This window comes from Bombina bombina, chromosome 1 (genome assembly GCF_027579735.1).
Source record: "Bombina bombina isolate aBomBom1 chromosome 1, aBomBom1.pri, whole genome shotgun sequence".
In the NCBI taxonomy this organism is placed as follows: Eukaryota; Metazoa; Chordata; class Amphibia; order Anura; family Bombinatoridae; genus Bombina; species Bombina bombina.
Window position 1 is genome coordinate 550471018 of NC_069499.1, and position 288358 is coordinate 550759375.

Genomic DNA, 288358 nt, shown 5'->3' on the forward strand with positions numbered 1-288358 from the left:
TGCCGGCTGGTTTGGAGGGCAGCGTGGGACTGTGTTAAATTGGAGAATTCTCTGCGTAAAGTGAACCGTATGGTGAGTAGTCACGTTAAAAAGTTGGGGGGTCTCGCTTTGAGGCATTCAGAGTTCGAAGGGGAATCGGGTAAATGTTTTTTCCTCCGAGATGGTGTTCATCTTAATGAGGTAGGTTTACATTTATTCAGTTTTACCCTAAAGGAGGGTATTGAGTTGGCCGCAGCCTTGTTGGGCGGTGCTTGATGTTAGTTCGAGCTGTAGCGGGGTGCTTGCCCTGGGTGATGGCTTACGCCATGGTTGGGGTTCATGGTACCTCCTGTTGGGATAGGCAGGAGAGGTGATTTTTCATGGGGAGGCGTGCCTTATGGGTTCAGGCACGGAAAATATTTATTTGGTAGGGCAAGCCCTGGTTTTATGGTTTTAAGTTTTAAATAAAAGTTATTTATGTTGTTAATAATAATAAAATTATGCTGCGGCCTTTTTTACCCCAACTTTGGTGTTTGTGTTATTTATTTGGGATTGGGTTTGTTGGGGGACGGAATGTATAGACAATTTGGGGTCAAGCAGAACCCCGAACGCCAGAATCAAGGTAGGGGTAATTGACCCCTATTGGCTGAATGTAGTTCAGCTTTAGGTCAAGTGGGCGTGGCTGGAGGCAAAGTTTTAAATTTGTTGGTGTATAGTGGATTCGCGCTCTTTTTCAGTTACTTACCTGAGCGGGAGAAGAACGGCTTCAGTGCCCACCCTCCCTCCCTGTTTTTTTCTTCTTTATAAAAAAAAAAAAAAAAAAGTTGATTATAGATAAATAATTAAAAAAAAAAAAAAAAAAAGTTTAAAAGGGTAAAACGTGTTCATATTGTTTAGTATATATGGTTGTCGCAGCAGGGGCGGGGTGCTTGCCCTGGGTGATGGCTTACGCCATGGTTGGGGTTCATGGTACCTCCTGTTGGGATAGGCAGGAGAGGTGATTTTTCATGGGGAGGCGTGCCTTATGGGTTCAGGCACGGAAAATATTTATTTGGTAGGGCAAGCCCTGGTTTTATGGTTTTAAGTTTTAAATAAAAGTTATTTATGTTGTTAATAATAATAAAATTATGCTGCGGCCTTTTTTACCCCAACTTTGGTGTTTGTGTTATTTATTTGGGATTGGGTTTGTTGGGGGACGGAATGTATAGACAATTTGGGGTCAAGTTGCAGCTGCACTTGAAGGAGTAGGAGCTAAGAATGTGTGTATGTGATACTGTGTGTAGCTGTGCATTATTAGCGACATCAGATCATGGTGAATACATAATCAATAGTTTTGCATTGGTAGAACAGTGAATCTGTTTACCAGTGTGTGTGTTATCTAAGCAAGTTAGTGGACAAGCAGACCTTTCTGGTGTTACCAGTTAACGTTTTTCCATTGGGCAGGCAGCAGTATTAGCAGCAGCACTCGAGGAGCCTCATGCCTGCATCGGCCGCTGTGATAGAATAACATATACATGCTGATACACAATGTCTCAGTTACTTTGGCACTTGCAGCTGCAGGTATATGTTATTGGAGGAAAATGTGTGTCAAGTGGCCCGGGGGCCAGGGGCAATGCAGAGCTGAATGGTGTCTATGTGGGACAGCAGGACAGACCGTTAAAATCTGGACTGTCCCACGCAAATCGTGACTGTTGGGAGGTATACGCTGAGTAGTGAAAACAGGTTTCAGGTAAGCTGTCGCTCGCACAGCAGATGCAGGAAACTCAGCAGACACAGGATACCCAGCAGGTACAGTTGGTGAGGCTGACGTCACTGGATACCAGGTAGGTGCAGTGGGAACAGCTGGATTCAGTTAAGCTGCCACTGGTACAAAAAGAACAAGAGACTCAGCAGGAACAAGATACCCAGTGTAAGGGGGGCACTAACGTAATGAAAGGTAGAGGTGTGCTTTTAAAATGTTTAAATAACCTCTCTCACTAAATAACTATCACAGATGGCACAAACACTCACAGCAACACTAGTTGCGCAAATCATATGCCATAAACTTAAGATCTACATCAGCTGCCCCGCTATACCAGTAACTACACTGGCTCGCAAACACTTTAGAATACAATTTATCCTAACCAATAAAGCACTCAACATCCTCACTCCCAACTATATTTCCTCACTCATCTCTAAATACTCTCCAACCCGCTCTCTTTGATCAACCTCTGACCTACGTCTCTCTATTCCTATTATTTATTTTTCCCTTACTCGCCCCCAAGACTTCTCATGCTCTGCTCCTGTCCTCTGGAATTCTAACCCTGCTCCATCAGATTCTCTCCAACCTTGTATAGGTTCAGACGCTATTTGAAAACCACCTATTACTATTTTGTTTTTCATCTTCACCAAAATAATCCTTGAACTGCTTTGACACACGGCTGCAACTACAATCCATGTGACAAGTTACCCCAAACCTTATGTCTCTGCACTCTCAACCTTTATACTGTAAGCTCTTCTTAGCAGAGTCCTTCTCATGCTCGTTTTTATTTAGTCTGTTATGTATTTGTATCTTACCACAAATCTTTCATTGAATACCCCTATCTTTGTATCCAGTGCTATGGAATTTTACGGCAATATACAAATCATTGATAATAATAATACCTTAATCACACCCAGGTTATGAATTTCTTACTTTAAGAGTTACCAAAAAGCAAGGAGGAGCACACTCACAACAACGGATAGGAGGTAAAATATAGCCTTTATTGCAAAGTAGAATAAAATTATCCACACAGCGTCTGTGCAGATGGAGAGAGGAGCCCATTACTCAAATGACTGTTTCTGACGCATTTTGGCTGTCAAATGCCGTAATCGTAGCTACAGTCTATGGTATTTACTACCCTTTTAAATCCATATGCATGATATGATTGGCTAAAAACAAAAGCCAGTAGTTGGCTCCTAAATCTCCACCCCTGAACTGTGGGTCTTAAATACATCAAAATAGCAAATGTAACAACAGTAACATTATGTTTCAATACAATTTGTTAAAGGTACATTAAACCCAAAATGTTTCTTTCATGATCCAGACAGAGAATAGAATTTTAAACAACATTCCAATTTACCTCTATTATCTAATTTCCTTCTTTCTTTAGATATCCTTTGTTGAAGAAACAGCAATGCACATTTGTCAGCCAATCACACGAGGCATCTATGTGCAGCCACCAATCAGCAGCTACTGAGCCTATCTAGATATGCTTTTCAGGAAAGAATATCAATAGAATTAAGCAAATTAGATAATAGAAATAAATTAGAAAGCTGTTTAAAATTGTATTCTCTATCTGAATCGTGAAAGAAAAAATTTGGGTTTAATGTCCCTTTAAGTTACATTTCACCAACTCTTACTTTAAGAGTTGTAATACTGATTTTTTTCTAAAGAGAGATGGGTGTAACCACTAAGTCGCTAAATCCTCAATAGAAGATTGATTCTTACCAATTCTGGGCCAAATTATGAGTGGAGCACAAACGTTTGTGCACAAGCGATATCAGGCTTTCGAGATTATTTGTGCGCAGGTTAAATTGCGCTGGTATTACAAGTTAAAAGTAAACGTGATCGCTTGAGCGCAATTCAAGTTAATGCTTGTTGGGTTAGCACTTCCTCCGAGCTGTGGTTTACTGGTTTACTGTTTTTTTTACACATGAAAAATACATTGCAAAGTACACAGGGGTGGAACTACAGGGGGTGCAGAGTCAGCAACTGCGACCAGGCCCCCGAGGGTGTGGGCCCAGCTTCAAAAAACGTTGACCTGCCACTGCATGCACTGATATTATGTGAGTGTGATGTGACGCTTCACTAGTGTCTCTCTCTCTCTGACTACAGGGATAAGTGTTTCTGTTTTACCCATTGGTGTTTATGTGTGTATGTATGTATGTGACTGTGTGTGTATTAATGCATGTATGTGTGTATGTTTGTGGAACCAGCAAATTACAGACCTTGTTACTACAGCATGGGGGGGGGGGGGTAAACAGTGTCACTATAAAGTACGCGGGGCTGGACCATGTCACAAAATACTGCGGTCACTTTATAAATTACTGGGGCGGGTAGGTCAGGCCACACATCTTACCGGCAGATTACAGACTGCGTCACTAACTCACTATATACAGTACTGGTGGGTTAAACAGTGTCACTATATACAGTAATAGGGGGTCAGACCACCTCACAGACTGTGGGTACAGGGTATCTCCTTTTGCAGATAATGATTTACAATTTTTTTTTCTGTGTTAAATGTTAAAAAAAGAAGATATGTATCAAATTCTCTTTTTTGGGGGGATATTGGATAAAAAAAGTTATAAGAGTTTAATGATATGAGGTCTCAGGTGTTAGAAAAAAAAAGGCAGGCAAAGGGCGAGATACAGATTACATGTCTAAAGATGTATATATAAATATCTATATATGTGAACATATGTATTTATGTATTTGTATGTGTATATATGTATTTACAGATGTACAGTGAGTATTGAAAATAATCATCCCCCTTGAAATTAATCACATTTTGTTGCTTTGCAGCCTGAAATAAAGACATTTTTGTTTATCCAGTTGTAATTACTCAGTGCAACTTATAACATCCAAGTGAAAGATATAAAACCAACATGTCAGGCAAAAATTAAGACAATTCAAAAACAGAATCACTGATTTTGTTGAACCACCTTTTGCTTTAATTACAGCCTTTAGCCTGTTGGGATATGTCTCTACTAACTTTGCACATCTAGACTTTGCAATACTTGCCCACTCTTCTTTGCAGAACTGCTCCAGTTCCGTTACATTTCATGGTGACCGTTTGTGGACTGCAGTCTTCAAGTGATGCCACAGATATTCAATGGGGTTTAAGTCTGGGCTCTAACTAAGCCATGCAAGGACATTCACATTTTTCCCCTTCAATCACTGTGTGGTCATTTTTGCTATGTGCTTTTGGTCATTGTCATGTTGGAAGGTACAGCTTCTTCCCATTGACAACTTCCTGGCAGAGGGTAGCATATTTCCCTCAAGAATTTGATGGTATTTTGACCCATCCATTATTTCTTCTATCCTGACAAGTGCTCCAGTGCCTGCTGCAGAGAAACACTCCCATAACAGGATATTACCACCTCCATGCTTTACTGAAGGTATGGTGTTATTTGGATGGTGAGCTGCATTGGATTTCCTCCAGACATATTGTTTGGTGTTGAGGCCAAATAATTCAATTTTAATCTCATCTGACCATAACACCTTTTCCATGTGGCCTCAGAATCTCCTAAGTGTGTTATGGCAAAGCTCAGTCGTGACTGCAAGTGGCCTTTCTTGAGGAGTGGCTTTTTTCTTGCAACCCTCCCATACAAGCCACATTTGTGGAGAATTTGGGATATTGTCATCACATGCACACAATGACCACTCTTTGTCATAAATTATTGCAACTGCTTCAGAGTTGCTGTAAGCCTTTTGGTAGCCTCTCTGACCAGTTTCCTCCTGGCTCTTTCATCCAGTTTGGAGCAATGCCCTGATCCAGAGAGGGTCTGTGTTGTACCAATACCATCCACTTCTTTATAATAGACTTCACTGTGCTTCTAGGCATTGATAAAGCCTTTGATATTTTCTCCTGACTTGTGCCTCTCCACAACATTATCCCATATATTTGATAGTGACTTGCCACCCATAGTTGATTGTTTGCTTCAGTTGCACTACCAGGGACTGAGATTTTCTAGGAAAGCTTGTTTCCTGCTGAGTTAATCAATATGCCCACAGCTAATTATACAGTTGAAGGTCAAATGGCTTTGTGTGTGCCATTGAGAAAGTGATTAGCTACAACTGATTGAGTTTACAAGTACATTTATGAGTGGGGTGATCCTTTTTCCAACTCAGTTATTCTGTTTTTGAATTATCTTTATTTTTGCCTGACATATTGGTGTTATATAATTCACTTGGATGTTATAAGTTGCACTGAGTAATTAAAACTGGATAAACAAAAACTGTGTCTATCTTTATTTCAGGCTGCAAAGCAACAAAATGTGATTATTTTCAAAGGGGGTGATTCTTTCCAATACCCACTGTACAGTATATATATATATATATATATATATATATATATATATATATATATATATATATATATATATACCTATACCATATTCCTTTAAAGCAGTGTTGTTGTTTTTTTCAATAATAAACCTTTATTTTACTTAATTTGTAGAAATGATTATAATGTATTTTTGATGTATATATAGTATTTATATTGCAAATGTTAGCACTTTATGTCAGGACTCTAAAAGTGAGAAATAATTGTGCTCCTTGTATTATCCATTGAAAGCGGACACAAAAAAAACCCCATTGGCCATTTTAAGATTTTCTGGTTAACATTTTTTGCCATACAATTGTGATACCAGGGCCTCCATTACATATGCAGCGTCGCCCGCAAAATCCCCCGCCGCCAGGTTTTAAGCGATTTTGGTATTACATATACAGCGTAGCATACAAGTTACCCGCGTATATTTCACCCGTCGCCCGCAATTATTACTCCCATAGGCTAACATAGAACCGCGTCGCAAATCGGTATCCAATATCCAGTGCAAGGTCTTACGTGGCGAAAATGCAGAAATCTTACTCCATTTTTACCTCGCCATAAAAGGCAGCCGTAGCAAGTATGGGAGCACCGTAACTCCCTAAAATGCCTGCAAAAATCAACTAACACCTAATGAATGCGTAATGTCTATCTACCTGTCAACCGCAATCCCCCACTGCTATAACTAATAAAGTGTATTAACCCCTATATCCGCCATCAAACCCACAACGCAAGTAATAACTAAATTATTAACCCCTAAATCTGCCAACCCCAACATCGCAAACTACCTCTTAAAAATATTAACCCTTAATCCGCCATAGCCCACAACACAATAAACCTATTCAAGTATTAACCCCTAAACCGCCATAGCCCACATAGCCTATTAAATGTATTAACCCCTAATCTGCTGCCACCAACGTCGCCACCACTATAATAAAGTTATTAACCCCTAAACCTAAGTCTAACCCTAACCCTAACACCCCCTAACTTAAATATTATTTAAATAAATCTAAATAAATTTACTATTATTTACTCAATTATTCCTATTTAAAACAAAATACTTACCTATAAAATAAACCCTAAGATAGCTACAATATAATTAATAATTACATTGTAGCTATTTTAGGATTTATTTTTATTTTACAGGCAACTTTGTATTTATTTTAACTAGGTACAATAGTTATTAAATAGTTATTAACTATTTAATAGCTACCTAGTTAAAATAAAGACAAATTTACCTGTAAAATAAATCCTAACCTAAGTTACAATTACACCTAACACTACACTATCATTAAATAAATTAAATTAATTAACTATAATTAGCTAAAAATAAATACAATTAAATAAAATAAACTAAAGTACAAAAAACACCAAACACTAAATTAAAGAAAATAAAAAAAATTACAAGAAGTTTAAACTAATTACACCTAATCTAAGCCCCCTAATAAAATAAAAAAGCCCCCCAAAATAATAAAAATCCCTACCCTATACTAAATTACAAATAGCCCTTAAAAGGGCTTTTTGTGTGGGGAATTGCCCCAAAGTAATCAGCTCTTTTACCTGTAAAAAAAGAAATACAACTACCCCAACATTAAAACCCACCACCCACACACCCAACCTTACTCTAAAACCCTCCCAATGCCCCCTTAAAAAAACCAAACACTAACCCCTTGAAGATCACCCTACCTTGAGCCGTCTTCACCCAGCCGGGCAGAAGTCTTCATCCGATCCGGGCAGAAGTCTTCATCCGATCCAGGCAGAAGAGGTCCTCCATCCGGGCAGAAGTCTTCATCCAAGCGGCATCTTCTATCTTCTTCCATCCAACGAGGAGCGGCTCCATCTTGAAGACATCCGACGCGGAGCATCCTCTTCGTTCGACGTCCAACTGAAGAATGAAGGTTCCTTTAAATGACGTCATCCAAGATGGCGTCCCTTTAATTCCAATTGGCTGATAGAATTCTATCAGCCAATCGGAATTAACGTAGGAAAAATCCTATTGGCTGATGCAATCAGCCAATCGGATTGATGTTCAATCCAATTGGCTGATCCAATCAGCCAATAGGATTGACCTTGCATTCTATTGGCTGTTCCAATCAGCCAATAGAATGCAAGCTCAATCCGATTGGCTGATTGCATCAGCCAATAGGATTTTTCCTACCTTAATTTTTTAAGGGGAGATTGGGTGGGTTTTAGAGTAAGGTTGGGTGTGTGGGTGTGTGGGTGGTGGGTTTTAATGTTGGGGGGGTTGTAGTTCTTTTTTTACAGGTAAAAGAGCTGATTACTTTGGGGCAATGCTCCGCAAAAAGCCCTTTTAAGGGCTATTTGTAATTTAGTATAGGGTAGGAATTTTTATTATTTTGGGGGGCTTTTTTATTTTATTAGGGGGCTTAGATTAGGTGTAATTAGTTTAAACTTCTTGTAATTTTTTTATTTTCTGTAATTTAGTGGGGGTTTTTTTGTACTTTGTATTTAATTTTAGCTAATTGTAGTTAATTAATTAAATTTATTTAATGATAGTGTAGTGTTAGGTGTAATTGTAACTTAGGTTAGGATTTATTTTACAGGTAAATTTGTATTTATTTTAACTAGGCAGCTATTAAATAGTTAATAACTATTTAATAACTATTGTACCTAGTTAAAATAAATACAAAGTTGCCTGTAAAATAAAAATAAATCCTAAAATAGCTACAATGTAATTATTAATTATATTGTAGCTATCTTAGGGTTTATTTTATAGGTAAGTATTTAGTTTTAAATAGGAATAATTGAGTTAATAATAGTAAATTTATTTAGATTTATTTAAATAATATTTAAGTTAGGGGGGGTTAGGGTTAGACTTAGGTTTAGGGGTTAATAACTTTATTATAGTGGCGGAGACGTTGGCGGTGGCAGATTAGGGGTTAATACATTTAATAGGCTATGTGGGCTATGGCGGTTTAGGGGTTAATACTTGAATAGGTTAATTGCATTGTGGGCTATGGCGGTTTAGGGGTTAATAATTGAGTTATTACTTGCGGTGTGGGTTTGATGGCGGATATAGGGGTTAATAGTTTAAATAGGCATATTGCGTTGTCGGGGGTTGTCGGTCTAGGGGTTAATACATTTAATATTATTAATGAGAGGGAGGGATTGCGGATATAGGGGTTTTACGTGTCGGGCTTATTTTTGGGAGGCGTGTTAGACTTTTACGGGAGATTTGTTATTTTCTTTACTTTTCTTAGGCGCCGCAGTTTCTAAAGTGCCGTAAGCCACTGGCGACTCCAGAAATTTGTACTTATGCTCATTTCTGGACATCGCTAGTTTATCCGACTTATGGCACTTTATGAACTGCCGGCGGGGTTTATGTAATACCCCGATGTGCAAGGTGAAATTACGGGCGGCGCAGGTTCCCACGCTTGCGCCGTATATTTGATCGCGCCCCAGATTGTGCTCTGTTCTGTGCGCACGGTCTCCCAAATGATAGTGCATCTTGTGCTATCAGTTGCGCTCCACTTGTAATCTAACCCATAATCAATGTGGCTTTTTTGTCTAATCATAGAAATTTCCAAACACCAAAGGTTTTTTTTCTTTTAAATAAACAAGGTGGTGACATGTTGAAGGACTTAAATCTGTATTAGATGAATATAACCCACAAAAGAAAGGTGAAGATTAGTTTACACTTCTTGTCTTCTATTTGTTTTAAAATGAGAGAAAATTGAAAGTATACCAAATCTCTGGATTTAAACATTCCAAGATATGTGAAATGGTCTTTGTTTTTCTGAAAGGGTAACTGTAATCTGGTAGAGATTTATTTTTATGGCGTCATAATGTTTATGTTTAGGACAAATTAATTTTATATCCAGAGAATTCACTATAAATATAAATTTGTGTCAATATCTTACAGATTAAAAAGACATTAAACACTAAGGCCTATAGTTATCAATGTCTGTCGGACCTGATCGCCGTATTCAGCATTGCACCAGCAGCTCACAAGAGCTGCTGGTACAACGCCGCCCCCCGCAGACTCGCGGCCAGTCGGCCACCAGCAGGGGGGTGTCAATCAACCCGATCGTACTCGATCGGGTTGAATTGCGGTGATGTCTGTCCGCCTGCTCAGAGCAGGCAGACAGGTTATGGAGCAGCGGTCTTTGTGACCGCTGCTTCATAACTGCTGTTTCTGGCGAGCCTGCAGGCTCGCCAGAAACACAGTGCATCAAGCTCCATTCAGAGCTTGATACATATGCCCCTAAGGGTTAGATTACAAGTGGAGTGCTAAATATCACTTGTTACAAGTAAAGCGTAATGCGAAAGCGAGGCCCAGTGCCCATAATATTTTTTGAGCAAGCACATTGGCTTTTGTTTATTTAATAGTTCAAGAATTTATACACAATAGTATTATAATGTATACACGTTTTCTCAATTTCCCCCATTTTGCACTCAGACCCAAATTATATCCTTACAAACGTGAACAAAAAAAAAGGTTAATATTGCAGAATCCACAACAGGTCTTCTCTTGCTCTAACTCACATCACCTACCTTGCAAACTCTAAAGTTGAACTGCTGGTGATACATGCATGAGCTTAGCTGCTTCATAGTGAAGCTTAGCATTTAAGCCATTCTTTACAACTGACCATTTCAAATTGAGCAATTTATAATGAATTCAAATTGTGCAGAGATAACAGTAGGTATCTTCACAGGGAGACAATGAAATAACTTGTATACTTATCTGAAAAGGGGCAGTAAACATTTTGAGATTGTAATAGTATGCGTAGTAAACAACTTTGCAATTTACATTAATTTCTCTTTTGTTCCCCTGTGATTTTAGCCTAAAATAGTGGATTTTCCAGTCCTGAAAACTGAAAGGTAACATGACATGCGTCACAAGCCTAACCCTGCAACATGTTGTTAACACAATCAGAACTGAAGTCTGGATTGACCATTGAAAAACACCTACAGCAAACAAAGATGCTTTGTTCTAATTTGTTTTAATAACATTCTCTGCTGATATGTTAATAAAAAAAGAAAACTGCAGAAAATGTTTAAATTACAAGGTGATTACTGTCCCTTTAACTTCCACCACTCTACCATTCAAGAAACTTAAAAGAAGTAGTAACAGGGATTTAAAGTTTAAATCCACCATGACCTTCGTGTGAAAGAATGTCTCACACTGAAATTATGATATGACAAATGACTAAAAACTCATTAAGCTATTAAATATCTTTGGAAGTAAATTCTCTATCTTAGACCTTCAACAAAAAGAAAAAAGTTTTGCAGGGTAGCATCTGAATATTAACACCTTGACATGTGGATCATGCCAGAGGCTTAATGACCAAGAAAAATATAAGGAGGAGACAAGGGCACCCCTTGACAAGTGCCATTCTAGATGCAAAATTCCAGACCTCACACCTTAGCAGAATAAAAAGAATATAAGGTTTCCCTGCTCTTCTAAATTGGCTCGGACATCCAAAGGCCTCTAACACCATCATCATATACTCAAGACACATCCTGCCAATAGACTTCTTAGTGTCAATAGTCACCAGTGAAAGCCCCAAAGAAGCCCACTCTTAAAACATGGAAGGTAATGCCTAACCCCTTTCTGTGCTGTATAAATCAACCACGGGTGGAAGCACCAGTCTAACAGCTAACATATTAGCATATATTTTGTTGTTAATATTTAGTAAAGAAATAGGTCTGTAATTTTACACAGCAAATGGTTTTCCCAGCTTAAAGGGACAGTCTAGTGAAAATTAAACTTTCATTATTCAGATAGGATTTGTAATTTTAATCAACTTTCCCATTTACTTTTATCATCAAATTTGCTTTTTTCTCTTGGTATTCTTAGTTGAAACTAAAACCTAGGCAGACTCATATGCTAATTTCTAAGCCCTTGAAGGCTGCCTCTAATCATATGCTTTTTAAATTTATTTTAAGATTTAAGATTTAGCACAACACAATGCTAAATGCAAGACAATAGATAATAAACAGTCACATTCATGTGATCAGGGGGATTGAAGAAGGTTCTTAGATACAAGGTAATCACAGAGGTAAAATGTATATTAATATAACTGTGTTGGTTGTGCAAAACTGGGGAATGGGTAATAAACGGATTATCTAACTTTTTAAATAAGAACAATTCTATTGTAGACTGTCCCTTTAAGGATGGTTGTCTAGTATTATGCTTAAAGGGACAGTAAACACCTTGAGATATTAAGGGGTTTGTTATGCACAGTAAAATAACTTTTCGCTATACTTATTTATTTCATTTCACACTGAAAATTGAAGATTTTCTAATACTCAGATCTTTAAAAGCACACTGCAGACTTCTCAAGACTAACCCTTCCTTAATTTGCATTAACAGATAAGAAATGCAAAACAATTGTCACTATACTAAAAATATGACTGTGGCTAGCCTTGTTAGCTGTGCTCAGATTGGCTCCACCTAATGAGAACAGTTATGGCTGGAGCTTGGCAATTGAAAAACAATTACAGCAAACAAAATGTTTGTTTTGAAATTATTTAGACTTGGCTGATATATCAATACAACAGAAATATCTTGTCATTACAAAGTGTTTACAGTCCCTTTAACTCTTAAGACAAGTTAAAAATACACTTTCACTTTAAAATGTAACTACTGTTTTGAGGTTTTGAACAAAGTTGCAGATATATATCAAGAGTAGTTCAGAAAGTAGCGGAATCTGAATATATTTCGTTTTGTGACTTGTATAGTTTGTTCAAATTCCAAGCACTGTTTAAGGTGGAAATTTGTTCAGAGAAGCAGTAAAACAAAATAGTATATGGAACACTTTCTAGTGTCTCTGGGTTGTACTCACTAGATATGGAGAGTTGTTCTGTAGTATAATATACAAGATCCAATCTTCATAGAGTAATTGGCTAGTTATTTTCTTACCATAAAACTTTGCAGTTCCAGCAGTGATAATCCAAAAACATTTGATAGATTTTAGAAAATGTTTAATTCCCTGGAAATCTAGTATAAGGAAAGAAGGTTATTCTCTTTAGTCCTTTATATTCCAAGTAAGAGTGCTTTAAGTAGTTTAGTAAGAAATAGAAACATGTAAACAAGTAGGTGCTTTCCATAAATCAGCTTCCTGTTACTGGAAGATAATTCTTTATAACAACCCATTTTTGAATAGGAAGGAAAAGGGGTCTCAGTCTTAAAAGGGAAATCTCCTTAATGGCCTGATGTTCTAAAGTTTGTCATAATATCATAATGTTGTAAAGCTATCTGCTTTGCCATTCAAAAGTGCATGTGTAATGTTCTAAAGTGTTCAAAGTAATGTGCGAATGTTATTTCACAAAAAGGTGTGTTGGTAGCCTTCACTGTGTTATGTAAGGGTTTTTCTATTTGCAGAATGCTCTATACAATCCTCAGATGTAAGAAATTAATATCACTAATACAGTTGTCCAATAACACGTCTATCCCTTAAATTGCAAGTTTTTGGACTGATACTTTTTTACAGTGTGTAATGACAATAACAATTAACGTGTCAAATTAACATTTTCAGTTTCAAAACAATAGCAAAACATGTAAATACATTACTTATCCTCTTGAGCTAGGGCATTGTGGATATACTGGGCATTAAAAAAAATTGTTTTTTAATTTTGCAATATTTGGCCCTGGAATGAAGAATAACAATTTGTGATAGTAATATATTGCAAAAGAAAGTGGCCACAACTTTTCACATTTTTCAATAGTGGGCTTTAAAATGTTCTCACGCCATAAACTGTGTTAATGAAAAATCGCAACATAAAATTATGACACCAGTGTCAAACAAACATACTTTAAAAAATACAAAAAAGGTAATTCATGCAAAAAACTAATATGCCATTATTTAAAAATAATAAGTGTGTGTGCAAGGGGGGTCTGGACTGTGGCCATGTTCGGATGCATCTCTAGAGGATGCTGTCATCGAGATAATCCATCAATTATCTCCTGTTTGGTGGCTCATTTAACTACAAAACCCATATATATTAATATAGAAGCTTGTTACACGCATTTTGTTACATTTATTGCTGACCTGATCACATCAGTACTCTTGGTAATATTAGATTAGGAAAAAAAGGTATCATGTGGCACACTTATTTTAAGAGCCTAAATTGCTATATCATAGGTAAGCACGAAGAATAATAAGTGATTAAAATATAACTTTTATTGTTAACAGGACTAAAAAATATAGAGACAAGGAAATTGTCCTTAAAATAAGAGCATAAATGTAGCTAGAAAAGTATAAGAATGACCATTTGGAATAAAGTGTATTTTCCTTATACAATCATACCATACTATTAGACTTTAGGAACACCTTGTGTCTTAGGACGTTTATGACCAATCTTTATTAGGGTAATTACACTTAGACACCTATTGGTGGGCCTTTGACAAAGCAGTTGGCGAAACGCGCATCAGGCTTTCGCACTGCTTCTTTTGTGACATTTTTGTAATAGCTAATTTATGGGTAAAAAGTAAATAATTTGTTGGCCTTTTAAGGCTTTTTTGCTTAGTTGTTAATATTAATAGAAAAACCAGGGGCACTTAAGTTCTGATAGCTAACAGCTCTGTGGCTCGACCGAAATTAGCTGCGTTATATGCTCCTACACTGCTGCACCTAATTTAAGAATAGAATTATATGTGCTTTATGCACCGCTAAACTCAGCATTTGATAGACAGTAATTCTAGTGGTTTTGCAAGAACAACAGTATTACGTGCTCTAGGCACTACTGTATATTACTAACGACCCAAGACTTGATTGTTATGTGCTTTTTGCACCGCAATGTTTAGCAGTAGATATAAAGTAATCTTGGTGGTTTAGTAATAATAGCAGGTTACGTGCTCTAGGCACCACTGTATACTCCTAACCATCCAAGGTATGCCTAATAAACCACTTGTACCAACATACACCGTGTCCCTGGTACTAATAGTATTTAACAAACTAGCATATAAACCTGGTGACACTATCATAGTAATACATACTAGTGTCTTGATAATTGAGTTGCCAGCTGTCTGGCCAAAGCACCGTTAAAACACCATTAGTGCTTAACATCACATTGACACTAATATTCATATTATAATTTTGTTGCACACCAGGGTTATTATATATATAATTGCGAATAATACTATTCTTAATTGTGGGAAACACTACTCTCATTGTCTCTTTGCACAAAAGAAGTAAGTCCAAAATCATTTCCTCTACAGGGTAGTTCCCTTTGGAACTAACCCTGATTTTAACAGGATATACCACTCTGTATACATTGCATCACTCTGTATTAAATGTAGCTTTTAACTGTCAAGACTCAATGGTGTCACCCCAATAGGTGTCTAAGTGAAATTACCCTAATAAAGATTGGTCATAAACGTCCTAAGACACAAGGTGTTCCTAAAGTCTAATAGTATGGTATGATTGTATAGGGAAAATACACTTTATTCCAAATGGTCATTCTTATACTTTTCTAGCTACATTTATGCTCTTATTTTAAGGACAATTTCCTTGTCTCTATATTTTTTAGTCCTGTTAACAATAAAAGTTATATTTTAATCACTTATTATTCTTCGTGCTTACCTATGATATAGCAATTTAGGCTCTTAAAATAAGTGTGCCACATGATACCTCTTTTTCCTAATCTAATATTACCTTGTATATACCTGAATCAGGCACTGCCCTACTGAGATACATAGGCTTATCCTGTAGGGAACCTCTCTTTGAGAGCCTAAAACCTGTTCCCACCACCAATTCCCCCTAACAAAGGGAATTTTTCCTTTCACATCAGTACTCTAGACCATACGGTTAAATCTGGAGGTCTGGAGGTGGAGGCCTAATCAGCAACACCCCCCCACCCCCCTGATCTCATGGTAGATCAGTGAGTTATCTTCTTACTTAGCAATACCATCAGCATGGATTAGTTCAGGGGCGTATTTATGCATAGGCCAACAAGGCCGGTGCCTAGGGCAGCAAATTTTGGGAGGCGGCACTTCTCAGTTGACACTAATATGTGGGCATTATTTTTAAAAAATATATCTTTTTTGCGGTGCGGACGTTTCCATCCTGCCACCCGTCTTCCTTTCTGTTCACACGCCGCCTGCCCTGGGACTGCGCACGTGATCTCCCAGGGCAGGCAGTGAGAAGAAGACAGAAGTGGAGCTGCTGTGGAGACTACATATATATTACACTATGTGGAATTTTTAACTGCCAGTTTGTTTTAAAAAAATAATTAAAAAAAAAGTTATTTAAAATTTTGAGAAAAAACAAAATATATGGTTAAAATAGACCTAAAAAGGGGGGAGGGGGACAACATAATTTTGAGTGCCTAGGGCAGCACAAAACCTAAATACGCCACTTGAGTAGTTACATAAGATCTTGCTTTTTCTGCTTACTGATTTTGATTAACTGATGTCTAGAAGATTTGATTTCCTTCTCTCACTTGTAAAGCATGGGGACATAGGCGGATACACCAGACACCCGGTGCAATCAGGGCCTGATCTTCCACCGCTAATATCTAAGCAACTAACCATGGAGAGGTCCCTCCCATCCTGAATGGAGATATCTGACATTCCTGAGAAGCTTACAGTGTGTGAGGAAGATACTCGCTTCGTTCTTCCTTTCTCTGACAGCTTACCCTATCCTGAAACACCTGACCTAGGCTCCATTATTGTGGAGAGCGCTTTGAGAGGGTTTGGTGACTCCTGTGCAGCTGTGCAGAGTTCAGCGATGCATTGGCCAGTTGACTCTGATGGTTACCTTTGTTTTGGAGGCAAGTTTGTGTAACTCTTCCTGCATCTTCTGCTGGGATATTGCGTCCGGCTCCGCTGGTCACAACCTGCAGTATTTCTGTTCTCCTACTACAACTGAGAGACTTGCCATACCAGTGTCAACTTCTCCACCTGAGTCCCGGAAAATTCAAGAGGTTTAGTACAATCCAGATGATTTGGGGATTATAAGTGGGGATAGAGGTTAAACCATGATACTGGAGTTAGTTAAACTGATTACTTTAACAATGGGGCAGCAGAGGGAATCCCAACACCAACTATTTGAGCTGGAAATATTTGCTCTGGTTACGAGCACCCTCTAAAGAGACATAGTAAAATGTTATGTGCACATATCTGGGTTTTAGGTATGGCACCTATAATTATTCTTCTAATATTAAGACTATGTTTGTGTGTCTGTTATAATTCTGTATCCCAATGAGAGTGAAACATTTTTAACCCTTGAATCATTTTATAACTTCATAGTGCATGTTATATTGGTATTATTGTTGGTAGTAGAACAGCATAGTTGTATTTCTTTATAGTTAAAAACACCTACAGCAAACAAAGATGCTTATTTGCTCTAATAACATTCTCTGCTGATATGTTAATAAAAAAAGAAAACTGCAGAAAATGTTTTAATTACAAGGTGTTTACTGTCCATTTAACTTCCACCACTCTACCACTCAAGAAACTTAAAATAAGTAGTAACAGGGATTTAAAGTTTAAATCCACCATTGCCTTCATGTGAAAGAATGTCTCACACTGAAATTATGATATGACTAATGACTAAAAACTTATTTTTAAGCTATTAAATATCTTTGGAAGTGAATTCTCTGTCTTAGACCTTCACCAAAAAGAAAAAAGTTTTGCAGGGTATTATGGATAAGGAGCATCTGAATATTAACACTTTGACATGTGGCTCATGCCAGAGGCTTAATGACCAAGAAAAATATAAGGAGGAGACAAGGGCACCCCTTGACAAGTGCCATTCTAGATTCAAAATTCCAGACCTCACACCTTAGCAGAAGAAAAAGAATATAAGGTTTCCCTGCTCTTCTAAATTGGCTTGGACATCCAAAGGCCTCTAACACCATCATCATATACTCAAGACACATCCTGCCAAATTACTTCTTAGTGTCAATAGTCACCAGTGGAAGCCCCAAAGAAGCCCACTCTTAAAACATGGAAGGTAATGCCTAACCCCTTTCTGTGCTGTATAAATCAACCGCAGGTGGAAGCACCAGTCTAACAGCTAATATATTAGCATATACAGTATATTGTTGTTAATATTTAGTAAAGAAATAGCTCTGTAATTTTACACGGCAAATGTTTTTTCCCAGCTTAAGGATGGTTGTCTAGTATTATGCTTAAAGGGACAGTAAACACCTTGAGATATTAAGAGGTTTGTTATGCACAGTAAAATAAATTTTCGCTATACACTGCAGACTTAAATTTTATGTGCACATATCTGGGTTTTAGATATGGCACCTATAATTATTCTTCTAATATTAAGACTATGCTTGTGTGTCTGTTATACTTCTGTATCCTAATGAGAGTGAAAAATTTTTAACCCTTGAATCCTTTTATAACTTCATAGTGCATGTTATATTGGTATTATTGTTGGTAGTAGAACAGCATAGTTGTATTTCTTTATAGTTACATGATTGCACTCACTGATGCCTTTATCAACTTGCTCTTCAAAAATAAATAGATCTCGTTCAGTTTATATCTTCCCCTGGAGCAATAATCTAAAATAACTTTCTCATAAAAAGATTATATATGCTCATTAAGCACCATGGTTTGATATTCCTATGCCCACTATTTAGCATAAACAGGTTTTAATATAACAACTACTGTCTTGCCAGTGAATCATTCTTATCTTAAGTATGAATTTATATATATATATATATATTTTTATATATATATATATATATATATATATATATATATATATATATATATACGCCACTAGGCATAGATATGAGGGTCTTATAATTGTCAGCACTAGTAGCTGAGATTCCTCTTGGGGAGATCATACTCCTTTATTGCTCCTTTTTATGTTTCATGTTTTTTAATGGACCAGTGAGATTCTTGTATATTTTCCTCCAGATATATAGCTCTTAAGTCTCTTTTACTTAGTGTATTATTTTATGTTATTCTTCCTTCAAGACAAATGATGATTGGTCCCAAAGTGACCTTTTGACTTTTTGGGGAGAACTTCCTAAAGAAAAATGGAGGTTTCAACTAAAACTACCTCATTATGTCTGGACTCACTTGTCAATTTCTATGAAGGTTGATTTATGGTTTGGTACATTGTCATTGTGATTTTCTTCATAGCAACCCATTTTTTTATTGTATGTAACTTCTTGCTAATAACATTGTTAATAACCGCAATAAAAAAAAATGTAATAATGTCTCACTGCCATGCTAAATGCATATATCACTATTTATAGCAGTTTCATATATCAATGTAAAGATGTTAAAAGCTCAGAAACATTCCGGTATTTAAAATGTATCGTATAGTCCTGAAATCAGTATGAAAGTATTTTCATTTGTAAAATGCTGTATGTCCACTGAATGTTTCCAACTGATTATGTCACATGATATAAATTGACCAATAAAAGTTCAGTGAGTTTGTTCACAAGACAATATATTTGTACTGTGTATCTTCATTATGTTTTCAGATGGCCATGTGATATTGATTGGCCAATATAAAATGTCTAAACTCTGTTTATGTTAGATACAGTATTAATACAGGTGATGTATCATGATATGAAGTGTCGATGTTAATACAAACAGTTTATAACAAGAGTACTCACAGTTTATTTGATGGCTATTATGAAGCATTGCCTCCAATATGCTACATCACATGTGTATTACAAAAAATAATAACAGGAGTATTCACAGTTTCTGTGATAGCTATTATGAAGCATTTCCTCCAATAAGTTGTGTCCCATGTAAGTTGCAAACCATGAAAGTTCCTCAGTATGTGGAAACCACTTTACTGTTATCATGGTGTAAACTCCTCACCACGAATTATAATGCATTAAATATCTGTATAGCAGAAGTTGTCTGGACAATTATCCAGCGCCACAGTGGGTTTTTACCAATGCACAGAGAACCCATGCTTGGTCCCCTCTGCTGGAAGATGAGAGAACCTGATCAGATGATCAACGCGTTTCAGCATAAGCCTTTGTCAAGATACCTGAAGCATAGTCCTCAATGACTTGCATCTTTTAACAGCACATAGAATAGAACATTATTACCAGCAAATAGGTTCCTCTGAATGGCTAATAAGGTATCTTTAAGAAGGAAATGAAAAGCTATTACTCCGTTTACTTCACACAATACTAATAGTTACAAAAAATGTGATAAAAGCACTCATAGTAAAAAAAATAGTCTACAACGGACCGCTGCTTCTTAACTTACATGCAGCATCCGCTGCTTCATAAATATACCCCATAAACTCAATTACTATATAAAACATGTGGATCTTCAAATTATGTTACAACTCTGAATGAAGCCCTCTAGGTGTTAAGTTTTAAACAAATAAATCAATTCTGCTTCTTTAGTTAGTCATTTTTTTCTCAGTATTTCCTCCCCTCTTATCATCCTTCAATTTACTTATACCCCAAAAACTTAAAGCTGATGTATCCTTTTAATGCACAGCTTTAAAAAACTTACATAAAACAGACTCTTCTACACCATGCTCAATGCATAATAGATGTACTGCATATTATACAACATTGGATAAAATATATAATATTATCAGTGCAACGAATAACGTCTCAAATGTTAAACTCCTTATCAGTTTGTGTTGATTACACTATCTTTCTTTTAGAGTTAATTTTGCAGGATTTACAATCCATGCAAGGATAAAAACCCTCCAGTTTCACGCCACTGAAATCACTTTCACATAATTTTTTTATTTGACCCTTGACTTCACTAGGGGCAAATATGTTTTTAATGAATGGAACTTTTAATGTATGATCTTCCTCACTTCTTTTATTAAACCTCCAAGATTGTTTATCCTTCAATAGTTCTGACCTCTTTACGTCCCTTACTAATAATCTTGTATTGTTGATATCCTCTGTCATAATCTCTCTCCTCAAACTTTTTTACTAGTATCTGTGGTTGTGAACTATCAAGATCCGAACAATTTCTCCTTATGCGGAGAAACTGCCCTTTAGGTATGTTCATTTTCCACCGTTTCTGGTGGCAACTAGTATTGTGAATATTGTTGTTTGAATCAACATGTTTAAAGTTTGTTTGGGTGAAAATCTGATCACTTTTAATAGTAATTTTTACATCTAAAAGCTTATCTGTTGACTACTCGACTCACGGTTGAATGATAGACCTAGACTGTTCCTATTTAGATCCTCTATAAATAAGTGTTATAGTTCAGAATCACCTTTTGATATCTTAAAAACATAATCGATGGATCTTTTATAGAACACAAGATTTGCACCCCATGGTTTTTATAAACACCTCTTCAAAATACCCCATGAATACATTTGCATAGCTGGATTGTGAATCTTGCGCCCATTGCAGTTCCTCTTGTTTGAAAATAGAAACACCTATCAAATAAGAAATAGTTATGTACTAAAATTAACTTTATACAATCTAATAAAAAACTCTTTTGGGTGCCACTCCTTTCTTCACACAGAGAAAGTCCAGCACTCACTTACAAGCTCTCCGCTAAGATTAAAAACAAAAATGGAAGGGTTAGTTACCGCATTTGGACAAATGGGACAAGCACAGGTACCACCTCAAGGTCCCTTCCAAAAAACCTGGGACCCTAAACAGCCACACAATGCAAGCTCTCAATCCAACAAACTGGGAACAAGTGAAGGGTGCACAGGCTTTCTCTGTATGTTGTATTAATTTGTTTTGTAATTTTACCAATGGTTCTTGCACCCAGACCTGTCTGGGGTTAACTGCCTGTGGCTCCGGGTACAGCACAGCTTCCTGTGAGTGCCGGTGAGCACCCAGGGCTGAGCAGGTGGCAGGGTCATAGGATGCGTACCCGGTCCAGGTGCAGTCCCCTTCCGTGTTTTGTATATATATATATATATATATATATATATATATATATATATATATATATTCTTCTTTCCATTGTAATCATAGTAAACTATTTAAAAAGTGTGTGGTATCTCTTAAATATGTGAGTAAATTCACCACATATTGCTGTAAATAAAAATCTACATACTGTGATTATTGAGTAACCTAATTTTCTTGACCTCATATAGCGTTTGAAATAATTCTTATTTTGTGTTTATTAGTTAGGTTGATTTTTAGTTTAAGAGAAGTGATCTTATCTTTAAAAAGTCTATTTGCAAGGATTGTTTTCTATTTGCAGAATGTTCTATACAAAGAAATGAATATCACTAATAAAATGGTCTACTTGCAGGTCTATCCCTTGCATTGCAGGGTTTGGGACTGATTTCTTTTTACCAATGTGTGATATTATATTGCAGAAGAAAATGGCCACAACTTTTCACATTTTCAATAGTGGGCTTTAAAAAGTTCTCACACTGTAAATTATGTTTATGAAAAATTCCAAGATTTCTAACATTGAAACTACTGAGTTGCTTCAATCACACCAAGCTGTAAATTTCTTACTGTACAGAACAGGGACGTGTAAGTAAACCACATTCTGTACTATGAGACATTCCAGTTTGGTGTTATTGAAGCAGCTCATGAAACCATCTAGGCACAGTACTTATGTATCTTCAACTACCAGATGACCACATTGACCTCATCCAGAGTAATGGGGCAAAAAGAACCTTAGAACACGTTCCTGAGGAATCTGAGAAAGCTGGAGGGATCCTATTTTGATGAGTTTTTACTTTTTTTGCTTCAGCAACCCAAATTTTAAAGCGACATGAAACCCAAAATGTTTCTTTCATGATTGCAATAGAGCATGCAATTTGAAAAAACTTTCCAATTTACTTCTATCATACAGTTTTCTTGGTATCTTTTGTTGAAGTTGTATAGGGAGGTAAGCTTAGGAGCCTGCCCATGACTGGAGAACTATAACTAATGTTATCTATTTAATAGATGGCAGCACTGTTCCTTGCCATGTAGTCCTCCAGACACTTAACTATGTATCTCTTCAAAAAAAGAATACCATGGGAACAAAGCCAATTTCATAATAGAAGTAAATTGTAAAACCTTGTAAATTTGGTTTGCTTTATCTGAATTAGATTTTTTTTTGGGGTGGGGGTTCGTAACCTTTAATAACACACCACTCAGAAGACAGAAAACTCCATAAAACAGCTAACAGAAGCTTTTCTTTATTAATCACTTCTTGTAGGACACTTTACACATGCACATTTTTTATGACACCATTATATATATATATATATACACACACACACACTGTATATAAGCTTGCGTTGTTGGAAATATCAGTTTTGCAATAAAAGTTTACCATATAAAACATTTAAAGAACATCATTTCTTTTTTTATACAGAAACAGTACTGTTTTTTCGCTATATATTGCTATATTATTACAATAATATTACCAATGTAGAATTCATAGTATCTTACTATCTGAACAAGGACAATCGCATATGTTCTATAAACATAAATATTTGTACAATTACACATAGAAATTGAATGTTCAATGATCTTGTTCCATAGGTAAACATAATTAGACACATGTACTCTTATAAAAATCATCAAGTATACAAGGATATGGTTCAAGTGTTTCAGGTTATGAGTATCATTGGGTTTTTAGATATGCAATCACTCTACAATATCCACATCACACTGTTAATTTGTATTAATGTATTAGTATTTTTTTCCTTAAAAAATCTTTGTTACAATTCAAACCAACATAATGTAGTCATCCAGGTAGTATGTTACTATATAGTGTGTCTCAACTCCAGCTACTAAATACCTATAACAGACCAGATGAAAGATTTAGATGAGGAGCTAAAAATGATTATGTTCCAAATGTAAATACAGCCTAAATCGGTTATTTATGATTTACGTTTGAAAACAATTAACAGATGTCTTAGAACAAGGGTGTATGTCCCACTGTATTTACTTAAATAATTTTGTTCTAAGTGGCAGTATCTTGTTAAATTCCTGTATAAAATTCCCTTACAATAAAAGTTTGTTTTTCCCCTCAGTAATGTCAATTACTTATAGTTAGCATTTGCTTTTTCATGTGATAAACATGGCTACCATGGTTTCTGCAGTCACATGGTAACCCAACTTTAGCACAAGCCATTCTTTGGTGGTAACTTTTGTCATCTCTTTAACTAGTCTTTGGTTAAATCATTTTACAAGATTAATGTGATTTCCCCCACACTAAAACTACCAGTAAGATCTACTGAAAACACCATGAGCCAAGCTCTAGCGACTTTATTGTAGGTTTTGTAATAAAACCGTATATTCAGTTAAAATAAATCTAACATTAGTTGCAGTTAATATTTTTTTTTCCTGTGAAAAGTTACCTGTTAGTGATAACAGAATACCAGCTCTGCCACTATTTAAATAATGTAATCCATTAGAGTGTCAACTATATTGGGATAGCATTGTTCCTAGAAAGATTGTACACCTAAATCACATCCTGGTACTAGTATGAATCACTGTAGATGTTACAAATACATGGGGATGTAATAGTGACACCAACATTTACCACCTATTTTTAATGTTGCTTAACATTCTCATGTTTTCTGAAAACAGCATATCAAACCATGAAAAAATGTACAATGAGACTATTAATACATTTACAAAGTAAGTATTTACCTGTTAATGGCAGCTAAATGTACAGTATGTGAACTGTATGTGGTTGTGATCTCTACAGGAAAATATAACTCTCTCATTCACATAAAAAGGTGTATGTAAACACTAGGGAAGATAGTCTCTCTGTGAGAAACACTATAGTGGTTATGAGGTGATCACGGTTGCAAAGACAAAACACTTAAAGAACAAAACACAGAATGTCAATAGGGCAGGAGAATTCTTATGTGTTTGAAAATATGGGCATCACACTAGTACACAAATTGATCTTTAAAGATGTAATCGTACTTTATAGTAAGACAAGCATCAATTCCAATAAATATTGCACTTTTATAACTCTGTCTTATATCAGGCATTTTTCATAAGCATTTCACTATAAAGGGAAACTATAGTAATCCTAACTCATCATCTAACCATCAAAAAATATCACCATCCATCATCTTTTAAACATCTTAAAAGAGGAATCTACTGATTCAAAATCTTATCGATTATAAGCAAACACTGTGGCATTAGCCTGACTGAATCATAAGCAATGCTAGATGCAACACCTAAAAAGCGCCAAATGCCATGAAATTCCAGAAAAAAGGTGTTGCGGGAAATAAGATTTTAATATCACCTGTATTACCCAGCACCCTTGTTTTTTGCCTTGTGCGCATTACTAAAAAAAACAAGTTATCCTATTGCATATGGTAATTTATGTTTTTGTGTAATGGCTTATATTTCCTTTTTTTTAAAAAAATAAAAATCCACATGTGGTTTACTAAAAACTCAGAGAAGAGTGACATGGGAAAAAGGTACAAATTTATTATTAAATCATGTAAGAAATTTTGAAACATATATATAGAGTATGTATATATATATTATTTTTTTATTTTGTTTCCTACGCAAATGCAGCTTGCTCAGGGTATTAGTCATGCATACACTGAAAAAAGTTTTAAAATATATCAAGCATACATTATAGACATTTTACTCATTTATTTTCTTTTGTAAAGTGCATAATAGTGCAACATTCCAAAAACTTTAAATAGTATATACTAAATGTAAACTATTGGAAAAAAATATATTCTAATTTGTGTATTAAAATTTACAAATACATTCAATACCACTTTAATTTTGGATGGTCACTTGTTATTTGGCATATTTTTATATTTAAAATGAAAGAGTGCAAAAGTCTGCAAACAGCTTTAAAAAAGGCTAAGAAATTACTCACAAGAAGAATAGGAATGGCTAAAAGGGAGGAGAATTCACATTTTTATGTAAAAATAAAGTTTATTTTTATCAGTGTAGAACCTGAATCTTTTATTCCCCCAATGCTGTCGGATGAGCGTGTATATACAAAGCATTGTACAAGTATGTATTTGCATAGACCCTCCCCCTGCTCACATGCAAGCAGAGCTTGTCAATCATCCATGACTCAAGCACACTCTTTCCATTTGTAATAATAGTTAATTGTGCTTACCTTCTTAGTGACCTCTAGAGGCTTGGGACACTAGCTATAACATATAACATTTTGGGGCCCATTTATCAAGCTCTGGATGGAGCTTGAGGGCCCGTGTTTCTGGCGAGCATGCAGGCCAGTTATGAAGCAGCGGTCTAAAGACCGCTGCTCCATAACCTGTCCGCCTGCTCTGTGCAGGCGGACAGACATCTCTGCAATTCAACCCAATTGAGTACGATCGGGTTGATTGACACCCCCTGCCGGCGGCCAATTGGTCGCGAATCTGCAGGGGGCGGCGTTGCACTCACAAGAGCTGCTGGTGCATTGCTGAATACAGAGAGCGTATTGCTCTCCGCATTCAGCGAGGTCTGTCAGACCTGATCTGCACTGTTGGATCAGGTCCGACAGACCTTTGTTAAATAGGCTTTTCCTTCTATCCTCTCCTCCTATATCAGAATGATTTTGTACAATTACCAAATGCTCATTTAGGCTAGATAATAAAAGGATCATCCTATTTTGGCTCAAAAGTCTCACAATCTGTGCGTCTGGGGACATTTTAAACAAAAGTGGCCTGACCCTCTCTGTACCAACGAGTGGTGATGTTCATTCCATAGGAAACAATAGGGACTGCTGCCTGATCAAAAATCCGCACACATTACCAGTGAACTTGATCTCGGCAGCGGGGAGGAGGAGTGTATTCAGAGCATGTTTACACAACATAGGATGTGCAGTCACTAAAACTAAAAATAGTTTCTGTGTAGTAACAATTAGCAAAATACAAATGTAAACTAAGTTTCACTGTACATTCAGTAGATTTCTTATAATTGAAAATCTTGCCATAAAATGGCTGTGGAAACCGGTATGTGTAAAAAGATGCCTCAAGATGCAGGATATTCCTATTAAACTTAGAAACTCCTAGCAATGTTTCCCCATTAAAATACTGGTTACTCCCATGGAATGCCCATGAACCGCCTATATATTTGCTATGTATGAGATCACCATTGTTAACAAAGAGTGAAAAAAAAACCTAATAAGAAACCTATCAGAGCTGTGGGATTGTGGATATATTATACATGGGTATACAATTTCTTATATGTTTGTATTATACTGTGAAATTCTATAATATATAGTAAGATTATTTTCGTTAAATAATCGTATTTTAACTTTTAGCGTTCTCTTTTCTTATTAGGAAGGACATTTTTTTTATGGCATATTAATATCTCATAGAAGACAGTAGCTGCAGTTTTTTTTTTTTACTAAACCGTGTCTTTTCAGATTTGTGCCGTGTTTTTTGGAATTGATGACTTTTTTAATATTGTATTTGTTATAGCCACTTTTAGTTTTATTGTACTGAATGTGTTTTAAGTCTAATTAACTGCGACTACACCGTAACAAACGTGAAATTTATATAGAACACATTTGCTACAGAGCGGTCGCAATATTAGAAGTTTAGCAGTGCAAAGCTGAAAAAACGCACTTTAGTAAAACAAAAAAAGCTACTGTCTTCTGTGGGATATTACTATCCCATACATGAATATTCTTCCAAAAAAGAAAAGAACACACCAAAAGTTAAAAACAGATTTATTCAAATAACAAACAGACTTTAATGACATCATATATTATTTTACCGTATATTACCTATACATAGCACAGTGTATACACATGTACAATGTACCCACAATCCTCCAGCTCCTAGGTTTATCATTCATATCCTAGTTCTGCTATTGTATGGAATGCAAGAGGTTTAGTTTACACATGTATTTTCAATAAATACTGTATCATTTACATTACATGATAATACCTTTAATGCCGATGGCAAGGCTGCTTTTAAAATCCCCCAGTGTCAGAGAAGCAAGCCCACAGAAAAGTATAGTAAATTGCCTGTTGGAGAGCTTGCCTTCAGACACTGATTTCAGCCCTGTATAATATTTCACAGCCAATCTAGTTTGCAAAACTGATCCCTTTTTCAAATATCACTATTATCATGATGCTTTTAACATATCCAACAGACATCGTTGAATGACGACAGCATACGCTGTCGGCATTTAACATGGCACAAGCAATTCTAGTGAACTGCTTGTGCAATGCTGCCCCCTGCAGATTCGCAGCCAATCGGCCGCTAGCAGGGGGTGTCAATCAACATCGTATAGGATTGGGCGGATTGATGTCGGCAGCCTAAGAGGCAGCGGATCAGTTAAGGAGCAGCGGTCTTAAGACTGCTGCTTCATAACTGATGTTTATGGGGCATCAGGGGCCATTTGGCCCTTGATAAATCGGCCCCAAAGTCTCTATTATTTGCTGTTGTTCTCCCTGATGTGTATTAGGTAAAAATCTAATTTAGTGATAAAAGAAACAAAAACATAATTTATGCTTACCAGATAAATTCCTTTCCTTCCGGATAGGGAGAGTCCACGGCTTCATTCCATACTGTTGGGAAATATAACACCTGGCCACCAGGAGGAGGCAAAAACACCCCAGCCAAAGGCTCAAATATCCCACCCACTTCCTCATTACCCCAGTCATTCTGCCGAGGGAACAAGGAAAGTAGGAGAAACATCAAAATATAAATGGTGCCAGAAGAATAAGATAAATATTAGCGAGCCGCCCCTTAGACAAGAAAAAACGGCCGTGGACTCCCCCTATCCAGAAGGAAAGGAATTTATCTGGTAAGCATAAATGATGTTTTCCTTCCTAAGATAGGGAGAGTCCACAGCTTCATTCCTTACTGTTGGGAAAACTATACCCAAGCTCTAGAGGACACTGAATGAATAACGGGAGGGAGCAAAAAAGAAGAGGCGGATCCTATTCTGAGGGCACCACAGCCTGCAAAACTTTTCTCCCGAAAACATCAAACTTGTAAAATTTAGAAAAAGTATGTAAGGAGGACCAGGTTGCCGCCTTAAAAATCTGATCCATAGAAGCCTCTTTCTTAAAGGCCCAGGAGGAAGCCACTGCTCTGGTATAATGAGCCGTTATCCTGTCAGGAGGCTGATGTCCTGCTGTCTCGTAAGCTAAGCAGATTACACTCCTCAACCAGAAAGATAGGGAAGTAGTAGTAGCCTACTGCCCCTTACACTTCCCAAAATAGACAACAAATAAGGAGGAAGATTGTCTATACTCCTTGGTAGCCTGAAGATAAAACTTCGAGGCCCGAACCACATCCAAATTGTGAAGCAACCGTTCCTTCGAAGAAGAAGGATTAGGACACAAGGAAGGCATAACAATCTCTTGATTGATGATGCGGTCTGACATCACCTTAGGTAGAAAACCTAATTTATTGCGTCAAACTGCCTTATCTGCATGAAAAAACAGATAAGGGGGCTCACTTTGCAAAGCAGAAATCTCAGAAACTTTGCGCACAGAGGCTATAGCCAACAAAAAGATAACCTTCCAAGATAACAATTTAATGTCAACAGAAAGCATAGGCTCAAACGGAGCCTGTTGCAAAACACGAAGAATAAGATTCAGGCTCCAAGGTGGAGCCCCAGATCTAAACACAGGTCTGATCCTAATCAGAGCATTAACAAAGGACTGCACATCTGAAAGCTTGGTCAGTGTCTTGTGCAGTAAAACCGAAAGGGCCGAAATCTGTCCCCTCAGGGAACTAGCTGACAGACCCTTCTCCAGTTGATCCTGGAGAAAAGATAGTATTCTGGCAACCTTAACCCTATAGAAAAAGGAAAGTTTATATGGTATATCCCTAGATATATATGAAAATTGCTCCCCGTTCCTGTGTCCGGGTCTTATGGAGTAAACAGACTTGCCCCTGTAATGGCGTGTTCAAACTGTGCCACCAAATACATCTTGTAATCCTCCGGTACTCCCGTACTGCCTGAGTCTGCTGTCAGAGGTTTATTCGCTTCGACATGCGGAGAATCTGTAACCCATACAGGCTGAGAAATTACTCAGCAAAACATCCACTGCTACCTCCGGGTCGTTACCTTTATCCTCAATTCGGCCAGCAGAATAGTTTTATCTTCATATCCAGCGAGACTACCTTTTTCTTTTTGAACCTTAACCCTGTGCCAGGAAAAAACATGCTCTTCATACCAATATAAGTAGGTCCTCCACACTTTATGGTAGATGCGCCTCGTAACTGGAGCTTGAATAAGAGTATCAATAACACTCTCAGAGAAACCCCTCTTGGCTAACACTAAGTGTTCAATCTCCACGCAGTCAGCCTCAGAGAATCTAGATTTTGATGAACACATTGACCCTGTTTTAGCATCAGATCCCTGCAACAAGGTAATTTCCATGGTGGATATAAGGACATCCCCACCAGATCCGCAAACCATGTCCTTCACGGCCACAAAGGAGCAATCAGGATCACTGATGCCCGCTCCTGTTTGATGCGGGCCACTACACGAGGAAGAAACTTTAACTGAGGAAAGAGATATATGAGTTTGAACCTCCAGGGCACTGCTAGTGCATCTATAAGATCCGCTTGAGGATCCCTCGACCTAGACCCTTACCTGGGCAATTTGGCATTGAGACGGGAGGCCATGCGATCTATCTCCGGCATCCCCCACTCTCTGCATATCTCTGCAAAAACCTCGGAATGGAGAGACCATTCTCCTGGGTGAAAGGATTGCCTGCTGAGAAAATCCGCTTCCCAGTTGTCCACACCCAGAATGTGGATCGCTGACAGTGAACAGCAGTGGGTCTCCGCCCACTCAAGTATCCGAGATACTTCCTTCATTGCCAGGGAACTTCTTGTTATTATTATTATTATCAGGTATTTGTAGAGCGCCAACAGATTCCGCAGCGCTTGTTCCCCCCTGATGGTTGATGTAGGCAACTGAGGTTATGTTGTCTGATTGGAATATGATAAAATAGGACGAACCCAGAAGGGACCAAGCCTTCAAGGAGTTGAAGATTGCCCATAGTTCCAATATATTGATCGGAAGGGAGAACTACCCCAAACAGCTCCCCATCCAAATAGACTTGCGTCCGTAGTCACAATCTCCCATGATGGTCTTAAGAAGCATGTCCCTCGGGACAGATGATCTGGACAGAGCCACCAAGAGAGCGATTCTAATACAATCTGTTCGGACCAATCTGAATTATCGTCGTTCCACTATCTCAGCATTCATAGCTGTAGAGGCCTGAGATGGATTCTGGCGAGAGGGATGATGTCCATGCAGGACACCATAAGACCAATCACCTCCATACACTGAGCCACAGAGGGACTCAAGGAGCTCCGGAGGGCAAGCCAAGCCAAAGTTAGATTACAATGTCTCTGGTCTGTTAGAAATATCCTCATGGATATGGAGTCTATGATAGTACCCAGGAATTCCACCCTGGTATTTGGGATAAAAGAACCCTTTTCCAAGTTTATTTTCCATCCATGTGATCGAAGAATGAGAAGAGACTCAGAGTGTTCTTCTGCAAGACTAAAGAATGGTGCCTGCATCAGAATATCGTCCAAGTATGGTGCTACTGCGATCTCTTGGGTTCCTGCAATGGCTAGAAGGGCCCCCAGAACCTTCGTAAAGATTCTTGGAGCAGTAGCTAGACCAATTGGAAGTGCAATGAACAGGAAGTGCTGATCCAGGAAAGCAAACCTCAGAAACTGAAAATGTTCCCTGTGTATTGGAACATGAAGTTATGCATCCTTGAGATCTATGGTGGTCATAAACTGTCCTTTCTGAACTAGAGAAAGAATGGACTGTACCGTCTCCATCTTGAAAGAAGGAACACTGAGAAACTTGTTTAAGCACTTTAGGTCCAGAATCGGGTGGAAAGTTCCCTCCTTCTTTGGGACCACGAAAAGGTTTGAATAAAACCCCAAACCTCTTTCTTTGATAGGCACCGGGACAATAACTTCTAAGGAGTATAGATTCTGAATGCACCCTAGAAAAGCATCTCTCTTTTTTGGTCTGGTAGACAGGTTCGAGAGTAAGAATCTGCCCTTGGGCGGATGAGATTTGAAACCTATCTTGTATCCCAGAGATATCACCTCCAGGACCCACAGACCCTGCACGTCTTGGAACCAAGCATCTGAAAAAAGAGACAGTCTGCCCCTTACACAATCTGATCCCAGATCGGGGCCGCCCTTCATGCCGATTTGTTTTCAGCGGGCTTCTTATTCTGCATGGATTTATTCCAGGACCGAGCAGGCTTCCAAGTACTCTTGTGTTGCTCAGGCTTGGAGGAGGATTGTTGTCATTGGGATTTGTCAGAACGAAAGGAATGAAATTAGGATATTGTCGCCCCTTAGACTGGTTCTTCTTATCTTGCGGTAGGAAGGCACCCTTGCTTCCGGTAACCATAGAAATAATGGAGTCCAAGCCTGGACCAATAAAATCTTTCCCTTGAAGGGAAGAGAAAGGAGTCTGGACTTCGCATCACAGATAAAGGAATTAGCAAGTCTCAGAGTTATAATTCTGTCTTGAATATCCTCGAGGGGAGACTCCACCTCAATGAGTTCCGACAAGGAGTCTCACCAGTAGGTAGCCGGTCCGGAAACCGCGGAAACTGCAGCCGCCAGTTAAAACAAAAAAAAAACGTATGTTGAAACATCTTTCTCAGAAAGGTTTCCATTTTCTTATCTATCGGCTCTCTGGACTAAGAACTATCCTCAAGAGGTAAAGTAGTATGTTTAGCAAGTGTAGAGATAGCACCATCCACATTAGGAATGGAGCCCCACAAATCCAGTTGAGAGTCTGGGACTGTGAACAACGTTTTAAAAGTAGACGAGGGGAAAAGGAAGAACCAATTCTCTCTCATTCGCACCATTTTAACCGGCACAGGAAAAGCAAAGGAACTTTCCTGTCTTCGTAAACTCTGTCTAATTTAGGTAACATAGGTTCTTCAGGCAGTGCGGCCTCTGGAACCTCTAACGTAGACAGAACTCCTTTAATAAAAAAACGCAAGTGCTCAATTTTAAATCTAAAGGACGGTTCCTCTGCAGCAGGAGGCTTAGATGCTAAGGACTCCGAACCAGAAAGTTCACCCTCTGAAGCTACAGAGGTTAACTGGGACATAATAGCTAAATCCAATAAATATTTAGATGACTCCGGGATAGGAGAGCTATGTTTAACCTTTCTATTGCGTTTGTTAGAGCAAGGTAATGCACTGAGAGCCGCAGACACCGCCGTTTGTAACTGAAGAAGGCCCCCCTTCGGATGGAGGATTAGATGTGCTACGGGGAACTGCATGTGGAGTGGATAATGTAGCAAGGGTAGTAATCTCACAGGACGCCAAGTCCTGAGAGATAGAAGGCTCAGAGGGACTGAGAGCTCTAGCAGGCTTGTCTCCCTCCTTAGACTTTATAACAGTGTTAAGGCATGTGGAACATAATTGAGTGGGCGGAAAAACCACGGCCTTCTCACAATATAAACAGGTATGATTTAGTATAGGAGTACCTTCTAACATGACCGAGTCCTCCATAGCTCAGGTTTTTTATATATGCTCCCCATGGCTGGGGCACTCACCCCCTCCTAGACCCAGACAGTTAACACAGGAACTCTCTCCTCAGGTTCAATTCTCAGGCGGAATAGAGGGAATGAACATAGATGTTATTACAAGTACAGCAAGTAATAGGAGCTGTGCAACACTTTCAAAAACAAAGGTGAAACTTAAAAGTGAAACCTGTTTTTTCCAGCCAAAAAACACACAGTCTATCAGCCCAGGAAGAAATCACACAAAGCAGCATGTAAATAAATAATACACTGATTAATTTACCCCAACTGTTCAATAAACCCCCTTCAGAGGATATTAACCCTAAATCCTATCAAGGTATAAAGGAGCCACACTGTGACCCTGTTATAGTGTTTTTATGTGTAAAAATTGAAACAATCTTACCTCCAAGATCCATGCTGTGGAACAGAACACAGCTTCTCAAGTGTGACATTAGTTTAGCAGCGCTCCTGACATAGACTTGAGTGAGAGAAAGCAGGCAGTGAAACTCGTCAACACTGATTGCTTAGGAGCTGTTAGCAGTAATCTGGATGGTTTCGCAGAAAAACTTTCCCTGCATCTCTAGACTCTAACTTTCATCAATACTCTAACTGAGAGGTTGACATGACTACTTAAAACTCCAGTCCTATCTTGAAGGGCAGATCTTTTTCAGGACTCTCTGAATCTTCTGACACTTCTCTGCCACCTCCTATGACGAAAGGCAAAGAATGTCTGGGGTAATGAGGAAGTGGGTGGGATATTTAAGCCTTTGGCTGGGTTGTCTTTGCCTCCTCCTGGTGGCCAGGTGTTGTATTTCCCAACAGTAAGGAATGAAGCCGTGAACTCTCTCCCTATCTTAGGAAGGAAAATGCATTTTCCATTTTCAATAATAACCTCTCTTAAAGCTTCTTCCTACTGAATCTTAAAGCGACAATATATTCAATTTTTCTCTATGTTCCATCTAAAAAAGAATACATTGAAATGTATTTTATCCTTTTGTTAATGGATGTTCCTGTGCTGAATACATCCTATTTTTCTTACCAGGCTTTGGGAGGTATGTTCCTGCACACCTATAAAGCTATTGGAGTTATCATTATCTATCAATAAAACAACTGATACTTAAGTATCAGTTGTGCTAAAACATAGTTCTTGTTTCAGTTTTAGTTGAAGCAGTTTTTTAGTTAACCTTTATTTCATGGAATTATAATTTTAAATCTTTTATTACTACTCTTTCACATTCTCAGTAGAGATGTGTTAAGTACAATGACCATTTAGGGTTGGACTATAACTAATTTAACAAAACAATATCCAAAATAGGGGATTAATATAAACTATTGGAAAAAATATAGGTAAAGACATTCAGTAAAGTCTGGCTCATCTAAACAAACTGGTTAATATATATGTTTATATTCAGAATAAAAATGTGTACAATTCAAATACTATTGCATTTGTCTAGGATACACAAGTCTTGAGATCCGAAAAGTCTTTGGCTGAAGAAATAAATACTCAAAATATATTTGAGATAAATACAGGGAGTTATAAAAGAAACTTTATCCTGAGGAACTCATTAATGCCGATATGTTAAGCCATAAGATTAAAGGAAGATTCAGCACAGTAATACATAGTAAAACTCAGAACAAACAGGATATAATGGCGAATTCAGTACATAACTTTAAAATGAGGTTACATTCATATTTTATATAAAAATAGTTGCTTTTTAAGTTATTCCAACATGATTTTTACACTCTAGATTCACATTGTGAGGTAGATAATTTGTGTGGAAAAGGATCTTGGGGTACAGGGAATATAAGCTTTTTTGTTAAGGTGTAAGCTGGTTGTGGCATCTGTTTCCTCCCTTCTTTTGGGTCTTCCATTCGACTCACATCCTTGTTGACTTTTGTAAGAATAGATAAAATATCTTCTTGGCTGTAAATAAATAGTCAGGTGTTAAAATAAGAGAGAAACTATTTTAGAAAACATAATCTAGTTTAAGACAGATTCAATGTTATTAATGCCTCTGCTATACAATATGTTATAAAATGTGTTAGTATATTACTGGGTTGATAAAAACAAATTAAAAATCATATTATAACAATAATATTAACAATAAACAAATATTCAAAAATGTTATATGAACAATTCTTTAACAACATCCATACGTAATCATTGTTATGCACAGACAGAAATCAATAAATATATCATTGGTATTTATTCAGACTGTCAGAAGTGAGTAAGTTACAGAGACTTAAGTGTTTGGCAAAGGGAAATAAATTTAATAATGACTGGCTAGCAAATGAAAAAACAAAATATATATGTTTTTCCTCAGGGTGGTGAGAGTCCAAGAAATCTTCACATGTGAGCTATTCATTCCCTGTCCTCCAGGAGGCAGCAACTCAAACTACACACTCCAGAGATGTAAACCTCCCTTCTATCACTCTCCTACCACAGGAAAGAGCCAAAGCTGGGCAAATAATGCAAAGGCCTGCCACCAGCTGTATTAAAACAAAGCGTGGGGCTTGTGGACTCTCACCATCCTTAATTAATCAAGTAACCATACATTTTATTTTCCTTCAAAAGATGGCTAGAGTCCATCACATGTGGGCTCCTACACCCAAGAAGTGAAGTCCATGAGACCAACAGAAACAGGGCGGGACTAATACAGGTAGGCAGGTTGTTACTGATCAGAGATTACAGCCCGCAGGATGTTCCTGACAAAAGCTGCCTCAGCTAAGGTGTACATGTCAAAGTGATAGAATTCAGAAAAGGTAATCCAAGCAGCTGCCTTGCAAATTTGTTCAGTAGAAGCGTCATTATAAAAGGCCTAAGAAGTGGCCACTGCTCTAGCAGAATAAACAGTAATCCTCTCAGTGGTAGATTTCCCTGCAACACAATATGCCTTCTAGTTAGCTGTCAAAGTAGTGGCACTGGACTTCTGACCCATCCAAGGGCCAGAAAAATTAACAAATAAAGGTGAAGAAAGTCTAAAAGACTTGGTAGCGTACACAAAGAATTTAAAAAAACAAACTCCATGAAGGTTGTGAAGAAGATGTTTCTTGAGAATTCTTATGAACTGGAAAGAAGAAAAGAACAACATTTCCTGGTTAATAGTTTCTGAAGTAACCACCTTGGGTAGGAACCCATAATTTGTTTGCAAAACTGCCTTATCCTGATATCTTAAAGGGGAGAGGATTAAAGGACAAATCTGAAACTTCAGACAATCTTCTAGCCAATGAAATAACTAACAGGAAAAAAAGCTTCCAGGATAGCAACTGCAGGTCTATATTATGCATATACTAAAAAGAAGGTTTTTGAAGAAGTCTAAGAAACATATTGAGACTCCAAGGAGGAGCAGCTGGATGAATGATCAGCCTCTGGCAAATCAGACCGTGAACAAAGGTCTGAATATGAAGAATCTTCTCAATCTTCATATGATATAAAATAGATAAAACAGAGATTTTACCTTTTAGAGAACTAGCAGACAAACACTCTGGGAATCTAAAAGGAGTTCCACTGGTACCCTCTAGGTGCACACCAAGCCAAATAAGTCTTCCAAACCTTGTAATTGATGTGTTTAGTTGCAATTTTTCGAGGCTGAATTATAATGTCTTGGTAGCATAAAGGTATCAGACAACCTTTTGTTTGCTAAAATCAGGCATTCAAACTGCATGCCATCAAAGGCAGCGTCCAAAGGTCCTGAAAAAAAAGAGCCCTTGCGACAGAAAGTCCTATCTAGGAGGAAGACATCATAGTGGGCAAAAGGGCATCTGCACTAGGTCCACATACCAAGTTCTATAAAGCCAAGCTGAAGCAATCAGAATGATTGATATATGTACATCAGCCTGAAGTAGCGCAGAACCACTAAGGCAGGGCTTGACAAATTTGTTCGAAATCTAAAACCAGCTCAAAAATTTAGGAACCAGAATTTTAGGGGTGGCAACACAACTATTAGAGTGCAGTCGATTTCTGTGTTTTTGTATATCTTTCTTTATGTGTTTAGGATGCTGTTTCATCCTTGTTGTATCTCATTTTGTGTAGTTGAAGGTAAGCTTATGTGGTTGTAGGTTAGGGACCCAGGAAGGAAGATACCTTGACATGGTCAAGTGAGTGCAGACTGTTTATGTTTTATTTATATGTAATTTTTCCTATGAGTTTTGCACCCAAGTCACTGGGGGGCAAATGCAGCTGCCCGTGAGTGCTGGTGAGCACTAATAAACAAAAGTGTAAGACAGATAGATATGGATGCAAAATCATAGTCACTCATTGGATTTGTATTAAAAAAACAAACTATTTGAATAAACTTTGATTTATTTTTTTTCTACCAACTGAGCAAGAGCTTTTTGTGCAGCTGTATACGTATGTGTGTGTGTGTGTGTGTGTGTATATGTGTATATAAGTGGAACAGGAAACATATTTTCAACAAGGAACGTAAAAAACAAAGATGCTTTGATCAGTCAGAAGAAATTAGAGTAATTATTCATGTCCAACATTTGATTTGACAAGAAATGTTAACCATCCAAGGTACTAACTACAACAAATCATTAAAAACAAAAAATCAGAAGGCCCAACAGTAAATATTTTAAACATTCTTGGCCAGATTACAAGTTAAGCGGTATTTAACGCTTTTTGGGCACGTCAGGTAGCACTCGTATTACAAGTTGAAAGTTTTCACTCGTGCCCTAACCCGATGAGTGTAACAAGCCAAACTTGGAATATCGATTGCAAGTTAACGAATTCCCCCATAGAAGTCAATGGAGCAAAAAATCACCCTACATTCGCACAGACCTGATTACTAGTGCGCTAGCCCGACATGAAAATATGAATATTTCACATTCCAATGTTCTTCACATATCATAATATGTTCTATTTATTCATAAATACATATTTCGAGATATTTATGATGGAATATATATCTTTACCTATGTGTGTATATATATATATATATATATATATATATATATATATATATATACACACACATATATATATATATGTGATTATATATAGGTATAGATATATACAGTTTTAACACTCAAGTCTGAGGGACCAGAAAGCTCTTGGGAACCCATGGGTGTGAAGGAGCATAGGGTGAGCAGATGTCTTATTTTAAGGAGATTGTCCTTTTTTTTAAACACACTGTCCCTTTGTCCCTAAAACGTTTTAAAAGCTAGAAAAATGTCCCATTTTTTTTATCATGACTGTTTACTTATGTTTTATTATATAAGGGCCATGCTTATGTCAATCACAGTGCTATGGCAAGCAATATCCGCTTAACTATAGTTCCCTGCATGTTGCAGGGGTGGACATGGGAAAAAGGAGGCGGAAGAAGTCTACATGCCTATTTAATGGTGTCTGATTGGGAGTGATGGCGGCTTGTGTGCAAAGAGAGAGCTGAGCAGCAGTGACAGAGTTGATCTGCAGAGAGAGAGCAATTGAACATCAGAGAGCAGTTGAACATCAGAGAGAGAGTTGAAAAGCAGAGAGAGAGATGGACAGAAGAGAAATTACGTTGTGAGTTTATGGTTACTAATACTAATGTACTTTATTGTAAAGAGTCTAAAAATAGGCAGCACAACCTTTGTTTTGCTGAAATTCTCTTTTTACTCTTTTCTGTAATCCAGGAGTGGGTACACAAAAGAAAACAGACTATGTTTCGGGTTACATACCCTTAGTCATGTCAGTTATATATATGCACCTTAACACCTTTAAATACCTAGGTATTTAAGAAAAGAATAAAAAGATAATTTCTGCAAAACAAAGGAGGTGCTGCCTATTTTCGGACTCTATATTGTTGTACAGGTGAGCAGTATTGGTTGTTGGTGTTGGTGCACACACCTGACTGCTCTAGTGCTGGATTAGAACGGTTTATTGTAAAGTAATACGTTTGTAAATATTTATATTACCAAACGTGTTAGGGTGTGCCAAAGGTAGAAGAAACACTTTTCAAAATATAAAATAAAAACGGCAATAAATAGATGGAGACTTCTACCTGACCAACTTTAAAAAAAATCACTAGTTAAGACTTGTAGGAATTACAGTTGATAGTGCCTCGTATATATGCTTATCTTTATGTTTTCAACAATGTTGCATGTGAAGTTGTTAAATAATAGTGACAGCTATTATTTTCATTCATTATTTAATTTAAAATAAATTGTTTGAATTGCTACAACAAAAAGCTACTCTAATAATGCATCCTTTTTGTTTTGAGTATGTTGCATATAGTTGATGAAGTGTCCATTTTATTCCCTCAGGTCTGGTCACCCTAAAGTAGCAGTAACAATGCGTCTGTGAGCATAAGTGCTTCCTGTAACTCACCAGCACTAGGATGTTGTCCAACTAAGGTGTTACGGCAATGCCTTGCAACCAAATCACCATCACCAGGGCTTCCAGGACTTAGGTAATGACTACTCATGGCCAGACCACAAACTGATTTGTCCAAAAAAGGCATAACAAAAAAGGTAGGCATCCTTCAAGTCTATTGTAGACATGGACTTCCCCTTCTGCACTAGAGAAATAATAGTGTGAATGGTTTATTTTTGAAGATAGGGACCCTTAGAAGCCTGTTCAGAGTTTTGAGATCCAGCATATGCCAAAAAGTTCAATCTTTTTTGGGAACTAAGAGCATATTGGGGTAGAACCCCTATCCCTGACGTGCTCAACACAACTTGATCCTGACTTGGAATCATAGAAATACTTTTTTACTGTATAGACTTGGGCCAGGATGTAAGAGGCAGAACTGTATTTTGGGGATTTGTACTTATGAAAGGAGCAAGAGTGGCCCTAAGGCTTAGCCTTACCCTTGGATTTTGTATCCTGCAGTATAAAGACTCCTTTACCACCAGTAACCATAGATCTAATAGCATCCATGCCTGGACCAAACAGAATCTTAGCCTGAAAAAGGAAAAGAGTCTGGAAGTAAACCATTTTATTGGACATGTCACAAATAAAGCTATTTGCAGTTCTGATTAGTCTGACGTGGTCCCTGACATCTACCCTGCAATCTCATCAGAAAGGCTGTTACACCAGACTGGCATAGCAGCATCAACACAAGCCACACAAACATCAAGTTAACACTGATAGCCCAACAGCAGAAAAGACCACCTATGAAAACCCTAAAATATCAGTTTCATAGTGTCTTTGAAGGAGGTACTATCTACTAGGGGAATAGTGGAACACCACCAACGTAGAGATGTCTCCGTCTACTCTAGGAATGGTCTCCTACATCAACCGGTTAGCTAAGGGCAAAGGAAACCTAGTTTTTTTTAGCTGAAGAAACAAATGCTGTACCTAATTTGTTCCAATCTAATAGATCAATTCCCCAATACAGAGCCAGGAATAAGTGGTGCGGTATTTAACGCTCCCGCCCGAGCACTCACTCTGCTTTTTGCGTGTGTTGGGTAGCGATTGTATTACAAGTTGAAAGTAAATAGTTTTTGCTTGCGTGCCAAACCAATTTGCGCTAACCTCAAAAAGCAGAATTTAAAATATCGTAATAATGTATTACCCCATAGTAGTCAAAGGAGCAAACAAAGTGAAAAAAAAACACGGCAAGCAATGGTTCATGTCCCTTTAAGCAGGTTTGTAGGATTAGGCAGCAGAGTAGTCAAGCAAACAATGGTCAATGTCCTTTTATGCAGGTTTGTAGGATTAGTCAGCAGAGTAGTCAGACAAGCAATGGTCAATATTCAGGAGACAGGTTATTTCGGATCAGACAGGAAGTAGTCAGACAAGCCAAGGTCGAAATCCTGTAAGCGGTAAAGGTTGAGAGAGCCAAAAGACACTGAGCCACAAGCAAGTAAATACACAAACAAAACTACCGCCGGGATTTAAAGCCAGTGACGAAAAAGGGGCGTGTCAGGAAAGCCGCGTCATGTTACTAGGCAACGTGACGTGGCAAGAACACAGAGGAGATCTGGGAGCCGTGGCTACACGGCAATGAATGAATTGTGACATTTAAGTTATTTTTTTTCCATGGGGTGTGCTACCAAATATTAAATTGAGGGTGCCAATAATCTTGTCCATTTCATTTTTGGAGTTTTGCGTGGAAGGTTTCAGATTTGGCTTTTTTTCTCCACTTTTTTGTGTCATACTAATACATAAAAAAGAAATAAACATAAGAATGCCTAAATATTTGTAATTGCAACAATTTTCTGGGCGAAGTGGTGCATTATGACAGAAATGCAGGGGTGCCAATATTTTTGGCCATGAAAATATATATATATATATATATATTCATTTAAAGAGACAGCGCTTAAAAAAACTTTTTTATTATATGTTGTGTGTTGTGTTCCTTTTGTGTTTAGGGCTTTGTACATTTCAGAAAAAATAGGAAACACTAGCTGCCAAATCCAACAAAAATCTTTGCTACCACTGACAAATTTGGTTCATAGATGAGGATTGTGCTGGTAGGAATAGCGCTACAATTTACAGAAAAGGAAACACAAACAGAAACAAAAACAGAGTATATAGTGTAGCATTGTTAAAGTGATGGTAAAGTTCAGCACTTTACTTTCACTTTCTAGGCAGCCTGTTTTAATATTAATATCTAAAAGAAATTGCAATGTTTTAAATATTACATTGAACCGTTCCTTGCTCCTCCCATCTCTAACTTCAATGTCTCATTATAGTAGAGAGCGGTTCCACCCGCTCCCTACGTCACAACTCTCGGCTCGCTCCCGGCAGATCAGATTTGCGCATTCGTGAAATTGATTGAAACGTCACAATCCTTTTAAAAAATAAAATCTTGCACGCCCTGTTGATTAAGTGGGCGGGTGACAGAGTCACGGCCGCCTAACAGCCACATTTTCGGTTGGATAATAATAAAACGTGATCAGGAAGTAAAAAAAAAAAAAACGGGTCGATTATATGACGCTTCAATATTTTCTTTACAAAGGTAATAACTTTGTTAAAATATCAATATTTAAAAAACGATGAATGAGAATTATATATTTTTTAATCAATAATTGTAATAGTTTATCTTCAATACCTGGATTTTACCATCAGTTTTGGGGTCGCAGAAATGAACAATGAATGCTCACCTTTTTATACCTCAATGTTATGAGGTGTGTACCCATTGGGATCTGTGTCCCTGTCATAAATAACATATGCAACAGAATACAAAAATACGCTGGGGCAGAGGATTTCCTTTTATCTTGTGCTACCCCAAGAGATAGTTAACTTATACTTTTTGTTCTGTTTGTGTTTCCTTCCCTGTAACTTGGATCGCTATTCCTACCAGCACAATCCTCATACACATACACCTTTAGACATATATACTGTATGTGTATGTATCTCAACATTAAAGCCCTCTGCAGTGCTTTCTTTTTCTAACACCTGAAACCTCATATCTTTTTTGTGCAATTTTATTTTCAATAATATATTATGAATGTAACTGTACTTTATAATGCATTTTTGATGTATTGTGACACATTTTTTGTTTCACGAAACAGTTGACCAGAGCTCTGAGGATGCGGTAATAATTCTAGCGATTACTTTCAACTTGTAATACGAGCGTTAAATCCAATGTGCGCAAACACCTGCAATAAACACCTATTCGGTTGCGTGTAACTGTTAACGTGCCACTTGTAATCTGGCCGACAATTAGGATCAGTGAAGGTGTTAGGCTATTAAGGTGCAGGCTTCAAAACTTATCAAGAACTTTTGCAGAAACCTTAGGAATTGTAGGAGCCTGCATTACCTCCAAAGTACTGAGTACTTCCCTTAACAAAGCATGAATATAATCAAGCTTAAAATGAAAGGTCACATTTTCCCTTTCAGCCAGCAATAGGGGCCCGGGTCTTGAGTATCCTGCAAATCACAGGGAGCCTTCTGCTGAAAAAACTATTACAGTATGGCATCCTCTTAGATATCACATAGAGACTAGACCAGTCACTAACCGTAGGAGACCCTGGAGAAAACGTTTCATGAGAGGTACCCACAGTAGCTGGTACCTGCTTGGGCTTTAGTGGGGGAAGCATAGCTGTTACTAATTTTGACTAATTTATTTCCTCCTCACTTATCCAACACTGTCTCTTTAATTATAGAAGCTTAGCCAATCAGAAGCTGTAGTGCTGTCTTAAAGAATAGGTGCGCATTCACGCTGCCTTCTCTCTGGCTCTACTCAAGTGTCTTTTGTCGTGTCCAATTGGCTGTAGCAATCTATAAGGGAGGCAGCATCTATGGACAAGTGGGGAGGAGGATGAGTCAGGGAAGAAAAGTAATAAGCCGAAAATGCAGAATTTTTAATTAACTATTTTTCCCTTGCACCATTTGAATTGTAAGTAAATAGATGGGGATCAAGTCCTAAAAAAAGTGTGGGAAATCACCAAGACTTCCCCCCCCTCACAATTCATATTGTTTTATACACACACACACACATTGTATTTCTAAGTATATAATCTATACACTCTGGTTAATGAAAGCAAATTAAAATGAAGGGCTAAATGGTTGCCTTTAGGCCTGAGGAGTGACACCCATGGTTACATCTTTATATGTACAGTATATGGAACTTTTCTCAAGAAGTCTTGAAAAATCACGATTGCACATGCGCAATCACCTTTTATGCAGCAATCATTTCCTCTCTCGAAGAGCTGTAGTTAACAGTTTTCCGTAACAAAAAAGTTTCACAAAACACTTCAAAAATACATTACAAAGTACAGTTAAACTCATATTAACACTGTCTAATAAAAATTATTTTAAAAATATATTGCGCACAAAAGTTATAAGGGCTCAAAGATAGGAGATACACATACATAGAGAAACATTGATTTATATGTATAGAGATATGTTTAACTATGGAGATAATGAAAATATTTCACATTACAATCTTAGGCACATTAAACATTATTTCAGATGGATTTTCGAAGAGATATTCTCATATAGATCTAAAGGTATATAGACATATATATATATATATATATATATATATATATATATATATATATATAATATTCTTGTTGTAGGTGTGTGCACTCTCACTATCTGTCATCAACCGCCAGGGTGCTATAAAGATATTTCAATAGTTTTCAAATAGGATAAGCACTCACTGGACTTCAGCCGTCTGTGTTATAAACAATTTTATTCGTTTTTTTTTTTTTTTTTGGGTTATAAACAATTTTATTCATGACGTTTCGGGACAAAAACAGTCCCTTCCTCTGACAAACAACAATACAAAATGCCAAACTTATAAAGGTGAATAAAGCCCTCCCCTGTGTTCAAAACCAATCAATGTAATCTGCGTGTTAGGACTGGAGAAACAGATCTCCTGATAGGTTAGAGACAAAAGGTCAAACAAGATGATAGGATAGGAAAAGTGTCAAGGTGCATATTCGTCTGGGTAATGGAAGTGAAATAAAGTGATGAAAAGTGTATGCAAATAAGTTAAAAACAACGTCCTGAGTCAGCAAATGATAGATAACCATATACAGACAACCAAGGGTGTCAATCATAATATCGAGCGAGGTTAGTGTGGCATAGATTTACACTATAAAAATAACCAATGGCGTTGATCCACACAAATCTCCTAGCCCAATCAGCCAATCACATAACACGTCTGACAAGTGGTCAGATGAGTCACAACTCATCCAGCACCACCTCCAAATCTGCCCGTGTCACACAGTATCACTTTGTCTAAAGATTAATATCCATCAGAATACATCAGAATACACTTATCATGTTAGTCACCAGCTGTCCATAAGGGACCTATTTACATCCCCACTGTGTTAAGTCTAATCGTAACCCCAAAGGGAACTGATCATGAATACATAGACTGTATAAGGACAGTGGTATAAACCGATCATGTCAGGAGTAACAAGGGCCCAACTTCGCCACACTCTCCCATCAGGTCTGATCTAACAGAGAGAATCACGCTTATCTTGTCTGATGCTAAATTAGAACCCGACAAGTGTGTACTCTCACTCGCGCATCGCTAACCAATAGTGTGTCCGTGTGGAGCCACACACCACTGAAGCACCAATCATGTGCTCTGTTGACTCAAAATAGAAAACACGCGTCTCTAACCAATCGTGTTATAGAGTGGGGCCACACACCACTGAAGCACCAATCATGTGGTTTATAGCCACCATACACGCCTATGTTTTCGTGAGTATTGTGTGTTCTATGGACAGCGCTTGCTTACTATGTCGGTAAGTGGAGACTACTGGGAGACACAGATGGTTATCAATACAAATAAATATACAAGGAAACTACCATATTCCAATGTAGGAAACAAAACTATAAGAAACAATATTCTAATCTTTGTGCTATTTAAATCGGAACTCCCCAAATACAAACTCATCGGAGCCACTCACAAACTAGAAAGTGTTTGTAAACCAAGAACATCTTAGATAATGTCACAACGGCTACTAATTGTGTAAGGCTGTCAATATGTTAACGGAACCATATATCCTAATGTGAGTGCGTCGATTCTAACCAAAATCTGTAGGTAATGCCTTATGGCCCAATACGTGTAAAGCAACTGTCATGGCTATCACGTTAAGTGTTCCCCATACAGAATAGTGATATGGCAACAAGCCACTATCAGTGTGTAATCAAACAATATAACTTAATCATGCAAGCTACTTATACTATCCTAACACAAACAAATAAACATAATTAAACATATATATCAAATATGGTTAGCTCCAATGGTGTCTAGATCAAACCAAGATCCTAGACATACTCGAGAAAATAATAATAGTGGAATTGTATGCACTTCTATGCCCTCACAGCCAAACACTCTCTAAACACCTCCATGGCTATTTGCTGACCAAGGAACGTTGTGAAAATAAAAACAAATTAAAAACCTTGGTGTCCTATTGTGAAAATAATATCTAATTTAAAAATACCCATTATGTAAATTTTTTTATCATAAGAGGAAAGATAGTGGTGGTATGCAGAATAATCATAATAATATATCAGAGTGAACTGAGAACCAAACCTATATCAAGCAAGTTCACAAAGACTCATCATATCTCATTGAAATATATGAATCAATAGACTCTCATTACTATAGATGGATCAATGAACTCTCATTAAAGATAGCATTGCCATCCTGTGTGGACATTAAGACCCCGTGGTTGTAATGTCCCCAATTCGAACATCCATCTGGCTTCTTTCTTTAGGAGAATTGTCGCTCTATCACCACCTCTGTTCAATTTTGGAACATGGTCTATGATCCGAAATCTCATGTCTGTGACTGTGTGTCCAGCTTCTAAGAAGTGGCGAGCCACCGGTTGGTCTGATTTACCGTTATTGATTGCAGATCTAATGCTGGACCAGTGATTTGCCATCCTGGTCCTGGCGTCATCTGTCGTCTTGCCGGTGTAATATTTGCCACATGGACAATTCAAGAGATATACAATGTGCGTGGTGGTGCAGGTCACTACATGTTTAATTTTATATTTCTTCCTGGGTTCTGGGTGTTGAAAGTGTGTCCCAGCGATCATCGCGTTGCATGTGACACACCCTAGGCATTTGTAGCACCCTGTTTTCTTGCTGAGCCACGTTGTATGTGTAGCTTCCGTGATGTCCGTCTTCATCAACAGATCCCTAAGACTCCGGCCTCTTCTGTAGCCAATCCGTGGCGTCTTCCATTTCATGAAGGGTAATTTCGGGTCAGCCTCCAATAATTTCCACTCTTCCTTCAAAGATTGAGTAATCCGGTACTTATCAGGTGTGTAGGTGGTTACAAAAGTCATTTGAGGTGACTTAGGATTATCCACAGTGTCATTTCTTAAAGGCGTAGTAGCCAATGTGCGCATTTCAGTGAGCACCTTCTGGCTATATCCCCTTTCTCTGAATCTTTGGGTCATTTCTTCAAGCTGAGTAAGACATCTCTCATTTTCTGTGTTGTTTCTAATTACTCGCTGATATTGAGCTTTTGGGATGTTTTTGATTAGACTGGGTTGGTGGCAACTACGGGCATGTAAAATTGAATTTCGATCAGTTGTCTTCCTGTATAAGGTGGTTCCCAATTTAGTGCCATTCTTAAAAACCCTAACGTCTAAATAGTCCACAACCTCATAGTTGGTGGTATGACTGAATCTGATCGTGCTATCAATCTCATTAAGGGTCTGAATCCATGTATTCAGTGTGTCTGGGCCATCTTGCCATATCAGAAACAAGTCATCAATATAGCGACAGTAATATTTTATTTCTGGTTTTTCAAATATCTTCAATACATTGATCTCATAGTCAGCCATGAAGAGATTGGCTAGTGATGGGGCCACGTTGGACCCCATCGCCGTGCCAGAGGTTTGCAGATAATAGATCTTGTCGAAACGAAAATAATTTTCAGAGAGGCATATGTCCAGAAGTTTAATCAATACCTCCTCAGAGGGGCCGATATATGGTACTCGTCTTAGACATTTGGCCACTGCTGCTATACCCGATGTATGTGGTATAACAGTATATAAGCTTGAAACATCAAGTGTGGCCAAAATGTCAGTTGATTTCATGTCTGTAATCCGTAATATATGGGACATGAAGTCTGTAGAGTCACGAATATATGATTTTTGTTGCTTCACCCACGGTTGCAGGAAGGAATCAACATATTCTTCCAGTGGCTGGAGCAGCGAACCCCTGGCAGACACAATCGGCCTGCCAGGGGGATTTTTACTGTCCTTGTGGACCTTGGGGAGTGTGTATAATATAGGAACCACTGGAAAGTCCCGTTTCAGAAAGCTGTAGTGGTTCTGTGTAATCTGACCCTCGGTTAACCATTGCTGTAAACTGGCATCGATTTTCTTTTTGAGTACTGTTGTAGGATCACTCGGAAGAGGTTGATATGTGTTTGTATCAGATAATTGTCTTAATATTTCTGCCTTGTAATCCATGGTGTTCATGACTACTATACCACCGCCTTTATCGGCGGGGCGTATGACGATGGAAGAGTCATTCTGTAGTGAACCAATGGCAATTCTTTCTTCTTTAGTCAAATTATCTGACCACCGATGCGTGGATCTTTTAGGAATCTGTTCCACTAGAAAGTTGGTGACAGTCTGAATGGTGGCATTATTAGAGTGTGGATCAAATCGCCCCTTTGGTTTGAATCTATCTGTGACATCAATATCTTCATTACCAGTACCAAAATATTCCTTTAATCTGAGATTTCTCCCAAATTTTTGAATATCTATGTATAAATCAAAATTATCTTTCTTGGTAACTGGTATAAATGATAGTCCTTTGTTAAGCAGGCTCATCTCTGCCTCGTTTAGTGTGCGATTGCTAATATTGAACACCATGTTTGTTTTCACAACTGTGTTGGGGGGCGGCAGGCAGTGCCCCCCCCTCCTCGTGTGCGGCCTCTGCCTCGACCTAAAAAACGGTTTCCAGAACTGGGTGGTAATGATGTAATTGTGTTCTTGGGATTATCCCACTGTTGGTAACCACGGCCTCCTCTGGAGCGTGTTGTGACCCCTCTTGAGGACCCTTCAGTGGCTCCCTGATCATTATCAGGATCAGAACTATCACCAGAGCTGGATTCAATCGTAGTCATGTTCTTTTTAGTAAATCTCCTTTCACGACGAGGGCGAAACGCCCGTCTATCTTCCGGTGCCATCATCCACCTGTAGATGCTTTTATATGTGTAGTCCTGATTGACCGTCTGTAGTTTCCTGTTCTTAAACGCTATCAGTTCTTGTTTGTAGGTTTTCAATTGGATCTCAAGTTTACTTATCCAATCTGTATTAGTATCAACTCTTAAGATGGGAAGTTTCTCTGTTTCGTATATGGTGATTTCAGTCTAGACCTCTTTTAGAAGCCGACCAACCTCCCTTATGACCAAAAGCATAAGGTCAAAAGAACATTTATTAAGAATTTTGCACCAATTGATGCAAAATTCAGTGTTGGATCGACCGATGGTAGGCACATTCCTAATTCTGAACCCCCTAGGGATCATGCGTCATTTATGGTAATCAGATAGGTATGTACCGTGTAGGTTCAGATCAACTTCTCTCTGTTTTAATTTAATTAAGGTGTTGTATACTGATTGGTGCGACTCCTCCACTTGCTGTTCCTCTATGGAACCAAAACGGATATTTTCCGCATCTTCATCTGTAAAGGTAAAGATGTCTTCGTTTTTATCCTCTAAAGTGATGGTGGGCACATCACTGGTAGCAGATTCTGTGGAGGTCATATTGACTATAAATGCAGGGGGAAGGAATTCCAAAACAACCCCTGTGTGGGTGCACTTAACGAATAAAATTGTTTATAACACAGACGGCTGAAGTCCAGTGAGTGCTTATCCTATTTGAAAACTATATATATATATATATATATATATATATATATAATATATATATATATATATATATATATATATATAATATATATATATATATATATATATATAATCATATACATACATATATATATAATCATATACATAACTCGCAATAAATAGATATATCTGTCCAAAAATCATCACATATATATATATATATATAGAAATATTTACAAATAAATAGAACATCTTCTGTTAACAAAACATTCTTGCAATATGAAATATTCGCATTTTCATGTGCACTTTTCGAGAAGGAGAATACATCAGGGGCTTTGTGCACACAGATTAGGGTGTTACTTGTTTTTTTTTCTATTTGTCTTCTCCATTGACTTCTATGGGGTAATACATGAACGCGCACGCGATATGGCTTTTTGGTCTACTCGGGATAACGCTGGTGCCAAATAAGTTATTTTGCAACTGGTAATACCTGTGCAACCCCAAATGCGCAAAAACCTTAATGAGCGCTGTGTTTTCACACTTACGAGATCTTACTCTGGCTCTCAGGATGTGTAAGGCTCTGTAATGTAAACATCTGATATAATGATCTTGATAAGGTTTGTGGCTGCACTCACTCTGCAGTAAGAAACAATGATAATGTGATTTCTTTCTTTTCTTTTACCATTAACACAAGTAAATGTGATGCAGGTAACACTAGCAAAGGAAGCAGGAGGCATGAGGGCACAATAACATTTAAAGCAAAACAGGTCACCTTTTACTTTGGGATGAAACTGGTAAGGTTCAATCTGCAGGAAATATATTATAGTGCACAGGTCAGCATTCTGCAGAGAATCTGGCCTGTTGACCATAAATTGATAGACATACAGACACCAACAAAGATAAACAGAATGCACATACTATTGGTGTATAAAATAAAGCAATTGAGCTTATCCTACTACAAGATGTTTCACAAATACCTTTAATTGAAAGGACTATTTTCCTTTGTGTGCATACATGTATTTCCCTTGCAGACTTCATCTCAGCTATCTCTGGAAGAACTATAAGGAATTCCAATCAGAAAGAAAGCAGGAAGCTGGAAGGACATTACTCTTCCCTGCTTGATGAGCATATTTTTTCTTCTGTGAAACACTGAACTTATTTTAAAACAACTTTAAAATAACTAAACTAGACACACATGAAGCATTTAGTGTATTGTAGGAAGTGTTACTGCCCATTACTAGAGGATATTACTATCTGTCTAACCAGACTGTGCTCCAGCTCCTCCCACCAGCAGCAGCAGTATTTATTGAAATGTTTCTGTTCTCTGTCCAGGGGAACTTAGTTCCACCTGCAAAAATAGTGCAGGAACTCCGTTCCCATGTGTTCCCGCTGGACTTGACCCCTGTAAAAATTTGTACAGGTAGCCCTCAGTTTACGCCGGGGTTAGGTTCCAGAAACAATGGTTGTAAATCAGAATGGTTGTAAATCGAAACCGTTGTAAATTGAAACCCGGTTTATAATGTAAGTCAATGGGAAGTGAGGGAGTTAGATTCCAGGCCCCTCTTAAAATTGTCAAAAAAAGTAACACCTAATAAATTATTTTTAAAGCTTTGAAATGAAGACTTTAAATGCTAAACAGCATTATAAACCTAATTAAATAATCACACAACAGACTGTGTCATCAAACTAAGTTTAATGAACAAAAACATTTTTTTATTTGCATTTTTCTGCAAACAGTTCTCTGCATTGTTAGCATGTTAGATAATATTGGGTCTGCACCTATTCTATACATTTCAATCTGCAGTGATTAATAGGCAGTTAGGCACCCTCATCTCAAGCAGCTGGACAGGAAGATAAAAGGGAAGTGGCTGCTAGATCTTGTTGCTCGATAGGTCTGGTCTTCTCTGTGTACACAGATCAATTTAAGTCTGCTAAGTTGCATAACTTTGCTGCAACAAAAGCGGACAGCTCCACCTACTGGCTATTTTAATTAGTGCACTGCTTTTCGATAGCAGTCACGTGACAAAAAAAGGTTGTTATTCTGAAACGGCGCAAGTTGAACCGGCGTAAACCGAGGGCCACCTGTATATGCATACACTGTGAACTCTTGCACATGTCCAGTAGGAGCTGATGCCTCACAAAGTGTGCATATAAAAACACTGTGCACAATTTTATAATGGAAGTAAATTGGAATGTTGTGTAAAATTGCATGCTCTGTCTGAATAATAAGTTTAATTTTTATATCATTTTGACTTTATTTTTAAAGGGACATGAAAACCAAAAATTTAACTTTCATGATTCAAATAGAGCATGTAATTTTAACAGACTTTTCAGTGTATTTCTATGAACAATTTACTTTGTTCTCTTGTTATCCTTTGTGGAAAAGCATACATAGGTAGGCTCAGGAGCAATAACACACTAGGGAGCTGCCTGGTGATTGGTGGCTACTCACATATGTCTCTTGTCATTAGCCTACCAGATGTGTTCAGCTAGCTCTCATTTGTGCATTACTGCTCTGGAGCTGAATAAAACAATGTTTGAACCCTTTGGCATGGGTCAGACAAGTTATATGCAAGCAATAACGCAATTATACAATGCTTCAATACATTCAAGTATTTTCTTTTAGCACTTTCATGTCCCTTTACATCTTATTAATGATTTTGAGTAATATCCGTCTTTAAGTTCAGTTCTATAGAGGTGTCAACCATTTATGTAGCAACTACAAAGGTATCAACACACACACATGCAAGCAGTCCATTTAATATGTCCTGCAGCAAATCCATGACAAGACTGCAGCAAATACAATTAATATTAGAAAATAATTCATCCATCCAAATTTATCAAGGTCTAGAACCACACCTGCTTAAGCAACTAATAGAGCAAGATTTATCAAGCGCAAGGAGGATTCTCCTCAGCTCACCTTTAGAGAAGCACATCTATGCTCTCAAATTTATTAAACAAATGTTGTTGTTTTTCTGCACTTCTCAATAGGCGAGCTGTAAAGATACATTTCTCCAGTCATGGGCAAGATTAAACATACGGCGTCGCCCGCAAAAGCAGGAGTCGACTATTTTTTGACGGATATTGCTATCACATATATGGCTCCGCATATAAATGTGGCAGTATATTTCACCCGTCGCATGCTATTTTTACTCCCTAACATAGAACTGGCGTCGCAAGTCGTTATCACATATTCAGCGCAAGGACTTGCTATGTGAAAATGGAGACATTTTACTCCATTTTCCTCTTGCCACACATAGTCAGACGCAGAAAGCCTTGCACTGAATATGAAACTACCGTAACTGCCTAGAAGTATTAACAAACACCTAACGCATGCAAAATATCTACCTGTCAACCGCAATAACTGAATAAAATGTATTAACCCCTATATCCGCCAACCCCCACATCACACTACGTAATAAACTTATTAACCCCTAATTCACCATCAGCCCACAACGATATATACCTATTAAAACTATTAACCCCTAATTTGCAAACCCCCCACATAGCAAAGTACCTAATAACGTTATTAGCCACTAATCCACCACCCCCCACAACGCAATATACCTATTAAAACTATTAACCCCTAATACTCCAACCCCCGAAATCGCAAACTACCTAATAAAGTTATTAACCCCTAGTCCGCCACCCACCCAAAACGCAAAGTATCTAATTACACCATTAACCCCTAATTTGCAACCCCCACAACGCAATCTACCTATTAACACTATTAACCCCTAAACCACCAACCCCCACAACGCAATTTACTTAATTAACGCCTAAACTGCTATCCCCCCACAACGCAAATAATTAAACTAATCACTAAACCCCCAACCTAACACCCCCTAACAACCCCAATTACATAAAATAAAAAAAGACTACCTTACTAATAAATTAATTTAAAATTACCAAAATAAAAAAATCCTAACATTACATAAAAAAACAACCTAAGATTAAAATTAAAATAAATCTAATATTACAAAAATAAAAAAATTGAAAATTACATAAAAAAATAAACTAAATTATCCAAAATATTTTTTTAAACCTAATCTAATACCCCTATAAAAATAAAAAACCCACCCCAAAATAAAAACACAGCCTAATCTAAGAATAAACTACCAATAGCCCTTAAAAGGGCTTTTTGTAGAGCATTGCCCTGAAGCAATCAGCTATTTTACAGAAAAAAGTACAAATTAACCCCTAACAGTAAAACCACCCACCCAATCCCCGAAAATAAAAAAGACCTACCCTAAAAAAACCTAAGCTACCCATTGCCCCTAAAGGGCCATTTGTATGGGCATTGCCCTTAATAGAGCAATGAGCTTTTTAGTGCCAGTTAAAAATAAAATAAATCCCTAATCTAAAAAAAAAACCTACCCACAAAAATAAAAATCTAACACTAACCCCAGAAAATTTACTCACCGTTTCTGAAGTCCGGACATCCATCTTCTTCCAGGCGGAGCAAAGTCTGTGGCGGTCTTCAGCGACGTGGAGTCTCCTCTTCATGCGATCGTCCACCGTACACTGAAGATTGAATGCAAGGTACCAGTTTTATATTGGGGTACCTTGCATTCCTATTGGCTGACATTTTCAAATCAGCCAATAGGATGAGAGCTACTGAAATCCTATTAGCTGATTTGAACAGCCAATAGGATTTCAGTAGCTCTCATCCTATTAGCTGATTTAAATGCAAGGTACCCCAATATAAAACGGGTACCTTGCATTCAATCTTCGGTGTGCAGCGGACTATCGCATGAAGAGGAGACTCCACATCGCTGAATACAGCCGCCGCTGAAGAGGACCAGCGCACCGCAACCACAAAGACCGCTCCGCACCTCCGTAAAGAAGATAGAAGATGGTGCCGCCCTGGAAGAAGGTCTTCGCCGCATGGATAAAGACTTTGCTACGCCTGGAAGAAGATGGATGTCCGGACTTCAGGAATGGTGAGTACATTTTCTGGGGATAGTGTTAGTTTTTTTTTTTGGGGGGGGGGGGTTGGGTGCAATGGGTAGCTTAGGTTTTTATAGGGTAGGTCTTTTTTTATTTTGGGTGGTTTTTACTGTTAGTGTTTAATTTTTACTTTTTTAGGTAAAAGAGCTGATTGCTTCAGGGCAATGCCCTACAAAAAAACCTTTTAAGGTTTAATTTTTTCTTAGATTAGGGGTAGGGGGTGTTTTTTATTTTGGAGTGGCTTTTTTATTTTTATAAGGGTATTAGATTAGGTTTAATTTTTTTTTATTTTTGCTAATTTTGTTTATTTTTTTCTGTAATTTTAGATTTTTTTATTTTTGTAATATTAGATTTTTTTATTTTAATTTAATCGTTGTTTTTTTATGTACTGTTAGGATTTTTTATTTTAATTTTAAGTTAAGATTTTTTTATTTTGGTAATTTTTAATTAATTTATTAGTAAGGTAGTCTTTTTATTTTATGTAATTGGGGTTAATTTAGGGGGTGTTAGGTTAGGGGGCTAAATGATTAGATTATTTGAATTGTGGGGGGATGGTGGTTTAGGGGTTAATTAGGTAGATTGCCTTGTGGGGGTCGGCAGTTTAGGGGTTAATAGGTAGATTGCATTGTGGGGGTTGGCGGTTTAGGGGTTAATAGTGTTAATAGGTAGATTGCATTGTGGGGGTTGGCGGATTAGGGGTTAATAGTGTAATTAGATACTTTGCGATGAGGAGGATGGTGGATTAGGGGTTAATAACTTTATTAGGTAGTTTGCGTTGTGGGAAGATGGCGGATTATGGGTTAATACATTTATTAGGTACTTTGCGATGTGGGGGTTGGCAGATTAGGGGTTAATCACTTTCAGATAGATTACGTGTTTTGAGCGCTATAGGGAAATTACCGACCGCCACAAAAGCAGCGTTATTTCACCTCCCTATAGTGCTGCTATTACAGGTTTATAAAAAGCAGGCTTGCACGGGCGATATGGTTGCGTTGAGCTCCATACCTCACCCAAATACAAGCGCTGCTTTGACGTGCTCGTGCACGATTTCCCCATAGACATCAATGGGGAGAGCCAGCAAAAAAAAAAGCCTAACACCTGCGATCGCGGAATCTGATGTCTATGGGGAAAGAAAAAATAATGTTTAAACCTAACACCCTAACATAAACCCTGAGTCTAAACACCCCTAATCTGCTGCCCCTAACATAGCCGCCACCTACATTACAGTTATTAACCCCTAATCTGCTGTCCCTAACATCGCCGCCACCTACACTACAGTTATTAACCCCTAATCTGCCGCCCCTAACATCGCCGCCACCTACCTACACTTATTAACCCCTAATCTGCTGTCCCCAATGTCGCCGCCACTATACTAAAGTTATTAACCCCCTAAACCTCTGGCCTCCCACATCACTAACACTACATAAATATATTAACCCTTAAACCTAACCCTAACGTAATCCTAATCATAATTCTAACCCTAACCCTAACATAACCCTAACCCTAACACCCCCTAACTTAAATATAATTAATATAAATCTAAATAAACCTTACAATTATTGCCTAAATAATTCCTATTTGAAAATAAATAATATTACATGTGAAATAAAACCTAAGCTAGCTACAATATAACTAATAGTTATATTGTAGCTATCTTAGGTTTTATTTTTATTTCACAGGTAAGTTTGTATTTATTTTAACTAGGTAGACTAGTTAGTTAATAGTTATTAACTATTTACTAACTACCTAGTTAAAATAAATACAAAGTTACCTGTAAAATAAAACCTAACATTACAATCAAATCAAATCAATTAAATTAATCAAATACAATTATCTAAATTAAAAAACAAAAAAACACTAAATTACACAAAATAAAAAATGAAATTATTAAAAAAAAAAAAATGAATTACTCCTAATCTAATAGCCCTATCAAAATAATAACCCCCCCCCCAAAAAAATAATAAAACCCCTAGCCTACACTAAACTGCCAATAGCCCTTAAAAGGGCCTTTTGTGGGGCATTGCCCCAAAGATAACAACTTTTTTACCTGGCAATAAAAATTACAAATACCCCCCCAACAGTAAAACCCACCACCCACACAACCAAACCCCCAAATAAAACTCTATCTAAATAAACCTAAGCTAACCATTGCCCTGAAAAGGGCATTTGGATTGACATTGCCCTTAAAAGGTGCCCAAACCCTAAGCTAAAAATAAAAGCCACTCAATAAACCCTTAAAAAAACCTAACACTAACCCCCGACGATCCACTTACAGTTTTCGAAGACCGGACAGCCATTCTCATCCAAGCGGGCAGAAGTCCTCATCGAAGTCGGCAGAAGTCTTCATCCAAGCGGACAGAAGTCTTCATCCAAGCGGACAGAAGTCTTCATCCAAGCGGCCAGAAGTCTTCATCCAAGCGGCCAGAAGTCTTCTTCATCCAAGCGGCCAGAAGTCTTCTTCATCCAAGCGGGCAGAAGTCTTCATCCAAGCGGGCAGAAGTCTTCATCCAAGCGGGCAGAAGTCTTCATCCAGATGGCATCTTCTATCTTCATCCATCCGGCGCGGATTGAGCTCGCATTCTATTGCTGATTGGAATAGCCAATATAATGCAAGCTCAATCCTATTGGCTGATTGGATCAGCCAATATGATTTTTCCCCCTTTAATTCCTATTGGCTGATAGAATTATATCAGCCAATTGGAATGTAAGGGATGCCATCTTGGATGACGTCACTTAAAGGAGAACTTCAGTTTACAGCGGTGACCGTAAGAAGAGGATGCTCCACGCCGGATGTCTTGAAGATGGACCCACTACGCGCCGGATGGATGTAGATAGAAGATGCCGTCTGGATGAAGACTTCTGCCCGCTTGGATGAGGACTTCTGCCCGCTTGGATGAGGACTTCTGCCCGCTTGGATGAGGACTTCTGCCCGCTTGGATGAGGACTTCTGCCCGCTTGGATGAGGACTTCTGCACGCTTGGATGAGGACTTCTGCACGCTTGGATGAGGACTTCTGCCCGCTTGGATGAGGACTTCTGCCCGCTTGGATGAGGACTTCTGCCCGCTTGGATAACGATGGATGTCCGGACTTTGAAAACTGTAAGTGGATTGTCGGGGGTTAGTGTTAGTTTTTTTTAAGGGTTTATTGGGTGGGTTTTATTTTTAGCTTAGGGTTTGGGCACCGTAAAAGAGCTAAATGCCCTTTTAAGGGCAATGTCCATCCAAATGCCCTTTTCAGGGCAATGGTTAGCTTAGGTTTATTTAGATAGAGTTTTATTTGGGGGATTTGGTTGTGTGGGTGGTGGGTTTTACTATTGGGGGGGTGTTTGTAATTTTTATTGCCAGGTAAAAAAGCTGTTATCTTTGGGGCAATGCCCCGCAAAAGGCCCTTTTAAGGGCTATTGGCAGTTTAGTGTAGGCTAGGGGTTTTATTATTTTGGGGGGGGGGCTTATTATTTTGGGGGGGCTATTAGATTAGGAGTAATTTGTTTTTATTTTTATAATTCACGTGTTTTTTTGTGTGTAATTTAGTGTTTTATTTTTTTTGTAATTTAGATAATTGTATTTGATTAATTTAATTTATTTGATTTGATTGTAATGTTAGGTTTTATTGTAAGGCAGGTTAGGTTTTATTTTACAGGTAACTTTGTATTTATTTTAACTAGGTAGCTAGTAAAATTAACTATTTACTAGCTACCTAGTTAAAATAAATACAAACTTACCTGTGAAATAAAAATAAAACCTAAGATAGCTACAATATAACTATTAGCTATATTGTAGCTAGCTTAGGTTTTATTTTACAGGTAAGTATGTATTTTTAAATAGGAATTATTTAGGTAATAATTGTAAGGTTCATTTAGATTTATTTTAATTATATTTAAGTTAGGGGGTGTTAGGGTTACGTTAGGGTTAGGTTTAGGGGTTAGTATATTTATGTAGTGATGTGGGAGGCCAGAGGTTTAGGGGTTAATAGTTTAATTTAGTATATTTTGTTGTGGGGGGGCTTGCAGTTTAGTGGTTAATAGGTTTATTATAGTGGCGGTGTGGGCGGAAGGCAGATTAGGGGTTAATAATATTTAAGTAGTGTTTGCGATGCGGGAGGGCCTTGGTTTAGGGGTTAATAGGTTTATTATAGTGGCGATAATGTCGGGGAGCGACGGAATAGGGGTTCATATTTTTTTAATGGCGGCGATGTCCAGAGCGGCAGATTAGGAGTTAATAACTTTAGTATAGTGTTTGTGATGCGGGAGAGCCTCGGTTTAGGGGTTAATAGGTAGTTTATGGGTGTTAGTGTAGTTTGTAACACTAAAACTCATAACTACTGACTTTAGATGGCGGTACAGATCTTGTGGTTTTAGGCTGTACCGCTCACTTTTTGGCTTCCCAGGCAAACTCGTAATACTGGCGCTATGGAAATCCCATTAAAAAAGGACTTTTTTAAAAGTGCGGTACTGACGCTGCGTGACGGCCAAAAAGGTGTGCGGTACACCTATACCTACAAGACTTGTAATAGCAGCGTTAGCGAAAAAGCAGCGTTATGGGCCATAACGATGCTATTTGAGTCATAACGCAAAACTCGTAATCTAGCAGTTTATTGCGTTGTGGGGGATGGCGGTTTAGGGGTTAATCACTTTTATTATTAGTTACGATGTGGGGGATGGTGGATATAGGGGTTTTTACATGTTTTTACATGTCCGGTTTATTTTTGGGAGGCGGGTTAGACTTTTACGGGCAATTTCATTTTTTTTTTATTTTTTACTTCGGCGCTGGCAGATCATAAACTGCCAGCCACTGGCGACTTCAGAAATGTCTATTTCCGCACATTTCTGAACATCGCTAGTTTATCCGACTTACGGCAGTATCTGATCTTCCGCCGCCGTATATGTGATTCACCCAATGTGTGAGGTGAACTTACGGGCGACGCAGGTTTCAGCAGTTGCGCTAAAACCTATGTTGCATATGTAATCTTGCCACAGATTAGTATCTGCGCCTTATTTAGCAATGAAAATAAGCAACTATTCTTCATGTAAGTCTTATATATGAACCAATAGCAATATTTATACAGCCTCACTAGAAGCTTTGTTAGCGCCCCTCTTTAAAAAAACAGTCATGGAAGAAAATAGATCTGTTTTCATTATTTTGCAATTCTATTTTTGTTCTTTTTATATATCATTTTTGCACCCCAATAGATATTATTTTTGGCTTTCGAATAAAAAAAATTGCACTCCAATAAATATTTTTTTGTTCTCCAATATACATTGTTATTACGCTTTGTTATATTATTTTTGTGCCTTGTTAAACCCTTTTTTTGTTCTAGCATTGCTTCAACTGGTATAGATTTCCAAAACTGTTCTCCACAGTAATTATGGAGAACTTTAATGCATGCATTTGCAGGAATACTATCAGTCCACTATAAGAGAAAAGGAATGATCAATTTGTAACAAGTCGAATTAATGATGCAAACTATAGGAAATACAACTAAAACAATCTAATCTAACCCTTTTTTGGTGTAGGAGTAGAAGAATTTGCCCAATTTTTAGGCACAAATATAGGAGAATAGCAATGATAAATCTTGCCCTTAATCTCCCCTATTATATCAAGCTGATTATTGTTCCATATTAGGTGTATGTTCATTACTTCAAGTATCACTATTGAGGTCAAGCTTACATAGTTGCTGATAATGAATTATTGGCACATTTTGAGCAAAAAGAGGCTGCTTCTAGGGTGGTAACTAGCCACAGAACAAGCTATTATGCTATTGTTCGTTCCCAGGTTGAGCGCTTCTCTCTTTTTATTTATGCAAATTATGACATTTTGGGAAGTCTCCCTAAGTGTGATGCGGGAATCCAGACGTGGACCCGTTGCTCAGTGTGCCTAAAGGTATATGGCTGCACCTCAAACGTACGTCTGGGGTTTTGCTGTTTCTCTCGTTCAGAGAGGGATTGCCTGGTATTTCGGGGCTGGACTGTACTGTGAAGTCAGGATCAGACTGATATGCTTCAGGAAAGTTCTTCTCTGTGAAAGGCACATTTTGAGCAAAAAGAGGCTGCTTCTTGGGTGGTAACTAGCCATAGAACAAGCTATTATGCTATTGTTCGTTCCCAGGTTGAGCGCTTCTCTCTTTTTATTAATGAATTATTGGCAGCCATTACCATGAAATATTTTGCTTTAACAGTTAACGTCCCTCAACAGTTTACATAGTACAGATTTTTTGGGTTACTAAATATTGGCAGTGGTTTTGTAATATTGTCTCCTGTTGGCATCAATGGAAACCAATAAACAATAATTTCCACCTAATTTGCACTGCATAAATTCTAGCTGCTGAAATTTGGCCTAAAATTGTGTCACAAGTATACAGTAAGGCACAAAGATGAGGCAAAACTGTGTGCAAAAATGTTAGCAAAAAATAAAATATTGCAGAATAAAAAAACATATTAAATCTCTATAATTTCACACATTATAGTACAAAAAGGGAAAATAAAGACGTAAAACTCTGAACTAACACTATTTAGCAAAGCTCTCAAATTGTGGCAAACGTGTCTCACACAAATATACAGTAAGACACATAAATTGCAATGTGGATTACATTTACTATCAGGAAACGAGTTTTAACAAAGGAGAGATACCTAGGTGTCACGAAAACCTCAGGCTTTAACTAAGAAGGGGTTAATTCTGTGTAGCTTAAACTCAAAACAGTTATTTGTTTTTCAAGAAGAATTGTGTGTTTTCTTTGAAGTGCCAGGAGCCTCCTAAATAGCCCCACCAAGTGTTATTGTGTATGCATTGAGTCATAAAGCCACTCAAGCCCTTAGTTTCAGAAAATACACAGGAAAGGGTTTATGGCTTAGGTTGTCAATAGAATGCATGATGCAAAACAGGGCCTCCATCACAAAAACTGACCAGGTCACTGAAAGGACATTGGTATATTATGTACTTATGTGTGTTAAAACTGTTATAACCTTAAATGAAGGTAATTATGACCACCTATGGCATATTTGATATCAAACCGATTCTCCCAATGAAACTAAGAGGTTCTCGATATGTAAATATAGAAATAGTTACCTAGCAGAAATTATAATGGATTGTATAATTTCAGGCAAGAACTTAGTCTATTGAAGGGCATAAAGACAGGGGGGTTCTTAGCCTGCCCAGGAGGGTGTGGTCAGGCAACCTAATCTCTGGAAAATGGTATAAGAATCTTATGTTTTTAACAATAAGGTGTTCATTCTACATGGGAGGCTGCTTGCTACAGCGTGAGTGACAACTTTTCTTCTTGCCCATCTCCCTGGGGGCAGACTCATAAGCTAGTGAAGTATTAGGTCTGTTATTTTTCTCCTATTTTATTTTAAAACACTGTTTGCTAATGTGTCATGTTATTTGTACCAACTTTTATTAATAATGCATTGTGCATAATATTTTTGGCATAATAAATCATTCTTTTATTAAGTTTGGCCTTTGTCTAATAATTGAACCACGTTACTGAAAGAGACTGGAATATTAGAACTGTATAATTTAGGTTATTTTCTGCTAAATTATATTTAGAGGGTTAATGTGTAAAGTCTGGGTTTTTTCTTAGGATTTTCCCTTTAATAAATTTTAAGTGGGGGCAGTATTGGAGCTATAGGATTATTGGTTTAGTGTGGGTGGCATTAAAAGGGAGTTTAGGGCATTTCTCTTATGTCTAGTACAGACTAGGGAGTGTGGTTAACCCTTGCACCCACTAAACTGAATCACAAGCTTGCCTGGTGTGGCTAGATTGTGACCTATTGGTGACAGAAAAGGGGGCTGATAACCCTTTCTGTACCAAATAAGTGACTGGCGCAGGGTTGGATAACCTTGGTTCGTCACACTAGGGAACAAGGCAACTTTTATACCTCCATGTACCTTTAACAGAATTTGTTTACACTGAGAGAAATATAATGTAAAGGGACACAAAACCCACATTTTTTCTTTCATGATTCAGACAGAACATGCAATTTTAAGCAACTTTCTAATTTACTCCTATTATACAATTTTCTTCATTCTCTTGCTATCTTTATTTGAAAAAGCAGGAATGTAAGTATAGAAGCCGGTCCATTTTTGATTCAGCATCTCCGTAGCGTTTGCTGATTGATGGCTACATTTAGCCACCAATCAGCAGGTGCTATCCAGGTGCTGAACCTTTTTCAAATAAAGATAAGCAAGAGAATTAAGAAAAATGTATATTAGGAGTCAATTAGAAAGTTTTTTAAAATGGCATGCTCTATCTGAATCATGAAAGAAAAAATTTGGATCCCTTTAAGTGACAATGTGGAGTACAATTGCTTACCGTGGAACCATTTCTACCAGGTTTTTGCATAGGGCCTGAATGTACCACGCTCCCTCTCTGACGTGGCGCAGTGAAGCATAACCATTCACTGTTGACATTCCTAGAAGGAAATCTGCATCATCTGGAATAGTTTGAGTGATATGATGATCATCAGCAATGGCATCAGTTTCTATGGGATATCCTTTCTGTGTGGGCTTTCCTTGGCACGCTTGTATGAAAAAAAGTTTTGGTTTCTTAACTAGAGATGGGCACCTTGTAGCAGTGAACAAAGACATCATTTCATGAATAAGTAGGATTTGATCATCTGATCCCATGATTGCGCCCGATTCCCCGTGCGTCAAGATACAGCAAATGAAGCAGTCTCTGTCAGTGTGGTCTTTGTTTCGGTATTCCACCAAAATGTTATGGATATTATCTTTATCCTGGTTGTGTAAAGTCTTTACTTCCAGTCCCAGCCAAGTCAGCACTCTCTCCAAGTCCTCTGAAGCACACCACAAAAAAAATATTTATTATATACATTTGTATTTTTCCCCCCAAAAAATGTTAAGAAACAGATTAAAACGGTATAAAATTATATTTACTTTCAAACACTTTATATATTTTGTAACCTTTGAACTATTCAACTATTTTCATAGGTCATAATGAAAATTAACAAAACTTAGAAAGGCTCCAATATACACATAGAAAGTTTTCGATTTGAATAACCGTAACCACTTGGCTGCAACACATAGAATTATTTTATTTCCCATCAATATTTTTAAGTAACTAGGGAAATTAAATGTAACAAAAAGAAAATTTATGCTTACCTGATAAATTTATTTCTTTTTTGACACGATGAGTCCACGGATCATCTTAATTACTAATGGGATATTCACCTCCCGGTCAGCAGGAGGAGGCAAAAAGCACCACAGCAGAGCTGTTAAATAGCTCCTCCCTTCCCTCCCACTCCAGTCATTCGACCAAAGTTAGGAAGAGAAAGGAAAAGCCAAGGTGCAGAGGTGTCGGAAGTTTACAATAACCCACAACCTGTCTATAAGAACAAGGCAGGCTGTGGACTCATCATGTAAAAAAAGAAATATATTTATCAGGTAAGCATACATTTTCTTTTCTTTTTTAAGACACAATGAGTCCACGGATCATCTTAATTACTAATGGGATTCAATACCCAAGCTAGAGTACACCGATGATACGGGAGGGACAAGACAGGGAACCTAAACAAAAGACACCACTGTTTTGAGAACCTTTCTCCCAAAAGCGGCCTAAGCCGAGGCAAAAGTGTCAAATTTGTAGAACTTTGAAAAAGTGTTAAGGGAGGACCAAGTTGCAGCCTTGTAAATCTGTTCCACAGAAGCTTCATTTTTGAACGCCCATGAGGAAGCAACAGCCCTCGTGAAATGAGCCGTAACTCTCCCGGGAGGCTGCTGTCCAGCAGTCTCATATGCAAAGAGCATGATACTCTTCAGCCAAAAAGAAAGAGAAGTAGCCATAGCTCTCTGTCCCTTTGCGTTTTCCTGAGAAAACCACAAACAAAGAAAAAGACTTACGACAGTCCTTAGTCGCCTGCAGGTAAAACTTTAAAGCATGGACCATGTCCAAATTGTGCAGAAGTCTTTCCTTCTGAGAAGAAGGATTAGGACACAGGAAAAGAACAACAATCACCTGATTAATGTTCCGATCAGAAACAACCCTAGCAAGAAATCCTAATTTAGTACGTAAAACTACCTTATCTGAATGGAAAATAAGATAAGGAGACTCATACTGTAACGCCGAGAGCTCTGACACTCTCCGAGCAGAAGAAATAGCAACAAGAAATGAAACCTTCCAAGATAACAACTTAATATCTAAGGAACGCATAGGCTCAAACGGAGCCCCCTGAAGAACTCTGAGAACTAAATTCAAATTCCATGGAGGAGCAACTAGCTTGAACACAGGCCTGACAAAAATATTGTACCTCTGGGACATCTGTCAGATGTTTGTGTAACAAAATAGATAGAGACAGAGATTTGACCCTTTAGGGAACTTGACGATAAACCTTTCTACAAACCCTCTTGGAGAAAAGACAAAATTCTAGGAATCCTAACTCTACTCCATGAGTAGTTCATGGATTCACACCAATAGAGATATTTACGCCATATCTGATGATAAATTTTTCTAGTGACAGGCTTATGAGCCTAAATCATGGTCTCAATGACCGAGTCAGAAAAAACCCTGCTTAGATAATATTAAGCGTTCAATCTCCAAGCAGTCAGTTTCAGAAAAAACAGATTTGGGTGAAGGAAGGGCCCTTGAATTAAAAGGTCCTTCCTCAATGGAAGTCTCCAAGGTGGCAGAGATGACATGTCCACCAGATCTGCATACCAAATCCTGGGAGGCGAAGCCGGTGCTATGAGGATCACCGATGCCCTCTCCTGCTTGATTCGAGCAATGATCCGAGGAAGAAAAGTCAACAGAGGAAAAAGGCTGGAGAACACTTCCGGATGGAGTTCCCACTCCCCCGGATGAGAGGTCTGCCTGCTCAGGAAATCCGCCTCCCAGTTGTCCACCCCTGGGATGTGGATCGCCAACCGGCAGCAAGAATGTGCCTCCGCCCACTGAATTATTTTGGATACCTCTGTCATCGCTATGGATGATTGATGTAAGTCACTGACGTTATTTTGTTTGACTGGAAACTGATAAACTGGACCAAGGCTAACTGAGGCCAGGCCAGAAGAACATTGTAGATCACTCTCAGCTCCAGAATGATTATAGGAAGAACAGACTCTGGCTGAGTCCAAACCCCCTGAGCCCTTAGGGAGCCCCAGACTGCTCCCCACCCTAGAAGGCTGGCGTCTGTTGTCACAATCACCCAAGAAGGTCTGCAAAAGCTGGTTCCCTGGGAGAGATGATCCAGAGACAACCACCATTGAAGATAATCCCTTGTCTCCTGCTCCAGTAGTATACGAGTAGACAAATCTGTATAATCTCCAATCCATTGCCTAAGCATGCTTAACTGCAGAGGTCTGAAATGGAACTGAGCAGACGGGATGATGTCCATTGCCACCACTGAGCCACTATAGGCCGAGGAGTAGACTGAAAGACTAAACAAGTATTGATAATCTGATTTCCTGACATTCTGTCAGAAAAATCTTCATTGATATGGAATCTATTATGGTTCCCAAGAAAGTTACTCTTGTGCTTGGGACAGAGGAACTCTTTTTCAAATTTACCTTCCACCCGTGAGATCGCGGGAAGGATAACACCATGTCCGTGTGAATTCTTGCTTGTTGTAAGGATGGCGCCTGGACTAGGATGTTGTCCAGATAGGGCGCCACTGCAATGCCCGTAACTGAAGCACCGCCAACAGTGATCCCAGAGCCTTTGTGAAAACTCTGAGAGCTGTGGCAAGACCGAAAGGAAGAGCCATGAACTGGAAGCGTTTGTCCAGAAAGGCAAACCTTAGAACTTGAGACGATTCTTGTGAATGGCACATGAAGGTACGTGTCCTTAAAATCCACTGTTGTCATAAATTGACCCTCTTGGATCAAGGGCAGAATCAAACGAATAGTTTCCATCTGGAAGGACGGTACACTAAGAAATTTGTTTAGACTCTTGAGATCTAAAAAGTGGTCTGAAAATTCCCTCTTTTTTGGGAACCACAAACCGATTGGGATAAAAAAAAAAAGACCCTGTACCTGTATTGGAACTGGAACAATCACTCCCAGGTCTGAGAGGTCTCCTACGCAGTGTAAGAATGCCTCTCCTTTTTGTCTGATCTTCAGATAATCTTGAAAGCAGAAACCTGCCTCCGGGAGGAAAACTTGAACTCTAACTTGTATCCCTGGGACACTATTATCTATTGCTCAGGAATCCTGAACATCTCAAACCCAAGCCTGAGCGGAGAAGGAAAGTCTGCCCCCTACAAGATCTGGTCCCGCATCGGTGGCATGACCTTCATGCTGTGTTTGATTCAACAGCAGGCTATTTGGATTTTTTGTTGTTGAAATTCTTTAAATTTCAAAAGAGATTATTTCCATCAAGCCAGGTCCCAACAAGGTCTACCCCTTGTAAGGAATCACTAAAAGCTTAGACTTAGAGCATACATCTGTAGAACAAGGCTCTAACCATAAGGCTAAGTGAGCTGGAACAGAGAAACCGGAAACTTATGCTCCCAGTTTTATAACCTGAAGGGAAGAATTTGAAATAAAGGAATTAGCAAATTTGAAAGCTTTTATTCTATCCTGGATTTTATCCAGGGGAGTTTCTGACTTAGTAGCATCAGACAACGCATTAACCCAATATGCTGTCGCACTAGTGATGGTAGCAAAATACACAGCTGGTTGCCATTGTAAGCCCTGGTGTACATACCTTTTCTAATTTTTGTCCATAGGACCTTTGAAAAATCCAACTATCCTCTAAGGGTATAGTAGTTATCTTAGTTAAGCTGGAAACTACTCCTTACACCCTAGGGAATGTTTTCCCCGCTTCCTTAGCCGAGTCGGCTATGAGAAACATCTTTTTAAATATAGGGAATGCGGTCCATTCCTTATAACTTACTATACGCACTAGGATAGATTACACCGGTAGTGTCAGAGTCACCCAGGGTAGCTAAAACCTCCTAAAGTAACAAATGGAGGTGTTCAAGCTAAAAAACTGAAAGAAAAACAGCCTCAGGATCAAATAAAGATATTATTAATCTAAGTCTGAGAATTCTCTCTCAGATAATCCCAAAGTATCTTCCTTTTTCGGGTAACAGGGAAGAACCATTTGGAATGGCAACTACTGAATCAATCACCGTAAATGATTGAAAATAATTCCTCTAGTAATGTTTTCTACCACGTGGGAAAAACATATAATGCATGAAATGCAGAGTCACTCCGAGTGGAGTGTGAGAGGAAGCGCAGGGCACTGCATGTGGGCCATAACATTTTGTGGGACACTATAGGAGAAATTTGTGGCATAGATTGACCATTGTCAACAGACTCCTAAACAGCAAATGCCTTAGAAGGAGTAGGTTCAGAAAAAGAGTGACATTTTTTAATAAAAATTGACACATAAAAAAAAAACATTACTGTCTCTTTAAATATTTAAAAGTAACTTCTTATTTCTGTGTGCAGAAACAAGCAAATTAGCATGTCACCATAGACATCGCCATGACATTAAGGAAACAATGTTTTGTGCAGCAATTCCAGATGAAAATAGCAAGGAACCACAGAGCACTGCATGTGAGATAGAAAACTTAATGCACACTTGTGTAATCAACCTGCCTCACATATAGCAGAATAATGAAATAAAAAACTTAACCAATTGCAAATAAAATCAACATATGGCATGTGGTACTGTCCCTTTAAATGTTAAAAAGAACCACATCTTTAATTTTTATTAGGTCAAACATTGAAGATGTATGAGGAACTTGTCAGTACTCCATCTATACCTTCCGCTTGACCCAGCTGAAGCGTCAGACAACCTGCGTACACCAAAGCTGAACTCATTATAGCGCTGACTGAAGCGCAATCATTTAGACAAAAAATTCCTCAGTGTCTTCCGATAACCAGAAGTGACAAGAAGGAAGAGTCTCTCTGTACGGTGCCATCCTCCACTCCTAACGCATATCCAGAACTGTCAGAAGGGAGGAGAGAAAGCCTTGGCGCCATTTAACAACTCCGCCCCTCGTTGGCATCATCCAAGTTATCTCCCGGTCGTCATTTCTGAGTAAAGGCGTCGGGAGTAAAAGGCTAGAATTTAAGTTCAAAATAGAGCACTATCTCAAGTAAAAGATGCAACACTGCTATTATCGCGGTAACTCTGCACACACTGTACCTACACCGGTAGTCTATGCATGAATAAAAAGGCAAACATGTAATCTCCCGGTCGCCAGTGTCACCCCGGGGATCAATCAGACAGACTGACCAGCAACATGTGTCTAAGTTGCTCAGTCCTATAGTGTCAGGTTTATTTATGTTACAGTCTGTGCCCACCAGTATTAGGGGTCCATGTCTAAGCCGCAATGCAAGCCCAAATATAAAAGTCTGTAAGCAGATATACTGTCTCTTTCACCCAGGCAGTCTTATTATTAGCCAGGGGAATGAAAGATAAGCCAATACCGGCGTCCTAACTGCCTAAATATCCCCTGCTAAAACTAGGGGAGTCTGAATCCAAATTAAATGAGGTCAAATGTAAATTTAAGAAAGTGCTCAAACTTTCTCTGAGATCCCAGAAAAAAAGTTAGCACTTACCTCATGTTCTGCCTGGAAGTAAGGCAGTTCCCAGGTTTAAGAGGTCCTCTCCCTCCCATGGACCTGGAAAGAAACGAAAGTCCTGAGTAAAATGCTTCAGGTTTTCTTATTCAGGGCAGCATCAGTATGGGAGGCGCAGTGAGAATTATGTCCCACCAGTTCCCATTGCTCTAAAGCCACCAAAGCTCTCCTGTAGAGACTGATATGGACTACGGCTACACCCTAGAACAAAGCAGCACACTCTGGCCTAGATTTGGAGTTTGGCGTTAGCCGTGAAAACCAGCGTTAGAGGCTCCTAACGCTGGTTTTAGGCTACCGCCGGTATTTGGAGTCACTCAAAATAGGGTCTAACGCTCACTTTTCAGCCGCGACTTTTCCATACCGCAGATCCCTTTACGTCAATTGCGTATCCTATCTTTTCAATGGGATCTTTCTAACTCCGGTATTTAGAGTCGTTTCTGAAGTGAGCGTTAGACATCTAACGACAAAACTCCAGCCGCAGGAAAAAAGTCAGTAGTTAAGAGCTTTCTGGGCTAACGCCGGTTTCTAAAGCTCTTAACTACTGTACTCTAAAGTACACTAACACCCATAAACTACCTATGTACCCCTAAACCGAGGTCCCCCCACATCGCCGACACTCGAATAAATTTTTTTAACCCCTAATCTGCCGACCGCCACCTACGTTATCCTTATGTACCCCTAATCTGCTGCCCCTAACACCACCGACCCCTATATTATATTTATTAACCCCTAATCTGCCCCCCACAACGTCGCCTCCACCTGCCTACACTTATTAACCCCTAATCTGCCGACCGCAAAGCGCCGCCACCTACGTTATCCTTATGTACCCCTAATCTGCTGCCCCTAACACCGCCGACCCCTATATTATATTTATTAACCCCTAATCTGCCCCCCACAACGTCGCCTACACTTATTAACCCCTAATCTGCCGAGCGGACCTGAGCGCTACTATAATAAAGTTATTAACCCCTAATCCGCCTCACTAACCCTATAATAAATAGTATTAACCCCTAATCTGCCCTCCCTAACATCGCCGACACCTAACTTCAATTATTAACCCCTAATCTGCCGACCGGAGCTCACCGCTATTCTAATAAATGGATTAACCCCTAAAGCTAAGTCTAACCCTAACACTAACACCCCCCTAAGTTAAATATAATTTAAATCTAACGAAATAAATTAACTCTTATTAAATAAATTATTCCTATTTAAAGCTAAATACTTACCTGTAAAATAAATCCTAATATAGCTACAATATAAATTATATTTATATTATAGCTATTTTAGGATTTATATTTATTTTACAGGTAACTTTGTATTTATTTTAACCAGGTACAATAGCTATTAAATAGTTAAGAACTATTTAATAGCTAAAATAGTTCAAATAATTACAAATTTACCTGTAAAAGAAATCCTAACCTAAGTTACAATTAAAACTAACACTATACTATCAATAAATTAATTAAATAAACTACCTACAATTACCTACAATTAACCTAACACTACACTATCAATAAATTAATTAAATACAATTCCTACAAATAAATACAATTAAATAAACTTGCTAAAGTACAAAAAATAAAAAAGAACTAAGTTACAAAAAATAAAAAAATATCTACAAACATAAGAAAAATATTACAACAATTTTAAACTAATTACACCTACTCTAAGCCCCCTAATAAAACAACAAAGCCCCCCAAAATAAAAAATGCCATACCCTATTCTAAATTACTAAAGTTAAAAGCTCTTTTACCTTACCAGCCCTGAACAGGGCCCTTTGCGGGGCATGCCCCAAGAAGTTCAGCTCTTTTGCCTGTAAAAAAAAAACATACAATACCCCCCCCCAACATTACAACCCACCACCCACATACCCCTAATCTAACCCAAACCCCCCTTAAATAAACCTAACACTAAGCCCCTGAAGATCATCCTACCTTGTCTTCACCTCACCAGGTATCACTGATCCGTCCTGGCTCCAAAATCTTCATCCAACCCAAGCGGGGGTTGGCGATCCATCATCCGGTGCCTGAAGAGGTCCAGAAGAGGCTCCAAAGTCTACATCCTATCCGGGAAGAAGAGGCGATCTGGACCGGCAACCATCTTGATCCAAGCGGCATCTTCTATCTTCATCCGATGACGACCGGCTCCATCCTGAAGACCTCCACCGCGGACCCATCTTCTTCCGGCGACGTCCAACTGCAGAATGACGGTTCCTTTAAGGGACGTCATCCAAGATGGCGTCCCTCGAATTCCGATTGGCTGATAGGATTCTATCAGCCAATCGGAATTAAGGTAGGAATATTCTGATTGGCTGATGGAATCAGCCAATCAGAATCAAGTTCAATCCAATTGGCTGATCCAATCAGCCAATCAGATTGAGCTCGCATTCTATTGGCTGATCGGAACAGCCAATAGAATGCGAGCTCAATCTGATTGGCTGATTGGATCAGCCAATCGGATTGAACTTGATTCTGATTGGCTGATTCCATCAGCCAATCAGAATATTCCTACCTTAATTCCGATTGGCTGATAGAATCCTATCAGCCAATCGGAATTCGAGGGACGCCATCTTGGATGACGTCCCTTAAAGGAACCGTCATTCTGCAGTTGGACGTCGCCGGAAGAAGATGGGTCCGCGGTGGAGGTCTTCAGGATGGAGCCGGTCGTCATCGGATGAAGATAGAAGATGCCGCTTGGATCAAGATGGTTGCCGGTCCGGATCGCCTCTTCTTCCCGGATAGGATGAAGACTTTGGAGCCTCTTCTGGACCTCTTCAGGCACCGGATGATGGATCGCCAACCCCCGCTTGGGTTGGATGAAGATTTTGGAGCCAGGACGGATCGGTGATACCTGGTGAGGTGAAGACAAGGTAGGATGATCTTCAGGGGCTTAGTGTTAGGTTTATTTAAGGGGGGTTTGGGTTAGATTAGGGGTATGTGGGTGGTGGGTTGTAATGTTGGGGGGGGTATTGTATGTTTTTTTTTTACAGGCAAAAGAGCTGAACTTCTTGGGGCATGCCCCGCAAAGGGCCCTGTTCAGGGCTGGTAAGGTAAAAGAGCTTTTAACTTTAGTAATTTAGAATAGGGTAGGGCATTTTTTATTTTGGGGGGCTTTGTTGCTTTATTAGGGGGCTTAGAGTAGGTGTAATTAGTTTAAAATTGTTGTAATATTTTTCTTATGTTTATAGATATTTTTTATTTTTTGTAACTTAGTTCTTTTTTATTTTTTGTACTTTAGCAAGTTTATTTAATTGTATTTATTTGTAGGAATTGTATTTAATTAATTTATTGATAGTGTAGTGTTAGGTTAATTGTAGGTAATTGTAGGTAGTTTATTTAATTAATTTATTGATAGTATAGTGTTAGTTTTAATTGTAACTTAGGTTAGGATTTCTTTTACAGGTAAATTTGTAATTATTTGAACTATTTTAGCTATTAAATAGTTCTTAACTATTTAATAGCTATTGTACCTGGTTAAAATAAATACAAAGTTACCTGTAAAATAAATATAAATCCTAAAATAGCTATAATATAAATATAATTTATATTGTAGCTATATTAGGATTTATTTTACAGGTAAGTATTTAGCTTTAAATAGGAATAATTTATTTAATAAGAGTTAATTTATTTCGTTAGATTTAAATTATATTTAACTTAGGGGGGTGTTAGGGTTAGACTTAGCTTTAGGGGTTTATCCATTTATTAGAATAGCGGTGAGCTCCGGTCGGCAGATTAGGGGTTAATAATTGAAGTTAGGTGTCGGCGATGTTAGGGAGGGCAGATTAGGGGTTCATACTATTTATTATAGGGTTATTGAGGTGGGAGTGAGGCGGATTAGGGGTTAATAACTTTATTATAGTAGCGCTCAGGTCCGCTCGGCAGATTAGGGGTTAATAAGTGTAGGCAGGTGGAGGCGACGTTGAGGGGGGCAGATTAGGGGTTAATAAATATAATATAGGGGTCGGCGATGTTAGGGAACCAGATTAGGGGTACATAGGGATAATGTAAGTAGCGGCGGTTTACGGAGCGGAAGATTAGGGGTTAATAATAATATGCAGGGGTCAGCGATAGCGGGGGCGGCAGATTAGGGGTTAATAAGTGTAAGGTTAGGGGTGTTTAGACTCGGGGTACATGTTAGAGTGTTAAGTGCAGACGTAGGAAGGGTTACCGCATAGCAAACAATGGGGCTGCGTTAGGAGCTGAACGCGGCTTTTTTGCAGGTGTTAGGTTTTTTTTTCAGCTCAAACAGCCCCATTGTTTCCTATGGGGGAATCGTGCACGAGCACGTTTTTGAGGCTGGCCGTGTCCGTAAGCAACTCTGGTATCGAGAGTTGAAGCTGCGTTAAAAATGCTCTACGCTCCTTTTTTGGAGCCTAACGCAGCCTTTATGTGGACTCTCAATACCAGAGTTATTTTTATGGTGCGGCCAGAAAAAAGCCGGCGTTAGTTTTTCGGGTCGTTACCGACAAAACTCCAAATCTAGCCGTCTGGCACTACTTTAAAAATAATAAACTCTTGATTAAGGAATCTTATCTAACACCTCACTTTACCTCTTCCTATCACTAACGTAGGAAAAGAGAATGACTGGAGTGGGAGGGAAGGGAGGAGCTATTTAACAGCTCTGCTGTGGTGCTCTTTGCCTCCTCTTGCTGACCAGAAGGGGGGATATCCCATTAGTAATTAAGATGATCCGTTGACTCATTGTGTCTTAAAAAAGAAAGTGTTTTTCATGTCAGTTTTTATTTAAAGAAAAATTAAGCGCTTTTGGGTAAGTTAGTGCATCCATTGTTCTAATTTTGCTTGGATGCAGCATACTGGGGTTCACCACCACATAATTTTATTATTTTTAGGTTTTGATGTTTTATTAATATATATTTCACAATTAAAAAAAAACAAAAAAAAACAACTGATAGCCCTGCTTATATTTTGCCTAACTTCCATTTCTTTAAACGTGTGGTTTCTGTTAAAGGTACATTGAACCTTTAAGCAGCACTTAAAAGGGACAGGAAACCCCAAAATGTTCTTTCATGATTCAGATAGAACATATCATTTTAAACAACTTTCCAATTTACTTCTATTGTCAAATTTTCTTTATTCTCTTGTTATCCTTTGCTGAAGGAACAGCATTGCACTACTGACAGCTAGATAAACACATCTAGTTGGTTAATCACAAGAGAAAAATCTGTGCAGGCACCAATCAGCAGCTAGCTCTCTCTAGTGTAGGATATGTGCGTATTCATTTTCAACAAGGGATACCAAGAGAACAAAGCACAGTTAAAAATAGAAGTGAATTTAAAAGTGTCTTAAAATGACCTGCTCTATCTGAATCATGCAAGTTTAATTTTGACTTTCCTATCCCATTAAACATGTTGATTATTTGTGGCAATACATTATTACTTAAACGGAAACTAATACAGAAGTATTTGCTGTGTAGTATTTGGTTGATGGATACAAATGCTCATAGTTCCTATCAGCCAATGGTCATTAGCAGGAAGTTCCTATCAGCCAATGGTGATTAGCAGGAAGTTCATATCAGCAATAGCCTTATGGTATTGTTTCACAGTAGCTGTCATTTCTCAAAAAACACAAAAACTCTGTGGCATCTTTTTTACTTTCTTGTGAAAACTTGGAGAAGGGGGCAAGAACTTTTTGTTTATTGCATGTTTCTTATTTGAATTAAGTATAGTGGTGAAAAAATAAAGGTGTCATACAGCAGCTGCATTAATCCTTTGAGCATCTGAGGGTTGTTCACTGGTTGTACCTTGCATTACTTTCTTTCATTAGAAAATGTATTTAATAATGAAACTACACAATTCATAATGCCAAAGCATGTGTTTGTAAACCCCAAACTTACTGTTATTATCTCATTTTCTTAGTTCTATTAGTATCTTTTGTTGAAGAGCATATCTGGGTATGCTCAGGAGAAGCAGTGCACTACTGGGAGATAGCTGCTGATTAGTGGTTGCACACATATAGCTCATGTTGTTGGCTCACCAGTTGTGTTCCGCTAGCCAGTAGTGCATTGCTGCTCCTTCAACAAAGGATACCAGAAGAATTAGGCAAATTTGTTAAGAGAAGTAAAAGTTGTTTAAAACTGTATTCTCTGTCTGAATCATAAAATTAAAAATGGGGCTTAATGTCTCTTTACTATAATAATTCTACATGTCTATAAAATATATCTACAAACATTCCGCCATATTACGAGTTTTGCGTTATGGCTCATAACGATGCTTTTTCACTACCGCTGCTATTACGAGACTTGCAGGTATAGCTGTACCGCACACTTTTATGGCCGTAACGCAACGTAACTACTGCACCTTTCAAAAAATCCTTTTTCAATGGAACTTCCATAGCGCCCATATTACGAGTTTTGCCTGGGAGGCCAAAAAGTGAGCGGTACAGCCTATACCGTCAAGATTCGTACCACCATCTAAAGTCAGTAGTTATGGGTTTTACATTACAAATCTGTAGCATAAAATTACCTATTAACCCCTAAACTGAGGCCCTCCCGCATCGGAAATACTATAATAAAAATATTAACCCCTAATCTGCCACTCTGGACATAGCCACCACTATAACATATTAACCCCTAAACCGCCGCACTCCTGCATCGCAAACACTAGTTAAATATTAACCCCTAATCTGCCGCCCCCAACATCACCGCCGCCACTATACTAAAGTTATTAACCCCTAAACCTAACCCTAAGTCTAACCCTAACACCCCTAACTTTAATATAATTAAAATAAATCTAAATAAAAATGGCTATCATTACCTAAATAATTTAAAACTAAATACTTACCTATAAAATAAACCCAATCAGCCAATAGAATGCAAGATCAATCCTATTGGCTGATTGGATCAGCCAATAGGATTAAAGCTCAATCCTATTGGCCGATTGCATCAGCCACTAGGATTTTTTACCCTTTAATTCCGATTGGCTGATAGAATTCTATCAGCCAATTGGAATTCAAGGGACGCCATCTTGGATAACATCATTTAAAGGAATCTTCATTCTTCAAGAGGAATCGAAAGAAGAGGCTGCTCCACGCCAAATGTCTTGAAGATGGAGCCGCTCCGCGTCGGAAGGATGAAGAAAAAAGATGCCGTCTGGATGAAGACTTCTGCCCACCTGGAGGAAGACTTCTTGCCGCTTGGATGAAGACTTCTCCCGGCTTCGTTGAGGACTTCTTGCCGCTTGGATGAAGACTTCTCCCGGCTTGATGAGGATGGATGTCCGGTTTTCAAAAACTGTAAGTGGATCTTTGGGGGTTAGTGTTAGGTTTTATTAAGGGTTTATTGAGTGGGTTTTATTTTTAGATTAGGGGTTTGGGCAACGAAAAAAGAGCTAAATGCCCTTTTAAGGGCAATGCTCATCCAAATGCCCTTTTCAGGGTAATGGGGAGCTTAGGTTTTCTAGATAGGATTTTATTTGCGGGGGTTTGGTTGTGTGGGTGGTGGGTTTTGTTTGTATTTTTTTTACAGGTAAAAGAGCCGATTTCTTTGGGGCAATACCCCGCAAAAGGCCCTTTTAAGGGCTATTGGCAGTTTAGTTTAGGCTAGGGTTTTTTATTTGGGGGGGGGGGGTTATTTTGATAGGGCTATTAGATTAGGTGTAATTAGTTTAAATATTTGATCATTTCTTTTTTATTTTGTGTAATTTAGTGTTTATTTTTTTTTAGTAATTTAGTTAATTTTAGTGTAATGTTAGGTGTTAGTGTAACTCAGGTTAGGTTTTATTTTACAGGTAAATTTGTATTTATCTTAACTAGGTAGCTAGTAAATAGTTAATAACTATTTACTACCTAGTCTACCTAGTTAAAATAAATACAAACTTAGCTGTGAAATAAAAATAAAACCTAAGATAGCTACAATGTAACTATTAGTTATATTGTAGCTAGCTTAGGGTTTATTTTACAGGTAAATATTTAGTTTTAAATAGGAATTAGTTAGGTAATGATAGTAAGTTTTATTTAGATTTAGGGTTAGGGTTAGACTTAGGCCACAGGTTTAGGGGTTAATAACTTTAGTATAGTGGCAGCAGCGACGTTGGGGGCAGCAGATTAGGGGTTAATAAGTGTAATGTAGGTGGCGGCGATGTTAGGGGCGGCAGATTAGGGGTTAATAACTGTAATGTAGGTGTCGGTGATGTCGGGGGCGGCAGATTAGGGGTGTTTAGACTCAGGATTTATGTTAGGGTGTTAGGTTAAAACATAACTTTTCTTTCCCCATAGGAATCAATAGGGCTGTGTTACAGAGCTTTACACGTAAAACCAGCTCAAAGCAGTGCTGGTATTTGTGTGCGGTATGGAGCTCAACGCAACCATATTGCCCGCTAACGCAGGTTTTTGGAAAACCTGTAATAGCAGCGCTATTAAAGGTGAGTGGTGGAAATAACTTGCAAGCTATTACTGAGCCGCTCATAACGCAAAACTCGTAATCTGGCCGATTGGTTGTAATCTCTGAACAATCACCCTGAACATACAACTTACCAGCATCTTTTTGTGTACCTTCTCTTATTTTGTTCTTGACGAAATTTACATTATTTATTATCAGACAGTAACCTCTGTGTTTTTGGTTCATTGGGTAAAAATTGTTCTGAAAAGGGAAACAAAAATGTATCAAGTGGTTGATTAAGCAAATAATACAACAGTAAATAATAGCATATTCATTAATTGGGCCACACACCCACTCACACTGAAAACAGGCCTGACACTATAATCAACACTTATACGCAACACCACCAATGCAAAGTCCCCCTCATAGACCATGCATTCCTCATCCGTACTTTCCTCTAAGACTCCCTTAGTTGTAATATAAAATAAAATAATGAAATGAATGTCATTAGCCAATCAGGATGTTGGTAGACCACCCATTCACAATTCTAACTGGTTAAAGAATCAACCAATCAAGGTTGTACTTAAAGGGACATAAAACCCACAGTTTTCCTTTCACGATTCAGATAGAGCATGCAATTTTAAACAACGTTCTAATTTACTTCTATTATCTCATTTGCTTCATTCTTTAGATATCCTTTGTTGAATAAATAGCACTGCACATGTGTGAGCAAAAGGATATCTAAAGAATGAAGCAAATTAGATAAAAGAAGTAAATTGGAATGCTGTTTATAAATTGTATTCTCTACCTGAATCATAAAATAAAAATGTTGGGTTTAGTGTCCCTTTAAAGTCTATATATACAGAAGAAACCTTCAAGTTTATTTTATGGTTCTATACTGAACAGCAACTAGAGTCATTTTCTATATAAATTAAAGATCTCACCTCTGATGTGGTCTTTTTATGAGTGTCAACGTTGTCTCCTATCGTAAGCCCAGAAATAAGGCACTCAGCATTTTCAGAAGATGCTTTATCATCTGCAAACCCCAACAATCCAAAATTACACAACTGTTTTTCAGTATGATAAGTCTAAACATAACTTATTGCATATACACACACTTTCATCATATCAGTTTAAACATATGAACTTTTAAAGGGACATTGAACACTAAATAAATGCTGAATAGAAATATATATTCAAAGCAAAGATTAGCCTGAGAATAATATACATATGTATTTATTGATATATTAATAAAGTGTATATATCAGTTGGTAAATTGCACTTCCACTCTAACCCTAACATTTTCATAGTGCGATCACAAGGTGTATAATGTCCATCTGTGTAATATTAAAAAAAATAAATCTATAAATAATTGTATGCACTGTGTAGGTATATATATATATATTGTCACGGATACTGGGCTGCAGGGGCTGAACCCTTGCCCCCCCTATAGACTTCACCCCAGCTGTTTCTCAGTAGTTTTGGGCTCCTCAGAGCAACCACAATCTCTGGAAGCATTTGTTTGGTGTATGACCAGGAAAACCCTCCTACGCTGGCCAGGCTCCTGGAAAACTCCCATTCAGCCACAGGACACCAGGACACCCGCTAACTTTACTTACCCCTGGTCGCTCCAGCAGCCCTTTGCCCCAGAGCTCCGCTCTTTTGGGAATTGGTAGCCCCTAGGGAGGACAAGAGCTGTGGCAAATATCAGAGGGGAGCTCCTTTGGGAACTGGGGGTTTTGCACACCCCTAACCCCATAACTTCTAATCATTTTAAAACTACAGATGTAGAAACAACCTATTTTGCAACTCTTATTTTATATACATATTTAAGCTACAGGTGTAGCAATACTATAATTATAATAGACTACTGTCTTAAATATCGCAATAAACATAATTAAACTAATAACCCCTAAACTGCAAAACCCCCACATCGCAATAAACCTAATTAACTTATTAGCCCCTTAAACCGCCAAAACCCATAACGCAAATAACTATTTAAATAACTAAGCACCCTAACCTAACACCCCCTAACCTAACACCCCCTTAAATTAACCCAAATTAACTAAACTAATCAATGCTAAAGTTACAAAAAATAAAAAAACAACTAACGGCTAGATTACGAGTTGTGCGTTAGGTTTAAAAAGCAGCGTTAAGAGGTCCTAATGCTGCTTTTTAACGCCCGCTGGTATTACGAGTCTTGCAGGTACAGGTGTACCACTCACTTTTTTGGCCAGACTTGGAAATACCGCAAATCCACCTACGTAAATTGCGTATCCTATTTTTTCAATGGGACTTGCATAGTGCCGGTATTACAAGTCTGCCAAAAAGTGAGTGGTACACCCTCTCCTGTCAAGACTGGTACCGCATTTTAAAGTCAGTAGTTAAGAGTTTTACACTACAACGCAGTAACATAAAACTCTTAACTAAAGTGCTAAAAAGTACACTAACACCCATAAACTACCTATTAACCCCTAAACCGAGGCCCTCCTGCATCGCAAACACTAAAATACATTTTTTAAACCCTAATCTGCCGAACCGGACATCGCCGCCACTATAATAAACATATTAACCCCTAAACCTACATTTATTAACCCCTAATCTGCCGCCCTTAACGTCGCCACCACTATACTAAAGTTATTCACCCCTAAATCTAAGTCTAACCCTAACACCCCCTAACTTAAATATAATTAAAAGAAATCTAAATAAAAATTCCTATCATTAACTAAATAATTCCTATTTAAAACTAAATACTTACCTATAAAATAAACCCTAAGCTAGCTACAATAGTTACATTGTAGCTAGCTTAGGATTTATTTTTATTTTACAGGCAAGTATTTATTTTAACTAGGTAGAATAGTTATTAATTAGTTATTAACTATTTAATAACTACCTAGCTAAAATAAATACAAAGTTACCTGTAAAATAAAACCTAACCTAAGTTACACCTAACAGTACACTATAATTAAAGTATTTCCCTAAATTAAATACAATTAAATACAATTAAATAAAATTATCTAAAGTACAAAAAAAACAAAAACACTAAATTACAGAAAATAATAAACAAATTACAAGATTTTTAAACTAATTACACCTAATCTAATCCCCCTAACAAAATAAAAACGCCCCCCCAAAATAAAAAAAGCCCTACCCTACACTAAATTACAAATAGCCCTTAAAAGGGCCTTTTGCGGGGCATTGCCCCAAAGTAATCAGCTCTTTTACCTGTAAAAGAAATTACAAATCCCCCCCCCCCAACATTAAAACCCACCACCCACACAACCAACCCTACTATAAAATCCACCCAATACCCCCTTAAAAAAACCTAACACTAACCCCTTGAAGATCATCTTACCGGGAGAAGTCTTCATCCAACCGGGCCGAAGTCCTCAACGAAGCTGGTAGAAGTCTTCATCCAAGCCGGGCGAAGTGGTCCTCCAGACGGGCAGAAGTCTTCATCCAGATGGCATCTTCTATCTTCATCCATCCGGCGCGGAGCGGGTCCATCTTCAAGACATCCGACGCGGAGCATCCTCTTCATCCGACGGCTAAGACTGAATGAAGGTTCCTTTAAATGACGTCATCCAAGATGGCATCCCTTCAATTTCAATTGGCTGATAGAATTCTATCAGGCAATCGAAATTCAGGTAGAAAAAATCCTATTGGCTGATGCAATCAGCCAATAGGATTGAGCTCACATTCTATTGGCTGATTGGAACATTGGAAATGGAGGATTAGGATTGCTACGGGAAGCTGCATGTGTAGAAGGAGATGAATGTAGGATACGCACCTCACGGGACGGAGATTCCTCAGAGGTGGACAGCTCAGTGGAATCAAACATATTAACCTTTTTTAATATAATCACTTTGTCAAGGCATGTGGAACATAACTGAGAGGGCGGATAAACCAAGGCCTCCTCACAATATAAACAGATATTACTCTTTGGAATAGAGGAAGTACCCTCTAACACATCTGAGTCCTCCATAGCTTGTGTAAAAAACAATAGGACTATAGAAAATAAACAAACTTTATTTCTAAATAAAAAAACGACACCTTTATACTCCCAGTGGTTGGGTCACTCACCACCTCCTATGACCCGACTCTCTGACAGCTAGCTCGGTCAGGAAAGAGGAAACCAAAAGCGTGACCCACCCGGTCACATGGTGCATAAGGCAGGAACGGCCCTGTTCAGAGAAAAAAAAGCGCCAAGCTATACACTACGCAATGCTCAAAGTGAAAGTAAAAACCTGTACATTCCAACATCAGCCTATGAGCCCAAAAACATCTCACACATAAGCAGCATAAAATCAAAGTATTACAATTGTTTAATCACCACTGTTCAATAATCCCCCTCAGGAGATATTAACCCATGATTCCATAAGATAAAAGGAGCCACATTGTGACCCTGTCTTCTAGTGTTTTCTATATTGTAAAAATCAAAATGTAGCATTGCTCCTGACATGGACTTGAATGAGAACAAGCAGGCAGGGAAACTCGTCAACACTGATTGCTTAGGAGCTGTTAGAAAGCAGTCTGGATGGGTTTGCAGGAAAACTCTCCCTGCATCTCCAGACTCTAACTTTCGTCAATACTCTCACTGAGAGGCTGACAAGACTACTTAATACTCCAGTCCCATAATGAAGGGCAGATACCCTTCCTAAGGAACTACTCCGAAATCTTCTGACACTTCTCTGCCAACCTTCTGTGACAAAAGGCAAAGAATGACTAGGTTGTGAGGGAAGTGGAAGGAGCATTTATGCCTTTGGCTGGGGTGTCTTTGCGTCCTCCTGGTGGCCAGGTGCAGTATTCCCAACAGTAAGGAATGATGCCGTGGGCTCTCCTTATATTAAGAATGAAATAACTCAGCACACAGCCATTAATGTCTAAACCATTGGCAACAAAAGTGAGTACACCCCTAAGTGGAAATGTCCAAATTGGGCCCAATTAGCCATTTTTCCTCTCCGGTGTCATGTGACTCGTTAGTGTTATAAGGTCTCAGGTTTGAATGGGGAGCAGGTGTGTTAAATTTGGCGCTATCGCTCTCACTCTCTCATACAGGTCACTGGAAGTTTAACATGGCACCTCATGGCAAAGAACTCTCTGAGGATCTGAAAAAAAGTTTAATAGGTCAGAGGATAGCGCCTAACTTGATACCTTATAGCCGGAGAAGGGGTGTGTGCCTAGTAACCACCAATAGATAACAATAAGAGAATGAGTAATAACCTCAGGCGCCTTACCAACGGAGGCAAAGGACATGAACAATTGTGGATATAGATATAAAAAAATACATTTATTCATACAACTTCATGAATCCATGCACAATAACATTTCTATACACAATATATCAGTAAAAGACTTAAAAGAAAAAAGTAAAAGCAAACATATACATATTCATTAAAACTTGATTTAGTGACACTCGCTAGGGAGTAGCAGCAGGATCTCTGCTAAACCCCAAGGAGGTGACCTGGAAGCCGATGTGGCAGGGGTGATATGAACTTTAGATGAACGGGATACTAGCCTCTGGAATGTAAAGTGCTGAGCATATAAATTAAAAGTCTTTTACTGATATATTGTGTATAGAAATTTTATTGTGCATGGATCCATGAAGTTGTATGAATACATTTATTTTTTTAGATCTGAAAAAAAGAATTGTTGCTCTACATAAAGATGGCCTAGGCTATAAGAAGATTGCCAAGACCCTGAAACTGAGCTGCAGCACGGTGGGCAAGACCATACAGCGGTTTCACAGGACAGGTTCCACTCGCCATAATCGAACAAAGAAGTTGAGTGCACATGCTCAGCGTCATATCCAGAGGTTGTCTTTGGGAAATAGACGTATGAGTGCTGCCAGCATTGCTGCAGAGGTTGAAGAGGTGGAGGGTCAGCCTGGCCTCAGACCATAAGTCGCACACTGCATCAAATTGGTCAGCATGACTTATAGTTTGCTTAAGACAAGCAGACTAAGGACATGGATTACTGGAACCATGTCCTGTGGTCCGATGAGACCAGAATAAACTTATTTGGTTCAGATGGTGTCATGCGTGTGTGGCAGCAACCAGGTGAGGAGTACAAAGACAAGTGTGTCTTGCCTACAGTGAAGCATGGTGGTGGGAGTGTCATAGTCTGGGCCTGCATGAGTGCTGCTGGCACTGGGGAGCTACAGTTCATTGAGGGAACCATGAATGCCAACATGTACTGTGACATACTGAAGCAGAGCATGATCCCCTCCCTTCAGAGACTGGGCCGCAGGGCAGTATTCCAACATTATAACGACCCCAAACACACCTCCAAGACGACCACTGCCTTGCTAAAGAAGCTGAAGGTAAAGGTGATGGACTGGCCAAGCATGTCTCCAGACCTAAAGCCTATTAAGCATCCTCAAATGGAAGGATGGGGAGCGCAAGGTTTATAACATCCACCAGCTCTGTGATGTCGTCATGGAATAGTGGAAGAGGACTCCAGTGGCAACCTGTGAAGCTCTGGTGAACTCCATGCCCAAGAGGGTTAAGGCAAGTGCTGGAAAATAATGGTGGCCACACAAAATATTTACACTTTGGGTCCAATTTGGACATTTCCACTTAGGGGTGTACTCACTTTTGTTGCCAACGTTTTAGACATTAATGACTGTGTGTTGAGTTATTTTGAAGGGCAGCAAATTTACACTGTTATACAGGCTGTACACTCACTACATTGTAGCAAAGTGTCATTTCTTCAGTGTTGTCACATGAAAAGATATAATAAAATATTTACAAAAATGTGAGATACTGTATATATATATATATATATATATATATATATATATATATAAATAAATATATATATATATATATACACATACACACATAGACATATACACACAAAGTATACATACATATATGATGATATAAAAAAAGCTGAATACAAATTTACACAAACTAAATTTTCAGTATTTGATTAAATATCCAATTTACATAGCTTTAGATGATTGAAACTAGTTGTAGCTGCTGTGTATGAGGGTAGTCGTAGCTTTTATTATAATGTAATTTACATGACGCACATTTATGCTGTCTAAACTGAATACTAAAAAGTTTCTAATATGAAATTTAGATTTAAAAAAAACAGTTGTTAATCTTTATGAAATCTATTTTCCCTTCTTGGTACTTTATTAAGACTAACTATGTGCCAGTACATACAAATACTAAACTGAACTAATCAGTACCGTGTATCTAGAGCATCTGAACATGCGGCAGTCACAAGTATTATATATAAAAGCTGACATTTCAGATTTTTCCCCTCTGATTTCTACCAAATTACATTTTTACATCTTTTTTATATTTCTTGGTAGGCTGACAAAGTATGACCACATATTCCTTGTATAATTTTCTGTTCTTTATTACTTAACATGGATTGTGACTCAGTTTGTGTCCCTAATTTCATGATGTAGGTAGAACATAACATTTTAAACAACTTTTCAATTTACTGCTTTTATCAAAGTTGCTTCATTCTTTAGGAATTAACTACTGGTTTCTAACTGAATACATGGGTGAGCCAATGACAATTGGTATATATATGCAGCCACCAATAAAAAGCTAGAACCTAGGTAATTTGCTGTATACTTTTTAGCAAAGTATAACTAGAGAAAGAAGCAAATTAAATAATAGTAAATTGGAAAGTTGATTAAAATTCCATGCTTTCTCTGAATCATGAAAGAAAATTTTTGGGTTTCATGTCCCTTTATGTCAAAAGAATAGGCAAACAAAATTCAAGACCTGCTTGTTCGGCGTCTCCTTGTACATTCTGCACATGCTCCACGATGCTTTCCATATCTAAAAAGAGGAACATTTTTCATTACAGGATATGAAACTACTTTGAGGCACTAATACATGTAAGGTAGATAATACATTTTACAGATCACATTAAATAAGGTAAGATGAGATAAAAACTTAAATTATGCTTACCAGATAATTTTCTTTTCTTCTGACGGGGAGAGGCCACAGCTGCATTCATTACTTTTGGGAAATACAGAACCTTGCCACCAGGAGGAGGCAGACACCCCAGCCAAAGGCTTAAATACCTCCCCCACTTCCCTCATCCCCCAGTCATTCTGCCGAGGGAACAAGGAACAGTAGGAGAAATATCAGGTTGAAAAAGGTGCCAGAAGAACAAATAAAATATAAGGCCGCCCATAGAATAAAAACGGTCGGGGAGCTGTGGCCTCTCCCCGTCAGAAGAAAAGAAAATGATCTGGTAAGCATAATTTAAGTTGTTCTTAAACGGGGAGAGCCCACAGCCTGCCAAAACCCGAACTCCCGATAAAAAAAAACGCTTCACCAGAAGCAGCAAAAAATGGAAGAGAACCAAATAACTGCCAATCAGTAAGAACCATAAAGGCCCTAGCTAGAGACCACTCAGAATTATAAGACTCAACTGAGCACACAAACCTCTGAGGAGACCAAATCCCGCGGACTCGAAGCCCGCAAATTAAACCCTCCCCCAGATAAGTGGAGCATCCACATACTCCCAGAAAAGGAAGAAGGTGGAAACAGATAAGGAAGTCCAAAAGGACCTCCAACAACAAAAACCTAAGGCAAACAAAAGAAAAGCTCCAAGCAACACTCAACAGAGCAGATTACAAGGCTGCAATAGGGCAAAGCTGCATAAAGAAAAACCTCACCGACAGAGCAGAGCGAAGGAAGGAAAGACCTGCTCCAGCATGGATCCCAGGAACCAAACCAAAATCCCAGAAGGACAAAGGGTGGAGCCCCGCTACCATATCACAGCGCTATACAGCACTCAGAACTGAACAACCGCAGGGCAAAAAAAGCCCCCGGGATCAGACCAGAAAACAGTAAAATATCTGTATACTCTCCAAGCGAAAACAACGGGTTAGAAAAAAGCGGGTTAGAAAACAGCGGGTTAGAAATCTTTTAACACTTCTCTGGCAGGATGAGGGGAAGTGGGGGAGGTATTTAAGCCTTTGGCTGGGGTGTCTTTGCCTCCTCCTGGTGGCCAGGTTCTGTATTTCCTAAAAGTAATGAATGCAGCTGTGGCCTCTCCCCGTTTAAGAAGAAAAATGTAGAAGTTGTACTGAACAAATGGGACCTACCATCATATGAGTGTTCCATATTGTCCGGGTTAGTAACCTGTACAGGTACAAATGACAGCTATTTAATTATACAAATGTATGGGGGGGAAACAAAAGATTTAATTGTAGATAAGTTTATAAACTCACATGCGTATTTAAAAGTAATCAAATTAAACATAAATTGCATAAGTGGTCATATCATCCGAATCCTTTAAATGTCAGTTTTCCGTATCGTATGGTTATTTAGCTTCCTAATCTTCAGCTGTTTCCTTTCAACACGTTAACATTTTTCCCATTTACACTTATTTGGCTTGGTCTTTAATGGGACAAAATCAGAGTCAAAATTAAACTTTCATGATTCAGATAGAACATGCAATTTTAAACAATTTTCCAATTTACTTCTGTTATCCAATTTGCTTCATTCTCATGTTATCTTTTATTGAAGAGTAAAGCTAGATAGGCTCATAAGAGTTCAGGAGTGTGCACATGTCTTTAGTACTCTATGGCAGCAGTGTTTTGCAAGATTGTATAACAAAGCTACAAATATTGTTGCAAGACACTGCTGCAATAGAGTACTAAAGACACATGCACACTCCTGAGCTCTTATGAGCTTACATAATGTTTCTCTTCAGTAAAAGATACCAAGAGAATGAAGCAAATTTGATAACATAAGTAAATTGGAAAGTTGTTTAAAATTGCACGCTCTACCTGAATCATAAAAGTTTAATTTGACTTTACTGCAGTACTTTAAAGGGACACTGAACCCAATTTTTTTCTTTTGTGATTCAGATAGAGCATGCAATTTTAAGCAACTTTCTAATTTACCCCACATTATCAATTTTTCTTCGTTCTCTTGCTATCTTTATTTGAAAAATAAGGCATCTAAGCTTTTTTTTGGGTTCAGAACTCTGGACAGCACTTTTTTATTGGTAGATTTATCCACCAATCAGAAAGAACAATCCAAGTTGTTCGCCAAAAATGGGCCGGCATCTAAACTTACATTCTTGCATTTCAAATAAAGATACCAAGAGAATGAAAAAAAAATGATAATAGGAGTAAATTAGAAAGTTGCTTAAAATGTAATGCTCTATCTGAATCACGAAAGAAAAAATGTGGGTTCAGTGTCCCTTTAAGGTGATTATTCATTTTACCTTATTTTAAAGGGACAAAAAAAAAATTCTTTCATGATTCAAATAGAACATACAATTTTAAACAACTTTCCAATTTACTTCTACAGGTAGAAAACTTGATCCAAACTGCTTGGGAATTGAAAAGTCTTGGAATATGGAATAGTTTGGATTTTGGAATATTTGCATCTTTAAAAAGGGGCAGTTTGGAGAGGGGATGTAACCAAGTGTATACAACAATATCTTATGTCATTTAGGTAATATTTACATGTCACAATACAGTTTATATATGTAACCTAACTAGAGTGCTACATAGAATACCACACAAACGTCGGAAGAATGAGCACTCACTGCATTTTTAAAAACTTAACTTTTATTGGAACTGTCAAAAGTTCTTAACAGTGTGACGTTTCAATGTCATACTGACATCTTTATCAAAAAAATTATCAATCCCATTTACGCAACATACCATATAGTCTTAGTGTCTTAACCAATCATTGAATACCGCCCTCAGGTTGCGTCAAGCATAATGCCTAAATCAATCTATTCCACCAATCACAGGTCAACTGCCTGAAGCATCATTATATGACATATCACAATATACACCCATTGTTATGCCTAGCAACTGAAAACAACGGGAGACCCTGATCATACAAGAATTACAATGTATCCATCACAAATAAAAACAAAAATAAAAAACTACATTACTATCTAAATTTAAAAACAGGAGTATAGTATAACTAAACAGCCTATAAGATGTAGTTATCTTGTAGACCATAACACAGAGTCCCATAACACAGAAATATAGAAGTCACAGGAGCATTATTACTATTTTTATACCATTGGTAGTTTCATAGACATTATATCCAATTTTTATTACAATCATGTTGTCATATCTACAAAAATGTCCACTGATTCATCCATCAAAAAAAAAAATCCTCCAAAGTCCATGATGGTATTAAGACCCCTGGGTGTTACCGTATCTAGATTATACATCCAGCGTGTCTCCAATCAATGCATATATATATATATATATATATATATATATCCAAGCAGTTTCCAGGTCAGCCCACCAAGAGGCAACAGCCTGGGTGCAAATATAAATAGCATATAAGGACAAAAGTAGATGCACTCTCAGGTCTTCCACGATTTACTTTATTGTAACGTTTTCGGGGTTCACAACCCCTTCATCAGCATAAAACAACAAGCCAAACTCAAACAATTTATAGTGCTTTAACAAACCACTCACCAAACAGGTGTTGCTCCAAAGTGCGCCAAACATCGAGTGTGGAACGCATCTTGCGTTCCACTGTGCTAAAGCCTGCCGGAAGTGCTATAATCCCACTTCCGGTATCGCGGCTACATGTTATTTAAATGTAAATTTTACAATTCCACATCTATTTAATCAACTTAGTGTGTATTAAATCAAAAAGTGACACGAACTAAGGACTACTTATAAAAGTAGTTAGAATATTCCATTAGATGGCCAAAAGTGCTATTAACGATCAGCTATTCTTAGTGCTATTGTGTACATACATCACCATAGTTACTGTAGGCATGGTGATAGTAAACAGGCATTGATTGTATCACCATACTACGATCTGTTACAATGTGCAACCCACTGACAACTCATATGGTGACTCAGTGTGTTAACTATACTTAATCACACTGAAGTGTTGTTTAAAATAGCATTATATGTGTGCAAGGATATATACAAGGATTAATGCGTAAACAAAAATTGGGTTTTTTTTTGCTGTACTTGTTATCACATGATGTAATGTTAAATGACTTTTAAATAACTTATAAATAACTAGTAAAATAAATTTGGCACTTGTCCTGATTGTGTGTCTACAATCTCCCCTTATTGGAACCAATAGTGTAAAGAAATAAATTAGTTCACTTCACATAAATGTTGTATATGTGTATCCAGACAATTATATACTACATTTATAGTTATATACTACTAAGCCCGCTAAGGATCTGCTCCCAGTTTGACAATAAGATGTCTAGCAGATTAGCTAGCTTCTATGGAAAGGAATGTATGTGTGTCCGTCTGCAGTCACTTATAAAGCTCTAAAGGGTGATGTATAAGTATAGACATTGTATACATTCATCTTAATCATGTTTGCAGATTAAATACAACTTGGTCTATTAAAGATAGCCGAGTATAGACACATAAAAATTGTCCATCCTGTTACTTCCTTGATTTTAGAGGTAATTCAATGGCTTCCTACTCCAAGGTTAAGGGTGCATGGGTAGGTAATTATACCTCAGGGCCCAGGCTTCCACTACCCCGTTGAGGGCAATTACCCCCATTAGGGAGTGTCGTGAGCGACCAGCCAACAAACCTCATTTGAGCAATGTGGCCGGAAGCTAAACGTAGCCACAATGACCCTGGGTTATACCCCAAGTATGTAGCACTGCCTTGTAGGGTCAAACCAGATTTTTAAAATCTGGGGTAGTGTTTAGTCCACCTGGATGGATAGTTCCCAGTTTGTAAATCCACTGAGCTTCGCGTTTAAGCAGTACCTTGCTCCTGTCTCCTCCCCGGTCCAATGGGGGGATGTGATCAATAAGGATGTACCGTATCGAAGAAACTGAGTGACCTTGTTTAGCACAGTGACGTGCTACTGGTTGTTCTGAATCCCCTTGTTTCAGTGCAGATCTTATTGCATGCCTGTGGTTTGCCATTCGTTCACGTAACGTGCCTGTGGTTTTACCCACATAGAAGCACGAGCATGGGCAAAAGAGGAGGTAGACTACATGTGTAGTAGTACACGTGATGGAGTGTTTAATCACATATCTCCTATTGGTGTGTGGATGATGAAAGGTTTTGGTGTTAAGCAGACCATTACAGGTTGTGCAGCCTAAACACCTATATGAGCCTTTGATGTTGATTGTGGCCCCAGTGGTGTAATTAGACTTGTTATCCGTTCGCATAAGGAGGTCCTTGAGATTGGTACCCCTCCTAAATCCCACCATAGGTTGTAGCTGTTGAGTGAATGTTAATTTTGAATCAGATGCCACTATGGGCCAATGCCGATGTAAAATGCGCCCCGTATTCTTAGTGGCTGGGGTAAATGTTGTAGACATGATCAACTTGTTGCTTGTGTCTCTCTTCTGTGTAGGTTTAATCAGGTCATTCTGGGTAAGTGTGGATACTGTGGTCATGGTATTTTGGATGATAGATGGTTTATATCCCCTTTGACGAAATCTCTCACCCACTCCTGACAGTTGGGAGACCCCAGTGTGTACGTCTGAATTGTTCCTCATTGTTCTTATAAACTGAGACTTAACTATGCCCTCGAGAAGGGCAGGAGGATGGCAACTGTCTGCTCTCAATATGGAGTTACGATCAGTTTGTTTCTGATATAGTGTAGTGCCCAGTTGATGTGCATCTTTAAAGACCGTTAGGTCCAAAAAGTTGATAGTCTGTCTATCAACAGTCATCTTGAATTTTACATTGCTGGTGGCCGTGTTGTAGTTTTCAAACCAAACTTGGAGGTCCTCCATGGTCCCCCACCATACCATGAAAATGTCGTCAATGAATCTATAATAGCAGATCACTGCTGGATTAATAGAATTCCATAGATATAGATTTTCAAATTGAGACATGTATATGTTGGCATAAGCGGGGGCCATGGAGGACCCCATGGCCGTGCCAGCTGTTTATAGATAAAACCTACTCTCAAATCTGAAGTAGTTTTTATACAATCAGTATTCAATGAGAGAGAGGAAATATTCAACTGGGGGACCCTCATACAAAGGGTTATTAGTGATGTGTTCCTGTACTGCTTTAAGTCCCTCAGTGTGCGGAATAATAGTATACAGACTGTTGACGTCCAGACAGACCAAAAGGTCATCTTGCTGGACGTCAACAGTCCGTATTTTACGGATAATTTATGTGAAGTGAACTAATTTATTTCTTTACACTATTGGTTCCAATAAGGGGAGATTGTAGACACACAATCAGGACAAGTGCCAAATTTATTTTACTAGTTATTTATAAGTTATTTAAAAGTCATTTAACATTACATCATGTGATAACAAGTACAGCAAAAAAAAAACCAATTTTTGTTTACGCATTAATCCTTGTATATATCCTTGCACACATATAATGCTATTTTAAACAACACTTCAGTGTGATTAAGTATAGTTAACACACTGAGTCACCATATGAGTTGTCAGTGGGTTGCACGTTGTAACAGATCGTAGTATGGTGATACAATCAATGCCTGTTTACTATCACCATGCCTACAGTAACTATGGTGATGTATGTACACAATAGCACTAAGAATAGCTGATCGTTAATAGCACTTTTGGCCATCTAATGGAATATTCTAACTACTTTTATAAGTAGTCCTTAGTTCGTGTCACTTTTTGATTTAATACACACTAAGTTGATTAAATAGATGTGGAATTGTAAAATTTACATTTAAATAACATGTAGCCGCGATACCGGAAGTGGGATTATAGCACTTCCGGTAGGCTTTAGCACAGTGGAACGCAAGATGCGTTCCACACTCGATGTTTGGCGCACTTTGGAGCAACACCTGTTTGGTGAGTGGTTTGTTAAAGCACTATAAATTGAGTTTGGCTTGTTGTTTTATGCTGATGAAGGGGTTGTGAACCCCGAAAACGTTACAATAAAGTAAATCGTGGAAGACCTGAGAGTGCATCTACTTTTGTCCTTATATATATATATATATATAAATAAAACACAGTCCAAAAGGTAAATCCGTCCTGGGTGCAAACATGTAAAATTGAATATTCTGATGAAGTGGTCTGTGTGAACCCACGAAATGTCAATAAACACTGATTTTTGACCCACTATTTACAAGTCCTGAGAGTGCTTTCGTTTGGGGTTGTGTATATATATGTATATATATGTATGCAATGGGCAATATATATCCAGCAAGACTGTTTACTATAAAGTGACAAGTCATAATAAATTGCAGCTTAGTCTGGTTAGAAGTGACAAATGGAGTCTAAAGTATCTTATCTTACTCAGGGAGTGTAAGGTCTACAGTAGCACTGTGTAGTAGGTGGGGTTAGATATGTGAAATCAGAGTCAGAGTTAGTTAATGGAGTGTGGGTGATGTCAGGAGCTTAGAGTAAAGGAATCTATAATGTGCTTTTTAACACTTTTCTTGTGCCTCAAATTGTTATTCCCAATTAATGATTTCAGACTATATATTAGGGAACTTTATAAATTGTACCTATATGGATTATTCACTGTTCCAATCAGTTTGATCAATAAACTGTTCAGTCAAGATTATATGGTTTGTTAGTGAGCGCTAAAGGACTATTAAATACAGTAGAGCTGCATAATCAACAAATACATAAAAAAAGAAAATTCAATCACACTCTGAATTTCAAATGAGTGGTAGATTTTTTTCAGACAAATTTCAAAATTACTTCCATTTCCCCTGTCAACTATATATTGTAACAACGATTAGCCAATCACATACACTGTGCTCAACTAGTTTTGGTGCCTCAGCAAGTGTGCATATAAAAAGATTATGCCCTTTTTGATGATGGGAGTAAATTGGAAAGTTTTTGAATCATGAAAGTTTAATTTTAACTTTAGTTTCCCTTTAATGGTTAGTTTTAAAGGGATATGTCACCTAAAACTTTTTTCATGATTCAGATAGAGCATTTTAGACAACTTTCTATTTTACTTCTATTATCAAATGCTCTTAATTCATTTAGAAAAGCAGGAATATAAGTTTAGGAGTGAGCATGTGTGTAGAGCACTATATGGCAGCAGTTTTGCAAGAAAGTTATCCATTTGCAAGAACACTAAATAGCAGCACTATTTCCTGCCATGTAGTGTTACAGGCATCGACCTAGGTTGCTCTTCAAAAAGAATATGGGAACAAAGTACATTTCATAATAGAAGCAAATTGGAAACTTTTTTTTAATTGTATGCTCTGTCTGAATCATAAAAGAAAATGTTGGGGTTCCTTTAAGCATATGTGCTAGCAACCCCAACCAGGGAAAATGTAATGTACCTGGATGGACACTGGAAGCTGTAATCTGTCTTCATAAGAGCTGGCCACACAAGGTAGCTTATTGCAGGGTTCTGTTTCCTGACGTAGTTGTGCAACTGTAACAAAACAAAATAAAAAGACACTAATGTGTATAGAAAACATTTTATTAAGTGATTCATAAAAATATGACTATTATTAAGAATCTTGTATAATCATTCTCTTTTTCAAAACACAACACAAACAAAGAGAGAAGTGCTTGTTCTATGGCAATTTACCGCCTCTTTTAGCCCAGTTGTGCTGTTCACAGAGGACAACTTTCCTTAACCCCTTAATGACCACAGCACTTTTCCATTTTCTGTCCGTTTGGGACAAAGGCTATTTTTACATTTTTGCTGTGTTTGTGTTTAGCTGTAATTTTCCTCTTATTCATTTACTGTACCCACACATATTATATACCGTTTTTCTCGCCATTAAATGGACTTTCTAAAGATAACATTATTTTCATCATATCTTATTTACTATAAAAAAATTATAAAATATGAGGAAAAATGGAAAAAACACACTTTTCTAACTTTGACCCCCAAAATCTGTTACACATTTACAACCACCAAAAACACCCATGCTAAATAGTTTCTACATTTTGTCCAGAGTTTAGAAATACCCAATGTTTACATGTTCTTTGCTTTTTTTGTAAGTTATAGGGCCATAAATATAAGTAACACTTTGCTATTTCCAAACCACTTTTTTTCAAAATTAGCGCTAGTTACATTGGGACACTGATATCTTTCAGGAATCCCTAAATATCCCTTGACATGTATATATATATATATATTTCAGAAGACATCCCAAAGTATTGATCTAGGCCAATTTTGGTATATTTCATGCCACCATTTTACCGCCAAATGCGATCAAATTAAAAAAAAAAAATTTTTTCACAATTTTCAGGTTTATCACTGAAATTATTTACAAACGGCTTGTGCAATTATGGCATAAATGGTTGTAAATTTTTCTCTGGGATCCCCTTTGTTCAGAAATAGCAGACATATATGGCTTTGGCGTTGCTTTTTGGTAATTAGAAGGCTGCTAAATGCCACTGCGTACCACACATGTATTATGCCCAGCAGTAAAGGAGTTAATTAGGGAGCATGTAGGGAGCTTGTAGAGTTAATTTTAGCTTTAGTGTAGTGTAGTAGACAACCCAAAGTATTGATCTAGGCCCATTTTGGTTTATTTCATACCACCATTTCACTGCCAAATGCGATCAAATAAAAAAAAACGTAAAATTATTCCAAATTTTAGGTTTCTCACTGAAATCATTTACAAACAGCTTGTACTGCCAGTACTAAAAACATAATTTATGCTTACCTGATAAATTTATTTCTCTTGTAGTGTATCCAGTCCACGGATCATCCATTACTTATGGAATATATTCTCCTTCCCAACAGGAAGCTGCAAGAGTCCACCCACAGCAAAGCTGCTATATAGCTCCTCCCCTAACTGCCATATTCAGTCATTCGACCGAAAACATGCAGAGAAAGGAAAAACCATAGGGTGCAGTGGTGACTGTAGTTCAAATGAAAAAATTACCTGCCTTAAAGTGACAGGGCGGGCCGTGGACTGGATACACTACAAGAGAAATAAATTTATCAGGTAAGCATAAATTATGTTTTCTCTTGTTAAGTGTATCCAGTCCACGGATCATCCATTACTTATGGAATACCAATACCAAAGCTAAAGTACACGGATGATGGGAGGGACAAGGCAGGTACTTAAACGGAAGTTACCACTGCCTGTAAAAAACCCTTTCTCCCAAAAATAGCCTCCGAAGAAGCAAGGTATCAAATTTGTTAAATTTGAAAAGTATGAAGCGCAGACCAAGACTCCGTCTTGTAAATCTGTTCAACAGAAGCCACATTTAAAAAAGGCCCAAGTGAAAACCACAGCTCTAGTAGAATGAGCTGTAATCCCTTCAGGAGGCTGCTGTCCAGCAGTCTCATAAGCTAAATTAATTATGCTTTTTAACCAAAAAGACAGAGAGGCTGCTGAAGTCTTTTGACCTCTCCTCTGTCCAGAATAGACAACAAACAAGGTGAACGTTTGATGAAAACTGTAGTAGCTTGTAAGTAAAACTTTAAAGCACAAACCACGTCCAATATTGTGTAATAGACGTTCCTTCTTTGAGGAAGGATTAGAATACAAGCATGGAACAACTATCTCTTGAGTGATGTACTTGTTAGATACCACCTTAGGAAAAAACCCAGGTTGGTACGCAGGACTACCTTATCCGTACGAAGGACCAGATAAGGAGAATCACATTGTAACACAGATAACTTGGAGACTCTACGAGTCGAGGAATTAGCTACCCAAAAGGAACTTTCCAAGATAAAGATTGATATCTATGGAACAAAAAAGGTTCAAACGGAACTTCTTGAAGAACCTTAAGAATCAGGTTTAAGCTCCATGGCGGAGCAACAGTTTTAAACACAGGCTTGGATCTAACCAAAGCCTGACCAAATGCCTGAACGTCTAGAATACCTGCCAGACGCTTGTGCAAAAAAATAGACAGAGTAAAAATCTGTCCCCTTTTAAGGAATTAGCTGACAACCCTTTTCTCAAAAACATCTTGGAGAAAAGATAATATCCTGGGAATCCAGACTTTACTCCATGAGTAACCCTTGGATTCATAACAATCAGATATTTACACCATATCTATGTTCAATTTTCCTAGAGACAGGCTTTCATGTCTGTATTAAGGTATCAATGACTGACTCGGAGAAGCCATGCTTTGATAACATCAAGCGTTCAGTCTCCAGGCAGTCCATCTCAGATTGATTCTATTTAGATGGTTGAAAGGACCCTGAGGTAGAGGGACCTGTCTCAGAAGCAGAGACCGTGATGGAAAGGATGACATGTCCACCAGATCTGCATACCAGGTCCTGCGTGGCTACGCAGGCGCTGTCAAAAACACCAAAGCCCTCTCCTGCTTGGTCTTGACCTCCGGAGGAAATCCCACTCCCCCGGAAGAAAAGTCTGACGACTTAGAAAATCCACCTCCCAGTTCTCAACACCTGGGATATGGATAGCTGATAGACAAGAGTGAGTCTCTGTCCAGTGAATTATTGTAAGACTTCTAACATCGCTAGGGAACTTCTGTTCCCCCTTGATGGCTGATGTAAGCCACAGTCGTGTATATTGTCCGACTGAGTATGATGTACCTCAGAGTTGCTAACTGAGGCCAAGTCTGAAGAGCATGGAATATCACTCCCAGTTCCAGAATATTTATTAGAAGGAGGGTCTCCTCCTAAGTCCACTATCCCTGAGCCTTCAGGGAGTTCCAGACTGCATCCCAACCTAAAAGGCTGGCATCTATTGTAACAATTGTCCCATCTGACCTGCGGAAGGTCATACCCTTGGACAGATGGACCCGACATAGTCACCAGAGAAGAGAATCTCTGGTCTCTTGGTCCAGGTTTAACAGGGGGACAAATCTGTGTAATCCCCGTTCCTCTGACTGAGCATGCATAGTTGCAGCGGTCTGAAATGTAGACGTGTAAACGGTACTATGTCCCTTGCCGCTACCATTAAGCCGATTTCATTCATGTACTGAGCCACCGAAGGGCGCGGATGGGATGAAAAAACACGGCAGAAATTTAGAAACTTTGACAACCTGGACTCCGTCAGGTAAATTTTCATTTCTACAGAATCTATCAGAGTCCCTAGGAGGGAAACCCTTGAGATTGGGGATAGAGAACTCTTTCCTTGTTCACTTTCCACCCATGTGATCTCAGAAATGCCAGTACTACGTCCGTATGAGACTGGGCAATTTGGATGTTTGACGCCTGTATCAGGATGTCGTCTAAATAAGGGGCCACTTCTATGCCCCGCGGTCTAAGGACCGCCAAAGCAACCCCAGAACCTCCATAAAGATTCTTGGGGCTGTAGATATCCCAAAGGAAAGAGCTACAAACTGGTAATGCCTGTCTAGAAAGGCAAACCTGAAAAACGATGGTGATCTTTATGCATCACAATGTGAGGATAAGCATCCTTCAAATCCATTGTAGTCCTCTATTGACTCTCCTGGATCATAGTTAAGATGGTACGAATAGTTTCCATCTTAAATGACGGAATTCTGAGGAATTTGTTTAAGATCTTTAGATCCAAAATAGGTCTGAAGGTTCCCTCTCCTTGGGAACCACAAACAGATTTGAGTAAAAACTCTGTCCCTGTTCCTCTCTTGGAACTGGATGGATCTCGTACACAATGTAAGAATGCCTCCTTCTTTATCTGGTTTGCAGATAATTGTGAAAGGCGAAATCTCCCCTTTTTTTGGGGGGGAATCTTTGAAATCCAGAAGATATCTCTGGGATATAAATTCCAATGCCTAGGGATCCTGGGCATCTCTTGCCCACGCCTGAGCGAAGAATGAAAGTCTGCCCCCTATAGGATCCGTTACCGGATAGGGGTCCGTTCCTTCATGCTGCCTTAGAGGCAGCAGCAGGCTCCTTGGCCTGCTTATCTTTGTTCCAGGTCCGATTGTCTCCAGACCGCCTTGGACTGAGCAAAAATTCCCTCTTGTTTTGCCTTAGAGGAAGAGGATGCCACACCTGCCCTGAAGTTTTTAAAAGGCACGAAAATTAGACTTTTTTTTTTTTTTTGGCCCTTGATTTGGACCTATCCTGAGGAAGGGCATGACCTTTTCCTCCAGTGATATAAGCAATAATCTCCTTCAAACCAGGCCCGAATAGGGTCTGCCCCTTGAAGGGAAGTTAAGTAGCTTATTTATTAAAGTCACGACAGCTGACCATGATATAAGCCATAGCGCTCTGCACGCCAGTATAGTAAAAAACAGAATTCTTAGCCGTTAGTCTAGTCAAATGAACAAGGCATCAGAAAACAAAGGAATTGGCTAGCATAAGCTTGTCAAATATATTCATCCAATGGAGTCGCTTAACTGTAAAGCCTCATCAAGAGACTCAACCCAGAACGCCGCAGCAGCAGTGACAGAAGCAATGTATGCAAGGGGCTGCAGGATAAAACCCTGTTGAATAAATATTTTTTATCCATTGGATCTAAAAAGCACAACTGTCCTCGTCAGAGGTAGTGGTACGCTTAGCTAGAGTAGAAACTCTTCTCTCCACCTTAGGAACTGTCTGCCAGAAGTCCCGTGTGGTGGTAACTATTAGAAAACATTCTTCTAAAAAATAGGAGGGGAAGAGAACGGCACACCTGGTCTATCCCATTCCTTATTAAAAAAAAATTTTTTAGTAAACCTCTTTAGGTATTGGAAAAACATCAGTACACACCGGCACTGCATATTATTTATCCAGTCTACACAATTTCTCTGGCCCTGCGATTGTACACATTCATTCAGAGCAGCCAAAGCCTCCCTGAGCAACAAGTGGAGGTTCTCAAGCATAAATTTTAAATGTAGAAATATCAGAATCAGGTTAAATCATCTTCCCTGAGTCAAAAAAAATCACCCACAGACTAAGCATATTGTGAGGTAGTATCATACATGGTTCTTAAAGCGTCTGTATGCTCTGTATCTACCCCCAGAGCTAACTGCTTTCCTTTAATTTCAGGTAGTCTGACTAATACTGCTGCCAGAATATTATTCACCACCTTTGCCATGTCTTGTAAAATAAACGCTATGGGCGCCCTTGATGTACTTGGCGCCATTTGAGCGTGAGTCCCTGAAGCGGGAGTCGAAGGGTCTGACACGTGGGGAGAGTTAGTCGGCATAACTTTCCCCTCGACAGAATCCCCTGGTAAAAGAAACGCTATGGGTGCCCTTGATGTACTTGGCGCCATTTGAGCGTGAGTCCCTAAAGCGGGAGTCAAAAGGTCTGACACGTGGGGAGAGTTAGTCGGCATAACTACCCCCACGACAGAATCCTCTGGTGATAATGTTTTTAAAGACAAAAAATGATCTTTATTGTTTAACATGAAATCAGTACATCTGGTACACATTCTAAGATGGGGTTCCACCATGGCTTTAAAACATAATGAACACAGAGCTTCCTCTATGTTAGACATGTTAGAACAGACTAATAATGAGACTAGTAAGCTTGGAAAACACTTTAAATCAAGTTAACAAGCAAATATATAAAACGTTACTGTGCCTTTAAGAGAAACAAATTTTGTCAAAATTTGAAAAACAGTGAAAAAAAGGCAGTAAAACAAACAAAATTTTTACAGTACATGTAATAAGGTAACAGAGCATTGCACCCACTTGCAAATGGATGATTAACCCCTTAATGCAAAAAACAGATCAAAAAAACGACATAGACGTTTTTAAAAACAGACACAACAAACTGCCACAGCCAACAGTGGGAAGCTTCAGTTAACTGTTTCTATGCAAAATTTAAGCCAGCCATGTGGAAAAAACTTAGGCCCCAATAAGTTTTATCACCAAACATATGTTAAAAAACGATTAAACATGCCAGCAAACGTTTTAAAACACATTTTTACAAGAGTATGTATCTCTATTAATAAGCCTGATACCAGTCGCTTTTACTGCATTTAAGGCTATACCAACATTACAGTGTTATCACCAATGTACGTTAAAAAACGATTAAACATGCCAGCAAACGTTTTAAAACACATTTTTATAAGAGTATGTATCTCTATTAATAAGCCTGATACCAGTCGCTATCGCTGCATTTAAGGCTTTACTTACATTACTTCGGTATCAGCAGTATTTTCTTAGTCAATTCCATTCCTAGAAAAATATTTTACTGCACATACCTTATCTGCAGGAAAACCTGCACGCCATTCCCCCTCTGAAGTACCTCACTCCTCAGAATGTGTGAGAACAGCAAATGGATCTTAGTTACGTCTGCTAAGATCATAGAAAAACACAGGCAGATTCTTCTTCCAAATACTGCCTGAGATAAACAGCACACTCCGGTGCCATTTAAAAATAACAAACTTTTGATTGAAGAATAAACTAAGTAGAAAGCACCACAGACTCTCACAACCTCCTATCTATGTTGAGGCTTGCAAGAGAATGACTGAATATGGCAGTTAGGGGAGGAGCTATATAGCAGCTTTGCTGTGGGTGGACTCTTGCAGCTTCCTGTTGGGAAGGAGAATATATTCCATAAGTAATGTATGATCCGTGGACTGGATACACTTAACAAGAGAAATAAAAGGTATCTTTCTTTTTTTTTCTTTGCATATTTACATATGCTGCTGTGTAGGATCCCCCATTAGCCCCCAACCTCCCTGACCCCCCCCCCCCAAACAGCTCTCTAACCTCCCCTCTACCTTCTTGGGAGCCATCTTGGGTACTGGCAGCTGTCTGCCAGTATCCAGTTTACAATATAATTGATGTCTTTTTTTTTATTTTTTTATTTTTTTCTGTAGTGTAGCTTTCCCCCCCCCCCCACCAAGACCAACCCCCACCCCCTCCCATATCCCTTAGTTATTTTTTTGGAAATTCCCTCCCCCCTTTCTCCCACTTATAATACTTTTTTTTTCCTGTAGTGTAGCGGTTCCCACCCGCTCCCTCCCCGTGCACGGGCCTGCCGCCCCCGTGCACAGACACGTCTGTGCGCGACCCCGCCCCCCTCTCAGGCTCAGAACCCATCGATGGCCGCCCACCCACCTCCCACTTCAGCTCCCACCCACCAACAAATGCGGCCATTGAGTTCCGGTGCACAGAGGGCCACAGAGTGGCTCTCTCTGCACTGGAGGGGTAAAAATGGTTATTGCAGGATGCCTCAAGGACGTATGGCGTAGGGGTTAAAGGGACACTGAACCCAAAATTTTTCTTTCATGATTAGGATAGACTAGAGCATGCATTTCTAATTTACTCCTATTATCAATTTTTCTCCATTCTCTTGCTATCTTTATTTAAAAAGCAAGTTAAGAAGCCGGCCCATTTTTGGTTCACAACCTGGGTTGTGCTTGCTAATTTGTCACTTAATGCACCCACTATTAAACAAGTGATGGCTCTTTAGCTTAGAGGCCTTTTTCAAATAAAGATAGCAAGAGAATGAAAAAAAAAATGATAATAGGAGTAAATTAAAACATTGCTTAAAATTGCGTGCTCTATCTGAATCATGAAAGACAAAATTTGGGTTTATTATCCCTTTAAGTATATGAGTCTGTTAACTCGCCAAGGATTGTATTTTATATTACCTTACATATATCTTACACAAGTTAAGGATATTAACATGCATTAAAAAAATAATAATATATATATATATATATATATGTAAATGTGTCTGCTGCAAAGATGCTCTAAATAAATCTGTCAAGAACACCGAAGAGATAACATTTTTTTTTATAGAAAGGCATTTTTATTATACAGCAATAAAAAAACATAACCTAGGTAATTATGTTATAGCATCTCATCAATCTATATTTTATTTATAACTACAACACCATTTATACAGAAATTTAATAGTATCAAAATAATTGCAGCAGGTAGCTTGTTAAGGGTCATAAAATAGTGTACGTATATACAGGGCCAATGCATAGATTTTTGGCAACACAGGTAAAGACACATTTTGACCCCCCCCCAGAAAAAAATGTATATACTGTGCAGTTGCTGCATCTTAAAGGGACAGTCTACACCAGAATTTTTATTGTTTTAAAAGATAGATAATCCCTTTATTACCCATTCCCCAGTTTTGCATAACCAACAGTTATATTAATACACTTTTTACCTCTGTGATTACCTTGTATCTAAGCCTCTGCAAACTGCACCCTTATTTCATTTCTTTTGACAGACTTGTATTTTAACCAATCAGTGCTGACTCCTAGGTAACTCCATGTGCGTAAACACAGTCGGCTAGATTTGGAGTTTTGTCAGTAACGACCCGAAAAACTAACGCCGGCTTTTTTCTGGCCGCACCATAAAAATAACTCTGGTATTGAGAGTCCACATAAAGGCTGCGTTAGGCTCCAAAAAAGGAGCGTAGAGCATATTTAACGCAGCTTCAACTCTCGATACCAGAGTTGCTTACGCAAGCGGCCAGCCTCAAAAACGTGCTTGTGCACGATTCTCCCATAGGAAACAATGGGGCTGTTTGAGCTGAAAAAAAACCTAACACCTGCAAAAAAGCTGCGTTCAGCTCCTAACGCAGCCCCATTGTTTGCTATGGGGAAACACTTCCTACGTCTGCACCTAACACTCTAACATGTACCCCGAGTCTAAACACCCCTAACCTTACACTTATTAACCCCTAATCTGCCGCCCCCGCTATCGCTGACCCCTGCATATTATTATTAACCCCTAATCTGCCGCTCCGTAAACCGCCGCTACTTACATTATCCCTATGTACCCCTAATCTGCTGCCCTAACATCGCCGACCCCTATATTATATTTATTAACCTCTAATCTGCCGCCCACAACGTCGCCTCCACCTAACTACACTTATTAACCCCTAATCTACCGAGCGGACCTGAGCGCTACTATAATAAAGTTATTAACCCCTAATCCGCCTCACTAACCCTATAATAAATAGTATTAACCCCTAATCTGCCCTCCCTAACATCGCCGACACCTAACTTCAATTATTAACCCCTAATCTGCCGACCGGAGCTCACCGCTATTCTAATAAATGTATTAACCCCTAAAGCTAAGTCTAACCCTAACACTAACACCCCCCTAAGTTAAATATAATTTACATCTAACGAAATTAATTAACTCTTATTAAATAAATTATTCCTATTTAAAGCTAAATACTTACCTGTAAAATAAATCCTAATATAGCTACAATATACATTATAATTATATTATAGCTATTTTAGGATTTATATTTATTTTACAGGTAACTTTGTATTTATTTTAACCAGGTACAATAGCTATTAAATAGTTAAGAACTATTTAATAGCTAAAATAGTTAAAATAATTACAAATTTACCTGTAAAATAAATCCTAACCTAAGTTACAATTAAACCTAACACTACACTATCAATAAATTAATTAAATAAACTACCTACAATTACCTACAATTAACCTAACACTACACTATCAATAAATTAATTAAATACAATTCCTACAAATAAATACAATTAAATAAACTAGCTAAAGTACAAAAAATAAAAAAGAACTAAGTTACAAAAAATAAAAAAATATTTACAAACATAAGAAAAATATTACAACAATTTTAAACTAATTACACCTACTCTAAGCCCCCTAATAAAATAACAAAGACCCCCAAAATAACAAAATGCCCTACCCTATTCTAAATTACTACATTTCAAAGCTCTTTTACCTTACCAGCCCTGAACAGGGCCCTTTGCGGGGCATGCCCCAAGAAATTCAGCTCTATTGCCTGTAAAAAAAAACATACAATACCCCCCCCAACATTACAACCCACCACCCACATACCCCTAATCTAACCCAAACCCTCCTTAAATAAACCTAACACTAAGCCCCTGAAGATCTTCCTACCTTGTCTTCACCCTACCAGGTTCCCCGATCTGTCCTGAAGAGCTCCTCCGATGTCCTAATCCAAGCCCAAGCGGGGGGCTGAAGAGGTCCATGATCCGGCTGAAGTCTTCATCCAAGCGGGAGCTGAAGAGGTCCATGATCCGGCTGAAGTCTTCATCCAAGCGGGAGCTGAAGAGGTCCATGATCCGGATGAAGTCTTCATTCAAGCGGGAGCTGAAGAGGTCCATGATCCGGATGAAGTCTTCTATCAACGGCATCTTCAATCTTCTTTCTTCCGGATCCATCTTGCAGACCTCAGACGCGGAACATCCTCTTCTCCCGACGCCTACTAGCCGAATGACGGTTCCTTTAAGGGACGTCATCCAAGATGGCGTCCCTCGAATTCCGATTGGCTGATAGGATTCTATCAGCCAATCGGAATTAAGGTAGGAATATTCTGATTGGCTGATGGAATCAGCCAATCAGAATCAAGTTCAATCCGATTGGCTGATTCGATCAGCCAATCAGATTGAGCTTGCATTCTATTGGCTGTTCCGATCAGCCAATAGAATGCGAGCTCAATCTCATTGGCTGATCGGATCAGCCAATCGGATTGACCTTGATTCTGATTGGCTGATACCATCAGCCAATCAGAATATTCCTACCTTAATTCCGATTGGCTGATAGAATCCTATCAGCCAATCGGAATTCGAGGGACGCCATCTTGGATGACGTCCCTTAAAGGAACCGTCATTCGGCTAGTAGGCGTCGGGAGAAGAGGATGTTCCGCGTCGGAGGTCTGCAAGATGGATCCGGAAGAAAGAAGATTGAAGGTGCCGTTAATAGAAGACTTCATCCGGATCATGGACCTCTTCAGCTCCCGCTTGGATGAAGACTTCAGCCGGATCATGGACCTCTTCAGCCCCCCGCTTGGGCTTGGATTAGGACATCGGAGGAGCTCTTCAGGACGGATCGGTGAACCTGGTAGGGTGAAGACAAGGTAGGAAGATCTTCAGGGGCTTAGTGTTAGGTTTATTTAAGGGGGGTTTGGGTTAGATTAGGGGTATGTGGGTGGTGGGTTGTAATGTTGGGGGGGGTATTGTATGTTTTTTTTTACAGGCAAAAGAGCTGAATTTCTTGGGGCATGCCCCGCAAAGGGCCCTGTTCAGGGCTGGTAAGGTAAAAGAGCTTTGAAATGTAGTAATTTAGAATAGGGTAGGGCATTTTGTTATTTTGGGGGTCTTTGTTATTTTATTAGGGGGCTTAGAGTAGGTGTAATTAGTTTAAAATTGTTGTAATATTTTTCTTATGTTTGTAAATATTTTTTTATTTTTTGTAACTTAGTTCTTTTTTATTTTTTGTACTTTAGCTAGTTTATTTAATTGTATTTATTTGTAGGAATTGTATTTAATTAATTTATTGATAGTGTAGTGTTAGGTTAATTGTAGGTAATTGTAGGTAGTTTATTTAATTAATTTATTGATAGTGTAGTGTTAGGTTTAATTGTAACTTAGGTTAGGATTTATTTTACAGGTAAATTTGTAATTATTTTAACTATGTTAGCTATTAAATAGTTCTTAACTATTTAATAGCTATTGTACCTGGTTAAAATAAATACAAAGTTACCTGTAAAATAAATATAAATCCTAAAATAGCTATAATATAATTATAATTTATATTGTAGCTATATTAGGATTTATTTTACAGGTAAGTATTTAGCTTTAAATAGGAATAATTTATTTAATAAGAGTTAATTAATTTCGTTAGATTTAAATTATATTTAACTTAGGGGGGTGTTAGTGTTAGGGTTAGACTTAGCTTTAGGGGTTAATACATTTATTAGAATAGCGGTGAGCTCCGGTCGGCAGATTAGGGGTTAATAATTGAAGTTAGGTGTCGGCGATGTTAGGAAGGGCAGATTAGGGGTTAATACTATTTATTATAGGGTTAGTGAGGCGGATTAGGGGTTAATAACTTTATTATAGTAGCGGTGCGGTCCGCTCGGCAGATTAGGGGTTAATAAGTGTAGGCAGGAGGAGGCGACATTGAGGGGGGCAGATTAGGGGTTAATAAATATAATATAGGGGTCGGCGGTGTTAGGGGCAGCAGATTAGGGGTACATAGCTATAATGTAGGTGGCGGCGTTTTGCGGTCGGCAGATTAGGGGTTAATTATTGTAGGTAGCTGGCGGCAACGTTGTGGGGGGCAGATTAGGGGTTAATAAATATAATATAGGGGTCGGCGGTGTTAGGGGCAGCAGATTAGGGGTACATAAGTATAACGTAGGTGGTGGTCGGCAGATTAGGGGTTAAAAAAAATTATTTGAGTGTCGGCGATGTGGGGGGACCTCGGTTTAGGGGTACATAGGTAGTTTATGGGTGTTAGTGTACTTTAGAGTACAGTAGTTAAGAGCTTTATAAACCGGCGTTAGCCCAGAAAGCTCTTAACTACTGACTTTTTTCCTGCGGCTGGAGTTTTGTCGTTAGATGTCTAACGCTCACTTCAGAAACGACTCTAAATACCGGAGTTAGAAAGATCCCATTGAAAAGATAGGATACGCAATTGACGTAAGGGGATCTGCGGTATGGAAAAGTCGCGGATGAAAAGTGAGCGTTAGACCCTATTTTGAGTGACTCCAAATACCGGCGGTAGCCTAAAACCAGCGTTAGGAGCCTCTAACGCTGGTTTTCACGGCTAACGCCAAACTCCAAATCTAGGTCTATGTTATCTATTTGACACACATGAACTAACATCCTCAAGTGGTGAAAAAGTGTCAAAATTAATTCAGTTAAGAGGTGGCCTTCAAGGTCTAAGAAATTAGCATATGAACCTCCTAGATTTAGCGTTTAACTAAGAATATCAAGAGAACAAAGCAAAACTGGTGAAAGTTGGAAAGTTGTTTAAAATGACATGCCCTACCTCAGGGTTCTTCAAACCACGGGTCGCGACCCATTACTGGGTTGCAACACCATTTTTACTGGGTCGCGGGCACAGTTTGTCAACATTATATAGGTTTGTGCAGAAGGTGACAGTTCAGAAGAATTGCAGCAGGTGGCGTTTCTAATTTTTCACAAAAGCAGCCAGACGGTGCTGCAAGCAGAAGGAGGAGCAGCATCTACTAGGACGGAGGCTGTACCCTACAGGAGTACAGATCAACTACAGATCAGATGAATCTGCTGGTGTACAATTCCAAAGGTGTTTCATTCAGCAGCTCCTCCTGCTTCATCTTTAAAGGGACATAAAATCCAATTTTTTTCTTTCATGATGTGTGTGTGTGTATGTATGTATAATAATAATAATAATAATAATAATAATAATAATAATATATATATATATATATACACACACATACACACACAAGTATGTATATACAAACATAATATATATTAAATATATTTGTTATTATTTGCCTGAAGGCCCATGGGTTTTCAGTTCTCCTCTGAGTTTCCCCTTATTATCTCAAGGGAGCCTGCTTTGGGAGGGGGTACATGCTAGTGCGGTGCACAAAATAGAGATGCAGTTATTTCTCTGTCAATAATACTAATATGAAGCCCTTGTTTTAAAATGTGCTGCTTAACATAGTACCTCTTGCAGGAGGAGAGTCTGTGTCTTGTGTGTGTGCATGAATGTTGTATGAGAGTCTGTGTGTTGTGTGTAATCGCATGTTGTATGAGAGTCTGTGTATTGTGTGTGTGCGTGCATGTTGTATGAGAGTCTGTGTGTTGTGTGTAAGCCCTGACAAAGCCCCAAACAGTAAGGTTAGTGGGGTGAACCGTACAGTGGCATCACTAGGGGGTGCGGGGGGTGCAGGCCGCACCCGGGTAACACCCTCCAGGGGGTGACACCACCAGAAGAAGAAAAAACTTTTTTTTTTAAATTTTATTAAAATTCAAAGAAATACAATGTAGAGATGCATATATTTTTTATTAGAGGTGCCAGCATTTGTGAACATTAGTGGGACTGGGGAAGTTGTAGACACTTCATTTTTTTGCCCCTTGAGCCAGCGCTGCAATTTCCACAAATAGTTTTCCCGGCTGCTTTTGCTTGTTTGTCCTTTGCTCCTTCCCTGCACAATTTCACTATGAATGTTGTGTGCGTGCCATGGGGCTTGCGAAGTTGCGCTGCTAGCCTAAACCTGCCTGTCTATCTGTGCTCACTGCACAGTGACGTGTGGAGCAGTGGAGTCACTCACTGCTGTGCTGTCTCGCTAAATGGGAGCCAGGAAATCGTGAGAGGGATGCCTGGCACCTGACCGCATGACTGTCTGACACTGTCTCTAAAGTAAAGGAGCCACTTATGATGCCCACCAGACCGGTACAGTTACGGTACACTAAGTGCACACTTAGGAGGGGAGGTCGGGCGGGGGTCTGGGGGTGGGCAGAGTGCAGAGGTGATTGGCCATAAGAAGCGGTAGGCATGCAGCCCGGGGCTGTGCACTGACAGACTTGGAACAGAGTCAGAGAGCAGAATTTTCATAGTTTGTGTGCCTAAACCTTTTCTTTAGTGATTTATTTTTAGAGTGCACTGTTTATCTTTTATTTGATGCTCTGCTGAGCCAGGGATCAGCTCTAGGCATGAGCTTTATAATTAATGCAGTGCAGTTTACATATTTTGTATGTGTGTGTGTCTGTGTTTTTGTGTGTGTGTGAGTGTGTTTCTGAGTGTTTGTGTGTGCACCTGAGTGTGTGTTTAAGTGTGTCTGAGTGTGTGTGTTTGTATGTGTGTGTGCCTGTGTTTTTGTGTTTGTGTGTGTTTGCTTTCTCGGAGGAGGGGGGGGTGACACCATAACTTACCGCACCGGGTGACACCATCCCTAGTGACGCCACTGGAACCGTACGTTGGCAATATCCATGCAGGATTACCACAGAGGAACCCTTTCAACTGGTGCAAAAGAATGGTACATAGAAGCCTTATACATTGGATTTTTCTTTTTGAATAACTCCCTTTCCAGTTACAATGTAATATTGGAGACTTGATTTTGACAATGTGTAGGCCACTTCTAAACCTGAACACAGCATGGAAGTAGGTGTTGTAGCATCTTCATGATTCCTGAAAGGCAGTGCCTCAGCTACAACCTCATAGTCCTTGAAAGCAGGTGTCACTGTCTCTATCCTGTAGCCCCAGGATTTAAGGGGCAGTGCCACTGTGTCTGGGGTGGTTGTGATAAGCGATGGGCTGTGTGGTTATGAGTGGAAGTGGTCCACCAGGAAGTCAGAAAGTGAGAATTATTTACTTTCAAGTGCTGAGAAGCCTGCAGTCATTGAACCAGACTAATTTCAGTAACCTCTGTCTGGATTTTGACTTATACTCTATGTAAGGGAGTACTGTGGACATATTGTGCATGTTTGAGACGCTCTGCTGGAGTCAGCCTTACATTGTTATTATTAGGTACCTTTTCAGATCTACAAGCTTGTACTGTGTATCCTGCTATGCACAGAGAAATCCCTAGATGGTATCACCTAAGTTTAGATGCTGTTTATAAATGTGATGTTTGTCGCATGCTAGTTATATATATATTTTGCTAATAAAACTTTTATTTCCAAAACAGGGCTGAATTCTCTCTGGATCCTGCCAGATCCATGTTTAACTTAGATAGACAAATACAAACACCTAGATTACAAGTTTTGCGTTAGAGGCTGTGCGGTGCTAACGAGCAGTTTATGCTCACCGCTCACTTACAGACAGCGCTGGTATTACGAGTTTTTACAACCCAGACAAAAAGTGAGCGTTGAGCAAAATTTTGCTCCTTACCGCACTCCAATACCAGCGCTGCTTACGTTAGCGGTGAGCTAGTGTAACGTGCTCGTGCACGATTTCCCCATAGGAATCAACGGGAAGAAAAGTCTAACACCTGCCAAAAAGCAGCGTAAAGCTCCTTAACGCAGCCCCATTGATTCCTATGGGGAAATACATTTTATGTCTACACCTAACACCCTAACATGAATCCCGAGTCTAAACACCCCTAATCTTACGCTTATTAACCCCTAATCTGCCGCCCCCGACATCGCCGCAACCTACATTATACTAAAACCTACATTATATTATTAATAACCCCTAATCTGCCGCTCCGGACACCGCCGACACCTACATTATACTTATGAACCCCTAATCTGCTGCCCCGAAAATCGCCGACACATACATTATATTTATTAACCCCATAATCTGCCGCCCTCAACATCGCCGCCACCTACCTACATTTATTAACCCCAAATCTGCTGCCCCCAACGTCGCCGCCACTATAATAAACATATTAACCCCTAAACCGCCGCACTCCCGCCTCACAAACATTAGTTAAATATTATTAACCCCTAATCTGCTGGCCCTAGCATCGACACCACCTACCTACATTTATTAACCCCTAATCTGCCGCCTCGAACATCACCGCCACTATATTAAAGTTATTAACCCCTAAACCTAAGTCTAACCCTAAACCTAACACCCCATAACTTAAATATAATTAAAAGAAATCTAAATAAAATTACTATAATTAACTAAATTAATCCTATTTAAAAATTAGGGTTTACTTTTATTTTACAGGCAAGTTTGTATTTATTTTAACTAGGTACAATAGTTATTAAATAGTTATTAACTATTTAATAACTACCTAGCTAAAATAAATTCAAAAGTACCTGTAAAATAAAATCTAACCTAAGTTACCATTACACCTAACACTACACTACAATTAAATTATTTCCCTAAATTAAATACAATTAAATTTAATTTAATTCTATCAGCCAATCGGAATTAAGGTAGAAAAAAATCCTATTGGCTGATGCAATAATTTAATTTAATTGTTTTTAATTTAATTTAATTGTATTTAATTGCATTTAATTTAGGGAAATAATTGAATTGTTGTGTAGTGTTAGGTGTAATTGTAACTTAGGTTAGGTTTTATTTTACAGGTACTTTTGTATTTATTTTAACTAGGTAGTTATTAAATAGTTAATAACTATTTAATAACTATTGTACCTAGTTAAAATAAATACAAACTTGCCTGTAAAATAAAAATAAACCCTAAGCTAGATACAATGTAACTATTAGGTATATTGTAGCTAGTTTAGGGTTTATTTTATAGGTAAGTATTTAGTTTTAAATAGGAATAATTTAGTTAATTATAGTAAATTTATTTATATTTATTTAAATTATATTTAAGTTAGGGGGAGTTAGGGTTAGACTTAGGTTTAGGGGTTAATAATTTATAGTGGTGGCGACGTTGGGGGCGGCAGATTAGGGGTTGATAAATGTAGGTAGGTGGCGTTGATGTTAGGGACGGCAGATTAGGGGTTAATAAAATTTAACTAATGTTTGCGATGCAGGAGTGCGGCGGTTTAGGGGTTAATATAGTTATTATAGTGTCGGCGATGTCCGGTTTGGCAGATTAGGGGTCAAAAATGTATTTTAGTGTTTGCGATTTGGGGGGGGGCTCGGTTTAGGGGTTAATAGGTAGTTTATGGGTGTTAGTGTACTTTTTAGCACTTTAGTTAAAGGGACACTGTACTTAAAAATTTTCTTTTGTAATTCCGAAAGAGCATGCAATTTTAAGCAACTTTCTAATTTACTCCTATTGTCAATTTTTCTTTGTTCTCTTGCTATCATTATTTGAAAAAGAAGGCATCTAAGCTTTTTTTTTGTTTCAGTACTCTGGACAGCACTTTTTTATTGGTGGATGAATTTATCCACCAATCAGCAAGGACAACCCAGGTTGTTCACCAAAAATGGGCCGGCATCTAAACTTACATTCTTGCATTTCAAATAAAGTTGCTTAAAATTTCATGCTCAATCTGATAACTAAAGAAAATTTTTGGGTACAGTGTCCCTTTAAGAGTTTTATGCTACGGCGTTGTAGTGTAAAACTCTTAACTACTGACTTTAAAATGTGGTACCAGTCTTGACAGGAGAGGGTGTACCACTCACTTTTTGGCAGACTCGTAATACCGGCGCTATGCAAGTCCCATTGAAAAAATAGGATACGCAATTTACGTAAGTGGATTTGCGGTATTTCCAAGTCTGGACAAAAAAGTGAGCGGTACACCTGTACCTGCAAGACTCGTAATACCAGCGGGCGTTAAAAAGCAGCGTTGGGACCGGCCAGCGCTGCTTTTTAAGCCTAACGCACAACTCGTAATCTAGCCGATAGTCTTTCCACAAAAACTCATGTAGACAATGCAGAATGCAATGCTATTTTACAGAAAGACATCTGGATCCTGCCAAAACACTTTTCCCATAAAATTGTGTAAATAGCATTGGATCCAGAAGTCTGTGTGTGTTTTTGTTGAAAAGATTTGGATTTGGTGTGTATCTGTCTAAATAAGACATGGATCCAGAAGGGTCCAGCTGTTTTTATTAAAAAAAAGAGAGATGATTCTGGCAGGATCCTGATGTTTTTCTGCACTATAATGCTGGATCCAGCAGTGTCTGGATGTGTTTATGTATGTGGAAAACATTTAGATTTGTGTGTGTCTGTCTAAATTAGACATGGATCCAGCATGACCTGGCTGTTCTTCTGTAAAAAAAAAAAAAAAGAGTTGGTTCTGGTAGGATCAAACATTGTCTGAATGTGTTTTGTGTGGAAAACACTTAAATTTATGTGTGTCTGTGTCAGGGTTTTTCCCTGTTTTGTTTGCCATGTGCTGCTGGCAGCCATTTTACTCACCTCTCTTGCTGACTCTGGTGCATTCTGTGTGATGCTGCTCATTTCCTGCACTTCCTTTTATGGCCAGACTGGTGTACATCATCCGTGTCAGACAGAATGCAGTCTCAGAATTGTGATGTCATCACTTATTATTTAAAGGGCCTCTGTTCAGTATGCTTTGCCCTTGCGTTGTCTCAGACCTGTTTGTGAGAGCTCCTGTGTATTACCGGGCTGTTTGACGTCCTTCCTGGTTCCTGATCCCTGGCTTGTTCCTGGCTCTGTTGTTCTCCTTGTTCCTGATTCCGGCTCGTCTGACTACTCGCTTTGGCTCCTGACTCGGCTCGTCTGACTACCAGCTCTGGTTTTGATTCCTGGCTTGTTATTTGACTTGTGGACTTTTTATTATTTTTTTTGCTATTAATAAAGGTGTGATTATTTTTGCACTTCTCGTCTCACTCTGATTCCTGGCGTCCTGACATTACGCAAGGGCCATGAATCCTGATGGTGCTAATAATCCACCTTTACATGCCATAATTTCCAGGATGGATGAACAGGATCACCGCTTGGATCAATTTGCACTAGCCCTGCAAACCCTGCTGACTCGCACTGCACATTTGGACCAAAGTGTTCCGCAAGTTTTGGCTGCTCCTGTTTCCGCTGCTGCACCTAGTCCTACCAGAAGCATGTCTGGTTCTGCACCTCTACCTCAGCGATATGGAGGCAATCTTAATCAGTGCAGAGGGTTTTTGAACCCGGTGGGCATTTACTTTGAGATGATACCTCATGCGTTTCCCTCTGACAGAGCTAAGGTGGGATTTCTCATCTCGTTACTCTGACACAGCCCTTGCCTGGACTAATCCCTTGTGGAAGACTAATAAACCTGTGATTTCAAATTACCCTGAATTTGTGGCCTCCTTTCGAAGGGTATTTGATGTTCCGGCTCGCTCCTCCTCTGCTGCTAAATGACTCATGTCCATTCAGCAAGGTACAAGAACTTTTGCTCAGTATACCATTGAGTTCCGTACGCTTGCCGCAGAGGTAGGTTGGAACAATGAAGCCCTTGTTGCCGCCTTCTTTCATGGGCTCTCTGATGCGATTAAAGATGAAATTGCTGCCAGAGATTTACCAGAGGATCTCGAGGCACTGGTGTCTTTTTTGATCCTAATTGGCATCAGACTCAGAGAGAGGCCCTCTTTCAAGGAGCACTTGCGGAAGCCTCCTTTTCCGTTGTCTCCTACGGGTTTGTTCCCACCCATGCGTCCCTCTCCTCCCATGCCTCCTGGTCCCGAGCCACCAGGTACTGCTGAGCCAATGCAGTTGGGATTCACTTGTCTCTCAGCGGCGGAGAGGGCCTTTAGGAGGTGGGAGGGGCTCTGCCTCTATTGTGGGTTACAGGGCCACCTTTTGAAGTTTTGTCCTACACGGCCGGGAAACGCTCACACCTAAGGTTCTGTTGGGGGGCAGGGCAGACCTTGGGTGGTTAATCCTCGTCCCCGGAACCGCTAAAGGAGAAACTTTTGGTCACGGCTGTCCTCTCCTGGGTAAACTCCTCCATAGTCACCCAGGCTATTGTTGACTCCGGTGCTGCGGGCTATTTCATTGACAGTGCTTTTGTATCAAAGCACTCCATTCCTGTTTTGCCTCGGTCCGCTCCGCTTGCTATTGAGGCCATAGATGGCAAGCCCCTTCTGCCCGCACTCGTTACTCACGAAACTGCTCCATTATCCATGGCTGTTGGGGCTCTCCATTTTGAAACCCTCCAGTTCCAGGTGATAAACTCTCCATATTTTCCGGTTGTTCTGGGTTATCCCTGGCTCCAAAAGCACAATCCCAGTCTCAAAATGTTGTTGTGGTCTCCGTAATGTATTTACACTTGTCTTCGGAAACCAGTTAAAGTCTTCGGTATCTCAATTGCCAGAGGCGTACCGAGAGTTCCTAGACATTTTTGATAAGGTGCGTGCCAGTACGTTGCCTCTTCACCGGTCTTACGATTGTGCCATAGACCTGCAACACGGAGCCATTCCTCCTTGGGGCCGGGTTTACCCTCTGTCTGTTGCAGAGAATTGTGCTATGGATGAGTATGTTGCTGATGCTCTGTCGCGGGGGATCATCCTCAAATCCTGCTCTCCTGCAGGGGCTGGCTTCTTCTTTGTGAAGAAAAAGGGTGGCGAGTTAAGAACATGCATCGATTATAGGGGTCTTACCATTAAGAATGCTTACCCTATTCTACTCATTACGGAACTCTTTGACCGCATCAAGGGAGCTACAGTCTTTATTAAACTTGATTTGAGAGGAGCGTACAATCTCGTTAGGATCAAGGAACACCAGGAGCGAACATTATGAGTATCTTGCAATGCCCTTTGGCCTATGTAATGCTCCTGCTGTTTTCCAGGAATTTATTAATGATGTCCTACGAGATATGTTGCAACAGTGTGTTGTGGTGTACTTAGACGACATGCTCATACACTCACCCACACTTGAGGCTCATCGTTCTGATGTTACACGGGTTCTTCAGAGGCTATGTGAGAACGGCCTGTTTTGTAAACTTGAGAAATGTGAGTTCCATCAGACTCAAGAAACCTTCCTAGGTTATGTTATCTCCGTTGCAGGGTTCTCCATGGATCCTGACAAGTTATCTGCACTTCTGCAGTGGCATCGCCCAGTTGGTCTTCGGTCTATTCAACGTTTTTTGGGGTTCACCAATTACTATAGAAAGTTTATTAAAGACTTTTATTCCTTGGTCAAACCTATCACAGACATGACATTGGTCACCTACTGCCATTAAGGCCTTTGATAGTCTTAAGACTGCCTTTGCTGCCGTTCCAGTTCTGGCTCATCCTAGCCCTGTCCTGCCTTTTCGTTCTTGAGGTTGATGCATCTGAGACTGGAGTAGGTGCCCTCTTGTCTCAACATCCTACGCCTGACGGTTCCTTGCATCCATGTGATTTGGTCTGTCACTTGACAATTCTGGTGGCCAGGTCTTCGTTTTGTTGTTGCTGTGTATGTTACCTCCTGCTCAGTTTGTGCACAGAATAAGACTCCTCGACGTCTTCCTGTGGGTCTTCTTCAACCTATTGCTAATGGTGAGCGTCCTTGTACACATCTTTCCATGGACTTCATTGTCGAGCTCCCTGTTTCCAATGGCAATACTGTTATCCTTATGGTGGATGACCGTTGCATTCCCTTGAAGAAGTTGCCTACCGCTCAGTAGCTTGCTTCAATTTTTGCCCGGGAGGTCTTCCGTTTACATGGGTTACCCAAGAAGATAGTGTCGGACCGGGGTAGCCAGTTTGTCTCCAGATTTTGGCGTTCCTTTTGTGCTCAAATGGGGATTCAGCTTTCCTTCTCCTCGGCATATCACCCTCAATCCAATGGGGCTGCAGAACGATCTAATCAAGCTCTGGAACAGTTCCTCCATTGCTATGTCTCAGATCACCACAATAATTGGTCTGAACTGTTACCTTGGGCAGAGTTTGCTCGTAATAGTGCTATTAATGTTTCCTCCAAGTTATCCCCGTTCATGGCGAATTATGGGTTTCAACCATCCTTGTTGCCCGATTCATTCATGTCTCAGGGTATTCCAGCTTTGGAGGAGCATCTCCGTCAACTCCGTTCCACGTGGGTGCAGATTCAGGATTGCCTTCATCGTTCTATGCAGCACCAAAAGTTCCAAGCTGATCGTAGGCGTCTGCCCGCGCCTTCCTACCAGGTTGGTGAGAGAGTTTGGCTGCCCCCCGCAACTTGAACCTTCGTATGCCTTCCAATAAATTGGCTTCCCGTTATGCTGGTCCTTTTCGAATACTCTGACGGGTTAATCCTGTGGCCTACGCTTCGGAGGAGTGTTCATGGGTTCCCTCCTCTGATGTTCATGCTCCTGCCCTCCTCCGTGCCTTCCATACCCGTTTCCTCAATAAGCCTTTTGTCCTCCCGCGGGGAGGGGTCGTTGAGGGGAGGGTACTGTCAGGGTTTTTCCCTGTTTTGTTTGCCATGTGCAGCTGGCAGCCATTTTACTCACCTCTCTTGCTGACTCTGGCACATTCTGTGTGATGCTGCTCATTTCCTGCACTTCCTTTTATGGCCAGACTGGTGTACATCATCCGTGTGAGACAGGATGCAGTCTCAGAATTGTGATGTCATCACTTATTATTATTTAAAGGGTCTCTGTTCAGTATGCTTTGCCCTTGCGTTGTCTCAGACCTGTTTGTGAGAGCTCCTGTGTATTAACTGGCTGTCTGACGTCCCTCCTGGTTCCTGATCCCTGGCTTGTTCCTGACTCTGTTGTTCTCCTTGTTCCTGATTCCGGCTCGTCTGACTACTCGCTTTGGCTCCTGACTACCAGCTCTGGTTTTGATTCCTGGCTTGATTCCTGGCTTGTTATTTGACTTGTGGACTTTTTATAATTATTTTGCTATTAATAAAGGTGTGATTATTTTTGCACTTCTCGTCTCACTCTGATTCCTGGCGTCCTGACAGTCTGTCTAAATTAGACATGGCTCTGACAGGATCTGCCTATTTTCTGTAATACAAATGTTGGTTCTAGAAGGGTCCATATGTTTTTGTTTAAAATCACATTGGATCCAGCAGCCTCTGAATGTGTTTTTCTGTGTAAAACACTTGAATTTGTGTGTGTCTGTCTAAATTAGATCATAAGGAAATACACTAAGCGCCTACTAAATATTGACCTCTGGCTCTGATTGTTGACACCTAGTTGTCAATGGTGATAGAGCAAGTAATCAGAAATATATCAAAGCGCCACCTTAATGGAGGCTGGGTCTACGTGGAGCTTTGTGTGAAGTGCCACATGCAACAAAGGTGAATTAAAATGACAATTTATTAACAAAATAAAAACAATACATATATATATATATATATATATATAATGGATCCATGAGATTAACAGTTATAATAAAACAACTTAATATAAAATATTATATAAATGGTTTAAAAATGGTAAAAAAAGATACTGGTTTAAAACAATCCTGGTGAATGAAGTAACACTCAGCAGGTGAGCGAACAGGTACAGACGGGTTAGTAGCACAACTTATACTTCTATAGTATACTTTAGGGAACAACTTCATAAACAAATATAAAGAGAAGGACAAAATAAGTTCTTATACATCAGAATATGGGTGTGTATATATGGTAAAGAATGTGTGCACTTAATAAAAATGATTTCAGAGGTGTGTAGAATCGTAGCTCACAGCGTTGGTTTGACTATGTGCTTAATTAAAGCTCACAGTGTTGGTTTGACTATGTGCTTAATTAATAAGTCACAAATGGCTGTGATAGTACAAATAATACTTTCAAATGGCTAACATGTATTCAGATGATAAAATGCTGTGCACTATAACAAAGCTGAAAAATAAAAACACAATTCTATTCAGACTTATAGTGTGTATGTGCAAAAAATGACAGTAATCCAGGTATATAAGCAAAGCAAATATAAGCAAACTTGGTGTGTGGACATAAAAAACTAGTGGAAAAAAAATATATAAAAATAGAAATTACAAAGTCCAAAATAAGAATATAAGTCCAAATAAAAAAGGCCAAATAAAAAATATGATTAAGTGTGGAAAAATACGTGAAAATATGCTTGAAAAAAAATAAAAAAATGTGTTCAGCAAAGTTGGATTGTGCCTTTAAAAATGATGTGAAAAAATGTGAATCACTTGAAGTGTCCTATACACAAAATAAAGTGAGCAAAAATCCAAGAAAAAATAAAAAAAAAGATGATGTGGAGCTAGTTCGATATCAAATAGTTAAAGTGCTTAGTAATCCTAGCTTCAATGCTGTGTATCTGTGGCAGCTCCTGTGTTCAGTGTAAGAGTGTTTGGTCGAAAAAACGAATTTCAATCGTTGTTCTGAATGTTCCTTCTGCCAAAGGGAAAAGATATACAATAGTGTAGATAGTTCATAAAAAGTGAAATTTATCAGAGTAATCCTTACCTAGTCAACGCGTCTTGATAAAGGTCACTGAGACCGAAACGCTTTGACTAGGTAAGTCAACGCGCATAAAAGAGTCGGTTCTATGTGTAAAATAGAATAGATAGTTAGATCCAGCCGTATCTGGATGTGTTTGTGTGGATTACAAGTGTCTCGCTAAAGTTAACGTGCACGCTGTATTCAAATATCCCGCCCAGGTTAACTTGTGTGCGTATTAAAAGTTGAAAGTGAATGCAACCGCATGAGTGTACACTAAATATGTGCTTGTCTGGTTAGCACGACCGAAGACCTCGCGTAAAGGGTTAGGGCTAAAAAAATTGCATTAAACATGACTTAAATACATTAAAATTAAAAAAGTTACACTCATATATACACTGTGTAATAAAAATGATTCATATTAATATTAAAAAAGGTATACGGCTTAAAAGGTATTTAGTATATGTCAAGGTATTTGAATGGAAAGGGCTATAATGTATATATACATATATATATACATGTGTATGTATGTTTGTATATATATACATATGTATAAATGTGTATACATGTGGATTTATGTGTCTATATGTGTATATATGTATATGCATGTATATGTATGTAAATATACACTTATAAAGAAATATATGCACATGAATACACATTATATATATATATATATATATATATATATATATATATATATATACACACACATATACACATACATACACAGAGAAATGCACTCACAGGAACGAACAACCAGCTCAATACCATTGTTAGCCTGTTCTATGGCGATTTACCACTTGGGTGCAACTTCTTTTAGCCCAGCAATGCTTTTCCCAAAGTAAAACTTTTTTGTTATTTATAAGTCTGATCCCGCCTATTACAGTCAGTCCAGCGCCGAAATACCAGGCAATTCTTCTCTGAACAAGGAACACAGCAACCCCAGACGATTGTTTCGGCCTTCATTGGCCCTCGTCAGTGAGCTGTAGCCATATTCCTCTAAACAAACTGAGCATGGAGTCCACGTCCGGTTGCCCCTTTTTCCCTTAGGGGGACTAAATACATACAGAGAGAAATGCACTCACAGGAACTTACAACCAGCTTAATACCATTGTTAGCCTGTTCTATGGCGATTTACCACTTGGGTGCAACTTCTTTTAGCCCAGCAATGCTTTTCCCAAAGTAAAACTTTCCTGTAGTATATAAGTCTGATCCCGCCTATTACAGTCAGTCCAGCGCCGAAATACCAGGCAATTCTTCTCTGAACAAGGAACACAGCAACCCCAGACGATTGTTTCGGCCTTCATTGTGCCTCGTCAGTGAGCTGTAGCCATATTCCTCTAAACAAACTGAGCATGGAGTCCACGTCCGGTTGTCCCTTTTTCCCTTAGGGGGACTAAATACATACAGAGAGAAATGCACTCACAGGAACTTACAACCAGCTCAATACCATTGTTAGCCTGTTCTATGGCGATTTACCACCTTGGTGCAACTTCTTTTAATCCAGCAATGCTTTTCACAAAGTAGAACTTTCCTGTAGTATAGCAGTCTGATCCCGCCTATTACAGTCAGTTTAGCACCGAAATACCAGGCAATTCTTCTCTGAACAAGGAACACAGCAACCCCAGACGATCATTTCGGCCTTCATTGGGCCTCGTCAGTGAGGTGTAGCCATATTCCTCTAAACACACTGAGCAAGGAGTCCACGTCTGGTTGCCCCTTTTTCCCTTAGGGGACTAATTACATACAGAGAGAGATATGCACTCACAGGAACGAACAACCAGCTAAATACCATTGTTAGCCTGTTCTATGGCGATTTACCACCTGGGTGCAACTTCTTTTAGCCCAGCAATGCTTTTCACAAAGTAGAACTTTCCTGTAGTATATCAGTCTGATCCCGCCTATTACGGTCAGTCCAGCGCTGAAATACTACATATATATTTTATGTAGAGATAAGTGCACTCCCACTAACAAGCAATCTTCATATGCCAGGGTGCTAGGAGAAGTAAATAGAGCTGATGGACAAAAGCACTCTCTGGTCTTATCAAGTGTACAACACAATTTTATTTAAAGTGACATTTCGGGGTCTGATGAAGTCACTTTAAATAAAATTGTGTTGTACACTTGATAAGACCAGAGAATGCTTTGTCCATCAGATATATTCATTCATATACATACATACTTTGGAGCCCTTTCCAGTCAAATACCTGAAAACAATAAAAAATATTTAGTGTGTATGTAATGTAAATATTTTCCATTCTAATGTTCTTCACATTATTATTGGGAATATATATTTAGAAAGAACGAATCTTCCCTCCAGATCCAGCCACCTGGGTGCAAGCATAGCCACTAGTATATTCCCAATAATAATGCACTCTCAGGATTTTGTGAAAAAAGTCAGCTTTAATAGATGACGTTTCAGGGAACTCAAGTCCCTTTCTTTAGATCAAGCAAAAGTGAACACATGTGATAAACAATAACACATTATATAATAACAACCTAGAAAATACATACCTCCCACTTCCATCAAAAATGCACCAAATTGTGTGTGGAACGCATCCCTGCGTTCCAATCAGCCCCAAACTGGAAGTGCAACAGCTCTCCACTTCCGGTTTCGCTGGGCCTATATTTCGAGCCAATACATCCCCAAAAACATATATTTTTAAAAATAAAACAACCCCACACACAATACAAAGTGATTACACAAGTATGAGACATCTAGTTATTAACAACAGCTTCCAACTCAAATTCGACAAACCGGAAGTTGTCATAGTGTCACTTCCGGTTTCGCAGTGCATGTGTGCAATATTATAATTAGGATGCATCCCTGTAAGTAAACCTACAAGTGAAAACACATAAAGACAACAGTGTTGTCTCCCCCTACTGGGTATGTAGTGACTATTAGACAGTGCATGTGTGTGGCTCATTATTACCTGAATCACTAGACATGCAAGGTATGTCCCACAAAGGTATTGTATGGTGTGTCAGGTATGTCATCCTGTAAATTCAATCTGTGCTTATATACATACATAGCCACATATTCATCACTAACTGAAAATAAATACATCCGTATTAAAGTGAAGCATCACCTTTTAAAAGACATTTTAAACATATATCATGGAGTCACAAAACGGATTCCCCCTGGTATCAAGTCCGGTTATACTAGCGCAAGGGTATTGTATCTGTGCCCAGATACACAAATAAAAAAAGGGACAAACATAGAAACAAAAAAGTACAGATAGCACTGTATCTCCTCTTACAGACTATTGTATTGTAAGAAATATAAAGCGCGTATATTATGCAGTCCATAAGCGGTGGCACATCCCTTCCTCCGATCCTATCCACAGACGGACACATATAACTGGATAGACAGATCCTCACCACATACCTCCTAGACTTCAGATCATGTTGGTATTATCTGTATTCTGGGTGACCTTATATAGCAGGTACTCTCGAGTATCCCACCAGCAGATCTCCTCCACTGGATCAGGGTCCCCATATAATACCCCAGTGGGCAGGTAGCATCTCAGGGTGCCACCAGCACACTAGAATCATATCCTACCATGCTACATATCAGCACCCTAGGTTTGTATCAGATCATATTAACCCCTTGAAGTCTGGTACAGAATTCAATCCACCTGGGGCAATGGTTCCCAGTCTGTAGATCCACTGGGCTTCTCTGTAGAGTATAATAGCAACCTAGCAAACACATACCTCCCACTTCCATCAAAAATGTGCCAAATCGTGTGTGGAACGCATCCCTGCGTTCCAATCAGCCCCAAACCAGAAGTGCAACGGTTCTCCACTTCCGGTTTTGCTGGGCCTATATTTTGAGCCAATACATCCCCAAAAACATATATTGTTAAAAATAAAACAACCCCACACACAATACAAAGTGATTACACAAGTATGAGACATCTAGTTATTAACAACAGCTTCCAACTCAAATTCGGCAAACCGGAAGTTGTCATAGTGTCACTTCCGGTTTCGCAGTGCATGTGTGCAATATTATAATTAGGATGCATCCCTGTAAGTAAACCTACAAGTGAAAACACATAAAGACAACAGTGTTGTCTCCCCCTACTGGGTATGTAGTGACTATTAGACAGTGCATGTGTGTGGCTCATTATTACCTGAATCACTAGACATGCAAGGTATGTCCCACAAAGGTATTGTATGGTGTGTCAGGTATGTCATCCTGTAAATTCAATCTGTGCTTATATACATACATAGCCACATATTCATCACTAACTGAAAATAAATACATCCGTATTAAAGTGAAGCATCACCTTTTAAAACACATTTTAAACATATATCATGGAGTCACAAAACGTATTCCCCCTGGTATCAAGTCCGGTTATACTAGCGCAAGGGTATTGTATCTGTGCCCAGATACACAAATAAAAAAAGGGACAAACATAGAAACAAAATAGTACAGATAGCACTGTATCTCCTCTTACAGACTATTGTATTGTAAGAAATATAAAGCGCGTATATTATGCAGTCCATAAGCGGTGGCACATCCCTTCCTCCGATCCTATCCACAGATGGACACATATAACTGGATAGACAGATCCTCACCACATACCTCCTAGACTTCAGATCATGTTGGTATTATCTGTATTCTGGGTGACCTTATATAGCAGGTACTCTCGAGTATCCCACCAGCAGATCTCCTCCACTGGATCAGGGTCCCCATATAATACCCCAGTGGGCAGGTAGCATCCCAGGGTGCCACCAGCATACTAGAATCATATCCTACCATGCTACATATCAGCACCCTAGGTTTGTATCAGATCATATTAACCCCTTGAAGTCTGGTACAGAATTCAATCCACCTGGGGCAATGGTTCCCAGTCTGTAGATCCACTGGGCTTCTCTGTAGAGTATAATAGCAACCTAGCAAACACATACCTCCCACTTCCATCAAAAATGTGCCAAATCGTGTGTGGAACGCATCCCTGTGTTCCAATCAGCCCCAAACCAGAAGTGCAACGGTTCTCCACTTCCGGTTTTGCTGGGCCTATATTTTGAGCCAATACATCCCCAAAAACATATATTGTTAAAAATAAAACAACCCCACATACAATACAAAGTGATTACACAAGTATGAGACATCTAGTTATTAACAACAGCTTCCAACTCAAATTCGGCAAACCGGAAGTTGTCATAGTGTCACTTCCGGTTTCGCAGTGCATGTGTGCAATATTATAATTAGGATGCATCCCTGTAAGTAAACCTACAAGTGAAAACACATAAAGACAACAGTGTTGTCTCCCCCTACTGGGTATGTAGTGACTATTAGACAGTGCATGTGTGTGGCTCATTATTACCTGAATCACTAGACATGCAAGATATGTCCCACAAAGGTATTGTATGGTGTGTCAGGTATGTCATCCTGTAAATGCAATCTGTGCTTATATACACACAAATTCAACAGGTGGGCCACTATACTGAGTGTCCCGGAGTTAGTGCTTCTTGACCGCCAACAGTCCCACATCATGTGGAATGATGGTGTAGAGACTGTTGACGTCCAAGGTCACCAACAAATCCCCCTCTTCATTTTGGACATTATTCAACAGTCTAATCAGCTGATTGCTATCCAGCAAGAATGAATGGATCTGTCTCACAATGGGCTGAAGTAAAAAATCAATATACTGTGCCACTGGTTGTGTTAATGATTGAACCACAGAGACGATGGGACGTCCCGGTGGTTTTTGTAGACTTGTATGCACTTTGGGAATGGTGTAAAAAAAATCAGTATTCTAGGATGTTGTGTAGTACAGAAGTTGCGGATCTGATCGGTACGAAGCCCTGTTCAAATCCGAAGTCTAACAACGTATCCAATTTCTTTTTATAGTATATAGTATAATTTCATAATTTTATAGTATATAGTATAATTTCATGAAATGAGTTTTAATAGGAAATGAGTTTTAATAGGAAATAACAAGATTAGAGATAATGAATTTTAAGTGAAATAATAAGGGTCCTTCAAACTTTGCTTTTGTCAACGAATCTTCCATGTGCAGCAATTGCAGATCTTTTGGCATTCTAGTTGTCAATTTGTAATCTGAAGAGATTTCACACCATGCTTCCTGAAGCATCTCCCACAAGTTGGATTGGCTTGATGGGCACTTCTTATGTACCATACAGTTGAGCTATTCTCACAACAACTCAATAGGGTTGAGATATGGTGACTGTGCTGGCCACTCCATTAAGAATACCAGCTGATGGCTTCTTCCCTAAATAATTATTGCATAGTTCGGAGCTGTCCTTATGGTCATTGTCCTGTTGTAGAAGGAAATTGCTCCAATCAAGCGTTGTCCATAGGTGTGAGGTTGTGGGAGGTGTCTGGAAGGAACTCAGTACGCAGAAATGGAAAATCAAAACAAAGAAAGTATTTCCTTGAATAAACTTTACTAAAGAAATGTAATGCAGAAACAGGTAATTCAAATTGAGGTCAATACTGAACAAGATAAAGTACACAAGTATCAGAGCAGAGGTCTTTGGTCTCAGCAGTAGTATAAGCATACACAAGTATCAGAGCAGAGGTCTTTGGTCTCAGCAGTAGTGTAAGCATACACAAGTATCGCGGCAGAGGTCTTTGGTCTCAGCAGTAGTACAAGCATACCCGAGTATCACAGCAGAGGTCTTTGGTCTCAGCAGCAGGATAAGCATATGCACGGGGGACCTTCAGATAAGGAGCAGGAAACAGGACCTTCATAGGCAATTACTCAGTACAGAGTGAGGTACTGAGTAGTCTTTTATAGGGACTCCCACACCTGTGCCTTCCAGGTGGGAGCTTCTGCAATTAGTGACTAGCCCTTTAAATCTAGGCAGCGTGCGGCCATGTGCGCCTAGAGAGTTGCAGCCACAGCTGCTGACAGACTGGTCGCTGGGGGCCCTGTATTCGCCACAACGGCGGCTAGGAGAGCCGGCAGGCTGGGGGCCCTGCACTTGCCACAATGGTGGCTAGGTAAGGAACCTGACAGTGCCCCCTCCTTAGGCGTAACCTCTGGGGACGACTGTAAGCAGGATAGTTAGGATTTTTCTTCTTGAAATCCCAGATGCGTGCAGCAGTATTAACCTCTGTTGCTGGTACCCAACTTCTCTCATCAGGACCATAGCCTTTCCAGTGGATGAAGTACTCCAATTCTCCTCTGTGGATTCTGGCATTCAGGATCTCTTCAACTTCATATTATTCTGATCCATCCACCATGACAGTTCCTGGGATAGATGGTGCACGGTATGAAAATGGATCTGGTAATACTGGTTTGAGAAGAGGGACATGAAATACTGGATGGATATGGTAGGAAGATGGCAATTGGAGACGTATTGCAACTGGAGATATGATCTTTTCAGTGATGAAGGTCCCAATAAAATGAGGATCTAGTTTCTTGGAAGGCAGAGTAAGTCGAAGATGAGAGGTAGATAAATACACTTTATCCCCTACTTGATAATCAGGGGAAGGACGTCTTTTCCTATCGGCATAGTGCTGGTATTGTTGCTGAGCCTTGACTAACAAGTAAAAACGTATTTTGAACTTCTAGTAGACGTTGATCAGCGGCTGGAGAGAGGAAACTTTGAAGAGGAGAGCCAGGTAACATAGTTGGATGATACCCATAGATGCACAAAAAAGGAGACATGGATGAAGAACTATGAATTTGGTTATTATAAACAAACTCAGCCAGAGCGAGGTTTATAACCCAGTCAACCTGTAATTTTGTGGTATAACATTGTAGGTATTGTTCAAGTGTTTGGTTTGTGCGCTCCGTTTGACCATCTGTTTGGGGATGAAAGGCAGTAGATTGTGCTCGCTGGATATGCAACCCCTTGCAAAAGGCAGACCATTTTAGAAAACCAGTCAACCACTACCATGATAGAAGTGTAGTCTTGAGCAGACTGTAAATCAACAATAAAGTCTATGGTTATGTCTGTCCAGGGTCTTGTGGGTACAGGGAGTGGTTGTAGGAGATCGACAGTTAATTTACTGCACAGAAAGGACAAGATTGCACATAAGATTAAAATGTCTTTCTGCATACCGGGCCACCAGAATTAATGATTAATTAATTCCGGAGTCTTGTGTATGCCACCATGTCCACCCAATAGTGTATCGTGGAAAAAATGTAGTATCTCCGGAAAAATAGAAGATGGTACTACCACTCTGTTGTCCTGAATCTGGTATTCTGAATACTGTGTAGATGCTTCTGAGGGATCAAGGGTAGATTCAGGTTTGTTAGTCTGTTGACAAATTGTGTCCCATAAAGAGGCTTTATTGGCTAGGAAGTGCTTGTTCAGACTCTCCGATGCGGGATAGAGCATGTGCTTTACCATTTTTGGCTCCAGGACGGTATGTGACAATAAAGTGAAATTGACTAAAAAAAAAAGTGCCCATCGGGCATGTCTGCCCTCAGTCTGCAGGCTGTACGCAGGTATTCTAGGTTTTTTTTATCTGTATATACAGTGATGGAGTGATCAGCTTCTTCCAGAAGGTGTCTCCATTCTTCGAATGCTGTCTTTATGGCAAGTAATTCTCTGTCCAAAACATCATAGTTTCTGTCTGTCAGAGAGAGAACTAGAGACAAAAAATGATTCCTATTCTAATACCCCATTTAAAAAAATTAAAAAAAAAACACCCCAAAATAAATAACTAATCTATAATAAAACTACCAAGGGCTCTTAAAATGGCCTTTTGTATGGCATTGCCCTAAAGTTAACAGTTCTTTTGCAAACAAGTAAAAACAAACACCCCCTAACATTACAAACCTTAAAGGGCATTCAGCTCTTTTACTGCCCATTAAAATAAAAAGAGCCCTAATATAAAAAAAAAACACCAAAAAAGTGAAAGATCTTCATCCCAGCTGCGATGCATCTTCATCCAGGCGGCTCCATCTTCATCCATAGTGGGACCGGCATCTTCTATCTTTTTCATCCCTGCGGAGGCAGAGCGGTCGGTGGATGCGCGGAGGCGGATCAATATGGAGCCACCTGGATGAAGATGCTTCACCGATGGGATGAAGATCTTTCGTTGGACTTCAGCAACTGTGAGTACCGATTTTGGGTTTAGTGTTAGGTATTTTTTATTTTTATTTTTTTTAGATTAGGGCTTTTTTATTTTAATGGGCCAAAAAAGAGTTGAATGCCCATACAAATGCCCTTTTTAGCCATGTGGGTGTACGGGCAGTTTAGGGGTTAATAGGTTTAGTTAGTGTCGGCGATGTCAGGAAACTGCAGTTTAGGGGTTAATATGTTTATTTAGTGTTTTAGTTAGTGTTGGCGATGTCGGGGGGACTGCGGTTTAGGGGTTCATAGGTTTAGTTAGTGTTGGCGATGTTTGGGAACGGCGGTTTAGGGGTTAATAGGTTTATTTAGTGTTTTAGTTAGTGTCGGCGATGTCAGGGAACTGCGGTTTAGGGGTTAATAGGTTTAGTTAGTGTCAGCGATGTCGGGGAATGGCAGTTTAGGGGTAAATAGGTTTAGTTAGTGTCGGCGATGTCAGGGAACAGCGGTTAATAACTTTATTTAGTGATTTAGTTAGTGTTGGCGATATCAGGGAACTGCGGTTTAGAGTAGAAAAATTACGAATATGAATAAAGAATGAATCCGAAAATTCTGAAACGGATTTATTCATTTTCTGAATTTTTCGGGATTTTAGTTATGGTGCCGATTCGGAAATTCAGATTAATTTGAATCTCTGAATCGGCCAAAATTAATCTGAAACTATTTGCATATGTCTAGTGACCATCAATGAGTTGTATGTGGATTGGTGCCCTCTTAGGAACACCGGGTATCTGAAGAATTTGGGCTAATTGGATGTTCATAAAACAACCACTAGTGCCTAAGTCAATCATAGCAGGTAATTCACTTGAGTTCTTGTCCTACTGTAAAGAGAGAGATAAGGATAAATGAGCTTTTGAATACCAATACAAAAAAGAGGAGTAAGTTGCTTTGGGTTTAGTAGTACATTCTTGGACTACATGTCCCGATTTCCCACAATATAAACAGAGATGTAATTATATTCTTCTTTGCTTTTCAGCATCAGAAAGGGAACCCCTGAACCCTCCTATCTGCTTAGGTTCTTCAATGGAACTTGTTGGAGGAGATGAAGACAGAGGACGAATAACTTGTTTGTGTGGTGGAATATATGTAGCAGTCTTTTCCATACGTCTCTCCCTGAGACAACGGTCTATCTGGGTTGACAGGGAAATCAAGTTTTTGGGACTCCTACTCATGCTAACTCGTCCTTTAGAGTATCAGATAGGCCCAACCGAAACTGATCAAGAAGGGCAGCTTTATTCCAGGATGTAAGGGTGGCAAGCTGGCAAAACTCTGTAGTATAGTCTTCAAAATCCTTTTTGCCTTCTTTAAGAAAACGAATTCTTGCTTGCGTTTTAGAGGTCTTATAGGGATCTTCGTATTGTTTCTCTAGTGTTTTCAAGAACTGATCCCAAGACTCTAGGATAGGGCTATGAGAAACAAGGAGTTGATGAGCCCATATTTGAGGTGCACCAGTAAGGAGTGAAATGACAGTTCGTACTAGTATGAAATCTCAATGGTACGTTTTTGGTTGTAGAGAAAATAATATTTGGCAAGAGGTGATAAAAGATCGGAAGTGAGATCGATTTCCATCAAATTTATCTGGTAGCGCCACTCTAGGTTCAGATCCACTACCACTACTTGTGGCTGGTCCAGTTAATAGATGCATTAGCCATTGGAGTGTGGGAGCTAGGACTCTGTGGAGGTCTTTGAAATAGCTGCTCCAGTCTTTTCTGATTCTCTTGCAATGCTCGCACAGTCTGGGTTACTACATTTAGTTGCTGAGTAAGGGCTTTAACTATTCCCGCGAGTTCCATGTTTGGACTGAGTTATTCTGTGAGGTTGTGGGAGGTGTCTGGAACTCAGTACGCAGGAATGGAAAAAAAAAACAAAGAAAGTATTTTCTTGAATAAACATTACTAAAGAAATGTAATGCAGATACAGGTAAATCAAATTGAGGTCAATATTGAACCAGATAAAGTTTTTACAATGAAAACTTTAAGCACAAGTCTCTCAGCAAGCACAAAACCCAGTGGGTACTTTTGGTGAGGTATGCTGTGTAATGTCCAGGAACAAAAGAGCATACACAAGTATCACAGCAGATGTCTTTGGTCTCAGCAGCAGTACAAGCATACACAAGTATCACAGAAGAGGTCTTTCGTCTCAGCAGTATTATAAGCATACACAAGTATCACGGCAGAGGTCTTTAGTCTCAGCAGTAGGATAAGCATACACAAGTATCACGGCAGAGGTCTTTGCTGTGATACTTGTGTATGCTTATACTACTGATGAGACCAAAGATCTCTGCTGTGATACTTGTGTGTGCTTATACTACTGTTGAAACCAAAGACCTCTGCTGTGATACTTGTGTATGTTTATACTACTGCTGAGACCAGAGGTCTTTGGTCTTAGCAGTAGTATAAGCGTACACAAGTATCACAGTAGAGGTCTTTGGTCACAGCAGTAGTATAAGCATACACAAGCATCACAGCAGAGGTCTTTGGTCTCAGCAGTAGGATAAGCATACACAAGTATCACAGCAGAGGTCTTTGGTCGTAGCAGTAGTATAAGCATACAGAAATATCACAGCAGAGGTCTTTGGTCTCAGCAGTAGGATAAGCATACACAAGTATCACAGCAGAGGTCTTTGGTCTCAGCAGTAGTATAAGCGTACACAAGTATCACAGCAGAGGTCTTTGGTCGTAGCAGTAGTATAAGCATACACAAATATCACAGCAGAGATCTTTGGTCTCAGAAGTAGGATAAGCACACACAAGTATCACGGCAGCTGTCTTTAGTCTCAGCAGTAGTATAAGCATACCCAAGTATCACAGCAGAGGTCTTTGGTCTCAGCAGCAGGATAAGTATACACATGGGGGACCTTCAGATAAGGAGCAGGAAACAGGACCTACCTAGGCAATAACTCAGTACAGAGTGGGGTACTGAGCAGTCTTTTATAGGGACTTTCACACCTGTGCCTTCCAGGTGGGAGTTCCTGCAATTAGTGACTGTCCCTTTAAAGGGACAGTCTACACCAGAATATTTATTGTTTTAAAAGATAAATAATCCCTTTATCACACATTCCCTAGTTTTGCATAACCAACACAGTTATGGTAATACACTTTTTACCTCTGTGATTATCTTGTATCTAAGCCTCTGCAGACTGCCCCCTTATCTCAGTTCTTATGACAGACTTGCATTTTAGCCAATCAGTGCTGGCTCCAAGGAACTCCACGTGCATGAGCACAGTGTTATCTATATGAAACACATAAACTAACACCCTCTAGTGGTGAAAAACTGTCAAAATGCCCTGAGATGAGAGACGGCCTTCAAGGGCTTGGAAATTAGCATATGAACCTCCTAGGTTTAGCATTCAAATAAGAATGCCAAGAGAACAAAGCAAAATTGGTGATAGATGTAAATTTGAAAATTGTTTAAAATGGCATGCCCTGTCTGAATAATGAAAGTTTGTTTTGGACTAGACTGTCCCTTTAAAACTAGGCAGCGTGCGGCTATGCACGCCTAGAGAGTTGCAGCCGCAGCTGCTGACAGACTGGTCTCGGCATCTCTCCACGTGGAACGCCAAGACGGATTGCAGGGGGCCCTGTATCGCTGCAAAGGCGGCTAGGTAAGGAACCTGACAATAGGATATGGTGTTGCAAAATGGGGTGATAACCTTCCTTCTTTAAGGTCCCTTTTACCCTGTATAAATCTCTCACTTTATACCACCAAATCACCTCCAGGCCATCACATTGCCTCCACCATGCTTGACAGATGGCTATCATCTTTGTGATCTGAACACTTCAAACTTAGATTCTTCTGTCCATAACACTTTTTTTCCAATCTTCCTCTGTCCATTGTCTCTGTTCATTTGTCCACCTTAATTGTTTTCTTTTTATTGGCCAGCCTGAGATATGGCTTTTTTTTTTGTTTTTTGTTTTTTATTAGAAGGCCAGCATCCCTGAGTCGCCTCTTTACTGCTGACATTGAGACTGCTGTTTTGTGGGTACTATTTAATGAACCTGCCAGTTGAGGACCTGTGAGGCGTCTGTTTCTCAAACTAGACTCTAATGTAGTTGTCCTCTTGCTCAGTTTTGCACTGGGGCCTCCCACTACTCTTTCTATTCTGGTTAGAGAGAGTTTCCGTTGTTCTGTGAAGAGACTAGTACACAGCGTTGTACAAGAACTTCAGTTTCTTGGCAATTTCTCATATGGAATAGCCTTCATTTTTCAGAACAAGAATAGATTGACAAGTTTCAGAAGAAAGTTCTTTGTTTCTGGACATTGTGATCCTGTAATTAAACCCACAATTGCTGATGCTCCAGATACTAAACTAGTCTAAAGAAGGCCAGTTTTATTGCTTCTTTGGTTGGCACAAAAGTTTTCAGTTGAGCTAACATAATTGCAAAAAGGTTTTCTAATGATCAATTAGCCTTTTTAAATTATAAACTTGGATTAGAAAACACAACGTGCCATTGGAATATAGGACAGATGGTTGCAAATAAATTACCTTTTTCCAGCTATGTAGATTTCCATTAAAAATCAGCCGTTTACAACAACAATAGTATTTTACAACATTGACAATATCTACACTATATTTCTGATCAATTTGTTATTTTAAATGGACAAAAAAAAATAGCTTTTCTTTTGAAAACAAGGAAATTTCTAAGCGACCCTACACTTTTGAACACTAGTGTATAGAAATATCTATTTAAAAATAAATAAAACATTTTCTTCTATGTGAAAAACATTGGAAAGTAAAATATTCATAACTACCTTCGGGATAGCGCAGCTAGTCTAATACGAGTCGGGTTAATGCACAAGCGATAAGTATTAGTTTTTTTTTCAGTTTGCGCTCTCCACTGAAGTCTTTGGGAAGAGGAAGTTAGCATGGATACGATATCCGTAGTCCTGAAGTTACCATGTATCAGCATTTGCGCAAGCACCAACATTCTATTTTCAACTTGTATATGTGGTGTTTGTGCGCAAGTGATAGAACTAAATAGCGGATGGTTTTGTGTGAAATAGCTTTGGACCCAATAGTCTCTTGATATGTTTCTGTGTGTTTGTGTAAATTAGACATGGATCCGGTAGGATCCAGCTTTTACACACTTCCTCAATTCACTAGTAAACATGTTGCATTGTATAATGAATGCAGAGTACCTATACACTAAACATATATACTGCACCGTGTGATGATGAAGGTTCATACATACACTAAAAAACAGAAGAGGCTGCACTTTATAATGATGATGGATGCCTTTACATTTAAAATGAATATACACTGTATAATTATCTACACACTGAAATAGGACATGTTGTGCTGAATAATGATTATGTATGGCCATATTATATACACTTTAATGTATAGGTATGCATGTAAAGTAGACATGTGGTACTGCACAATTATGACTTTAGATAGATACACATCTATATATGTGTATGTAGGGGTGCCTTATTGTAGCACTGGTCCATCATGTATATTTTATGCGTTTTTATTTACATTTTAACATAATCATAGCAAAATGCCAATAATACCCATAATTATAAAAAATATATTTATATAAAAACCAATTAGAATGTTCCATGCACTCCCTGATTTCTACTTATTCGCCTGGGTGCTTACATCTAAATCATATAGAAGAATTCATTGTGTGTGTGTGAAGAAGCACTCACAGGTCTTGATAACTTTACAAAATGTTTCCCGCTTTTTATTCATATAGTTTTGATTGTGTTTGGTCAGGTCCTGTGAGTGTTTCTTCACACACAATGAATTTATATTTGAGTGGAGCGCAAATTAACGATTCCACTCAAGCGTTAATTGCGCTAGAAGTAAGCTTTTTGCGCTTGTCAGGTCGCACTTATATTAAGAGTTTAACTTAACTGTTTTTGCTCTTGTGCTAACCCGACTAGTGCATAAAGCCGAAGTTAGAATCTTTTTAGAAATACAAAGTGCATATTCTGCTATGTGAAGAACATTGAAATGTCAAATATTTACACTAAATACATAGTTAAAATCTTTATTAAATATGAATATTGCATAAATATGCTTTTACATGTTATCATCTACTTAAATACAAAGGGCTTCAATGCACTTCTATATACAGTATGTCTATAAATGTATACATATGTATTTATGTGTTTATATGTGTATATGTCTGTAAATACATATATACACATATAAATACATAAATAAATATGTACACATATATAGACATTTATAAATACATACATATCAATCTTTAGAGATGTACAGTATATGTATGTATCTCTATGTTAAAGCCCGTTGCCTGCCTTCTCATACCTTTGAGCCTTTATAACTTTTGTGTGCACATTTTTTTCAAATAATTTTATTAGATAGTGTTATTATGAGGGTAACTGTATTTTTGATGTGTTTTGTGCAACTATTATATTTCGCAAAACAGTTAACCAGAGCTCTGATTTTGCAGTAATAATTCTAGCATAAATAGCGATTGAACTCAAACGATCGCATTTATTTTCAACTTGTAACACCAGCAGTAAGCCCGACGAGCACAAACGCCCATGATAAACCCCTTATCACTCGTGTGCAAACGTTTGCGCTCCACTCGTAATCTGGCCCTAAATATATAGATATATAAATTAACACATCTACATATTTAGATATACACACACACAATATATATATCTAAGATTATATATATTCACAATACAAGGTTCTGTTTCAGCCAAAGAAAAGTATCCTGTAGAGTATGTAAATACAACGTCGACAGGATTACTGATATGAAATCAGAGTCTCTTTGTATACTGTTGTATACAAGTACATTCTATCCTTGAGCAAAACCGCACACAAACATAGTACTCAATGTTCGATCCGGGGCTCCTGTATACGCCAATGTCACTCACTCACTTCAGAGTACCGGGGGATAAGAGATCATCAGTGTATTTCAGCTATACATATTATACACAGTCTCTAAACAGCTCTAACGGCTCCGCGGTAGTAAAATCTAGAGAGTAATGTCTCGGTGGTCACCTCTTGTCACCATCTGTTCTCCCAAAACTAAATACATCAGCAAGTTCCTGGCTAATACACAGAGGTATATTTAAATGTCTCAATAAATGCAGGGTATGCGAGTATGTTCTACCCTCTGACAGATTCAAATCAAAAGTTACTGGTGAAACCTTTACTATTGAAAGATGTCTCAAGCGTACCTCAACATATGTGATTTATGTGTTGAGTTGTATCTCATGTCATCTACAATACGTGGGACTCACTACAAACAAGGTTAAGGTTTGTATTCGGAACCATCTATCAACTATACAGGCTGGTGTGGCTACAACACCGCTTGTCCAGCATTTTGCTAAATGCCACCAAAACAGCACTAATACTCTAAGGTGGCAAGCTATTATTATTATTATTATCGGTTATTTGTAGAGCGCCAACAGATTCTTGTGTCCTCCCAGAGGTGGAGATAGGGATGGGCTGCTTCGGAAGAGGGAGATGTTTTGGATTTTTAAGCTTCAGACCCGGGTACCAACCGGTTTGAACTCTGAGTATGTATCAATTTTTGGCAATGATGTTTTGCCATTGGTCATCTCCAATTTCCCTCTTCCCTAGCAGCCTTCCCCCTCTCTCTCTCTATATATATATGTATATGTATGTGTGTGCGTGCATACACGTACATGCTGTATATGTGTGTGTGTGCATGTACACACATGTATGTATGGGCGGTTGTACATCTGCACTTAAGCATATGTGTACTTAAATTAAAATGCTAAATTCAGTATTAAGCTTCCTATTAATTGCCTACATACTTAATTTTGGAGAAGATTTGCATATAAGCACTAGCTTAATCCTCTTTCCTTGAATTTATGTTATTTTGTGCTGAATTCTTTTAAGCTTCCCTACACTTTCACTCTGTATTTATTTATATGTATGTATATAACTTTAAGGTTTTACTTATTCCACTGCAGATTCAAATCTATGTAACCTTTGTTGTTATATATGTGTACAGTTGTAAGTACTATTGTATATATATATATATGTACTACATGCCCTAACAATATACACCAATATGCATCAGAATGTATTATACTTTATATTTGTACCAATTTCTATATCATAGGCATAAGAAGGCATAAAGCTTTGAACTCAATATGAGTCGTACTGCATCACAATCCTTCCCTTTGCTTTTATCCAATCAGAGTTCTTCCTGTTGCTTTTAAAGGTGCACAGGTGATTAGTCTAGTAGCTATGATAACAGCCTGAGGGCTGAAACATGTTAGCTGACTTTTTCGTTTGTCGATGCTCTTCGTTGTGCTCCATGGATTATTTTAAACTATGTTCCTGAATAAAGACTTTGTTTTCTTTTAAACGACTGACCGCTATCTGCACTTTCCTTTGCTGTGTTTACTTAGATTATATATATATATATATACACACACACATACACACATATACATATATAAATACACAAATAAGATCATAAAATCTGATTATTATTTTTTTAGTCAATAAGTCGATACCTTTTTCCGCTTCATAGATTGTAATTGTTTTTCGAAGATCAGGTGAAACGCGATCAAAGACGTTTTCCAGAACTACCAAGTTATCATCGGATATTTTTCCGATCTTCTCTAGATGACACAGCATATCTAAAGCAGACTAAAAAAAATGAAAGATATGTTAGAGTTGGTATAAAAAGCTGCACATTTTTCCTCTTTGGCAACCAACATCTGAAAGATCACATTTAATATACTTCTTAAACTGATACAGAAATGTAATATGAAAATTGAGGCATACATCAAGAATATGTCATTGGAACCGTAAATGCCCACAATATGCTAACATAGGCGCACTAAACACAACTGGTAGTGGGACTTTCTCAGATCCCTGAGTAAACAAATGCAGAGAACTATGATATGAATATGATAAAAGAAAAAGCTGTCATGTACGTATTTACAAATGTATATCTTTAACCCATTAACGACAACCAACATGCCATATACACACTTACTCTAAGACGGTTTGTTCCCCTCCAGACACTCTATAAGAGTGGTTTAAGAAAGGGCAAGCACCTTCCTACACGTGTGTTCAAAATCTTCTAACAAGAAATCTTTTGCCGACACCTTGATTAATTTTAGGCTTAGAAATGCAAGGCGTTTGGAAGGCTCACAGTTCATATTATGAGAGCTAGTGTTGAGAAATACTTTGAAGTCCATATAGGTATGTAGCAAGCATTACTTTTTTTTAATAGTCATAGCTGCCACATACTATGTATTTCATTGACATGAATGATAATTTAAGTATAGAGCCAGTGGTGGTAATTTGTATTTATGTTTTAATACACTGTGATTTTAGGGCAAAAGCAATTGATGTAGTTTGCAGCTGATTCCAAATTTGTGTACATAATCAAACACAATAATTGGTAAGACAACTATAGATTTAGAATCCCTAATGCATTCAGACTCCCCATGATAATTCAAGGGAAAGTGGTGCCCTATACTCAACTAGAGTTCTCGTGGATCCCCAGAATATCCAGGTCAGATGCCACAATACGTAAAGATGCTGATGTAATTAATCTTTCCTATGTTAGAATATTTGTCATCTGAGATCCTTCAGTTAATGACATCAGCAACTTTCCAGCATAAATGACTACCCTGAACCTTCTCATCTTCAACCCTTATCAAAATCATGAACTAGTGTATGTACATAATGACCTCAGCTGGGTTACCCCCCCAAACAACAATTTAAATTTTACAACAAATCTCATTCAGTTAGTTAGATCTTAATTAAATCAGGTTAGATTGATTGTAGTTTTTGTTATATTCAGCATACAAGAAGTGGTACGGGCAACCCTGTCATCAGCACCCATTAACCAAAAATTGGACAAAAAGTTATATGATTTGATAGATATTTGTTACAACAGGGATACTCAGTTATTTGTTTTGTTAGATCTAACATAATTACAGAGATATTAGGTATTAAATAACGGTGTGGGGGGGGGGGGGGGCTTGCCTACCCACTTAAAAATGTCAAGCAAAAAAATAATTCCGGCTAATAGATCTTTGTCAGATCAGGTTAGACTAAATGTTTATTACATTAGATCTAACAAGTAAAAGCTGGATTTAACAAAGCTCCCCCTTAACAAAAAATGGATGAAAAGTTATTTAATTTGATAGATATTTGTTAAATCGGGTAGTCAGTTGTTTTGTTAGATCTAACATAATTAAAAAAGGTATTAGGTATTAAATTAGGGGGGGGGGGCTAGTCCCCCCAAATCAAAATTTCAGACAAAAAGTCGTTTAGGCTAATAAACCTTTTTTTTTAGATTAGGTTAGATCAAGTGCTTATAATGTTAGATCTAACTGGCAAAAAGAGTTATTAATCATATTGTGGGTGCTTCTATGTATTCAATATGGGGTGTCAGCCCCCCTAGACAAAATGGACAAAAAGGTTTATAAATGTATACATATTTGTTGGATCAGGTATGATCAATCAGTTGTTTTATTAGATCTAACATAATTACAGAGATTTTAGGTATTACATTGGGGGGCTAAAATAAATCAGGCTAATAGATCTAAAGTTATAAATATTTGACCTAACCTGATCAAATGGGTCTAACATGCAAAAGGTGGTATTTATTATTTGGTGGTGGTGTTAACCCATCATCACCCACCTTTGAAAAATGATGGGCAAAAGTTATATAATTTGATAGATATTTGTTAGTTTGGGTATGAACAGTTAGTTGTTTTGTTAGATCTAACATATTTACAGAGATATTAGTTATTACATTTGGGGGATGACCCCACATCAAAATTTGAGACAAAACAAATCATTAAGGCTAAAAGATATTTGTTAGATCAAGTGTTTGCAATGTTAGATGTAACTTGCAATCAATTATTAACAATTATATTGTGGGAGCTTTTATGTATTTAATATGGGGTGCCAGCCCCCATAACCAAAAAATAGGACAACAATACTAATTGTGATTATCAGAGACTTTACTTACACCTAGATTTAGAGTTCTGCGTTAGCCGTAAAAAGCAGCGTTAAGGGATCCTAACACTGCTTTTTGTATTTAGAGTCAGGCAGGAAAGAGTCTACCGCTCACTTTCTTTCCGCGACACGAGGCTACCGCAGATCCCCTTACGTCAATTGCGTATCCTATCTTTTCAATGGGATTTGCCTAACGCTGGTATTACGAGTCTTGGAGGAAGTGAGCGGTACAGCCTCTACCGCCAAGACTCATACCGCATAAAAAACTCAGTAGTGAAGAGTTTTATGGGCTAATGCTGGAACATAAAGCTTTTAACTAAAGTGCTACAAAGTACACTAACACCCATAAACTACCTATGAACCCCTAAACTGAGACCCCCCACATCGCAAACACTAAAATAAAATTATTTAACCCCTAATCTGCTGACCGGACATCGCTGCCACCTACATTATACCTATGAAATCCTAATCTGCTGCCCCTAACATCGCCGACACCTACATTATATTAATTAACCCCTAATCTGCCCCCCCAACTTCGCCTCCATCTAACTACAATTATTAACCCCTAATCTGCCGACCGGACATCGCCACCACTATAATAAATGAATTAACCCCTAAACCGCCACACTCCCGCCTCGCAAACACTATAAAAATTTATATTAACCCCTAATCTGCCGTCCCTAACATCGCCGACACCTAATTACAATTATTAACCCCTAATCTGTTCCGATCAACCAATAGAATGCGAGGTCAATCTGATTGGATCAGCCAATCGGATTAATCTTCAATCTGATTGGCTGATTGAATCAGCCAATCAGATTTTTCCTACCTTAATTCCGATTGGCTGATAGAATCCTATTAGCCAATCGCAATTTGAGGGACGCCATCTTGGATGACGTCATTTAAAGGAACCGTCATTCGTCGTTCAGTCGTCGGCCAGGATGGATGTTCCGCGTCGGAGGTCTTCAGGATGCTGCCGCTCTGCTCCGGATGGATGAAGATAGAAGATGCCGCTTGTATGATGACTTCAATCGGATGGAAGACCTCTTCTGCCCCGCTTGGATGAAGACTTCAACCAGATGGAAGACCTCTTCTGCCCCGCTTGGATGAAGACTTCAACCAGATGGAGGACCTCTTCTGCCCCGCTTGGATGAAGAATTTGGCTCGGATGAGTGAAGACGATTCAAGGTAGGGAGATCTTCAGGGTTTGGGTGGGTTAGAGTAGGGGTATGTGGGTGGTGGGTTTTAATGTTGGGGGAGGCATTGTATTTTTCTTTACAGGTAAAAGAGCTGATTACTTTGGGGCAATGCCCCGCAAAAAGCCCTTTTAAGGGCTGGTAAAAGAGCTGATTACTTTGTAATTTAAGATAGGGTAGGGACTTATTTTGGGGGGCTTTTTTATTTTATTAGGGGGCTTAGATTAGGTTAAACTTCTTGTAATTTCTTTTTTATTTTCTGTAACAGTTTATTTAATTTAATTGTATTTAATTGTAGGTAGTTTAGTTAATGATTTTAATTATAGTGTAGTGTTAGGTGTAATTGTAACTTAGGTTAGGGTTTATTTTACAGGTATATTTGTATTTATTTTAGCTAGGTAGTTATTAAATAGTTAATAACTATTTAATAACTATTGTACCTAGTTAAAATAAATACAAAGTTGCCTGTAAAATAAATATAAATCCTAAAATAGCTACAATGTAACTATTAGTTATATTGTAGCTATATTAGGGTTTATTTTACAGGTAAGTATTTAGTGTTAAATAGGAATAATTTATTTAATTATAGTAAGTTTATTTTGTTTTATTTAAATTATATTTAACTTAGGGGGGGGTTAGGGTTAGACTTAGGTTTAGGGGTTAATAAATTTAATATAGTAGCGGCGACGTTGGGGGCGGCAGATTAGGGGTTAATAATTGTAATTAGGTGTCGGCGATGTTAGGGACGGCAGATTAGGGTTTAATATAAATTTTTATAGTGTTTGCGAGGCGGGAGTGCGGCGGCTTTTAGGGGTTAATACATTTATTATAGTGGCGGCGATGTCCGGTCGGCAGATTAGGGGTTAATAAGTGTAGGTAGGTGGCGGCGATGTTGGGGGGGCAGATTAGGGGGAAATAAATATAATGTAGGTGTCGGCGATGTTAGGGGCAGCAGATTAGGGGTTCATAGGGATACTGTAGGTGGCGGCGGCGATGTCCGGTCGGCAGATTAGGGGTTAATAACATTATGCAGGTGTCAGCGATGCCGAGGGCGGAAGATTAGGGGTTAATAAGTGTAAGGTTAGGGGTGTTTAGACTCGGGGTTCATGTTAGGGTGTTAGGTGTAGACTTAGAGAGTGTTTCCCCATAGGATACAATGGGGCTGCGTTAGGAGCTGAACGCTGCTTTTTTGCAGGTGTTAGGTTTTTTTTTCAGTCAGCTCAGCCCCATTGTTTCCTATGGGGATATCGTGCACGAGCACGTTTTTCCAGCTTACCGCTACCGTACGCAACGCTGGTATTGAGGGCTGAAGTAGCGCTAAATTATGCTCAACGCTCACTTTTCTGAGGCTAACGCAGCCATTCAGACAACTCTTAATACCAGCGTTGTCTTAAGGGTGCGCTGGAAAAAAAGGAGCGTTAGCACCGCAGGTCTTTACCGACAAAACTCTAAATCTAGGCATTAGTGAGCTATACTTAAAGGGACAGTCTACACTAAAATTGTTATTGTTTAAAAAGATAGATAATGCCTTTACTACCCATTCCGAAGTTTTGCACAACCAACATTGTTATATTAATATACTTTATAACATTTAAACCTCTAAATTTCTGCCTGTTTCTATGCCACTATAAACAGCCTCTTATCACATGCTTTTTTATTTGCTTTTCACAACAGGAGACTGCTAGTTCATGTGGGCCATATAGATAACATTGTGTTCACACCCAAGGAGTTATTTAAGATTTAGCACAACACAATACTAAATGCAAGTGTATAGATAATAAATAAAAAGTCATGTTATCAGGGGGCTGTCAGAAGATACTTAAATACAAGATAATCACAGAGGTAAAAAGTATATTAATATAACTGTGTTGGTTGTGCAAAACTGGGGAATAGTTAATAAAGGAATTATCTATCTTTTAAAATAATAAAAATTATATTGTATTTTGTCCCTTTAAAAACATTCCGTATCCACAAGCTCAAAGACTTTATATAACGTAAATTACCCCCCTTTGTACAAATCTATTAAACAAGATCTAAATAGATGGAGTAAGCTACGATTTTCATGGTTTGGTAGACTGTCGGCAATCAAAATGATGATATTACCAAGGATCCTATATTTATTTTGCACCCTGCCAATCAGAATACCAGCCCCAGACTTAGACGACCTCCAAAGACATATAATCAATTTCATTAGGGGAAACAAAAAAGCTAGGATCCCTTCGGCAGTCCTCTCCAGAAACAGACAGTTAGGGGGGGTGGGGGCACCAAATCCTAAGCACTATTTTCAGGCAGCTCGACTAGCGCAGACTGCCCTTCTTAATGACCCAGACAAGGACATTGTTTGGACGCAGCTAGAGTCAGATATTGCAGGACTTATCCCACGCGACTCGATTCTTTGGGACCCTAAACGGTGCCTTAGCAAGACACAACACGAACACCCAATAATAGATTTTATGATCAAGCAATGGTCCAAGCTAACCACCTCCCTGGCTCTACTCCCTTTACACTCAGTTAAAGCCACACTCACTAGCCTAGTTAGGCATGAACTGGTTCCCATCATCAAAAAATGGGAAAACAGAGGACTTTATAGAATCGCTGACATTATAGTAGGAGGCAAAATGATGAGCTACACACAACTACAAGAAAAATTACAGCCAATCAAACTAGAATGGTTCCTTTACCTGCAGCTAACCTCCATAATTCACCCCCTCTTACCACTCATAACTAAAAACTTACCCTCTACATTAGAAAACATATGCAGCTCCTCATCCAGACCCAAGAACACTATCTCCAGGCTTTACCAGGCAATTCAGCTAGCTTCAGACAACTCCAAATCCTCTTTACAAACTAAATGGGAAAAGGATATCAACAAGGAAATGGAGGTCCAAGTTTGGTATATAACTCTCTCTAGTGCAGGAAAGGGATTGTTGAGTGCAGACATGTGGGAAAACTGCATTAAAATCAACTTCCGTTGGTATCTAACACCGCTGATAACCTCACACTCTACCAAAGATAGATCCAGACTTTGTTATAGAGGCTGTGGGGAGGTGGGGGACTATAAACACATGTGGTGGGACTGCACCTATTCACATAGGGTGTGGAACCGACTATCTCGGTTCTTAAGCTCTACCCTAGACAGTCCCATTAGACTTACCATGGAACAAGCACTGCTCCATGTCAGGCTTAAAGAATTTAACAAACATATTAATTTGTTTATCAGGATAACATGCACCGCCACGAGGATCTGTATAGCCCGTCACTGGAGGGAGTGTGCCCCTTCCTGGGAAGAAATCCAACACAAAATTAAATTCTTTTATAATATGTCAGAACAGGCAGCATTTCTCCTGGATACCCAAGAAACCTTCCAGAAAGTATGGTATTACTGGATATTACATAATGGGTCTTAACACATTAGTGTAATAGGATAGAACCCCTCACTTAAGGGGCCCCACCCTCAGGTACATAGAGTCCCCAGAAAAGATAGGTATAACACAGATAAATAGGAGTCATATTAACCCCACATAAAATAAATCTTTACACAAACTGGAGCAGAATGGTCAGGAGTTGTTCCCCTCTCTACACCCCATCTCTCTTTCTCTCCTTGCTTTACCTTACTCTTTTCCTCTTTCACTAATACTTTATCTAGATGACCTTTACCTTGGTAATATGCAACTAATGTGGGCCTTACAGCTTCATAAAAATGCACTAAACAACTTGAATTATAGCTCAAACATGAGAATTTATATTAAAAGGACTATTGTCCCTCAACGCATGACGCCATTAAAATTCTCCTGTAAGAGCGACCCTACATGCTATAACTCAGTAATTGAACGATTTATTGATTTGTATTTTGCATTGTTTTTATTGCTATGTAACTTTAGAGAACCAAGATCTTTGTTCTCTTGATTTATTTTGATTCATCTTTTTTTCACTGTCTGTTATTATGCCTTTGTTACAAAATAATAAAAAATTACTTTATCATAAAAACATTCCGTATATATGTGATACGTTAGTAGCTATGAGAACACTATGGGCGAGATTATATGTGGAGTGCTAAAGCGATATTAGCGCTCCACTGAGTAATACCAGTGCACACTAATGTGCGCTGGTATTAGAAGTTGAGTACAATGCAATTGCAAGCTTGTGTTTGCATTGCTAGGAAGCACTGTGCTCACTGCTCACAAGAGCAGAACACTTCCATAGGCTCCAAATGGGAGCATCGTTCTAATGTCGCCAGAGACAGCATGAAAACCTAGCGCAGCAAGGGGGTAAGTAGCTCAGTGATGGCAGCAAAATACACACACTGTGTTGGTATATATATATATATATATATATATATATATATATATATATATATATATATATATATACACACACACACACACACAGTATGTATATGAATATATAGTTATATACATATATATATTTATGTGTTAATATGTGCATTTACTGGGAATACACAGTTCCCATAGCCCACAATGTAAAGGCACTTTTCGGTGCCCCATTTTTTTTTTTCAAGCGCCCCACACCCGTCAACTTTAAAATCCTTAAAACTGCTTTTTGCAGTTATTTTATTCAAAAATAAAGATGCTGCTATCTTTATTTTTTTAATAAAATACACTACACTGTATTTTGGGGGCATTTGGGACACATATACAATGAACCAGAGATCTTATCTCTTTTAATGGCTGGTTATTTATAGCGTGCCTGCAAACGGGCAAATTTGCCCATTTGCAGGCACGATAAATTAGCGCTCCACTTGTAATCTAGCCCTTTTTGTTGAACTATTTTTGTTATGGGGGAGCTAGCACCTCGTAATGCATATATAGCGGCTTTCACATTTCATTTCATTTAGTTATTAATAACACCTTTTGTGTGTTAGATCTTATGTACAGTAATAAACGGTGGATTTAACCTGATCTTTTTTTATTTAGACTGAGTTATGTTTTGTCTGAAATTTTGATTTGCAGAGATAACCTGGCTGTGGTGGGTTTGTTCTCTTGGTATTCTTAGTTGAAAGTTAAACCTAGGTAGGCTCATAAGCTAATTTTTTAGCCCTTGAAGGTTGCCTCTTATCTGAATACATTTTTTTTCAGAACCAGAGGGTGTTAGTTCATGTGTGCCATATATATATAACAATGTGCTCACTCCCGTGGAATTACCTAGGAGTCAGCACTGATTGGCTAGTTATGAAAAACTGGGGAATGGGTAATAAAGAGATTATCTTTTCAAACAATAACAATTCTAGTGTAGACTGTCCCTTTAATCCCACCTGATCTAAAAAAAAGATCTATTAGTCTGAATGTTTTTTGACTGAAATATTTAAGTGGGAGCTAGCCCCTAATTTAATACCAATTTTAGTTAGATCTAACAAAACAACTGACTGATCATACTGGATCTAACAAATATCTATTGAATCTTTTACTGTATACTTGTTTGTAATATCACCTTTTGCATGTTAGATCTAACATAATAAACATGTGATCTAACCTGACATTACAAAGGTCTATTACCCTGAATGATTTTTTTGTCTGAAATTTTGATTTGGGGGGCTAGCCCCCTCCAAAATGTTATTCTCAATATCTCTGTAATTATGTTAGATCTAAAAAACAACTGACTGACCAGACCTGATCTATCAAATATCTATCAAATTAAATAACTTTTCACCTATTTTTTTGTTTAAGGGGGTGATGACTCAGGTGTTAGAAAAAAAGACAGTCAAAGGGCTTTAACAATGAGATGCATACGTATACACATTTATATGTGCGTACATATATATTTATTCAGGGTCGAAACTACAGGGGGTGCAGAGGTTGCAATTTACAATAAAAAATGTTGACCTTCCACTGACTGCACTGATATCATGTGAGTGTGACATGATGCTTCACTAGTGTCTCTGACTACAGGGGTTAGTGTTTCTGTTTTACCCATTGGTGTTTATGTATGTGTATGTATGTGACTGTGTGTGTGTATTTATGCATATATGTGTGTGTGTATATGTTTGTGGAACCAGCAAATTACAGACCTTGTTACTACAGCATGGGGGGGGCGGGGGTAAACAGTGTCAGTCTCTACAGTGCCACTATATACAGTACAGGGGGGCTGGACCATGTCACAGACTACTGTGGTCACTTTATAAAGTACTGGGGCGGGTAGGGTGAGACCAGCGATCTCACCGGCAGATTACAGACTGTGTCACTGATTCACTTTTGTATATGTATATATATATATATATATATATATATATATATATATATATATATATATATATACTGTATAGACCGGATGGAAGCTCCTGAGATAGACCGGATGGAAGTATCAGGGCCAAGCCAAAAGGATCTGGACAAGTAGGAACCGGGGCGGCATCCAGGGGTGCGAGTGAAGATGTATCCGAATCCAGTTCCAGAATAAAGGCGACGAGGAGGCAAACGATACAATACCCGGCATCTCAACCAATAGGGGCTTACCAAAGGGCATACACCCACGGCGGTGATGTCACATACACCGGAAGCAGCATACAACGAGAATCAGACTCGAGGAGGAGAATAACAGACGGAGACAGGGTGACGGCGATAAAGGGGGTGAGTGAAAGCACTTCTGATACACGCTATATAATATTGTGTCACGGAAGAAAGCATACAAGTGTGACATTAAATGTATTAGTCAAGAGTGTGTTTAACCCTAGCCGGAGTCTCTAACTGTTATTTACAATTGACTTTTCTTATGCTAAGCATCTAAAAGACGAAGGGGGCAGTGTGTAAAACACGAAATATATTGCTTACTATTGTTATATGTGTTTACAACTAATCTCATATTTGATGGACTCTATTGTAAGCATACAGAAACAGTTTTTATACTGATTATTTAGAGAATTCCCATAGTAGCTATTCTTATTTCACTGAACTTTCGTATGGTCATACTAAGGTGCTAACGGCTAAGCACCAATGAATAGCTACGAGTAGCGGCAAGGAATACTAACACAATGGACTGTGATATGATTTTTTCTAAATGGCAAGTGGATATTAACATTAAGCAGTTTGTTTGATGCCATGGAACGTTTGTTATTAAAGGAAACAAGACTACAATGGGACTTATGGACAGTTGATAGATATACGAAGATGAAAATGATACCAAGGGGTCTTAGAATTTTTAAGTTTCCAACTTTTGAAGTGGACATTGAATCATGGAATGAGGTGCTCTCAGAGTGTTCCTCAACACTAATGCTAATTAAATATAAACAAAAACAGCTGATTGAAATTAGAAAACAGATGATATTTTGAGGAACACTTTAGCTATCAATAAAAAAATGGAAAACAAACAAACAAAATATTTGAGGGACAAATCTGATTATGAGAATAAAACAGTGTACATATGGAACAGAAAGCAACGCACTCACAATAGACACAGTAACCAAAATAAACAGAATAAGAACAAGAACAAAGGAAAAAAGAGCAAGACAAGTTCTAAGACAGTCTCTTTTTCAGATAGTGTGTCAGAGAGTGAAATGGGTTATTCCTCAGATGAGAGATCATCAGGGAATGATGAACCTTTAGTTGCACACATAGGCATTCTAAAGAATACTACAGAAATTGCAGGGGCTGAATCTTCACAGGTAGTTGGACCAAAAGAAAAGTGTGAGCAAAAGAAACCTGCATCAAAACAGGGAGACACTAGATACACTCCTACAAATAGAGAAATACAGAGGTCAGAAGCCATAGAAATTGAGCAGGTTTTTCCATTGGACACGGCACTTATGACAGTTCCCAATACAAACAAAACACAAGACAGATATCAGCTGAGGGGGGCCATCTAAGAAACAGCTAACTGAAGAACAATTTAATGTGTTGCAATATGGTCTATCCTTCTCTCCAACCACAGACTTCAGTTTTTTCCAGACTATCATAGATGTGAATCGACTAGTAAGAAACATCACATTGAAGAAACACTTTGGTAGGCTGGAGGACACAGAATTCTCTGAAAATGAGCATTTAGCGATGGTGGCAGAACCAATTAAACAAAACTTTCAGCAAATATTTGATGAGGTAGCATTGCAAGAACTACAGTTTGATGCAACTACTGAAGGAGGTCATATTAATAAAGGGATTTCTTTCAAACCCAAATCTATATTCTATCCTATACAGAGTAGGGGGACGATTATAGAAACATTTTTTAATAGAGTTGAGGATTTAATTGCTCTCAAGGACAGCACTGTCCCCACAGGACATAATTTTAATGCAAAAGAGAGAAAGGCATTGAAACAATTGCAGGAGGATACAGAACTTGTCATTAAGCATGCTGACAAGGGGGGAGAGTGGTAGTCCTTGATAGAGGTACTTATGTTGAAGAAGCATTAAGACAACTGAGTAATGAAAGGAATTACACTACATTGACGAGGGACCCCACTGAAGTTTTTAAGAGGGAACTATGCCACTTCTTAGACGATGGGATGGAACAGGGGTGCATTGATTCAAAAACGGTTGAATTCCTTATTGTGGATAATCCAAGGGTACCCCTGTTCCATCACCTACCGAAGGTCCACAAGTCACTGTATAATATACAGGGTTGCCCCATAGTTAGTGGAATAGGGTCTCTTTTAGAGCACCTATCCCAGTGGTTGGATACGATACTTCAACCCTTTGTCAAGTCACTCCCATCATATATTAAGGACACTAAGCACATCCTGAATATGATGGAAACACAAATTTGGGATCAGGATTACCATTGGGTAACTGTGGATGCTATTTCCCTGTACTCCTCTATCCCCCATGAGGAAGGCCTACAAGCTATAAAAATCTTTTTGAGAAATCATTCTGATTTCTCGAGGGAACTACAAGAATTCATATTGAAAGTAACCAGGTACCTATTGACACATAATTTCTTCCAGTTCCAAGATGTTTTCTATCTCCAGAGATGTGGAACAGCGATGGGGGCAAAGTTTGCCCCATCCTACGCCAACCTATTTTTAGGTTGGTGGGAATTCTTCCACATCTTTGGGAGATAGAAACATTTACAAGGATAGAATCGTCATGTATGGGAGATATATTGACAATCTCCTGTTTATCTGGAGGGAGGATCAAGCAGATATTGCGAAATTTGTGGAAATTTTTAATAGGAATGATGTTGGTCTCAGCTTCACATATGAACATCATCCCACAGAGATCAACTATCTTGATCTAACACTAGTGGGCACTGGAGAGAATAAAGTTACAACAAAAGTATATAGGAAACCTATAAGTGGAAACAAATTGTTACATGGCAGTAGCTGCCACCCAAGACAAAAGGCAAATTCAATCCAAGGATGGGGATTACTATCATGAGGCCACCATCCTGGAACAAATACTAAAAGAGAGAGGATATGCACATAAAATAATTAAGAAAGCTCGAATGCAGGTAGAACCTAAGGCAAAAGAGACTCTTCTTAGGGGAAAAATAAAATCAAGAGGTGACTACAAGGGAGTGACCTTTGTCACAAATTACAGTGCACAGTTTTCACTAATAGCAGGCATAGTAAGGAAACACTTCCCAATTTTGGCCGCCGATGATAAACTCATCGAAGTGGTCAAGAAGGGTGTGAGATGTAGCTCAAGAAAATGCCCAACTTTGGGGTCATTGTTATCCCCCACAGAGTTGAAATTGCAAACCAAACCTAAAGGTACCTGTATGACCAGCAGGGGTATGTACAACTGCGGTCATAAAAAAATGCAAACCGTGTGAATATCTAGACAAAACCAAATCATTTAAGTCCTATATGACAGGAGAGGTGTTTCAAATTAGAACATGCATGAATTGCATGACATCTAGTGTGATATACATGCTTAATTGCCAAGTGTGTGGGGTTCAATATATAGGCCTCACTTCAAGGGATATAAAAATACCAATTCGTGAACACATATCGACTATCACGAGAGGTAAATCTCAAACACCTCTGGTACGGCACTTCACAGAAAACCACAATGGTGGGATTAACACACTCAAATGGTGTGCCATAGAGGAAGTGAAATTACCCAAAAGGGGAGGAGATTTAGACAGACTGCTGGCAAAAAGGGAGATGTTCTGGATACTCAGACTTAGAACCAGGTATCCAGGGGGTCTGAACTCCAGATATGATATTATAAATTACTGGGAGTAGGACTTGTGTGTATTTGATAACAGAGGTTCTATACTAAGGAGTTTCTTTAGAACATTATCATTTAGCCCATGGTTATACTAACCTGTAAAAAGAGGTTTTACCTTCCTTGTTTAAACTATATGTTCAAATGTGCCTATAAAAATAGGTAACTAAAGGGTTAAGTAGAAATGTTCCAAACACAAGGTTTCATATAAAACTGAGAATTTATGGTCCCCTTTGTCTTGTTTTGCAATGGAGGGACTGCCTATTCTTAATTAATTCTAGAAACATATTAATCACAATATTGGTATATATTAGTAAGCCTATAGTGAGTATATGCATATAATAAGAATAAGGAACGTTTCCCATTATATATGACCTAAACCTATGTTTCTCTCTACATAATTAATTGTTCTTGTCTTGCCCCAATTTTGTATACCCCTCCTCCCCCCCACCCCCCTTTTTTGCATACACAGAAATTAATTAGTATATCACAGTTTTACAGATGATTTAATTTAGGATCACACAAAAAGTCAAACATGTCATGAAAGAGTTAATCTAATGTAAAGTATCCCAAAGGTGCTACTAACGAGAGGGAGGGATAAGAGCTCATTTTATCCTATCAGTAGGATTTTAATAGTATTTAAAGGTAAGGAGGGTACAGACACACCAGGCTATGATTACGGCTATCTGCCGAAACGTGTAAGCCTGTGTGCTGCGCTTTCCTCTTTCAAACATTTTATGTGGCAGGCTGTCACAGTACTTATATTTTTAAACATTTGGAATAAAGTTTTGGAATTTTTACTATACGGAGTGTGGAACCATTTTTTCTTTATATACACACACATATAAACACATACAGTAAATACATATGTATACATATCTAGACACATATATAAGTGCATTGGAGACGAAAACATGTAAAAACATATTTATGCAATATTCATAATGTTAAACTGTGTATTTACTGTATATTTATGCAATATTCATAGTGTTATACTGTGTATTTACTGTAAATATTTCACATTCCATTTCCAATGTTCTGCGCATAGCAGAAAATGTTCTATGTATTTTTTAATACATATTCCTATACATATCTGTATATATCTATACCTACATATGACTTAATGTGTTTAACCCCTAATACTATTTATTCCATTGTAACTTTAACGCAATATAGTAATATGAGAAAGGATGTATGTATTCTATATATATGTATTATATTTGTAAAACAGTGTTGTATTGTATTGAATTGCTAAACATAAATAGCGATAAGGACAAATAAGTTTGAGTATATATGACTTTAAGAGATTGTCTATTTAAGGACTGAAGGAGTCTGGGTATCCTGGAAGCAGTGAACAAGTGCTGTTTTAGCACGAAACATGTCTGCTGTATAGGATCCCAGCAGTACTTATTCACTGTGTAGTAGCTGTGTCAGCGTGTGAATTTCATAGCACGATAATTGACCTTGCCTGGTTTTAAATATTTTTGTGTAATAAAGTTCAGCGTTTTTTATCCTAGAAGTGCCCGAGTACTCTATGTTCTTTATATATATATATATATATATATATATATATATATATATATATATATATATATACATACATACATACAGTGTGTGTATATATATATATATATATATATATATATATATATATATATAGTACCAAAATACCATCATAGAAATATGTTATGAATAAATATAACATATTCTGCTATATAAAGAACAGTGGAATGTGAAATATTCATATTTTCATGTCTGGTTAGTGCACTTGAGAATATGCAATCAACTTTATGCGCGAATAGGGCGTTTTTCCACTTTTTTTGCTCCATAGACTTTTATAGGGGAATATGATATTCTAAGTTTGGCTTTTTGCGTGCATCAGGCTAGTGCGTGACCGAAAACTTGTAACTTTCAACTTGTAATACGAGTTACACAACGTGCGCAAAAAACTTCCTTCTAGCGGAGTTAGCACGCGAGCAGGAGCGTTAAATACCACTCCACTTGTAATCTGGCCCTGAATGAGGTTTGTTTTAAAAAAAATAATATTTGAGGGGGGGGGCTAACTCAGCTGAGGTTATACAATGGTTTTCCACATCAAATCAACATAGATGTTGCTCTGCAGTCACCCCAGTGAGAAATCTTATAGTCATAAACATGCACAGGAATTTTTCTTTTGAAGAAATGGCACATTTAAGGGCTCTTTTAATGTCTGTCCCCACAATCTGACATCAGACCCGTAAAAACTGGGTGGCATATTTTCCCCCTACTACCCCCTACAGATGACATGTCAATAACCCTATGTTCTATATTACTATATTAACGTTATATCACTGAACTGAAATGTATCCTTACCCTATAACTTCTGAGCCATTTCAACCCTTGTGTGTAGCTGTTTTGGAGTTTTTAGATGCTGCTCACATTTGATTCCCACTGAAGGCCATTTATCAGTGAGAACCCAGCACATAATACTTTATTTTTTTCAGCAGATTCAAACTATACCTTTATTTTATGTAATATCAACTCTACAACAAAGGGCTGAAGTACGAGTTGCACAAGCGATATCAGGTTTATCACGGGTGTTTGCGAGCATCGGAAGTAGCACGACTTCAGAGCTCTGGTTAACGGTTACGCTGAAATAAAAAGTGCCACAAAAAAAACATAAAAAATATATTAAAAAGTACAGTCACACGCAAAGTAACACTGTATGTTAGAAGCCATATCACCTTCTGTAACCAGGTATCCAATACATATATATCCTCGTATCTTATTAAGGATTGTTCACAAAGTGTCCCAAACAGCACACTGATACTATCCTTTGCATATCAGTGCCAAAATTACACATAAATGCCTGTTACAAACTGCTGTTTGTAACTGGCCATTTAAATGAAAAATTGCCCTGCTTCCCTGGATTTTGGAGAAGCCTATTTGCCAGCCTCCTTCCTCATGACTATGGCCCCTGGAAGATTGTGCCCCTGAGAGTATATTGACTTTTGTTGGGTGTGTGTGGCCCTTTGGGAAACGTCTGGGGACATATTGTGACTCTGGTGAACAATGCCCCCTTTAAGACTATGTCCCCAGACCTGTGAAATGACTTGTCCCTGGTTTTCTCCCACTTGGTTCAGTTTCATTGTGTGCCATTAAGAGTTAAATTTTGTTCAGCTTCAAGAAACCTATTCTACATACAAGTCTGCTGGGATTAGCTCTAATTAGGTTTAGTGATAAACTTTCCCATTGTCTAATCAGACTAGTATTGATAAGGTGGACTGCATTGTTTTATTGTGTGTAATGTTATCTGCTGAAGTAAATGTTGTGGCCTGTCAAAGGGAGTGTCTCTCTATCTAATATCAAATGTGTGATGGGGGATTTTATGCCTCCCCCTGAGAGTGTCCTGTTTGCATGTAACCTCAATAAAAAGGAGGCTGTGTGCTCCAGCACATCAGACCTATTTTCTGTCCCTCTAACTTGCAGCTTTGACTCATGTTTGTAGGGGACAGCTTCAGCTAATATCACTACAGGGATTGCTGACTATGGTGCTGATGATTCTTTGGTGAGCGCTAGGAGCATCCTTTTCTACGGTCCAACTTCCAGCCAGCCTGGAGGCAACCGTAACATTTGGCGGCAGCGGTGGGATTGGCGTCCTAGCGCAAGGAGCAGCACCACAACAGCACTGGTATCGTAGGAAAGTTATTGAGGGCAACGCTAGCCACTGCGCAGCGTCCCTACCTACAGCAGCATGGAGCTGACAAGATACTGGTCAGAACCCTGTGAAGAGCACCTCAACCTGATCCGTCGCTATGAGGGCGCGGATTTCGTTCCAGAGGTAAAGAGGCGGCTAGTCCGATATGGTCCAGACCCTGCACAGGAGGTAGTCAGTCGCCTCATCCGGGAATTGGCTACTGAGAATGAAGCGGCACGAGCCTTTGAGCGCCAACTGTGGAGTTTGAGGGTATGGACACCTGGTCTCTCTCCCCAGCCGCAGCATGTTCCACAGGGAGAGGAGAGCAGCGACCTCCCTCCCCAGCGGCAGTATACCGTGCAGAGGGAAGAGACAACCGGTCTCCTTCCCCAACCCCAACCAGAGATACCAGAGGCAGCAGGCCTCATAGACTGGTCCTGGGAGGACCCCCAGCAGGCAGGTGGAGATGGGACCGCAGTCTCTCTACCGGCCCTACAGGGATGCTGGGCAGGCGGCCCAGATCCCCAGCGACAGACCCAGCTACAGGGAGGGGAGAGCATCGACCTCCCTCCCCAGCCGGAGTGTGCCTTCCAGGGAGAGGAGACAACCGGTCTCTCTCCCCAGCCGCAGCATGTTCCACAGGAAGCGGAGAGCATCGACCTCCCTTCCCAACGGCCGCCGGAGTATCAGGAGGAGGAGGTAAGCCAATCTCCCCCTCCCCAGCTAACTCCTAACTTGGGCCCAGGGTTAACAGTGGAGATGTTAACCCCCACTGACCCCCACGTTCCCTTTGCCACCGGGCAGGACTATGCCCCAATTCCCCCAGCAGAAGAGCTGGCATCAGGACAGAGCGCTGCTGGCCTCTGCCCTACAGACCTTGTCCTTGTTACAGGACTGGCCTGCAAACCCCTCACCCCAGCAGAAGCGCTGGCACCAGGGCAGAGTGCCGCTGGCCTCTGCCCCCCAAGTACCATCAGCTATTTGCCCAGCTGCGCCAGGAAGGCCGAGGATGCTGCACTTTCATCCTGCAACCTGGAACTTACAGGCCAGTACTACGTATTGTGGGGGGGCTACTTTGCTGCTAACGATTATTTGTGGGTGGGTTGCGAGACTAACTTAGGCACTGACCGGCAGAAGGTCAGGTGCCTGGTTAGTCTCCCTCCAAAAGGGGAGATATGTTACAAACTGCTGTTTGTAACTGGCCATTTAAATGAAAAATTGCCCTGCTTCCCTGGATTTTGGAGAAGCCTATTTGCCAGCCTCCTTCCTCATGACTATGGCCCCTGGAAGATTGTGCCCCTGAGAGTATATTGACTTTTGTTGGGTGTGTGTGGCCCTTTGGGAAACGTCTGGGGACATATTGTGACTCTGGTGAACAATGCCCCCTTTAAGACTATGTCCCCAGACCTGTGAAATGACTTGTCCCTGGTTTTCTCCCACTTGGTTCAGTTTCATTGTGTGCCATTAAGAGTTAAATTTTGTTCAGCTTCAAGAAACCTATTCTACATACAAGTCTGCTGGGATTAGCTCTAATTAGGTTTAGTGATAAACTTTCCCATTGTCTAATCAGACTAGTATTGATAAGGTGGACTGCATTGTTTTATTGTGTGTAATGTTATCTGCTGAAGTAAATGTTGTGGCCTGTCAAAGGGAGTGTCTCTCTATCTAATATCAAATGTGTGATGGGGGATTTTATGCCTCCCCCTGAGAGTGTCCTGTTTGCATGTAACCTCAATAAAAAGGAGGCTGTGTGCTCCAGCACATCAGACCTATTTTCTGTCCCTCTAACTTGCAGCTTTGACTCATGTTTGTAGGGGACAGCTTCAGCTAATATCACTACAGGGATTGCTGACTATGGTGCTGATGATTCTTTGGTGAGCGCTAGGAGCATCCTTTTCTACGGTCCAACTTCCAGCCAGCCTGGAGGCAACCGTAACAATGCCGTTGCCCACATAACGGACCCAAATTTGTACATGTTCATCTACTATATCCAGGGCCGCGACTAGAAATTTTGGGGCCCCTTAATCATTGATCAGCCCCCCCCCCTTTGACATGTGCAATTTTTGACTAAGTGACTAAAACGTATATGCATTTTATTGAACCAAATAGAGAGGAAGAGACCTCCCTAAAGACTGCACATATAGCACTCTGAGCCTGGACTTATAGTGGAGAAATTGGGAATATTAAAATATAACCTTTATTATATACGTTAAAAAATACACATTCAATTAAAAACAACCTAAGAATTGGAGGCCTATTCCTTGATCCTGTGTAAGCCTTTGATATATCTAAAGTACTTAGAAGGAAATTGTGTAGGCGGGAAGTTATACGTAAGACCACTGTTCAATAAATTTCTTAGTGGTATATAGAACTAATATTCCTAAATCACATATAGGTTCTGTGAGTATCTTAGTAGGCTAAAACTCTATCCTAAAATTTATTGGAGTTGGATTTAATGCTAATAGCACTCAATAAACAAAAATAAAAAGCATAAATTGTTTAAATGTTAGATATCTCTTTATTAGTGTGTAGCTTCACTTGTGTTTTGAACTTAAGTATAGGGTAATATAATTTTCAGTATATTCAGATTACACTGGACAAATTGTGAATCTGTTTGTACTGTTTATCCCCTTGGAATTCAATTGGATGATGTGAATCTGCTATGGTCAGATAGTATCCATTTTACCTCTATTTATTATTAGAATATTTGTTCAAACATCGTTTATTAATGTAGTCCAAGTGACCTATTTTAATACATTAACATTCTCAGTATATCATATTGACAGTTTATCACTATATTAGGTATGTTGTCTGTATCTGGGATAATATATATCCTTTGACTAGATTAAATATAGTAACTTGTTAATTGCTGTCATACATGTAGCAGTAAAGTTGTTACATTGTTGTCTATGTACAACACTCAATAGGGAATATCTATTGTGTAAAATTATTTAAAGAGTATTCCTTCTATTAAACTTATACATATGATATGAGTGTGCACATATAAACACTTAAATGTGATAGATCACTTTCATTGAACAACTATGCTGGAAAAAATCTTCCAGTGTATCTCCGGTCACTATTTCAAGCTGTAGTGATATTATAATATCATTGCCCCATCAGCTATAGTTATTTTGTTAGTTCACTCTTGAAAACATAACACACGAGATTCAATTTTGTGCTAAAGCAACAGACACTAGAAGGTTAACCGTTTAAATGATTCCTTCTCATAGGGAGTATAACTAAGTATACATATAACCCCCTAGTGCGGTATCCTAAAAATTGTTTCTTTTCGGATAGCCAGTTGTCAGTTAACTATGATTTAAGTCTGACGATAACCAAGTAAAAATGTTAAATGTGACTGTTAGTCATTCATTTAAGCTAGGTATTGTTTTAAATTCTAAGCCCGCCTAAACAGGCCAACAATCTTAGGTAAATTTTAAAAAATGAATAGAGCTCCCATACGCTCTATAACCCCCTGACGGGCGAAACCGGTCACGGGGTTATAGAGCGTATGGGAGCTCTATTCATTTTTTAAAATTTACCTAAGATTGTTGGCCTGTTTAGGCGGGCTTAGAATTTAAAAAAATACCTAGCTTAAATGAATGACTAACAGTCACATTTAACATTTTTACTTGGTTATCGTCAGACTTAAATCATAGTTAACTGACAACTGGCTATCCGAAAAGAAACAATTTTTAGGATACCGCACTAGGGGGTTATATGTATACTTAGTTATACTCCCTATGAGAAGGAATCATTTAAACGGTTAACCTTCTAGTGTCTGTTGCTTTAGCACAAAATTGAATCTCGTGTGTTATGTTTTCAAGAGTGAACTAACAAAATAACTATAGCTGATGGGGCAATGATATTATAATATCACTACAGCTTGAAATAGTGACCGGAGATACACTGGAAGATTTTTTTCCAGCATAGTTGTTCAATGAAAGTGATCTATCACATTTAAGTGTTTATATGTGCACACTCATATCATATGTATAAGTTTAATAGAAGGAATACTCTTTAAATAATTTTACACAATAGATATTCCCTATTGAGTGTTGTACATAGACAACAATGTAACTACTTTACTGCTACATGTATGACAGCAATTAACAAGTTACTATATTTAATCTAGTCAAAGGATATATATTATCCCAGATACAGACAACATACCTAATATAGTGATAAACTGTCAATATGATATACTGAGAATGTTAATGTATTAAAATAGGTCACTTGGACTACATTACTAAACGATGTTTGAACAAATATTCTAATAATAAATAGAGGTAAAATGGATACTATCTGACCATAGCAGATTCACATCATCCAATTGAATTCCAAGGGGATAAACAGTACAAACAGATTCACAATTTGTCCAGTGTAATCTGAATATACTGAAAATTATATTACCCTATACTTAAGTTCAAAACACAAGTGAAGCTACACACTAATAAAGAGATATCTAACATTTAAACAATTTATGCTTTTTATTTTTGTTTATTGAGTGCTATTAGCATTAAATCCAACTCCAATAAATTTTAGGATAGAGTTTTAGCCTACTAAGATACTCACAGAACCTATATGTGATTTAGGAATATTAGTTCTATATACCACTAAGAAATTTATTGAACAGTGGTCTTACGTATAACTTCCCGCCTACACAATTTCCTTCTAAGTACTTTAGATATATCAAAGGCTTACACAGGATCAAGGAATAGGCCTCCAATTCTTAGGTTGTTTTTAATTGAATGTGTATTTTTTAACGTATATAATAAAGGTTATATTTTAATATTCCCAATTTCTCCACTATAAGTCCAGGCTCAGAGTGCTATATGTGCAGTCTTTAGGGAGGTCTCTTCCTCTCTATTTGGTTCAGTATATTGCATAACTGCACAGCACCACCTTTTCTGCTGCTATAAGTACAGAGACATAAACTAAGTTTTTTTGTCACACATTGCAATTATAGAAAAGGCTGCCGGTGTGGTGCCACTGTATGTGTGTTGTGGTAAGTATATGCATTTTATGTAGTCAAATTTGGAAATGTTGTAAAGGTAGTAACACACAAAACACAGTAACACAGAAACACACAGACAAACTCATACACTGAAACACACACTCACACATAAGGATTCACATATGGACACTCTAGCAGACACACAAAGAAACACACTCAGACACAGACACCCACACAGACACTCAGCACTTGTTTACATTGACCTGACAAGTAATGAGGTAGACTACAGTTTTGTCAAAAAAGGAGATTTACAAGACAAAATATGGAGTTCTGATTATCTTTTTTTTCAAGGAAGATGCCAACTATATGAGGACAACAGCATGCAGTGACTGAAAGGAAGGGCCCTGAACTGCCTAAACAATAACTTAAAGGTTAAGTGGTGGATTGGTGACTTCCGGAAAGGTCTCATTAGTCTAATATTCTGTAGAAAGATGTTAATAATCAGTAGTAAGGTCAAAATGCCCTAAAAACATAACATAACATAACATTATGCTTACCTGATCATTTAATTTCCATCTGAGGGAGGAGAATCCACTGCTTCATTCATTACTTGTGGGAATTAAGAACCTGGCCACCAGGAGGAGGCAAAGACACCCCAGCCAAAGGCTTAAATACCTCCCCCCCTCCCCTCATCCCCCAGTCATTCTGCCAAGGGAACAAGAAACAGTAGAAGAAATATCAGGGTATAAATGGTGCCAGAAGATTAATAATAAATGTAGGTCCGCTCCCCGGAGAAACGGGCAGGTGCAGTGGACTCTCCTCCCACAGATGGAAATGAAATTATCAGGCAAGCATAATGTATGTTTTCCATCTTAATTGGAGGAGAGTCCACTGCTTCATTCATTACTTGTGGGAAAAAATACCCAAGCTCTAGAGGACACTGAATGGAAAAAATGGCAGGGTAAAAGGAGGCGGACCCTATACCGAGGGCACCACAGCCTGCAGAACCTTTCTCCAAAAAGCTACTTCTGCCGAAGCAAAAACGTAAAATTTATAAAATTTTGCAAAAGTATGTAAGGAAGACCAAGTGGCTGCCTTACAAATCTGCTCCATAGAAGCCTTATTCTTAAAGGCCCAAGAAGAGGCAACAGCTCTAGTCGAGTGAGCCGTAATCCTCTGAGGAGGCTTGTGTCCCGTTGTCTCATATGCCAGACGGATCATACTCCTCAACCAAAAAGATAGAGAAGTGGCAGAGGCCCTTTGCCCCCTGCACTTCCCTGAATACACAACAAATAAGGACAAAGTCTGCCTTAACTCCTTCATGGCCTAAAGATAAAACTTCAACGCCCGAACCACGTCCAGATTATGAAGTAACCTCTCCTTCGAAAAAGAAGGGTTAAGACACAAAGAAGGAACTACTATTTCCTGATTGATGTTACAACTCGACACCACCTTGAGAAGGAATCCCAATCCAGTGCGAAGAACAGCCTTATCGGCATGAAAAACTAAGTAGGGAGGCTTACACTGCAAGGCCGCCAACTCCGAGACTCTGCGCGCCGATGCAATAGCCAGTAGTAATTAGACCTTCCATGAAAGAACCTTAATGTCAAGTGCATGCATAGGCTCAAACAGAGCCCTCTGCAAGACCGTAAGAACCAACTTCAAGCTCCAAGGAGGAGCCGGGTTCCTGAAGACAGGCCTAATCCTAACCAGAGCCTGAACAAAGGACTGAATGTCAGGAAGCTTTGCAAGCTTCTTATGCAACAGTACAGATAAAGCCGAAATCTGTCCCCTTAGGGAACTGGCGGCAAGACCCTTATCCAGACCATCCTGGAGAAAGGCCAAAATCCTGGATACCCTGACCCTATGCCAGGGATATCCTTGTTCCTCACACCAGGACAAGTAGGTCCTCCACACCTTGTAGTAGATGCGTCGAGTGACCGGCTTCCTGGCCTGAACGAGAGTGTGAATCACTTTTTCTGAAAATCCTCTCTTAGCTAAGACTAGTCGTTTAATCTCCACGCAGTCAGCCTCAGAGAATCGAGATTTTGATGTAGAAAATGACATAGAACCAGCAGATCCCTGCGACATCGCCACCAGATCCGCAAACCACATCCTCTGCGGCCACGACGGAGCAATCAGAATAGTCGAAGCTTTCTGCTGCTTGATGTGGGCCTCTACCCGAGGTAGAAGAGGTAATGGTGGAAATATGTAAATTAGGTTGAAATCCTAGGGTACCGCCAAGGCATCTATCAGTTCCATCTAGGGATCCCTAGATCGCGACCCATATCTGGGTAGCTTGCAATTGAGTCTGGACGCCATGAGATCTATCTCCAGCGTCCCCCATCTGCTGCAGATCTCCGCAAACATTTCGGGATGGAGAGAACATTCCCCTGGATGAAATGTCTGTCTGCTCAAAAAATCCGCTTCCCAGTTGTCCACATCCGGAATGTGGATCGCTGAGCGCAAACAATTGTGAGTCTCTGCCCATTCCAGAATCCGAGATACTTCCCTCATGACTAGGGAGCTTCTCATCCCCACCTGAAGATTTATGTAAGCCACTGAGGTAATGTTGTCCGACTGGAATGTGATGAATCAGGACGACTCCAGAAGGGGCCAAGCCCTCAGAGCGTTGAATATCGCTCGAAGTTCCAGAACATTTACAGGTAGGCTCGAATCTTCTTGAGCCCATCTGTCCTGTGCCCTTCTGGCACCCCAAATAGCTCCCCATCCTGATAGACTTGCATCCATGGTCACAATCTCCCAGGATGGTCTCAAAAAGTATGTCCCCTGAGACAACTGCCCCAGTCGGGCCCACTAAGATAGGGACTCCCTCCCCGGTCTGTTTAGAGATATCTAAAATAAAAATGGTTAGTAGGTCAGCGCCAGAAGAGCAAAGCACACAAACTCACTATAAAAAATGGGCCTCTAACAGGGCCGTACAAAAGAATAAATAAATTGTGGGAACATAGGAGCGCCACCCAAAGGGGGCTTAAGTGTGCTGTTGGAAAAGCTGGGCCCAAAGAGATTATCAATATGGGTGTATAATGGCCAAAAAACAACACATGGTACTGTATTACTAAAGAGCGTAGAAATAACACATGGTACTGTATTATTAACACATAGTACTATATTAATAAGGAGTATAGAAATAGGGTGAAAAATACAGACAATAAAGAATATATAAAAAAAAAAATGTAGAAAAAAAGGGGGGTAAATAAAAAAGCGCTAGAGTTAATACCCCTAAGCCTCTAATTCCTACTATCTTCTTCCTAGATAGTGAATAATTTGAAGGAGATGGGGAGGTGGAAATGAGGCGCTAGAAATAGCACTAGGGGTTAAAAGTACTATGGATAGTTTAGTGATTTCAACATTTACAAGACCTTTATATGTTTTACGCCTGTCCCTAATTATCTAATCTGATGTGATTTCAACATCTACAAGCCTTTAACTCTCTAAATACACACTAATATAATAGTAAGATATCACTTTATCCATAGTACTTTTAACCCCTAGTGCTATCTCTAGCGCCTCATTTCAACCTCCCCATCTCCTTCAAAGAATATATAAAAGCATATGTTGTATATAAAAACGGTTTTAATCCAAGGAATATATGGAACAAGATTACTAGAACTATGTGGCAATCTAGCAGAATTATTCACAATCTAGAGTAAAATGTTTAAAAAGCAACAGTAAAAAACATAGGTCAAACATATGACAAAATAAGGGTATAACAGAAAAAAGAACAATAAAGAAAATAATAAATTATATTAATGAATCTGAGCTCAGATAAAGGGATGTCCCATATATAAAGCAACAATATAGTCCCAACGTCTATACAGTCACAAAGAGTAAAAAATCCAGTGGAGGTCCAATGTGGAAGGATCCAGAGAAGAGAGAGGAAAATACTTTTATCCAGGGGAGGAAAATCTTTTATCCAAAACTTCTGGTTCAGAGTAAGAACATCTAAGGGTACATGTGGAAGAAAAAACAAACAGATGCACAAAAACAAAAAAGCTAGCTAAACTAAAAGTGATCACCATATACAAATAGGAACTCGGACTGGTATGTCACAGGAGGTCAACGCGTTTCGACTGACTGAGAGGCCTTTATTAAGGCTATGTTTAGAGATATCTGTTGGGACAGATCTGAATGATGTTCCATTGTCTCAACATGCACAGCTGAAGAGGTCTGAAATGGAAACTGGCAAATGGAATGACATCTATGCTGGATACCATGAGCCTGATCACCTCCATACACCTGGCCACAGAGATCCTGGAGGATGTCTGAAGCGCTAGACAGTTGGACGCAAGCTTGCAACATCTCTGATCTGTCAAAAATATCTTCATGGCTGAAGAATCTATTATCGTACCCAGGAATTATACTTATTAATTATAAAGCAATATATTAGCAGTAAAAATTCAGCTTAGTTTCGCTCATCTCTCAGAGTAATCGCCCCAGTCCAGTGAAGTGCAGTGAGGTCAGAGGCTGGCGAGGCACTAGATATGATACGCCGGAGAAACACATGTACAGAGGGCCGCAAGTACCCCCAACAGGGCAGGTTTAACTTCTTTAAAAGTGACATCATATGTAAAAATATAAAAACAAAATTTATGCTTACCAGATAAATTCCTTTCTTTCCTGGGAGGGAGACTCCACAACTTCATTCCTTACTGTTGGGAAATACAACACCTGGCCACCAGGAGGAGGCAAAGAGACCCCAGCCAAAGGCTTAAATATCCCTCCCACTTCCCCTATCCTCCCAGTAATTCGGCCGAGGGAACAAGGAAAAGTAGGAGAAATATCAGGGTATAAAGGTGCCGGAAGAAATAATAAAAAGGGAGCTGCCCAAACAAAAATATCTTACGGGCGGGGTCGTGGACTCTCCCTGCCAGGAAAGAAAGTAATTTATCTGGTAAGCATACATTTTGTTTTCTTTCCATAAAGGCAGAGAGAGTCCACAACTTTCTTACTGTTGGGAAAATCATACCCAAGCTCCAGAGGACACTGGAGGAATAACGGGAGGGAACAAAAAGGAGGCGCACCGTAATCTGAGGCCACAGCCTGCAAAACCTTTCTCCCGAAAGCTGCTTCAGCCGAAGCAAACACATCAAACTCATAAAATTTAGAAATTTTTTATATAGGAGGACCAGGTAGCCGCCTTACAAATCTGATCCATAGAGGCTTCATTCTTAAAGGCCCAAGAAGAAGCTACTGCTCTAGTGGAATGAGCCCCAATCCTCTCAGGAGGCTGTTGTCCCGCTGTCTCATAAGCTAGGCGGATGACACTCCTCAACCAGAAAGACAGGGAAGACGTAGTGGCCTTCTGACCCCTACATTTACCTGCATAGATGACAAACAAAGATGAAGATTGTCTGAAATTCTTAGTAGCCTGAAGATAAAACTTCAAGGCACAAACTACATCTAAATTGTGGAGCAAACGTTCCTTCGCTGAGGAAGGATTAGGACACAAGGAAGGAACAACAATCTCCTGATTAATGTTACAATCTGACACCACCTACAACCTAACATACGGCTAGATTACGAGTTGTGCGTTAGGCTGAAAAAGCAGCGTTAACAGGTCCTAACACTGATTTTTTCCCTACCGCTGCTATTACGAGTCTTGCAGGTTTAGGGGCACCGCACACTTCTTTGGCCTTACCGTGAAACGATTTACGTAAACTTCGTAAAGTCTTTTTTCTATTTGACTTCCATAGCGCTGGTATTAAGAGTCTGTCCTGGGAGGCCAAAAAGTGAGCGGTACACCCTCTACCGACAAGATCCTTAACGCATTTTAAAGTCAGTTCAGAAGAGCATATATATGCTCTAACTTAAGTGATTTTGACGCCAAGCAGTGCTCAAAATTATTAGTTACAAATGGGCAATGTACAATACTGTCAGTTGACAAATGTTAAATTATACACAAGTAGTATACCTCACTATTTTTTCTATTAACAAACACTTATATATCTGCCTCTAACCAGGTCCTACAGATATCGGTTACCTAAAAAACTACAGACTGCCCCTCACACTCTGTTTATTCTACTGAAAGCAGTTATGTTTTAGTAGTAAAGATATTACAACATTACAAAGTACCACAAGAGAGTGACAGTCAGATCCCTGCTTGACACCGGCCTATATTCAGTAGACCTGCACCTTTAACAGCCTACAGATAATATATATCCACTATCTCAGCTTTATTTTTCTTGGGAATCTGCTGATTTACTACTCTATTTTTAGCAGGAGTTAGAAAGTCAATTCTGTTTTAATAATATAAGGCTTACAAACTATACCAGGAGAACGACAGTTCAAATCCCTACATAGCTTAGGCCTATTCAATAGACCTGCCCCTTTAACAACATACAAAACAATATGCCTTCAATATCTCCACATTATTTTTCTTAGGTCACTGCTGATTAGCCATTCTATTTCCATCTTAAAAAAGCCAATTGCCCCGTCTTTATCCACCCTCCGCCTTTGGATAGTCACCGCCCTAATTCTGACTCCACAATGGCAAATTCAGTACACTTTTATAGAGAGCAGTGTTAGTTATCTGCATATGCACTCCATAGACATATGTCTTATCTTTACTGTGATCTACTTAAACAGTTCTCATACAATAATCCAGAAAGCCTGCAAAGTATTGGTATGAAGTGTCCAGTTTACACCCCTTCAATCTTAGGGGATTACAAACAGTAGGATAATAAATCAGCTGAGAGACCAACTTTAATCAGGTGTTACTAGTATGGCTAACACCTGGCGTATCTTTCTGATTAACCCTCCAGATCCTCTACTCCTGGCCTTAAATTCACCAATCGTACACAGCCCAATTACTATTTCACCAGGTTAAAGATATACGTTTTTTTTTTTTCTTCTCCTTTCCTTTTCTCTCTGCTTAACTTTTTGTAACAAACCTCCTAGGTATCTTCTAACATGGCGGCACCACTTTAGCAGGCTAAACTTTAAGACAACACTGACTTCCCAAAACTAATTTGACAAAAGTAATTTCATATGGCTATCGGCCCATTACTCATTAAATTGTATGGCTGTTTACATAGTGTGCAGATATTAAACATCTTCCTTGTGGGAATATAATCCCTCTGTTCTTTTTTTCTTTTCTTTCCTTTATCCTATCCCTTCCTGTTGTGCGGCTCCCTCTCAAGATAGCCCACTACCAGTCTATCAGCTCTGAATAAGTGTGTCAATGTTCCCACGCCACAAGACAAGAATAATGACAATCCATGAAAACCTTCCACGACAAACACATACAGCCCGGTGGTGTTAAATGTCCTAATGTTATACTTGCAAGTTTTTCCTCTGATTCTATCTAGCAGATTGAGTACCTGGTTCCTGCCACTTCACCGTCACCTTCCTTTACCCGGCTCTGAGCGTGATACCTCCCGGATGTCACCAGGTGGAAGGTAGAGCGGAATTACGAAGATATTCCGGCGCCACAGGAAACCCTCTGCTTCTCTGCCTCTTTTCTTTGTGCTGACGCACTATCCTTGTTCAAGATCGGCAGCTACTGCTGACATTGCACGTCGCTCCGTTGTACCACCCGGCTCTGTAGATGCCGTATGTGTTCTAGGCCAGTGCCATCCGGCCAGTGGTGGCTAGTAGGGCTTCCGTCCAGACCTTGTCGGACTCTTCCTTCCCTAGCCGGGTTGAATGCTCTCGGCAATAGGGAAACTGTTTTCGGGGAAGTTGGAATGTTGCTCTTCTCTCACAAGCTACAGAGCATGCTGACCTGCTACATGCTCCTCCCACCGGAAGCCTCCCACCCTAAATGTGACACAACATTACACTTTTTTTTTTTCACTCTAGATTGTGTTTTGTTTAAATTCACTTATATCAACTTTTTTGTATTTTGGCGTTTTCAATTACATGCGTAATAATTTATATTTTAAGCTTTAGGCACTACCTTTTCTTCCCTGAACGGAAAGATATGTCACTCTGTCAAAAACTAAATCGCCAGCAATGCCACCTAAACAACGTGAAAAAAAACTAAGTATGGAGGTACAGGGGTTACAACTGGGCAACTATGACTCTCAAAGTTTGTTACAACAAATTTCCGATTTAATATTGCCACAGTTTAATTCAATTAAAGTAGAGATATCAGGTCTGGCGGAAGAGGTTAGACAGTTCTCCAGTAGATTAGTGGTGGCTGAAACAAGAATATCGGATCTAGAGGATCAGATGGGTACCCAAGAAAAAATATATAAAGTCCAGCAAGATACAATTAAAACTATTCAGGCTAAGGTAGAAGAGTTAAAAGATCGTTCACGCAGGAACAACGTGAAAATAATAAGATACCCAGATTCTGGTCAGTCCCAAGATTTAGATTTAATCAAATTTGCCTCTAAAGAACTACCAGTTTTGTTGGGCTTACAAACGTTTGAGGTATCTTTTCTGGTGGAAAGGGCACACAGATTGGGTACTCTAAGAGTAGATAGTAACGGTATAACTAAACCTAGACCCATTATGGTGAAATATCTAAACTTTCAAGACAAAGTAATGATTATGAGGCAATTTAAACAAAAAAGACCAATGCTAGGACAGGAGAAAATTTTGTTATTTCAAGACTTCTCCAGCGAAACTTCGCTGAAACGTAGATAGATGTCCCCTTTCTGTACGACTCTAATCCAAAAAGGTGTTCAGGCTAGGCTTATGTACCCAGCTAAAATCTGTTTTAGGGCAAATAATGAAAATGTTACTTTGAAAACACCCCAGGAAGCCAGGGACTATATTAGATCCCTATAAGAAGGTACTCTAAGATGTCTTTTGTAGGGTATTCCCTTCCTGTTCTCCTTCATTATTTTAGGCCAGATAAACTGTTTTGTGTGTTTTTTTGTTTAAGATTAAGTTAAAAGGTAGATTAGTGTGTGCCCATGATGGGATATTATTAGTAGATATATGTACAAGACTAGGTAATCTATGTTGGAGGCATTTAAGTTGTTGTGTTTTTATGTCGCTTGTCTTTTTTTTTCTTCCTTCCTTCCTTCCCCCCCTCTCTGGGTGTGTTGGTTGGTTTTAAGACTTACAAGACATAATGCTTAATATAGTATCTTGGAATGTGGGGGGTATAACTTCTCTGGCTAAGAGGTCTATAATTTTAAAGTTATTAAAAAAAAGAACCCAGACATTGCCCTACTACAAGAGACTCATTTACAGGAGGCAGAGATGGCCAAACTTAAATGTAAATGGGTAGGAGAAGTAATATCAACGCCTGGCCCTAAATGTAAGAGAGGGGTAGCGTTGTTATTTTCCAAAAAGTTTGAATATAAAATGTTAGGTCACGAGCAGGATTCAGGAGGGAGATATATCATACTGAAAATAGAATATGGAGATATTTCAATAGTTATTTGTAACGTATATGACCCTAACGAATTAGGTTCTAAGTTTTGGGATAATATATATATTAAGCTTTTTCCTTACTTGAACAAGAACCTGATTATTGCTGGGGATTTCAATATGACAATGACACCAGTGATAGATAGAACCAGATTTGGTAAGCATGTTATAGGTAGAAAAGCCGAAGAAAGATTGTTTTGCGCTTTCCGAAATAAACTGAACCTCTATGATATATGGCGAATAAAGAACCCAGATATAAGATTGTTTTCGAGTGTGTCTAAAACACATAAAGTAATGTCTCGTATAGATCTCTTTCTAATTAATGATCCTATGCTATCTTTAGAACTAAACCCAACGATAGATGATATAGTTATCTTCGATCATGCGATAATTGGATTAGCCATAGACAGTACATCGGAAGACAGGAGATAATAAAAAAAAACATAAATATCTTGTGCAGGATAGTGATTTCAACAGATTTTTAGTGCATAAATGGAACCAATATAAAACAGATAATAATAACTACTATCAGAGGATAGAGATCTTTTGGGAAGCCGCTAAGGCGGTACTACGTGGCGAAATAAAAGCTTATCTAGTTAAATGGAAAAAAAAAATGCGGGCGCAACATCCAATGGGCAAATCAACTAAAAAATAGCTATAAATTATTTGTTAATAACTCTAATGATATAACGTGGGCCAGCTATATAAAAGCTAAAATAGAAAGAGAGGGATTCTTAAAAGTGAAAAGTGCAAAGCAGGACAGGATATTAAATGCCTTCTTTTCTAGTTATCATGGGAGGTCGGCAAAAGTTTTATCCAAAATAATTAAGGGGGGAAAAGAAGGGAGGAAAAATATTAGCAGCATTAAAAAAGGGGATACAAGGTGTACAGCGCCAAGTGAGATTTGCCGAACAATGTACGAACATTATCAAGAAATATATACCGCGAGACCCTGTAATGAGAATGCTAAAGAGCAATTTTGGAATAACCTGTCTTTCCCACAAATAACAGCGGAGGAACTTGTAGAATTAAACCAACCTATATCGGAAGAAAAAAAGCTATAGATAAGGTTAAATTAAATAAAGCTCCAGGGCCCGATCAAATACCCGCTGAATTTTATAGAATACTTAAAAATTAAATTGGAGATATGTTGCGAAATTTATTTAACTAATAATTCATCAAAAATTGCACAGAATCAAGTCTTTTTTCTGCCTCTATGGTTATTCTTATACATAAAAAAGATAAAGACCCCGAAAACCCTAATGCTTACAGGCCAATATCATTATTAAATAATAACTATAAACTTCTTACAGCCATAGTGGCAGATAGACTGAAAAAATATATTAATAATCTGATCCATATTGACCAAACGGGATTTATGCCAGGTAGGAATTCATCCAAGAATATACAGAAACTCTTATTAGTTCTTAGTCATTATTGGAATAAAGTTAAGAGTGAAGTTAAATCAGGGGAGGTAGACTTGGCCCTGCTAACCCTAGATGCTGAAAAAGCATTTGATGCAATAGTATGGGACCATTTATTTACATTTATTTACTTCACTATCTCGATTCGTCATTTCAGGCAATTTTCTCAATTTTATTAAGTTAATCTATAAGGCCCCCTGCTCCATTTTGTATATAAACAGGCTATTCTCCCCTACAATAACATTGATGAAAGGGACTAGACAGGGATGCCCCTTGTCACCATTATTATTCAACCTCTCAATAGAACCATTAGCGGCTAGACTTAGACAAGCGCTAACTGGAATCAAGTTGGGAGATGGGAATGTAATTCTATCATTATATGCAGATGACCTAATACTCTTTATCTAGAACAGCCCGTAGTATTCCGGTACTATTAGAAATAATTAACGAATTTGGGTAATTTTCCGGGTATAAAGTAAATTACCCAAAATCAGAATTACTATGGATCAGCCGTCCTAAAAGACACGTCTGTTATCATCCATTTAAAGAGGTTGAACAAATTAAATATCTTGGGCTATATTTAAGCTTAAACCCGGGGCTGTGGTATACATTAAACCATCTCAAATCTTTCCAAGAAATTAGAATATTAATAGAAAAGTGGAGACCATTGCCCATTTCTGTATCTGCCAAAATTATGCTGTTGAAAATATTTGTATTCCCACGTTTGTTGTATATACTACAGAATCTTCCAATTCCCATAAAAAATGTGGATATCAAGAGATATAATAAAGAGTGTAAATCCTTTATATGGGGTGGAGGAAGGGTGAGACTCTCAAAATACATTTTATATCTTGATAAAGAATATGGAGGGTTTGGACTTCCTAACCTTAAATTATATAATCAGGTTACAATGTTAAAAATAGCAATTGACTGGATCACGGAAAAAGACTATTGTTCCTTTACAGATATAGAGGGTAGTCTAATAAAGCCTTTTACTTTAAAAGCTATTTTACATACTCCCATGGATAAACTGCCATTTTCGGTATTAAATATTAAGATTATAAGTAATGTGGTTAAAGTCTGGAAGAAATTTTGTTCAGATCTTAAGGTAAATTTTAGGTTCTCCAAATTCCTCCCTATTTTGGGGCACCCGGAGTTCTCGGCCGCAATAAGCTACGGGATTTTTCACATCTGGAAAAGGAAAGGAATAGAATATTTGGAGCAACTAATTGAGAAAGAGTCAGGGGTGTTTAAATCATTTATACAGATACAACAAGAATTTGATATCCCCAGGCAGCATTTTTTTGCGTTCCTGCAAGTATACAATTTTATAAGCATGCATTACAAAAAAATTTCTGTAATTTCCATTTGTGGATAATAGGAAGCAGGATACAGATTTACCGGGCGGGATATCACTCAATAGCAATCTGGTATAAAATGATAATGAAAAATTCTGGCAATATGTATTTAGAAACTCTTATTACTAGATGGCTAAAATTATTTCCAGATTTATTAGTACAGGATATTAAGCAGAGTACAGAGCTGGTTGGTTGTAAGTTCACTTCTTGGAAAGCATCGCATAGCTATCTGGTAAATTTTGCATACATTACCCCCGTTCGCTTAGACAAATGGGATAAGAAATGTAAAGTGAATTGCTTTCATTGTTATGCCCCCAGGCTGACATACTTCATTGTTTATGGTATTGCCCGAGGATACACCAGTTCTGGGAAAATATTTCATTCTGGTTGAATAGGTTTGTGAGCCAACCTGTGATTTTTACGCCTGAGAGTATTGTTTTCTTTAGGTGTGCTAAGTATTTTGCAAAGGAAGAACACTCTTTAATTTTTACAGCTATACAAATCGCTCGGAATTTAATTTTCCGACATTCGAAAGCTAAAAAGTACCCAACCATTGCGGAATTTGGTCAAAAAATGATTGAACAATTAATTATAGAGCAAATTAACTTAGAGCCTAACAATGAAAGACATTTCTAAAGTTTTTATACAAAATGGGTGGATATTATTAGACTACAATCATCGGAGCTGCAAGCAGATATTTTGAAACCCCTGTATAAATCAGGTTTTTTATCGCCGGAGGAGCTTTAGAACTCCGGAAAGTAGACAGTTATAGATAATACATATTCGGTAGAGGAGGAAGTAGTCTCTGCATAGATAGACCTAATATCCCAATTTCTCGGGGGGCTCCCGACTCCCCCCCCCCCCCTTTTCTCTTTTTTTTTTTGGTTTGTCTTGTGTTTATTATAAAAAGTCCCAATTCAGGTACTTAGAGTAAATGGATCTTTTGCACTAGGTAATTGATTCGTTTTTTTGAATGGTAGAGATATCGCTTCAGATTGACCGTTTTAGTTGGATTTCTAGAAACAAAACATTATGAAATCTACTATGTATGGTAATTGATTGCGTTATGGTTTTCTATCTATGTTTTTTTTTTTCCCATTATTTTTCTTTTTCCATGACTCTGTGTAAGGTATCATGAATTGGTATGTAAATAAAGAGAGAAAAAAAAAAAAAGAAACAGTAGTTAAGAGTTTTATGGTACAACGCCGTAACATAAAACTCATAACTAAAGTCCTAAAAAGTACACTAAACACCCATAAACTACCTATTAACCCCTAAACCGAGGCCCTCCCGCATCGCAAACACAAAAATTTAATTTTGAACCCCTAATCTGACGCTCCAGACATCGCTGCCACTATAATAAACATATTAACCCCTAAACCGCCGCACTCGCGCCTCGCAAACACTAGTTAAATATTATTAATCACTTATTATTTATTAGAAGACAAAGTGACATAAATTAGTATCACTTTAACAAAGACTGGGATTTCAGCACTCTTTTAGTTATTAGTTAAATATTATTAACCCCTAATCTGCCGTCCCTAACATCGCCGCCACCTACATTATACTTATTAACCCCTAATCTGCCGCTCCGGACATCGCCGCCACCTACATTATACTTATTAACCCCTAATCTGCTGCCCCCAACATCGCCGACACCTACATTATTTTTATTAACCCCTAATCTGCCGTCCCCAATGTTGCCGCAACCTACCTACACTTATTAACCCCTAATCTGCCGCCCCCAACGTCGCCGCCACTATTCTAAATTTATTAACCCCTAAACCTAAGTCTAACCCTAACTCTAACACCCCCTAACTTAAATATATCTAAATAAAATTACTATCATTACCTAACTAATTTCTATTTAAAACTAAATACTTACCTGTAAAATAAACCCTAAAATAGCTACAATATAACTAATAGTTACACTGTAGCTAGCTTAGGGTTTATTTTTATTTTACAGGCAAGTTTGTATTTATTTTAACTAGGTAGAATAGTTACTAAATAGTTATTAACTATTTAATAACTACCTAGCTAAAATAAATCCTAAAGTACCTGTAAAATAAATCCTAACCTAAGTTACAATAACACCTAACACTACACTACAATTAAATCAATTAACTATATTAAAAACAATTAAATAAATTAAATTAGCTAAATTACAAAAAACAAACAAACACTAAATTACAGAAAATAAAAAACAAATTACAGATCTTTAACTAATTACACCTAATGTAATAGCCCTATCAAAATAAAAAAGCCCCCCAAAATAAATTAAAAAACTAGCCTAAACTAAACTATCAATAGCCCTTAAAAGGGCCTTTTGCGGGGCATTGCCCCAAAGTAATCAGCTCTTTTACCTGTAAAAAAAAAAAATACAAACACCCCCAAGAGTAAAACCAAGCCGGGCAAAGTGGTCCTCCAGACGGGCAGAAGTCTTCATCCAGACGGCATCTTCTATCTTCATCCATCCGACGCGGAGCGGCTCCATCTTCAAGACATGCGACTCGGAGCATCCTCTTCTTCTGACTACTACCCGATGAATCAAGGTTCCTTTAAGTGACGTCCCTTAGATTCCGATTGACTGATAGAATTCTATCAGCTAATCAGAATTAAGGTAGAAAAAATCCTAGTGGCTGATGCAATCAGCCAATAGGATTGAGCTCACATTCTATTGGCTGATTGGAACAGCCAATAGAATGCAAGCTCAATCCTATTGGCTGATTGGATCAGCCAATAGGATAGAACTTCAATCCCATTGGCTGATTGCATCAGCCAATAGGATTTTTTTCTACCTTAATTCCGATTGGCTGATAGAATTCTATCAGCCAATCGGAATCTAAGGGACGCCATCTTGGATGACGTCACTTAAAGGAACCTTCATTCGTTGGGTAGTCGTATTTGTACTTGGTCTTAAAAAAATGGTATTGGTGCATCCCTAATATATATATATCTCTATATATATCTATATATATATATATCTGGTATTGGTGCATCCCTAATATATATATATATCTCTATATATATATATCTATATATATATATCTATATATATATATATCTATATATATATATATATATATATCTATATATATCTATCTATATATATCTATATCTATATATATATATATATATATATATATATATATATATATATATATATATATATATATATATATATATATATATATATATATATATATATATATATATATGTGTGTGTGTGTGTGTGCGTGCTGCCCAGTCACCAGGTTGTGTAAAAAAAATTCTGCTCAGAGCAGTAGCAGCTCCGCACAGATGTAAAAAAAATTAGAGGTAACATTGGTTGAGACTCCAAGGCAGACCACCCTTCTAAACACAGGCCTGATCCTAGTCAGGGTCTTAACAAAGGACTGCACATTCGGAAGCTCAGCTAATCTCTTGTGCAGCAACACCGACAGGGCCGATATCTGTCCCTTCAGGGAACTAGCAGATAGGCCCTTCTCCAGTCCACCCTGGAGAAAAGATAAAATTCTGGCAACCTTAACCTTATGCCAAGAAAAACCATGCTCTTCACACCAGTGCAGATAAGTCCGCCACACCTTATGGTAGATGCTTCGAGTAACTGGCTTACAATCTTGAATTAAAATGTCAATAACACTCTCAGAGAAACCTCTCTTGGCTAAGACTAAATCTTCAATCTCTACACAGTCAGCCTGAGAATCTAGATTTTGATGTAGGAAGGGACCCTGTAGTAGCAGGTTCCTGCGACAAGGTAAACTCCATGGAGGAGATGAGGACATCCCCACCAGATCCGCGAACAAAGTCCTTCATGGCCAGGATGAAGCAATTGGAATCACTGATGCTTGATCCTGTTTGATCCGAGCCACCACACGGGGGAGAAGAGGTAATAGAGGAAATAGATATACAAGTCTAAATCTCCAGGGAACCACTAGAGCATCTATTAGTTCTGCTTGAGGATCCCTCAATCTCAACCCGTACCTGGGTAGTTTGGCATATAGACGGGAAGCCATGAGGTCTATCTCCAGCATCCCCCATCTGGAGCATATCTCTGCAAACACCTCGGATGGAGAGACCATTCCCCCAGGTGAAAAGATTGCCTGCTGAGGAAATCTGCTTCCTAGTTGTCCAAACCAGGAATGTGGATCGCTGACAGCATACAGTTGTGGGTCTCCGCCCATTCCAGGATCTGAGAAACCTCTCTCATCACTAAAGAACTCCTTGTTCCTCTCTGATGGTTGATGTAGGCTACCAAAGTTATATTGTCCGATTGGAATCTGATAAACTGAGATGAACCCAGAAGGGGCCAAGCCTTCAGGGCATTGAAGATTGCCTGAAGTTCCAAAATATTGATCGGTAACGTTGACTCCTCCTGAGTCCACAGACCCTGTGCCTTCCTGGCACCCCAAAGACTTGCGTCCGTAGTCACAATCTCCCAGGATGGTCTCAAGAAGCACATTCCTTGGGATAAGTGATCTTGACAGAGCCACCAAGAGAGTGAATCTCTCGACAGGCTGTCCAGTATTATCTTTTGGGACAGGTCTGAATGGTTGCCATCCCATTGTCTCAGCATGCATAGTGGTAAGGGTCTGAGATGGAATCTGGCAAAAGGAATGATGTCCATTCAGAACACCATGAGGCCAATCACCTCCAAACACTGGGCCACCGAAGGACTTAGGGAGGCCTGGAAGGCAAGACAAGCTGATGTTAGCTTGCAATGTCTTCATGGATACCGAGTCTATAACCGTAGCCAGGAAATTCACCCTAATATTTGGAGTAAGAGAACTCTTCCAAGTTTATCTTCCATCCATGTGAACAAAGAAGACTTAGATGAAATTCTGAGTGCTCCCTTGCTAGACGAAAAGATGGTGTCTGTACCAAGATATCGTCCAGGTAAGTTGCTACTGCGATACCTCATGTTCTGGCAACCGCTAGTAAAGCTCCCAGAACCTTTGTAAATATTCTTTGAGCAGTAGCTAAGCCAAACGGAAGTGCTATGAACTGGAAGTGTTGTTCCAGAAATGCAAACCTTAGAAATTGAAAATATTCCTTGTGTATCGGAATGTGAAGGTATGCATCCTTCAGGTCTATGGTAGTCATAAACTGTCCTTCCTGAACCAGGCAAAGGATTGATCTTATTGTCTCCATCTTGAAGGATGGGACGCTTAGAAATTTGGTTAGACACTTCAAGTCCAGAATTGGACAAAAAGTTCCCTCCTTTTTGGGAACCATGAAGAGGTTTGAATAAAACCCCAGACCTCTTTCTGATGCAGGTACCGGGACAATTACTCCTAAACAGACTAGATCCCATACACAACCTAAAAAGGCAGTCCTCTTCTTTGGTCTTGTAGGCAGTCTGGAGAGAAGGAATCTGCCACTGGGCGGATGAGACTTGAATCCTATCCTATATCCCTGAGATACGACCTCCAGAACCCAAGGGTCCTGAAGATCCTGAAACCAAGCGTCTGAGAAAAGTGACAATCTGCCTCCTACTCAATCCGATCATGGATCGGGGTCCGCCCCCTTCATGCTGATTTGTTATTGGTGGGCTTCTTTGTCTGTTTGGACTTGTTCCAGGACTGAGTCGGCTTCCAAGTACTCTTGGGCTGCTCGGGCTTGGATGAGGATTGGGATCGTTGGGACTTGTCCGAATGAAAGGAACGAAAATTTGAGGGCTATTGTCCCTTAGGTCTGTTCTTCTTATCCTGTGGTAGGAATGCTCCTTTCCCTCCAGTAACCGTGGAAATGATGGAGTCCAGACCTGGTCCAATAAAGATCTTCCCCTTGAAGGAAAGATAAAGTAACTTGGATTTAGAAGTCATATCCGCAAATCAAGACTTAAACCAGAGACCCCAGTGGGCTAGAACCACAAAACCTGAAGCCTTTGCGCTCAGACGTATAATTTGCATATTCATATCACAGATGAAGGAATTAGCAATTCTCAATGCCTTAATTCTCTCTTGAATATCCTCAAGGGGAGATTCCACCTCAATAAGTTCAGACAGAGAGTCGCACCAGTAGGCAGCTGCTCCAGCCACCGTTGCTACTGCTGCCGCCGTCTGGAATAAAAAAGCTGTGTGTTGGAACATTCTCCTCAGAAAAGTTTCCAACTTCTTGTCCATAGGCTCTCTAAAGGACGAACTATCCTCAAGGGGGATAGTAGTACACTTAGCTAACATTGAAATGGCGCCATCCACATTAGGGATGGAACCCCACAATTCTATTTGAGAGTTAGGGACCAGGAACAATTTCTTAACAGTTGCCAAGGGAGAAAAAGGAAGTTCTGATTCTTTCCCATTCGTTACTAATATTGTTCGCCATATGAACTGGTACAGGAAAAGTCTGTGGGACCTTTCTGTCTTCTGAGACCCTGTCTAACGTAGGGATCTTAGGTTCTTTAAGTAGCTTAGCCTCTGGAACCTCTAGCGTAGACAGGACCTCGTTTAGTAAATAACGCAGATGTTCAATTTTGAATCTAAAGGAGGGTTCCTCCACCGGAGGAGACTTAGTAACAGAAGTCTATGACTCAGAAAGTTCACCCTGTGATGCTACAGAGGTTAACTTATCCTCGGATAGCCGAGTCATACAGACTAGATCCGATAGGAATTTAGATTACTCTAAGTCGGGAGAACTATGTTTAACCTTTCTCTTATGTTTCCCAGAGATAGGTAGGGCACCCAGGGCCGCAGACACCGCAGATTGTAATTGCACGGTAAAGTCCGCAGGAAAAAGGCCCCCTCCAGATGGAGAATTAGCTGTGCCCCAGGGAACTGCATGTGAAGCGGTTTAAGACAGGGCAGAAATCTCTCGGGTAATAGAATGCTGAGAGGTTGATGGCTCAGAGGGACTAATTGCACTATGTGTATTGGTAGACTTAGCTCCCTTCTTAGACTTTAAAACAGTGCTTAGGCAATTGGAACAAAATTGAGCAGGCGGGCAAACCACAGCCTCCTCACAATATAAACAGGTATTATTCACTACATAAGGAGTGGAACCCTCTAACGTAGTACCAGAGTCCTCCATAGCTTTAGTACGAAATTCCACAGATGGAAAAAAAAAACGTTACAAAAAACAAACGTTTTTAATATAAAACAGACACCTTTACAATCCCAATGGCTGGGGCACTCACCACCTCCTAGACCCAGACAAATGATGAGTAAAACGCTCTCCTCAGGAGTGCTGTCTGCAGCAGGATTGCAAGGAAGTGAAAGAGGCCACACCTGGTCACATGAAGCGCTAAACAGGACTTCCCCTGCTATGCAAAAGAGTGCTAAGCTAATATGAGCTGCGCAACACTCAAAAACAAAAGTGAAACCTGTTTGTTCCAAGCCAAAAGCACACAGTCTTATGAGCCAAAATGCTCACAAAGTGAAATCAGTATATAAAAATCCCCAAAACTGTTCCAAATAATCTCCCTAAAGGAAATATTAACGCTTGATCATATTAAGGTATAAAGTAACCACACTGTGACCCTATATAAGAATCCCTGCTATATATATAAGAAGCGGTCTTACCCTCCAGGATCCATGCTGTGGAACAGATACAGCCTCTCTAGTGTGACAGTCTTGCAGTGACGCTCTGACAGGAACCTGAGTGTATAACAGCAAGCAGTGAAACTCGTCAACACTGATTGCTCATGAGTTGTTAGTCGACAGTCTGGATGGGTTCGCAGAAAAATGTTCCCTACATCTCCAGACTCTAACTTTCATAAATACTATCACGGAGAGGTTGACATGATTACTTAAAACTCCAGTCCTCCCTTGAAGGGAACATACCCATTACAGAACTACCCAAAATCTACTGACACTTCTCTGTCATCCTCCTCTAGTGATGAAAGGCAAACAATGACTAGGAGGATAGGGGAAGTGGGAAATATATTTAAGCCTTTGGCTGGGGTGTCTTTGCCTCCTCCTGGTGGCCAGGTATTGTTTTTCTCAATAGTAAGGAATGAAGTTGTGGACTCTCCCTGCCTTATGGAAAGAAATTAGCTTGATCTAACACATTTTGGAATTCACTTGTCGTAGTCATAGATCTTAATTGTCACTGCATAGTGATTGTTTCAGCAATTAAATGAAATTATCAAGCTCCAAATGTTCCCGTGCAAGCCTTCAGGCTCGCCGGAAACAGCAGTTATGAAGCAGCGGTCTTAAGACCGCTGCTCCATAACTGGTCCGCTGCCTCTGAGGCTGCGGTCTGCAATCCTCCAATCCTATACGATCGGGCTGATTAACATCCCCTGCTAGCAGCCGTGAATCTGCAGGGGGCGGCATTGCACAAGCAGTTCTGGTGAATCATGTTGAACTGACATTGATGAATTGGCCCCTAAGACTCAACCACTTGACTATTTCTTAAGCAATAAGCACAGCACTCTTTTAGCATAGATCAATTAATAATACTACTGAAAATTAGGTAGTCAAATTAATAATAATAAATATAAATAATGTGTTTATTAATGTGTTAAATGAATAGATGCAAAAACTTTAACATAAAAACTTAAATTATGCTTACCTGATAATTTTCTTTTCTTCAGACAGGGACAGTCCACAACTGCATTCATTATTTTTGGGAATTCAGAACCTGGCCACCAGGAGAAGGCAAAGACACCCCTGCCAAAGCCTTAAATTCCTCCCCCACTTCCCTCATCCCCCAGTCATTCTGCCGAGAGAACAAGGAACAGTAGGAGAAATATCAGGGTGAAAAAGGTGCCATAAAAAACACGGCCGGGGAGCTATGGACTCTCCCCGTCTGAAGAAAAGAAAATTATCAGGTAAGCATAATTTAAGTTTTTCTTCCTAAACGGGGAGAGTCCACAGCTGCATTCATTACTTTTGGGAAAACAATACCCAAGCTACAGAGGACACTGAATGCAAAACGGGCGGGTACAAAAGGCGGCCGATTCTGAGGGCACCATAGCCTAAAAACACCCAAACTGCCAACAAAAACACAGCTTCACCAGAAGGACAAAAAAGGAAAGGCACAAGTAACTGCCCAACAGTTAGATCCAGCAAGGCCCTTGTTAGAGACCCCTCAGAATCGCTAGACTCGGCCGAGTCCAAAAGGCTCTGAGGAAACAAAGTCCCGCAGGCTCTTAGCCCGCGATAAACTCACCCCCGACCAGAGGAAGAGAACATCCACAGTCTTCCCGAATGGGAAGCGGAAGGACTCAGATAAAGGAGTCCGAAGAACCCCAGAAAAACAAAAGGACTAGGGCAAGAAAGAAAAAAAACCAAGGGTAACTCCAAAAGAGTAACCAAGGCTGAAAATAGGACAAATACGATGAAAGACCCTACCGCCCTAGCAGAGCAAGGAAGGAAAATCCCAGACTCCTATCTGCATGGATTCCAAGGGACCAAGTAAAGCCCTGAAAACTAAGGGAAAAAGATAGAGCCCCTCCCTACGCAGAGTGCTAACTCGCACCCAGGACAGAGCAACTGAAAGACGAACCATCCCCGGGAGCCGTGAAAAAACAGCATCAGAATAACTGAATATGCTTCTTTGAAAACCATAGGCTTCCAGCTGCAAAGTTGGGCTAAGCGAATACAAGTCGCCCATCCTAGCTAACCAAGCTAGTAAACTGCACAGGACCATCTGCAGAAAGAAAGACTCCAAGAAGTGCAGAACAACACTTTCGCAAGAAAAGCAAGAAAGGAAGGATAGTACCCAGAACCAGTAAAGAAAACTACCTGCTGAGGAGGATCCACCGTGAACCTCCCACCTAAGGAAGACTCACAAGATCTATCTATAATACACGGTCAAAGTTCAACAGATCAGACAGATCCTTGACCCTCACTTCGGGCAACGGACCCAGCACCAAAAAAAATGATTGGCAATGTGTTAAAAGACAATGGATTCATGAAGGAAAGTAGAGGAGATCCACCCCCCCCCAAAAAAAAAGAGCTCAGGCTCCAGAACCCAGTCGCAGCTCCCTTCCTGATGACTAAGGACATTTCCCAAAGGAGACCCTCTACTGAAACTACAGTAATGGCATGTCACAAGAAATCCAGCCCTTCCCCAGTGGTGGCTCCTCCATATGATCACAACCGCACGTGAGCCCCCTGGGGAAAAAAGAAAGTAAAACATTTTTTTGGCTGAATAAATATAATTTCTCCAATAGATCCCCCCCCATTGGAAAAATGTACTTTATTCTGCCAAAAAAGGTTCCAGTCTACTGTCCAGTTTAATTTAAAAAAAATCATTTTATATACCTCTGTACCGCACGTGCGGTAGAGAGGTATAGCCTGCTATAGCCCTTTACATATATATATATATATATATATATATATATATATATATATATATATATATATATATATATATATATATATATATATATATATATATATACACACACACACACACACACATACATACATATATATATATATATATATATATATATACACACACACACATATATATTATTTTTTAATATACAGTGTGTGTGTGTGTGTGTGTGTAATATATATATATATATATATATTATATTTTAATATACAGTGTGTGCACCCTTCCCTTGTTCCCAGTTTGTTTGGATTGGAGAGCTTGCCTTGTTTGGCTGTTTTAAGGTCCCAGGTATTGGAAAGGACCTTGATGTGGTACCTGAGCTTGTCCCATTTGGCCAAATGCGGTAACTAACCTTTCCATTTTTGCTTTTAAATCTTAGCTGAGAGCTTGTAAGTGAGTGCTGGACTTTATCTGTGTGTTGTATTAATTTGTTTTGTAATTTTCCCTATGGTTCTTGCACCCAGACCTGTCTGGGGTTAACTGCCTGTGACTCTGGGGACAGCACAGCTTTTTGTGAGTGCCCGTGAGCACCCAGGTCTGATAATGTTGCAGGGTCATGGGATGTGTACACAGTCCGGTATGAGAGTGCAATCCCCTTCCGTGTTTTGTATATGTCTAGGGTGATTACATAAGCCTGTGCACCCTTCCCTTGTTCCCAGTTTGTTTGGATTTGAGAGCTTGCATTGTGTGGCTGCTTTAGGGTCCCAGGTATTGGAAAGGACCTTGATGTGGTACCTGGGCTTGTCCCATTTGTCCAAATGTGGTAACTAACCTTTCCATTTTTGCTTTTAAATCTTAGCTGAGAGCTTGTAAGTGAGTGCTAAACTTTCTCTGTGTGATATATATATATATATATATATATATATATATATACTGTAGATATGTATGATATATATATATATATATATATATATTATTTTTTAATATACAGTGTGTGTGTAATATATATATATATATATATATTTTATTACATACCTGGTCCGTGAACCCCCATTTGAATAACCCACGAGACGCCACTGCCCTTCTCTGACCTCCTGCAGGACAACTCCGCAGAACAGAGGAAAAACAAGGACCTCCAGGCACCAGGCGGATACAGTGGAATGCCAAGTCTACCCCAAAGGGAGGGGAAACAAAAACAGAACAGCTCACCCACACACAGGTATGGAGTGTAAAGCTGTAGATGGACCAAAAGGTCAAGTATCGAATGAAGAACAACCCAGTCACAATGGCCGGCACAGCAGAATGTCCAATTCTCTGATAAGAGAGAGAAATCCGCCCGAAGGAACAGAAGATGTCTCAGAACCGGGAAACTGGGCCGTCCCGAACCGGTCCTAAGGGATCTGGATACAGAACCCCCAAAAGTTCAGTCAAGGACAAGGAACAAAAACACCCAGACACCCAGAACCCGGAGCCGGCTTTAAACAAACTAACAACCCCTGAGGAACCACCGAGTTACCCCATCGGGAGAAGACTTTGCACCACAGGCGATGCAATCACAGTCAAATCCAAGGCACCTTGGACACTGAACTCACACGTACGTATCCCAGACACAGAGTGCTTTAAAGACCACAGCGGGATTCAAACTTCCAACCTAAAGGGTGTTAGGCAATGACGAAGCCCCACAGCTACTCTGGTTGACCCCTAAAGGCTAAAGGCTCTAGGGACAACACCCACTAAGTCCAAAGGCTATGGTAAACGTACAAGATAACAAGGCTCAAACCTAGAAAATCTGGATTGAGAAGATAATATTAGTCTCCAAGATCCTCTCAGGATCAACTTCCCGGAAACACCTACAGTTCGAGGATTTACGAATGAACAAGCATTCTAACCCCTGGCGGATGAACTCAAAACCCCTAGGCAGGGGCAAATACCGGAAACAAAGGAGACAAAATAATCTGCAGAGATCCAAAAATATGGGAGCAGACAAGATCCCGGAAGTAGAAAAAAAAACAAAAAGGCCCTAACTTCCTGAAACCGATGACCAGAAGGCCAGCCCCAAGGAAAGGGGACAAAAGGCCCCATCAGCCTCGACCTGAAGGAAGAGATACCATCATCAAGGAAACATAGTACAAGAGAACAATCTCAAAGGAAGCCTCAAAGGAGGAGACGAGAAAACTCCAGCAGAACCTGGTACCACGGATTTCCATGGAATCCTCTGAACCTCCGACCCACTATGGGAAGGAGAACCAAACTCTAGCACCTTAACCAAAAGAACCCAGGAGCCTACAGAGTACGCCTTAGCAGGATAAAAACCTCGGACACCCCACCAGCTAAGCATGGATAGGACAAATAGGACTGAGCACAATTCCCTCTGATGCCCCCAGAATAATAAACGAGGACCAGCCTGATGTCTAGGAACGAAAGGTCACCTATAACTTGTAACGAAAAACCAAACGCAAAACAAGAGTGAGCCACGCCAGGTATAATGGGCACTACAAGTCTGATATAGACCCCAAGGAACAGAAAACTAGTACCCAACCAGGACCAGTCTGATACATAGGGCACCTAAGAACTGTCCAAGGCCACAGAAAGTTGCAACCCTAGGAGGGATAGACAAAAACAGTAGACATAACAATGTCCTAACCTTTCATATAACTTCCCCAGAAGTGCTCAATGCGACCACAAAATCGCAAGTATCAAATTCCAGAGAAGAAATTATTTCCAAACGAAAAATTTATAACAGACATGAGCTTTCTTAAGAATAAATAAAATACATCTTAACCGGATTAAAGAAAAGGAGGGCAGCACCCGCAGGTGAACGCCCAAGAAAAAAGGGCACACTAACAGGACCAGCCAATCAGAAAACTCATTCTTCCGAAGCTCCAAACTGGAATAAGATACCCAAAAAGGAAAAGGAAATTGGAGACGACAAGGAGATTAACTTACTTTATCCTCACACGTCTAACCCAGCTTTCCATCTGGAACAGAAGACCGAGGATCCCTCAACCTATTAGGACTGGGATCCTCCAGCACCGCCAAAACATGCAGCAGCAGGACATGAAGGCACGCCAGTCTATAACGAAAAGCAAGACTTACCTCCGCCGGGGCAACTGACGACCCCGACCCGATGGGTTGGGACCCTGAAGCTTCAGAGGAAACCGTTTCCCCATATGCCTGATCCGACCCAGACGATCCCACACCTGACGAGCCCTGGTTAATAGAACACGAACAGTATCTCAGCAACACCTCCCTCCCTGGAAGATGTAAATGTGCCAACGCCATAGATATGGCCATGCGGAACCGTGCCGTAACCTCTGGAAGAAACAAGCTACCTTCCGGAGAAGTGGTAACCCATTCGGGACACCTGCTTGCGTAGCCAAAGAAAGTTCTAGGGGACAAGGCTCACGGGATATGGGATCCCCAGGGGCAGATAGCTTGGTGGACTCAATTCCCTGTTTCGGGAGAAGAGAGCACTCTAAAGTGGCAATCGGAACATAACTGATGGGCATGGATTACCCGGGCCATTTCATACTCTTCACAAGAAGTAGAATCTGAATCAGAGACATCCTACTCCAAAAAATCAGAATCCTCCATAACTTGGTTATAGAAATTATGGATGGAAAAAAATAAAAACGGCATCTTACACCCCCAATGGCTGGTGCACTCACCACCTCCTGAGACCCAGACAACTATCGAAACAGACTCTCTCTGTGGCTACGCGGTCAGGAATACGGAAATGGAGAACAGAACGTGACCACGTCTAGTCACAAGGTACACCGTGCAGGCCAAAGAAAAACACGCAAAGGCCACCAGGGTCGAGCAGCCTTAATAAAAGGGCCGTTATGTTCTGATATACCCGCAAGCCCAAGTTTCACTATACATTAGCAGACAAAATCACATAACAAACTTGATTAAAGTCCCCCCCCCCCGTTCAATAACCCCCCCCAGAAGATAATAACTCTTGATTCCATAAAGATAAAGAAGTCTCACTGAGACCCTGATTTCTTCGTTTACATTACATTCACATCAGCAAAGTAAAATGAAATGATCTTACCAGAATCTACGCCATGGAAAAGGAACAAGACCCTTCAAGTGTGACAGATAGTAGCCTTGCTTCTGACATGGACTTGAGTGAAGAAAGCAGACAGCAAAACTAGTCAATGCTGATTGCTAAGGAGCTGTTAACATGAGTCGGGATGGTTTCGCAGAAAGACTTTCCCTGCATCTCCGGACTTCAACTTTCATCCATGCTCTTACTGAGAGGCTGACAGGATTACTTAAGACTCCAGTCAATTAACATCACTCTCAACCCAACACTTGACAAGTCATGTTGCTCCTCCAATAAACCTAAAAAAGTCCTTAAATCTCTAAACGCACAACTCCAACACCTTATGGTGAATGATACCTGGTGAGTACTTCATCCCAGTGATAGGGATTTCACATTTTGTTCTCATCCACATCAAACTTATTCAAGAATTTATTACGTACTAGCAGATCCAGCCAGCTTAACTCTAATTTACAATACAGACATAATACCTCTCACCTGGTCCGATCATGCTCCAGTGATTTGCGACTTTAATTGGCCAGAAAAAACAGTTCTCTCATACATCTGCAGACTAGACGATTATCTTATAAATGATCCTATTCATAAGTTAGAAATAGAAAAGGCCCTACAAGAATGCTTCCAAATAAACAATGACGATCAGACACAATCAACACTAGTATGGGAAGCCCACAAATGTGTCCTCAGGGGAATACTGATCAAAATTAAAGCACAACAACGCAAACAATACAGGCAACATTATAACTCTCTTAGGGCCCAAATTGCTTACTCGGAAAAAGAGCATAAAAAAACACTGTCCTCTCCCACATTAATGAGTTCATTAACAAAGGCACAAAATGAATTGCAAACACACCTACTCATAGAAACACAGTTAAAAGCTATACGCCTCAAACAGTACTATTTTGAATATGGGAATAAACTGGGATTGTTATTAACCAAAGCACTTAAAAGACAACAGCTCAAAACATACAACCCATGCATAACCAATAAGTCAGGCATATCTCATAGAGACAGTATTAATATAGCGGAAACCTTTCGACAATACTACTCCTCTCTTTATAATTTGAAATCCATGCATACATCAACTCTCACTGAAAATGATAGAACCCAGAAGAATAAGGATATTGAGGAATACCTTTCAGACATAGAAATCCAATTAAAACAATTCTGAAGAATCAGAAAGATTAGAGTCTCCCATCATGCACAAGGAAATTTTAAAAGCTATCAAGGACACTCCAAATGGCAAAAGCCCAGGCCCAGATGGGTTTGGCATAGCATACTATAAAACATTTTCTACACTACTAATCCCACACCTGTCCAATACTTACAACAAACTACTATTAGAGGGAGGGTTCTCAAAAAACATGCTTAAAGCCCACATAACAGTCCTCCATAAGCCTGGCAAAATTCCTAACAAACCAGAGAATTTCCGACCAATATCTCTACTAAACTCTGATATTAAACTATATGCCAAAATACTAGCCACATGGATAAACAATATACTCCCCAAACTTATAAATCCAGATCAGGTGGTGTTTGTCCCAGGCCAAGAGGCCAGGGATAAAACCCATAAAGTCCTTCAGCTTATATTGCATGTGCAAAATAATAGTATACCAGCATCACTTACCTCAACAGACGCTGAGAAGGCCTTTGACAGGGTGGCCTGGGATTTTCTTAGAACCACCCTGTCCAAGATGAACTTTAGTAGTGGATTTTTTAAAATGATATTTGCTCTTTATACAACTCCATCTGCCAAGGTGAAGGTTAACGGCCTTCTTTCAGATAGCTTCCCGATTACGAATGGAACCAGGCAGGGTTGCCCACTCTCGCCAATATTATTTGCAATATCCATAGAAACATTAGCTTTAAAAATTCGAGGGGATCCGCAAATTAATGGGATATTTATGGACAACATAGAACATGTTAGCTATGTACGGGGATGATGTTCTTCTTACCCTCACAAATACAGAAACTTCTCTGCCGCAAGCATTACAAACTTTCAGCAAATACGGGAAGCTGTCCAACTTTTCATAAAATGTAAATAAGTCTGAATTTTATAATATATCAATAGAACCCAATATAGTATTTCAAATAATGACAAACTGACCATTACAAAAACAGAAAGATAGAATGAAATATTTGGGTGTGTATCTTGCAGGATAAAACCTAGAACACATAAACAGACACTCTACTAACTTACACCTATACAGACAAGCAATAATGTTACAAAGATTAGTGGAGTGATGTACGAATGACCCAAAAAAACACTGGATTCAAATAGATCCATACGGCACACCAATAATCCAGGCTCCCTAGCATGGATACTGAAGAAAGACAGACCGAGCATACTAGATACATACCCGATACCTAAAGAGTTCTTCAGTTTTTGGGACAAGACAACTCATACCACATCTTACATATCTACTCCAACATCACCATTAACACCATACAAAAACAATCCAGCCCTACAGTTAAATATATAAAAAAATTACACATATACAGGACACCATATAGAGAAAATATGTTTCATCAAATATCCCATAAGAATATCTTAAGAAATTTTATAGAAATCAGTACTTCAGATATTGACACTTCACTAAAGTGGTTATCTTATGCACAAATCACACATTTCACCACCTTTCATAAACACAAGGAATCATTACTTAGACCGATTACAAATTTTGAAAAGTTATGCTTATTAAAACAGACCCCAAGTCACCTAACATCGACTTTATACAAAATGCTCCTTGTATCTAGTACAGATCACCTCCCTAAATACACTAAAACATGGGAAAAAGAGTTGGGAACAGAATATTAAATAATACCAAGCTAGCATCCCCTTCAGCACAAGTCCAAGAATCAAACTATAAATTTGTAATGAGATGGTACCTTACACCAGTTAGGTTAAAGATAATATATCCCACAACCACGGGAAAGTGCTGGAGGGGCTGCTCGGAGTTAGGAACAATACAGCACATTTGGTGGGATTGCCCCAAACTCCAGAAATTTTGGACGGATGTGATAACCTACATGTGCAAAACATTGGAAACTATTGTACCCAGAGACCCAAAGATCCTGCTGTTCGCCTCCCTTCCCAAACTAAAACACCAAGACAAACGCTAGCTACTGCTCATAATGATTAGAAGTGCAAAAATTCTGATTCCAAGGCATTGGAAATCTTCCATTATACCCACACTAAAAGACTGGGCTGCACAAGTAGAACAGCTCTTACTACTGGAAAGGCCTCATTACATGAGAACCGGCACTATTGAAACACATGAGCTGATGCTAAACACCTGGGAAAACAGCAAAACCCCTTGATATGTGCATATCTATCTAAACCCATCACTCTTACATAAATGTAGTATCATTTCCCCAATTAACCATTAATCACTCACTCTTTCCTCCCATTCTCCTGTTCTATAACCCGACAGTGGCCCACCAACTGTGCAGTTAGTAGGCTAAGGCCAGAGACACATGGACCACAGACAATACCCTTACTATGCCAATAACAATTTTGATTTGAATGTATGGATATTTGTGACGTTTGATAATAAACATTGATTTAGTTGTCTCTAATTTGATAGAGACAAATAATAAATAAAGAAAATGGACATTCAAACAGCCATGTCTGGCTGACAAAGATATGATGCTCATCTTATTTTGTATACCACAGTTTGACAATGTTTGTCATAATTTTCTTATCACCAATAAAAAAAAAAACTTCAGTCCCAATTCGAAAAGTACTACCCTCCATAAGAGACTATCATTAATCTTCCGACACTTCTCTGCCAACCTCCTGTGACGAAAGGCAAAGAATGACTGGGGGATGAGGGAAGTGGGGGAGGTATTTAAGCCTTTGGCTGGGGTGTCTTTGCCTCCTCCTGGTGGCCAGGTTCTGAATTCCCAAAAGTAATAAATGCAGCTGTGGACTCTCCCCGTTTATGAATAAAAAGTCATGTATATGCTGCTCAAAAAAGGGGTTCAAGATAATTATAATAATAATAATAATAATTAATAGAAAACACAACAGGACCCATTGTGGGGAGGTAACATTTTAGATAGTAATAACTGTTACCTACAGTATATAATAAATAGTCAGTGGTCGGTGTACACCTGCTTATTAATGTGTTACATGCTATGCAGAAGAGCATCTCTGTATACACAACAAAGCTAACCTTGAAATAGATGGACTACAGCAGCAGAAGACCACACCAGGGTCCACTCCTATCAGCTAGGAACAGGAAACTTAGGCTACAGTGGGTACAAGGTTACCAAAGACAAATCTTTTTTTTTTTTTTCCGGTTGCAACCCATAACTTTCAACTTGTGATCTCAGCACTATTTAGCGTGTTTGCGTTGTCCTTTGCAAGTAATGGGTGTGCTACAGCACTAAACCTTCTCTGGTAAATCTGATTTACCATGGACTAATATTAGTATATATACTGCTTATTGTGACCTGCGCTAGCATTAGAGCACCAATTGTAATCTGGGCCATTGTGCACCTAATAATAAAGTGGGTGTAGGTCACTTTAATTAAAGGTTATGCAACAGTGTCCGGTCACTATTATATAACAGTAATTTCTATGTGATTTTGTCAATAACAAAGCAAGATACAGACTTCAGTTCATTTCATAACAAAGCTGCAAGATATAGACTTAATTTCTATGACAGGATTGGTATCTTGCTCAAGGTGAATATATTAATTTAATAATACATAAATTAACCTAAAAGAACAGTAAACACCTTGTAATTACCAGACATTTCTGTTGTGTTGCTTAAAGCAGTGATTTTTAACACTGGTTGAAAAACACTGGCTTAAAGGAACACTAAACCCAATTTTTTTCTTTCGTGATTCAAATAGAGCATGCAATTTTAAGCAACTTTCTAATTTACTCCTATTATCAATTTTTCTTTGTTCTCTTGGTATCTTTATTTGAAAAATAAGGCATCTAAGCTATTTTTTGGTTCAGCCACTGGACAGCACTTGTTTATTGGTCGGTTAAATTAATCCATCAATCAGCAAGAACAATCCAGGTTGTTCACCAAAAATGGTCCGGCATCTAACTTACATTCTTCCTTTCCAAATAAAGATACCAAGAGAATGAAGAAAATTTGATAATAGGAGTAAATTAGAAAGTTGCTTAAAATTGCATGCTCTATCTGAATCACAAAAGAAAAAAATTGGGTTCAGTGTCCCTTTAATAACATATCAGTTGAGTTTTAAAAAAATGTAAACAAATTCATGTTCTTTTTATTACATTTGTTTTTCAATAGTCAAACTCCACCCACCATTTGCCTTATTTGAAGGAGCCAATCTGGGTTTGAGTCTGCAGACAACAAGGCTGGCCAATCATATATTGTTAGTATACAATGCATTATTTTATAGTTGTTGTCAGTTAAATCTAATTAGGCACAGATATATTGCAGAGTTAGCCTTGAGAAGTCAGAAGAATGCATTTCAAGCTCTGAGAATTAGAAAATCCTTACATTTCAGAACTAAATGACATGAAAAGGGAGCAAAATAACTGATTGAAATACATTTTACAGTTGTTTTATTACACATAACTAAACATTTTCTATAAAAAATCTCAATAGATAGAGCATGCAATTTTAAGCAACTTTCTAATTTACTCCTATTATCAATTTTTCTTCCTTCTCTTGCTATCTTTATTTGAAAAAGAAGGCATCTAAGCTAAGGAGCAAGACATTTTTTTATTCAGAACCCTGGACAGCACTTGTTTATTGATGGGTGAATTTACCCACCAATCTGCAAGAACAACCCAGGTTGTTCACCAAAAATGGGCCAGCATCTAAACTTACATTCTTGCTTTTCAAATAAAGATACCAAGAGAATGAAGAAAATTTGATAATAGGAGTAAATTAGAAAGCTGCTTAAAACTGCATGCTCTATCTTAATCACAAAATAAAAAATTGGGTTCAGTGTCCCTTTAATTTAACCAATTATGGGCTAGATATGATTAAAAGTGAAGCGCTATTTAGCGCTCCGGCTCCAGCTCAAACTTTGCAACAAGTAATGTTTTTGCGCACGTCAGGTTGCGCTGGTATTACAAGTTGAAAGTTTGCGTGCTAATCAATGGAGAGCGCAGAAGAATAAAACCTAACACCTATCGCTAACCTGACAGGGTTTATGAATATTTTTATATTCCAATGTTCTTCACTTACAGAGCAATATTTTTATTAATGTAAATACATATTTCTATATATATATCTGCATATACCTAATCATATAGCTATATAGGTATAGATATCTATTTTACATTAACATAATCACACGCACACATATATATACATACATACATACACACACATAGAAATTTGTATTTAACAATAAAAATGACATTATTTTCTATGTGAAGAACATAGGAATGTAAAATATGTGTAACGCTATTTGTGTTTTGCGCTTTCGGTCTCTTTTGCGGTGTTGTATACATGTTTCATAATTTAAAAGTGTGAACTGAACTATATTTTTTACTGTGTATTAAACCTGAATAGACTGTTGGAAAAAAAAATTAAACAAAGTTGTGCAAGATAAAAAGCACACATTCTATTAAACTTAATAAAAGCAAAAACTCCACCAGCTTAAAAAAGCGTGGGGGGGGGGTGTACAATATTTTGAGCATCAAATAAAATCAGAAAGTATGTGTGTTTATTATGTGAGCAGAGCAAAAGCACTTTGATAAAAAGCCACAAGAACAGTAAATGGTTTCTTATGAGTTTCAACACCACTGTGAAATTCTTTAATGCAAAGTACTGCTGATGTTAATGCAGATTGAAGTCAGCGTAATAACATGTGATAATCAGATTTTGTAGTAGTTTTCTAATAGATTGTAATGGCCTTGAATTTGAAAACCCTGAGAAAAACCTGCAAGACAAAAATTACAATAGACTTTATGTAATTCTTAAATGCTTCTTACCATCTTCTCCGCCAGTTTCTTTGGAATTTTATCACCTAATAGGAAGAGTATCTCCTTTAGATTTTGCACAGTAATATTTTCTGAAAGGTTAAAAAGCATCCGTCTGTAGTGACAAAAAATAAATACAAAAATAAAAAAAGATGCTATCACCTCCTGTGTTCTCTTACTTCCCTCATTCCCATAATTTAACTCAGCAATATCATATCAATATTTTCTCTCAACATATGCCCCATGTTTTATTGTTCTCTTTTTGCCAATGTCAGCATTACATCTCCCATTAAATTTCATATAATTTAAAGTTCATTTTTACAGTAAAGTCAAAATTCAACTTTCATGATTCAGATAGGGCATGCAATATTAAACAACATTCCAATTTACTTTTATCAAACTTGCTTTGTGCTCTTGTTATCCTTTAATGAAGCATAAACCTAGGTAGGCTTATAGGACATTAGAAGCATGCACTGGTCCTAAGCAGTTTATGGCAGCAAAATTTGCAACATTGTATAACACTGCAAAAAACAATGTTGCAAACACTGCTGCCAGATGCCTATAGACACGTGCACGCTCCTGAGCTCACCTAGAGCCCCTTTTGTCATTTTTTAGTTTTGACACATAGTCAGTTAGTGTGGTGACCAGAATCATGGAACACCAATGTGATTTAAAATGCAGACTCTGGCCTGGCACTTCTTAAATCTTAGCATTTTTCTGTTTGTGTTCCTGCTGGTTATTACTGCCTTATATTCCTACTTACCACTGATACCCTGTGTACCTGCTGGGCATTACTGCCTTATATTCCTATTTACCACTGCTACCCAGTGTACCTGCTGGTTATTACTGCCTTATATTCCTACTTACCACTGCTATCATGTGTACCTGCTGGTTATTACTGCCTTATATTCCTTTTTACCACTACCACCCTGTGTACCTTCTGGTTATTACTGCCTTATATTCCTACTTACCACTGCTACCCTGTGTACCTGCTGGTTATTACTGCCTTATATTCCTACTTACCACTGCTACCCTGTGTACCTGCTGGTTATTACTGCCTTATATTCCTGCTTACCACTGCTACCCTTTGTACCTGCTGGTTATTACTGGTTATTACTGCCTTATATTTCTACTTACCACTGCTATCCTGTGTACCTGCTGGTCATTACTGGACAGTGAAGGCAAAATTAAACTTTCATGATTCAGATAGAACATGCAATTGTAAACACCTTTCCAATTAACTTATATTATCACATTTGCTTTGTTCACTTGATATCATTTGTTGAAGAGTAAACCTAGGTGGGCTCAGAGGACCTTAGAATTGTCTATGTGGCAGGAGTGTTTGCAACTTTGCATACCGATTACACATCCACTGATTTATACACTGCTGCCATAGAGAAATAAAAACGTGCACACACCTGAAGTCCTCTGACCCCACCTAGGTTTACACTTCAACAAAGTTTACCAAAACAAAGAAGCAAATTTGATAATAGAAGTAAATTAGAAAGTTTTTTAAAATCGCATGCTCTATCTAAACCATGAACGTTTAATGTGGACTTTACTGTCCCTTTAACTAATCACACATATACATATTCAAACGCCTAGATTGATGAGAAGCCTCGATATAAAGGTGAGATTGTGTTCAAAATAGAACATCACTTAAGATGTTTTCCAGAATTTCGTTAGTGGGTGTTCCTGCCATTCACATATACAGTTGTATGAGGTCCAGTATACATGCTATCTCACGCATCAAACGAGAACTGTTAGCAACATGGAGAAACAATAATTAAACCCCAGCACTTTAGAAACACGCTTGAAAAATGGTATATGTAAACATTCGTATTTGTAAAATATTTGCATGTCCATTTTGTAGACTCTCTGGATAAATCTCTATCTATCTATCTACAGTATCTATCTATCTAGGAGTTGGTCATGGACGTTTTAAACATGTGGTCAGGATTTTTCACCTAACACCTGTAATGAATATATCATAATGGTTTCTTCCAGTTGACACCCAGGCCCAGAATTCATAAAGACTATATTGCCCTGCCATGGGGTTGTGTCTCATTATTTCAAACCTGATAAGGTTGTCTAGATATTATTTTTACTTTTTTTTTCCTGTCTGTTTTTGTTTTTTAGTTTGCATATGTTAAAAATGTATTTTATTATTAGCGAGCGCTGGTAATACAAAGTGGAGTGCTAATATAGCTTTCTGGCCCTTAGTGTAATATCCCTTTAAATATATATCTGGGTTTTTCAGGGAGCAGGAGATATGCAATGACAGCCTTTTAGATTTCACATTCACAATGAATGGAGAAGGCATGATGCAGGGCTCAAGCCAGGGAGTTGGATATTGGCTCCTATTATAATACAACAGAACAGCTGCAGCACTTGTAAATAGGGTTGAAGTGTTGATGTTGTAGTTTTCTACTTGATAGTAATAAAAGTCATCAAACACTAAAAGGGACATGAAACCCAATATTAAAATTTTCTCGCATGATAACCTTGATGATGATCTTGATGACCACTGCTTCTTAACCCACTTCACCACATGTTATATGGCGTATCTCAATACTCCCAGACTTTGTCGACCTGGGAGATTGACAGCCCATGCTCAAGTGTGATTGGCTGCATGCGAGCACGGAGCGGCACTGCACACAAGCCGTAGTGTGCAATATTAAATACGGGGAAGCAATGCAGGGCAGACAGGGACAAAGATGACTTTGATAAATCTAGCCCTATATGGCAGCAGTTTTGCAAGAGTATTATCCCTTTGCAAGAGTACTAGATTACGGCACTTTTTCCTGCCATGTATTGCTCCAGACACCAAATTATGTATCTCTTCAACAAAATATACCATGGGAATGAAGCAAATTTAAGAATAGAAGTAAATTGGAAACTTTTTTTTAAAATTGTATGCTAAAGTTATCAACAGCAATTAGCATCTACATAATTGTTTATCCTCCTTTGGCTCAATAATTATTTGGAATCTCTCTGTAAGCAAAGAGTAGATCTTTTAGACAGTGAAAGCGTAATGTACCCAATCTCTATTAATGTGTGGCTTTGGCCTACTATATGGTACACAACCTGTGGACGCCACTGGACGGGCATCCCTATCAGGTAACTGGTAGTCATAGAACCACAGAAACACTAACAGTGGGATTAATGAAGTCATTAATAATGTGCTCTATCTGCATTACATTATGGCAGATTAACCATTGATTTCCCTGTGAAATTTTGTCAGGCTTCGGCTTAGTGAGAGAGAGATAACTTTTTACTTTCAACTCAAAGTATGAGTGCAACCCGAAGCACGCAAAACGTTTACCTCTAGCGCAATTAGCGCTATAGCGAAAGCGCTAAATAGCGTTCCACTAGTAATATGGCCCTTAGTAAGAAATGATGAACAGTGATCTGGTGAAGGCTGAAGTGCTAAATAAATAAATGATAAATGTATTTATTTATATTTTTCAATACATTTTATAAAAGTTCTCAACAGAAAACAAACATAAGAGCAATTGAAGATGTAACCATTCAGGCAATCAAAAGATCACAAATACAAGTAAATAAGCAGGCAAGTGTAAGGTCTTATTCTGCAAAACAGTGTCATATGAGATTATCTCTACTTAGAAGAGATGCCCACTCTCAGGAACCAATATTAAAGCTGCATATTATCATATTCAACTTGATGATCTGTCCTATCACTTTATTAAGGGAAAAGGGAAAAAAGAGAAAATATAAGAAAATAAAGTATCAACCTCTCTCTGATGCCCTCCTACTCTATGGCACTCACCCAGGTCCCTCTGTCTCACAAATGATCAATTATCATTTGTGGATCTATGGAAAGCCAGGTTTTCCAGATCTCGTGGTAGAGCTCTGGTTGTCCCATACTTCAGAAAACATGCTCCTCAATATCTCTTATATACTTTGCAATATTTACTACTTCCCATCCAGGTACTCTGTTGTTTCCAGTTCTTGGTGATAGATAATTATGTTGCCATAAAAACATATAAACAGTAATATTTTCTTGAATGGGATAGTCTTGGACTCTTAAATGTAGATAACCAAATTGTGGGACAAATCAGTTTGGTAATCTTAGCAGAGAGCACATTTTAGAGATTTTGCCCATAATAGTTTAACCTCTGTTCACTTCTACAAGGTCTGCAATGTTGAGCCCACTGCTCCACAATTCCTTCATCACATAGAAGACTATGAAGGAAAAATCCTGTGCAACTTGTTTGGAACCAAATGCCACCTTACTAGCAATTTAAAGTACAACATGTAAAGTGTGATGCAATTATAAGGCAGAGATTGTAGTCACTATCACTTCTCTACATTGGTAGTGTGTTTAAAGTGGTATTATCAATTGGCTACTGGATCTCTAACTAATCTCCTAAAGTGAAAGAGGTCTAGGCCTACCCTTAAAGAAGGTCCCGTCTCAGAGTAGTACTCAGAGGTGTAGTGAATCAAAACGCAATCCACCAGGAAGGGAAACAATCTAATGATCTGTGTGATCCAGGTTTTTCCCCCATTAAAGTCACCAACCACTTGCAGACTTGTGGTCTTCCATAGCTAGGGGTGAGATTCTGGTAAACAAAATAGAAGTCCCTTGAGGCAATTATATATACTGGGGTGGGATGAGAGGCTTCCAAAGGGTGAGAGTCTGGTAAACAAAACAGAAGTCCATTAAAGCAATTATATATACTGGGGGATGGGGGCTACCACAGGGTAGTGTCTGATTTTACATCAATAGTCTAAACAATTCTTTACCAGAGTAAAATTCTATAAAATTGGCACAAGAGCTGCTGGTGCAATGATAAATGCATACAGGCTATGCTGTCGGCATTTATCGATGTGCAGCGGACATGATACGCTACATTGTTTTATGTCCGCTCGATACTACTATGATAAATCTACCCCTTACACTTTAATTCTGGTCTCAAGTCATGCTAAATGTTCTAGCGCAGTTTTAGCTTCCCTTGATCGCAAACTATAACTTTCCACTTATAATACCAGAGCTATTTAGTGGGGTTGCGATATCCATTGAAAGTATAGATTGCGCTAGTAAATTAGATTTACCATAGACTTGTAATATCAAGTTTTGTGCTAATATTAGCAGGGTCCAGCAATATTGCTTATTGTGTCCTGTGCTGTCGTTAGCTCGCCACTTGTAATTTGGCCCTATGTCTTCAGCAGGACACAATATGCGTGAAAAAGAAGAGATCAGCAAGTACAGTAGTATGAGGCTGAGCGAAAGATAACAAGAAAAAGGGTATTGTTGGGGACTGTTTTAACCCATTCACACCGTTAGGACCTTCCATGTCGTCTTAACAGCGCTGGGCTTTAACGACATTAGGATGGCATGGAAAGTCCTACCTAATATGGCGTCCTGCTGCCTCCTCCTTTCCAGCATAGGCAGTCACCATGATCCAATCCTGGCTTTAAAATCACGTGATCGCATTCAAGCAAATGTTTACATCAGAACTTTGTTCCAATGTTAAACATTTCCTCCGGACACGGAAGGGTTAATCAACCCTAAAGAATATCTCACCCATGGAACTTTTTTAATAGACAGAAATAATAGAGAATGAGGCATTGTAACTATGTGCTGCATGTGATAATCTTTAAATAAGCCTTGCAATATTTTACCATACAGACATTGTACTATTAACTGTTTTTTTAATTAAGTTTAAAAGCACTGAAGCATTATTTTAGATTTTATTTTTTTTACTGAAAGCTCATTAAAGCCTTAAAGGGATATAAAACCCTAATTTTTGTCTTTCATAATTTAGAAAGTGAATGCAATTTTAAACAACATTCCAGTTTACTATAGCTATTATTAAGTTAGCTTAATTCTCTTGGTATCCTTTGTTGAAAAGCATACCTAGGTAGGCTCAGGAGACGCATTTCACTACTGGGAGCTAGCTGCTGATTAGTGGCTGAACATATGTGCCTCTTGTCACTTGCTCACCCATATAGTTTAGCTAGCTCTCAGTAGTGCACTGCTGCTCTTTCAATAAAGTATACCAAGAGAATTAAGCAAATCTGATAATAGAAGCAAATTGGAAAGTTGTTTAAAAGTGTATGTTCTATCTGAATTATCAAAGAAAAAAAAATTGGTTTTCATGCACCTTTAAACCCATAACGACCGGACATGTCAGGCACATCCTACAAAAAAACATAAATTATGCTTACCTGATCATTTCATTTCCATCGTTATGAGGAGAGTCCACAGCTTCATTCATTACCTGTGGGAAATACAGAACCTGGCCACCAGGAGGAGGCAAAGACACCCCAGCCAAAGGCTTAAATACCTCCCCACTCCCCTCATCCCCCAGTCATTCTGCTGAGGGAACAAGGAACAGTAGGAGAAATATCAGGGTATAAATGGTGCCAGAAGAACAAACAAATAAATTTAGATCCGCCGAACGCAGAACCGTGGACTCTTCTTGTAACAATGAAAATTAAATTATCAGGTAAGCATCATTTATGTTTTCCATCTAATACGAGGAGAGTCCACGGCTTCATTCATTACTTGTGGGGGTTTTTAGGTTAGGGTTTGGGCCTGCAAAAGAGCTAACTGCTCTTTTAAGGGCAATGCCCATCCAAATGCCCTTTTCAGGGCAATGGGGAGCTTAGGTATTTTTAGATAGTATTTTATTTGGGGGGTTGGTTGTGTGGGTGGTGGGTTTTACTGTTGGGGGTGGTTGTTTGTAAAAAAAAATTACAGGTAAAAGAGCTGATTACTTTGGGGCAATGCCCCGCAAAAGGCCCTTTTAAGGGCTATTGGTAGTTTAGGCTAGGTTTTTTTTTATTTTGGGGGGGCTTTTTTATTTTAATAGGGCTATTAGAAAAGGTATAATTAGTTTAAATATCTGTAATTTGTTTATTATTTTCTGTAATTTAGTGTTTGTTTGTTTTTTTGTACTTTAGCTAATTTAATTTAGGTAATTGTATTTAATTATAGTGTAGTGTTAGGTGTTATTGTAACTTAGGTTAGGTTTTATTTTACAGGTACTTTTGTATTTATTTTAGCTAGGTAGTTATTAAATAGTTAATAACTATTTAATAACTATTCTACCTAGTTAAAATAAATACAAACTTGCCTGTAAAATAAAAATAAACCCTAAGCTAGCTACAATGTAACTATTAGTTATATTGTAGCTAGCTTATGGTTTATTTTACAGCTAAGTATTTAGTTTTAAATAGGAATTATTTAGTTAATGATAGGAATATTTATTTAGATTTATTTAAATTATATTTAAGTTAGGGGGTGTTAGGTTAGGGTTAGACTTAGGTTTAGGGGTTAATAAATTTAATATAGTGGCGGCGAAGTTGGGGAGGCAGATTAGGGGTTAATAAGTGTAGGTAGGTTGTGGCGACATAGGGGGCAGCAGATTAGGGGTTCATAAATATAATGTAGGTGGTGGCGGTGTCCGGAGCGGCAGATTAGTGGTTAATAATTATAATGTAGGTGTCGGCGATGTTGGAGGCGGCAGATTAGGGGTTAATAAGTGTAAGATTAGGGGTTTTTAGACTCGGGGGGTTCATGTTAGGGTGTTAGGTGTAAACATAAATTTTATTTCCCCATAGGAATCAATGGGGCTGCGTTACTGAGTTATACGCTGCTTTTTTGCAGGTGTTAGACTTTTTTTCAGCCGGCTCTCCCCGTCGATTCCTATGGGGAAATCGTGCACGAGCACGTTCAACCAGCTCACCACTGACTTAAGCAGCACTGATATTAAAGTGAGATTTGGAGCAAAATTTTGCTCAACGCTCACTTTGTCTTTTAACAACGGGTTTCTGAAAACTTGTAATATCAGTGTTGCATGTAAGTGAGCGGTGAGAGAAAACTGCTCTTTAGCACCACATAGCCTCTAACGCAAAACTCGTAATCTAGGCGATTGTTTGTATCAAAACTTCCATTTAATTCGTAAAAATAACCCATTCTTTTGTAACGCTCACGGTATTTGATAATGTAGCTACATTTCTTTCAATAACTTGAGTAATAGATTGAATTGTTTACCTACTGGAGCTTCAGGGTTTATACGACCATATCAATGTGAATGAAAGAACCAACACGCCAGCATACTTAACTGGCAGAGCATACCAACACGGTACAAGCATATGGGAAACACTTGATTATTCCGATATTATCCTATTTACTGTTGTCATTTATTTAGAGGAATAGCAATGAGATACTCAATGCTTCAGTCTATAAACCGATTGAATAGCAACCTCTTGTGACATTTATCTAAGTAAGCATATAATAACCCCTTTTTACGCAATTATACTGCTCTTGAGTCAATTGCACAACACAGCAGCTAAACAATTTCACAATAGTAACATTGGCCACGTAACCATTGTTTGGCTCTTGAGTGTGATTTTAACTTTGTACTTTCCTATCTTAATGTGTGTTTAATATCAACAATAAAAGTTATGTTTTAAACCTTTAAACTGAAACTGTTCATCCAATAAATCCAGATTACTCCTCATGTTGTTTGCTATATGTCAAGAAAATGTTTTTGTAAGCCGACAATACATTAACCCCTTGAGTGCTATATATAGCGCTGCGGAATCTGTTGGCGCTCTACAAATAACCAATAATAATAATAATAATAATATGTAGTGTGGTTTCAAGGGTAGGCTTCTCTGCCTCTCTTGTCTGTGGATACCAAGGTAATGTTGTCTGACTGGAATCTGATGAACTTTGACGAACCCAGGAGGGGCCAAGCCTCCAGAGCGTTGAAGATCCCCCGAAGTTCCAGAATATTGATCGGGAGAAGAGACTCCTCCTGATTCCACCTGCCCTGTGCCTTCCTGGCAATCCAAACCGCTCCCCAACCTGAGAGACTTGCCCAAGAAAGTCTGAGGAAGGATGTCCTCTGAGGCAGCTGTTCTGGACGGAGCCACCAAGAGAGAGACTCCCTCAACCCATTGTCCAGAGAAATCAGTTGGGACTGGTACGAATGATCGCCGTTCCACTGCCTTAGCATGCACAGCTGAAGAGGCCGGAGATGGAATCTGGCGTAAGGAATGACATCTATAGTGGATACCATAAGCCGAATCAACTCCATGCACCTGGCCACTGACGGCCTTGAGGAGGATTGAAGGGCAAGACAGCTGGAGACAATCTTGCAACGTCTCTTGTCTGTGAGGAATATCTTCATGGCAATGGAATCTATTATCGTGCCCAGAAACTCCACTCTGGTACTGGGAACCAGAGAACTCTTCCCTGAGTTCACCTTCCAACCATGAGATTGCAGAAGAAGGAGAAGAACTCTCGAATGATCCTCTGCCAACTGGTAGGACGGAGCCTGAACCAGAATGTCATCCAGATAAGGAGACACTGCAATCCCTCTGGATCTCGCTACCGTGAGCAGAGCTCCCAGAACCTTTGTGAAGATTCTTGGAGCCGTAGCCAACCCAAAGGGAAGAGCTACAAACTAGAAGTGCTGATCCAGAAAGGCGAACCTTAAGAACCTGAAGTGATCCTTGTGGATTGGAACATGAACGTAAGCATCCTTCAAGTCTATTGTGGTCATAAACTGGCCCTCTTGAACTAGGGGCAGTATTGACCTTATCGTTTCCATTTTGAATGATGGAACAGACAGAAACTTGTTTAAACACTTTAGGTCTAGAATTGGACGAAATATGCCCTCTTTCTTTGGTACCACGAAAAGGTTTGAATAGTACCCTAGACCGCTTTCTTCAAGAGGTACCGGTACAATTACTCCTAGGGAGGAGAGATCCTTCATGCACTCTAAAAAAGCATTCCTTTTTTCTGGATTTGATGAGAGATTTTGACAAGAGGAATGTGCCCCTGGGAGGATGGGTCTTGAAACCCTGGGCAATAACTTCCAGAACCCAAGGATCCTGAACATCTCTCAACCAAGCCTCCACGAAAAGAGAGAGTCTGCCCCCTACTTGATCCAGAGATGGATCGGGGGCCGCCCCCTTATGCTGACTTTGTCTTGGCAGGCTTCTTGCTCTGTTTTGATTTATTCCAAGACTGAGATGGTTTCCAAGATCTCTTGGACTGCTCGGGCTTCGCGGCAGTTTGCTGTCGTTAGGACTTGTCTGAACGAAAGGGAAGAAAATTAGGACCCTTAGGTTTTTATCCTGCAGAAGAAAGGCACCCAGTGTGCTGAAACATTTTTCTTAACAGGGTCTCTAATTTCTTATCCATCGGTTCCTTAAACGATGAACTATCCTCAAGTGGGATAGTGGTGCGTTTAGCGAGCGTGGAGATAGCTCCATGCACATTAGCAACAGATCCCCATAAATCTAGCTGAGCATCTGGAACCGGGAACAATTTTTTAAAGAAGAAGGGGAGAAAGACGATCCCAGTCCCTCCCATTCATTCTTGATAATATCCGTCTTCTTTCCGGGAACCGGGAAAGTCTGGGGCAATACCCTGTCATCATAAAACTTTATCCAGCTTACGAATAGAAGGTTCCTCCAGTAGTTTTGGTTCTGGAACCTCTAGAGTCGCTAACTCCTCCTTTAAGAAAAAGCATAAGTTCTCCATCCTAAACCTAAAGTCTGGTTCCTCCACAGCCGGAGGCCTAGAGGCTGCAGATTCCGACCCAGAGAGAGAGGCCTCCGAAGTGTCGTAATCCTCAGCATAAGCGGATAATCTAGTCTCAGATACATCCAACGGAGTAGATGACCCCTGGGAAGGATAGCAATGTTTAACCTTTCGCTTGCACTTGGTCGGGCGAGGTAAAGCACTAAAGACCGCTGATACTGCAGTTTGCATCTGCTCAGCAAAATCAGACGGCAATGTGGCCCCTCCCACAGGAGGATTAGAGGTGCACTGGGAAACTGCATGTGTAATCAGAGATGAATGTAGGGAACGCACTTCACGGGACGGAGACCCCTCAGAGGTGGACGGCTCAGTGGTACTAAACATTTTATTTCTTTTAGATATCACTATTTTGTCAAGCCATGTGGAACACAGTTGAGCAGGCGGAGATACCGAAACCTCCTCACAATAAACACAGGCAACAGATTCCTCCATAGCTTGCTATCTAAAAAGGACTACAGAAAAGACTAAATGGCACCTTTATATGTCCAATGGCCGGGGCTCTCACTACCTCCTATGACCCAGGCCCACAGAGAAACCTTGTAAAAGAATAGAAAAAGGACATACCCGGTCCCATGGTACCATGCAGGACCTCACCAGCAGCCAGGAAAAAAGCATGCCAACTAAATGGGCTGCACAGTAATCAAGGAAGGAAAAATTTAACTGTTTCACATTGCCAGAGCCACATCTCAAACATGTTGCAGCAAAAACACAATAAAACACATTATGTATACATCCACCCCTGTTCAATAATCACCTTCCGGAGATATAAACCCTTGATTCTATACAGAAAAACTGTGACCCTGTCTTCTTGTGTTATCATTATAGATATAAAAATGAAACAATCTTACCAGAATCAACGCCGTGGAACAGGAACATGGCCTCTCAAGTTTGACAGTGTGCGGCAGTGAACTAGTCAACATTGATTGCTTAAGGAGCTGTTAATATGGTATGGTACGGGATGGTTTCGCGGAAAGACTCTCCGGATCCTAACTTTCATCCATGCTCTCACGGAGAGGCTGACAGGGCTACTTAAAACTTCAGTCCCATTCTGAAGAGTACAACCCTCCTAAAGAGACTACTCCGAAATCTTCCGACACTTCTCTGCCATCCTTCTGTGACGAAAGGAAAAGAATGACTGGGGGATGAGGGGAGTGGGAGAGGTATTTAAGCCTTTAGCTGGGGTGTCTTTGCCTCCTCCTGGTGGCCAGGTTCTGCATTTCCCACAAGTAATGAATGAAGCCATGGACTCTCCTCGTATTAGATGGAAAATACCCTTAAGGACAAAGGATGTGCCTGACACGACCTCTGGGGTTTTAAGCGGTGGAAGCGATTGTGATCGCTTCCAAATGCTTTCAAGGTATTGCAGTGATGCCTCGATATTGAGGCATCACTACGATACCTTTTTTACCCACCAATGCAGAGAGGGCCACTCTGTGGCCCTATCTGCATCGGCCAGCGATGGTGCTGAACATTGGTGGGTGGGAGCCATTGTAGGGAGGCGGGTGGGCAGTCCATCGCTGGGGGAAATCGGTCAGAGGGGGCAGGATCGTGCGCAGGGGCACCGGGAGCACGCATGGGGGCGGGAGTGGGTGGGACAGCTACACTATGGAACATTTAAAATTGTAATTGATGGAGGAAGGTAAATTGGATCCAAGGTAACTGGGAGGGGGTGGGGGGTAGGTTAGGGAGGGGGGGCAGCTACACTACAGAAACATTTGGTTTTCTAAAAAAAAAAAAAACTAATTATATAGCAAACTGGGTACTAGCAGACAGCTGCCAGTACCCAAGATAGGTGCAAATAGGTAGGGGGGATCCATCACTGCTGAATATATATTTTTAAAAAAAGCCTTTTATTTTAGTACTGGCAGACTTTCTGCTAGTATTTAAGATGGCGGGTACTATTGTGGGGTGGGGGAGGAGGAGAGCTGTTTGAGAGGGATCAGGGGGTGGGATGTGTCAGGTGGGAGGCCGATCTCTACACTAAAGCTAAAATTAACCCTACAATCTACCAAATTAACCCCTTCACTGCTGGGCATAATACACGTGTGGTGCGCAGCATTTAGCGGACTTCTAATTATCAAAAATCAATGCCAAAGCCATATATGTCTGCTATTTCTGAACAAAGGGGATCCCAGAGAAGCATTTATAACCATTTGTGCCATAATTGCAAAAGCTGTTTAAAATAATTCCAGTGAGAAACCTAAAGTTTGTGAAAAAGTGAACGATTTTTTTTTATTTGATCGCATTTAGCGGTGAAATGGTGGTATGAAATATACCAAAATGGGCCTAGATCAATACTTATATATATATATATATATATATAGTGCAGAGTAGGTTAGCTGGGTTCCCATGAGGCAGACATGTTTCGTGCCTGTATGCACTTGTTCACTGCTCATGGGAATCCCAGTGTATCCCAGCTTAAATACATACATACATACATGTCAAGGGCTATTCAGGGATTCCTGACAGATATCAGTGATCCAATGTGACTATTGCTAATTTTGAAGAAAAAAAATGGCTTGGAAATAGCAAAAAAGTGCTACTTGTATTTATTGCCCAATAACTTGCAAAAAAAAAGCAAAGAACATGTAAACATTGTATATTTCTAAACTCAGGACAAAATTTAGAAACTATTTAGCTTCAGTGTTTTTTGGTGGTTGTAGATGTGTAACAGATTTTGGGGGTCAAAGTTAGATAAAGTGTGTATGTTTCCATTTTTTCCCCTCATATTTTATCATTTATTTTATAGTACATTATATGATATGATGAAAATAATGGTATTTTTAGAAAGTCAATTTAATGGCGAGAAAAATTGTATATAATATGTGTGGGTACAGTAAATGAGTAAGAGGAAAATTACATCTAAATACAAACACCACAGAAATGTAAAAATAGCCCTGGTCTCAAACGGTAAACAAATGGAAAAGTGGTCTGGTCATGAAGGGGTTAAAAGGACATTGCAACTCAAAATCAGACATATGGGGAAAAGCAGTTTCATATATTAAAATAGATTTTGCATTTAAAAAGAGCTAAGTATAATGTATTTAAAACCAGCAAGAAATATGGTTGTGCACAAAATATACTGCTGTATTAATACTCATTGGTTGACAGGGAAAATTCCAGAACTTCTAATAAAGAAGGGGGAGAAAGACACCTTAGGCTTCATAAGAACAAGTTAGTTGGATCTGAAAATGGGATATACATTTTTTTGAAAACAAAGCAAAAAAGTACAATATATTTGAAAAACATAAATTATGCTTACCTGATAATTTCAATTCCATCTGTATGAGAAGAGTCCACAGCTGCATTCCTTACGTGTGGAAAATACTGAACCTGGCTACCAGGAAGAGGCACCCCAGCCAAAGGCTTAAATACCTCCCACACTTCCTCATAACCCCAGTCATTCTGCTGAGGGAACAAGGAACAGTAGGAGAAATATCAGGGTGAAAAAGGTGCCAGAAGAAAAAAAAATTAAATTTAGGGCTGCCCATCATAGAACACGGGCGGGAGCTGTGGACTCTTCCCATACAGATGGAAATGAAATTATCAGTTAAGCATAATTTATGTTTTCCATCTTAATATAGGAAGAGTCAACAGCTGCATTCCTTACTTTTGGGAAACATTTACCCAAGCTCTAGAGTACACGGAATGCTAACGGGAGGGAAAAGAGAGGTGGACCCTAATCTGAGGGCACCACAGCCTGCAAAACCTTTCTCCCGATGGCTGCTTCAGCAGAAACAAAAACATCAAACTTAAAATCTTGGAAAAAGTATGTAAGGAGAACCAGGTAGCCGCCTTACAAATCTGTTCCACAGAGGCCTCATTTTTGAAGGCCCAAGAGGAAAACACTGCTCTAGTAGAATGAGTCGTAAACTCTCAGAGGAGGCTAATGTCCCGCCGTTTCTATGCTAAACGGATGACACTCCTCAGCCAAAAAGATAAGGAAGTCGAAGAGGCCCTCTGACCCCTACGCTTCCTGGAAAAGAGAACAAACAGAAAAAGAGGTTTGTCTAAACCTCATCCAGAAATACGTTGTAAATGTTCCTTCAACGAAGAAGGATTAGGACATAAGAAAGGAACCACAATCTCTTGATTGATGTTGAGAATTGACACAACTTTAGGAAGGAAACCTAAACTGTCCATCAGGGGACTTGCAGAAAAGCCCTTCTCCAGTTCATCCTGGAGAACGGAATAAGTAGGTCCTCCACACCTTATGATAGATGCGACGAGCAACCAGCTTACGAGCTTGAATAAAACCCTTTCTTGGCTGGGACTAAGCGTTTAATATCCATGCAGTCAGCCTCAGAGAATCTAGACATTGATGAACAAAGAGACCTTGGTCAACAGATCTCACTGCGATAGGCACCGGGACAATAACTCCTAGAGGACAGATTGCGTACACACCCCAGAAAGGCTTCCCTTCTTCCTGGTCAAGAAGACAGGAGGAATCTGCCCTTGGGTGGCTGAGACTTAAAACCTATCTTGTAACCCTGAGCTATGACCTCCAGGACCCATGGATCCTGCACGTCCCTGAACCAAGCAACTGAAAAGAGCAACAGACTGCCCCCTACACGATCCAGAAGAGGACTGGGGACCGTCCATTCATGCCGACTTAGACTCGGCAGGCTTCTTGCTCTGCTTGGAATTATTCCAGGACTGAGCCGGCTTCCAAGAGCTCTTGGTTTGCTCTGGCTTAGCGGAGGACTGCTGACATGGGCTTTATCAGAATGAAAAGAACAAAAATCGTCCCTTAGATTAGTTCATATACTCTTGCGATAGGAGGGCACCCTTGCCCCTTGTGACTGTGGAGATAATTGAGTCCAGGCCTGGACCAGACAAAATCATTCCATTAAAGGGAGGGAAGAAGTCTTGACTTAGAAGTCATATCCGCAGACCATGACTTCAGCCAGAGCCCGATAGGCCTGAACAGACAAAGCTGAAACCATAGCATTCAAGCAAATTAACTGCCTAAAAGCAGCACAGATAAAAGAATTAACAACCCTCAAGGCCATAAATCTCTTCTGAGTAACGTCAAGGGGATCCTTCACCCCGATCAATCCTATAAGGAGTCACACCAGTCGGTAGTTTCTCCATTAACCGTGAAAACAGTCGCTAGTTGAAACAAATATCCCGTATGTTGAAACATCTTTCTTAGCAGAGTTTCCATCTTTTATCCATGGGCTCTTCAAACGAAGAACTATCCTCAAGCAGGATAGTAGTACTTTTAGCAAAGGTGAAGATAATGCCATCCCATTTAGGGACGGAACCTCACAACTCCACTGAGAGTCCAGGACCGGGGACAATTTGTTAAAGGGAGAAGAGGGGGAAAAGGAATGCAATCCTGTCCCATTCAATCTTAATAATGTTCGCCATTTAACAGGAGCAGCGAAGGATAAGGTACCACCCTGTCCTCAAACTCTATCTAATTTAGGAATTAAAGATTCATCAGGCAATTTGGCCTCTGGAACCTCTGAATTCGCCAAAAATTTCCTTTAGAAGAAAGCGCAAATTCCTAAACTAAAGTCTGGTTCCTCCGCAGCCGGAGGTTTAGAGGCAGCAGACTCCGACCCAGAATGTTCATACTCTGAAGTCTCAGAAAGAACTTCCTCCTCGGATAACCCTCAGTTAAATCCAATAAATTATCGGATGTACTCTGGGAAGGAGTGCAATATGTAACCTTTCGCTTGTGCTTAGTTAAGCGAGGTAAAGCATTAAATCCTGCAGACACCGCCGCCTGAACTGTGCAGTAACGTCTGGTGAAAAAAGGCCCCCTTCAGATGGAGGATCAGCAATGCTACGGGAAAACTGCATGTGTAGAGATATAAGAATATAGGGTACGCACCTTACTGGACGACAACTCCTCAGAGAAGGACGGCTCTGTGGTATCAAACATGTTTGATATAATCACATCAAGGAATATGGAACATAATTGAGAGGGCAGAACTAAGGCCTCCTCACCATATAAACAGGAACTACTCATTAGGAATAGAGGGAGTGCCCTCTAAAGTAACAGAAACCTCCATCGCTAGTGCAATAACCGGAGAACTAGAGAAACAAAACATCTTTATTTTATTTTAAAAAAACAGCACCCTTATACCCCAATGGCTGGGGCACTCACCACCTCGTATGACCCAGACAGTACAGAGATTTTTAACTCCTCTCTGATAGGCGCCCGGTCAGGAAATAAGGGAATGAATCACATGGTGCACAATGCAGGACCGTCCCTGCTATGAGAAAGCGTGCCAAGCTTGTAAGCTGCATGGCTTTCAAAGTGAAAGTGAAAACTGTATATTCCATAACAGCCTATGAGCCCATAACATCTCACACATAAAGCAGCATAAAATCAAATAAACATATAAGATTATTCCCCCCTGTTCAATAATCCCCCTAAGGAGATATTAACCCTTGATTCTATACAGATAAAAGGAGTCACACTGTCTTCTTGCGTTATCATACATGTATAAAATATAAGACGATCTTACCAGAATCTACGCCGTGGAACAGGAACACAGCCTCTCAAGTGTGACAGATAGTAGCATCGCTTCTGACATGGACTTGAGTGAAGAAAGCAGGCAGCGAAACCCGTCAACGCTGATTGCTTATGGAGCTGTTAATATGAGTCGGGATGGTTTCACAGAAAGACTCTCCCTGCATCTCCGGACTCTAACTTTCATCCATGCTCTCACTGAGAGGCTGACAGGACTACTTAAAATTCCAGTCCCATCTTGAAGAGTACTACCCTCCTAAGAGACTGCTCTGAAACCTTCTAACACTTCTCTGCCAACCTCCTGTGATGAAAAGCAAAGAATGACTGAGGTTATAAGGAAGTGGGGGAGGTATTTAAAGTGAAGGTCAATTTTGATGAATTAGTGCCTGGTTTTTAATAATCCTATTAAAAACATGGGCACTTTTATTCATCAAAATTAACATTTCATACGTTTTCTTCAGAAACTTACCTTTTAATCCTGGCAGCCGCTCCAGCACTTCCTCCGCCCGTCGCAAGCCATCTTTGCGGGTCTAAAATGACAAATCCAGCTTCCTCCAATCATGGTGTTGCATTAGGCCAAGATTCCCCTGGGGGGAAGCCGTGATTGGAGGAAGCCGGGTTCGTCATTTCTGACGTCTGCAGAGACTTCCGATAGCCGGGGGAATCGCTGGAGCGCCTGCTGAGGACCCTGTTCTATTTTTCTACATGTTTAAGGATTGGGCAGTATCCTTAGGTCACTCGAGCACTATTATTGGAGAGTGTGCTGTTCCTACTGTTTACATTATCTGCATGGATTAAAAGGTACGTTTTTGAAGAAAAGAAGTGAAATGTCAATTTTGATGAATTAAAGTGCCCTTGTTTTTAATAGGATTATTAAAAACCGGGTACTAATTCTTCAAAATTGACCTTCACTTTAAGCCTTTGGCTGGGGTGTCTTTGCCTCCTCCTGGTGGCCAGGTTCAGTATTTCCCACAAGTAAGGAATGCAGCTGTGGACTCTTCCTATATTAAGATGGAAATATCCTATTTTAGATTAAACTAAATCTGAACACAATATCCTTTTAAGGAAAATATTTTAAAAAAAAACTAGGCAAACTAATGTAAACCTATTAATTTTTCTGGGATTTTACAAGTTTAAATTCTAATATATCCAACTGCATTTCCTATGTTTACATTGTGTAATGAAACAATATTAATGTGGAAGTATTGTACTTTTGCATCGGGGCTTACAAGGTTTGTGAGCCATTAAAACGTTTATAGCAGGTTCTCTCTGCAATATGTAAACAAATACATTGCGCACTCACCTATATAGTGATACTTTCCCTCGTATCCTGAGTTCTTCCTCTACCTTAGTTCTGTTGGTGTTAAGATATTTAAGGAGTAAATGTTGTCTTAAAATGAACAGAAGCTCTGCCAGGAGGAAATCATCATTTTCATGTATTAAATCGGTGTCTATAAGTAGCTTGAAAAGATCCTGCCCTGAGTTCACCGCCATTAATTTCTTGGCAGATAATAAATCACGACAGAGGAACTTCAGTCCTTCAACTTCTTCAGGACCCAGTTCTTGATCAATTTTGAAAAGTTTTTCTATGAAATTCATTGTGAATATTCACCTGAGGACAAAAAATATTTATATTACAACTGAAAATATAACAAAATGGAAAAGTTTAAAAATAATAAATGAAAAGGTTACTAAATATAAATAAATGAAGGCCCCAAGGTTCATCCATAAATTCACTGTAAATATTAGCCCTTGAGCCCCTATATCTAGACTAACATAATAAATATTGTTTTAGTCAAAAAGGAATAGTGCAAAAGTAAAATCTAAAGGTTTGGCAATAGTATCAAATGGTTGGTACTTATAAGGATTTCATTGTTTTAATATCCATTAAAACATAATTTATGTAAGAACTTACCTGATAAATTAATTTCTTTCATAGTGGCAAGTGACATATGGGATATACATTCCTACTAGGAGGGGGCAAAGTTTCATAAACCTCAAAATGCCTATAAATACACCTCCCACCACACTCAAATCTTAGTTTAACATATAGCCAAGTAGTAAGGTGGAAAAAGAAGTAAAGAAGCATACAAAAAGAGGAACTGGAAAAAATAATGTGCTTTTATACAAAAAAAAATCATAACCACCAAAAAAATAGGGTGGGTCTCATGGACTCTTGCCACTATGAAAGAAATGAATTTACCAGGCAAGTTCTTACATAAATTATGTTTTCTTTCATGTAGGTGGCAAAAATCCATGAGCTAGTGACATATGGGATATAATACCCACTAGAGTCACTAGAGAGGGAGGGATAAAATAAAAACAGCTATTTCCGCTAAAAAATTAATTCCAAATAATAAATCCAAATAAAAATGTAAAAAAAAATCAAAATCATAGTCAAACGAATCAAACAGACAGCTGCCTGAATAACTTTTCTACCAAAGACTGCTTCTGAAGAAAAAGTAAAATTGAAAAATTGAAAAAATTGTAAAATTTAGTAAAATGTATGCAAAGAAGACCAAGTTGCTGCTTTGAAAGACCCAACTGAACTGTAATTCTTTGAGGTGGAGACTGCCCTGCCTCCAAATAAGCCTTGTGAATCAAAAGTTTCAACCAATATACCAAAGAAATGGAAGAGGATTTCTGACCTTTCCTGGAACCAGAGAAAATAAATAGACAAGAAGTCTTTCTGAAATCCTTAGTAGCCTCAACATAGTATTTCAAAGCTCTAACCACATCCAAAGAATGTAGAGATCTCTCAAAAGAATTCTTAGGATTAGATCACAAAGAAGGAACAACAATTTCCCTACCAATGTTGTTAGAATTCACAACTTTAGGCAAAAATGTAAACGAAGTCCGTAAAACCTCTTTATCTTGATGGGAAATCAGATAAGGAGACTCACAAGAGAAAGTCGACAATTCAAAAACTCTTCTAGCTGAAGAGATAGCCAAAAGAAATAAACACTTTCCAAAAGAGTTGTTTAATATCCACAGAATGCATAGGCTCAAATGGAGGAGCCTGAAAAATCCTTAAAACCAAATTGAGACTCCAAGGAGGAGAAATAGACTTAATAACAGGTTTGATATGAACCAAAGCCTGAACAAAACAGTGAATATCAAGACGTTTAGCAATCTTTCTATGAAATAAGACAGAAAGAGCAGAGATTTGTCCCTTCAAAGTATTGGCAGACAAACCCTTATCCAAACCATCCTGAAGAAACTGTAAAATCCGAGGAATTCTAAAAGAATGCCAGGAAAAAAATTATGGCATGAAATATAGGTTTTCCAAACCTGATAATAATAATTCTTCCTCGAAACAGACTTACAAGCCTGTAACATAGTGTTAATCACTGAGTCAGAGAAACCTCTAAGCGTTCAATTTCCATACCTTTAAATTTAGAGATTTTAGATCTTGATGGAAAAACGGCCCTTGAGACAGGTCTGGCCTTAAAGGAAGTGGCCAAGGTTGGCAACAGGCCATACAGACAAGATTTGCATACCAAAACCTGTGAGGCCTTGCTGGTGCTATCAGAAACACATGAGATTGTTCCATTATGATCTTGGGGATCACCCTTGGAAGAACTAGAGGCGAAAAAATGTAAGCAGATTGGTAAAACCAAGGAACTGCTAAAGCATCCACTATCTCCGCCTGAGGATCCTTGGATCTGGAAAGATATCTGGGAAATTTCTTGTTCAAACGAGAGGCCATCAGATCTATTTCTGGAAGACCCCACATCTGTACAATCTGATGAAACCCATCTTGATGGAGAGACCACTTCCCCGGATGCAAAGTCTGACGACTGAGATAATCCGCTTCCCAATTGTCTACACCTGGAATATAAACCGCAGAAATTAGACAAGGGCTGGACTCCGCCCAAGAAAGTATCCAAGATACTTCTTCCATTGCTAAAGAGTTGCGAGTACCTCCCTGATGATTGACATATGTTACTGTTGTGATATTGTCTGTCTGAAAACAAATTAAAAGTTCTCTCTTTAATAGAGGCCAAGCCTGCAGAGCTCTGAAGATAGCACAGAGTTCTAAAATATTGATTGGCAAGCTTGCCTCTTGAGGTTTCCAAACCCCTTGTGCTGTCACAGACCCCCAGACAGCTCCCCAACCTGTAAGACTTGCATCTGGTGGGATCACAGTCCAGGAAGGACGAACAAAGGAGGCCCCTCAAACAATCCGGTGATGGTCCATCCACCAAGACAGAGAGAGTTGAATATTGGGATTTAAGTATATCAGTTGTGATATCCGAGTATAATCCCTGCACCATTGATTCAGCATGCAAAGCTGCAGAGGTCTCATATGAAAACGAGCAATGGGGATCGTGTCCAATGCTGCAGTCATAAGACCTAAAACTTCCATGCACATAGTCACTGAAGGGAACAATCGAAACTGAAGGTTTAGACAAGCTAAAACCAATTTAATTTGCCTCGTGTCTGTTAAAGACAGAGTCATGGACACTGAATTTATCTGGAAACCTAAAAAGTTGACCCTTGTTTGAGGAACCAAGAAACTCTTTAGTAAATTAATCCTCCAACCATGCCTTTGAAGAAACCACACTAGTTGTTTCGTGTGAGATTCTGCTAAATGAAAAGACTGAGCTAGTACCAAGATATCATCCAAATAAGGAAACACCGCAATACCCTGCTCTCTGATTAGAGATAGAAGGGCACCGAGAACCTTCGAAAAGATTCTTGGAGCTGTCGCTAGGCCAAATAGAAGAGCGATAAACTGGTAATGCTTGTCTAGAAAAGAGAATCTCAGAAACTGACAGTGGTCTGGATGAATTGGAATATGAAGATAAGCATCCTGTAAGTCTATTGTGGACATAAAATGTCCTTGCTGAACAAAAGGCAGAATAGTCCTTATAGTCACCATCTTGAAAGTTGGAACTCTTTCAAAAGAATTTAAAAATGTCAAAATGTCAGATCCAGAACTGATCTGAAAGAATTCTCTTTCTTTGGGACAATGAATAGATTTGAATAGAACCCCAAACCCCTGTTCCTGTAGAGGAACCGAAACAATCACCCCTGAAAGCTCTAGATCTGAAACACATTTCAGAAAAGCCTGAGCCTTCACAGGATTTGTTGGAACATGAGAAAGAAAGAATCTTCCCACAGGAGGTCTTATTCTGAAACCTATTCGATACCCTTGAAACACAATATTCTGAATCCACTGATTCTGAGCAGAACTTGACCACATTTCCTGAAATAATTTCAATCTGCCCCCCACCAGCTGAACTGGATTGAGGGCTGTATCTTCATGCAGTCTTTGGGGCTGGATTTGATTTTTTTTATTCCAATTTGAAGATGGTCTCATATTGGAACCAGAGGCCTTAGGGGAAGGAGTAGTTGTTTTGTTCCTTATTCTGACGAAGGAACAAAAACGATTAGGAGCCTTAAATTTACCCTTAGACTTTTTATCTTGGGGGTAAAAAAACTCCCTTCCACCCAGTGATAGTGGAAATAATAGAATCCAATTGAGAACCAAATAAATTCTTACCCTGAAAAGATAGAGATAGTAATCTAGATTTAGACACCATGTCAGCATTCCAAGATTTAAGTCATAAAGCTCTTTTAGCTAAAGACATAGATTTAACATTGATCTTAATTATGTCAAATATAGCATCACAAATGAAATGATTAGCATGTTGAAGCAGAAGAAGCAGCAGCCACATCAGCCATAGAAATGGCATGTCTAAAAATATAACCAGAATGTAAATAAGCTTTTATAAGATAAGATTCAATTTTTCGATCTAAAGGATCCTTAAAAGAAGTACTATCTTCCATAGGGATAGTAGTACTTTGGCAAGAGTGGAAATAGCCCCATCAACTTTAGGGACTTTTCCCCAAAACTCTAAATTAGCCACAGGTAAAGGATACATCTTAAACCTAAAAGAAGGATTAAAAGAAGAACCTGGCTTAGACCATTCCTTAGTAATCATATCAGAAACAGCATCTGGAATAGGAAAAACCTCAGGAGCAACCTTAGGATGTTTAAAAACAGAATTTAAATGTTTGTTTATTGGCTTTGTGTCAGGTTTTTCCCCTGCTTTGTTTGCCATGTGCTGCTGACAGCCATGTTACTCACCTTTCTTGCTGAATCTGGTTCAGAGTGTGTGATGCTGCTCATTTCCTGCACGCCCTCTTATGGTCAGATTGTTGTACATCATCCGTGTGAGACAGGTTGCAGTCTCAGAATTTTGATGTCATCACTTATTATTTAAAGGGCCTCTGTTCAGTATGCTTTGCCCTTGCGTTGTCTCAGACCTGTTTGTGAGTTCCTGTGTATTACCTGGCTAGTCTGATGTCTCTTCTGGTTCCTGATCCCTGGCTTGTTCCTGACTTTGCTGTTCTTCTTGTTCCTGATTCCGGCTCGTCTTACTATTCGCTTTGGCTCCTGACTCAGCTCGTCTGACTACCATCTCTGGTTTTGACTCCTGGCTTGTTATTTGACTTATGGACTTTTTATTATTTTTGTTATTAATAAAAGGTGTGATTATTTTTGCACTTCTTGTCTCAGTCTGATTCCTGGCACCCTGACATTACGCAAGGGCCATGAATCCTGATGGTGATAATAATTCACCTTTACCTACAATCATTTCCAGGATTGAGGAACAGGATTACCGCTTGGATCAATTTGCACTAGCCCCGCAAACCCTGCTGACTCGCACTGCCCATTTGGACCAGAGTGTCCCACAAGTTATGGCTGCTCCTGTTTTCGCTGCTGCACCTAGTCCTATCAGGAGCATGTCCGGTTCTGCACCTCTACCTCAGCGTTATGGAGGCGATCCTAATCAGTGCAGAGGGTTTTTGAACCAGGTGGGCATTTACTTTGAGATGTTGCCTCAGGCGTTTCCCTCTGACAGAGCTAAGGTGGGATTTCTCATCTCTTTACTCTCTGACACGGTCCTTGCCTGGGCTAATCCCTTGTGGCAGACTAATAAACCTGCGATTTCTAATTACCCTGAATTTGTGGCCTCCTTTCGAAGGGTATCTGATGTGCCGGCTCGCTCCTCCTCTGCCGCCAAACGACTTGTGTCCATTCAGCAAGGTACGAGATCTGTTGCTCAGTTTGCCATTGAGTTCCGTACACTTGCCTTAGAGGTTGGTTGGAACAATGAAGCCCTTGTTGCCGCCTTCTTTCATGAGCTTTCTGATGTGATTAAAGACGAAGTTGCTGCCAGAGATTTACCAGAGGATCTCAAGGCTTTGGTGTCTTTTTTAATCCTAATTGACATCAGATTCAGAGAGAGGCCCTCTTTCAAGGAGCGCTTGCAGAAGCCTCCTGTACCATTGTCTCCTATGTTGTCATTCCCACCCATGCCTCCCCTTCTCCCATGTTTCCTGGTCCCGAGTCACTAGGTACTGCTGTGCCAATGCAGTTGGGATTTACGCTCTCTCCGCGTCGGAGTGGGCCTTTAGGAGGAGCGAGGGGCTCTGTCTCTATTGCGGGTTACAGGGACACCTTTTAAAGTTTTGTCCTTCCACGGCCGGATAAACGCTCGCACCTAGGGCAGACCATGGGTGGTTTATACTTGTCCCCGGAACCGCTAAAGGAGAAATCTTTGGTCACAGTTGTTCTTTCCTGGGTGGACTCCTCCATAGTAATGCAGGCTCTTGTTGACTCCGGTGCTGAAGGCTATTTTATTGACAGTGCTTTTGTATCACAGCACTCCATTCGTGTATTGCCTCAGTCCGTTCTGCTTGCTATTGAGGCCATTGACGGCAGGCCTCCTCAGCCTGCACTCGTTACTCACGAAACCACTCCGTTATCCATGGCTGTTGGGGCTCTCCATTTTGAAACCCTCCAGTTCCAGGTGATTAACTCTCCGCATTTTCCGGTTGTTCTGGGTTATCCCTGGCTCCAAAAGCACAATCCCAGTCTCGACTGGCATAGGTCCGAAATTTTGTCGTGGTCTCCGCAATGTATTTCCACTTGTCTTTGGAAACCAGTCAAAGTCCTGTGCACTTCTTCGGTATCTCAATTGCCTGAGGAGTAACGAGAGTTCCTAGCTGTTTTTGACAAGGTGCGTGCCGGTACGTTGCCTCCTCACCGGTCTTACGATTGTGCCATAGACCTGCAACCCGGAGCCATTCCTCCTCGGCCCAGGTTTACCCTCTCTCAGTTGCAGAGAATTGTGCTATGGAGGAGTATGTTGCCGATGCCCTGTCACGGGGGATCATCTGCAAATCCTGCTCTCCTGCAGGGGCTGGCTTCTTCTTGGTTAAGAAAAAGAGTGGCGAGTTAAGACCATGCATCGATTATAGGGGTCTTAATCGTCTTACCATTAAGAATGCTTACTCTATTCCACTCATTATGGAACTCTTTGACCGCCTTAAGGGAGCTACGGTCTTTTCTAAACTTGATTTGAGAGGAGCATACAATTTTGTTAGGATTAAGGAGGGCCATGAATGGAAAACAGTATTTAACACCAGGAGCGGGCATTATGAGTATCTTGTAATGCCCTTTGGCCTATGTAATGCTCCAGCTGTTTTCCAGGAATTTATTAATGATGTTCTACGAGATATGTTGTAACAGTGTGTTGTGGTGTACTTAGATGATATCCCCATACACTCACCCACTCTTGAGGCTCATCATTCTGATGTTACACGGGTACTTCAGAGACTACGTGAGAGCGGCCTGTTTTGTAAACTCGAGAAATGTGAGTTCCATCAGACTCAAGAAACCTTTCTAGGTTATGTAATCTCCGTTGCAGGGTTCTCCATGGATCCTGACAAGTTGTCTGCAGTCCTGCAGTGGCCTCGCCCAGTTGGTCTTCGCTCTATTCAAACATTTTTGGACTTTGCCAATTACTATAGGAAGTTTATTAAAAACTTTTCTTCCTTGGTCAAACCTATAACTGAAATGACCCGTAAGGAGAATGATCCACTCCATTGGTCACCTACTGCCAATAAGTCTTTTGAGAGTCTTAAGACTGCCTTTGCTGCCACTCCAGTTCTGGCTCATCCTAACCCTGTCCTGCCTTTTGTTCTTGAGGTCGATACATCTGAGACTGGAGTATGTGCCCTCTTGTCTCAACGTCCTACGCCTGAAGGTTCCTTGCATCCGTGTGATTTTTTCTCTAAAAAAATTGTCTCCGGCGGAGTGAAATTATGAAATTGGCGACAGGGAATTACTGGCCATAATTTTGGCACTCAAGGAACTAGCCTACCAGTGCTCATTCTTACTGACCACAAGAATTTGACTTATCTATAAGAAGCAAAATGTTTATCGCCCCGACAGGCCAGGTGGGCGCTATTTTCATCTTGGTTTAATTATGTGGTCTCCTACCTGCCTGGTAGTAAGAATGTTAGGGCTGATGCCCTCTCTCATCAATTTTCACCTCTGTCCAAGAAGGAGTCTGTACCTATTCCAGTTATACCTCCTGACCATATTTTGGTCACCATACGTACTAATTTGACTTCTCCCTTAGAGGAGGAGATCCTGGCTGCACAAACCAATGCACCTTCTGAGAAACCTAGTGGTAAGTGGTTTGTACCTAAGAATCTTCAAACTAAACTATTACACACTTACCACTATCCTAAAGCTGCAGGTCACCCGGGCAAGAACCAAATTATTTGGTCTGTCACTCAACAATTCTGGTGGCCAGTTCTTTGTTCTGATGTTGCTGCGTATGTTGCCTTCTGCTCAGTCTGTGCACAGAATAAGAATCCTCTACGTCTACCTGTGGGTCTTCTTCAACCTATTGCTAATGGTGAACGTCCTTGGACACATCTTTCCATGCACTTCATTGTCGAGCTCCCTTTTTCCAATGGCAATACTGTTATCCTAATGACGGTTGACCGTTTTCTAAAATGTCACATTGCATTCCCTTGAAGAAGTTGGCTACTGCTCAGGAGCTTGCTTCAATTTTTGCACGGGAGGTCTTCCGTTTACATGGGTTACCCAAGGAGATAGTGTCGGACCAGGTTAGCAAGTTTGTCTTCAGATTTTGGCATTCCTTTTGTGCTCAAATGGGGATCTAGCTTTCCTTATCCTCTGCATATCACCCTCAATCCAATGGGGCTGCGGAACGGTCTAATCAAGCTCTGGAACATTTCCTCCATTGTTATGTCTCAGATAACTACAATAATTGGTCTGAACTGTTACCTTGGGCAGAGTTCGCTCGTAATAGTGCTATTAATGCTTCCTCCCAGTTATCCCCGTTCATGGCGAATTATGGGTTTCAACCATCCTTGTTGCCCAATTCATTCATGTCTCAGGGAATTACGACTTTGGAGGAGCATCTCCAGCAACTCCGTTCCACGTGGGTGAAGATTCAGGATTGCCTTCATCGTTCTATGCAGCGCCAAAAAATCCAGGCTGATCGTAGGCGTCTGCCCGCACCTTCCTACCAGGTTGGTGAGAGGGTTTGGCTGTCCTCCCGCAACTTGAACCTTTGTGTGCTTTCCAATAAACTGGCTCCCCGTTATAAAAATATATAGAGAGTGGTGTACACAAAAATACCCCACACCCTTAGGGGGCGCTTCCTGATATGTGCAAAAACAAAAAACAAAATCAGAATGATATCAGAATTGAAAGATAAATATATAAAACAACATTCAGCATTATGCTAGCCCAAATTCAATGATTTCCAGACATTAGGTTGTCAAACAAGAAGGCTCTGATACAAGGATTATGTGCCCCCAGATTATAGGTTTTACTCCGAGATCGCTCCAAATGAAATAGTGGCGGTAGCAGTTGCGGGGAGGGGTGAGTGTGATAAACTATAAAGCAATACAGTATCCGGAAAAAGGATCTTTATATACTTTATATGAAGCTGACTAACACGGATGGTTATGAATATATATTTTATTAACTCACATATAATTGCAAAACATATTGTAATATACTATTGAACTTTTTGGATATGCTCTATATGCTATTGTGATCTGTTATTTTATGTTTTATATATTTATTTTTTTATTTTATTATTATATTTTTTTATTTTTGTGCAATTTGAATTGCTTGTATATTGGGATCTGTTTATTATGAATAAGCTGTTTAGGTTTGTGTTTACATGTGGCTGCTATGCCAACTCAACACCTGTGAATTTGTTTATGTTTTTGTTGTTATGTGGCTGCTATGCCAACCAAACACCTGTGAATCACATGCTCTATGTTCACTATTGTACCATACCGACTAATTAATTGCGAACACATACAGGTGTGAGTTGTTAATTGTTTAACCTATCAGCATACTGTTTTAATTTTGATGTTTGTTATATAGCAAGTGTTTTTTAATATTGTTAACTATAGCCTGATGAAACAGCCCACAGGAGGCTGAGAAACACGTCTTTTTTTAAATTAAGTTTATCTCTTTTTTTCAAACACACACTTGCTATTGTGGTGTTTGTCACCGTTTACTCATTTTTCTGCTGAGATTTTTGGATTTTTTTCCTGGAAGTACACAGTCAACTGGGCGGCTGTGAGGTCCCAGTACGCTGATATTGCACCTGGAGGTGCTTTGTATCTTGTAAGTACAATCTTATGGTCTTACATTGCTCCTGTGCAAACGTTACTGGGCTATGTTTTGTTTGCTTTTATCTGCTCACTCAGGCACAAAACAACAGGACCCTACAAGGAAATCTGACTGAGTATCTGCTGGAGGTTATTAGTGAGCTGGACCACTGTGAAGTTCCAGTCTGTCTCAATAGCACCGTTGGGTGCTTTTTGTTTGTGAGTATATTCATCTATTTGTGGCTATTTGCATATGCTCTGGTTGCACTAGGCCATGGTGGCGCCTCTGTGTTTCTATTTCTGCCCCCTTGGCTCCCCGTTATGTTGGTCCTTTTTGGATACTCCGATGGGTCAATCCTGTGGCCTATGCTCTTGACCTTCCTCCTGCAATGCGCATCTCCAATGTTTTTCATGTCTCCCACTTGAAACCATTGGTTTGTAATCAGTTTACCACTGTGTTACCTCATCCCCATCCTTTCTTTGTTGACAACCATGAAGAATATGAGGTTAACAGCATTATTGACTCTCGTATGTCCAGGGGTTGCTTACAGTATTTGGTTCACTGGAGGGGTTACGGTTGCCTTCCATGCCCGTTTCCCCAATAAGCCTTTTTTTTTTATTGAGGTTAAACAAGAGGCATACAAGTGAGAAATCACAATAAGATGCAAATACATTTCAATGTCAAATGTTTGTGGGTAATACAAAAAATTAACAATAGAAAACAATGTTAGAATGTGGTAGTAAAATAGCTTGCCTTATTAAATGCAAACCTTCCTAAATACTCAGAAGGTCACTCTTGGACCTTGTAACAGAATGAGACAAATGATGAAGGTTATTCTGGACTACAGGAGACCTCTTTTGGGCCTCAAGAGAAACCTCATTTTAATTTTGTTATTTGCTTATATATATATATATATATATATATATATATATATATTTGACAGATTGAATAGCACTGTATATGATGAGCTGTATAAACATATTATATAGATACCTACAGTGTAGATTCTGAGGAGGATCGCCATCTAGCTGAAACAGAGCTGGGCTATAGACTGTGTTTTGAAATGTAACACTTAGGCTTAGATGCAACACTAACTTCAATTAACAGAAAAAACTCCATATAGGTATAGCTTAATGATGTTCAAGTGTTTAAGCCATTAATACTATATGAGCATAGAGAGAGTTTGGGCTGCAAATCTAATAATAATAAGAAAAACATAGTATTATACGCTGACATATTGGATGTATAGAGGTCTCTCAATTGTGTATCAACAGAATACAAAAACAAGGAGGTAGAAAGTACATGTATATAGACAAAACATAATTTCAGGGCAATAGACTCAGCAAAGTACTACAAGCTTCAGACCATTAAGTCATGACCAGGTACATTACTAAGTGTAAATAGAGGGACGTATAGGAACCTCAACATTACTTAGGGTTAGGTGAGTAACTGTAATGTGTCTACATAGTAACTTTGTACAAATCATCATAGTGTGTAAATTTGTTTGTGATTACAATCTTAACTTAGGGAGATTTGTATCCTTGTGGTATTTATCCATCCATCATCTAATTTTGATCACAGACCTAAGTGCAGCTTGCTATACGTACTCCCTATTTGTTTATATCATAACCTTGGTTACTGCCCACACCTGACAGTGGATGAAACTCCTACACAATGTGTCCAAGTGGTATACAGGATATAGTGACAAATACACCCAATACCTAAGTGTGTGGATTACTCCTTATAAGTCCGCCCCATACATGTACGTGCCAAGACACTGTATCTAGTGGTCTCACAACCGGCACACACCAATTGAGTTATACCAGACAAGATATCTGGATAGCCTGGTCTGATATTTGTAGCGTTATCGATTCATGTCTAGTCTCGCTAAAATTGCAAAACATGAAAGTCAGAGGAGGTTGTTACATATATGTTATCTGTTATTGTACTGCAGACAAGATGTAGTCTCTAACAAAATATGTAGGGCATTGTAAAAACCTTATCTAGGTTCCCTTGCATTCATCTGTAGCTGAATTGTATGATACTTCTACTAGGGTCAGAGAAACAATTCGATATACTTGGAAGTGCCAATATTGGCTCATTTATGACGTAAGGCAGTAGAGTCTTAGTGTATATATTTTTGTTTTGTTGCTTCTGGCAAAGTGTTTTCTGTTTTTTAGTGTTGTTTTGTATAAGTAACATGGTAATAAGGTTTATATTCTATGTACAGTATATGGCACCAAGGTATTATGATGATGTACAGGTTCAGTGTAATGGCATAAGACATAGTCAGGCATTAGGAGGCACTGACACACATATGATAGATGTGACTCTAAGGGTGATCCACACTTGACGTAGCACCAATTCTCTTTTGAAGTCGTGTGACTCAGACCAGGCTATCCAGATATGTTGTCTGGTATAATTCAATAGGTGTGTGCCGGTTGTGAGACCAGTGTCTGGGCACATAAATGTATGGGGGCAGACTTATAAGGAGTAATCCACACACTTAGGTATGGGGTGTATTTGTCACTATATCCTGTATACCACTTGGACACATTGTGTAGGAGTTTCATCCACTGTCAGGTGTGGGGGGTATCCAAGTTTACGCTATAAACAAATAGGGAGTACGCATAGCAAGCTGCACTTAGGTCTGTGATCAAAATTAGATGATGGCTGGATAAATACCACAAGGATACAAGTCCCTAAGTTAAGATTGTAATCACAAACAAATTTACACACTATGATGATTTGTACAAAGTTACTATGTAGAAACGCTACATATGATTGTTAAATACATTTCTGGAAGTGACGGATGTACACTTCCGGTGACACGAGACAGTGGAACGCAGGCTTGCATTTCAACACATTTGTTTGGCGCCACTAGGATGTGAGGGAGGTAGGAATTTTGTTAGCTGTAATCACTATAAAAGGTGTGTGTTTTAATCACTGTGTTATGCTGATGAAGGGGAGTATATTCTTGAAAACATATATATATATATATATATATATATATATATATATATATATATATATATATATATATATATATATATATATACAGGGAGTGCAGAATTATTAGGCAAATGAGTATTTTGACCACATCATCCTCTTTATGCATGTTGTCTTACTCCAAGCTGTATAGGCTCGAAAGCCTACTACCAATTAAGCATATTAGGTGATGTGCATCTCTGTAATCAGAAGGGGTGTGGTCTAATGACATCAACACCCTATATCAGGTGTGCATAATTATTAGGCAACTTCCTTTCCTTTGGCAAAATGGGTCAAAAGAAGGACTTGACAGGCTCAGAAAAGTCAAAAATAGTGAGATATCTTGCAGAGGGATGCAGCACTCTTAAAATTGCAAAGCTTCTGAAGCGTGATCATCGAACAATCAAGCGTTTCATTCAAAATAGTCAACAGGGTCGCAAGAAGCGTGTGGAAAAACCAAGGCGCAAAATAACTGCCCATGAACTGAGAAAAGTCAAGCGTGCAGCTGCCAAGATGCCACTTGCCACCAGTTTGGCCATATTTCAGAGCTGCAACATCACTGGAGTGCCCAAAAGCACAAGGTGTGCAATACTCAGAGACATGGCCAAGGTAAGAAAGGCTGAAAGACGACCACCACTGAACAAGACACACAAGCTGAAACATCAAGACTGGGCCAAGAAATATCTCAAGACTGATTTTTCTAAGGTTTTATGGACTGATGAAATGAGAGTCTTGATGGGCCAGATGGATGGGCCCGTGGCTGGATTGGTAAAGGGCAGAGAGCTCCAGTCCGACTCAGACGCCAGCAAGGTGGAGGTGGGGTACTGGTTTGGGCTGGTATCATCAAAGATGAGCTTGTGGGGCCTTTTCGGGTTGAGGATGGAGTCAAGCTCAACTCCCAGTCCTACTGCCAGTTTCTGGAAGACACCTTCTTCAAGCAGTGGTACAGGAAGAAGTCTGCATCCTTCAAGAAAAACATGATTTTCATGCAGGACAATGCTCCATCACACACGTCCAAGTACTCCACAGCGTGGCTGGCAAGAAAGGGTATAAAAGAAGAAAATCTAATGACATGGCCTCCTTGTTCACCTGATCTGAACCCCATTGAGAACCTGTGGTCCATCATCAAATGTGAGATTTACAAGGAGGGAAAACAGTACACCTCTCTGAACAGTGTCTGGGAGGCTGTGGTTGCTGCTGCACGCAATGTTGATGGTGAACAGATCAAAACACTGACAAAATCCATGGATGGCAGGCTTTTGAGTGTCCTTGCAAAGAAAGGTGGCTATATTGGTCACTGATTTGTTTTTGTTTTGTTTTTGAATGTCAGAAATGTATATTTGTGAATGTTGAGATGTTATATTGGTTTCACTGGTAAAAATAAATAATTGAAATGGGTATATATTTGTTTTTTGTTAAAGGGGCACTGTAGTCAATTTTTTTCTTTTGTAATTCAGAAAGAGCATGCAATTTTAAGCAACTTTCTAATTTACAACTATTATCAATTTTTCTTTGTTCTCTTGCTATCATTATGTTAAAAAGAAGGCATCTAAGCTTTTTTTTGGTTTCAGTACTCTGGACAGCACTTTTTTATTGGTGGATGAATTTATCCACCAATCAGCAAGGACAACTCAGGTTGTTCACCAAAAATGGGCCGGCATCTAAACTTACATTCTTGCATTTCAAATAAAGATACCAAGAGAATGAAGAACATTTGATAATAGGAGTAAATTAGAAAGTTGCTTAAAATTTCATGCTCAATCTGAATCACGAAAGAAAAATTTTGGGTACAGTGTCCCTTTAAGTTGCCTAATAATTATGCACAGTAATAGTCACCTGCACACACAGATATCCCCCTAAAATAGCTATAATTAAAAACAAACTAAAAACTACTTCCAAAACTATTCAGCTTTGATATTAATGAGTTTTTTGGGTTCATTGAGAACATGGTTGTTGTTCAATAATAAAATTAATCCTCAAAAATACAACTTGCCTAATAATTCTGCACTCCCTGTATATATATATATATATATATATATATATATATATATATATATATATATATATATATATATATATATATATATATATATATATATATATATATATATATATATATATATATATATATACACATATATACACACATACATATACACAAAACACGGAAGGGAACTGCACTCTCATACCGTACCGGGTACACATCCCATACCCTGCAACATGCTCAGCCCTGGGTGCCACTGGCACTCACAGGAAACTGTGCTGTCCCCAGAGCCACAAGCAGTAAACCCCAGACAGGTCTGGGTGCAAGAACCATAGGGAAAATTACAAAACACATTAATACAACACACAGAGAAAACCCAGCACTCACTTACAAGCTCTCAGCTAAGATTTAAAAGCAAAAATGGAAAGGTTAGTCACCGCATCTGGCCAAATGGGACAAGCTCAGGTACCACGTCAAGGTCCTTCCCAATACCTGAGACCCTAAAACAGCCACACAATGCAAGCTTTCAAATCCAAACAAACTGAAAACAAGGGAAGGGTGCACAGGAATATGTAATCACCCTAGACATATACAAAACACGGAAGGGAACTGCACTCTCATACCAGACCGGGTATTGGAAAGGACCTTGACGTGGTACCTGAGCTTGTCCCATTTGGCCAGATGCGGTGACTAACCTTTCCATTTTTGCTTTTAAATCTTAGCTGAGAGCTTGTAAGTGAGTGCTGGGTTTTCTCTGCGTGTTGTATTAATTTGTTTTGTAATTTTCCCTATGGTTCTTGCACCCAGACCTGTCTGGGGTTTACTGCTTGTGGTTCTGGGGACAGCACAGCTTCCTGTGAGTGCCAGTGGCACCCAGGGCTGAGCATGTTGCAGGGTCATGGGATGTGTACCCGGTCCGGTATGAGAGTGCAGTTCCCTTCCGTGTTTTGTATATGTCTAGGGTGATTACATATTCATGTGCACCCTTCCCTTGTTTTCAGTTTGTTTGGATTTGAAAGCTTGCATTGTGTGGCTGTTTTAGGGTCTCAGGTAATGGAAAGGACCTTGACGTGGTACCTGAGCTTGTCCCATTTGGCCAGATGCGGTGACTAACCTTTCCATTTTTGCTTTTAAATCTTAGCTGAGAGCTTGTAAATGAGTGCTGGGTTTTCTCTGTGTGTTGTATTAATTTGTTTTGTAATTTTCCCTATGGTTCTTGCACCCAGACCTGTCTGAGGTTTACTGCTTGTGGCTCTGGGGACAGCACAGCTTCCTGTGAGTGCCAGTGGCACCCAGGGCTGAGCATGTTGCAGGGTCATGGGATGTGTACCCGGTCCGGTATGAGGGTGCAGTTCCCTTCCGTGTTTTGTATATGTCTAGGGTGATTACATATTCCTGTGCACCCTTCCCTTGTTTTCAGTTTGTTTGGATTTGAAAGCTTGCATTGTGTGGCTGTTTTAGGGTCTCAGGTATTGGAAAGGACCTTGACGTGGTACCTGAGCTTGTCCCATTTGGCCAGATGCGGTGACTAACCTTTCCATTTTTGCTTTTAAATCTTAGCTGAGAGCTTGTGAGTGAGTGCTGGGTTTCTCTGTGTTTATATATATATATATATATATATATATATATATATATATATATATATATATATATATATATATATATATATATATATATAGAGAGAGAGAGAGAGAGAGAGAGAGAGAGAGATACACACATATACACACACACACACAAACTCCAGATTTCCTGAGAGAGGAACAATTATTTTCCCAGCGATTGTATTGGCTCCCACTCTCCCCATGACAGTATTCTTCTCCATTGTACATGATTCCTCGGTTACAGGACTGAATCCTCCTCTCTAGGATTGGATCCTCCAGAGGGTAAGAAGCTCACTCAGTGAATGATCAGTTTATTAATTTTGTCGCATTGCCAGTTTTATGGATCTAATAATTTTACCTTCTGGTGTGTTCAGTTCTCTCTTCTGTAAATTCCTTGTCTTATTTTGTTATTAACCATTTAGGCCCCTCCTGTATGTGATTGTTGTTAACCCTTTGGGCCCCTTATGTATGTGATTGCGCTCAGTCCCTAGATATACACAGGGTGTGATAATCCCCAGGACTCACAAAATTCTATTTCTGCACTTTTATATATGTATTTATATGTGAGAGATATATGATTATGCTTACTGAAAAACCTAGAGGAATGGCAAGCTTGATATATTTTGTAACTGGATGTCATTACATTACATGTTTTTTGCTAATTGGTAACCTGCTATACATCAGTTATCACTACCTATACTCATCTTACTTGACCTCTCAACTGCCTTCAACACAGTTGACCATCCCCTCCTCCTACAGACTCTCATGTCAGCGACTGCTTATCTGGTATTTCTTTCTGGATGGCCTCACACCACCAAAAGATTAATATGTCCAAGACTGAGATCCTTCTTATCCCCCCCAAGCTCTATGCCGACTTCTGACTTCTCTATCCCTGTTGACGGCATCATCATTTCCCCATCGCCCCAAGTCCGCTACCTCGGAGTTACACTTGACTCAAATCTATCCTTTGTCCCCCATATTCAATCGCTTTCTACATCCTGCCGCAACCACTACTCAATATTTCCAAGATTCGCCCTTTTCTGGGCGCTAACACCATAAAGCAAATAATCCACTCCCTTGTTATTTCCCGACTTGACTACTGCAATAACTTACTGGCCTTCCTCTTTCCCGCCTCTTCCCCTTCAATCTATCCTAAATGCCTCTGCCAGACTGATCCACCTTTCCCGTCGCTCTGTATCTGCTGCACCTCTCTGCAAGTCCATTCATTGGCTCCCCATTCACAGTAGAATTAAATTCAAAATTCTCACCTTCACATACAAAGCTCTCACCAATGCCACTTCCCTCTACCGATCCTCTCTAATAAACAAGTATACTCCAGCCCGCCCACTAAGATCCAACAATGACCTGCTCCTTGCCTCCTCTACTATCACCTCTTCTCATGCTAGACTGCAGGACTTCTGTCGTGCAGCACCTACCCTCTGGAACACTCTCCCTGAAGACTTTTTTGTTCAGAGAAGCCTACCACCCAACTCAATAATAAATTAATTTCACTTACCTAACATTTCCCTCATCTATCTCTGCATTAACATCTTTCTCAATCTTGGAGTCCTCACCTCCTGTTTCTCAACCTCCTACCCTTCTAGATTGTAAATTCCAACTGGAATAGGGCCCTCAATTCCTCCTGTATGTGTTTGTAAATTCTGTCCCATCTCTTACAAGTTTTATATCATCGTTTTAATTTTAATGAATTGTATACATGGACAGCGCTGCAGAATATTTTGGCGCTTCATAAATAAAGAATAATAATAATAATAATAATAATAATAATAAAATACCTACATAGTTGGCTGGTATAAAAGAACGAAGAGCTCCCAGGTACATATATACATACACATTATGTATTGTTCATTGTTTACATAAAGATATATCAGTCATTGTATAATTACAGTCATTTTCAAGATGTGTATTGGGGGTGTTTAGCAGAGTTATGTATGTAATCTATAATCAGTTATTGTGTGTATACATGAGCGCCTGCTGTGTATCGGGGGTGTTTAGCAGAGGTACAGTATGTATGTAATCTATAATCAGTTATTGTGTGTATACATGAGTGCCTGCTGTGTATGTTTAGCAGAGGTATGTATGTAATCTATAATCAGTTATTGTGTGTATACATGAGTGCCTGCTGTGTATCGGGGATGTTTAGCAGAGGTATGTATGTAATCTATAATCAGTTATTGTGTGTATACATGAGTGCCTGCTGTGTATTGTGTGTGTTTAGCAGAGGTATGTATAATCTATAATCAGTTATTGTGTATATACATGAGTGCCTGCTGTGTATCGGGGGTGTTTAGCAGAGGTATGTATGTAATCTATAATCAGTTATTGTGTGTATACATGAGTGCCTGCTGTGTATTGTGTGTGTTTAGCAGAGGTATGTATGTAATCTATAATCAGTTATTGTGTGTATACATGAGTGCCTGCTGTGTATCGGGGGTGTTTAGCAGAGGTATGTATGTAATCTATAATCAGTTATTGTGTGTATACATGAGTGCCTGCTGTGTATTGTGTGTGTTTAGCAGAGGTATGTATGTAATCTATAATCAGTTATTGTGTGTATACATGAGTGCCTGCTGTGTATTGTGTGTATTTAGCAGGATATGTATGTAATCTATAATCAGTTATTGTGTATATACATGAGTGCCTGCTGTGTATTGTGTGTGTTTAGCAGAGGTATGTATGTAATCTATAATCAGTTATTGTGTGTATACATGAGTGCCTGCTGTGTATTGTGTGTATTTAGCAGAGGTATGTATGTAATCTATAATCAGTTATTGTGTGTATACATGAGTGCCTGCTGTGTATTGTGTGTGTTTAGCAGAGGTATGTATAATCTATAATCAGTTATTGTGTATATACATGAGTGCCTGCTGTGTATTGTGTGTATTTAGCAGAGGTATGTATGTAATCTATAATCAGTTATTGTGTGTATACATGAGTGCCTGCTGTGTATTGTGTGTGTTTAGCAGAGGTATGTATGTAATCTATAATCAGTTATTGTGTGTATACATGAGTGCCTGCTGTGTATTGTGTGTATTTAGCAGAGGTATGTATGTAATCTATAATCAGTTATTGTGTGTATACATGAGTGCCTGCTGTGTATTGTGTGTGTTTAGCAGAGGTATGTATGTAATCTATAATCAGTTATTGTGCGTATACATGAGTGCCTGCTGTGTATTGTGTGTATTTAGCAGAGGTATGTATGTAATCTATAATCAGTTATTGTGCGTATACATGAGTGCCTGCTGTGTATTTAGCAGAGGTATGTATGTAATCTATAATCAGTTATTGTGTGTATACATGAATGTCTGCTGTGTATTGTGTGCGTGCAAAAGTGTGACATGTGGTGGGCAGGTGCATAAATGGGGTCTGGGGAGTGGGCTTAACAAGTGGCAGAACATAACACACATGAAGTTAAAAAAAAAGTATAAGCACTTTGATAACTGACTTATTAGGGGATGCTTTCTGGTTACCTAGGTAACCCACCAAGCCTTCTCCCCCAGTCTGCAATCTGTAATGTGTGCAGACTTTGCTTGAAGCAAATGTTTTAACTCACAGCAGAATGTAATGTAATTTTTTGTACAGTGTTTTTCTTATGTTAGTACATGATACTCCTGAATTTTAGCAGGTATTAAGTGCTCTGTGTAAAAAATAAAAAAGATTGGAGCAGTATATAAATCCCACAAAAACATTAGCCCTGTATACAACTTTCAAATAATTTACTTCTGCTGCCGAACGGTCCAGAGACCACTACAGATCACTCTGCAAAAAATTAAACTATTCAGCGGAGCAGACACAGTGCCCTGGCTGCTGCGGCGGCGGCACCCTCCCCCCTGCACCGCCCACGCTTTACACAGTGATCTGACTTATTTTTACTTTTAGTTGTAGCAACGGTTTAATATTAACCTGCCCCTTGACCCCTCACAGTCCTTTGGTAGTTAGACTGCCTCTCTAACATGCAGGATTGGAAGCAATACCTGCTTTATGTGACATAATAATGGATACTGAGTGCGGTCACTCCTCACACTGCAGGGATAGGGCCAGGGCTAGAATTTTTGGCCACACAGGCGAGGATACATTTCCCCCCCCCCCCACACACACCCCGGATTACATACCATCCCATTGCTAGTTTTAGCAATCAATAAAGCACTGTCACTTATCATGCAGTAATAAAACATTGCAGTGTCACCTACTATCCAGTGTCCTAATCATAACACCAGAAGAAGCACTGACCATACTGGGTGCTAAATGCAGTACCTACACCACAGTCACCTTACATCATCATATAATGGACCTGCAGGGATAACCATGTCTCTGCCAGCAGCCTGAGCTTGTGAAAGCTGTGCCAGCAATGCAGTAGCCATGAAGTTGCTAGTGATGGTGCAGTGTTAGGCTTATTCACACAGACAGACACTAACACACAAAGACACAAACATGCATAGACACATCTACAGACACACATACACACAGTCATACAAACTGTCAATAATAGATATATACAGACACACACATATACTAACAGAAAGTCACAGACACTAACACACATACACTAACACACAGTCACAGACCCTAATAAACACACACACATACACTAAAACACAGTAACAGACACTAACACACAGTCACTAATAAACATACTAAAACACAGTCGCTAATACACACACACTAACACACAGTCACAGACACTAATACACATATGCAGACACACACACACACACTCTAACACAAATAAAGTGCTGCTGCACTGCAAATATTTAAATGAATACATAAAGAGTATGTAGTAAGATAGCGGACAGAGCCAGCATTGCATACATGTAACCAATATGACTAGTTTTCAGATGTAAGGGAAGCCACAAAGCCCATGCCCCTAAATAACCCCAAATATTTAATGTATTTGGTCAATACCCTCTAAACATACAAGGAGTAGGAGCTATTTTAGAAGTTGTCTAGAGTACATGATAAAGATACACCAAATACCTCTCTTAAAGGGACACTAAACCCAAATATTTTCTCTCATGATTCAAGTAGAGAATACAATTTTAAACAACATTCCAATTTACTTATATTATCTAATTTGCTTCATTCTTTGGATATCCTTGATTGAAGAAATAGAAATGCACATGGGGGAGCCAACCACACAAGGCATCTATGTGCAGCAACCAATCAGCAGCTACTGAGCCTATCTAGATATTCTTTTCAGCAAAGTATGTCAATAGAATTAAGCAAATGAGATAATAGAAGTAAATTTAAAAGTTGTTTAAAATGGCATACTCTTTTTAAATCAAAAGAAAATATTTGGGTTTCATGTCCCTTTAAAATGCCCCTGTCCCTGAGACATAGTTTTCCAATGGAAACATTAATTCTTATATTATTCTTTGTCCCTTAGTTTTTTTGTCTTATTTTTTATAATGTGTTTTCCTTTCAACTCTGCCCAATTTTCAGACTGTGTTGCACTGCAGCCGTTGGCCCCTGAGGGGAAAACGTGAGGGAGATGATCTCCTCCCTCACGTTTCCCGCTCAGTCACATTCAAACAGCAGCCAGTGAGTGACTCCATACGTCACTAAGCAAGCATAGATTGATAGGCAGGTTAACCATTTAGCATAAGAGCCCCACAGCCACAGCATGCAAAAATAGTTACATTAGATTAAAAGTTGCAGCAAGCTTCAGGCTGGTTCAACCAGGTACAGATTAATGCTGTGTGCGTAGTGCACTACAGGCAGCCACTGTAGAGCATTACCGCACTGGAAATATTTTCACTCACTCGGAAAGGCACTGAAGGAAGATTATCCTCCCCTTCTTGGCGCCCCCATGTGGAAGGCGCTCTAAGGCGGCTGCCTATTTTGTCTTACACAAACGCCGGCCCTGGATAGGGCTAGGAATATGTTGCAAAAACACATTGTACAACTGTAAAGCAATAGATTGTGTACAAACAGCCTGGGATTAAAAGAGGAGATAAATCTCTAGCAATGCTGATGATCCGACTCTGAGTCTTAACTTCTCTCAGATCTTACCCATGGCCAGAGTAGTACTGACAGCCGTCCTCAGAGACTCACAGCACACTGCCACACTCCACTAGTAAGTAAACACAGTGAGGCTCCTGAGGTGACTAGTCAGAACTTCCAAGTTAGTCCTCGAGACAACACCACGGCACGGTCAACACAGCACATGCAGTCACATGCTCCAAAAATCATTGACTGTGTATTGGCAGAATGTGGTCACGTGATGACCATGTATGGGCCCAATAGAATAAAAAAAAAAAAAGCATGGGACAATCTTCTTGGGACAGCGGGATAGACCCCTAAAATAGGGACTGTCCCGCATAAATTGAGACAGTTCTGGGGTATGAAATTGTATGTAATCTATAATCCAATATTGTGTGTATACATGAGTGCCTGCTGTGTACTGTGTTTACAGATGCACTCAGACCATAGGATGTGTGTCACACATGGTATGCAGCCTATAGGGAGGATCAACTTGTAGATTAAATTTGGAGAAATATTTTGCAGGCCATGTATGTGCGTGGGAAATGCTTCATGTTCAAACTATTTGCTTATTGTTGTGCATCTAAAAATGTGTGTGTGTGTGTTTGAGTAAATCTGTCTGTATGTGAGTGTGTTTGAGGTAGTCTGTCTTTATCTGCGTGTGTGAGAGAGAGTCTGTGTGTATTTGTGTATCTATAAATCTGTGTGTGTGTAGTTGTGTGAGTGTGTGTTTGAGGTAGTCTGTATCTGTGTGTGGAATAGTCTGTGTGTATTTGTGTATCTATAAATCTATAAAGTCTGTATGTGAGTGGTTTTTTTTTCTACAAATACAATTATTCTATATTATTATGCATCTATATCTAGCTGTCTTTTTCTTTTTGCCTTTGTGTATGTGAATTTTCTTTTTGTTTATCAGTGTGTCTTTCTGTGTGTTTGAGGAAGCCTGAGTACACATTTTAGCCACAAACTAAAGGGAGGAGGGGGCCCCCGACATTTCTATTGGCGGCCCTGGTCAGTGGGATCAATATATATATATATATTTATATGCATTGGTGTCAGTGGGTCAGTATAGCTTCATTGTTGTCAGTGGGTTTACTTACCTGAGGTCTGATCCATCTTCTCCTCTTCATGCTGCCGCTGAACCACCACTACATGCGCACCGCGCACAAGTGGTCATGTGCAATTGCTCTCTGTCAGACCCATCTGGTATTTCAGATGTGTGGAGCCCAGGCCTGTCAGAGTGAGCAGTGGGGATTTGTGGGGTTGTGGCCCACCAGCAGGGCAGTCAGGCTCAGTAGTGGGCCCTGGCCCGGCTGCTGAGAAACACGGCTCTAGTGACCTAATTGGCCACAGCAGAGAAGGTAACCCAAGTTACAAATTGGCAGCTCCCATTGTTTTATAGACACTACAATGTTGCACTTATTTTGTCAAAAGTTAAATAGTTAATGAAACTTTAAAAAATACATCCACATGTTATTCTCAGACTAATCTTTTCTTTGGATGCATCATTCTATCTAGAATTTATTTAGTGTTTAATGTCCCTTTAAGGACAGAAACCTTTCATCTGTGATGGCCAACGGAGGGGGCTGCAGATCAATAATTTAGAAGCCTTAAAGGATGCATAAAAATTTATGGGTATTACAAACACACAATTTCCTAAAAACATTCAAAGTCACAGATTCAGATTAAAGGTAAGGTTGCAGGACACTTTGCTGGCTTCCCCTCCAAAGGCCTGTAATTGAGTTGCCCCTTTTCCAAAATCCCCAAAACAGATATTTTTAGTTCCACTTTTCTACAGGGGGCACAAAGCTAATGAAGAGGGCTGCATGTGGCTATCACTGCTTTAAAACATCAGGTTCTCTCTGAAACTAAATCTGCTAGAGCTGATTTTAAAAGGGACATTGTACACTAGATTTTTCTTTGCATAAATGTTTTATAGATAATCCATTTATATAGCCCATCTGGGTGTGTTTTTGTAACAATGTATAGTTTTGCTTATTTTTTAACAACATTGTGATGATTTTCAGACTCCTAACCAAGCCCCACAGTGTCAGATGTATACAAGCTGGCACTGTTTGTTATCTGTCTTTTCATATGCAGGGAGGGGGAAGGGGGGGAGTCTCTGCTTTCATTTGTTTTCCTAGCCCCTTTCACTGGGTGTCCCAGACAAACCTCATCAATAGTGCTAAACTGGGAGCTTCTAAATAAGGTTTTATATTGGATTTTTAGATCAGGATCTGTGCATATTATTCTTTTTAATAGCGTCTATAACAAGCAGTTACACAACAATGTGGTGGATACTGTCCCTTTAAATGATCATTTGTTTATAATTAGATTATTTCTATTTTTTTAATTATCTACATGGACCAGCAACTTTAAAAATTCCAGCCATGACAGTAAAATACTAGCTTGGTTGCAACCCTACCCACTTTAAAAGCAATGATCTTTATAATTAATTCTGTTGTATGCAAAAGTGTCATGAGCACATAGGAGTTATGAAAAATGTCTACTACTATGCTGTGATTAATTGAACGTTGGGCCCTGCTCTCATAAAAGCTTACAACCTTAAAGATGTGTATAAAATAATGCAAATGTCACTGAACTTTGAGTGGAATTCCATAGTATGATTTCATAGATTAAATATCCAAAAAATGAACAGTTTTGAAACCAGAGTATTTTAAATTACTAAAACTATCTGACTAATAAAATAAGGCCTGTATTGTATATTTTTATCATACAGCATTAGGAATCATAATAAGGTATCACAATTATTTACAGTTTTATTTTTTTAACCTACAAGAGGTAGCGCACAAAAAACCCAAAGATCAAAACAGAAACTGTATAAGACAACATGTGCACGTAGATAATGTTGATCAGCTAGAGAAATAACAGCTGCAATTCGAGCCATTGAAGAAACAAATTGACTACAGCAACTTTTTAGATTAACAAATTACTTACGAAGACTGAGGAGTAACGTTCAGTTTGTGGTAAATATTCTGTTGTAAATCTTTAGAGATCTGCTTCCTTCTTTAAACGTAGAGGGTCCTGCACCTTTTAGTTTGAACAAAATAATCACTAGTTTCCTGGTTGAACAAGTTAAGGCTCCTCCTATTTAAAGTTAGCTGTTTGCTGTCACTTCCAGGAAACTTATACAGACAGGGTGTGTAAAAAGACTGCTCTTGTTGAGTTCACAAACATTCTATCATTCGTTTAAATACATAACAATTATTTTTTAATCAATATATGCTGTAAAGCTTAAACATATTTTGAACTTTCAGCAAATGTATTTTCTTTTTTTTAAATACCTAAATCCTTTGCTCTATCTCTCTCTTTCAGAGACTGATTGTGTGAAGGAGATGCATACATTACAATAGGGCAAATAGAATATCATAATTTAAAAATTGTATGAAATCAACAAATGACATATAGAAATAAAAAAAGGCAGTAGAAAGTTGTATTGTTAAATTAAAAAAATGCAACAAAAAAGCATTTTATGGGAAAAAATAAAATTCATATTCAAAATTACACAGTAAAAAACTATTAAATGCACACAGTAGAAATCTTAATAAAATTATACTGCAGATGCCAAAAAACATAATTTATGTAAGAACTTACCTGATAAATTCATTTCTTTCATATTAACAAGAGTCCATGAGCTAGTGACGTATGGGATATACATTCCTACCAGGAGGGGCAAAGTTTCCCAAACCTTAAAATGCCTATAAATACACCCCTCACCACACCCACAAATCAGTTTAACGAATAGCCAAGAAGTGGGGTGATAAGAAAAAAAGTGCGAAGCATATAAAATAAGGAATTGGAATAATTGTGCTTTATACAAAAAAATCATAACCACCACAAAAAAGGGTGGGCCTCATGGACTCTTGTTAATATGAAAGAAATGAATTTATCAGGTAAGTTCTTACATAAATTATGTTTTCTTTCATGTAATTAACAAGAGTCCATGAGCTAGTGACGTATGGGATAATGAATACCCAAGATGTGGATCTTTCCACACAAGAGTCACTAGAGAGGGAGGGATAAAATAAAGACAGCCAATTCCTGCTTAAAATAATCCACACCCAAAATAAAGTTTAATGAAAAACATAAGCAGAAGATTCAAACCGAAACCACTGCCTGAAGTACCTTTCTACCAAAAACTGCTTCAGAAGAAGAGAATACATCAAAATGGTAGAATTTAGTAAAAGTATGCAAAGAGGACCAAGTCGCTGCTTTGCAAATCTGATCAACTGAAGCTTCATTCCTAAACGCCCAGGAAGTAGAAACTGACCTAGTAGAATGAGCTGTAATCCGCTGAGGCGGAGTCTTACCCGATTTAACATAGGCAAGATGAATTAAAGATTTCAACCAGGATGCCAAAGAAATGGCAGAAGCTTTCTGGCCTTTTCTAGAACCAGAAAAGATGACAAATAGACTAGAAGTCTTTCGGAAAGATTTAGTAGCTTCAACATAATATTTCAAAGCTCTAACAACATCCAAAGAATGTAACGATTTTTCCTTAGAATTCTTAGGATTAGGACATAATGAAGGAACCACGATTTCTCTACTAATGTTGTTGGAATTCACAACCTTAGGTAAAAATTCAAAAGAAGTTCGCAACACCGCCTTATCCTGATGAAAAATCAGAAAAGGAGACTCACAAGAAAGAGTAGATAATTCAGAAACTCTTCTGGCAGAAGAGATGGCCAAAAGGAACAAAACTTTCCAAGAAAGCAATTTAATGTCCAATGAATGCATAGGTTCAAACGGAGGAGCTTGAAGAGCTCCCAGAACCAAATTCAAATTCCATGGAGGAGAAATTGACTTAATGACAGGTTTTATACGAACCAAAGCTTGTACAAAACAATGAATATCAGGAAGAATAGCAATCTTTCTGTGAAAAAGAACAGAAAGAACAGAGATTTGTCCTTTCAAGGAACTTGCGGACAAACCCTTATCTAAACCATCCTGAAGAAATTGTAATATTCTCGGAATTCTAAAAGAATACCAAGAAAAATGATGAGTAAGACACCAAGAAATATAAGTCTTCCAGACTCTATAATATATCTCTCTAGATACAGATTTACAAGCCTGTAACATAGTATCAATCACAGAGTCAGAGAAACCTCTTTGACTAAGAATCAAGCGTTCAATCTCCATACCTTTAAATTTAAGGATTTCAGATCCGGATGGAAAAAAGGACCTTGCGACAGAAGGTCTGGTCTTAACGGAAGAGTCCATGGTTGGCAAGATGCCATCCGGACAAGATCCGCATACCAAAACCTGTGAGGCCATGCCGGAGCTATTAGCAGAACAAACGAGCATTCCCTCAGAATCTTGGAGATTACTCTTGGAAGAAGAACTAGAGGCGGAAAGATATAGGCAGGATGATACTTCCAAGGAAGTGATAATGCATCCACTGCCTCCGCCTGAGGATCCCGGGATCTGGACAGATACCTGGGAAGTTTCTTGTTTAGATGAGAGGCCATCAGATCTATCTCTGGAAGCCCCCACATTTGAACAATCTGAAGAAATACCTCTGGGTGAAGAGACCATTCGCCCGGATGCAACGTTTGGCGACTGAGATAATCCGCTTCCCAATTGTCTACACCTGGGATATGAACCGCAGAGATTAGACAGGAGCTGGATTCCGCCCAAACCAAAATTCGAGATACTTCTTTCATAGCCAGAGGACTGTGAGTCCCTCCTTGATGATTGATGTATGCCACAGTTGTGACATTGTCTGTCTGAAAACAAATGAACGATTCTCTCTTCAGAAGAGGCCAAAACTGAAGAGCTCTGAAAATTGCACGGAGTTCCAAAATATTGATCGTAATCTCACCTCCTGAGATTCCCAAACTCCCTGTGCCGTCAGAGATCCCCACACAGCTCCCCAACCTGTGAGACTTGCATCTGTTGAAATTACAGTCCAGGTCGGAAGAACAAAAGAAGCCCCCTGAATTAAACGATGGTGATCTGTCCACCATGTTAGAGAGTGTCGAACAATCGGTTTTAAAGATATTAATTGATATATCTTCGTGTAATCCCTGCACCATTGGTTCAGCATACAGAGCTGAAGAGGTCGCATGTGAAAACGAGCAAAGGGGATCGCGTCCGATGCAGCAGTCATAAGACCTAGAATTTCCATGCATAAGGCTACCGAAGGGAATGATTGAGACTGAAGGTTTCGACAAGCTGTAATCAATTTTAGACGTCTCTTGTCTGTTAAAGACAGAGTCATGGACACTGAATCTATCTGGAAACCCAGAAAGGTTACCCTTGTTTGAGGAATCAAAGAACTTTTTGGTAAATTGATCCTCCAACCATGATCTTGAAGAAACAACACAAGTCGATTCGTATGAGACTCTGCTAAATGTAAAGACTGAGCAAGTACCAAGATATCGTCCAAATAAGGAAATACCACAATACCCTGTTCTCTGATTACAGACAGAAGGGCACCGAGAATCTTTGTGAAAATTCTTGGAGCTGTAGCAAGGCCAAACGGTAGAGCCACAAATTGGTAATGCTTGTCTAGAAAAGAGAATCTCAGGAACTGAAAATGATCTGGATGAATCGGAATATGCAGATATGCATCCTGTAAATCTATTGTGGACATATAATTCCCTTGCTGAACAAAAGGCAATATAGTCCTTACAGTTACCATCTTGAACGTTGGTATCCTTACATAACGATTCAATAATTTTAGATCCAGAACTGGTCTGAAGGAATTCTCCTTCTTTGGTACAATGAAGAGATTTGAATAAAACCCCATCCCCTGTTCCGGAACTGGAACTGGCATAATTACTCCAGCCAACTCTAGATCTGAAACACAATTCAGAAATGCTTGAGCTTTCACTGGATTTACTGGGACACGGGAAAGAAAAAATCTCTTTGCAGGAGGTCTCATCTTGAAACCAATTCTGTACCCTTCTGAAACAATGTTCTGAATCCAAAGATTGTGAACAGAATTGATCCAAATTTATTTGAAAAAACGTAACCTGCCCCCTACCAGCTGAACTGGAATGAGGGCCGTACCTTCATGTGAACTTAGAAGCAGGCTTTGCCTTTCTAGCAGGCTTGGATTTATTCCAGACTGGAGATGGTTTCCAAACTGAAACTGCTCCTGAGGACGAAGGATCAGGCTTTTGTTCTTTGTTGAAACGAAAGGAACGAAAACGATTGTTAGCCCTGTTTTTACCTTTAGATTTTTTATCCTGTGGTAAAAAAGTTCCTTTCCCACCAGTAACAGTTGAAATAATAGAATCCAACTGAGAACCAAATAATTTGTTTCCCTGGAAAGAAATGGAAAGTAGAGTTGATTTAGAAGCCATATCAGCATTCCAAGTCTTAAGCCATAAAGCTCTTCTGGCTAAGATAGCCAGAGACATAAACCTAACATCAACTCTAATAATATCAAAAATGGCATCACAGATAAAATTATTAGCATGCTGGAGAAGAATAATAATATCATGAGAATCACGATCTGCTACTTGTTGCGCTAGGGTTTCCAACCAAAAAGTTGAAGCTGCAGCAACATCAGCCAATGATATAGCAGGTCTAAGAAGATTACCTGAACACAGATAAGCTTTTCTTAGAAAAGATTCAATTTTTCTATCTAAAGGATCCTTAAACGAGGTACCATCTGACGTAGGAATGGTAGTACGTTTAGCAAGAGTAGAAATAGCCCCATCAACTTTAGGGATTTTGTCCCAAAATTCTAACCTGTCAGGCGGAACAGGATATAATTGCTTAAAACGTTTAGAAGGAGTAAATGAATTACCCAATTTATCCCATTCTTTGGAAATCACTGCAGAAATAGCATTAGGAACAGGAAAAACTTCTGGAATAACCACAGGAGCTTTAAAAACCTTATCCAAACGTATAGAATTAGTATCAAGAGGACTAGAATCCTCTATTTCTAAAGCAATTAGTACTTCTTTAAGTAAAGAGCGAATAAATTCCATCTTAAATAAATATGAAGATTTATCAGCATCAATCTCTGAGATAGAATCCTCTGAACCAGAAGAGTCCAAAGAATCAGAATGATGGTGTTCATTTAAAAATTCATCTGTAGAGAGAGAAGATTTAAAAGACTTTTTACGTTTACTAGAAGGAGAAATAACAGACAAAGCCTTCTTTATGGATTCAGAAACAAAATCTCTTATGTTATCAGGAACATTCTGCACCTTAGATGTTGAGGGAACTGCAACAGGCAATGGTACATTACTAAAGGAAATATTATCTGCTTTAACAAGTTTGTCATGACAATTATTACAAACAACAGCTGGAGGAATAGCTACCAAAAATTTACAGCAGATACACTTAGCTTTGGTAGATCCAGCAGGCAGTGATTTTCCTGTAGTATCTTCTGGCTCAGATGCAACGTGAGACATCTTGCAATATGTAAGAGAAAAAACAACATATAAAGCAAAATAGATCAAATTCCTTATAAGACAGTTTCAGGAATGGGAAAGAATGCCAAATATCAAGCTTCTAGCAACCAGAAGCAAATGAAAAATGAGACTGAAATAATGTGGAGACAAAAGCGACGCCCATATTTTTTAGCGCCAAATAAGACGCCCACATTATTTGGCGCCTAAATGCTTTTGGCGCCAAAAATGACGCCACATCCGGAACGCCGACATTTTTGGCGCAAAATAACGTCAAAAAATGACGTAACTTCCGGCGACACGTATGACGCCGGAAACGGAAAAGAATTTTTGCGCCAAAAAAGTCCGCGCCAAGAATGACGCAATAAAATGAAGCATTTTCAGCCCCCGCGAGCCTAACAGCCCACAGGGAAAAAAGTCAAATTTTTGAGGTAAGAAAAATATGATAAATCAATGCATAATCCCAAATATGAAACTGACTGTCTGAAAATAAGGAAAGTTGAACATTCTGAGTCAAGGCAAATAAATGTTTGAATACATATATTTAGAACTTTATAAATAAAGTGCCCAACCATAGCTTAGAGTGTCACAGAAAATAAGACTTACTTACCCCAGGACACTCATCTACATGTTTGTAGAAAGCCAAACCAGTACTGAAACGAGAATCAGTAGAGGTAATGGTAAATATAAGAGTATATCGTCGATCTGAAAAGGGAGGTAAGAGATGAATCTCTACGACCGATAACAGAGAACCTTATGAAATAGACCCCGTAGAAGGAGATCACTGCATTCAATAGGCAATACTCTCTTCACATCCCTCTGACATTCACTGCACGCTGAGAGGAAAACCGGGCTCCAACTTGCTGCGGAGCGCATATCAACGTAGAATCTAGCACAAACTTACTTCACCACCTCCCTTGGAGGCAAAGTTTGTAAAACTGATTTGTGGGTGTGGTGAGGGGTGTATTTATAGGCATTTTAAGGTTTGGGAAACTTTGCCCCTCCTGGTAGGAATGTATATCCCATACGTCACTAGCTCATGGACTCTTGTTAATTACATGAAAGAAATATTTAAAACCAAAGCCACTGGTAGTGGGTTATTAGCGTATTCTCTAAACCTTGTCCCCTGCAGTTCTTGCTGTTTTATCTCGCAAACTGAAAGGTGTTAAACTATACAAACTATTATTGCCTTAATAGAACAACACATGCTAAGAAAATATATGCAATTATAACATTCTATACTTTGATAAGAGGGTGATCTGTTTTGTATTGGCTGCAGTATTTAATATTTAAAGTGTGCCCCCTGCTTCCCAGCAAAAATTTTCTTCCCAATGAACTCCATTACATTCGATAGGCCTCATTTTTTTTTTTCTTTTTAAATTCCCTGAGAGTAGCTAGCACTTGTGAGAAATGTGTGTGAACTACACTATACAGGTAGCCTTCAGTTTACGCCGGGGTTAGGTTCCAGAAGGAATGGTTGTAAATCGAAACAGTTGTAAATTGAAACCCAGTTAATAATGTAAGTCAATGGAAAGTGAGAGAGTTAGGTTCCAGGCCCCTCTCAAAATTGTCATAAGTAACACCTAATACATTATTTTTAAAGCTTTGAAATGAAGACTTTAAATGCTAAACAACATTATAGACCTAATAAAATAATCAAACAACACAGAATATATAATTAAACTAAGTTAAATGAACAAAAACATTTGCTAAACAGCATTAAAAAAGAAATAAAATAATCGCACAACACAGACTTTACTTGCATTTTTCTGCAAACAGTTCTTTCTATGCATTCCAATCTGGACTGATTTATAGACAGGAAGATCTTGTTCCTTTGCAAGCTGCTCGGTAGCTCAGGTCTGGTTAAACGGATTAATTTTAGCTTGCTTGGCTTGCATATCTTTGCTGCAACACAAGCGGACAGCTCCATCTACTGGCTATTTTAATCAATACACTGCTTCTCAATGCTTTTCAATAGCAGTCACATGACTGAAAAAAAAGGTTGTTATTCTGAAACGGTGTAAATTGAACCGTTGTAAACCGAGGGCCACCTGTATATCAGAGTTTATCCATTCTACTCCTTAGGACACACTAACTGTATTTAAATAGCACAGACTTGTCCACTTTAATTTAACTGAAGAGAAGTGATGTGGACTATCTCACTTCTCTACCAAAAGGGCTGTCCTAGTGTGGGAATTTCTTAGATTAAGGAGTAATTGTTCTGATTTACACACATTGAAAGAAAGAACACAGGAATCAAGACATTTTAAGGAAAAAGATTACCCTTCAAAACTGATTAGAAAAGCTTAGCAACAAGCAGTACGTACCTCTTCGTGTGAATAAATGACTCCAAAAGTTTTCAATCATGCTCCGAGTCAATTCATAACTGATAAGAAGTGTATGAATGTGCTGTCAGCAGCAATGGTGCATTTCATACTTTCAAAACCAGCCAAGGGATGATTTAAAGGGACAGTCAACACCAAAATTTTTATTGATTAAAAAGATAGATAATGCCTTTACTACCCATTCCCCAGCTTTGCACAAACAACATTGTTATATTAATATACTTTATAACATTTAAACCTCTAAATGTCTGCCTGTTTCTAAGCCATTACAGACAGCCTCTTATCACATGCTTTTTTATTTGATTTTCACAACAGCACTGCTAGCTCATGTGAGCCATATAGATAACATTGTGCTCACGCCTGTGGGCTGTGCATGACAGTGCACTAATTGGCTAAAATGCCAGTCAATAGATAATAAATAAAAGGGGGCTGTCAGAAGATGCTTAGATACAAGGTAATCACAGAGGTAAAAAAGTATATTAATATAACCGTGTTGGTTGTGCAAAACTGGGGAATGGGTTATAAAGAGATTATCTATCTTTTTAAACAATAAAATTTTTTTAGTTTACTGTCCCTTTAAGAGGAAGTTACTATTTTAAAGCTTAAAGGGTTATATAAACACATCTTAGTTTCAAGACTTTTTTTATTTCTTGCTATAAAATAACATATTATTCATAAGTGATAACTGCAGTGGTTTTCAATGGCCAAACTCCAGCCATTACTTATAATTGGAGTAGACAAGGCCACAGACACTGTCATTTGTTACCAAAACTTTTCATCTTATGTTCAACTCTTATGTCATTTGTTACCAAAACTTCTCATCTTATGTTAAACTCTTATGTCATTTGTTACCAAAACTTCTCATCTTATGTTCAACTCTTATGTCATTTGTTACCAAAACTTCTCATCTTATGTTCAACTCTTATGTCATTTGTTACCAAAACTTCTCATCTTATGTTCAACCCTTTAATTTATTTAAACACACACACAAACAAAAAATTACTAACTTGACCCTTTCAACTTTTTCATAGTGAGCACTAATTTGCATATTCAGAGATATCACAGATAATGAAATTAAATAAAGTTATGATACACAAAATAATTTAATGTGTAACTGTGGTTATGACTTTGGTAAAATAATTTTTTCCTTCAAAACTAATAATAGGAATGTCAATTCAAAAAACTTGAATGAAGCCTTTAGAAATGTAAGTATGGGCTATTATACTGTATATTTACAATCATAAAAGTAGTGTGAATATTCATGTTATGTGCCTACTACTCTATATGCTTATCTATTATTTTTTTTTTTTAAATATTATTTAAAGTAAAAATAATACAAATTGGTAATCACTGATAAGAAAAGAGAGAACTCAACTCACCACTCAAGGAACAAGACAATTGCCTGTCTAAAGCACCAGCTAATGTCTCCGTTCTCATCTCTTTAAAGGGGGATTAAGCATGTCTGTTGCTGCTTAGTTTATGTAAAGAAACTAAATGAATTAAAATGTCTTACTAAACAGATGCTGACTACATTTTAATGTACAAGAGAGGCATAGCTGCATCTAACTGTATAAACATAAAGAACTGTTATGTTTGTTAAGTAACTGAAAACAATTTGTACTAATCCACCTTAATTTAAACAAAAAAAAGCAGGGCAGCCAAACGGTTACAGGAAGAGATGATGTTGAGTTCTACAGGAGCACTCTTGACAGGCTGAAATACACAGGATTTGTGTGTGCACGTATGCAGCCTGTTGCATGTACGTTTATCTTACTGGATAGTAGAGAGGTACAACTCTGTCTGTCTGCATTTATCCTACTAGATATCCTTTAAAACATGTCAGCAAACTGCTCAAAACAGACTCTTTTAAAATTATTTCTATCATCAAATTTACTTTGTTCTTTTGGTATCTTTTTTAATAGCATATCCACATAGCCTCAACAGCAGCAATACACTACTGGAAGCTAGCTGGTGGCTACACATATTTGTTTCTTGTCATTGGCTCGTCAGATGTGCTCAACTAGCTCCCAGTAGTGGACTATTCCTCTGGAGTTTTCAACCCTTTGGGACGGCTGACATACCCTGTACATCAGCTATCCATTGTGCTTGCAGGGCTGCAGGAGTGCAGGAATCACTGCAGTCAGCAAGACCCATGCTTCTACAGCCCTGGAAGCAATATAGATGACCAACATACAGGGTGCATCACTGTTGTTAAGGGGTTAACTATGTTTATTAATCCCTTTGCAGGGTTTAAAACATATTTATATCAAGGATCTAGACAAATCAGAATAGAGGGCGCCACATAGTGCAGATCAGAAGGTAAATAATATAACATGCAAAGAGGACATAAGAATCCTACTCACAATAAGTAAAGCACAGATGTGCAAAACCAGCAATCCGGAACCACTCGTCGTCCGGTAGACCGATAGATGTTTATCACAAGGGTAGATCCTCGTCTCACCAGGGAGAGTCCAGGGATACTCAGGGATGTTTGAACAGAAGTCAGTCCACAATAAAGGAATCCAGCAATGACCAGTCTCACGCCTCAGGCAGCTGGAAGGGAGACTAGAGCAACTCCAAAAAAAAAAGGGGAGGTCAACGGTTCAAAGGATAAAGAGGTCGGCAGCAAGTGAGGAGATGGTTATATCTTAAAATTTATTTAAAATGATAAAAACAAAAGCAACGCGTTTCTCAGTGTAACACACTGTTTCATCAGGCTGTATATCAGGCTCTTCTGGAACCTTACGCTACGGACATCAAGGACTTTCCCTTCCTATGCCATTCCATACTGGACTGATTGTTTGTATATCATAGTTATCATACTGTGTATATTACTGTCTTTAGCTAATTATTGACATATATATCAGATTCTATCACCAGTTATTGTTTGTCACTCCTAGGCGCCTCTTTATAGTACTATAGTGACACAAGTTGTCACTACAGTACTAGTTTGCTTATATTTATATCAATTGTGCAATAATAAAGTGTTCTAACAAATTAGAGCATTTCCATTCGGCACTTTTATGTCCCTTTAAGGTTTAAACCCCCTACTCTATACTTGCTGTAGCAAATGAAAAGTTAAACCATTTACTAATTATATAAAATAAAACACACTGCAACATGTACGTTTGCTGCATGTGAAACAGGGCATTTTATAATGTTGATGTAGTTTCCTTGCTTGTTTGCTGTTAGGGGTGAGCCCTGTCTACTACAGAGCTATGGGAGTTGTCCTGAGCGGGTCATTCATAGGCATGAGTTGCCCACAAGCATTCACTTCCTGCTAGTTGCAATATCAACTTATACATATTTATACATATTTATACATATTTAACTTTGCAGTTTTTTCCATGCAAAAATATTTTTGGCTTATTTAATTCCTGCTTAACAATGACCAAAGCTTCAGGTAATGAGTTCTCTGAGTTCCCTAAACTGTAACCCAAAAATATGAATACTGAGGCTGCATCCATTCCAAACCTATGGAACTGCACAAGCAGCTGTCACAGTGTGGCTGCCAAGCTGTTGTTCATCATGAGACTTTTTGCAGGGGCACACAAGCCTCTCTTTGTGCTTTGTAATTGACAGAGCGCTATCCATGGTGTAATTGACAGAGCGCTATCCATGGTGTAATTGACAGAGCACTATCCATGGTGTAATTGACAGAGAACTATCCATGGTGTAATTGACAGAGCGCTATCCATGGTGTAATTGACAGAGCGCTATCCATGGTGTAATTGACAGAGTGCTATCCATGGTGTAATTGACAGGGCGCTATCCATGTTATAATTGACAGAGCTCTATTTATGGTGTAATTGACAGAGCGCTATCCATGGTGTAATTGACAGAGCACTATTCATGGTGTAATTGACAGAGCACTATCCATGGTGTAATTGACGGAGTGCTATCCATGGTGTAATTGACAGAGCGCTATCCATGGTGTAATTGACAGAGCACTATCCATGGTGTAATTGACAGAGCACTATCCATGGTGTAATTGACAGAGCGCTATCCATGGTGTAATTGACAGAGCTCTATCCATGGTGTAATTGACAGAGCGCTATCCATGGTGTAATTGACAGAGCACTATCCATGGTGTAATTGACAGAGCACTATCCATGGTGTAATTGACAGAGCGCTATCCATGGTGTAATTGACAGAGCACTATCCATGGTGTAATTGACAGAGCGCTATCCATGGAGTAATTGACAGAGCACTATCCATGGTGTAATTGACAGAGCGCTATCCATGGAGTAATTGACAGAGCGCTTTCCATGGTGTAATTGACAGAGCGCTATCCATGGTGTAATTGACAGAACACTATCCATGGTGTAATTGACAGAGCGCTATCCATGGTGTAATTGACTGAGCGCTATCCATGGGGCTCCTTTTATCAATAATTCTTGAAATACGACTTTCAGTTCTCCACAGCTCGCCTTTGGAGAGGCGCACATGTGCGCCCATATTTATCATAAAAACTGTAGCATTTTAACGCCAATTTCCAAAGGCGAGATGCAGCGGATTAATGATAAATCTGAAATACTGAGGCTGCATCCATTCCAAACCTATGGAACTGCACAAGCAGCTGTCACAGTGTGGCTGCCAAGCTGTTGTTCATCATGAGACTTTTTGCAGGGGCACACAAGCCTCTCTTTGTGCTTTGTAATTGACAGAGCGCTATCCATGGTGTAATTGACAGAGCGCTATCCATGGTGTAATTGACAGAACGCTATCCATGGTGTAACTGACAGAGCGCTATCCATGGTATAATTGACAGAGCACTATCCATGGTGTAATTGACAGAGCGCTATCCATGGTGTAATTGACAGAGCGCTATCCATGGTGTAATTGACAGAGCGCTATCCATGTTGTAATTGACAGAGCTCTATCTATGGTGTAATTGACAGAGCGCTATCCATGGTGTAATTGACAGAGCACTATCCATGGTGTAATTGACAGAGAACTATCCATGGTGTAATTGACAGAGCGCTATCCATGGTGTAATTGACAGAGCGCTATCCATGGTGTAATTGACAGAGTGCTATCCATGGTGTAATTGACAGGGCGCTATCCATGGTCTAATTGACAGAGCTCTATTTATGGTGTAATTGACAGAGCGCTATCCATGGTGTAATTGACAGAGCACTATTCATGGTGTAATTGACAGAGCACTATCCATGGTGTAATTGACGGAGTGCTATCCATGGTGTAATTGACAGAGCGCTATCCATGGTGTAATTGACAGAGCACTATCCATGGTGTAATTGACAGAGCACTATCCATGGTGTAATTGACAGAGCGCTATCCATGGTGTAATTGACAGAGCACTATCCATGGTGTAATTGACAGAGCGCTATCCATGGAGTAATTGACAGAGCACTATCCATGGTGTAATTGACAGAGCACTATCCATGGTGTAATTGACAGAGCGCTATCCATGGTGTAATTGACAGAGCACTATCCATGGTGTAATTGACAGAGCGCTATCCATGGAGTAATTGACAGAGCACTATCCATGGTGTAATTGACAGAGCGCTATCCATGGAGTAATTGACAGAGCGCTTTCCATGGTGTAATTGACAGAGCGCTATCCATGGTGTAATTGACAGAACACTATCCATGGTGTAATTGACAGAGCGCTATCCATGGTGTAATTGACTGAGCGCTATCCATGGGGCTCCTTTTATCAATAATTCTTGAAATACGACTTTCAGTTCTCCACAGCTCGCCTTTGGAGAGGCGCACATGTGCGCCCATATTTATCATAAAAACTGTAGCATTTTAACGCCAATTTCCAAAGGCGAGATGCGGCGGATTAATGATAAATCTGAAATACTGAGGCTGCATCCATTCCAAACCTATGGAACTGCACAAGCAGCTGTCACAGTGTGGCTGCCAAGCTGTTGTTCATCATGAGACTTTTTGCAGGGGCACACAAGCCTCTCTTTGTGCTTTGTAATTGACAGAGCGCTATCCATGGTGTAATTGACAGAGCGCTATCCATGGTGTAATTGACAGAACGCTATCCATGGTGTAACTGACAGAGCGCTATCCATGGTATAATTGACAGAGCACTATCCATGGTGTAATTGACAGAGCGCTATCCATGGTGTAATTGACAGAGCGCTATCCATGGTGTAATTGACAGAGCGCTATCCATGTTGTAATTGACAGAGCTCTATCTATGGTGTAATTGACAGAGCGCTATCCATGGTGTAATTGACAGAGCACTATCCATGGTGTAATTGACAGAGCGATATCCATGGTGTAATTGACAGAGCACTATCCATGGTGTAATTGACAGAGCACTATCCATGGTGTAATTGACAGAGTGCTATCCATGGTGTAATTGACAGAGCGCTAGCCATGGTGTAATTGACAGAGCGCTATCCATGGAGTAATTGACAGAGCACTATCGATGGTGTAATTGACAGAGCGCTTTCCATAGAGTAATTGACAGAGCGCTATCCATGGTGTAATTGACAGAGCGCTATCCATGGTGTAATTGACAGAACGCTATCCATGGAGTAATTGAAAGAGCGCTATCCATGGGGTAATTGACAGAGCACTATCCATGGTGTAATTGACAGAGCGCTATCCATGGTGTAATTGACAGAGCGCTATCCATGGGGCTCCATTTATCAATAATTCTTGAAATACGACTTTCAGTTCTCCACAGCTCGCCTTTGGAGAGGCACACATGTGCGCCCATATTTATCATAAAAACTGTAGCATTTTAACGCTTATTTCCAAAGGCGAGATGCGGCGGATTAATGATAAATCTCTCCTTTAGTATTATATATGTGCCTTATTTATCATTAGAAATATTCCCAAATAGACTTGATTTTTGTATAGAACCTGTTTTACTTTTTTTATTTATTGAATCCTTACTTGTTTAAACCACCCTTAACTGCGTATTTCATTATTTAAATACAAACATAATTTAATTTTAATGTAATAAAATAAATATATAATTATTTTCTTTTTAAATTATGACAAAACATGTAACTGAATACATGTAATTTAATCAATAAATGCATAAAATAACAAAAATTATGTTATCTTCACATTCATTGATTTAAAAATATATTATCAAAAGAAAATTTACATAATTGATTCATATTTCATTCTTATAGCTGCCAAAATTAAGAAATATTCCATCTTCTCTAGCGAAAAAAGTGGAGTAAATTCAATGTTCTCCACAGTGGTTTTGGAGAACTTTCATGGTCGTATTTGTAGGAGAATTTTAGGTTATCCTAAGGCACAAAATAATGATTATTCTGAATTTCGTCGATTAGTAAGGCGTATTTTTTAAAAATACGACCAAAAAGCCGCTAGAAGGGGCTTGTCAATCAACCCAATCGTACTCGATCGGGTTGATTTGTAGCGATGTCTGTCCCTCTGCTCAGAGCTCTCTCAAAATAGAGTTGCAGAGTTGTCGATGCAGAGAGGGCCACTGATTACTCTGATTGCTATTTTACCAGGATAGCAGAGGTGGTATGCATTTATTTCTCTCTATCTGCCCCTTGATGCACTGACAGCTAGACCCCGGGCTAATGCTTGCAGGAGGCTTACAGCTCATTGGCCTAACCATTCATTCGTCTGGATGTCCAAGTGGATGGGCTGGATCACGTGGTTGTGAATACACGCACAGCTCCTGATATGGAAGGAACAGAGGCTGAACAGCGAATACTTTGGCATTCAGAATCAGGAGCTGCAGAGGTATTTGTCCGTATTGATAAAGGACTGTGAGACCGGTAAGTGGGCACAGCCGCATAGCGGTTTCTATACTGACACGGATTCAGTTGTTTGGAAGTAACCCTGGCACACCTCTGTGGGCTGTTTGCATTAATGAGACTGTGTATATATTAACGGATAATTACCAAGCTTTCTCACTGCATAGGGGATCTATGGGCATTAGCATCTTGGGGCATTCATAAGACTTTTTAGTCCTGACTTATTGTCTAATAGATTTTGGACTGAACCCTTTGCTTCTTATATATATATATATATATATATATATATATATATATATATATATATATATATATATATATATATATATATATATATATATATATATATGTGTGTGTGTGTGTGTGTAGTTCTGGGTTTCAAACACTCACTGTATTGGTAAAACATCAAAGAAAGAAGAGGCACTCACAGGACTTAATAGACATTGGTTTTATTAGTATTTCATCAACAAAGGTTCAGTACAAAAATAAATATAAATAAATATATATATATATATATATATGTGTGTGTGTGTGTATGTGTGTTTTATAGGTACTGGCAGACAGCTGCCAGTACTAAAGATGGCCACAAGTAGTGGGAGGGGGAGGGTTAGAGAGCTATTTAAGGGGATCAAGGAGGTGGATGGGTTGAGGAGGATCACTACACTGCAGAAAAACATAAATACAAAATAATAATAATAATAATAATTATTTTAAAAAAAACTAAACTGCATACTGGCAGACTGTCAGTACATATTATGGTGGTGACCGGTGGGGGGTGAGGGAGGGAAGAGAGCTGTTTGATAGGGATCAGGGGGTGGGAGGTGTCAGGTGGGAGGGTAATCTCTACACTAAAGCTAAAATTAACCTTACAAGCTACTTGATTAACCCCTTTACTGCTGGGAATAATAGTGTTGCACAGCTGCAATTAGCGCCATTCTAATTAACAAAAAGTAATGGCAAAGCCATTTAAAAGTCTGCTATTTCTGAACAAAGGGAATACCAGAGAAACTTTTACAATAATTTGTGCCATGATTTCACAAGCAGTATGTCAATAATTTCAGTGAGAAACCCAAAGTTTGTGAAAAAGTTAACCATTTTTTTTTATATGATCGCATTTGGTGGTGAAATGGTGGCATGAAATATACCAAAATGGGCATAGATCAATACCTTGGGTTGTCTACTTAAATGTAGATAACATTGTGCTCACTCCTGTGTAGTTATTTATGAGTCAGTATTGATTGGCTAAACTGCAAATCTGTCAAAAGAACTAAGATAAGGGGGCAGTTTGCAGAGGCTTAGATACAAGGTAATCACAGAGATAAAAAGTGTATTAATATAATAGCATTGGTTATGCAAAACTAAAGGAATGGGTAATAAAGGAATGATCTATCTTTTAAAACAATAAAACATTTTCATGCAGACAGTCCCTTTAATTGCACCCGCACTATCTGGCATCCAGATATTAGCGCGCCATAGATTATCGCTCAAGCATTACAATTTTGCTTTTAACTTGTAATACGAGTGCAAAAATAGAAGCGATATTGATTTAACTTGAGAAATGTTACAATAGTGGTAATATTTTTGTGATCCACTTAGCTCATAGTATTCTAGCACCAGTAATGCAAATATATAACAGTCTTACAGTTAAGAAAATGTAATTTTTTCATTAGAATATCCCTTTAAAGGGACAGTCTAGTCAAAATTAAACTTTCATTATTCAGATAGGACTTAATCAACTTTCCAATTTACTTTTATCATCAAATTTGCTTTATTTTCTTGGTATTCTTAGTTGAAACTAAACCTAGGTAGGCTCATATGCTAATTTCTAAGCCATTGAGGGCTGCCTCTTATCAAATGCTTTTTAATTTGCTTTTCACAACAAGAGACTGATAGTTCATGTCAGCCATATAGATATAACCCTGTGTTAACGCCCGTGGACTTATTTAAGAGTTAGCACAACACATTACTAAATGCAAGACAATAGATAATAAACAGTCACAGTCATGTAATCAGGGGGCTGTCAGAAGGTTCTTAGATACAAGGTAATCACTAAGGTAAAAAGTATATTAATATAACTGTGTTGGTTATGCAAAACTGGGGAATGAGTAATAAAGGGATTATCTATCTTTTAAAACAATAAAAAATATATTGTAGACTGCCCCTTTAACATAAACAGGCTTGTGATATTTACACTTGAAAATGTTATGCATGTATATGTTTTGTGCAGAGTACCTTGAAGGTATATTATATAATAACTAGCTGACAACAAAAGTTACCTAAAGATAACAGCATGTTTTTTTCGAGATACAGGACTTTCCCCTGCACCCCCCCCCTCCTCCCCCGGGAATTCCCTGTAGAATGACTGCCTTTTATCTAACAGTGCAAAGGTAGTACACTATGGGTAAGAATAACAGTATTCAAATTTGTTTTTCAAGATCCAGGACTTTCCCTTCCTTCAGGGATTTCCCTGTAGTATGAATGTTTGTTTTACAGTATAAAGGTAGTGGCTGCGTACACTATCCTGGCAGTGTTAGGATCCCATAATCCCTTTGTACACGTCCTATTTTAGCTGACTGACTGGTTCTCCCTGGAACCTCCACCCCTCAATCTACCAGAAGATGTTTGTCATTTGTCTATGTTATTGTAATAGAACGCAGTCAAAATTATTGAGTACTGTATTTTTAGTTTTCAGTTTTCATATATAACTTTGGTTTTGCTATCACACAGTGTTTTGCCAAATGCACAAAGTACTCTGTCAAATGTGGTCAACCCCTTCTCCATGCTGATAGCCTCTGCTTCAGCCAGAACACTGCAGCAGCTGAAATTACAGGCAGAACAACATAACAAGGAACCCAGGTAAGAGGGTCATGGGGGAAGCTGCTGTATTCAGCAAGTGCTCCTAGCCCCCTCCCTGCAGCACACAGCCTTTTTTAACCCCTTTGCTCCTGGAGGTGATTGGACTACTTGAAACTTTTGTTGTCATGAATTATTTAAATATAATTTTTATCTCACACACATGCAATTCTTCAATTTAAAGACAAAGAGGTATTTATTAAGAGGTGAATGGCAGGCGAATTGAAATATTTAAATCCCCACCATTAACTATGTATTATAAAGGTCCAAACCCAGTGAAATGTGTCACAGCAGTGGGAGTAATCTCTCTATTTTCTTTTCTCTACTCTTTTTCTCCTTTCTTCATTCTCTCTCAAATCTCTATAAAACATTATCCTCTCTATTCTCTCTATAAAAATTCAGAGCAGCACTGAAGCCTACAACATTATAATACCTTAAACAGTGTGGGTGCCATACCTTTTGGGTATCTCCCCAAGGACCCTATTATAGTCCATAGGCAAAAAAATGTATATTGCTGATGTTCAATCAAACAATCCACGTTTCTGGCTCAATAATACACTTAATTATACTTACCATAGTCACACTTAAAGGGACACTGAACCCAATTTTTTTCGTTTGTGATTCAGATAGAGCATGCAATTTTAAACAACTTTCTAATTTACTCCTATTTTCAAATTTTCCTCATTCTCTTGGTATCTTTATTTGAAAAGCAAGAATGTAAGTTTAGATGCAGGCCCATTTTTGGTGAACAACCTGGGTTGTTCGTGCTGATTGGTGGATAAATTCACCCACCAATAAACAAGTGCTGTCCAGGGGCTGAACTAAAAATTGGATGGCTCCTTAGCTTAGGTGCCTTCTTTTTCAAATAAAGATAGCAAGAGAACAAAGAAAAATTGATAATAGGAGTAAATTAGAAAGTTGCTTAAAATTGCATGCTCTAGCTGAATCACAAAAGAAAAAAATTGGGTTCAGTGTCCCTTTAAATAGTTTATACAGGGCGCCAAAATCTCAGTGCAACACAATATCACCACCTAGTGGCCAACTATAATAATACATTTAAATGTGATTATACAATTAACATATGACACCCCCAGTGGGAATTTAAATATATTTTATAAAAAAAAAAAAAATTCTACGGAGCCCCAGAGGTGTCACACAAGATTTTTTTTATAAATCGTGAGCACGTTTTGTTAAATTGTGATCAAATTTTGCTAAATCATGCACACAATTTAGCTATATCGTGAGCATGATTTATAATTAATTATAATCATGCTATTCCACCTTAAGCAGAAATCCTCCCACTTACAGATCAGACTCACCAGCTAATATTACTTTCAGTTTCAGTTCAGTCAGAGTGTTAGGATCAATACAGACAGACTGGTAAGTGTGCACCTCAGCTTCAGTCACATGGACTTCTAAAAGCCCAATGTTAGCATTATGTTATCTGACAAACAGTACATTTAGTATTGCGATGCTCACAAAGTATATTTATCCTTTCACAATACAATGCAATTATATTCAAATTATTGGAGGTGAAATAGGTGTAAATGATATTATATTTAAAGTATATATTGAACAGAAATTAGCTAATTTTTCAGGTTAAACACTGGTTTCTCAAAACAAAATAGTTGCGCACCCTGTAAAAAATTATGAATTTTACAATTTCAAATACATATTTTTCTGTAATTTCTTTATAAAATATTGTCACATTCTTCTGTCTTTTTTTAAGCAGGCAATTCGTTTTTTATTAATACTATAGAAACATCTAATTAGATTCCACTACCTAAAGAAAAAAATGGCAATGAGAACTGTATACATTTTCATAATGCTCTGTGCACAAAAGAATCATGGAAGCCTGTGTTATTGTACACACAATGCTGTACATTGCAAAGGTTATCCAAAATATAGGGATTGGATCCCAAAGCAGTATAGCTGCAAAATGTGTTGTGTACATTAAGGTATCTGTCTTAGTACAATGTAAATTTTAAAGGGATAGTCTACGTCAAAGTTTTATTGTGTAAAAAGATAGATAGCGCCTTTACTACCCATTCCCTAGCTTTGCACAACCAACATTGTTATAGTAGTATAATTTATAAGAACTAAAATCAATAGCATTTTATAAGTCACAGCAAGACAAAAGCTAGTTAATGGATTATGGAATTCTTAATGGTGCGCAAATTGCCCCTTGCACTATCACCTATCTGCTCCCAAAGACAGATATATAACGGAAAGATACAAGAAATATATAAATTGGTGAGAGTGCGCTAGCAGCAGCAGGAGATGTGTCACTGGTATAGGCAAATATATAAAATCAATAAAGCAAATAAGTGATAAAATACAAACACATTTATATCAATAAACACATAGGTAAAATCCTGAATTGGTTCGATTGTGCTAAACAGCAGCAGGGAATGTGTCACTGATATAGGCAAATGTTGTTTGAATATATTATGAAATCAATAAAGCAAATTTGTTATAAAATACAAACACATTTATTTCAATAAACACATAGGTAAAATCCTAATTTTATGACCGGTCTTAAATATTTAAGAACTTAAAGAGTAAAGGCAAGTATTTCAATAATTTAAAAATGCTATTGCATAGAGTTAAAAGAAAATTGGGGATTTACATATACAACTTGTTTGCAAGTCTAGAAATATAGTGGTGCACCACTCTTTATGTTGCGGTAGTAGCTGAATAGCTGATATATCACCAATCCACCTTATTATTTTGGTACAAAAGGTTTGACTGTTTGCACACAAAACAAAGTAAAGTCACACTTTGAGAAGAAAAGTAAAAAATATGTGTATATATATATGAATCGTTTCAATAAACGACTAGTCCCAATTGAATTTTCCTTTAAATATACGTTCCTTGTGCCTGTATAATTTCTTAGTTCTGTAGTTTATAAAGTGCCCAGTTTCATTTTGATGTAATAGTTCGTAGTTGGATCGTGTGTATAATTGGCAATATCGGCTACTTTACCTCTGCATGCCTTTCGGTCTCTTTGTGTGTATGTCTCCTCCACTCACCTTCTGGCATAGGTAACGCTGCAGCCTTGCTGATAGTCGTTTGATGTCACACAGATGCTTGAGAAAGCTACAGCAAGTGGTGAAACGTGTTGATGGTCCTTCTTGCTACAGGAATCTAACTTTGCCCAACAAAAGGAATACATAGTGACCAAGGATTGCAAAGGATTGCATTGGCACTATTTTTCTTCATCCAAAACTACAGATACTCTCTGCGCAGAGTGGAAGCCGGATCTACTTTCAGGAGAAAAAATTGGTGTGTGACATCAAACGACTATCAGCGAGGCTGCAGCGTTACCTATGCCAGAAGGTGAGTGGAGGAGACATACCCACGAAGAGACCGAAAGGCATGCAGAGGTAAAGTAGCCGATATTGCCAATTATACACACGATCCAACTACGAACTATTACATCAAAATGAAACTGGTTTGAAGAACCCTAATATAGATAACACTGAGCTGACTCTCGTTGAATCGTGAGTGATCACTGATTGGCAAATTCAAGTATGCACACACCTCTGAGATCAGGGGGATTTGTGCAAAGCCTTATATAAAGGTAATCACAAATTATTTAGCATTGTATTGTGAAAGGATAACTATGCTTTGTGAGCATTGCAATACTAAATGTACTGTTTGTCACATAGCATAATGCTAACATTGGGCTTTTAGAAATCCATGTGACTGAAGCTGAGGTGCACAGTTACTTACAAAAAAGAAATGATTCACTGGCACTATGTGGGTAATTGAAAGATCACGCTATGGGGACATGACATGTTTGTATGAGTGGAATGAGTGCTGCGGTTATGGTCTCCATTTATTTGGGAGTCCAACTCCATTGCAGTTTATGTTAATGTATAATTTCTTATGATACATTAACATAAACTCAGAACCTTTGAGAAAATTCTGGGAGCTGTGGCAAGACCGAAGGGAAGAGCCACGAATTGGAAGTGTTTTTCTAGAAAGGCAAATCTTCGAAAATTGTGATGATCCCTGTGAATGGGAACATGGAAGTACGCGTCCTTTAAATCCACAGTTGTCATAAATTACCCCTCTTGGACCAAAGGGAGAATGGAACGAATAGTTTCCATCTTGAAGGATGGTACTCTGAGGAATTTGTTTAGACTCTTTAGATCTAAAATAGGCCTGAAGGTTCCCTCTTTTTTGGGAACCACGAACAGATTGGAATAAAATCCCAGACCCTGTCCCTGAATCGGAACAGGAACTATCACTCCCAGGTCGGAGAGGTCTCCTACACAGTGTAAGAACGCCTCTCTTGTTGTCTGGTCTACAGATAATCTTGAAAGGAGAAACCTGCCTCTGGGAGGAAAACTTTTGAACTCTAGTTTGTATTCCTGGGACACTATTTCTACTGCCCAGGGATCCTGAACATCTCGAACCCAAGCCTGAGCGAAGAAGGAAAGTCTGCCCCCTACAAGATCCGGTCCCGGATCGGGGCAGGCCCTTCATGCTGTCTTTGATTCAATAGCAGGCTTCTTGGATTGTTTTCCTTTATTCCAAGACTGATTGGGTCTCCATGAAGGTTTAGACTGTTCCTGCTTGGAGGCGGAAGAGGAAGAATTTCCCTTGAAATTTCTCTTATCCTGAGGGAGAAGATGACCCCTACCTCCCGTAATATCAGAGATTATTTCCGTCAAGCCAGGCCCAAACAAGGTCTTCACCTTGTAAGGAATCGCTAAAAGCTTAGACTTAGAGGATACATCCGCAGACCAAGGTTTTAGCCATAAGGCTCTGCGAGCTAGAACAGAGAAACCTGAAATCTTTGCTCCCAGTTTGATAACTTGAAGGGAAGTATCCGTAATAAAGGAATTAGCCAATTTAAGAGCTTTTATCCTATCCTGGATTTCATCCAGGGGAGTTTCTGTCCTGATAGCATCAGACAACGCATCCAACCAATATGCCGCAGAAATAGTGACTGTAGCAATGCACACAGCTGGCTGCCATTGTAAGCCCTGGTGTACATACATCTTTTTGAGTAACCCCTCTAATTTTTTGTCCATAGGATCTTTGAAAGCACAACTATCCTCTATGGGTATAGTAGTTCTCTTAGCTAAGGTGGAAACAGCTCCTTTTACTTTGGGGACTGTTTCCCAAGCCTCCTTAACCGAGTTGGCTATGGGAAACATCTTTTTAAATATAGGAGATGGAGAAAAAGGTATACCCGGTCTCTCCCACTCTTTAGCAATGATCTCAGAAGCTCGGTCTGGTACCGGAAAACCGTCTATTGAGGAAGGTACCTCAAAATATTTGTTCAGCTTACTGGATTTCTTAGGATTAACAACGACCGTGGGGGGACGCCCGGTAGGCGGCTCACTAGGATGGCCACAGCTTCATAGAGCTCCGTGAGTGAACCTGAACTTTGAAAGCAAAGTGGCAAAACCTGCAGCCATCTATTCTTCCCTTGACAGCAAGAGTGTCCGGGAAACCCTTGGGATCAGGATATTACAACCCCTGGCCTCCGAGAAGTCATTTAATAGTCTAACTTCGCCTTTGGGCCTACAGACGCTGTGCTTACTCTGGTAACCAAGATGGCGCACGTTACTGAAACCCTAATAGAAATTTTCATACCACGGTTGGATTCCCTTATGGCAACTATGTGGGAACTTATCTGTGAGGTTCAAGATTACTGCACTCCTAACTGCGCTAGAGCAGCTCCTACCTGCCACAATGACCCTCAGCAGACTTTGTTAACTGCCCTGGAAGCGGATACTCTGGATACCGGCATCGGAACTCAGAATACCTCTGCAATTAGCCTCTCAGACCGAGACCAGAGCAAAGAATTCTTACTGCTCAGCAAAGCTCTGAACGCTAATGAGTCCACAGCATATGTCCCAATCCCTTTTTGGTCCTGCTCCCCTGCCGTTAACTTCCCACGGTATGCAGCCGACTCGGCTGAACATTGTCACATCCAGACGGAGAAAAAGGACACCACACCTCACGAGCCTACCTATACTGTAGCAAACGGAAAAGACGGCGACAATGGGAACAATACTGCACAGGGCAGTGGACAAGCCGTAACCGCATCCAATATGCCGCGGATCATTATCTCCCTGCAAATCCCAGGGCTGGCTTTGAGATGGGGCAGTGGTCATCTTGGCAAGCTCCTGCCTTCAACTACTATCACGAAGCAGTCCCTTCTCCCCCTGCAAAAGAACGGTTCTCCTCTGGGACAAAGATGTCGGGTTCCAGCCCGGATTGGTGTCGGGTAATGTGTACATTGACTGCGGTCACTTGCTTCAGCGGCATGTGAACCTTAGTATGGCTGGCATTGGCTGGGGTGGGGGAATGTGTGTGATTTGATCACCACGATGTCATGGCCGTCATGCTTTAATAAAAATAAGACAAGACTCCCTTAAATTAGACGAACTGGGATATCATGTTACACAGTGTGCTAGACCTCGCATGAAAACCAAGCTGTACTTTTGTTCATAGTTGGGTTGGACAGCTCATAACCCCCCTATGTCTGTCTGTGTCGGCAACGATAAGTTTATTTTATGGCATTCCCTTAGCCCTGCAAGGTGTAGACCTGGCTTGATATGGTAACAAAGGCAAAAAGAAAAGGAAAAGCTGCTACACAATTTTAATGCTGTTTCAATTTTTCTGTTTATTTTAGTCTGAAATGCTAAAAAAGGGAAAAGCTTATTTAAACTGCTGTGCAAGTCTAACACTGTTTTCATCTTTCTTAGTTTAAAATACTCCCTATATGTTAAGCGTAATATTGCAATGTGAATCTACTTGCACTTAGATTTCTATTTCTGGTAACAATGCTGTTATGTTTGTTTTACTCTAACTCATAAAGACATAGGTATTTTAAAATAGGTATTTTAGATAGAGCCAGTTTGATTTCTATAATTCCATACAATGGAACTTGGTGTGTCCTGTCAGGGTGTTGGGATATTGTTCTGTCTCTCTCCCCTATTTCTATTCAGAGGTGGTAAGCAACAGAATCTGTTCCCCCATCTGGACCCCCCCAACTTGCTCAACCCCTGCCACAATTACTCTATGTGCAATATTGATGTTCTGATTTCTAAACCCGTGATTGAGACGCTGATACAAGCCTCAGTAAAACATCTATACAGTAGTCTGCCCATATTCTATAGTTCGGCACTGATCTCTTTCTTTCACTTAACCTATCCTACCTTTCCCACCTTCTGATCTAAGCCATGGGACCCGCTTTAATGAAACCCACATTTACTGTATGTGATGGTTTTGGACACAGTATCTACTCATTCAAAGTGAAACCTCTATTAAATGGTCTATGCTCATGTACTGTAGCTGGCTGGCATATTATCTGCTTATTTCATAATAACAGCTTACAAGACCATATATTGCCTGCTATATGTTAGTTTGGTGAAAGCACTCTAACCTTCGCAATTAAATCTAAGTGCCACAAACTGTAATAACTGAGAATTGCAACCATAATAACTCAGCTACACATTTAGTTGGTCTATATGCACTTATGTCCCCCCCATCCCTTGCCACTCTGCCCCACCATCCCCCCGGGCTCCCCCCTCCCTCGCCTCCGTCTGTTTCCCCTGTTTTGTGTCTTATGTTTGTCTGTTCCCCCCATCCCTTTCTATTCTACCTGCCCCCCCCCCTTGGTCCCCCCCCCCTTTTTTCTGCCTTCCCTTTCCTATGTTTGTTTGTTTGTTAGTTTGGTTGTTAATAAAGTTTAAAAAAGGGAGAGAGTTCGGGTAATAGATACTGGAGGTACCTTGGTGCCCACGTGCACTGAATATGTATGTTCATGCATGATAAACATCTTTTCTATACTTTAAATTGTTGTATACCCTGACAATGTATCTCTTTACATGTATTTTGTATCAAGTGTTTTTTATAATAACGTCTAATGTAGACTCATTGAATGTGACTTCAAACACTGTCGAAGTATCTGCATACATGTATTATATGCCTGAACTCTCTTTAATAAAAAGAATTTGGAAAAAAAACAAAACAACGACCGTGGGGTAGCTGTCGTCCAATGTATCTAAAACCTCCTTCAGTAACAGACAGAGGTGTTCTAGCTTAAACCTGAAGGATACAACTTCAGCATATACAGCAGCGTAGCAGTGTCTAGGGTTCAACTGACTCACCACTCCAAGGAAGGCCAATTATTGTACATCCGTCAGGGGCTCCCTGATATCTGGCCGCCAGGCCTCACCCCATTCACCTACGAGCACAGGTTAGACTCACCCTGATCGATGCTTCACTCTCCGTGGCAATCACCTCTGTCGGTGCATCCACTTCTCTGCGGCGTCTATACCAGTGTGTGATTCCTCAGCACTTCCGGGTGACGTCAGATACCGACTCCATGTGACTTGCGCCTGCTACGCTAATTATCGAATAAAGTCTACAGTTTTTATCTTGAAACTTCTGTTTTTGGATTATATTTTTTCTAAGGGAAAAACAATGTTATAGTATACTGTCCCTTTAACAGTACACTGATTCAACTATCAGGCAACAGCAGTTCTCAATAGAACCCTGCCTTTACCCCTAATTGCACCTTAAATTATCCCTTACTGTCCCTTACTATAAATACTCCTCACCATAACTTAACCCTAAGGACCCCTGTTAACCCTAGCTGCCCCTAAATTAACCCCATTAATATTGCTGTGGAGCTCTTGGATAATAATTATTGTGTTAACGTAAATTTTAATACCTATTAGGTAAATAAATTGGGTATTACTTCCCTGTGTATGATCATGGATAACCAGTCTTTTGTAAGATATGCGACTATTAGGCAAATTTAACAGTACAAAACGCAGCATACTCTGTTCTATGCAGTGTGTTTGAACCCACACAATATATGCAGCATACTCTGTTGTATGCACCATATTGTATGTATTTGCCTTGGTTTTTCATATTTTCATATACAACAAAAGACTGGTTATCCATATGATATGAGTAAGAAATAAATGTAACATTGCATTGTGTGTCAGGACGAGTCGGACAGTGATTCTGGAGTCAGGAATCGGATTGGTGGAGCATCCGTAATAGGAGAATCTGAGGCTCGTACCTCATGCATCACGTGCCCAACAAGGGAACTGATTAATTGGTTTATGAACTGGTTCAGTTAAACAAACCATCCGAAATGAACTGATTCATCAAGATGAATCAGACTTCCCATCTCTACTGACACACTGAACTGAACTGAAAGTACTAGTAGCTGGTGGGTGGGAGCTCCTCCTCCTGTAGGTAGGTAATCAAAATATGACTAGCTAGGGGAGGAGCAGGCTGATCTGCAAAGAGAAAATTCATGCTTAAAGGGACAGTATACACCAAGTTTCATATAACTGCATGTAATAGACACTACTATAAAGAAGAATATGCACAGATACTGATCTAAAAATCAAGTATAAAACCTTTTAAAAACTTAGAAGCTCCAAATTTAGCACTGTGGATGAAATTAGCTGGAACACCCAGTGAAAGTGGCTGGGTGCAGATACTCTCTCCCCCCCCCCCCTTCTCTGCATATGAAAAAACAGATTAGGCAAACAGCAGCAGCAGTGGTCTGTAAACAAACGTATACATCTGACACTTTGAGGCTTGGGTAGAAGTCTGAAACCAGCACAATGTTAATAAAAAATAAGCAAAACTATACATTGTTACAAAAATAAACTCCCAGGTGGACTGTATAAATGGATGATCTGCAAAACAGTTATGCAAAAAAAAAATGTAGTTTATAATGTCCCCTTAAGGTGGAATAGCATGATTATAATAAATCGTGTGCACGATTTGGCTAAATCGTGAGCATGATTTGGCTAAATCGTGCTCACGATTTAGCAAAATGTGTGCACGATTTAGTAAAATGTGCGCATGATTTAGCAAAATGTGCCCACAATTTAAAAAAAAAATCTTGTGTGACACCTCTGGGGCTCCGTAAAATTCTAATAAAATCAAGGTTAAATTGAATAAAACAATTGTTGGCTACTATTTAATTCTAGTTAGCATAACACAATTCATCATGACCGTTGCAAAATTTACCAAAATAGAAACCAATCAAAATCTCAATTCATACCTCTTGGATACATAGTATCCAATCGGTGAATCCAATACATTTCTCTCTTTTTCAATAAAAATTCATTATCACCTGCTCTTCTTGATGTTTTAATTTCTTCTATGATCTGAAAACGTGACAGACATTGTGACCCATCTCAATAAAATGTCCAGCTACAGGGACATCCCTATTTTTTCACCTTATATTTGATTTATGTTTTTTAATTATGTCATGTGCCTATCCGTCAGTTTGACCTATGTACATCAATGTACATAGACATGTAATAACATAAATCACAAATGTAGACCTACATGTCAAAAAATCTACAATAAAATATATTTTGCCTGTATGAGCATGATAACTTTGATCATTGATTTGCATTTGGCACACCCCAGACATGGAAAACACCCAGTCTGGGGCTGCCAAGCAATTATTTTTACAGGAACCAATGTCTGCCCTTACTAATATGTATTTAACATTTGGACCTCTCTTATAGGCTGGCACAGAAAAATTTGTAAATTCCTTTATCTTGGGATGGAATGATTTTAAAATGTCAATGCTTACGCATGATCCTATTAACCTGATGGCTCCTTGTACTCTATTGAATAACAAATACAACTCTACTCTCTTTGTTCTCACATTTAGGGCTAGCTTACGAGTGGAGCGCAATATTTGTGCTCCACTCTGTAATACCATCACGAGAACACGCTTCCATAGGCTCCAACAGGAGCCTTGTTTTCATGCCGGCAACCACCTAGCCCAATTTAGGGGGTAAATCGTTCACTGTTGGGCAGCAATAAATACACATATAAAAACATACATATATATGTATATACAGTAAGCATGTACATATATATTTATATTGAAAACACAGTTCCCCATTGACCTCCACTTTAGATGCCGTTTTATTTCTAGCACTTCACATCCGCTCACTTTAACACCTTATAACTGCTTCATGCTGTTTTTTTTTTTTGTTTTGTTTTTTAAAGATGCTCATATATTTCTCTTATGGTACTGTACTGTCCTCTCTATTTTGAGGGCAATTGGGGAAACTTTTCCATTTTAACCAGAGGTCTGACTTCTGGTTAATTGCATAGTGAAATGCTGTAGCATTAACCAGCCACTTGTATGATAGTGCTCCACTCGTAATCTGGTCCTTAATAGGTTTCTCATCATATTCTCGAACTGCCTAAAATTGTATTTGTAATAAAGGATCAGGATATAGAAGCGTCCGTGGTGTGCCAAATAGATCCCAGTTCAGAAGGGAGAAGGAGATTCACAGACAGGATCTATTTGGCACACCACGGACGCTGGAGTAACGAGCTGTCTCCATTCATGCTGACCGGGTTCAGCCAACACTAGTAGAAGCAAGAAGTACTGGGAGACTTTGCCTACCCGTGTCTTATCTTCAATATCGAGAGCCATAAGATCGTCAGTAAGCCACTTTGAAAAAGAAGGAGTGAGTAATAAGATGTATTAAATCTGATATTAAGGTGTTTAAGATCCATTTTTGAATCACTCTTCAAGGGGTTAAATCAGCGTTATACCACAATCTCTCACGCTGACCCTATTTGGTATAATTTCAACACTTGTCTGATCAGCTATTACAAGAAACTTTGTAACAACACATCAGGGATTAGTACAAATTGGTTCCTGACTGGAGACTTTTAATTATTTTGTATCCAATATTTGCTGATATAATTCAACTTATGCGCTTATTTTTTAAATCCTTTTTTTTATAGGGTGGTAATCCAGTCCTATTTTTTATGTATTAGGGAGACGTCCCTTTTATCTATATCATTATTTGTATTGTTATAATATTGTACTGTATTTTTATTTGCAAGTAAAAATGGTTAATTTTAAATCCAGTTTTGTCTATCTTTACAATTGACTTAGTTTGGTGGGAAACTTAGCTTTTCAGCGCCCTCTTTTTCCTCTAGCCTTTGTTTCATTTGTGACAGTCCTGGGGTGACTGTCTTAGAGTGGCTTAGTTTTCCTTTAGTAATTAGCGCCATATCTTCTGTGTATCCTTGTTTTCTATCATTATCAAGGCAGACATCTATTAATATATAATAAAGTCCAGGTGTCCATCTAGCTATAAGGTACAAACAGCCATCTGTTTAAACTGTCCATATACAGAACACAAGTAGCCATCATGAAAAAGGCACACATATCCCTTTATGTGTAAGTTACATGCAACTATTATCAAATAAGTATAAGTAGTATCTGGGAGTAAGACATAGACAGACAGTTATTAATCATGAAACACAGGTCACTATTTAATAAATATACTTAAGGAGTGAAATGAGTCACAGATCTTTATGAATTTGTATTCCTCAACTCCCTAGAGAGGAAGGATGCTGAGATAGGCAGTTGAAGTTAAAATTTTAAGTAACCCCTAAAAACAGCCCTGCAGTGCAAAGCAGGTTCCATGCCTCATCCTTGTAGAGCTGGTACCCTCTATCTTACCCTAATGTTTGTCTTATATTGTAACAGTTAATTGCTGCTATCAACAAACATACAGCTGTTTATAAAATATCACTATATTTGATTGTCCTGCATCACAATCACAAGTGAGGAACAGTTTTGCAACTCTTAAGAACAGAAGGGACAGAAACACATTTTACTGATTTGCCATCTCTGTCCCTTTAAAATAATTCTAGGCTTCCACTTTATATATGGCTGAAAATTGATTTGCATAGAGCATCCAGTGAAATAGACATGATGTGATAAGTTAGATGTAACTTTTACTGTATTTGCTTTTTAGATATTGTAAGTTTAATTTGGTTTTATATACTTTTTTGTTTCTGCATTGAATTTCCAGCCATACAATAAAAAGTCAATCATGCAAATTAAACTGCATTCGCACATAATAACCACTAGAGAATGCAGTAAACATTAGATACATAAAGTATTCTAAAACAAAAGTAGACTAACCAACCATAATATTAAAAAAAAATTGTTTTATTTTTTACAGTACTAATACACAGCTAGATTACGAGTTATATGCGCGCTATAGGGAAATTAACTAATGTAACAAAAGTTGAATTATTTAACCCCCTATAGCGTAGCCATTACACGTTTTCAAACAGCCGGCTTGTGCGTGCGATATGGTTGCATTGAGCTCCATACCGCACACAATTCAAGTGCTGTTTTGTTGTGCTCGTGCACGCTTTCCCCATAGACATCAATGGGGAGAGCGGGCTACAAAAAAGCCTAACACCTGCGATCGCGGAATGAAAAGCTCCATCGATGTCTATGGGGAAAATAAAAGTTATGTCTAAACCTAACACCCTAACATAAACCCCACATCTAAACACCCCTAATATGCCACCCCCTACATTGCCAGCACAAACATCATGTTATTAACCCCTAATCTGCCGCTCCCGATATCGCCGCCACCTAAATAAAGTTATTAACCCCTATTTTGCCACACCCTAACATTGCTGCCACTATATTAAAGTTATTAACCCCTATTCTGCCGCTCCCCGACATCGCCGCCACTAAATAAAGGTATTAACCCCTAAACCTCTGGCCTCCCACATGACTGCTACTAAATAAACCTATTAACCCCTAAACCGCTAGCCCCCACATCGCAACAATCTAAATTAAACTATATTAACCTCTAAACCTAACCATAACCCTAACGTAACCCTAACCCTAAACCTGACCGTGACCATAACCCTAACACCCCCTTAACTTTAACATAATTAAAATATAGCTAAACTAAAGTTACAATTATTAACTAAATAATACCTATTTAAAACTAAATACAAACTTACCTGTGAAATAAAACCTAAGATAGCTACAATATAACTAATAGTTATATTGTAGCTAGCTTAGGTTTTATTTTTATTTCACAGGTAAGTTTGTATTTATTTACAAACTTTACCTGTGAAATAAAACCTAACCTGCCTTACACTAAAACCTAACATTACAAAAAATAAAAAACACTAAAATTACAAAAAATAAAAAAAACTACCATTACAAAAATAACAAAGTAATTATACAAAACAATTAAAATTATTCCTATTCTTATACCCTTAAAAAAACAACAACAAAAAAACCAAAATAAAAAAAAAACTAATCTATAATAAACTACCATGGGCCCTTAAAATGGCCTTTTGGGGGCCCTTAAAAAGGCCTTTTGTAGGGCATTGCCCTAAAGTTAACAGCTCTTTTGCTATAATACAAAACAAAACAAACAGCCCCTAACAGTATACAAACACCCACCCCGAAAGACACAAAATAAAAATAAAGTAAAACCTAATCTACCCATTGCCCTGAAAAGGGCATTCACCTCTTTTATGAAATGCCCAAGCTCTAATCTAAAAATAAAAACCCACCCCAAAACGAAAAAAATACATTACACAAAATAAAAAACAATTTATCAAAAATAATAAAAATTATTCCTATTCTAATACCCATTTTTTTTAAAAACACCCCAAAATAAAAAACTGAATCTAGAATAAACTACCAATAGCCCTTAAAAGGGCCTTTTGTAGGCCATTGCCCTAAGTTAAACAGTTCTTTTACCTGAAACCCCCCCCCACTAACATTACAAACCCCCAACCCCAAACCCACAAAATAAAAAAAACTATCTAAAAAAACCTAAGCTACCCATTGCCCTGAAAAGGGCATTTGTATGGGCATTGCTCTTAAAAGGGCATTTAGCTCTTTTACAAGCCCAAACTCTAAACTAAAAGAAAAAACCCACCCAAAACTTAAAAAAACCTCACTAACCCCCGAACATCCACTTACAGTTTTTGAAGTCCCGCTTGAACGATCTTCATCCAGGTGACGAAGTCCTCATCCAGGCGGCGAGAAGTCTTCATCCAGACGGCCTCTTCTATCTTCATCCAGGCGGTAAAGTCCTCATCCAGGCGGCGAGACGTCTTCATCCAGGTGGCCTCTTCTATCTTGATCCGGGCGGCACAGAGCGGGGCCATCCTGAAGACATCCGGCGCCGAGCATCCACTTCATATGGTCGTCGCCGTTCACTGAATCTTCAATGCAAGGTACGCGATTCAAGATGGCGTCCCTTGCATTCCTATTGGCTGAAAATTTTGAATCAGCCAATAGGAATTAGAGCTGCTAAAATCCTATTGGCTGTTTCATCATGTACTTTGTAACATTTTAGTTATGAGTTTTATGTTACAGTTTTGTAGCGTAAAACTCATAACTACTGCTTTTAGATTGCAGAACGGATCTTTTCGGTATAGGCTGCAAAGCAAGCTTTTTAGCCTCACCGCAAAACTCGTAATGGCTGCGCTATGGAAGTCCCATGAAAAAAAATGTCATTTTTATATGTGCAGAACTGACGTTACGGCACAGGCTAAAAAGCTTGCGGTACAGCTATACCGACAAGACTTGTAATGGCTGTGGTGCTGTTTTAACGCTGAAAAGGCCATTTTTTCTGCGTTAAAACACGAACGTAAAACTCATAATCTAGGTGACAGACTTTTAAAAGGATTTAAAACATCTGAAATATAGAAGTACAAAAATTTAGAAAATAGAAAATGTTAAAAGAAGAGCGTTATTTAAAATACAGTATTTAAGGTAGCTCTCTCAGTCTGGACTGGCACTGAAGCAGTCTGCCCCTCCCCAGACTTCCGTGGCAGCCCCCTTGATCCCCCCCCCCCCACACACATGGCAGCACTGCAAGATATGAATATGGCAACAACTTACCTCCTTTCTACTCCACTTCAACTGATTCTCACTTCCCCAAGATGAGAGCTTGCCTGAGTCAAGGCTGTTTGCATTCCACTTGACACCATGTAACACAGCAGATACAAAGTCCCGCCTGGTCTGCTGCTAATTAACTAAAAAAGGACCGCTTCCTGACATCACATGTCTGGTGTACTGTACACATAACCAAGGCACTGGTACAATAAACTTTTGGGGGCAAGAGATCCCACATGTATGCACACATGCACAGCTGTGTGCCTGGCTCACTACATTAAATCTTTAGTTGCAAACTCAGACAGAGGTAGCCATACAGCAGTCTGTGTGTGTAGTAATGGGGGTGAAGCTAAGACAACCCGGCGGCCCACTGGGCATTTGTCTGGTATGTTCTATAGTCAGTCCGGGCCTGCCTTCAGCCCTTCAGAAAGAGAAGCAGTCTCCCAGGAATGAACAACAGCTCTGTGGCGTGTGCTGTGACCAGGCATGGACTCCTTGACCAATGTGCTTAGAGGGATATGGCTGCACCTCACTGACAAGGCCCACTGAAGGCTGAAACGATCATCTGGAGTTCTCATGTTCCTTGTTTTATTTTTCAGCATGATAATGATCTCAAGCACACTGCTAATGCAGTGAAACCATATTTGGAGAGAAAAAAAGCTCCAGAGAGTTCAGACCTGAATATTATAGAGGCTGTATGGGATCACCTGGACAGATAAAGAAATAAAAGACAACCTAAATTTAAAGAAGAACTCTGGGAAGTGCTGAAAAGCCTGGTATAATATACCTGAAGAATAATTCAGAAAACTTCAGCACAGTCTCCCCAAAAGAGTTCAAGATGTGCTTAGTGCCAAGGGAGGTCACACTAAATACTGATTTTTGTCTGAAGAAGCCATTTTGTTCTGACAATTGTGTATTTTCTATATACAAATCTAATGGTGGCCTAAGACTTTTGCACAGTAGTGTATGTATTTACAGACATATATATACACATATAAACACACAAATACACATGTACACACACATATATATATATATATAGTATATGATTTTCAGACCTGCAGTGCTCAGACTCTGGCTCCTACCTAAAGCGTTCTTCAGCTTCCACACGTTTAGAGGGAATGGTCATGTGACAGGTGCAAGAAGACCGCCTCCGTCACAGCGGTAAATTCAAACATAAAGAAAAGAAGAACTCTGCACTCAAAAGCAATCATAATATTTTATTCATGCACTTAAAACCGTAGGATCCAGGTTAACAATTCAAAACAAAATAAATGAACGCTTGTAGCAAGTAATACGCGTTTCAGGCTCCTCCCAGCCCTTGCTCACCAGCTGTATGCTAATGTATCAAGTGAGCACCTTTATACAAGTTTCTTCAATCTATTAACCACTTGCTTCCCTTAAAGTTATACATTCATTATAAGCAGAAAATCTATTAGTATTAGCACTCTTGTTATAATATCAAAGTAACACATACATAATATTTATGCTTGTACTATATTATTTAGTTACAATGTTAGAATTAACCATATGATATTTTGTTACAATGTATAAACAAGTTTTTCTAATCTATATGAATAAAGTTAACTACTTAAATATGTAACTGACTATTTATGCTAATTCATATTAATCTATATTATGCTTTCTTTGCATAATTAAATAATATCCTCATTTACATCAATTTCTATGCATCAAATGAATGAAATAGAAAGCTAATAAAACAAATTAGTATCCATATGAGAGTTCAAGCCTAATTATGATCTAGTATTTAAATGAAAAATCCGACAGACTTCACTCTGGTCAATCAGTCTTTCTCGGTCTTCCTCTCTAATGGGTTTGGGTATAAAATAAATTTGAATTAAATTAGTGTCTGATCCATGTAAGTCCCTAAAATGTCTACCTACCGGTGTCTCAGTGTCAGGGTCCTCTATCCTGCATAGGTCTCTTGGTGAGCCATGTTTCCTTGCACCTATCTCATGACCATTCCCTCTGAACGTGTCAACGCTGAAAAATGTTTCAGGTAGGAGCCAGTCTGAGCGCTGCAGGTCTAAAAATCCTTGCTATTGAATCTGTTGTTACCGGTAAGCAGCTGAGCTTGTTAGAGGCTTAATACATATCAGAGACAATACGTTGCCTGAGATATAGCGTATAATGCGTGGCTGAAGAGAGGGGTAATAGAGGACTTTAATTACTTTAATATGGTCATTTGTCAAACCAGTTAATAGTAATAGTGCTACGGTTGATATCATTATTGATTAATTAATGCCTAATAGGTATACATAGGGTCCCTGAATACAGTTTTAATTAACAGTTTGGAAGTTATTTATCCCCTAATTCCAGTAAAGATTTGTGGACTGACTAACATGGATTCAGAGAGTTATGTTTTTAGAGACCTCACATTGGAGGGTGATTCATCTGACATGGAAGATTTTATGGAGGATGTAGAACTTACATTGGATAATTTGTTTACCCAAATGGATAATTTGCGTAAAAGGGATATAAGATTGGAACTTGACATTAAGGGGCCGATTTATTAAGAGTTGGACGGACATGATCTGGCCGACATTGCTAAATGCCAACAGCATTCGCTGTCAGCATTTATCATTGCACAAGCAGTTCTGGTTAACTGCTTGTGCAATGCCGCCTCCTGCAGATTTGCGGCGGGTGTCAACCAACCCGATCGTATGAGATTGGGCTGATTGCTGTATGCCGCCTCAGAGGTGGTGTACGAGTTAAGGAGCAGTGGTCTTAAGACTGCTGCTTCTTAATTCCTGTTTCCGGCGACCTACAGGCTCGTGCGGAAAGAGATGTATCTGGCCCAATTCAGACCATGATATATCGGCCCCTAAAACTTTTCAGCAGTACCAGCAGCTGTCACGTATCCCCAGAGGGTTGAGGATTTCTAAGTTTCCCTCATTTCATGTAACTTGTCAAGAGTTGATTGCTAAATGGATCAAGCATTAACATGTTCCCAGAGTTTAATTGACTTACTGATTGACTATAAAAGAAAACAAAGACTGCTTTAAATACATTTATTTGATAAGGCATTTCAAAGTAACATGCAATCTTTTAAGAAAGATCTATGGCTGTTTAAAATGCAGAAAATTAACACAGATAAAAATGATTACGAAATGGATAGAATGTATAGATGGATACATAATACATTGTCTTATGCCCATGCATCCACTAGAGGTCAGTGTAAGGCAGAACAGGCTAAAAACAAATATAACAGGAACAGAAATGTGTCTTTCAGCATTTGTGGGTGATGTTACTTCTGTTGATCAGGATGATAAAAGCATGGGAAAGGCTATGGGTTTGATTTATGAAGCAGCGGATGCTGCTTCCAACCCACTACCCACTCCGCTTCAGGTCCGGCTGAAGTGGAAGTTAAGAAGCAGCAGTGGTAAAAACGCTGCTCCTTAACTCGTCCGCCTCCTCTGAAGGGGCAAACAGCAATCAACCCGATCGGATACGATCGGGTTGATTGACACACTCTGCTAGCGGCTGATTGGCAGCAAATGTGCAGGGGGCGTATGCTGTCTGCATTTATCGGTGTGCGGCGGACATGATCAGCTACAGCGGATCATGTCCGCCCGCACATAAGTAAATCAGCCCCTATTTCTGTTCCTGAGGCTCCTAACACAACTAATAAAGGAGCAGCAATTAGCCTAGGTAGCAACAGTAATGTCTCAAAAAACGGGGAGCATATGTTAAAACCAATTTTAAAGGGCCCCAACAAAAGAAAGTACGTATGGGTAGGAGAGGGGGGAAACATAAAGCAAAATCGGTACCCACAGAGGAAGAAATTTCCAAACAAACAGAATTAGTTTTGAAAAATGTTGTTAATTTGTCGAGCAGGGAATTAACAGAAGCTTTTCTCCCATGTGTGAATTTAATTTATTTTCTACTATCCTGGATTTCAACAAATTTGAGAGGAATCTCACTTTAAAAAAAAAAATTTTGATATTGATGACAGGATACTAGAGAAATTGTGTAAATGAACACAATGGAAATTTGGATTTTAAAGATTTCACTTCTATTTGTGATTTACAATCACTTTTGACTGAAAGTGAAGGCAGTGATTGTAGGCGAATGGGTCCTACTAAGACAATGATTAATGTCTCCGGAATTTAAACTAAGAGTAATTTTTACCCTGTACAATCCAGGGGTAAATAACTTGAGATATTTCAATCATTTGTAGAAACTAAATTAAGGCAATTGGACGAAAAAAATTAAGTTGAGAAAACATTGAGGAAACATAAAACTAGAGACAATCTTACACCCAATGAAAGGATAGCTTTGAAACATCTGCATGAAGACAAAAATGTAATAATAAGACAATCAGATAAGGGAGTGATTATGTTTCAGAGGCAATGAGGCAACTCTCTAATAAGGATGTTTTATATGCCTTGGTTATCCATATTACAGAGAGAATTAAATACAATGGCAGGAAAAAGAAAAAGGATGGGGCCTCCAGGACACTTACCATCATATAAAAAAACATTATCTAAACATACATTTTGTTTTCTTTTATAAGATGGTCAGAGTCCACAGAACCACTAAGGCATCCAGCAGGGTTGCCGAAGGATCTCTGGGAATAGCACAATAATGGGGCATAATGGTATTCAAGCAAAAAGCCATACGACTTATCTCTGTCCAATTACAGTCATTAACAATCTAGTTGAATTATTCATGATGTAGAGCCTACTCTCCCAGATTTAAACATTAGCAAATGAGAAAAGTAGGTCTCTTAATTGCCTACCTCTTGAATATGGACAGCATATAAAATAACCTGAGAAAGTTTTATACATCTCATGATGCATAGCACTTATTTCATTGTGGACTGATCCTTGCTTATGATTGACATATGATATGGCCATGACATTGTATAATGGATACAGGCTGTTAGAAACCTAAGTGCTTAAGCCAAGTGGCTAAGGTAGCTGCCGTAGCTTTCTGACCCTTTTGGGGTCCAGAAAAATGAATAAATAAAGAAGAGGAATTTATAAAATCTGTTGTAGCCTCAAGGTCACATTTAAAGACTCGGACAATATCTATGTTGTGAAGAAGTTACTCCTTAGAACTGGACATGTTGATGGAAATACTGTCGTATATAATCTCATTAATAATTTTCTCTGAAGGTATTACCTCAGGATGAAAAATAGTAGTTGGTTCTCAGAACTGCCTTAGTCTGATAAAAAAAATCAGGTAAGGAGCATCAAAGGTTAAAGCTGAAAATTCAGACACTCTACTGGTCGAAGAAATGGCCAAGCAAAACAGTACCTTCTAACGACTGAATGTCCTCCAGACTATGCATAAATTTAAAATGAAGGGCCTGGATTACTCCTAAAACCAGCAGAGATTCCAGAGTAGCTGATTTAATAACTGGCCTCATTATGATTAAGGCCTGAAAAAAGGTCTGAATGTCAGGGAGCTTATTAATCTTTTTGTGAAACAGGACAGACAAAGCCAATATCTGACCCTTAAGAAAACTTTCTGATGAGTCTATTATCAGATAAATCTATAAGAACTGTAGAACTCTAGGAATTTCTAAAATAATTCTTGCAGTATCCTCTAACCTCACACCAGGAAAGACAGGTTTCCCAAACCTTGTTATATATGTGTCTGGCCAAAGGACTCCTTCCCTGCATCAGTGTAATAACTTGATCAGATATTCCTCTTTGGGCTAGGATTGGGTGTTCAATTACCATAGAGTCAAACTTAGTGAAAGAAAAAAAAGGATATGCAGTCCAAAAACAGTTCAGCCCCACAACGAAGTAGATTCAAAGATTAAACTTTATTCCTCAATTAAAATAGTAGCAACGCAAAGTAAGTGCTGGTCTCTGTACACAACAAAGCATCCAGCCAAGTGAAAGAAAGGTCTGACCGGTTTTTGATCTTGGTGACCGTAATCATAGACATAATTATGTGCAGGTAAGTGGTGTTTAAAAGGTTTAAAAACACAATCTCCTTGGCTGTCAGTTATTAGGATACAAATTAACTCGTAGCATGCCGAATTTACCAGCTGTTGGAGATATTCATAAGTAAATCAGCCCCTATTTCTGTTCCTGAGGCTCCTAACACAACTAATAAAGGAGCAGCATTTAGCCTAGGTAGCAACAGTAATATCTCAAAAAACGGGGAGCATATGTTAAAACCAATTTTAAAGGGCCCCAACAAAAGAAAGTACGTATGGGTAGGAGAGGGGGGAAACATAAAGCAAAATCGGTACCCACAGAGGAAGAAATTTCCAAACAAACAGAATTAGTTTTGAAAAATGTTGTTAATTTGTCGAGCAGGGAATTAACAGAAGCTTTTCTCCCATGTGTGAATTTAATTTATTTTCTACTATCCTGGATTTCAACAAATTTGTGAGGAATCTCACTTTAAAAAATTTTTTTTTGATATTGATGACAGGATACTAGAGAAATTGTGTAAATGAACACAATGGAAATTTGGATTTTAAAGATTTCACTTCTATTTGTGATTTACAATCACTTTTGACTGAAAGTGAAGGCAGTGATTGTAGGCGAATGGGTCCTACTAAGACAATGATTAATGTCTCCGGAATTTAAACTAAGAGTAATTTTTACCCTGTACAATCCAGGGGTAAATAACTTGAGATATTTCAATCATTTGTAGAAACTAAATTAAGGCAATTGGACGAAAAAAATTAAGTTGAGAAAACATTGAGGAAACATAAAACTAGAGACAATCTTACACCCAATGAAAGGATAGCTTTGAAACATCTGCATGAAGACAAAAATGTAATAATAAGGGAGTGATTATGTTTCAGAGGCAATGAGGCAACTCTCTTATAAGGATGTTTATATGCATCTTCACTCTAAACCCATTATTAGATATCAAGCTTTATTAAAGGATTTGGTGGATACATTTGTACACAGAGGAGTCCTAACTAAAGCATTGTGAGAGGCTATTCTAGCGGTGAATCCGGTCATGCCCATTTTTCATTTCCTGCCAAAATTGCACAAGGATGATAAGCGACCTCCTGGGAGACCAATCATTGCTGGAATAGATTCTCTCAATGAAAAATTGTCAGATTTGACATTTACTTGCAGCCAATCGTGAAGAATCTGTTTGGATATATTCAAGATACTACCTCCTTAATATATAAGGTTGAATGTGTGGTCTGGAAAGAATACAGATTGGTCACTATTGATGTTTTATCTTTGTATATTTCTATTCCACACCATTTGGGAGTTAGAGCTGTTGAATTCTTTTGGGATAATTTTTCTCAATATGACAAGGATCTCAAGGAATTTCTTATACAGTCTATTGAGTACCTGTGTACACATAATATCTTTATGTTTGAAGGAATTTACTATCTCCAGGGGCGTGGAACAGTTATGGGGTTCATCTATGGACCTGACATCAACAACACAAAAAAATAGTCAAGGTTGCTGCTATGTGATTTTGATTGCCATGAAGTTAAATTAACAGCTGGAAGCATACGACTATCACTATTTGAATGGTGAGACATCCATTTTTTTGGAGGGATAACAGTCTCTTTAAAATTTAGATAACCCTAAAAAGAAAAAAAAGAAAACCTGCGCTGTCAAATTGTTGTCAGAGTTTAGGCAATAAGAATAATAATTATTGGATACAGAACCACTAATTTGTGCTTTCAAACAGTCTTGTCTCTTGATGTTATGTGAATGGGAAACACCCAAACATCCACATTTTCAATCATATGCCCATGGTCCTGTCAGTAGAACAAATTTGCCATTGTAATCATCTTGAGTGGGCATGTAACCAAATTAGAAAGAGAGGTCACTTTGCCAAATGTATCGCTCATTATAGGGTGCTATATTCTCTTCCATAGACCAGAACATTCAAACAATTAACTATCACACAGTGATTGCTATGTCTAACTTATTCTACCAAGAGGATCATGATATTCCTCTGTCATATGAGGGTAGTTTGTATGGTTTGTTTAGAAATAAAGGACACACACTTTAAAGCAACTGCCCCCACCATTAAGAAAAATTTATGGTTATGGGCATTTTATGGTTCATCGCTTTCCAAATCAGTGCCTCATACCACTCTGTGTTTTATAGGGGGAGATAAGCAGGGTTTAAAATTTTAAGTCTCCAGTTGAACCAATAATGTTATTTGTGTATGTTCATTTTGGCTTTCTAATAATCATGGTTTTCTTTTCTTTTTTTTTTTTCTAATAGAGATAGAATAATATTTTTTAATAAATTTACAATATTCATCATTATATTTTCAGTAATTTCTAATACTGTCCATACATTTTAATATTTTGGCCAGTGAAGTGGATTTACTTTAAGATTTGACTACAAACAGTAGTGGAGGATAGTGAACAACAGCAAGAATGCAGAAAATGGTAGATTTGTGTGTATAGATGATAGATAGATAGATAGATAGATAGATAGATAGATAGAGATACTTGTCTAATAAATTCATAGCTTGATGATGGTGAGAGTGGGATATACTTCTAACATTCCAGAGCTTTGATCATCCCTACCTACCATTCCATCCCTTTAGCCTTGGTTATCCATATTACAGAGAGAATTAAATACAATGGCAGGAAAAAGAAAAAGGATGGGGCCTCCAGGACACTTACCATCATATAAAAAAACATTATCTAAACATACATTTTGTTTTCTTTTATAAGATGGTCAGAGTCCACAGAACCACTAAGGCATCCAGCAGGGTTGCCGAAGGATCTCTGGGAATAGCACAATAATGGGGCATAATGGTATTCAAGCAAAAAGCCATACGACTTATCTCTGTCCAATTACAGTCATTAACAATCTAGTTGAATTATTCATGATGTAGAGCCTACTCTCCCAGATTTAAACATTAGCAAATGAGAAAAGTAGGTCTCTTAATTGCCTACCTCTTGAATATGGACAGCATATAAAATAACCTGAGAAAGTTTTATACATCTCATGATGCATAGCACTTATTTCATTGTGGACTGATCCTTGCTTATGATTGACATATGATATGGCCATGACATTGTATAATGGATACAGGCTGTTAGAAACCTAAGTGCTTAAGCCAAGTGGCTAAGGTAGCTGCCGTAGCTTTCTGACCCTTTTGGGGTCCAGAAAAATGAATAAATAAAGAAGAGGAATTTATAAAATCTGTTGTAGCCTCAAGGTCACATTTAAAGACTCGGACAATATCTATGTTGTGAAGAAGTTACTCCTTAGAACTGGACATGTTGATGGAAATACTGTCGTATATAATCTCATTAATAATTTTCTCTGAAGGTATTACCTCAGGATGAAAAATAGTAGTTGGTTCTCAGAACTGCCTTAGTCTGATAAAAAAAATCAGGTAAGGAGCATCAAAGGTTAAAGCTGAAAATTCAGACACTCTACTGGTCGAAGAAATGGCCAAGCAAAACAGTACCTTCTAACGACTGAATGTCCTCCAGACTATGCATAAATTTAAAATGAAGGGCCTGGATTACTCCTAAAACCAGCAGAGATTCCAGAGTAGCTGATTTAATAACTGGCCTCATTATGATTAAGGCCTGAAAAAAGGTCTGAATGTCAGGGAGCTTATTAATCTTTTTGTGAAACAGGACAGACAAAGCCAATATCTGACCCTTAAGAAAACTTTCTGATGAGTCTATTATCAGATAAATCTATAAGAACTGTAGAACTCTAGGAATTTCTAAAATAATTCTTGCAGTATCCTCTAACCTCACACCAGGAAAGACAGGTTTCCCAAACCTTTTTATATATGTGTCTGGCCAAAGGACTCCTTCCCTGCATCAGTGTAATAACTTGATCAGATATTCCTCTTTGGGCTAGGATTGGGTGTTCAATTACCATAGAGTCAAACTTAGTGAAAGAAAAAAAAGGATATGCACTCCAAAAACAGTTCAGCCCCACAACGAAGTAGATTCAAAGATTAAACTTTATTCCTCAATTAAAATAGTAGCAACGCAAAGTAAGTGCTGGTCTCTGTACACTACAAAGCATCCAGCCAAGTGAAAGAAAGGTCTGACCGGTTTTTGATCTTGGTGACCGTAATCATAGACATAATTATGTGCAGGTAAGTGGTGTTTAAAAGGTTTAAAAACACAATCTCCTTGGCTGTCAGTTATTAGGATACAAATTAACTCGTAGCATGCAGAATTTACCAGCTGTTGGAGATATTCATGTGGAAAAATTTCCACCAATTACATGACATGGGATAATGAAGCTTTTAATTATGGAACAAACAATAAATTTGTAGTGTGGAGAGTATACACAGAGAACGATGGAACTTAAAGATGGTAGAGTATCATGGTGCCTCCAGAAAGTTTACGTTTTAAATAAAGTAATATAAAAAAGCCTTAATTGCACTATTCAGTGACCACCTGTACCTATATTAACATCATGTGTATAGTGATCCATGTGCCAATACAGTAAGATAAGGTATAAGTATATCCTCATAAGTATATCCTCAGTATCAGCCGCATAAAGGGACCAAGAGGCCTATCTATCAACGTGTCAACCGCAAATACGCCGGAATTGATCCGACCTAGTTATCAAAGCCTACAGACCGGCAAATGTTGAAATTTGTGACGTAACATAGGATCCGTCGGTCTCAATCCGACGCAGATCAATGCTTACGTCATTACAGATGTTCCGAATACACATTCGGCTCTATCTGACACTTTTTCCCAGATATCAAACTTTTAACAGGTACGCTTGCGGCTATTCGGACGCAGTGTACCTGGTTTTCAATCCGCCACCCTGGAGGCCGCGGATGCCATAGAAATCAATGGGAGTCTGAAAGCAGCAAAAGCTTATGTTCGATGCTGCAAGACAAATAAATATAACCCATTGAATTCTATGGTAGAAAACAAGTAACGTTTACACCTAACTACAACAGTGCAACTCTTGGCAGGGCCCTCTACAAATTTGATCCCTATAATTGTTTTGTTGTACTCTCCCTTTGTTTATAGCGCTGCGGAATCTGTTGGCGCTCTACAAATAACCGATAATAATAATATCTCGCCGCTTTCCAACATTGCCGCAGCCTAAATAAAGTTATTAACCCCTATCCCGCCGCTCCCTGACACCGCCGCCACTAAATAAACTTATTAACCCCTAGACCTCTAGCCACATCACTGCCACTAACTAAAACCTATTAACCAGGGGCGCAACTACAGGGGGTGCAGAGGTTGCAATTGCGACTTGGCCCCCAAGGGTGTGGGCCCAGCTTAAAAAAAAAATTTTATTATAAAAAAAGTTGACCTGCCACTGCCTGCACTGATATCATGTGGGTGTGACATGATGCTTCACTAGTGTCTCTGACTACAGGGGTTAGTCTTTCTGTTTTACCAATTGGTGTTTATGTGTGTGTGTGTGTGTATGTATGTATGTGTCTGTGTGTGTATTTATGCATGTATGTGTGTGTGTGTGTATGTTTGTGGAACTAGCAAATTACAGACCTTGTTACTATAGCATGGGGGGGCAGGGGGTAAACAGTGTCACTATACAATACCACTATATACAGTATGGGGGCTGGACCATGTCACAGACTACTGTGGTCACTTTATAAAGTACTGGGGCGGGTAGGGTCAGGCCAGCCATCTTACCGGCAGATTACAGACTGGTGGGTTAAACAGTGTTACTATATACAGTAATAGGGGGTCAGACCATCTCACAGACTGTGGGCACAGGGTACCTCCTTTTGCAGACATCTAATCTGATTCACATTTTTTTTATGTGTTAAATGTTAAAAAAAAAGATATGTATCAAATTCACTTTTTTTTTGGGGGGGGGGCCTTCTTAGATTCTTGCACCTGGGCCCTGTGGTTTCTAGTTACGCCTCTGTTATTAACCCCTAAACCGTCAGCCCCCCACATTGCCAAAAACTAAATTAAGCTATTAACCCCTAAACCTAACAACCCCCTAACTTTAAATTAAAATGACAACATCCCTATCTTAATATGAATTAAAACTTACCTGTAGACTTCTTGCCGCCTGGATGATGACTTCTCCGGCAGGATGGATCCTTCAAGCGGGACTTCAAGAACTGTAAGTGGATCGTCAGGGGTTAGTGTTAGGTTTTTTTTGGGTGGGTTTTATTTTTAGATTAGGGTTTGGGCATGTAAAAGAGCTAAATGCCCTTTTAAGGGTAATACCTATACAAATGCCCTTTTCAAGGCAATGGGGAGATTAGGTTGTTTTAGATTGGGGTGGTGGGTTTTACTGTTTGGGGGGGTGTTTGTATTTTTTTTTACAGGCTGATATCTTTGGGGCAATGCCCCACAAAAGGCCCTTTTAAGGGCCATTGATAGTTTATTGTAGGCTAGGTTTTTTTAATTTGGGGGGGCTTTTTTATTTAGGTTGCGGCGGTATCGGGGAGCGGTAGGATAGGGGTTAAACATTTTAGTATAGTGGCAGCATTTAGTGACAGGGTATGAATAAAGTTGGGAAAAAGCCGAATAGACGCAAGATCGATGAATGCTAGTTAACAACAGCCCGATGCTCATCACCCCGTACTTGGTGCGTGTCTTTTTCCCGGGTTTTTTCATAAATATGGAGAGAGTATTGAGATACGTGGCCGCGATGTTAGGCGAGCGTATTGATGCCGGTGAATGCAACACAGTTGATGGCTTGATAGATATCACCCCAAACCTCTTGCAAGTATATATATATATATATATATATATATATATATATATACACATACATAGCATTAAAACATAAAATTAGAGAAAAACAGAAATACATTGAAACATATACTCGACAATATAATCACACTCAGAATATATATTATATATTAGGAGAATAACTGGCTATTTCAGCAGGCAATATCCGGACCCAGTTACTGCTATCCTGCATACCAGAGATCAGGGAATAGTGTGCCATTCTATTATAAAGTGAACCGGTGTGTGTAAAGTATGTATCAAGCACATATAATCATATGTGTCCCCACTGTTGTATTGTAGACTATGGCCCATGTATATATACTAAGACTATATTGAATATGATATGGAAAAATCTAGGTTCCCTATGCCGGGCCACCATGTTCTAATTCAACAAATTGTACCATAACCAAATCCCTGGGACAACAAAAGATTCATTGGTCATTGCCCTAGCTCCGGCCGTAACAGGCCACAGTATAGCGGCTGCCAGTAGAAAAAAAGGGAACCTATATTTAAGTATTGCCTAGCCCTATAGTCAATACAGAAGAAGATCAGAGGGTCAAATTTACTCTGGGAATGACTCAGGGACAGTGGGCACTAAACCTCCTTACAGCCCCTGACATAATTTCTGCCAATAATTGATGATATCAAACTCAAAGTTTAATCCCCTAGGTAGCAAGCTACCCAGTTTGTGAATCCAAAAGACCTACTGTCTACTCAAGATCTTCAATTTGTATCCACCTCTAGGTGGTCTCACTATCTGTTCTATAGCCTGCCATCTAAAGGACCCCACATTGCCACAATGTGTTTCAATAAAGTGTTTAGATAAGGCCGAGCATGGTCTTTCACTAGAGATTTATGAGAGGGGCTTCTTTATTCTGGTACCTATCTCCCAGGTCGATCTGCCAATATATTGCCTGTTGCAGAAATTTTTCCACATGAATATGTCCAACAGCTGGTAAATCCGGCATGCTAGGAGTTAATTTGTATCCTATTAACTGACAGCCAATGAGATTGTGTTTTTAAACCTTTTTAACACCACTTACCTGCACATAATTATGTCTATGATTACGGTCACCAAGATCAAAAACCGGTCAGACCTTTCTTTCACTTGGCTGGATGCTTTGTTGTGTACAGAGACCAGCACTTACTTTGCGTTGCTACTATTTTAATTGAGGAATAAAGTTTAATCTTCTAATCTACTTCGTTGTGGGGCTGAACTGTTTTTGGAGTGCATATCCTTTTTTTTTTTTTCTTCTATTAAATTACGGAGTAACAAGATAGTAGGTAAAGTAGTACTAATAGTACCTATAGGTGCCAAATATTTTTGTAATCAACAAGCACCTGTTAGGACCCCTCTGAGGAAGTGTGAGAGAAACACGTGTCAGGGGTCTGGCTTCAGAGAGTTCCTACTCTCATTTTTTAACCGCTTACTCTCTATGATAACTGTTGATTGCCAATAGCTTGTAAATGTGTGTTATATTCTGAGATCAGACGTTGTGCTATGTTAGTGAAACAAGTCAGTTAAATGTTAATCTAGCCCCCCACTATAGAAGGGGCTTAAGCAGACAGAATCTATTACACAGAATAGCTGTGCAAAAGTTAACTGTGCAAGCAAGGACTTTATAATTACAGATAGAGTAGTATCTTATTAGCTTTAATCTCGCAATCTGACATCCAACATATTAACAGGTCCTCTTGTTACAGCATTATTTCTGAATGTATTAATAACCGGCTGCAAAAAATATTGATTGTATCTAACTGCTTGATATTATACAAACCAAGTACAATGTTTCATATTTAGATACATGACTAGCAGAGGTATTATTCACATGCCTATGCTATATATTGATATTGAGAGAGTTCAAGCAAACAGAATCTATTACATTGAGCAGCTATGCTAAAGTTAACTGTGCAAGCAAGGACTTTATAATTACAGATAGAGTATTAGCTAGATAGCTTTAATCTCATAACCTGACATGCCACATATTAACAGGTCCTCTTGTTAGAGAATTATTTTTTAATTTATTAATAGCTGATGTTGCAATCAGCCAATAGGATTGAGCTTGCATTCTATTGGCTGATTGGATCAGCCAATAGGATGAAAGCCCAATCCTATTGGCTGATTGCAACAGCCAATAGGATTTTTTCAACCTTAATTCCGATTGGCTGATAGAATTCCATCAGCCAATCAGAATTTAAGGGACGCCATCTTGGATGACGTCACTTAAAGTAACCTTCATTCGTCAGGAGTCGTCGGAAGAAGAGGATGCTCCACACCGGATGTCTTGAAGATGGACCTGCTCCTCGCCGGAAGGATGAAGATAGAAGATGCCGTCTGGGTGAAGACTTCTGCCCGTCTGGAGGACCACTTCTGCCGGCTTCGTTGAGGACATCTTGCCGCTTGGATGAAGACTTCTCCCGGCTTCTTGGAGGATGGATGTCGGATCTTCAAAACTGTAAGTGAATCTTCAGGGGTTAGTGTTAGGATTTTTTTAAGGGTGTATTGGGTGGGTTTTAGTTTAAGATTAGGGGTTTGGGCTGCAATAGAGCTAAATGCCCTTTTAAGGGCAATGCCCATACAAATGCCCTTTTCAGGGCAATAGGAGCTTAGTTTTTTTAGATAATATTTTATTTGGGGGGTTGGTTGTGTGGGTGGTGGGTTTTACTGTTGGGGGGGTTGTTTGTATTTTTTATTTACAGGTAAAAGAGCTGATTTCTTTGGGTCAATGCCCTGCAAAAGGCCCTTTTAAGGGCTATTTGTAGTTTATTGTAGGTTAGGGGTTGTTTTATTTGGGGTTTTTTTTTTTATTTTCATAGGGCTCTTAGATCAGGTGTAATTTTGTGTAACTTATCTAAAGGTAAGTTTTAATTTATTATAAGATAGGGATGAGTTAATATTTAATGTACAGTTAGCGGGTTGTTAGGTTTAGGGGTTAATAGGTTAATTTAGTTTATGGCGATGTGGGGGGCTAGCAGTTTAGGGGTTAATTACTTTATTTAGTTGCCGTGGGCTCCGTGAGCGGCGGAATAGGGGTTAATAAGTTTATTAGAGTTGCAGTGGGCTCCGGGAGCAGCGGTTTAGGGGTTAATACGTTTATTAGAGTTGCGGTGGGCTCCGGGAGCAGCAGTTTAGGGGTTAATAAGTTTATTAGAGTTGCGGTGGGCTCCGGGAGCAGCGGTTTAGGGGTTAATAAGTTTATTAGAGTTGCGGTGGGCTCCGGGAGCAGCGGTTTAGTGGTTAATAAGTTTATTAGAGTTGCGGTGGGCTCTGGGAGCGGCGGGATAGGGGTTAATAACTTTATTTAGTTGCAGCGTTGTCCGGGAACGGCGGGATAGGGGTTAAACATTTTAGTATAGTGGCGGTGTTTAGTGACAGTATACAAATAAAGCTATGAAAAAGTCAAAGAGCAGCGAGCGAAGAGCATCAATGACTGTCAGTTAACAACAGTCCGCTGCTCATCACCCCGTACTTGGTGCGCGGCTTTTTGACAGCTTTTTTGTTAAATTTGGAGAACGCATTCAGGTCCGCGGCAGCGATGTTAGGCGATGTCAGGCGAGCGTGTTGGTGCCGTTGAATGCATGTAAGTTGACGGCTTGATAAGTAGGGGCAAATATTTGTATCTGACTGCTTGATATTATACAAACCAAGTTTAATGTTTCACATATAGATATATGATTCTCAGAGGTATTATTCACACATCTATGCTATATATTGATATCTAGAGAGTTTAACGGCTAGATTTAGAGTTTTGTTGGTAACGACCCGAAAAGCTAACGCCGGCTTTTTTCTGGCCGCACCATAAAAATAACTCTGGTATTGAGAGTCCATAGAATGGTTAGGCTCCAAAAAAGGAGCGTAGAGCATATTTAACGCAGCTTCAACTCTCAATACCAGAGTTGCTTACGCAAGCGGCCAGCCTCAAAAACGTGCTCGTGCACGATTCCCCCATAGGAAACAATGGGGCTGTTTGAGCTGAAAAAAAAACTAACACCTGCAAAAAAGCCGCGTTCAGCTCCTAACGCAGCCCCATTGTTTGCTATGCGTAAACACTTCCTACGTCTGCACCGAACACTCTAACATGTACCCCGAGTCTAAACACCCCTAACCTTACACTTATTAACCCCTAATCTGCCGCCCCCGCTATCGCTGACACCTGCATATTATTATTAACCCCTAATCTGCCGCTCCGTAAACCGCCGCTACTTACATTATCCCTATGTACCCCTAATTTGCTGCCCTAACATCGCCGACCCCTATATTATATTTATTAACCCCTAATCTGCCCCTCACAACGTCGCCTCCACCTGCCTACACTTATTAACCCCTAATCTGCCGAGCGGACCTGAGCGCTACTATAATAAAGTTATTAACCCCTAATCCGCCTCACTAACCCTATAATAAATAGTATTAACCCCTAATCTGCCCTCCCTAACATCGCCGACACCTAACTTCAATTATTAACCCCTAATCTGCCGACTGGAGCTCACCGCTATTCTAATAAATGTATTAACCCCTAAAGCTAAGTCTAACCCTAACACTAACACCCCCCTAAGTTAAATATAATTTACATCTAACGAAATTAATTATCTCTTATTAAATAAATTATTCCTATTTAAAGCTAAATACTTACCTGTAAAATAAATCCTAATATAGCTACAATATAAATTATAATTACATTGTAGCTATTTTAGGATTAATATTTATTTTACAGGCAACTTTGTAATTATTTTAACCATGTACAATAGCTATTAAATAGTTAAGAACTATTTAATAGTTACCTAGTTAAAATAATTACAAAATTACCTGTAAAATAAATCCTAACCTAAGTTAGAATTAAACCTAACACTATACTATCATTAAATTAATTAAATAAAATACCTACAATTACCTACAATTAAACCTAACACTACACTATCAATAAATAAATTAAATACAATATCTACAAATAACTACAATGAAATAAACTAACTAAAGTACAAAAAATAAAAAAGAACTAAGTTACAAAAAATAAAAAAATATTTACAAACATAAGAAAAATATTACAACAATTTTAAACTAATTACACCTACTCTAAGCCCCCTAATAAAATAACAAAGACCCCCAAAATAAAAAATGCCCTACCCTATTCTAAATTACTAAAGTTCAAAGCTCTTTTACCTTACCAGCCCTGAACAGGGCCCTTTGCGGGGCATGCCCCAAGAAGTTCAGCTCTTTTGCCTGTAAAAAAAAACATACAATACCCCCCCCCCAACATTACAACCCACCACCCACATACCCCTAATCTAACCCAAACCCCCCTTAAATAAACCTTACACTAAGCCCCTGAAGATCATCCTACCTTGTCTTCACCTCACCAGGTATCACCGATCCGTCCTGGCTCCAAAATCTTCATCCAACCCAAGCGGGGGCTGGCGATCCATCATCCGGTGGCTGAAGAGGTCCAGAAGAGGCTCCAAAGTCTTCATCCTATCCGGGAAGAAGAGGCGATCCGGACCGGCAACCATCTTGATCCAAGCGGCATCTTCTATCTTCATCCAATGACGACCGGCTCCATCCTGAAGACCTCCACCGCGGACCCATCTTCTTCCGGCGACGTCCAACTGAAGAATGACGGTTCCTTTAAGGGACGTCATCCAAGATGGCGTCCCTCGAATTCCGATTGGCTGATAGGATTCTATCAGCCAATCGGAATTAAGGTAGGAA

At 39.1% G+C, this 288358-nt stretch overlaps 1 protein-coding gene across 1 annotated transcript; it reads right to left on the reverse strand.

The window, feature by feature from the left end:
• Positions 1–23049: 23049 nt before the first annotated feature.
• LOC128645606 (caspase-10) lies at positions 23050–236043 on the reverse strand. Its single transcript, XM_053698702.1, has 11 exons — positions 235922–236043; positions 210224–210532; positions 191858–191960; positions 136084–136219; positions 93623–93717; positions 86503–86539; positions 85166–85222; positions 78362–78453; positions 77573–77678; positions 62851–63331; positions 23050–35302 (listed from the first exon to the last, which is right to left on the reverse strand). Exons 2-11 carry the CDS (start codon positions 210517–210519, stop codon positions 35116–35118), a joined length of 1590 nt encoding a protein of 529 aa, XP_053554677.1. The 5' UTR covers positions 210520–210532; positions 235922–236043; the 3' UTR covers positions 23050–35115.
• Between the last annotated feature and the right edge of the window lie 52315 nt (positions 236044–288358).

What these genes read in the sequence shown, in the direction of transcription:
- LOC128645606 (XM_053698702.1), bottom strand. Translation starts at nt 210,519, where the DNA reads ATGAATTTCATAGAAAAACTTTTCAAAATTGATCAAGAACTGGGTCCT. An exon ending in AGCTTCCAGTGTCCATCCAG is followed by an intron (nt 86,540 to 93,622) that starts GTACATTACATT and finishes GTACCTGTACAG; the next exon opens with GTTACTAACCCGGACAATAT. An exon ending in CTGGTAGAAATGGTTCCACG is followed by an intron (nt 35,303 to 62,850) that starts GTAAGCAATTGT and finishes ATTTATTTACAG; the next exon opens with CCAAGAAGATATTTTATCTA.